This window comes from Rhinoderma darwinii, chromosome 5, assembly GCF_050947455.1.
Source record: "Rhinoderma darwinii isolate aRhiDar2 chromosome 5, aRhiDar2.hap1, whole genome shotgun sequence".
In the NCBI taxonomy this organism is placed as follows: Eukaryota; Metazoa; Chordata; class Amphibia; order Anura; family Rhinodermatidae; genus Rhinoderma; species Rhinoderma darwinii.
In genome coordinates, this window is record NC_134691.1 from 63,318,804 (window position 1) to 63,607,161 (window position 288,358).

The window sequence follows — 288,358 nt, forward strand, 5'->3', positions numbered from 1 at the left end:
TCACGGAGTTCAATCAACTTATTTATATTTCCACAGCTTAGTCCCAATCCGGAGTCTTTTGTGGAGACCTTGTTTACCATATATCTCTCTTTGATGCTGCTAGATTAATATATTTGCACATGTGTGTATATATATTTCTATGTGATATGTGTGTTTGAAATATGCTTGTTGGTACTTTAACACCTGGCCAGGTGGTATTTGAAATGGTTCTTTGTATTTTCATGTTAGGCAATAGCTTGGGGAATGGTTTTCACCTTTTTCTAACATATAAATGGATAAATTAAAATACATATATTTTCTACCCTGACGTGTGCTGGATATGTCTTAGAAAGTGTTTTGTTTTTTATAGTATTTTGTAGCTAGAACGGCACTGTGTAGAAATTTTGGCTACATATGTTTATGGTTCCTATTGGATCATTTTATTATTTTCTAAAGTATTCTATATGTCTAGCTAAGGTAGGCATTGAAACGTACACGGAGATATCTTTGCAGGTCTAAAGGATGTCTGATATAATTTTTCTATATTAAAGAATTTTAAAAATGGTACAATTAAAACAAAATCAATTCCATTGAAAAAGTGGGGTCGGCAAGATTTTTAGCAAGGTTTTTTTTTTCAGCTTTAGGATTTTGTTTGTGCAATTCAGTGTTCACTCAATGGTTAAATTGTTAGTTATTTCACTTTGATAAGCTCCTTAGGCTGAGTGTGATGTGACCAATGAACAGCGCCCACATGTGGTTGTATCGCAAATTGGCCGTTTTTTTTTTATAAGACTGTTAATGGCGCCGCGGTTTTCAGGTTTTGCTGCCAAACCACGCCGCTATCAAGAATCCGCAGACTAATAAGCTTACATGAGTGAAATATCTTTAACTTTTGAGTGAACACTGAATTGTACATACAAAATCCTGAAAGTGAAAAAATAACTTCAATGAAAAAGCTCGCCATCCTCCATCCAGCTGCGCTGTGGCTGCTACGTGTGAACGCAGTATAAAGCTTGTATCCCCGTGAGCGGTCTTTTATGCCCATCATTTAATCCTTAGGGTATGTTCACACACACTATTTACGGACGTAATTCGGGCGTTTTACCCCCGAATTACGTCCGAAAATGCGCCTCAATAGGGTCAGCAAACATCTGCCCATTCATTTGAATGGGTCTTACGATGTTCTGTTCAGAAGGTCATTTTTTTTACGCCCCGCTGTCAAAAGGCGGGGCATAAAAATGACGCCCGCGTCAAAGAAGTGACTGTCACTTCTTCAGACGTAAATGGAGCCGTTTTCCATGGACTCCATGGAAAACCAGCTCCAGTTATGTCCGTGTTGGACGCGGCGTTCAAGCGCCTGCACATGCCGTTACTGAAAACAGCCCCGTAATTTCGGCCGTAACGGACGCTGTAGTGTGAACATACCCTTATATGCTGTCAGTTTTGTCAATTAGGCTGGGGCTACACATGATACAGGTCGCACATCCAAAGATCGCTGTGTCGCACTGCGTACATCATCCGCCCCATTCACTGTCTATGGGACTAATGAAGACAGCCAAGGGCTTTACTCGGCTGTCTCCGTCATTCATTTAGGCTTTGAATAGAGCCGCAGAGGGCACGTTGGACCGCCGTTCCATTCAATGTCCTCCTCACTGCGGTCGAGCATTGAGGAAGATCTGGGGGTTTGGGACTCCCGTACTTGCGATCGTTGGGGGTCCCAGGGCTGGGGCACCCAGCGATCAGGCAATTATCACCTATTTGGTGGATCAGTCATAATTGTCCATTCTGGGAATACCCCTTCAAGGTGTATGGTCACTTTTAGCCGTAAACTTCTGCAATTAAAGCACATATTCCAAAGCACTTTCCATTCACAGACTGTGACAAACGAAATACTTTTATTCATAGGACTTTTCAGAATTATTTTTTATCTGATAATTGTTTCAAAGTGCTAAACATGTGAAATGCAACATTTTTATTAACTGTAATACCTCGGAATTTCTAGTAAACTATTCTCTGACAGACGTCTATGTGGCTGTATTTTGCAATATTTTGGAATAATGCAGGAAATTAAACTACAAAATACAGTTTTTGCAATTTGGAGAGCAAAAACATTTTGGAAGAAACCTGTTACAGACGCTGTCAGCCACATCATTGACAAATGACACCCATGTGATAAACCATACAATATGATGAATACTGCTGACGTAACTGTCATGCTAAAAAGTATTCCCCACAAAACATACTTAGACCCCCCCAAGCCACAAGAAAACATGAACCTACTTTAACACCTTCCCGACCGCCCACTGTCTTTTGACGTCAGGCGGTGCGGGTGCTTAGTCTACAGAGACGTCTTTTGGCGTCGCTGTAGATCAGGCTGATGAGCGCTTGTGTGAGCGCTAATCCTCTAAGCAGGAGCTGTTACTAACAGCTCCTGATCTTAGAGCAGCCTCCTGGGGTCGGCAAACATTCGGACCCCAGCTGTTTAACCCTTTGATTACCGCGGTCCGTGACCGCGGCATGATCAAAGAGAATTCCCCTCTTTGATCGCATCACCGGGATTCCAGCGATGCGATCAAACACTGGGGAATCCCTCTGCAGTCAGCCCTGGGGACCTACAAAGGACCCCAGGGCTGTCTGTTCCGTCTGCCTGCTGTTCGGGCACACTATGTGCTGCCCGATCAGTAGCCTGTGTCATAGTGACAGTGTAATGTATTAGCGTACAGAAGTATGCTAATACATTACAAGTAAAAAATAAAGTTACAAATAAACTTATCCCTTGATGGGATTAAAAAAAAAAAAAAGTAACAAAACAAATAAATTAATAAAAAAAGTCCCAAAAAGAGTCTTTATTTTGCATTAAATAAATTTTATTGGCCCTACACTAAATAAAAACAAAAAACCTACACATATTAGGTATCTACACGACCGTAATAACCTGAAGAATTAATCGAATGGGTTATTTAGCGTGAAACGTGAACGGGATAAAAAAATAAACAAAAAAAAACTATTCCGAGAATCGCTTTTTCCTATATTCACGCCGTAAAAAAAAATTTTTCTATCCCCAGACTGTGGGGAAAAAAAATACTATTTCTCTCACGTAAAACAAGGCCTCATACAGCCACGTCAATGAAAAAATAAAAAAGTTATGGCTGCTGAAACGCAGAGAGGCAAAAACAGAAAAGTTGAGCTGGTCATTAAGGTATTTTCAGGCCCGGTCATTAAGGGGTTAAGATGGTTACAAACATTATAAAATGTTTTTAGTATGACGTTGCCTAGTGGGAAAACATTCCATAGGGGAGGCAAGACATGATGGCAAAGGCCCAATTCATACAATTAATATAAACAGATTAAAGATACCAGACACAAAATATGTGGATAAAAAGGGCGCAATGTTTTATTAAGGGTTACCAAAAATGTTAATACTTGAATCAATAAAATAATAAATACTTGAACCATATAAATAATTAAAACCATTATAAATTAACAATCACAATAATAATAATAATCCAGTTTAAAAATCAGTCCACACAGCAATAGCTGGGCGTCAGAAAACCCCACAAGCCTTGACTTAGCAAGGCCCCCAAAAAACACTGCAGCGACATTTCCATCATATTTTGAAGACCAAGATTAAATATATCAATACCAACGTCAGATAAATGTACTCCATCAACTCTGTAAAAAAACAGGAAAAAAGCTTCCAAATCTGTAGGTCTGTAGCTAAAGCCATCCAAGCATTGAAGATATTTTGCAAGCATTTTATTTTCACGTTTTCTGATTCTTTCAAGGAATAAATTATTCTTGCTGGACCAAACAAATCTACAAATTATTTCAGAGAAAACCAAAACGGCATTAGGGAACATGCATTTGAATAAAGCAAAATCCCTTTTAATATTCCATAAGAGATCCAAAGTTTTAATTTTGCTTAAATCATTAACTCCCACGTGAAAAATAACAACATTAGGGTTAAAGTTTGGATAAAGTTTCTTAATCTCGCCCATAACTCGGCTCCAAAGGAGACCCCTGATTCCGCACCAGGAAATATGAACGGTCTTGCTATCAAATCATACGTTTTCAGTGTAGATTCTTCTTTTAGCTCTCTTCTGAGCACAATATAAAAAAGAATGGCCTAAAGAAAAAGAAATCAACAGGTGAGCAATAAGTCAGGCCTGATACAGATTCTATATCTTTTAGACTCCCATCTACCAACTCATTTTATTATTTCTTCATCTAGACCCAATCTATCTGCTTCGGTTGCAGCACCGATCCTGAAAGAGTGAAGATATTTTAAGATCATCTAAATGTAATAAAGATAAACCCTTTTACAAAACAGAATTGAACTGGTATTTAGTTAAGGGGGACAAATTCTCGTGTATGAAAAAAGGACCTGGAACAGCTGGTCTAATATCTAACCGATTTTTAACATTTAAAGTTGGACATAGAACAGAACCATCCAAAGGATATAAAGAAATAAAAGAACCTCTTCCCAGCTGATCAGTCTTTGATCTCTTCAAATGAATAGAAATGACAGAATCGTCTACTCTAACGTCATAAATGTCCAAACCAGAACACGGACTTAAAGAGGCTCTGTCACCAGATTTTGCAACCCCTATCTGCTATTGCAGCAGATCGGCGCTGCAATGGAGATTACAGTAACGTTTTTATTTTAAAAAAACGAGCATTTTTGGCCAAGTTATGACCATTTTTGTAGTTATGCAAATGAGGCTTGCAAAAGTACAACTGGGCGTGTTGAAAAGTAAAAGTACAAGTGGGCGTGTATTATGTGCGTACATCGGGGCGTTTTTACTACTTTTACTAGCTGGGCGTTCTGATGAGAAGTATCATCCACTTCTCTTCAGAACGCCCAGCTTCTGACAGATCACGCTGTGACGTCACTCACAGGTCCTGCATCGTGTCAGACGAGCGAGGACACATCGGCACCAGAGGCTACAGTTGATTCTGCAGCAGCATCAGCGTTTGCAGGTAAGTAGCTACATCGACTTACCTGCAAACGCCGATGCTGCTGCAGAATCAACTGTAGCCTCTGGTGCCGGTGTCCTCGCTCGTCTGACACGATGCAGGACCTGGGGAAGTGACGTCACAGCGTGATCTCTCGAGAACACGCTGTGTGTCTGTGCACTGCCAGAAGCTGGGTGTTCTGAAGAGAAGTGGATGATACTTCTCGTCAGAACGCCCAGCTAGTAAAAGTAGTAAAAACGCCCCGATGTACGCACATAATACACGCCCACTTGGACTTTTACTTTTCAACACGCCCACTTGGACTTTTGCAAGCTTCATTTGCATAAATACAAAAATGGTCATAACTTGGCCAAAAATGCTCGTTTTAAAAAAATAAAAACGTTACTGTAATCTACATTGCAGCGCCGATCTGCTGCAATAGCAAATAGGGGTTGATTATAATTGCTACTCTGTAACAAAGTGATATGAGATGTAGATGGCGCTACTGTGCCGCAATACTTTGTCTTGACACAACTCTCCTATGAATGGCCTGTCATGAGACTAATCTAAATACAATAGGGTAGAAATGTAACACTCTCGATTTTGACGCACTCAGGAACAATGTCTAAGTTAGTGAATCTCTGGAGTTATATGTATTGATGCAACTGAGTTTGTATATAATATCACTTGGGGAGAGAGTTCTCTGTAACGCTCTACATTTCACTGGGTGTTTGTCCTGATAGGGAATATCATACCAATGTGTATGATTCTGGTATTGCATCAGGCTATATCTATCAACCTTATGCTCTTAATATTATTATTAATATTTATTTTTGTTTGTTCACAATCTGTATATTTTTAATATTGTACTCTTAATTTATGTCTAATGCAATACAATGTATGTGCATTGACATATCATACACAATTTTATACTTTTTTGTTCACTTTTTTGTTTGTTTCTCACTTTATTTATAAAATGTATGTATTTGTTTATCTTGATCAGACTGCATATAATTGTGCATCACGTCTCTAAAATATATTCAATTAATTATTTATTTATTTTATTAATTATTGTTTTTTATCACTGACCTTCTCTTATTGCATCTTCACATATGCCTCTGATTCCTATTGTAATCTAAGACGATTGTATAATTATATCATTATGTCAACGGAACTACTAAAATACAATATACAATGTACATTTAAGACTCTGGGATCCTGATCTTGTCAATTGTGCCTTTTGAATCCACTTACCTCCTTGATGACGTGCGCTTGCTCGGTGGGGCGGTCTGCGGCGATGCCTGCCCCCTTCGGCCTCGATACGTGCACTGCGCATGTCCGGAACTCCCGTTACGCGTCGGGAATCCGGATATGCGCTCCAGCATGCGGGGCCGGATGTGGGGCATGCCTCTCTTCCGGTCGCGTCATCGGACAAGCGCCGACTCTTGTCTCGGCGCTAATATGGATTTACCTCTTGATGTACACACACTATAAAAGGACTACACACACTATGGGCTTAATGTACCCCCTGAGGAAGCAACCAAAGATAGCGAAACGCGCGTTGGGGTTGTACTGTGGACCTCTCAGCACGGACATATCGTGAGACTCTCACTTCTTAATGGGTAAGACAGCATCACTATAACTGCTCACCATATAATTACTGATTTTCCCTATGTCACTATATTTTGGCCAGGTATTGATCCATTGTTGCCACAAAAACATTAGGACTTTGAGAATTATCAGTATATGATCCACTTGGATGAGACACTTTATATACTTTATTGTATGGGTAGTGAATACGGGTCTGCCCTAATATATCACTCTGTTGTTTAATTCTGTCCTGTGCTGTATTGTATACCACGGTATTAGTACTAGAGTCTTTTTTATGATGTGTTTTTAAATGTATGTCATTTTTTCTATTAATAAAATTTACATATTCTTGCATACTTAGACGCTATAGCTCTTTTTCTTCGGTATGGGTGTATTATGTGCGTACATCGGGGCGTGTTTACTACTTTTACTAGCTGGGCGCTCTGATGAGAAGTATCATCCACTTCTCTACACAACGCCCAGCTTCTGGCAGTGCAGATCTGTGACGTCACTCACAGGTCCTGCATCGTGTCGGCCACATCGGCACCAGAGGCTACAGTTGATTCTGCAGCAGCATCAGCGTTTGCAGGTAAGTAGCTACATCGACTTACCTGCAAACGCCGATGCTGCTGCAGAATCATCTGTAGCCTCTGGTGCCGATGTGTCCTCGCTCGTCTGACACGATGCAGGACCTGGGGAAGTGACGTCACAGCGTGATCTCTGGAGAACACGGCTGTGTCTGCACTGCCAGAAGCTGGGCGTTGTGAAGAGAAGTGGATGATACTTCTCGTCAGAACGCCCAGCTAGTAAAAGTAGTAAAAACACCCCGATGTACGCACATAATACACGCCCACTTGGACTTTTACTTTTCAACACGCCCAGTTGGACTTTTGCAAGCCTCATTTGCATAAATACAAAAATGGTCATAACTTGGCCAAAAATGCTCGTTTTAAAAAAATAAAAACGTTACTGTAATCTACATTGCAGCGCCGATCTGCTGCAATAGCAGATAGGGGTTGCAAAATCTGGTGACAGAGCCTCTTTAAGTTGCAGCAACTAACTCACCTATTCTCATAGCTGCAAAGAAAGCAACGACAAAAACTGTTCTAAATAAACATAGCTCAAACTTATTAAGACAAACTTTGTCTAGACTTACCCAAAGCTGACCTAATAAATCAAAAGAGATAGGTCTTCTCATATCCGGCTGTGAAAAAGCTTTACGGTACCCTTTTAACACTTGTTTTACAGGAAAAAAAAACTTCAAAAAAGAAAGAAATTCCAGCTAAAGTCTTAAAAATATACGAAGCAGAAAAATCCTTATGAATTAGGTCAGATAAAAATAATAAACATAAACTAACATCAACATGAATATGATTAACTTGGAGAGGAATAAAATTGGGTCCATATTTTCCATGAGGCTGAATAATCAACCCATGTTCTAGAAGACAGAGGCCCGAATGTTATCAAATACTAGTCCCATATTAAATCCCATAATTGTACAGGGCATTTCGTGCCGATCAGGTCCGCCTCTTGAGCCAACTCCCGAAATCTCAACCACTGAGAACGAGATAAACAGTCAGCCAAAACGTTAAGTTTACCTTCGATAGAAGTAGCCTTAGCCATATATTAAGACGCATACAACACAAAACTAAATGTCGGAGTAATTTAACAACTAGTTCAGATTTAGAGAAAGGGTATTAATGGCAAAAAAAACACCTTTGTTCCCTGAAAAAAATAAGAATTTGTTTATTCCTGAAATGGGAATCCCAAATTACAATAGATACAACCACTGCAAACAACTCGAGCAAAACAATATTCTTTGTAACACCATTCTCAATCCAAGACAAAGGCCACTGTTCTGCAGACCACTTAGGCCTCATTCACACGACAGGGTTTCCCGGCCGGGTGCTGGACGTTCATAAATCGGCCGGCACCCGGCTGCATTAGGAATAATAGACCCCTAATGGGGCTATTCACACGACCGATTTTTTAACGGCCGGAAAAACCGGCCTTCAAAAAATGGGACATGCTCTATTTTCGGCTGGCTACCCGGCTCCCATAGAAGTATAAGGGGGCGGGTAATACACGGCCATCACCGGAATGTGTCCCGAGTTGATACCATTCGGACGAATGGCTGTACGCTGTGTGGCAGGGCCGGGGTGTACAGCAGGTGGAGGGAGCATTGCGCTGGCTCCCTTCCCCTGCTTGTTTTAAAAGCGCCCTGGCCCGGCGACCCCTTCCATGGCGCCGCTAGCAGCTGCTGCTACTACTGTACCGACGCCACTATAGCAGAGCAGGGAGGTATCTCCCCGCTCTGCTATGTGCTAGCCCCACTTTAGCTCCTTGAAGGAGTGGAATCCCCGTGTTTTCAGGGATTCCGCTCCAGGACAGAGCGCTTGATGTCTCTGTCCATATCTGGGCAGTGACATCAGGGGAAACTCCTGAAGCGGAATCCCCGAACACATGGGGATTCCCCTTCAGGAGTTGCCCCTGATGTCACTGTCCAGATCTGCCCGGCCCGGAACGGATGCAAAACTTTACGCAAACCGGCCTGGCAAAATGGTCGATTTTACCGGCCGACACTCGGGCTCGGGCGGGACCCTGTTGTGTGAACCCAGCCTTACCCTTCCAATAAGCACCGTAGCCAATACCTGCTGCGTCAGTAAATAGCAAAAGCGCATGCGAATCTTGAAAATCATTCTGCCAACAGCTATGACCATTAAAATTCTCTAAAAAAAAAAAATCAGACCATAACATCAAATCCTCTTTCAATTGCTTAGTAATCCTAATAAGAGAACCAGGAGATTTAAGCCCTCTAGTGGAGAAATATCTTTTACATAGGAATGACTCTCAAAGCGAAAATTTAACAGATCCAATAGCGATTGCATCTCTTTTAAAGTACTGTACATTTCTTTTTTGCCATCATACAAAATAGCAGTGATCTCATTTTATCTAACTTAGCCACAGGCAACCTAAACTCCATTTTAACAGAATCGATGATTATACCTAAAAAAATCTAAACAAGAACAAGGTAAAACAATTTTTTCTTCCGCAACTGGAACACCAAAAAATAGACAGACTTCAAAAAACTTTTCTAATAACTTAAAGCAAACAATAGAATTAGAGGGACCAACAAATGGAAAATCGTCAAGATAATGTAAAACTTTACCACCTGATACCTCTCATTCAACTACTCAATGAAGAAAGCTAGAAAATGCTGCAAAGTATCTGCACGACATAGAAAAACCCATAGGGAGACACTTGTCAAAGAAAAAATGATAGTCAAAATGAAAACCAGGAGAATTAAAGCCCCTCGGATGTAAAGGTAATATCCGAAAAGCAGATTTTATATCAGCTTTTGCCAAAAGTGCACCCTTTCCACAACTTCGTAAAATACTAACTGCCTGATGGAAGGAGGCATAATCCACTGAGGAAAGAACCTTACTAACTTCATCATTAAGTGAACTTTTCTCAGGGTAAGACAAGTGGTGAATTAGTCTGAACTCTCCAGGTTATTTTTTAGGAACTATGCCCAAAGGAGAGAACCTAATATTCTTAAAAGGTGGAGATGAAAAATGACCGGCAATTCTCCCTAAAGCTAACTCCTTTTGAATGTTCACTCTAGCAATATCCTTGTACATATCTATTGTTTTTAAATTCTTCACCCAAGAACAGCCTTGACCTTCATATTCCGGTATTTCAAAGCCCTCAGAAAATCCTGTAAAAATGTAATTAGCTCCCTGTCATGGTAGCGCTCTAGCCATGGAAGCATTCTTTGGATTATCACTGGTGTCGGAGCTTTTAGATAATTGATCTCTAGAATTAAGCTGTTGTTGATTTGATTGGCTGTTCCTTTTAAAACACCTTGACATGGGATGAGTGCCCCCACAAAAGGAACCTACAATTATGCCACCATTTACAAGTTACCTCATTGTAGGCAAAACAAACCCCTTTTCTCATTGAACCTTGAAGGGGTGTATTTTGCTTAACCACCACCGATCCTTGTGGCAACATCAAATTGATGCAAAGACCAATGTCCTGAACACCCCATTTTATCTTAGGGTGTAACGCTAATTTCTGGCGAAAAAGCTAGTCATAATTAAACCATGCTAAACCTCCAAAATTACATCAATGTGCTGAAATAGGCCAGAACAAAATTCAGGATGAGGCTCTCCCAACACGGAAGCATAAATTCAGAAAGCCTGTAACCAATTCTTAAAGGGAATGTGTCGCGAATTAGACCTTTTTTTTTTTTTAAGTGTCGTTACTTATTTCTATTATATTTACTTTTTGCTGTATTTTTTTTTTTCTTCCACATGGTAGAAAGTATTAAAAATGAGATAATAATTTGACATGTTTTCCTATGTTGGCCACCAGGGGGGGGGGGGGCACTTCCCAGAATTGCAGAAAGGTGAATAAGGCAAAGCAACCTGACTCACAGCTGCTGTAAATGTGGGAGGGAACCTCACCCCCCCTCTCACAAGCCAGGTAAAGGTGTCTTCAAATTGCTAAGCAGTGTCCGGCAGCCATTTTGGGTGTGATTCTGCAGCTGGCAGAAGTTATAGGACACACCAAAAGGCTAAGGGTATCTTCACATGCTTACTAAACAAAGGGAAACCAGCTCCTGATTTTCAGCCATTTTTTAATCAAACTCACGTTTTTTACGGCCGTTTTTGGAGCTGTTTTTCTATAAAGGCAATGTGCCGTTTTTGGAAAACTACCACGTAAAAAACGCCCTGTCGGAACAGAACGCCGTATTTCCCATTGAAACCAATGGGCAGATGCTTGTAGGTGTTCAGCTTCCGATATTTCTGCTGAAAACATTGTGTGTGAACATACCCTTCGAATGATTAAAGTAAAGTGAAAGACTTTTCAGTTGACAGGTTCTCACGTCGTGTATTTGGCACGTTTTTTTTTTTGCCCATTTTACGTGCCAAAAACCACATAAAAAATGCTTGATTACACTTGGGGCGTGTGTGTGTGTGTGTGCGCGCACACGGGAAAAGTCTTAAAGGGGTCGTCCAGGAAAACATGGCGCCGAACCGGTCCTCAGGTCGTGTGTGGTATTACAGCTCTGTCCTATTCACTTCAATGGAGGTGAACTGCAATACCAGACACAACCTGAGAACAGGTGCGGCGCTGTGTCTCCAATCCGGACACTCCTGTCCTGAGATGACCCTACGGGGGAGGCGGGTGTCAGAGCCACTCACCGCCATCACTGCAGACAGAACCACACAACTACGGCATGAGGGCAGGGCTTGTCTTGAGTGCACTGTCTCTTGTTATGGACAGGTTTATAGTCACATGAACCCCGTCTGCATCAGAACCAGTAACCTAGGTCTGATCACATGACAGAGGGGAATCACCCTCAGCCCGTCCATCCAGCCCTTTCCTGGTTATATCTGCTTCTGGGAAAGCTGGGTGACCACCATTACCCCTCCTACTGGAGTGTGTTTGGGGATGTGACTAATGAACCTCTCACACTCCACTAGGAGGGGTGATGGTGGTCACCCAGCTTTCCCAGACCCCTGAACGGTAAATCTCTCCAGTTGTGCTGAGACTGTTTGGGGATGTGACTAATGAACCTCTCAATTCACAAGAAGAATTCCTGCAGGAAAACAAACCCTATTTCCCAATTCCCCTTAAAAGATAAGAACAATACTTTATTGTGCTACGTATAGCAAAGAGACTGACCACATATATGATTATTAAAATTGTCACTGCCAAAGACCGGACATAGGCGTGAATGGCTGATATAAGTACAGCGGTGTAACAATAACCAGCGTAAAAGCCGACATGTTTCGCTAACAAGTAGCGTCCTCAGGGGTACATGGGGCTAATTATTAGCCCCATGTACCCCTGAGGACGCTACTTGTTAGCGCAACATGTTGGGGGGGCTTTTCTTATTTTAATTCCTGCCTCAAGCCGTACCTACTGCTAGTTTATTTAGACAATTTAACTTACAATTGCTGGGAATGACGTTTTTTACGCTGGTTATTGTTACACCGCTGTACTTATATCAGCCATTCACGCCTATGTCCAGTCTTTGGCAGTGACAATTTTAATAATCATATGTGGTCAGTCTCTTTGCTATACGTAGCACAATAAAGTATTGTTCTTATCTTTTAGGGGTAGTTGGGAAATAGGGTTTGTTTGCCTGCAGGCATTCTTCTTGTGAATTGTGTATTGTGCCCGTCAACAACCCTGGGTCCTCATTCAGTTTTTTGTCTCTAATGAACCTCTCAGTCTCAGCACAACTAGAGAGATTTATCGTTCAGGGGTCCGGGAAAGCAGGGTACTACACTAACAGCGGGCATATTGTTTATCACCCAGCTTTCCCAGGACAGTTACATCATGTGTCCTTTATACAGAGTCCTGCACGACTATAGGGGGCCCCGTCATGGGTCACCAGAGCGGCGGTCTGTGAGAGAAGAGGGACAGACAGAGACACACACCTTACCTGCAGTGCAGCTGGTCTTCATAATGGCGCCTGCTATCTCCCTACAAAAAGCTGCTGTTGCTGTTTGACTCTGACCTGCATCTGCGCAGTACGGAGCCAGATAGCAGATACAATGGACGGGAGCCGTTCATTGACTCCTATGCATTGTGCTGCCGTATTCCATCTCTGTATGTGTCGTTAATCGACACATACAAAGATGAAATAAAAATGGCAGCCCCCATAGAGAAGTAAAAGAAAGAAAAAAATATAAAAGTACAACACAAATAAATAAAATGTATTTTAATGACATACTAAAAGCAATATTATATATAAAAATAAATAATTTGCGATACCTTGCCTTTAAAAGAGCTTAAAAAAAACACGCTTTATTTCCTCATCAACCTTTTCGTCCTTTTTATCATTACATACATGATCGGTTGGACTGCAAAGCTCCGTAATTATGTTTTTCGTAGAGTGGCTGGTGCATAAATGAATACAATTTTCACCGCAGACAAATACATCTTCAATAAGTGCATTTACCTGTGTCATGTCCGTGGCTGCGGGCTGCCTGCTCCGTTCTTCCCCTGACAGCCGCGAGTCGCAAACGCTGGCCCCAGCCTCCTCAGGAGAAGCCAGCTCTCGCGTCTACTCACCAATGCCGGGTCCCGTAGGGTGTGACAACCTGACAGAGCAGAACCGGATTCTTATGGGGACAGAACAAAGGAAAACAGTTCAGTCAACATAGGAATGGAATGATAGGGCCCCCCTGAGCAGTATTGCTTGGGGGACACATGATGGCATAGGGGCATTCATGTTATTAACTTTTATTCATGGAGGATCTTCTGCGGCAGCTCATTGTTCTGGCGGAGTCGGTGGAGAAGATGTTTAGAACAGCCAGAACCACTTACTGCATCCACGCAAGAAGAAAATCCAGCGCCGGTGATGACTAGTTCCGCCGTCGATGATAACATCCGGGCGGCGGCGGTGTGTTCAAGCCACGTCGATGAGGAAGGACATTCTGATCTGCCGTCTAAAAGGCAGAGGAGGAGCCAGGCTGCCTATACTCCGCCTCCTGTCACCTCTTCACATTCCAGAAGCACCGGAATGCGGTCAGCAAGGAGCAGGCGATCAGCTGTTTCTCAAGCAGCTGCTCCCACTTTTATCCAGCAAAGCCAGCTGTTTCATCAGGACGACGTCACTCCAGGATCTTCGTCTGCAGTCTCAAGTCCTCAACAGAGGCAGCAACATTGATTTTTGGAAAGCTCAAGAGGTGATGTTCAATGGACTTCAATGGATTTATCTCCATCACAGCATGCAGTACAGAATATTGAGCTTGTACGTGGTCTACTACAAGGAAGGAATTTATCCTCTGGATCTTCCCAGGGGGCTTCAAGTAGTGGTGACATTCAAAATGTACCACAACCTGTTAACTCTGATGTTATGTTTAGTTTTCTTCAGGTTTTTTTTAATGAGTTATTATGTAAGTCTGCTGTATCTCCTTTTTCTAATGTTTGGGTTAAACCGCCTGTTGTTCCTATTTCGGTTAGCGCTAATGTTTGTAAGAATGTTAATTCAGTTCCTGTTAGTTCAGTTGTAGATCAGGACAGTAGATATTTGCATTTATTAGATAAGTGTTGGTGTTTTGTAGAAGTGTGGATTTCATTTATTTGCGGTTTTAAAGGATCATATTTGGAAGAATGAATTTATTGATTTATTATCCTTGTTCCCTTCAGCGAATAAGAGATCTAATCATCTGGATCTCTGCTTCATCGATTTCACTTTTGCCTGCATTAAAAAAAAATGATGTTGATTATCAGACAGCACATAAGAATCACAAAATAACACAAAATCTCTGAAATCTGGTGAAAGCTCCTGGCAAATTACTGAAAAAAAACCCTGAAAAACACAAATGTTCTTCTATGAGCCGGCAAGATAATATAATAAAGAAATATTCAGATTTTTCTAGAGGCTGTTGAGTATTTATAGTGGAAAATGATCTATGTATTAACCCCTTAATGACCAGCCCATTTTAGGCCCTAATGACCAAGCTATTTTATTCGTTTTTCTATAGTCGCATTCAATGAGCTATAACTTTTATTTTTTCGTCTACATAGCTGTATGAGGACTTGTTTTTTGCGGGATTAGTTGTACTTTTTAATAGCACCATTTTTGGGTACATATAATTTTTTAATTAACTTTTATTAACTTTTGGGGGGGGGGGGGATTATAAAAAAAAAACAATTGCGCCATTGTTCTATGCGTTTTTAAATTGACGCCGTTCACTGTGCGGCGTAAATAACATGTTACCTTTATTCTATGGGTCGGTACGATTACGGCGATTAGTTAAAGTATTTTTATTGTGCAAAAGTCGTAAAACATAAAAAAACTATGTGGAGGTTTTTTTATGTTTTACGACTTTTGCACAATAAAAATACTTTAACTAAAATTATGTTTTTGCATCGTCGCTTTCCAAGAGACGTAACTTTTTTATTTTTCCATCAATGTAGTGATTTTTTGGGCTTGTTTATTGCGGGACGAGACGTAGTTTTGAATGGTAGTGTTTTGGGGTGCATGGGACTTATTGATTCATTTTTATTATGACTTTTTTGAGGGGCAATGGAAAAAAATTGCAATTTCGCCATTGTTTTTTTTTTTTACAGTGTTCACTTTGCGGTTTAAATTACATATTAACTTTATTAATGGAGTCATTACGGTCGCGGCGATACCACATATGTGTACTTTTATTTATTTTTTACACTTTTACTAAATAAAACCACTTTTTATGGAAAAAAATGGTTTTATTTATTTTACTGTAACTTTTATTATTAATCTTTATTTCACATTTATTATTTATTTCACTAGTCCCACTAGGGGACTTTACTGTGCGATCTTCAGATCGCTGCTATAATGCTCTGGTATACTTCGTATATCAGAGCATTATTGCCTGTCAGTGTAAATCTGACAGGCAATCTGTTAGGACGTGCCTCCGGCGCGTCCTAACAGGCATATGTCCAGGGCAGACCTGGGGGCTTTTATCAAGCCCCCGGCTGCCATGACACCCCATCGGAGACCCGCGATTGCATTCGCGGGCCGCCGATGGGTGACAGGGAGCTCACTCCCTCTGTAAACAAAGTTAAATGCTGCGGTCGCTATTGACGGCGGCATTTAACGGGTTAAACGGCCGTGATCGAAGTAAACTTTGATCGCGGGCGTTGGAGCAGGAGCCCAGCTTCATCAGACAGCTGAGCCCCGGCTCCAGCCTGTACGGGAGAGCCGTGCAGGACTTAGACTAGGCTCACGTGAAAAGGCGTCAGCCTAGCCTAAGGCCCCTTAGTGACTCACCTGAAAAGGCGTATTGGTGGTCACTAAGGGGTTAATCCATAATATCTTTCAGTGGCACACAAAAAACCATGCCTGGTCACTATACATTTTTTCTATTTTTACTCGGCTTAGGAACCAGCCAGGAGAATTCCCAATATTATTATGCCATATTCTGATTTGAGATATGTCTTCTAAGAGGTATCTAGTAGTTAAGACAAATGTATCTATCCCTCCTCGTCTGAATAATACTAGTGAATACTATACAATATTGAAGGATCAGGTGATGCCTTGTTTAGTTTCCTTATACAATGGATACATGACAGGAAAACCTATACCCGAGTCCTCAAATACTGATTGTCCTGCCCCCACTTCACGCACCCCCGGGATCTATGTGGAGCTCGACAGGCAGCTAAACACCTTCCTACTAGCCAATAAATGAGACTGGCTGAAAGTCTGTAGCTTTATTAACTGGTCATAGGATTAGGGTAAAACTGAGGAACAAACAAGAATATACATGCCATTAGATTACAGCAATACTTAAGAACAAGGCACATTGAATAAATGTACTACATATACAGGTAACAGGCTGATATATATTAAGCCTATATACAAATAAACAGTAGAAATAAGAGTTATAGTACAGTATGAACAGTGTATGGCAGTACAAATACAGTATAGGACCATACATGGCCGACCATGAGGCTAGGCCGAGCTTCACAACTACACCAACTGATATATTACAGTCCCATGTATCAGAGTGAATACTGTCCTAACAGTATTCCTGTGGCTGCTGACAGCCAGTAATATAAACCATCTATCTGCTTACCGACTATACTTGGACGAGAAGGATGGAATGAATCAAAATGGTCTTCTCTCAGAGCAGATATAGAAGAGACTGCCCTTCTTCTTCCCAGAATGCTTTTCACCTTCTCATGGGTGGGGAAAACAAGAAATTACACAAAGGAGGAATTTACTAACACTGGCCACTAGATGGCACCTGGAGCACTAATTACTTGCATAGAAAATAACGTCACAAATCTCAGTCTATAACATTACGCCTATGAGCAGCACACTGATTATATTAAAGAGGCTCTGTCACCAGATTTTGCAGCCCCTATCTGCTATTGCAGCAGATAGGCGCTGCAATGTAGATTACAGGAACGTTTTTATTTTAAAAAAAACGAGCATTTTTGGCCAAGTTATGACCATTTTTGTAGTTATGCAAATGAGGCTTGCAAAAGTCCAAGTGGGTGTGTTTAAAAGTAAAAGTCCAAGTGGGCGTGTATTATGTGCGTACATCGGGGCGTTTTTAATACTTTTACTAGCTGGGCGCTCTGAAGAGAAGTAACATCCACTTCTCTTCAGAACGCCCAGCTTCTGCCAGATCACGCTGTGACGTCACTCACAGGTCCTGCATCGTGTCAGACGAGCGAGGACACATCGGCACCAGAGGCTACAGTTGATTCTGCAGCAGCATCAGCGTTTGCAGGTAAGTAGCTACATCGACTTACCTGCTAAGCCGATGCTGCTGCAGAATCAACTGTAGCCTCTGGTGCCAATGTGTCCTCGCTGGTCCGACACGATGCAGGACCTGGGGCAGGAAGTGAGTGACGTTACAGCGTGATCTCTGGAGAACACGGCTGTGTCTGCACTGTCAGAAGCTGGGCGTTCTGAAGAGAAGTGGATGATACTTCTATACACAACGCCCAGCTAGTAAAAGTAGTAAACACGCCCCGATGTACGCACATAATACACGCCCACTTGGACTTTTGCAAGCCTCATTTGCATAACTACAAAAATGGTCATAACTTGGCCAAAAATGCTCGTTTTTAAAAAATAAAAACGTTACTGTAATCTACATTGCAGCGCCGATCTGCTGCAATAGCAGATAGGGGTTGCAAAATCTGGTGACAGAGCCTCTTTAAAGTCCTTCTTAAACAGGGCAAAGACCCTGAACTGGCAGAGTCATATCGTCCCATTTCGCTAATAAATTCTGATATGAAGAGAATGTCCAAAATAATGGCAGACAGGTTGGCTACCATTCTTCCAAAGTTGATCTCTCTCAGCCCGGTGGGTTTTGTAAAGGGTCGTTCTGCAGTTTCTAATATACATAAACTTATTGGTGTCTTAGATGACATTAAACTAAATTCTGCTGCGCATCCATCCCCAGCCCTCCTCACTATCGATGCAGAAAAAGCTTTTGATATGGTGGACTGGGGATGGCTGGGAAGGACACTAGATTCCATGCAGGTTAGTGGGCCATTTCGTACTTATTTATCGGCCTTATACATGTATCCTAAATCCAGAATATATACCCCAGGTTTTCTTTCTTCATCCATCTCATTGTTTAAAAGGAACTCAACACGGGTGTCCACTTTAGCCCTTGCTATTTAACACTGCTCTGGAGCCTTTCATTAGGGCGCTGGACGGGGATCGCCATATTGAAGGTAGGAAAGTGGGTTCGGAGGTGGTCAAGGCAACGTGTTTTGCTGACGAGGTGTTGTTATTCCTGTCTAACCCTATAAGAGCTCTTCCATATGTTTTGGATCTGATCAAAATGTTTGGACAGAATTCAGGCTTCCAGGTCAATGTTAATAAGTGTGAACTCTTGGATTTATCAAACCGCACTCACGCAGAGGACTGGTCTGCATTGGATATGCCCGTAACAATTGCGAAGTCTTCTATTAAATATCTAGGGATCCAAATTGGACGCACTCTAGAATCCCTCTATACGCTTAACTATCCTCCCCTGATTCGTAAAATTTCCTCTGAACTAAACAGATGGAAACAGCTTCCATTTTCATTTCTAGGCAAGTGTCATTTGATTAAAACGATGAGCTTTCCCAAATTTTTGTATCCTATGCAGACCATTCCTTTGTTGCTAAAACATAAAGATGTTCTTGCGTTAACCCCTTAATGACCGGGCATGTTTGTACCTTAATGACCAAGCCAGATTTGTTAAATCTGGTATGTCTGACTTTATCAGAGAATAACTCTGTGTAAGTTTTGAATATCCAAGTAATTCTGACATTGTTTTTTCGTCACATGTTGTACTTTATTTTAGTGGTAAAAGTAGACTGATACAATTTGCGGAAATTAAAAAATAGAAAAATGGAAGAAATTTTGTAAAAATTACCATTTTTCCCTATTTTTAACTGCAATATGTCACATATGTACACACATACTGTACAATTTTTTAATTAAATATATATTTCTATCTCTTTACTCTATTTTGGCAGCACTTTTGAAAAAATAAAATACATTTTCAGCAATTTAGAGGACTTACAAATTGAATAATAATTTTATAAATTTTGAAGTACATTTTGTTTTCCTGCACCAAGCCAGGTTTTCAGAGGCTCATAGGTCTCAGAGTGATGGAAACCCCCACAAATGACCCCATTTAGAAAACTAGACCCCCTTAAGGTATTTATCTAGGGGTATAGTAAGTATCTTGACCCCACAGTTTTTTGCTAAATGTAATACATAGCAGGTGAAAAAAAAAATAATTAACTTTTTTCATAAAAGTATTCGTTTGAAGACCGATTTCTTTGTAATGCGAACATGAAAATGAAGAATCACACCACAAAATCTATCACCCTGCTTCTCCTGTTTTAAAAAATACCCACATTGTGGCCCTAATGCATTGCCTGGACACACGGCAGGGCCCCAAAGGAAGGGAGCACCCGGAGGCTTTCAGGATATTTTGCTTGAAAATGTTTTAGGCCCCACTGTACATTTGGAGAGGCTTTGAGCTGCCAGAACAAAACTCCCCATAAACGACCCCATTTTGAAAACTACACCCCTTAAGGTATTTATCTAGGGGTATATTTAGCATTTTGACCACACAGGTTTTTCGCTAAATATATTGGAATTAGTCTGTAAAAATGAAAATGTACTTTTTTTCTGAAACATAGAAATTTATATTTACAAGGAATAACGAAGAAAATGCACCCCAACATTTGTAAAGCAATGTCTCCCGATTACGACAATACCCCATATGTGGTAATAAACTGCTGTTTGGACCCACAGCAGGGCTCAGAAGGGAAGGAGCGCCATTTGGATTTATGATTTTGCTGGAATGGTTTTCGGTGCCATGTCGCATTTGCAATGCACTGGAGGGACCAAAACAGTGGAAACCCACCAAAAGTGACCCCATTTTGGAAAAACCTTCAAGGAATTTTTCTAGGGGTATAGTGAGCATTTAGACCCGACGGGTCTTTTGCAGAGTTTATTAGAATTAGGCTGCGAAAATTAATATCAACATTTTTTCCACTAAAATGTTGAATTTTCTCATTTTCACAAGGGATAAAGGAGGAAAAAAACAACCATTTTTTATAAAGCAATTTCTCCCGAGTACGGAAATACCCCACATGTGGCCATACGTTTTTTTCATTCTGAGGGATGTCATGTGTTCAAAAATAAGTTTATGACCACATATGGGGTATTTTGCCGTAATCAGGAGAAATTTCTTTACAAATGTTGGGGTGCTTTTTCTCATTTATTCCCTGCAAAAATTAAAAATGTCTATGTTTCTTCAGAAGAAATGTAGATTTTCAATTTCACAGATTAATTCCAATAAATTCAGCAAAAAACCTGTGGGGTTAAAATGCTCACTATACAACTAGATAAATTCCTTGAGGGGTGTAGTTTCCAAAATGGGGTCACTTTTTGGGGGTTTCTACTGTTTAGGTACCACAGGACCTCTGCAAACCAGACATGGAGCCTAAAATATATTGTAATAAAAAGGAGGCTTCAAAATCCACTAGGTGCTCCTTTGCTTCGGAGGCCGGAGCTTCAGTCCATAAACACACTAGGGCCACATGTGGTATATTTCTAAATAGTGCAGAATCTGGGCAATAAATATTGAGTTGTGTTTCTCATGTAAAACCTTCTGTGTTACCTAAATTTTTCTATTACAAATGCATTTCTACCAAAAAAAATACACTTGTTACACCTCTACTTTGCTTTAATTCCTGTGAAACGCCTAAAGGGTTAAGAAACTTTCTTAATGCGGTTTTGAACACTTTGGGGGGTAATTTTTTTAAAATGGGGTGATTTATGGGGCGTTTCTAATATATAAGGCCCTCAAAACCACTTCAGAACTGAACTGGACCATCAAAAAATAGGTTTTGGAAATTTCTTGAAAATGTGAGAAATTGCTGCTAAAGTTCTAAGCCTTGTAACGTCCTAGAAAAATAAAAGGACGTTCAAAAAACTATGCAAACATAAAGTAGACATATGGGAAATGTTAACTAGTACCTATTGTGTGTGTGGTATTAATATCTGTTTTGCAAGCAGAAACATTCCAATTTAGAAAAATGCAATTTTGTGCAAATTTTCTCTAAATTTTGGCGTTTTTCACAAATAAATACTGCATTTATCAACAAAAAATTTTCACAGACGTAAAGTACAATATGTCACGAGAAAACAATCTCAGAATCGCTTGGATAGGTAAAAGCATTCCAAAGCGATTACCACATAAACTAACACGTCGGATTTGAAAAAATCACCTGCGTCCACAAGGCCAAAACAGGCTGTGTCCTGAAGGGGTTAAACATAGATAGTTATTTAGAGACACTATAATGACATGGAAAATAGTTCGGACATCTTACCATTCCGCATGTCTAAACATATGTATTTATGGCAACACCCAGTTTCCTCAGGGAAGGGACAACATTTCGGTTTGGTATTACTACTGTCCGTCAACTCATGCATAAGTCTGAAAGGAGATTTATGACCTTGGCAGAAATGACTTCCACCTTGAACATACCTGCACACCATCTAGCATATTGTCAATTACTTTCCTTTTTTGCGGTCCAAACTACAGGACATTACGCCGGAGTGTACAGGGAATGTCTTGGATCGTCTTATTGTCCAAAACGAATACAAAAAGCTCTCTTTCTCTCATATACCTTAGTATAAGAGGGAGCTTGGCTACATTTGCCTCAGCTGGTATGTTCAAACAGTGGAACAAAGATGTCGCAGATTCGCAACTCTCAGAAAACTAGAGGGCTGGGCCAAGGTCAAACAGGCGGTCATTTGCGAACAGTGGAGAGAAACACATTTTAAATTTATACATAGAACGATCTATGGATTCTACATATCTCGACATCCCCATGCTTTAGATAGGTTGATAGCATGTCCTAGGTGTAATTTACCAAAATTAGACTTATTTCATGGCATGTGGACCTGCTCACTTATAAAACCATACTGGGAGGACATCCTATCGGTAATTAAAAGATACTTGGGAAATAACATTGGATAATGGTCCGTTGCCATTATTGTTTCACTCATTGTCAGATTCTTGTCCTGACCCTTTGGCACTGCATGCCTTGTTATTAGTAGCCAAGAGATGTATACTTGCACATTGGCTTACGCCACAAATACCGTCCATGAATGAGGTTTTGGTACAAATGAAGAGATATATTTTGATAAATAGACTGGAAATGGAGTGGGTCGCGGAAACGCAATCGCCAAAATTCTTTAAAAAATGGAAGACATTTATATGTAAACATTTCCATACGAGTGACATCATGGAATGGATGACTTCCTTTAGGCAAACTACATGGTATCACAAAGAGAACTTGGCAGGCACACTGGGACGGCTCAGACAATGATACGTTGGCAGGTGGGAGTTCGTCCTTTGAAATGATTCTTTTGCTCTGACATATCCGATTTGATATACACCTGAGATCCATATGCATCGGGGGGGGGATGAGCTTTAGTTACAGTTAGGTTGTATTTTATCTGACAAAATCATTCTAATTTCGTACATGTTGAAACGTGTATTCTTTTGATACGTGAACCTATTGTAAGGTGACGTTTGTATTATGTCCAGTTAAAGTATATACAATGTGAATATGTACTATTTGTGTTGAGTTTTCTTGAAAATCAAATAAAAAATATTTTACAAAAAAAAGAAAAATGGAGGTTACTTCTTGAACAGTTTTTCATTGGGTCTATAGAAAAACAGCCATAAAGAACGCAGCAAAATACACTTGATGCTAAAAAAAACAAATTAAAATCAAAGGCTGTTTTCCCTTGAAAACAGCTCCGTATTTACCGTCGTTTGCTGTCTGAACATACCTTTACGGCTACTAAATTCACATGACCATGTTCAGTAGGGCTGTAATGTCCTGCTGCTTCTGAGGGTGCGCTACAAAGTTGGCTTAAAGGGAATGTGTCGCAAATTATTATTTTTTTAGTAAGTTATCTTTATTATATTGCTTTTCGTTTTTTGGCGTATTTTTTATTTTTTTTCTTCCACAAGGTGGGAGGTATTAAAAATTAAATAATAATTTGACAAGTTTTCCTATGTTTGCCACCAGAGGGAGCACGTCCCAGAATTACAGCAAGGTGAAGCAACCTGACTCACAGCTGCAGTTAATGTGGGAAGGGGACTCACCTCATACCCCCCACCCCTATTTTTGACTTCAAGCCAGGAAGAGGCGTCTTCAAATTGCCAAGCACTGTCCAGGTCCATTTTGGGAGTGATTTTACAAATGGTAGCGTGCCACCGCTCTAGGACACATCAAAAGGCTAAGGGCTTATTCACATGAACCTTGTATATGTCCGTGTGACGGCCGTTAAAACAATTACATGCACGCATGTATTTCAATGGGACCGTTTACACGGCCGTTGTTTAAACAGATTGCGTGAAGGGTTTGTTGAAAAATAGAACATGTCCTATTTTCTTCTGTTTTCACGGATCCCATGATAGACAAGTCTATGAGGGATCTGTGAAAACGGGTCCCGAACGGGTACATCTCGGTCGTGAAAATTGCTGTTTTTTTACATACTAGTTTGCACTCATTTGTGTAAATAAGCCCTTAGAAGGATGAAAGTCAAGGAGGGAAGACCCTGTGGTGAATGACTTTTAAATTAAAATGTTCCAACGGCGTGTGATCGACACATTTTTGGTGCATTTTACGCACCCCAAAAAAAGTTTACATTAATGGAAAAGCGAGCCGTTAGTACATACAACACGCTTTATTACTCAATTCTGTGGTGTGTAAAATGCCCAAAAGTTCCCAGTCAGTGGGAGTCCTACAGGAATTCCACGCCAAAAAACTTGCAAAAGGCGCACACAAAATGCGTAAAAAAAAAAAAATGCCTGTCTTTTAAAAAGCGCTTTACGAGAAACGATCGTGTATTCGACACGTTTACATATTATTTATTTTAGCGCCGTGTGAACATGCCCTAAGGGAATTATTTTTCATTGACCTCTAGTTTCTATTGCAGAGCAGGGAGAAGACAGCTGTAGGTGCGTATAAGTATTTAGATTTTTCATACTAACTATTTTTTTGTTTTGCAGGTTCCGCTGGATCTATTGGACTACGCCGTAAATCTGCTGGACTACTGCGATGATCTACTTTTTTTTTATTAATAAAATTGTTAACGTGGGTCTTGTGGGGGGGGGGGGGGGGGGGGAGTATTTATTTCAATAAAAATATTTTCTTGTCTGTTTTTTTAATACTTTATTAGCGCCATAGTAATGCCAGTTGTGTTTGACAACCTCCATTACTAAGGCGGGGCTAAGTGTTAGCCAGTAAAAAGGCTCATACTAACCCCCATTATTACCCTGGTACCTACAGCCACCAGGGGTATCGGGAAGAGCCAGGTACAATCCAGTACCCGACAATCTGGAGCGATGGGAGGGCACTGGGGCGGCCGCAGGCGTGGAAGGGCCAAAAACCATGGTTCTTCCCACCCCCAGCCTAATAGTACCAGCCTGCGGCCGCCCTAGCCCCTGACCATCACTCCAGATGGTCGGGTACTGGATCGTATCGGTGGGTACCGGGGTAATAAAGTATGGGGACGAGCGATCGGAGTAACGACCGCTCACCCCAATCCATAACTCCATGTGACAGGAGCAAACGATGTCTTGTCGGTCGGCTGCATCGGCCGGTGTAAAAGCGCCTTTAGCCAGCAGAATGTCTATGCATTTTTATCAATATAATTATCTCTTGGCTCCTCTTCCTCATTCCTATGTAGACTTCTATGGGCTGCATTGTAATTTGATATCACTGTGAAGCTCACTATCCGTATCCTCTAGATCAGGGGTCTCAAACTCAGCCGGGTAAATGGGCCGCATATAGAAAAAATGGGAAGTTGACGGGCCGCATTACTTTCAAATTTGATTCAATACAAAATTATTGTTAATCAATTAGTTATTTGAACTACTATAACACTATATTACTATAATAATACCGCTAGGTTTAAAAATTGAGATATTTCTTCACGTGCTTATTTCAACAATCCAGTTTTCCTGTTTAAGTGTCGCTAAATGCAGTCCGGCGGCTCAGTTAGCAGCATTTGGCAGACACACGTCAAGATTGGGCAGCCCCTTTTTAGATAGTGCCACAGTGCCCTCCGTGGATGCTGCCGCAGTGCCCTCCGTGGATGCTGCCGCAGTGCCCTCCGTGGATGCTGCCGCAGTGCCCTCCGTGGATGCTGCCGCAGTGTCCTCCGTGGATGCTGCCAGTGCCCTCCGTAGATGCTGCCACAGTGCCCTCCCTAGATGCCGCCACAGGGCCCTCCGCAGATGCCGCCACAGGGCCCTCCGCAGATGCCGCCACAGGGCCCTCCGCAGATGCCGCCACAGGGCTCTCCGCAGATGCCGCCACAGGGCTCTCCGCAGATGCCGCCACAGTGATGTCAGGGGCTTGCCCAGAGCTTGAGTCTCGGAGCAGAGCGCTTCTAGCAATCTGCCTGGGATTCCAGCTGTGCTCCTGACATCACTGTCCATATATGGACATGGATGTCAGGGGTAACCCCAGAGCTGGAGCCCCAGGCAGAACACTAGTAGTCTCTTCCTGGGACTCCAGCTGTGCTCCTGACATCACTGGGACACCTGCTCTGGGAAAGCCCCTGATATCATTGTCGATGTATGGACAGCGATGTCAGAGGCTTCCCCAGAGTCCCAGAGCAGAGCCTGTACTAGCGCTCTGCCGGGACTCCGCTCTGGGGAAGACCCTGACACACTGTCAATATATGGACAGCGTTGTCCGGGAATTCCAGAGTCCCGGAGCAAAGCCTGTACAAGCGCTCTGCACGGAACTCCGGCTCTGGGGAACCCCCAGACATCGCTGTTCATGTGGACAGCGAAGTCAGGGAATTCCAGAGTCTCGGAGCAGAGCCGATACTAGCGGCTGTGTCCCGTGGGCCGCAGATGACAGCCCCAGGGGCCGCGTGATTGAGACCCCTGCTCTAGACGCAGACGTTATTACTGATTTCAGGTGGGAGTAAACTGATAAGGTTGCCAGTGGGTGAGAAAAGCAGCCTGATAAGTGGAGAAAGATGCATTTTTCTCTGATATGATATATTACAAATTTTCATCTATTCCTTTTACTAAAGATGTAGGCAGTTTGTTAAATCATAAGTTTGTTTAAACAGAAGGGAGGAGGAACAGAGAAGAGCAGGGAGATGACGTGCTGGTGCTCTGGGGGGCTCGGCCCGCCCCTTGGTGCACATTACCAGCAATTTCTATATCATAAAAGTAAGATTTGCTCCAAAACGGTGAAAACAAGAAAGGTATGCTATTTGTCACCAGGATCAGTATGCCTAGTTTAATAGGATTGATCCTGAAGACAGATGCTCTTTAGGAAATATAAAAATATTTTGGGGAAAAAGGTCAAAGCAGGATCAAAACGCTAGAAAGGCAAAAGCAGCTGTATTGAAACAAAGCAATGGTCATCAGATATACCTGTCCTTAATTCTACTGACCGACAGCCGACACCCCTGCAGATCAGTTTTTCCCTGTAGGCTTCACAACAGCTGATCAGTGGGGGGGTGCTGGGTGTCGGATCTATCCCAAAAATTGGTCCTCAACATCAGAAGCTCTGAAAATCCAGTTAAAAATGCATTTACCATGAAAGCTATATTGATATCAACCCCTTGAAGCGTACCTCAAATGACATTGCCTAAAAAGCATGTTTGAACAGCTGAATAGAGCCCTTGACTACAATTCCAATGATATCTCGATTATGCAGATCGCTACTTCCTAGCTCGAGATCCAGCCGTTATACATGTCAGAGACTAAATGTAAAATCTTCTATTACTTCTTCATCAAATGGGCGGGCACTTCCTGAGTGTGACATCCGCTAAGGGAACGAAAGCCAGAGCCAAGCCCTTATATCCCAGGATGCTTTGCTTTTAACTCGTGCACTAGCATCATCCCAATAACTCAGGTCACAGAATCTCCTGCTGCACATGCTCCACAGAATATAGTATCTATAGACATCTTCTGCAAGGCACGAGACAGACAAGTGCTGTCATCACTGGATCCCAGCATCATGCTTTATATGGGTGTGTTTCTGTGTTATGGGTAAATATACAAGAAATCCCATAGCACTCCAATGTAATAAGAAAAAGTGGTTTATTCAGCCAGCACAAGCTGCAACGTTTCCGTCCTGCTATAGGACCTTTTTCAAGCACCGTGATATAACATGTGTAGACTATATGGTGATTGTCTCATTAGCATAACGAGTAATCATTAAGACAGTATACAATCAAAAATGTTACGGATATACACAATAAAAAAAATTGAAATACAATAAAGTGTCATTGTGCTAGTGATAAAAATTACCATGTAATGAATAAAAACAATTGTTTAACCCCATCCTGACATTTGACGTATCCATACGCCAAAGTCGGGTAGGGGGAAGTATGGAACGGCCTTACAGAGTGAACCCGCTCCATACGATGCGGGTGTCGGCTATTTGTTACAGCCGACACTTCAGAGTAACGAGCGGCATCGCATTCGAGCGCGATCCCACTCGTTAAATGCTGCGGTCAATAGCAACCGCAGAATTTAAATAGTTAAAAAGAGGGAGGCGACCCCCTCTAACAGCTCATCACACCCCCCGCAATGCAATCGCGGGGGGTGGGGGGGGGGGGGTCGATGGTTGCTATGGCTGCCTGGGAGCCTAATGAAAGCCCCCAGGTCCGTCATCTTTGTACTCTTATTAAGCCTTGCCTCCGGCAGGGCTTAATAGATGCCTGTCAGAATAACGATATACTGCAATACATTAGTATTGCAGTATATCGTGCAAGCTATCTAATGATCGCTAGTTGAGGTCCCCTAGGGGGACTAATAAAAACAGTAAAAAAGGAGTTAAAAAAATTTTGGGGTGTAAAAAAATTTTTTTATTAAAAAGGTTAAAAAAACAAAACCCTTTTCCCCATTTTCCCCCTAGAGCATAGTAAAAAAAATAAAAAAATAAACATAATTGGTATCGTTGCGTCCGTAAATGTCTGAACTATTACAATATATCATTATTTAACCCGCACGGTGAACGCCGTAAAAAATAAATAAATTGTAAACACCAGAATCTCGATTTTTTTAATCTCACACAAATTTTTTTTATAAAAAGTGATCAAACCGTCGCATGTACACCAAAATGGTATTATTCAAAATGACAGCTTATCCCGCAAAAAACAAGCCCTCATACCACTTAATCGACAGAAAAATAAAAAAAGTTGTGGCGCTCGGAATTTGGCGACACAAAATAAATTTTCTTTTTTACACTTAGGTTTTTACTTGTAAAAGTAGTAAAATATAGAAAAAACTATATATGTATTAGGTATCGCCGTAGTTGTATTGACCCAGAGAATAAAGTTAACATGTGGTTTTAATTGTACAGTGAATTCCGTAAAAACGGCGGGCAAAAAACCATGGAGGAATTGCTGTTTTTTTCATTTTTTACCCCACAAATAATTTTTTTCCCGTTTCCTAGTACATTATATGGCAAAATAAATGGTGCTACGAAAAACTACAACTTATAGGCCTATATCGACGGAAAAATAAAAGACGTTTTGGCTTTTGGAAGGTGGGGAGGAAAAAACGTAAATCTGAAAAAGGGCTGTGGCGGGAAGGGGTTAAAATAAGCTTGATTATTGTTAGATTGAACATGCGACAGTATGTGTAGGGGTGGAGAACAACAGACCACTCACCAATCCAAAGTGGTGTATGTAAATCTGTCATCGTAGATCAGCGTCCGGCATACACATGGCGACGAGCAGCTCAGCGTCCTTGATATGTTCATGCGCATAATCGCGTGCTGAAAACGGAAATGTATAGTTGCTTAGCAACCAATGAAGCACAACATCATGCACGTTCAGGAGCTTTAGCCAGCGCACATATGGAACGCAGCGTGTAAAGCGATGTAAGAGGTCAGAACAAATAATAATAAGAAATAATAATCAGAATTAGTCTTTATAACCCCAGAGTCTTAAAGGACGGAATGCAGAAACATGACAATCATAGTATTATAGTAGTGCCGCCATATATGGACAGTGATGTTAGAGGCTTCCACAGAGTACCGGAGCAGAGCCTCTACTAGCGCTCTGCCGGGACTTAAAGAGGCTCTGTCACCAGATTTTGCAACCCCTATCTCGTATGGCAGCAGATCGGCGCTGCAATGTAGATAAGAGTAACGTTTGTTTTTTTTAAAAAAACGAGCATTTTTAGCCAAGTTATGACCGTTTTTATATTTATGCAAATGAGGCTTTCTAAAGTACAACTGGGCGAGTTTAACCCCTTTAGGACGCAGCCTGTTTTGGCCTTCAGGACACAGCCGATTTTTTCAAATCTGACGTGTCACTTTATGTGGTAATAACTCCGGAACGCTTTTACCTATCCAAGCGATTCTGAGATTGTTTTCTCGTGACATATTGTACTTTATGTTAGTGAAAAAATTTGGTCGATAAATTCAATATTTATTTGTGAAAAACTTCAAATTTTAGCAAAAATGTGCAAAAATTAGCATTTTTCTAAATTTAAATGTATTTGCTTGTGAAACAGATAGTAATACCACACAAAATAGTTACTAGTTAACATCCCTCATATGTCTACTTTATGTTTGCATCATTTTTTTTCACGTACTTTTATTTTTCTAGGACGTTACAACGTTTAGAACTTTAGCAGCAATTTCTCATATTTTCAATAAAATTTCAAAAGGCTATTTTTTCAGGGACCAGTTCAGTTCTGAAGTGGCTTTGAGGGCCTTATATATTAGAAAGTCCCCATAAATCACCCCATGAAAACTGCACCCCTCAAGGTATTCAAAACCACATTCAGAAAGTATTTTAACCCTTTAGGCGTTTCACAGGAGTTAAGGCAATGTAGAGGTGAAATTTACAAATTTCATTTTTTTTGCCGAAATTCATTTGTAATAAAAAAAATCTGTAACACAGAAGGTTTTACCAGAGAAATGCATCTCAATATTTATTGCCCAGATTCTGCAGATTTTAGAAATATCCAACATGTGGCCCTAGTGTCCTAATGGACTGAAACAAAGGCCGCAGAAGCAAAGGAGCACCTAGTGGATTTTGGGGCCTCCTTTTTTTAGGAATATATTTTAGGCACCATGTCGGGTTTGAGGAGGTCTTGTGGTACCTAAAGAGTCGAAACCCCCAAAAAGTGACCCCAGTTTGGAAACTACACCCCTCAAGGCATTTTTCTAGGGCAGGGGTCGGGAACCTATGGCTCGCGAGCCAGATATGGCTCTTTTGATGGCCGTATCTGGCTCGCAGACAGGGCTCCTACCTGTCTATGGGAGGGATGCACGTTGCAGCCGCACAGCTCAGTATAGTACACATGACTATGAGAGCGGGGCTGCGGCTGTGTAATTCAGCCACAGCCCCGCTCCTGAGTCCTGACATATGCGCGCGGGGTCAGCATCATGTGATGCGGCCGGCGCTGCACTAATGATCTGCGGCATTGAAGACAGAACATGGCGGGCGCGCTACAAAGCACCCCCATGTTGTCTTCAGTGCCTGAACTGCCGCTCATTAGTGCAGCGCCGGCCGCATCTCCTCATGCTGACCGCGCGCGCACTTCCTGTCAGGAGCGGGGCAATGGCTGTATTACACAGCCGCAGCCCCGCTCTATAACGCCGGAGATCAGAGAACCTCTCATCTCCGCCGTTATTCCCGTGAATGCTGCGATCACAGCTGACTGCAGCATTCAGGGGAAAGTGAGAAGGGGGGATGCCCCTGGATCGCATCACAGGGAATTCCTGTGACGCGATCGAGGGCCATACCATATATGGGCAGACAGCCCAGGGTCTATTGACGGACCCCAGGGCTGTCTGACCATATCTCTTGTTGTTAGGATATACCCAAGTATGTCCTAACAACAGCCTGTGTGCTATCTGTCCACAGGCTAATGTACTGGCACATATCTGATATATGTCAGTACATTAAAGTTTAAAAATAAAGTAAAAACAAAGTATGGTTACATTTTTAAAAAAATATACACCTTCACCTTTTTTACAATAAACATTAAAATAAGTCTCAATACATAAAATACACACATTCAGTAATGGCGCGGACAACAATGTTTTTGCATCATTTATGATGTGTACGCTGTAAAAAAATGAAATAAACACGGCTTTCATTCACTTATTAATGTGAGGTGCGAGGTGCGATGAATTTACCCTCCATGTTCCTCACATTAATAGTAATTAACCCCATCATGTACCTCGCCTATCTGCGCATGCGCGAGTTCAAAGAGACAGAGAGTCCTGGGTCCTGCCGCCGATGGCCATAGTGAAGCGCTCCTGCACGAAATGGTGAGTATATCTTAAATTCTATATTTTAAGGGTAAAAGTTGGGGGTCGTCTTATACGCCCAGTCGTCTTATACGCCGACATATACGGTAGTTCTTTGATGGCCTGATAAGCATTGGCGGCAGTGGTGAGCGGCAGGGAGCATGGACTACATTTCCCATAACTCCCTGCATAGCCGCGCCGTCTGCAAGCACGCACCTGCGTCCCCTAGTGAAGCGGCATCTGCCTCCTCCCTTGTGTCTCCCTTGGACGTTCCAGAAACCCCTGGCTGTGCTGCTGCTTTGAAGGTGAACATTATAACATGGAAATTGTTACACAGCCTCATGGTCAGCAGCAGTGAGCTGCATCAATAAAGGGGCTGTGTAATACAGTGTGTCCCACCAACCCCCCCTTCCCACTTCACCCCTGAAAATAATCCCACATAATCCATAATATAGCCCCCCCCCCCCCAAAAAAAATAAAAATATGGCCTTAAAAAACATCTGCCACCCATATTACACTCTTGGGGGCTTTAAATTAATCTCTTGTGGGCATAAGAAACTGATTTAAAGGACCACTATCAGGGCAAAAATCTGTTCTGAGCGCTTTATTACAGCTCTGGAGGTCTCCCAGATGGGTCTGAGCCTCTCTTTTTTGTTCATTTTCTGTAAGACCAACACTTTTAAAAGGGCCACTGACAGATACAATTGCTCCAGCGGTCACTTAGTACACAAAGGAGTGTTCCTCTCTGCTGCACTAAGCCACCGCTGGACCTAAACAATAATTCGCTGTAAAATAATAAAATAGATAATTGACATAACTGACAATGCGTTGTGTGACATGTCCAACATTCCAGCTTCTTTCTTCTGCGAATGCCTCAAAGCTGGCATTCTCTCAACATCAGGTGGGAAGAATGCCAGCTTCCAGTCATGCGCAGGAAAAAGAAGAAGCCAGACTGCTGGACTGATGTCATGCATCGCAAGCTCACAATGTAAGTTATTTATTTAATTTTTTTACTGCTAATTACCATTGTTTCAGTCCAGTTGTGGCTTTATACAGCAGGGAGGAGCATTCCTTGCTGTACTAAGTGAACATTGGAGCGATTGATCTGTCAATGGCCCTTTAAACATATTGTACGGCTCTCGCGGAATTATATTTCAAAATATGTGGCGTTTACGGCTCTCTTAGCCAAAAAGGTTCCTGACCCCTGTTCTAGGGGTATAGTTAGCATTTTGACCCCACAGTTTTTTTGCAGAATTTAGTGGAATTAGTCTGTGAAGATGAAAATCACCTATTTTTCTGTGGAAACATAGAATTTTTTCATTTTTACAAGGAATAAAGGAGAAAAAGCCACCCAACATTTGTAAAGCAATTTCTCCCGATTACGGCAATACCCCATATGTGGTGGTAAACTGATGTTTGGACCCACAGCAAGGCTCAGGAGGGAGGGAGCGCCTTTTGGAGCACAGATTTTGCTGGATTGGTTTTCAGTGCCATGTCGGGTTTGCAACGCCCCGGAGGGACCAAAACAGTGGAAACCCCCCAAAAGTCACCCTATTTTGGAATCTACACCCCTCAAGGAATTTTTCTAGGGGTATAGTGAGCATTTTGGCCCCTCAGGATCTTTTTTAGAGCTAAGGTGACCAAAAAACAGCAATTTTGGCGCTTTAAATTCCTTATTTATTACAGCGTTCACCGTGCGTAATAAATTACGTTTTAATTTATTCTGCCGGTCGGTACGATTACGCCGATACCATATGTGTATAGTTTTTTTTACGTTTTGCACAATAAAATTACGTTTCTATAAAATAATTTATTTTCTGGGACACGCTATTCTGAGCCGTAACTTTTTTATTTTTTCGTCAAAAAAGCTGTGGGAGGTCTTGTTTTTTTGCGGGACGGGTTGTAGTTTTTATTGGTATCATTTTCGGGTAAATGCGACTTTTTGATCACTTTTTATTCTATATCTTGGGAGGGGTGGTGACCAAAAAATAGCAATGCTGACAGTTTTCCGTTTATTTTGTTTGCGGCGTTCACCGTGCGGAAAAATTAATATTATAGTTTCATAGTTTGGGTCGTTACGAACACGGTGATACCAAATATAAGTACTTTTTTTTTTAACGTTTTCATTTTTTCCCTATAATAAATGACTTATTATAGGAAAACAAAACCTTTTATTTTTTACACTTTTATAAAACATTTTTATTAACTTTTTTTTACTTTTTACACTTTATATTTTTGTTTATTAACTTTTCTTTTTACACTTTATTTTTTTGACCTGCAGCTCTGATCGCTGCTAGAATACATTACACTACCTAGGTAGTGTAACGTATTCCAACTGTCAGTGTGACGTCACAGTCACTCTGACAGTTGGTCTACGAGGATCAGCAGAGGCTGATCCTCATAGGCTGACATACATGGCAGACCTGGGGGCCGTTGTCTGGCCCCCGGGTGCCATCACAAGCATCAGAAGCCCCCACGATTGCATGGGGGCTGCTGATGTGCTACAAACCCGCTACATGCGGAGATCGCAATCAAGCCCCGCATGTAACGGGTTAATTGACGAAATAAGCGGCGATGAGCCGCTGATCGGCAACACTGGAGAGTGTCAGCTGTCGGGGACAGCTGATCTCCAAGTTCCCGATGCACACTGTCGCCGACAGTGTGCATCGGGAACGGCACAGTGACTTTCTGTCACTCTGACAGGAAGCCTATCAGGACCAGCCGAAGGTTGGTCCTGATGGGCTTCCGCCCATGGCAGACCCGGAAGCCATTGTTTGGCTTCCGTTTGCCATACTAACTATCGGCAGACCCCGCGATTTCGGACGGGGGTCTGCCGATATGCTAGAAACCCCTAAAATTCGGCGATTGCACCCGATCGCCGAATTTAAGGGGTTAATTCGCCGAAATCAGCGGCAAAGGACCGCTGGCCGGCAAGAGGGGAGTGTCAGCTGTCGGCGACAGCTGACCTCCCGGTTCCCGGTGCACACTGTCGCCGACAGTGTGCACCGGGAATAACTCAGTAACTATAACTATAACCTCCCGCAACGACGGACAGTTACGTCCTGGTGCGGGTAGGGGTTAAAGTTAAAGTACAACTGGGCGTGTATTGTGTGTGTACATCTGGGCGTTTTTACTTGTTTTACTAGCTGGGCGTTGTGAATGGGAGTGTATGATGCTGACGAATCAGCATCATCCACTTCTCTTCGTTACCACCCAGCTTCTGGCAGTGCACAGACACACAGCGTGTTCTCGAGAGATCACGCTGTGACGTCACTTCCTGCCCCAGGTCCTGCATCGTGTCGGACTAGCGAGGACACATCGGCACCAGAGGCTACAGTTGATTCTGCAGCAGCGTTTGCAGGTAAGTAGCTACATCGACTTACCTGCAAACGCTGATGCTGCTGCAGAATCATCTGTAGCCTCTGGTGCCGATGTGTCCTCGCTCGTCCGACACGATGCAGGACCTGGGGAAGTGACGTTGTGAAGGATGGAGTGGACAGAAGTTAATGTTTATAATAATTTTCTTTCTTTAATAAAATATAGACTATAGAGTTGTGTACATAATTGTGATGAAGCAATAGTAATAGGATTAGATAAGTATACGTGGCAAGATGGCCCCTGAACAGGGACTACGCACTAATAAAATAACAAGTCACTTCCTGGTATGAACAAACTATGAACTATGAAGACATATCTAAAGGACCAGATAAGGGTGAACCTATCCAAGGATGACACAAAGTAACAAGAGGCTTACAGTGATACGTGCTTTTATAAAAGTGTGATAACATGTACCCACCCCCAGGAGAAAGGAGATATAGAACAAATGTGTGTAATAAATAAATCAGTGACGCCTGATGCTGAGTGAGGAGCTTTGTACCAGACTCTGTGTGGTGTGATTCCTTTCGTACGAACTCAGCGTATTATCCCTGCCGGTTGAGACTGATTAGTACCCGAACAACGTCACAGCGTGACCTCTCGAGAACACGCTGTGTGTCTGCACTGCCAGAAGCTGGGTGGTAACGAAGAGAAGTGGATGATGCTGATTCGTCAGCATCATACACTTCTATTCACAACGCCCAGCTAGTAAAAGAAGTAAAAACGCCCAGATGTACGCACATAATACACGCCCACTTGTACATAACTTTAAACACGCCCAGTTGTACTTTAGAAAGCCTAATTTGCATAAATATAAAAATGGTCATAACTTGGCCAAAAATGCTCGTTTAAAAAAAAACAACAAAAAAACGTTACTGTAATCTACATTGCAGCGCCGATCTGCTGCAATAGGAGATAGGGGTTGCAAAATCTGGTGACAGAGCCTCTTTAAACTCTGCTCCGGACATCACTATCCATATGTGAACGGTGATGTCGGGAGCAGTGCTGTGAATAGGGCCTAGAGTGAAGAGGCTCGGAAGCGCGCACGTCAACATGGTGCCTCCCCCTCAGCCTCTGTTCCTTACACAGGGAGATGTGCTGCAGACAATGATTTTTAATTATGCATAAAAGAACAGATCAGCCAATGAACGAGCGTTTGCTCGTTCATCGTGTGACCGTTGATCGCCTGATATTTGGCCTATGTAATAGAGCTATTTAGGCTCCCAGCTGCCAAGCCAAACCATTTATACCACTACATCACAATAAGGGGAAAGGGGGTGGGGCGACAGGGGGAGCCCCCTTCCTTTGTCTAAGCATTATATTATGACCGTGTCTGGGATCAGAGTTCTCTGGTTCCAGACGTGGCAGTGGAATCCTTGTTGTAAGTCACAGCCGGACTCCCGTGGTGAACCATGGGAACAGCTCCTTTTCCTGTGCGATAATGACATACAGGTATGGAAACACACCCTGCAGATGAAATACAAGCATGTCATTTTGCGAAAAGAGTTAAAGGGTAGCAAAACCTTTGTAAAAACACGAAGGCGTGAAAAATCTTCTCAGCGCACTCTGCCCCTTTGTGTTTTATTTACAAAAGTTTAGGTACCTTTTAAAGGGAAGGTGTCATGAATTTTTATTTTCTTTTAATCATATTGCTTTTAGTATGATATTAAAATTAATTTCATTTATTTGTGTTCTTGTGTTCTACTTTTTACTTACTTTTACTTCACTATGGGGGCTGCCATTTTTTCCATCTCTGGATGTGTCGATTAACAACACATACAGAGATGGAATACGGCACATACATCCCCATAGAGAATGCGAACGGGAGCCGTTCCATTCACTATGGTGTACGCCGTCTGTGTGGGAACTGCGCATGCGCCGCTCCCACAGACGAAAAGGAAGGTCTTTGGCAGAGCGAAATCCGGCGCCATTTTCATGTGGACCGGAAGCCGCGGCCGAACAGTAAGATGACGACTTCCGGCCGCGCCTTCCAGCCATATGTTCAAGGAAGCGAAGGCGCAAGGAATAGGAGCGGTGGCGGCAGGAGCAGGTAAGTTATGTTTGTGTATGTGTGTGTTATACTGTCTGATTACCACTGTATCTAATCCTCCTACACTGTGCAGTCGCTCAGAAAATGGCGGCACACAGTGTAGGAGATTTGACGATTCAAACCCCCTCCTCCTAGCACTAGCCAGAATAAGGGAGGGGGGATTGTGTGAGGACACTAGAGAGTGCGTCTACCCCAAATTTGCAGCATAAAGCAATGAGGTTGCTTTACCACATTGACCATGCTGCAATTTTGGGAAGTGCTCCCTCTAGTGGCCAGCACATGGAAATGTTATATATTAGAATCTAATTTATTATATTTTCTGACTTGTGAAAAAATTAAAACAATGTGTAATCACTCAAATAATAATTGTTTAACTAAAAGAAAAAAAAAATTCTAGCGACACACTCTTTAAAGCTAAAATTAAAAAGCTATACTTTACCACATCTCATGCATTCTCCTTGTTCCATGTCCTGAAAAAGAAATGACAATGAAAACTTCTAATAAGATCCTGATATTCCTATATGACGCCTACAGACCTCCCCCCTGTATACAGATCCCAGTCCAGACCTCCCCCGTATACAGATCTCGGACCGGACCAGACCAGACCACCCCCCTGTATACAGATCCCACTCCATACCTCACCCCTGTATACAGACTAGATCTAGATAAAAAGAGGGAAAAGCGGTCACGTGACCTTAGAAACACGTGATCTCGTGACGTCAGACTCTCGTAGGATCCAGTACTCTAGTTGTTATGCGCACAGTGGGAGGTCCCGTTTACTCTCCCGATAGGCTCCGCCCCTTCCTGTGACATCACACCTACCAGGAGCAACTTCATTCAAGACACGACCAATCCATCATGGCGGCGCCCTGCTGTAGATATTCCGGGAGATGGCTGCGCTCTTTTCGGCCACCTAGTCGGAATGCAGTGTGTTTGTTCAGTGCAGCAGCATCCGGGGAACCGGAGCCCGGGGTCAGCGCTGCCAGGGATGAGAAAAAGCCAGCAGTGTCACAGATGACAGCTACAGGAAAGGTGAGCGGTGGTGACCGGTACAGTGTGTATACTCCTGCCAGTAGCGTAGCTAGCGCCGGTCCCCCAGCGGCGGCGAGTCCCGGTTTCAACTGTATCTGCGCCCTCAGGATGCAGATACAGTTGAATCCAATGCTGGGGCAGCCATGGGTGAACTATACTATACTATACTGTATGGGGCGGCCATGGGGACCATTACGCCGTGTGGGGGCAGCGATGGGGACCGTTGCGCCGTGTGGGGGCAGCGATGGGGACCGTTGCGCCGTGTGGGGGCAGCGATGGGGACCGTTGCGCCGTGTGGGGGCAGCGATGGGGACCGTTGCGCCGTGTGGGGGCAGCGATGGGGACCGTTGCGCCGTGTGGGGGCAGCGATGGGGACCGTTGCGCCGTGTGGGGGCAGCGATGGGGACCGTTGCGCCGTGTGGGGGCAGCGATGGGGACCGTTGCGCCGTGTGGGGGCAGCGATGGGGACCGTTGCGCGGGGTGGAGCACACACACACACACACACACACACACACACACACACACACACACACACACGTGTGAAACTTGTACATTTCTTTCCTTCCCTTTTTTACTTGTAGAAAATACATTTGTTTTTCTTCTAAGGGCTTTTCCGGAATTGTGGATGGAAAAAACACCATCTCCCAACATTGAGGAAAACGCTGCAAAATCTGCACCATTTTCTGCAGTAAAAACCACAGGAAATGGTGCATTTTGCTTCAGCGGGTTGTCTGCTGTTTGATACGGAATTTTCTGCTGCAATTCCGTTGTGTGTGGACAAGCCCTAACACTGAAGGTTTTACCAGAGAGGCTGGATTCACACACCCTATTTACGGACGTAATTCGGGCGTTTTAACCTCGAATTACGTCTGAAAATACGGCTCCAATGCGCCGGCAAACATCTGCCCATTCATTTGAATGGGCTTTACAATGTTCTGTGCCGACGGTCATTTTTTTTTTTACACGCCGCTGTCCAAAGACGGTGCGTAAAAAAGATGCCCACATCAAAGAAGTGCCTGTCACTTCTTGAGACGTAATTGGAGCCGTTTTCCATGGACTCCATAGAAAAACAGCTCCAATTACATCCGCAATGGACGCTGCGAAAAACGCCTGCACTTGCCATTACGTCTGAATTTCAGGAGCTGTTTTCTCCTGAAAACAGCTCCGTAATTTCAGGCGTATCGGACGTGTTCGTGTGACCATACCCAAACGCAACTCTATATTTATTACCCAGGTTCTGCTGTTTTTAGAAATATCCCACACGTGGCCCTAGTGTCCTGATGGACTGAAGCCCCGGCCTCAGAAGTAGAGGAGCACCTGGTGGATTTCGGGGGCCTCCTTTTTATTTGATTATATTTTAGTCACCATGTCCGGTTTGAAGAGGTCTTGTGATGGCAAATAGTGGAAATCCCCCAAAAGTGGCCCCATCTGGCAAACTACACCCCCACCCCCCCAGGAATTTATCTAGGGGTATAGTCAGCATTTTGATCCCACAGGTTTTTTGCTGAGTTTAGTGGTTAGGCCGTGAAAACTTCTATTGTTTATTGTTTTGCGTGTTTTTGCGGCGTTCTCCGTAAATGACATATCTAATTTATTCTGCGGGTCGATGTGATTATGGCGATACCATATGTATATAGTTGTTGTGTTTTGTTTTCGGTGTCTGCCCGATAAAATCACTGTTTTACATTTTTTTTTTATTTAGTTTGTCGATCTATTCTAAGAGCCATAACTTTTCTGTTTTTCCATCAAGAAAGCTGTGTGGGGACTTGGTTTTTTGCGTAACAAACTATTTATTTTATTGGTGCCAATTTTGGGTACATGTGACTTTTTTTATTGGTGCCAATTTTGGGTACATGTGACTTTTTTTATTGGTGCCAATTTTGGGTACATGTGACTTTTTTTATTGGTGCCAATTTTGGGTACATGTGACTTTTTGATCCCTATTTAGTCAAGTTTTTGAGAGCTAAAGTGACTAATTCTGCTATTGTGTATTTTATGGCGTTCACCGTGCGGGATAAATAACCTTATATTTCTATAGTTCAGGATGCGACGACACCAATTATGCATTGATTTTTTTTATTCTAATAATAAAGGACTTTATAAGGGAAATAGGTGATTTTTTTTTTTATTATTACTTGGAACTTTTACTTTTTTCTTGTATGTTTTTTTTTTTTTTTTTTTTGGACCCACTAGGGACTTGACGATCCAACAAATCGTTGTTATAATACTCTGCAATACTTATGCATTGCAGGGTATTATACCCGTGACTTCACACTGACAGGCGGCGTATTAGGTCCTTCCTCTGGCAGGACCTTCTGCGGCGGTCGCTATCGCCTGCTGCATTTAAGGGGTTAATCGGCGGGGATCACGGCTGTGGTCCCACCCGATGTTTTCCCCCAGTACTAAGGCTGCTAGTAGCAGCCTGTACTGGGAGAGGCTGGGCGACGGGGCATGCCGGTGCGCTCCGTTAGGTAGATTAATGGGCTGCAGGCACAAGAACCAGCGCCGCTGCCAGTTAATCTATGTGGGCTGGTCAGGAAGGGGTTAAAGAGCGCCTGTCGACTGTCCTGACACGTCTGTTTTATAATACTTGTATTCCCCATATAATAACGATTTACTCCTCTTTTCTTTGATATCTGCCTTGTGCATCTCCCGAATCCTCCTGGAAAGGTATAGATAAATGGGCATTGCCGATCCCCTTGTCGATAGGGTGTGTCAGGCAATGTAGGGACACAACCAATTGACATGGGCTATGGTAACACCGAGTTGTTAATTTATTCGTATGTTTCCAGGTGTAATAACAGAGGGATGGCACAGCCCAGAGTCCTAGGAATTGTTCTTCTATAGGGAATGTAAGTACTTACTAAAACAGATGTCCGTAAAGCGAACAGGTCCTTTATAAAGAGGCTATCCCACCATTAGCACATATGGCCGCATTTATATTCATAGGACAGGCTGGGCAGTTTTTAGGAGCCGGACAGTCAATACGACTAGAGATTTGCTGCTCGCACTCTTGTTACTATTGGTGGTTTGTTACTGACAGGGGTATTCCCACATTAACCGTTATCACCTACATACAGAATAGGCGATGAATACCTGATCGCTGGGATCCTCGCCGATCACTGGAATGTGGATCCCAATCCCCTAGTTCCTCCTCCTCATCCCCCCCCATCCCCCCCGCAGTGAAGAGAAATTTGAATGCAGCGCAGGACAAGGATGCCACCGCACCACAATTATCTGAGACTGACAGAGACATGAGAGCACTGTACTCTGCTGTTTGTCAGTCCCATAGATTTGATCAGAGCGGCACCGCGCGTGCTCTGCCTACGCTGCAGTCACAGTTTTCTTCACATAGGGGTGCAGTAAGTAGCAGCTAGGGGATTGGGATTCACGTTCTATGATCGATGGGGGTCCCAGCGATCAGGCATTTATCACATCTCCTGTCGTATGTTATTTTTGGGAATAATCTGTTCCTTCATTGGTCTAATTGACTCCTAAATTCTACAGTAATTTCCTCCCTCCTGCCATAAATGCTCGACTGCTGGGACCCCCACTAATCACAAACATTTGGTGTCCTGTGGCCCTTTTTATGCTAAAATCAGAACTGGTAGCAGAGGGGGCCACACATGTACAGACACTTTTGGGATGTTCTTATATATGCCATATCTCAAGGCAGCCGCTGAGCGGAGATCTGTGGGATGACGTATGTCAGTGACTGGAGTTGCGCCTCTATTCAGGGAGTCCATGTACAGTCCTTGACCTTTTGTCTCACAGCCTGGGTATACATGGAGGTCGACTCCTAGAAGAACGCGTTTCACTTATCATACCCTAGCACGAAGTTACACAGCTATTTGGGTTGAAAATACACAATTTCAACCTTTTCAGACCCCTAGACAATCTTTGTATCCTGGGTTATTTGAACCTTATTCATTCTGGCCTTGGACTGTTAGGGTATGGCACCACGTATCCACATGAGGTCGAAACCTTGCTCACTTGTGGTGGTCAATGGACACACAATTTGGCAATAATCGGCCAAATCACATTGCCAAGTGAGCTGGGGTTTTTCCGCATGCGTATGCCGCTACATGGGGTGGTTTCCTTCCTATGAATACCGTTAATTCGAAAAACTTATTTTTTGTCCTGGGTTTTGCTATTGCTGTGTCTTGTCGTGGGGATTCCAGCATTTGACAACTCGTGAGTAAGTTCATACGTAATATAATTATAAAGAATTTGCTTATTAGCCTTATTATTGGTTTTGCATGCTTTGTGAGGAGCAACAATTCAATAATAGAGCAGGGAGACTATGGGGAATTCATGACAGGCTATTTTGTGACAGCCTGTATTTGCTGTTAAAGGCAGGATGCCTGCTATATACAGTAAGTATCTGTTCACACTGCATTCAGGGCGTACGATCCAGATGTGTGCATCTGTAAGTCTATACAGGTGCGTATGCAACCATTGAAGCCTTATTCACAAGAACGGGACAATCGGCCGTGTAATGGCTGTTTTTTTTTTTTTTTTTAACTGTCACACGGCTGCATTAAAAGCAATGCATCTCTAAGGGGCTGTTCACACGGCCGTTTGTTGTTTTTTTTTAACAGACCATGTGAACTGTCCGTGAGAAAATAGGACATGTCCTTTTTTTGCCTACTTTCACAGATCCCGCAATAGACTGAAGTCTGAGTGATCTGTGATATTGGGTCCCGCACCGATGCAAATCAGGCGTGAAAAACAGCCGTTTTTCACGCCCGATTTGACACCTGTTCATGTGAATAAGCCCCAACTCCCACTTCCGTTGAATGACATCTGACAGTGTAAGTTTGAGATGCAGCCATCTTTAATGGCCACAAGGGGGAGCCAACACCATTTTTTATTTTTGCATTATTTAGAATTGTTCAGTGCCAATGACCGGTAGCATGTTTCCTTTTTTATTTTTTTGAGGGGGGCATAATTCAGTTGAAAGGGATTCTATACTTATATTCAAGTATTGTTGGTGTGGAGCCCTAGCTTATTCAATGTGGGTAAACAGCAATACCTCTCCCTGTGGCCAAACTACCCGAGATCAACAATGCTGAAGTTGGTTTCGTATTCAGCAGTTTCTTCGCATTTTCAGTATTTTTGTTTTTTATGAACATATTAATGTGAAAACTTATGTTAAAGAGGCTCTGTCACCAGATTTTGCAACCCCTATCTGCTATTGCAGCAGATAGGCGCTGCAATGTAGATTACAGTAACGTTTTTATTTTTAAAAAACGAGCATTTTTGGCCAAGTTATGACCATTTTTGTAATTATGCAAATGGGGCTTGCAAAAGTACAACTGGGCGTGTATTATGTGCGTACATCGGGGCGTGTTTACTACTTTTACTAGCTGGGCGTTCTGATGAGAAGTATCATCCACTTCGATGTAGCTACTTACCTGCTAACGCCGATGCTGCTGCAGAATCAACTGAAGCCTCTGGTGCCGATCTGTCCTCGCTCGTCCGACACGATGCAGGACCTGTGAGTGACGTCACAGCGTGATCTGGCAGAAGCTGGGCGTTCTGAAGAGAAGTGGATGATACTTCTCATCAGAAAGCCCAGCTAGTAAAAGAAGTAAAAACGCCCCGATGTACGCACATAATACACGCCCACTTGGACTTTTGCAAGCCTCATTTGCATAAATACAAAAATGGTCATAACTTGGTCAAAAATGCTCGTTTTTTAAAAATAAAAACGTTACTGTAATCTACATTGCAGCGCCGATCTGCTGCAATAGCAGTGGGGGTTGCAAAATCTGGTGACAGAGCCTCTTTAATCATAAAATACGTTGCACTAAGCTGCACAGACGTGTAAACACTTTAAAACAGCCTAAAAACAGAAAGCTGCCACAAAGATGGGCATCAAAATGGGCAATACAAAGTGATTTATAGGGTTAAATGACTTTGGGCCAATGATCTCACTGCCAACATACAGTGAGGGATGCCCGCATCAAAATCATTTGAAAGCCGCCTGGCCCGAACAGATTCTGGACATGAAAGCTGGCATCAAAGTGGGCAAATTGTCAATTTTTACAGACGTGAATAAGTAACTGATGTTTTTAAAGGGTTAAGTGACGTTGGGCTACTGATCTCACACTGCCAACATACAGAGAGGGAAATGAGTTGAGATCAGCCTGGCACGAACAGGCTCTGGGCATGAAAGCTGGCATCAAAATGGGCAGACGGACACTTTTTTTTATTTTTTATTTATTTTTATTTTTTTCTTTTCATATTTGAGTAAGTATCTGATGTTTTTGCAGGGTTAAGTGACTTTGGGCCACTCATTTCACATTGCCTGCATACAGCGGGGGATGCCCCGCATCAAAATCAGTTGAGATCAGCCTGGCCCGAACAGGTTCTGCGCACGAAAGCTGGCATCAAAGTGGCCAAATTGACACTTCAGTGCACTACACCTGTAAGACTTCGTTCACATCTGCGTTGGGGTCCCGTTCGACCACGCTATTGCTTCCGGCAAAACGACGGGTCCGGTGCACAACAGACACAAACTGAAACCATGGGCACCGGATCCGTCACCATTGAAATCAATGGTGATGGAAACGGAAACCTCTGGCTTCCGTCTGTCAGTTTGTGTCTATTCAATGTCCCGTCCTGACGGAAAGCTCCGTCAGAACGGGACCCCAACGCAGATGTGAACGAAGCCTAAGCCTTTTTACGTTGCTAACTTTTTTTTGCAATATGACATTCATGTCAATAGTAAGATGCAACCATTATTTCATTAACTGCATCACTATGCACTTTGGCTTTCTGTGATATGTAAGTTTGTACTCCAGGAGGGTTCTTCTTTATTTTCTGTTTTTTTACAGCCTTTTTTTACGTGCTGATATTGTTATCCCAATAAAGTTATTTTTTTATTTAATTTTTTTTATATACTGTGCTGTATTGCATTTTTCTAAGAGTTTATTGTATTAGACAAGACAGTGAAAAATGTATCATCAACATCAGCCACTGTGATAAATCTGCATCAGTAAAGACTGTCTGGTCTGAGTTTACGCTGTCTAATTAAAACAATAATTCATGAATGGATAGTACTGGTGAATGTAGGGAACTTTGTAATATATTATTAAATAAATATGCTTCTTTACCCTTTCACCTATGACAGCACCCCTGCACTCCTGGAGAGACGTCCCATCCGCTGGACAGGAAACCTCTCCACACACACCAGTCAGGTTTCCTGTCTTCCGGATGGAAGGATTGTCCTGATAGGAAAGCAGGTATTCCCAAATTCCTCAAAAGGAAGTATCCCTTTGAGGACGAGGTATGTAAGGACTGGGATAACACCCCTAGACTCTGCTCCAGTAGCTAATATTTCAAGGAAACACTCCCTTCCCTTTGAAGATCTAGACTCCTTGTCTGACCCTATGGCTAGGAAGGCCGACTTCTATCTAAAAAAGACCTGGGAAGCTTCTACGGGGGCCTTTTAACCAGGCATTGCAGCCACTTGTGTGGCCAGATCTCTGAAAATTTGGCTTGCACAATTGAAGCTTCATCTAGAAAACAAGACCCCCTCGGGATCCAATCTTATCCTTCCTTCCAACACTTTCCAAGGCCGCAGATTTCTTGGCAGACGCCTCAGTAGACTCTGCACGCCTTTCCGCCACATCAGCAGCCCTGTCAAATTCTGCTAGATGAGCTATCTGGCTGAAAACCTGGAAAGGGGTCACTGGATCCAAAGGGAAGCTGTGCGCTATTCCCTGCTCATGAGATTATCTCTTTGGGCCCCCGCTTGACTACCTTCTGGAAAAAGCGTCAGATAGCTAGAAGTGGTTCCCTGCACAAGCAAGGCCAACAAGAGATTCTTTTCGTCCCAAAGGGCCTAATAACAAAAGACCTAACCCTAGGGGACAGGACTTTAGATCCTCAAGATTTACAAGGAAAAATAAGTCCTTTCTCTTTAGGCCCCAAAAGGACCCTAAAAATAGGAACTAACTGACGCCATAGAATCCATGGTGGAGGGTCGTCTTTCCCTGTTTTTCAAGGATTGACAGAAGATATCAGCGAATCCTTGGATTCTAGGAATCCTAAAAACATGGTACCTTAAAAGACAGATTTTTTTCCCCCACAAGGGTTTTAAGGGACCCAGAGCAGGAAAAAATCCTAGAATTAGAAGTCCTGTCACTCATAAAAAACAAAGGCGTTCTAATTAAAGTTCCAAGCATAGAGACAGGTCAAGGCTTTTATTCCCCTCTCTTCCAGGAGGAAAACGCAGGGTCATTATAAACCTAAAAAGATTAAATCTTTATCTGACCTACAATAAATTGTAGACTCTATCTCCTTGAAAATGCTGACACTCAAAATGACATTCTTGTTAGCCATTACATCAGCCCGTAGAGTGAGTGAGATTCAGGCCCTCTGCCTTCCCTCCACATACCCTACTGTTAGACAATAGTCCTCTTAAAAACCTTACGAGGATTTCTTCCTAAAGTGGTCTCTCCCTTTCATTTAGACCAAGATATTGTTCTTCCCTCCTTTTGTGATTCCCCCCAAAAAATCAGAGGGTACAGTTTAACTGCCTAGACGTAAGAAGATGCCTAGTCCAGTACCTAAAGATTACCCAGGATCTGAGATCCTCAGAAAATTTGTTTATCCAGTTTCAGGGTCATAACAAGGGTTCGGCAGCCAGTAAAGCCACTATAGCGAGGTGGCTTAAGCAGGCCATACAATTAATTTATATAAATCAGAAGCTCAGGCCCCCAGAGTTTTTTTCGGAGCTCACTCCACCAGGGCCGTGTGCACTTCATGGGCAGAGAGCAGAGGCATCTCTGGACCAGATATGCAAGACGGCCACATGGAGTTCTCCTCAAACCTTTTTCAAGCACTACCGATTACAACTGCATACAGCCTCTGACTTGGCCTTTGGTAGAAAGGTGCTACAAGATGTGGTTCCACCCTAAATACTGATTTCTATTTTACATCTCCAGGGGTGCTGTCATAGGTGAAAGGGTAAAAGATTGATTACTTACCGGTAATCGGTTTTTCAAGAACCTATGACCGCACCCTGCTGTTACCCTCTTTATGGTTTTTGGCAAATGAGCCATCATTAGGTAGATCGCTAACCTAAATTCAAAGGAATTCTTTGTAAATACTGTATATATAAAGGTGTGAGGGAATTTCACTAGGGTGGTGCAAAAAAAATAAATATAAACTATATTTCTCATCCCGAGTTCTTGATAAAGTCTGGCGTGTGTGTGTGGAGAGGTGTGTCCTTTTTATATCCTCAGGTTTCCTGTCCCGCGGATGGGATGTCTCTCCAGGGGTGCTGTCATAGGTTCTTGAAAAACCGATTACCGGTAAGTAATCAATCTTTTCTCCATTTATCAGGCTGCTTTTTTCTCTTTCCTGCTTTTAACCGCTTCCCGACCGCCCACTGTATATTCACGTCGGCATTTGCTGGGCTCTGTGCAGTGCCGACGTGAATTCACAGTGGGTGTTAAAAGCACGATCTGGGTGTCTCAGAGTAGCGCTGACACCCGGATCGCGCTGTTATCACCTGCCTCTGGTCCCGGAGATATGATCGGGACCTGATTAGTTCAGGTCCCGGTCATGTGATCGCAGGGAGTGTGTTGTAGCAACGAACTGGAAAGTTTGTTGCTACAACAAACTTTCCCGGGGACGGATTGCGGGTGCTGCAGTCGGTTATAAGGCAGAACCGGAGGCCATACAACGGCCCCCGGGTCTGCCATGCACAGCAGCCTATGAGAACCAGCCAGAGGCAGGTCCTCATAAGCTTCCTGTCAGTGTGACTCAGCGTCACACTGACAGTTTATAATACGTTACACTACCTAGGTAGTGTAATGTATTATAGCAGCGATCAGTGCTGCCAGTCTTCAAGTAAAAAATAAAGTAATAAAAATGTTTTATAAAAGTGTAAAAACAAGTTATAAAAGTTACAAAAACAAAAAATGCTTTTTTTCCTATAAAGTCTTATTATAGGAAAAAAATTTAAATGTTAAAAAAAGTACACATATTTGGTATCACCACGTTCATAACGACCCAAACTATAAAACTATAATATTATTTTTCCCGCACGATGAACACCGCAAAAAAAATAATTAAAAAACAATGTCAGAATCACTATTTTTTGGTCATCAACCCTCCCAAAATATAGAATAAAAAGTGATCAAAAAGTCGCATGTACCCCAAATTAATACCAATAAAGACTACAACCCGTCCCGCAAAAAACAAGCCCTTACACCGCTTTTTTGACGGAAAAATAAAAAAATTATGGGGCTCAGAATATGGTGACACAAAAAATTAATAATTTTATAGAAAAGTGATTTTATTGCGCAATCGCCACAAAACATGAAAAACCTATGTACATCTGGTATCGCCGTAATCGTACCGACCCGCAGTATAAAGTAAAATGTCATTTATACCGTACGGTGAATACTGTAAAAAAAAAAAAATTACTAAAAACTTTGTCAGAATTAGTTTCTTTGTCACTTTGCTTGCCAAAAAAATCTAATAAGTGATAAAAAAAAAATCGCATGTACCCTAAAATGGTACCAATGAAAAGTACAGATTGTCCCGCAACAAATAAGCCCTCACACAGCTCCGGTGGAGAAAAAAATAAAACAGTTCTGGCTCTCAGAATATGGCGATGCAAAATGTGCAGAGTGTCCAAAAGCAAATGAGATCGGGCGACCATTTATCAGTCCGACACCGGCCACATATCTGCGGATTATTATTTATGTACCCCATTATTATACCCTCTTATGTCCTGATGTTCTCCGCACAGATTACATATGCCCCCACATTATAAATTGAAATACCAGCAAAACCCCAAACAGAACAGTTACCAAGCAAAATCTGCGCTCCAAAAGCCAAATGGCGTTCCCTCCCTTCTGAGCCCCACAGCGTGCCCAAGCACCAGCTTACGTCCACATATATGATATTTTATATCTGGGAGAACCTGCTCAACATTGTGCCACTGAAGACAAATACCTCATACAAACTGGGCACAACGTATTGTGCATTAAAATGACATATCGGTGGAAAATTTAAATTTTCACTTTGCACCATCCGCTGCGCATTAACGCCTTCGCGCACCACGACTTAATAGCATGTCGTGGTGCTAGCGGTTATATATGGAGCGGGCTCACGCGCTGCGCCCGCTCCATATTCTGCAGGTGTCAGCTGTGTATTACAGCTGACACCCGGGACTAACGGACAGGAACAGCGATCGCGCTGTTACAGGAGCCTGTAAAATGACATTATACTGCAATACATTAGTATTGCAGTGTATTGTACCAGCGACCTAATGATCGCTCGTCCCAGTCCCCTAAAGGGACTTTTGGGAGGTTTCCACTGTTTTGGTACCTCAGGGGCTTTGCATATGCGACATGACACCCGAAAACCATTCCATCTAAATTTGAGCTCCAAAAGCCAAATATTGTTCCTTCCCTTCTGAGTCCTGCCGTGGGTCCAAACAGCAGTTTTGGGGTGCTTTTTAATCTTCCTTGCAAATATTATTTTTTTTAATATTTTTTTAAATATTTTTTCTGAAAAAAAGTAGATTTTCACTTTCACAGACATACTCCAATAAATATAGCAAAAGACCTGTGGGGTCAAGATGCTAACTAGACCTCTAGATAAATTCCTTGAGGTGTGTAGTTTCCAAAACCGTCTCACTTTTGTGGGATTTCCACTGTTTTGGCACCACAAGACCTCTTCAAACCTGACATGGTGCCTAAAATATATTTCTAAAAACTCCACTAGGTGCTCCTTTGCTTCTGAGGCCGGTGTTTCAGTAAATTAGCGCACTAGGGCCACATGTGGGATATTTCTAAAAACTGCAGAATCTGGCCAATAAATATTTAGTTGCGTTTCTCGGGTAAAACCTTCTGTGTTACAGAAAAAAATGTATTACAAATGAATTTCAGCAAAAAAAATAAAATTTGTAAATTTCACCTGTACTTTGCTTTAATTCCTGTGAAGCGCCTAAAGGGTTAAGAAACTTTCTGAATGCGGTTTTGAATACTTTGAGGGGTGCAGTTTTTAATATGGGGTGATTTATGGGGTCTATCTAGTACATAAGGCCCTCAAAGCCACTTCAGAACTGAACTGGCCCCTGTAAAAATAGCCTTTTGAAATTTTCTTGAAAATGTGAGAAATTGCTGCTAAAGTTCTAAGCCTTGTAACGTCCTAGAAAAATTAAATGTTCAAAAAACAATGCAAATATAAAGTAGACATATGGAATATGTAAAATAACTATTTTGTGTGGTATTACTATCTGTTTTACAAGCAGGTACATTTAAAATGAGAAATCATAATTTTTGCAAATTTTCTCTAAATTTTGGTGTTTTTCACAAGTAAGCAATGAATTTATTGATTAAATTTTTCCACTAACATAAAGTACAATATGTCACGAGAAAACAATCTCAGAATCGCTTGGATAGGCAAAAGCATTCCAGAGTTATTAACACATAAATTGACACATGTCAGATTTGAGAAAATGGGGCTGGTCATGATGGTCAAAATGAGCTCGGTCTTGAAAGGGTTAAAATTGAAATCTATAGAGGGGGGGGGTGTAGGAGGAGGAAGTTGCTGAAAGAGACACACAGTGCAGCTGCTGAGCTCTCTGCTACTACACAGCTGGTAAGATAGCCCTCCTAGTACTACGCCAGATAAGATAAGACTCTACCATTGTTCAGTGAGGCAATAAATCAGCAGCCTACTCCTCCCCTCTCCATAGACTTGTGTGTGAGGCTGGAGACGGATTACTTAGAGATATGAAGCTAAGTGATGGGAAAGAGGAGGAAAGCAGCTTCATAAGTAGAGAAAGAAGCATAATTCTTTAACATATGACAGTTTTTTTTTATATTCACCTGTACTATTCATTTATGAACATTTGTTCTAGAACAGTTACACATTAAATTATTAAAGTGTAACTAAACGTTTTGACAAACTTCTGACATGTCCTAAGTTTTGATTGGCGGAGGTCTGAGCACTGAGACCCCACACCAATCGCTCAAATAAAGCAGCAGAAGCACTCATGAGTTCTCAGACGCTTCGTGTCTGTTCAGCTTTTTCGTGGAAAGTCAATGTATCGGAGTACTGGCCCATGGACTTTCTATTGAGCCTGTACATGATACATTGATTTCCGGAAAAAGCTGAACAGATACGAAGCGTCTGAGCCCTCACAAGTGCTTCTGCCACTCTGTTTCAACGATGAGCGGGGGTCTCCGTGCTCGGTCCCCCACCAATCAAAGCTTATGACATGTCAGAAGTTTGTCAAATGTTTTGCCCAGTGATTTTATTTACATCAAACTCTATGATAACACCAGTGTATGCTGCACCCAATTAACCTCAGGTTTTGCGGTTCAGTTCTCGTCACAGGCAAAATAATGCCGTATACGTCATTATCTGTACTATAATTGGGGCTGGAAGTTTTGACAGAGCCTCTGAGCCAATTGTTATCGATGTCTTACCCATTCATAACTAAGTTTGTTCACATGTGTATCGGACACTCATTGGAGAGCATCTATCACCAGTTCGAAGTACCCAAATGCCATATCTATGGCATCACCCTTAGCATTTTGGTGCTTGTTTTGTCTAAATCGTTGAGCCGTTCAGAGATATAAGCCCCATTAATTATATGCAAACTGGCCTATACTAGCCATGGGGGCGTAACAATATTATCTCCAAGAACGGTGTTTGTGTGCTGAGAATATCGCTACCATCCCGATGGCTAATATAGCCTAACAACAAAATGCCAGAATATCAGATTAGATATGGTATTTAGAGCTGATGACCGATTTCTCTTTAATGGACAGGTGTCGCGAAAAACATTTTTTTATATGTTTTTGCTTTTAGTATGTTATTAAAATAAATTTTATTTGTTTTTGTGTTTTACTTTTTTCTTTCTTTTACTTTAACGATAACGACACATACAGAGATGGAATACGGCACATACATCCCCATAGTGAATGCGAACGGGAGCCATTCCATTCACAATAGCGTACGCCGTCTGTGTGGGAACGGCGCATGCGCTGCTCCCACACAGTCCAAAAGGAAGGTCTTCGGCCGAGCGACATCCGGCGCCATTTTCATGTGGACCGGAATCCGCGGCCGGACAGTAAGAGGACTGCTTCCGGTCGCGGCCTCCGTCCATATGTTTAGAAGCAAGGACACGGAGCGGAGGGAACAGACGGAGCGGAGGCAGCGGTGGCGGCAGGAGCAGGTAAGTTATGTTTGTGTATGTTCGTTTTATACTGTGTGATTACACTGTATCTAATCCTACACTGCATTCGCTCAAAAAAATGGTGCCACACAGTGTAGGAGGTTTGAACATTCAACCCCCTCTTTTCTCCTGGCACTAGCCAGGATAAAGGAGGGGGCATTGTGTGAGCACACTAGAGCGTGTGTGTCTACACCAAATTTGCAGCATAAAGCAATGAGGTTGCTTTACCACATGCCAATGCTGCAATTTTGGGAATTGCTCCCTCTAGTGACCAGCACATGGAAATGTTATAAATTAGAATCTAATTTTATAATATTTCCTGACTTGTGAAAAAATTAGAACAATGTGTAATCATTTATTGACCGTTTAACTAAAAAAAATAAAAATATTTTTCTAGCGACACATTCCCTTTAAAGAGTCTCTTTTGTAGATTTCTGTCATAAATGGTAAAAATAAAGCTCAACATGCCGCACTAATCCAGTAAAATATTGGACACAACAAAGAAAACATGATAGACTCTATCAGGGGCGTAACTAGGAAAGACTGGGCACCATAGCAAACTTTTGACTGGGGGCCCCCCTCCCCTGGTTGTCACACAACCCCCCCCCCCCTCTTGTAGATAGCGCCTTTTTTACAGCCCCCCTGTAGATAACGCCATACAGCCCCCCCCTGTAGATAACGCCATACAGCCCCCCTGTAGATAACGCCATACAGCCCCCCCTGTAGACCTGTAGAGAACTCCATACAGCCCCCCCCTGTAGATAGCGCTATACAGCCCCCCCCTGTAGGTAACGTCATGCAGCCCCAACACCCCAAAAAAATCAGACCTATAGTGTGTCCTACAAAAGACATGTATCCCCTATCCACAAGATAGGGGATACATGTGTGATCGCTGGCAGCGATGAAAACGGGGGACCGAAAGTCCCCCGACGTTCTCCATGACTAACCTCTGACTTCCGGCGTCTGCGCAGCTCAATAAAAATGAAAGGAGCGCTGGTCACGCATGCGCACAAGCGTGACCGGTGCTCCATTCTTTTCTACGGAGCTGCCGACACAGACCCCGGAAGTCCGAGGTTTGTGATGGAGAACTTCAGGGGACTTTCGGTCCCCCGTTCTCCCTATCGCTGCTAGCGATCACACATGTATCCCCTATCCTGTGGATGGGGGATACATGTCTTATGTAGGAACATCCCCTTTAATGGCAGAGCGGGGAGATACTTCCTTGCTCTGCCGTGGTGTTCAGTGGCGTCGCGATGTAGCAGCCATAGCGGCAACTAGCAGAGCATCTGGCCATGGTGGGGGCCCGTGCCGGCGGGCAACACGGGCCCCTTCATGCTGCGGGCCCCGTAGCAGCTGCTACAGCGGTAGTTACGCCACTGGACTCCATTATAGTAAATGTGGTGCATCTGGCATACGTCGTGTCCCTCATGTTAAAAATTTTGAACACTGTGATTTTAATTAATGTGTGCCTTTGGGGAAACAGAAAAATGTAAATGAGAAGACAGACGATACCCAGACAAACTTATTAAAGTCAATGAAAAGTGTCCGTCTTCACAATTTACCAGCTTCCATGCCCACTGCCTGTTTGGGCCAGGCTGAACGCTACTGAATATAAGGGGCATCCCTCCTTGTATGTAGTGTGAAATGAGTGGCCCAAAGTCATTTAACCATTCAAAAGCATCAGTTACTTATTCAAATCTGGAAAAATTGACCATTTGCCCATTTTGATGCCCAGAACCTGTTTGGGCCAGGCTGATTTTGATGCGGAGCATCCCTCTCTATGTTGGCAGTGTAAGATCAGTGACCCAAAATCATTTAACCCTATAAATCACACTTTGATGCCCATCTTTGTGCCAACTCTTTCTATTTTTAGGCTGTTTTAAAGTGTTTACACGTCTGTTCAGCTTAGTGCAACGTATTTTATGATTAACATAAGTTTTTACTTTAATATGTTCATAAAAAAATGGCGAAAATGCGATTTAAGAAAATTTTGAATACGAAACCAGCTTCAGCACTGAATAAGAAACTGGACGAATAAGAAACTAACTTCAGCATCATCCGAGATCAACACATGGAGAATGATTTCCACCAGAGTCCATATTACAAACTTATCACTGCAAGTGGACGCCATGAACCCCATTGATGCCTTCTGGTAATGAGTGGACACCAGGACGCTGCATATTTTGGGCCTTCAGGCTTGATTTGATTTTTTTTCAAGAGCTCTAGCTTTTATTTTTAAATCAAAGCTGTATGGTTGCTGCTTTTATTTTATTTTTTGTTGCGGGATGATACTATTGTGGGGGAATGGAAAAACGTAAAACAATTCCACAATTGTTTTTAGCAGTCTTCTTTAAAGAGCCTCTGTCACCACATTATAAGTGCCCTGTCTCCTACATGAGGAGATGGGCGCTATAATGTAGGTGACAGCAGTGCTTTTTATTTAAAAAAAACCGATCTATTTTCACCACGTCATTAGCGATTTTAGCTTTATGCTAATGAGTTTCTTAATAGACAACTGGGCGTGTTTTACTATTGACCAAGTGGGCGTTGTACAGAGCAGTGTATGACGCTGACCAATCGGCATCATGCACTTCTCTCCATTCATTTCCTCAGCACATAGGGATCCTTTTAGATCAGTATGTGCTGTCTTATATGAACACATTAACGATACTGAAGTGTTTAGACAGTGAATAGACCTTCCTTCCAGTCAGGACGGGATGTCTATTCACAATCCCGGCACTTCGTTAACGTTTCTGTAGTAGTTACAGCAGATCAAGCGTAACCTCGCGAGATTACGTTGTAGATGACCGGTTACAACCAGATTACGCTTGCTCTGCTGTAACTACCACAGAAACAGTAACGAAGTGCCGGGATTGTGAATAGACATCCCGTCCTGACTGGAAGGAATGTCTATTCACTGTCTAAACACTTCAGTATCGTTAATGTGTTCGTATAAGACAGCACATAGTGATCTAGCAGGATACCTATGTGCTGAGGAAATTAATGGAGAGAAGTGTATGACGCTGATTGGTCAGCGTCATACACTCCTCTGTACAACGCCCACTTGGTCAATAGTAAAACACGCCCAGTTGTCCATTAAGAAATCCATTAGCATAAAGCTAAAATCGCTAATAACGTGGTGAAAATAGATTGTTTTTTTTAATAAAAAGCACTGCTGTCACCTACATTATAGCGCCCATCTCCTTACATAGGAGACAGGGCACTTATAATGTGGTGACAGCCTCTTTAAGGCCATGCGCTATAAATAAAGTAGTCTTATCCTACGGGTTGGTACATTTACAGTAATACCAAGTTGGTATAGTTTTTTTAATGTCTTAATACTTTTTCTGAATAAAAACATGTTCTGCGGGGAAAAATTTGTCGCCACAGCTTTTTTTCATTTTTGTTGACATAGCCGTATGAGGGCTTGTTTTTTTGCAGGATGGGTTGTAGTCTGTTTTTTGTTTTTTTTACACCATTTGGGGTACATACAATTTGGTTTATTTACTTTTATTAAAGGGGTTGTCTAGTTCGGGGGCAGTTCTTCATACTGATGATCTATCCACAGAGTGGGTCATCAGTATATGATCGGTGCGGGTCTGACACCCGGACCTTGCACCACTCGGCTGCTTCCGGCACTGGAAGTTATGCAGTGGTCGTTGGCGGAAGCAGATTGCTTCGACCACTGTATAGCGGCCGTGCTGTAGGACTGCAGCTCCGCTCCTACTCACTTGAATAGGAGCCGTGTTGCAGCACTGCCGCTATACAGTGGTTGGAGTCTTCTGCTTCCAGCAACGACCACTGCATAAATCCCGCACTGAATCCACATCAAAATCTGCATGTAACAATGCAGATTTTGCTGCTGGTTCGCAGCAGATTTGTTTTTTCCCAAGTCTGAATGGGACCTAATAGTAGGTACTGCAGCTGCTGAAGAACTTCCTCTTAGGCAATCAGTGGTTGGCACAGGAGAAGAAACTTGCTGCAAATATGATCTATGACTGACTGTTTCTGCGGGAATAGATAAGCAGCGCCGTATATCTCGATTCTGACATCAAAATATGATATTTATGCAGATATTTACAGGGAATAGCTAAGAATTTGTGCAACAGGATTATGACAGACTAAGGATCCTGTGTCTTTAATTTCTGCCGTCTTTTCCTGCACTCTCCTAAGTGGAGATCAGCATTCATAGCGTAATGAGGTCCTCCATGGGGTTAATGATGCCCTAGAAGCGAGGTACCCGATAACGTATGGTGGCAGGAAGCTGGCATGTAATGCCCCCCACTTCAGTCTCCATAGTCCTGCTATTAATGCATCGTTCTGAAGATGATGTGATGAGGAGACAGGGAACAAACTTCACGTCCTCGGCAGAGATGTTCTCATCTGACAAGTGTCAAGAAGTCTGACATTGCTGAAATCCTCTTCTGCTTCACTTTTATCACTTCTTAGTTACATTTTAAGGTTAGGAATGATTAAAACTTTTTCTCAACACCGAATGAATTTATATGCTCTTACAATTCCATGCGCTGCAGCACTGATTGACTTGAGCTTATTTCTTCATTAATAGAATTCCAGAACTATTTTGAATGCTGACAGATTTTTTTCATATACATTTATTCCCTTCAGTCTTTGTGAAAAGCTTGGTGGTAACCCTATGTACTGTATGGGCCGCCAATAGTGGTTGTTACATATGGACGATTAGGATATTAAGACTTAAAGAGTCTCTGTCACCAGATTATAAGTGCCCTGTCTCCTATATAATCTGATCGGCGCTGTAATGTAGATAAGTTGTTTTTTTTTGTTTATTTTAAAAACGATCAATTTTGAGCGAGTTATGCACAATTTTAGATTTATGCTAATTCGTTTCTTAATAGACAACTGGGCGTGTTTTTACTTTACCAGCTGGGCGTTGTAAAGAGCTGTGACGCTGACCCATCAGCGTCATACACTTCTCTCCATCTTTAGCAGTACTCGCAACACAGCGTGATCTCTCAATCACGATGTGCAGTCACATACTCCCGCATTAACTTTACCGAAGTGTCTTGAGAGTGAATAGACGTTGCCTTCAGCCAGGACGCGATGTCTATTCACAATCCCGGCACTCCCGTCAAGTTTCTTGCGGACTTATTCACACAGCACGGCGTGATCCCGCGAGATCACACTGAGCTGTCATTCACAGAAACTTTACCGAAGTGTCGGGAGTGTGAATAGACCTCACGTCCTGGCTGGAGGTGATGTCTCTTCACTCTCAAGACACTTCGGTAAAGTTAATGTGGGAGTATGTGACAGCACAGTCTGATCTTGCGAGATCATGCTGTGTTGTGAGTACTGCTAAAGTTGAATGGAAAGAAGTGTATGACGCTGATTGTTCACTGATTGGTCATACACTTCTTCTCTTTACAATACCCAGTTGGTAAAAAACGTAAAAACACGCCCAGTTGTCTATTAAGAAACTAATTCGCATAAATCTAAAATTGTGCATAACTCGCTCAAAATTGATCGTTTTTCAAAATAAAAACCACTGTTCTCTACATTACAGCGCCAATCACATTATGTAGGGGATGGAGCACTTATAATCTGGTGACCGAGCCTCCTCAAGTTTTAGCAGATTTTAAAGAACGCCCACGTTGGGACGTCAAATGAGCACGTGGATGCTCCATGGCTTGTCAGTTGATATGGACATTGAGGTTGTGGCTGTCCGCAACTCAATGTTCACAATGCGATATGTCCCTGCCTATTAAAAGTTTATCCCTATGTTTTGCAGAAATATAAGAAATCCTGACTTGCATTTCACCGGTTCTCCTTGTTTCTTCTAAGGGCCATACTTTTAAATGGGAGTGACTGTTTCATACAGCAGTAGTCAATCTTTATCTTAAATATTACATTGTCAATATTGAGTTGCAGATAAGCCACAACCTCATTGCCAATTTCAACAATCTTGCTATGGAGTAGCGTCTACTTGGCGGCCTAACTCTAAACTTACCAAAGGGACCATTTACCACTATACGTATTATAAACCCTGTGGGGCTATTTTTTAATAATTCTCTTCATATACTAAAGAGGATTTTTTTATCTAACTGAATTTCCATATTGAGAGGGGGCAGGTTAAGGTTAAAGTGTTTTGTTTTTTTAGGTGTTCCTATTGTGCCATATTGCTCCATACTAAGGCCTCGTGCATAGCAGAACATTGTGTCAGGAGGCTGTACGGCGGCACGCTGAGTCCCCCATGACTCCATAGCACGGAGCTGTAGTGACTTCATATGCTGCCATATGGTGCTCCATAATATGGCGATGAAACGTCACTTTCTTCTGTCAGATTTCTGTCTGATCTTTTCTCCGACAGAAAAGTAAAAAATATGTTTCAATTCTGAGACACATGGAGGTTCAGTAAGGCCCCATAGAATTTATTATGCATGATGCCAAATAGTCTTAATCTCTCTCTTGTGATAACACTTCTTTCCATAACTGTTCTGTCTGGCTGTCATAGTGTTCATTGTGCCTTACTGATTGTATTTCCAGGCAGCGGCCGGCGACAAAGAAAACTTTGCAAGTTTACTCCGACAATCCCCACTTTTTCAGCTGGGACCTGCGAGGGATAAGGTAGTTGCGGGAACAATCTTCCAAATTGTGGAGAATGACCTTTACGTCGATTTTGGTGGCAAATTCCATTGTGTTTGCCTAAGACCTGAACAAGATGGCGAGTAAGTACATATCTAAGCATGTGTTGCTTCGCTGATGTATTCTTTTTAATATGGGAATCTATTTATTTCTTATCTTAAATCATGCCTAACATTTCAGGTGACTTTTCAGAATAAGCTGTCATATGTGTGTACAGGAGGAATAGCACTGTTTCTGGCCATTATATGACTTCTATATTACCGTAGTAATTTGGCATTTTTTAGCAGTTTTCCCCTCTCCAGGCTCTAACTCTAATTCTTGGTTTGTCCTACTGGGTCTAGCCTAACTGCTATCATGTCTTCTCTACACTGCACACATAGGAGACCGGGAACCTCCTCTTCTATCTCCAACGCATATATAGAAGCTGCAGCCTGGAGGGGTTCATAGCAGTAATGAGCAGTGTAGCTATTAATTCGGCACTCAGGTGAGAAAACACTTACCAGGAAGCTGCAGCACGTCTGTGTGTGTCTTTCTCACTCTGCCCCTGCTTCTCCCTCCATAGATCTCTGTGGGCAGCCTGTCTCTTTTCTCTCCCTGCTCCCCCCCTTCCCTCTTTATAGACCTTTTGTCTGTGTGTCTCCTCTCCCTGCTTCCTCCTTCTGCTCCCCCTCCCTCCTTTAGACCTGTATGGGCATCGTACGTGTCTCCTCTCTCTGCTCCCCTCTACATAGACTTGTATTAGAAGCGTGTCTGTCTTTTTTTCTTTCTACCTGCTAACTTCACACACAATTTGCATGGATAAAGCAACTACATTTTAAGAGCATGTAAATGATAGTGTGTGTGTGTGTATGTGTATATATATATATATATATATATATATATATATATATATATATATATATATATATATATATATATATATATATATATATATATGGTATACTACTAGTTTTAGCATAAATTGTTTGAAAAGTTAGTGTCCATTCAAGTACAGTTGACCATACATTTTATGACATCTTGGCCAATATCGGGTGAAACAATATCCATCTCAGACATGCTGAAATAATATTTTGGCAGATGATTACCAGGACCCTCTAGTCCCTACCCCCATATTAGACTTACTAATCTAAAGACATCCCGTTGATCAGATGTTTGAAGGGGCAGCAGATATCCAGCGAGCGTTGCTTTAACCCTCGTCACTTTCACAACACCATCACATTCGTAGCGGCTATGCACTGTATTACAACTTTCTCTCGTTGACATGAATTGGAGGAAGCTGTAATACTGTATCGGCATTGTGCAGAGTAAGAAGGGGAAGCAGCAATCGCCGTAGTCCCACGCCCCTTCAAACATCTCGTTAGTCGGGGTGCTGAGAGTCTGACACCCACCAATCAGATATTGATGGCCTATTCTAAGGATAGGTCATCAATTTTATGTTACTGGATTACACCTGCAAAGCTGATAGCTTAAAGTTTAGATTTGGTGGTTACTCTCAGGGCCGGCCTTAGGTTGGATGGTGCCCTGTGCGGGACTCTCTATTGCCGCCCCCTACACAAATCAAAAATTAACCACATATATAGACTCGCACATACTGGAACATATATACTGTACATACATAAAGACAGATATTTAGACGTACAGGTAAAATCCTCAAATACGAGAGCACTCCTTAGTGGGAAAAAGTGGGTTTATTCACCACAAGCTGAGTGATGCTTGAGAAAGGCCCCATGGAGTAGGGCTGAAACGTCGGATGTGGTGAATAAACTCACTTTTTCCACTAACTAAGGAGTTCTGTCTCGTATTTTGGAGGATTTGATTAAGTTTCTAGGGACACTGGTCACGTGTCCGAACGGGAATATTGCACCCTGACTCTACGGATTTGAAAAATGGTGCTGCTAATTTACTTTTTGTTATAGACATACAGGTAAATATACACACACACACACACACACACACACACACACACACAGCACCTATATACGAAGACACATTCACAAACAGACCCATATATTCCCAGTACAGATAATGTCGTAGATTTCACGTGCAGCCCTATGTAACACCACAGGTAACACAGTAATAACTCTCTGAGTACAGATAATGTAGTAGATAATAACTATACCCACAGACACATCGACACACACACGGAGGCATATATATATAGGGGCAGCAGGGTATATAGGATGCAGCACAGATATCTTCATTTTATCTGTTCTATTTTAATATTGAACACACTTTTACAAAGAGGCACGCGCGCACACAAACACAAGCAAGCAGACGCTAGCACGCGCACACACGTGCACACTATTTTAATCTAAAGCAAAACTATTCTAAATGTGTCTTCTTTAATGTCACACATTTGTTCATTTGGATTTATGTAAAGCCTTCTCCCTTCACCAGCACCCTGCTCTGTATTACGGGAGCCATGTTCACATCGGCAGTCGTGTAATCCACCGGGCGTCATCCTGGTGATGAGTGAGCGCTCTACCCACTGAACCCTGATATGTGCACGTGGTGCCAAAGGATTAGACCTGTCAAGTGCTTGACACAGAAACAGTCAGTGAGCCATGCAATCTGAGACACTGCTGTTTGTCTTTCATGTCTCTATGGTTCCTGTGCTTTTGCTTTATTTACATACACAGGGAGATCTAGAACAATCATATCCTTTATATTACTGTAGTAAATAAAGTACAACACAGAATTTCAACTCCTTTTACTAGACATTTGGATGCACGTAGTCCTAAGATGTCCACGGGAACAGCCAAAGATCCTCCAACATCTGCCATAGGGGTTAATAATGATTCAATGGGTTGGATTATAACTCGTCGGCTCCAGTATTTTTCAGTAATGTCCCCCTTAGAAGTTTGGGTGTCCTTAATGTGCATATCCCGGCTATTGAGCATCAAAGCTGACCGCTGCCTAACGTCTGGCGTGTTTAATGCTGGCCATACACTTAACCTTAGGATTGGCCACAATGCGGTCTATCAATCATACATCAGATCGTTTGTACAAACTATCTGACCTTCAATGCAAGACTGAGCTGGCAGTAACTGGCCAATCGTTGCATACACGCACACCGTTTCAGCGGACGATGCCTGACAAAAATCCAAAGCGCGCGATCACTTTTTCAGCGCTTGCGGCTTGTTGTCTAAGAATGGTGATGGTCGAAATCGTCACATGACCATGGACCTTTTATCCACTAGAAGTAAATAATGAATGTTCCTACTGAATAACAGCAAGCCGAGATCTTCAAGACCGTGAGGAATTAATACAGAAAGTATGTTAGACAATTGCATAACTTCTGACCTGAAGCGCCACGTGGTTGTGGGCTGAACTCATTTTAGCGCTAAAGTGCCGTGGAGACTACCTATGTGGTGTAGCAATTTCTATTGCTTTGAATCAGCGCTTCCATTTCACTAAAAGATTAAATGTTAGGGCAAAAAGGATCTATTAGACATTTTCACGATCATGCCGTTTTATTCCCCCAATTCTTCCTATTACCATCTGCCAATATATCAGTAACTCTGGCCGCTAGTCACAATCGCAGAATGGTCAGCGCTATAGCTCCCACGTATAAAAGAATTCTATTGTGAGTATATGGGGGAATTTCTAAAATAATTTTTTCTTTCAATGTTCTATCTGGAAATTTCTTAAAATATTTAAAACCGAGGAAGATCTCTAAAAACTGCATTTAAAAATAAATAAAATGAACACATTGCATGCGGTGAGTTGCAGGGTTAGCTTCAAAGTGTGATTTGCATCATACGCTGTTTTTAGATCTGCATTTCAATACTGAGGTCATGAAGGGAGCACAAACGTGTTCTCGGGCCAACATCTGTTGCCAACAACACCCTCTGTTAATGTTGGTGTATGAGAATCTTTCACACCGCGCTGCATTCCTCTTTACACATTAAATGAACTGCACACAAGATCTGTCAGCACTGGCCGGGTCAGCGCAGAACAGAAGAGATATTGACAGCAAATAAGGAGAGCCTGGCCTCGGACGCTCTATCCACCACCATTACCTGTGTGACTGAGCGTACGCTGCAGCTGCTGCACGTTCCCCACAAGTCTTGTGACACTTCGTCATCTCACCCTTTGTGTGGACTGCCGGAATAAATCCAAAGTAAAGATCTACTTGCTCAGCACCCGGCAGCGCTGTAATCCTCAAGAGACCTCTTTGTTGTGAGCTTTTTGACACTGATTCTTAAAAGTCATTTTTATTCTGAAGCTGCAGACAACAGGCTTTACCGTTCTCTCGCTCATAAATTAGCTTCATAGCAACAAAATGGATTCTGCTCCTGATTGTTTTTAACTGTGTTTTATTGTTATGAGGTTTAAAGGACCACTGTCATAATGTCTATAAAGGGTTAAAATAGTGGGTGCTAGGACTTCCCATTATAGAGTGCGGAAGACCTGTGTGTGTGTGTGTGTGTGTGTGTGTGTGTGTGTGTGTGTGTGTGTGTGTATATATGTAATTGAGTCCAATACCTGGTGTAATAACCACAGTATCACTGCGCTTGATTGGCCAGAAAACTCGCCTGACCTAAACCCCACAGGGAATCTATAGGGTATTGTCAAAAGGAGGATGAGACCCAACAATGCAGACGAGCTGAAGGCCGCTATCAAAGCAACCTGGGCTTCCATAACACCTCAGCAGTGCCACAGGCTGATCGCCTCCATGCCACGCCACATTGATGCAGTAATTCATGCAAAAGGAGCCCGACCAAGTATTGAGGGCATATACTGGACATACTTTTCAGTAGGACAACATTTTGGTATTAATTGGGCTTATATAATCTAATTTTCTGAAATACTAAATTTTGGGTTTTCATTAACCGTTACCATAATCATCAACATTCGAAGAAAAAAATGCAGGAAATCACCCTGTGTGTAATGAATCTATAGAATAGGAGTTTCACTTTTAGAATTGAATTACTAAAATTAACTTTTTGATATTCTCATTGAGGTGTGCGTGCGTGCGCGTGCGATCTCTCCAACTAATTTAATGGGGTGGCACTGTGAACAGGATTCTAGTTCCAAATTGTGGGTGCTTCACTCACCAGGTTGACCTCCAAACCTGGACTCTTAGAAATAATGGCACAAAAAAAGAGAGCGCACTCCAGTGGACAGAATGTGAACATGTAAATGTATTCACCCATAGTGTAAAGGCGAGGTATCGACCCTACCATAGTCCTTTTCAAGCCCATTTCTATATTTGTGCCTAGCGTCCCACTGAAAAGGACATTGGGAGGAGCATTATCTCAGCCGTGGAACGACGTAGCATGCTACTTATTTGTGCGGATTCCGCACAGGAAAGCTGAAGCTTGGCTCCATTGAATGACAATAGGGCTAATCCTCATGCAGATCTGCTGCGCACCTGTGGCACATCCGTAACAAAGATGCCTCGGATTTCTACCGCAAATCTTGTAAGAATTCATGTTGGATTTGCAATATGAGAAATACCATCCATGTCAATGTAAGAGGACCGCTTGGCAAAGAATAAGGGCTCGTATAACTTTTTACTATTTAAAGAATAACATTTATTTGCTGAAACTGAAATACCCCTTTTAAATGAAGTGGAGTAAGAGGAGAAAATGGATTAAGCAATTTTATTTTCTGTCCAACCGAAGGTTCTGTTCACATCACGCTATGTTAATGCATTCGGGATATACGCCAGGAAATCTCTGCAAGCGTCGAATGTGGCCATATGTCCCCATTTACTCCACGTAGGCCGAAGTAGGCCGAAGTCTTTGTGCCCAGCACTAGGGTAATATGCGTTGCCGCTGCAGGAGTTTTTTTTGCTTCTTTTGAGACCTGTAACAATTTTTTTTGTCGCTGTAGCTGTAAGTACTTGTTTTTTGCGGGGCGAGTCATATTTTTAATGGTACTATTTTGGGGTACATAAAACCTAACTTTTTTTTTCCTCTTATTTATGCCAATCACTGTTGCTGGGTGTGAAATCTGCAGCAATCCCCTGCGAATTCACATCATATCTAGTGTATATGCCTGGAAAAGCACCTGGCGTTTATGCCAGACGTGTCCAAAAGGCTCCATTCGCCCTATGGAGACCAAAAGAGTGTTTTGGCCTTTGTCGGGCTCGTATACGTCCGTTTTAACTTTTTTCTTTTCTGCTGTATAGAAAACCGTAGTAGACCACACTTTTGTATGCAGAGGTATCCCACAAATAAACGTAAACTACGCTGTACGTTTTTTTTTAACCTGGGTATACGTTGGGCAATAATTCCGACGTATATGTCTGACAGAAGTCTCCGATGCAATGTCAACAGAGATTAAAATAGGTACAGAAAAACAGACTGCTGGTGTGAACAGAGGTGAACTGTACAGGACTCTTTAGATTAGATCATAACACGAATGCCCTATGAAAGTTGAAGCAGTCAGTCCACAACGTGACTCCTGTTATAGAGTATCTTGCACTTTCAGCAAACTTTTGCTATGTCAGAGACATATCAGAAGTTTGGATTGGTGGGGGTTCACGGGCTGAGACCCCCACTGTTGCCAAAACGAAGTTGCAGAAGTGCTCAGCTGAGCATCCTGCATCTACGGCTGTGATCGGAGCTCCTTGTTAGGCTGAAGATGGCTCAATTAGAACGTCTACCAATTGCACTTTCGAGAACCCGGAGCTACTCAAATCCAAACTTCTGATAGGTCCCTATGACCTGAAAAGTTTGCTGAAAGTGCAGGAACTCTTCAAATTCCTTATCTGCGCCTAGGAAATATCTTTTTACACTTTTACCATTCAGCATTTCAGAGTTGTAATGGTGGTTGTGATTTCTGGATCCTGTGGGCATGTTCATCCAGCCCACCATGGGCCACCAAAGCCCAGTGGGACCTTTCGCTTTTCAATTAGAATAGAAAATAATCTCTTTATTATGCAAAATATCCGGCATGTGCCATTGCCTGTATTTACTGGCACCAACTTCCCAGTGTAAATATCGGCACAGCCGATTTCTCATTGATGCACATTGGGTTCATCTGCGGCCAGATAAGCAAAGTATGAACATGGCCTCACCGCTGTATCGAAACCTAAACTCAACGTATAAAAAGCTGCAAATATCGAACACGTGTAGAGATGTTTTTGGAAGCGCTGTAGAAATGGAGATCGAGGAGTGACCACGGGGTCTGGGATTTCGGAAAACACTACTATTAGCCAGCTGCCTTTTCCGATAATAGCTGCTTACAGTTGAACGGCAGATTTCACAGAACTGTACAACATATAGTGATGGGATTGGCTTGGTCTTCCAGTCTCTGAGGTGCGGCTCCCTTATTTTACCAACACAGAGGACACGTGTTCTATTCAGTAACGTAAACTGGCTGGAAAACCGTCAGTCACTGGGTAATGGTCCTGAACTCCTGATGACTGTTTTGCTGGGATTAAATGCTTTGTGTGGATGTCATGGGGTGCTGATGATGGGGTCATTTGAGGTCCATACAGGCATCTGGGACTTGATGCATGGAAATGTCTTAATACTAGGTCGTATCTTCTATCAGGTCGAGATTACCTGTGTGGGTTATGGGGATGAAGCTATTCCGGTCATGTACTGCGTGTTGACAATGGATTTACAGTATATTGCTCTCCAGGGTTTCCTGGCATGAGGATCCTGAGTGTTCCACCTCCTCCCGAGCTGTGCTCGCTCTCTTCTCATGTTCAGCAGGACTTGACCCTCTGATCAGCTGAAGTTCTCCACAAGGCAACATTTCAAGTGAAGGAAAACTGTACATTTTCATGAACAAGTCCCTGCGTTCACCAGTTGTTGCACCATACATATTAGTAGTACGTAAGTGCTATGCATGTAAATACTATGTGTATAGATATCCTTACCTGCCAGTGTCCTTCCACGTCCACCCTCTAGAGGGAGCAGTTCTCCTAACAATTTTTGTACAATACTTTGGCTTGGGAAAATCTAAGCATAATGTTTCCCAGTTCACCACTAGTATGATAAACTTGTCTCTTAACCCCTTAGTGACCAGCCCATTTTAGGCCCTAATGACAAAGCTATTTTATTCGTTTTTCTATAGTCGCAGTCAAAGAGCTATAACCTTTTTATTTTTTCGTCTACATAGCTGTATGAGGACTTGTTTTTTGCGGGATTAGTTGTGCTTTTTAATAGCACCATTTTTGGGTACATATAATTTTTATATTAACTTTTATTAACCATTTTGGGGGGGGGATTATAAAAAAAAACGGAAATTCCGCCATTTCTATGCGTTTTTAAATTGACGGCGTTCACTATGCGATGTAAATAACATGTTACCTTTATTCTATGGGTCGGTACGATTACGGCGATACCACATATGTAGAGGTTTTTTTATGTTTTACGACTTTTGCACAATAAACACTTTTGAACTAAAATTATTTGTTTTTGCATCATCGCTTTGCAAGAGCCGTAATTTTTTTATTTTTCCATCAATGTAGTGATTTTTTGGGCTTGTTTTCTGCGGGACAAGACATAGTTTTGAATGGTACGGTTTTGGGGTGCATGGGACTTATTGATACATTTTTATTATGACTTTTTTGGGGGGCAATGGAAAAAAATTGCAATTTCGCCATGGTTTTTTGCGTTATTTTTTTTTATGGTGTTTGTGACGATCGCCGATCTCAGGTCATGTCACAGGGGTGAACTACACTACTGAGTTTATTAATTTACCTCATAAATCCACGCCCACCTACTCTAGATGACAGGATTATGCTAAATTACTCCCGTAGTTTCCAACACCCCAATAATTTATACCACAGTATGCTACCACCACCTATACTTATCTAGGCAATAGGGGCCTAAGTCTCTATGTTCCCTTAACACCAGTTCCTATAACACAGGTTATCTAAATTGAACATAAAATACAGGTAACGTTCCTCACCTTCGGAAGATTAAGTTCTGTAAGACTACAAGGAAGAGACTTATAAATATTTCAGATTTAATACACAATAGTGCAGTGCAATACATAAAATAGTTGTCAGAATAAAAGATAAAAAATATACATACAGTTACAATGCAATCAAACAGTTTATGAAAATAAAAGGGATAAAATAAAACAGAACAAAACCTTACTGATGTACAGCGGCGATATCCTGGCTGTGGGGACAGCTGAAAATATGGGCAGTCACTCCAACCGAGATATGGATCCCCAACGACTGACACTGACCCTCACTTCTCATGGCATTTTAAACCCAGTTTTTTCCCTCCAGTTCACTGGCTGGTGATGTCACTGAGAGGAGGCTGTTCATATGATAATGAAGGGTACTCCTCCCATTACACAGTTGTATTTCTATAGAGAAACATAAAAGTGATCATGTGTCCTTGCAGGAATCCCCTAGAAATATAATATTACCTGCATTCACCTGTGCAGACATTTACCAACCAGGGCATATCAAACACCACTATAATAGGCCCATGTTTTTAGCCAATAGCCAATCCCAGGTAGTTCCTCTGAGTGTAGGGATCTGAATTTGACATATATATGAGGGCTATTTTCCCTGATCATAACTAGCTATGTGGGTCATTACAAATATAAATTATGACGGGGTTTGCCTTGATGTATCATACTTTCTTTGAACACCATGCCATTCTCCCATGTTTCTCCTGGTCCACAGACAGACACACCACAGGCATCCATTTGCATAGCTTTAGATGTTTGGTCAGGATGTTTGGTCAGCCCTAGTGACAAATCCTTAATCAGCACATCTCGCACCTTGGTGAGGAAAGAGCCAATTAAACATTTGTCAGACAGTGGACATCCTTTGATGGCCAAAGATCTGCATTTCCTATGCAAATCAGATGTATCTTCTGTGTCAGAGGGAGTTATGAAATTACCTCCTAGTAACCTACTTTTGATTCTCTTACCTATAACACCACACCTCCCCCCTTAAGACATGGCATGGGATCATTGATATAGCCATCAATATCCCAAGCCGATCTCCGCAGCTTCCCCCTGGCGCGATAACCCATCTGCGTTGCCATGCTCACTGCCCTTTTTGTGCTGGATAGTGAAATCATATTGTTGCAAGGCTAAACTCCATCTCAGCAGCTTCCCGTTATCACCTGCTACCCTGTGCAACCAACTAAGTGGGTTGTGGTCGGTCACTACGGTAAATCTGCGCCCATAGAGGTATGCCTGTAATTTCTGCAAGGCCCATACAATGGCCAAACATTCCTTCTCTACAGTGGCATACGCAACCTCCCTCGGTAGAAGCTTTCTGCTCAAATACATTATTGGATGTTCATGCCCTTCTGGATTTACCTGGCTGAGCACTGCGCCTAGCCCATAGGCGCTGGCGTCAGTCTGCACCACAAACTTACGAGTGAAATCCGGGCTTTGCAAGACTGGGGAGCTAGCAAGGGCAGCTTTTAAAGCTGACAGAGAACTCTCGCAGTCGGCAGTCCAATTCACTATTTGCGGCTGTTTCTTCCTTGTGAGGTCTGTCAAAGGTTTTGCTAGGGAACTATAGTTAGGAACAAACTTTCTATAGTATCCTGCGGTCCCCAAAAAGGACATAACCTGTTTTTTGGTCTTAGGAGTGGGCCAGGCAGAAATTGCATCAACCTTTCCTGGCTCTGGCTTTAGTGTCCCTCCACCCACCTTGTGCCCGAGGTACTGCACTTCGGTCATGCCGATTTGACACTTTCCAGGCTTGATGGTCAGTCCTGCATCCTGGATACGCCTGAGCACCTGTGACAGGTGGGTCAGGTGATCCTCCCAGGTCTGACTGAATACAGCAATGTCATCCAGGTAAGCGACAGCAAACCCTTCAAACTTCTCTAACAGCTTGTTCACCAAGCGCTGGAAGGTGGCAGGAGCATTTTTCATACCAAAGGGCATTACCTTGGACTCATAGAGTCCAAAGGGGGTGATGAAAGCGGACCTCTCCTGCGCTTCCACGGACATAGGGATTTGCCAATACCCCCGACTTAAATCCATAATTGTTAGGTACCGGGCACCGGCTAGCTGATCCAAAAGCTCATCTATGCGGGGCATTGGATACGCATCAAACACAGTGATGGTATTCAACTTCCTGTAGTCCACGCAAAATCGTGTTGTCTTGTCCCTTTTGGGGACAAGCACTACAGGTGATGCCCAGGCACTTTGAGACTCCTGGATCACGCCCAGCCCTAACATTTCCTCTATTTCCTTCTTCATGTCAGCCCTTACTTCTAGGGAAACTCTATAAGCTGCTTGCCTAACAGGTTGGTGATTCCCCGTGTCTACATGGTGAGTTGCTAGCGGAGTTCTCCCAGGTCTCCCTGTAAAAGTGGCAAGGAAGGGGTTAAGTACCTCCTGCAGCTGGAACTTCTGACCCTCAGACAGCTGTGAATTGACTACGGCATCTTCAATGGATCCTATCTCCTTTGCGGAAGCCACTAAATCCAGCAGTGTTTCACTTTCTCCCTCCTCTGGCAAACTGCAGACTGGCAGAGCGCACATATCCCGGTCATAATGCGCCTTGATCATATTCACATGAAAAACTTTGTGTTTCTTGCGAACATGATCGATCGTGACTACGTAGTCCACATCGTTGAGGCGTTGATGAATTGGATATGGGACTTCCCATGCCGCCTGGAGTTTGTTTTGGGTCATAGGGACCAGTACCCATACCTTCTGACCCACCGCATACACTCTCTCTCGGGCATTCCTATCATACCACCTCTTCTGACTTGCCTGTGCCTGCACCATGTTCTCATGTACTAGGCCTGTCAGTTCCTGCATCCTCTCTCTGAATTTCAAGACATAATCTATCACAGAGACCTCTGGGGTAACCAATTCTCCCTCCCATGCTTCTTTCATGAGATCTAGGGGTCCCCGTACCCTCCTTCCATACAGGAGCTCAAAGGGTGAGAAACCGGTTGATGCCTGCGGTACCTCTCTGTAAGCAAATAGCAGGTGCGGGAGATAACGCTCCCAGTCTCGCCCTTGGGACGCCACAAGCATTCGTAGCATCTGCTTGAGGGTCCCGTTAAACCTTTCACACAGACCATTAGTCTGAGGATGGTAAGGGCTGGCCACCAGGTGTTGCACCTGTATTTTCTTACAGAGGCACTGCATCAAATTTGACATAAACTGGGTCCCCTGATCTGTGAGCATCTCCCTGGGAGATCCTACACGGGAAAATATGGTCAGAAGGGCGTCTGCTACCTTATCAGCCCTGATGGAGGATAATGCTATGGCTTCTGGGTAACGTGTGGCATAATCCACTACCGTCAGGATAAAGCGCTTTCCAGAACTGCTGGGTATGGCCAAGGGCCCTACCAGATCCACAGCAATCCGTCGAAAAGGCTCATCAATTATGGGCAAAGGAATGAGGGGGGCCCGGTGCACAGGTCCCGACTTCCCCATCCTTTGGCACACAATACAGGAACGGCAGTAATCTGTCACATCATTCCCCAGGCCAGGCCAGTAAAAATTGTGTTTTAAACGACTCTTAGTCTTACTTATCCCTAGGTGACCAGCTAGTGGTATCTCATGAGCCACCCGCAGGAGTTGTTCCCTGAACTGACGTGGCACCACTAGTTGCCTGTCTTTTAATGCATCCTGCTGGGGGTCAGTGGAAATACTTTGTCTATACAGTCTCCCCTGGTCCCAGGTTATTTTTTCAGTGTCCCCCTCCTCTGGGGTCCGATCAGCCAGCTGTCGCAGCTTCTGCAGACTATCGTCAGTGCGTAGGGCCGTCTGAAACAACTGACATTCTGCGTCTGTACTGGCTGATAGCAACACATTCTGACTAACTTCTGCCGCTGGCTGCGGGCTGTCAGCTGTCCCCACTTCCTCTGTAGCAGACACAGTAGGGGGCCCAGAACCCAGACACAGGTTTGTGTTACAGGCACCCTGACTGCGTGTCACAGGAGAAATGGACACAACATTCTCCCCGTCTTGGTGTACTGGTGTGTGTGTGGATGTGACAGGGATTTCATGCATGTTTATGACGTTTCCCGCTACTAAATCTACACACAAATCATTATCTGACGCTATACAATCCCCACATCCTACATCATTGCTAGTTATACAGTCTATATCCAATGCATTGTTAGATGAGTCTAGGCTATCCCTAAGCACAGTAACATTATGTAATTCTATAACATTGCTGGACACAGGGTCATCACATTCCTTAGTATTGACAGTTTCATTATTATCATATACTACCTGCGGTGACACACATGGGGCAGCAAGTACGCTAGAGTCCTCCTCAAGGTCTGAAGAAATATATCTGGAGACTAAACGTCCCAGATCGGTTCCTAGTAACACATTAGTGGGGATTTTATCCGTCACTCCCACATCCATCATCCCTCTTCCCGCCCCCCAATCCAGGTAAACTCGTGCCATGGGTAAGGCCGGGATCAGACCACCAACTCCAGAAACAGTTCGAGTTTTTCCTGGGATAATGTCTTCTGAAGAAACAAGCTCTGGGTGGACAAGAGTCATTTCGGCACCAGTGTCCCTCAGTCCCATGGTAACCGTCTTGCCCACAGTGACCGCTTGTAAATTGTCACAAGATGCCCTCTCCCTCCCACCCACAAACAAAACTGCTGGGGACAAAATAGATGGTTTGGGCAAAGGGGTAGTTTTCCTCTTCTCTGGGCAAGCAGTGCTGATATGCCCCACTTGGTTGCATCCAAAACACCTGCGATTATCAACAGCAGGCCTGGGAAGTGGGGCAGGGGCAACACCTCCTGGTGATCTGCGAGTAGGGGCAAAAGTGTTAATAGGGGGCTTTCCCCCTTTCCAGCCTGGAACAGCAGGCTTTCGCGCCTCTGGCGCTCTGTTGGCGGCATATACATCCGCTATCTGGGCAGCTTTATCCAGGGTCTTGGGCTCACGGTCCAAAATAAACTGTCGTACTTCCATAGGACAGGTGTGGAGAAACTGGTCCAGGATCATCAGATCCTCCAAATCTTCAAAGGTGTTGACAGCTAATCCCTGCGTCCACTGCCTGAAGTGGTTCTTTAGTCCATCGGCCAGGTCTGAGTAACTGTCAGTACCCGTGCGCTGCAAAGCCCGAAATCGTTTCCTGTATACCTCTGGGGTAAGGTTAAATCGTTGGATTAAGGCCTTTTTAATAGCCTCATAATCTTGATCGATAGTTGTGGGCAGGGCTGCAAACACCTCCAGAGCTTTGCCTTTCAGCCCTGGAGTCAGATACTTAGCCCAGTCTGCAGGTGGCAGTTGGAATTGTCTGCAGACCTTTTCAAAACCTTTCAAATAAACATCCAGATCGCCGTCTTTCTCCATGACAGGGAAACGCTCTAGACGGGGTTTAAGGTTGACTGTGTCCGTGGGCTCACCCTGAGGTGAGGATGAAGCACTTGGCAGCTGCATTTGGGTCAACTTGAGCTGGTACTCCCGCTCTGCCTGGCGTTCTGCATACTCTCGCTCCGCTTGACGTTCTGCAAACTCTCGATCTGCTTGGCGTTGTGCAGCTTCTCGCTCTGCTTGGCGTTGTGCAGCTTCTCGCTCTGCTTGGCGTTGTGCAGCTTCTCGCTCTGCTTGACGTTGTGCAGCTTCTCGCTCTGCTTGACGCTCTTGCATCACCAGTTGCATTCGCATATCTGGATCACAGTTGCCCATCTGCTGGAGGATTAGAGAAAGAGAAGACTCCATACCGTTTTGAGACCTGGTACTGCCATGCCCAGCCAGATCCTGACTAGAGTCTCCTGTCTGTTCCTCTGAGGCTGAAGTTTCCCGCTCTGGTCCCACGGAATGGTGGAGCTGTGTATCATCTGCCACCAATGCTTGGATCAGATCCGCTTTACTTTTGTTCATTCCGTCCAGCCTTCTCTCCTCACAGAGGACTAGCAGTTCATCTTTCCTCTTATTTCTATACACCTCTGCCATCTTATCAGTGGTTTTTAAAAATAAAAGAAAGAAAAGAAAAAACAAGAAGGGGAAGGGAAACTGTTTTGCACGTATGTATGTTAGCTGACAAATAGTATGCACTGAGTTCTTCCTTGTGGACTGTTGTATTCTTTTCAAGGATACTCCAGCCCTTAAGTGTAAAGGTTAATTTCTTAAACAAAACACTTAACGTCTTTAACAGTGTAAATGACAATAACACTATCCCACCGCTGCCACCACTCTGTGACGATCGCCGATCTCAGGTCATGTCACAGGGGTGAACTACACTACTGAGTTTATTAATTTACCTCATAAATCCACGCCCACCTACTCTAGATGACAGGATTATGCTAAATTACTCCCGTAGTTTCCAACACCCCAATAATTTATACCACAGTATGCTACCACCACCTATACTTATCTAGGCAATAGGGGCCTAAGTCTCTATGTTCCCTTAACACCAGTTCCTATAACACAGGTTATCTAAATTGAACATAAAATACAGGTAACGTTCCTCACCTTCGGAAGATTAAGTTCTGTAAGACTACAAGGAAGAGACTTATAAATATTTCAGATTTAATACACAATAGTGCAGTGCAATACATAAAATAGTTGTCAGAATAAAAGATAAAAAATATACATACAGTTACAATGCAATCAAACAGTTTATGAAAATAAAAGGGATAAAATAAAACAGAACAAAACCTTACTGATGTACAGCGGCGATATCCTGGCTGTGGGGACAGCTGAAAATATGGGCAGTCACTCCAACCGAGATATGGATCCCCAACGACTGACACTGACCCTCACTTCTCATGGCATTTTAAACCCAGTTTTTTCCCTCCAGTTCACTGGCTGGTGATGTCACTGAGAGGAGGCTGTTCATATGATAATGAAGGGTACTCCTCCCATTACACAGTTGTATTTCTATAGAGAAACATAAAAGTGATCATGTGTCCTTGCAGGAATCCCCTAGAAATATAATATTACCTGCATTCACCTGTGCAGACATTTACCAACCAGGGCATATCAAACACCACTATAATAGGCCCATGTTTTTAGCCAATAGCCAATCCCAGGTAGTTCCTCTGAGTGTAGGGATCTGAATTTGACATATATATGAGGGCTATTTTCCCTGATCATAACTAGCTATGTGGGTCATTACAAATATAAATTATGACGGGGTTTGCCTTGATGTATCATACTTTCTTTGAACACCATGCCATTCTCCCATGTTTCTCCTGGTCCACAGACAGACACACCACAGGCATCCATTTGCATAGCTTTAGATGTTTGGTCAGGATGTTTGGTCAGCCCTAGTGACAAATCCTTAATCAGCACATCTCGCACCTTGGTGAGGAAAGAGCCAATTAAACATTTGTCAGACAGTGGACATCCTTTGATGGCCAAAGATCTGCATTTCCTATGCAAATCAGATGTATCTTCTGTGTCAGAGGGAGTTATGAAATTACCTCCTAGTAACCTACTTTTGATTCTCTTACCTATAACACCACAGTGTTCACTTTGCGGTTTAAATTTACATATTAACTTTATTAATGGAGTCATTACGGTCGCGGCGATACCACATGTGTACTTTTTTTTTTTTTTTTTACACTTTTACTAAAACACTTTTATGGAAAAAAATGGTTTTATTTATTTTTTTACTGTACTTTTTATTAATAATCTTTATTTCACTTTGATGACTGATTTTATTAGTCCCACTAGGGGACTTTACTGTGCGATCTTCAGATCGCTGCTATAATGCTCTGGTATACTTCGTATACCAGAGCATTATTGCCTGTCAGTGTAAATCTGACAGGCAATCTGTTAGGACGTGCCTCCGGCGCGTCCTAACAGGCATATGTCCAGGGCAGACCTGGAGGCTTTTATCAAGCCCCCGGCTGCCATGACACCCCATCGGAGACCCACGATTGCATTCGCGGGCCGCCGATGGGTGACAGAGGGAGCGCACTCCCTCTGTAAACAAAGTTAAATGCCGCGGTCGCTATTGACGGCGGCATTTAAACGGGTTAAACGGCCGCGATCGAAGTAAACTTCGATCGTGGTCGTTGGAGCAGGAGCTCAGCTGTCATCAGACAGCAGAGCCCCGGCTCCTGCCTGCACGGGAGACCCGTGCAGGACTTAGATTAGGCTGACGTGAAAAGGCGTCAGCCTAGCCTAAAGCCCATTAGTGACCGACGTAAAAAGGCGTATTAGTGGTCACTAAGGGGTTAATAACTGAGTGACTGTGGTTTGCTGCCACAATATTAAATATATTCCATTTTATTTCAAGAACATGCAATTACATGTTCACGGATCCCATATAACTGCACACGGACCTGTAGGTACTCTGTATGCCAACATATGATGCCCCAGGAGTAATACCTCCATAATACATCATGTGATGCTGCATAGAACTTATCCATATCCTCTGTGCCCTATGCAAGGCACATGCAGTAAAGGCCTATAGCTTTCTATAGGCACCATATTCACGATTCATGAGTTCTAAGGCCATGTTCACTCGCACAATTAAAAACAGCTTAAAAATAGGGAACTTTTTTCAAGGGAAAACCGGCTCTAATTTTCAGCCGTTTTTGAAGCAGAAAGCGTTTGTGAGCCCTTTTTTTCCTTTTCCTTTTTAGACTTCATATTTTTTTTGTATCTGTTTTTCAATTGACCCTATGAAAAACCGCTCCAAAAACATCTCAAGAAGTGACATGTGCCTTCTTTTTACACGCCGTTTTTTAAAACCGTGGGGGAAAAACGCACCGTCTGGGGAAAAACGGCGTTTAGTTCAGTGATTACAATGCGGTTTGTTGGCGTATTTTGTGTCTTTAAAACCTAATATTTTGGAATTCCTATAATATGGCATCTAGATCTGTCTGATAGGCTGAACAGAGGTAAGTCATCTGATTTAAAAACAAAAGGGGGCCCTCTTTTTTTTTTTTTTTTTTTTTTTTTTTTTTTTCTCTCTCATTCATTCACTACCTCTACTTGTGTGAAGGAAAAATTAGAGGTTTTAAAGTCCTATATAAGGCTTCATGCACACGAACGTGTTTTTGCGGATGAATTGTAGTCCCATTCATTTCTATGGACCTATGCACACGACTGGTTTCCACAGTCCGTGCATTGCCCGGGAGCCTAGACCGCAAAAAGATAGGACATGTCCTACGTGGGACGCATTTTGCAGTGCGGGCTCATTTAAATGAATGTACGCGGCCGTGTGCACGGCCCGTGATTTGCGGGTGGCCCTCGGATGATACTCTGGGGCCCGTCCAAGCTGCAAATCACGGGCCATGCACACCACTACGGTCGTGTGCATGAGGCCGGAGTGTGGCAGTCCATGCTCTGTAATCACAGGGTCAACTCTGCTAGATTTTAACTAATCTGAGATATTGCTATTAATAGTGCCCATAAAAATATGGTGCCAGACATAGTAGCAACTGTAGTCCCCATAAAAGCATAGCGTAGTGCCAATATAATAGTGCAACTTATGACCCTCCCAAAAAAAACATGTAGTAGCTTTCATAAAAGAATAAAAACACGGCTGACTCCTTTTTATTACAGACCCCGACTGCTATTTTTGTACACATTTACATTGGTTTCCAACCGCTATGAGCAGCACTTCCTGATACTTTAGGAGACGCATCTGTCATTCAGATAATCCAATGCTAGTTGGGTCCTGTGGGTGTGAGTATGAGGGATATGAATGTACTTTATAGAAGTACGCGCTTATTTATATACACGTTTATCTCATCGTTCTTGGCAGTGGACGTCTTGTACATGCAGGCGGGAGCTTATGTGCCATAGACATTGCTGTCCCTTTTCTTTCTTTAGGGCAAGTCACTGAAACCCTGACTCACATTAACAGATTTTTCAATCCGCAGGATTTACATGTTAACCCCTTAGGGACGGCAGCCTTGTTTTGGCCTTAAGGCTCAGAGCCAATTTTTCAAATCTGACATATTTCAATTTATGTGGTAATAACGTCGGAATGCTTAAACCTATCCAAGCGATTCTGAGATTTTTTCGTGACACATTGGACTTTGTTAGGGGTGAAATTTGGACTATATATTCAGTGTTTATTGGTGAAAAATTGCAAAATTTAGAGAATTTATAAAAATTGAATTTTTCAGAATTTAAATGCATCTGCTTGTAAAACAGACGGTTATACCACCCACAATAGTCACTAGTTCACATTTCCCATATGTCTACTTTAGATTGCCATCGTTTTTTGAACATTCTTTTATTTTTCTTGGTCGTTACAAGGCTTAGAACATAAACAGCAATTTCTCATATTTTGAAGAAAATTTCAAAAGCCTTTTTTTTAAGGTGCCTGTTCGGTTCCGAAGTGGCTTTGAGGGTCCTATGTATTAGAAACCCCCATAAAACACCCCATTTGAAAAACTAGACCCCTCAAAGTATTCAAAACAGCATTTAGAACGTTTTTTTTTAACCCTTTAGGAATTTCACAGGAATTAAAGTGGAAGTGAAATTTGCAAATTTCATTTTTCTTGCTGAATTTCAATTTTATTCCATTTTTTTTCTGTAACCCAGAAGGTTTTACCAGAGAAACACTACTAAATATGTATTGTCCAGATTCTGCAGTTTTTAGAAATGTCCCACATATGTCACTAGTGTGCTCGTGGACTCAAACACAAGCCCTAGAAGCAAAGAAGCACCTAGTGCATTTTGGGGCCTCCTTTTTTTTTTTATTCGAATATATTTTAGGCAGCATGCCAGGTGCCAGGTTTGAAGAGGTGTTGTGGTGTCAAAACAGTAGGAATCCCCCAAAAGTGACCCCATTATGGAAACCACACCCCTCAAGGAATGCATGTATGGCAGTTGTTACCATTTTGACCACACCGTTTTTTCACAGCACGTATTTGGATTGGGCTGTGAAATTAAAAAAAAATTCTTTTTTCCAATAAGATGTCAATTTTTTTTTTTAATCAAAATTTCTTATTTTCACAGGGAACAAAATACCCAATTTTGTTGCCCAATTTCTCCTGAGTGCGGCAATACCCCATTTGTGGTGATAAACAGCCGTTTGGGCCCATGGGAGGGCTCAGAAGGAAAGGACCACCATTTGGCCTACTGGAGCATTTCTGGTGCTAAGTCATGTATGCAGAAGCCCCTGAGGTACCATTACAGTTGAAACCCCCGAGAAGTGACCCCATTTTAAAAACTACACCATTAAGGCATTCATCTAGAGGTGTAGTGAGCATTTTGACCCCACAGGTACTGTGTAAAAGGTAATGCGCAGCAGATGGTGCAGAGTGAGATTTGCAATTTTTTTCTATACAGTGGAGGAAATAAATATTTGATCCCTTGCTGATTTTGTACGTTTGCCCACTGTCGAAGTCATGAACAGTCTAGAATTTTTAGGCTAGGTTAATTTTACCAGTGAGAGAGAGATTATATAAAAAAAAAAAGAAAAGAAAATCACATAGTCAAAATGATATATATTTATTTGCATTGTGCACAGAGAAATAAGTATTTGATCCCCTACCAACCATTAAGAGTTCAGCCTCCTCCAGACCAGTTACACGCTCCAAATCAACTTGGTGCCTGCATTAAAGACAGCTCTTAAATGGTCTCCTGTATAAAAGACTCCTGTCCACAGACTCAATTAATCAGTCTGACTCTAACCTCTACAACATGGTCAAGACCAAAGAGCTTTCTAAGGATGTCAGGGACAAGATCATAGACCTGCACAAGGCTGGAATGGGCTACAAAACCATAAGTAAGACGCTGAGTGAGAAGGAGACAACTGTTGGTGCAATAGTAAGAAAATGGAAGACGTACAAAATGACTGTCAATCGACATCGATCTGGGGCTCCATGCAAAATCTCACCTCGTGGGGTATCCTTGATCCTGAGGAAGGTGAGCGCTCAGCCGAAAACTACACGGGGGGAACTTGTAAATGATCTCAAGGCAGCTGGGACCACAGTCACCAAGAAAACCAATGGTAACACATTACGCCGTAATGAATTACAATCCTGCAGTGCCCGCAAGGTCCCCCTGCTCAAGAAGGCACATGTACAGGCCCATCTGAAGTTTGCAAATGAACATCTGGATGATTCTGAGAGTGATTGGGAGAAGGTGCTGTGGTCAGATGAGACTAAAATTGAGCTCTTTGGCATTAACTCAACTCGCCGTGTTTGGAGGAAGAGAAATGCTGCCTATGACCCAAAGAACACCGTCCCCATTGTCTAGCATGGAGGTGGAAACATTATGTTTTGGGGGTGTTTCTCTGCTAAGGGCACAGGACTACTTCACCGCATCAATGGGAGAATGGATGGAGCCATATACCGTCAAATCCTGAGTGACAACCTCCTTCCCTCCACCAGGACATTAAAAATGGCTCGTGGCTGAGTCTTCCAGCACGACAATGACCCGAAACATACAGCCAAGGCAACAAAGGAGTAGCTCAAAAAGTAGCACATTAAGGTCATGGAGTGGCCTAGCCAGTCTCCAGACCTTAATCCCATCGAAAACTTATGGAGGGAGCTGAAGATCCGAGTTGCCAAGCGACAGCCTTGAAATCGTAATGATTTACAGATGATCTGCAAAGAGGAGTGGGCCAAAATTCCATCTAACATGTGTGCAAACCTCATCATCAACTACAAAAAAACGTCTGACTGCTGTGCTTGCCAACAAGGGATTTGCCACCAAGTATTAAGTCTTGTTTGCCAAAGGGATCAAATACTTATTTCTCTGTGCACAATGCAAATAAATCTATATAATTTTGACAATGTGATTTTCTGTTTTTTTTTTTTAAATATAATCTATCTCTCACTGGTAAAATTAACCTAGCCTGGGGGGCGTGGCCTAGCGGTGAATGTGAGAGGACGTGTGTGACCGGAGCTCCTGCTGTATTCATCCTATAAGGTCCATATATCCTGTAAAATTCGTGGAAAACAACTTCCCCAGGGTCTTACCAGAGTCTAGAGGTGGAGGAGCACGAGTGCCCGTTCATAATGACGCGCTCAAAGAAGCAGAAGTCGCCGCCAGCGAGTCCCGGGTCCCGCGCTCAAGATGGCGCCGAGGAGAAGGAAGGCCGCAATAGAGGCCTCCGGCAGGAAGTAGTGGAGAAGCTGGAGAGGTTCGCCCGCACGCCGAGAGCAGGGGGGGCGGCTGCACAGCAGCGAAAGTCGGCTGGAGATCAGGCAGCTGGAGGCTCATCTTATGGATCCAGGTACTCTCCTTTGGCGGGGGACATGAGAAGTGAGGAGGAGGAGGAGATGAGTGGCGCCATGCAGGATCAGCCAGGTGCTGGAGGGAAAAGTGGAGCAAGGAAGGAGGAACCCTCCCTAAAGGACATTTTGGCAGCGGTGAAGCAAAATTCTATGGTCCTTAATACCTTAGCAAGCCAGATGGGTGGATTGAAGGAGGACATTTTGCTGCTCAGGAATGATTTGCAAAAAGTAGCGGAACGCACCACTGCCGTGGAGGGGAGAGTCTCAGACATGGAGGATGCGATTCCTCACATAAAGCAGGATGTACAGGCACACTCGCAGGCAGTGGCGACATTGCTGGCTAAGACAGACGACATGGAAAATCGGCTGAGACGGAATAACGTTCGCCTAGTGGGGGTTCCAGAAAGAGTGGAGGGAGCGAATCCGGATGATTTTTTTGAAAAGTGGCTGATAGACATATTTGGCAGAGAGGAATTGACCCCTTTATTTGCGGTGGAGAGAGCGCACAGGGTGCCGACCAGACCCGGCCCTCCGGGAAGGCCGCCGAGACCGGTGCTGATAAAGATTTTACATTATAAAGATAGAGACAAGATCCTGAGGAAAGCTAGAGAGCGTCAAGACATCTCCTTTAATGGGGTGAAAGTGTCCTTCTTCCCGGATTTCTCTATGGAAGTACAAAGGAAAAGATCACAGTTTATGGATATAAAGAGACGCCTAAGGGCGTTACAAGTGCAATATTCAATGATGTATCCTGCCCGTCTGAGAGTGGTGGCGCTGGGCACAACTTCCTTTTTCGAGACACCGAGAGAAGCGGTTAGATGGTTGGATAGCCATGAAAGTCAGCTGAGACCGGCGGAGGCAGAGGGACGGCGTTGATCCGGAACAGACCGGCTGACAAAAGGAGGCTGGGGATACGGGACTGAATCAGGTGTCGTAGAAAATTGCAAGATATGGCATTGAGGGTTCCTGGTCATGTTTGGACTTGGAGTTGGAGGGCATGGTTGCGGTGAACGCGGAAGATCGGAAGAGGAGGAATGTGTTTATGGACATTGAGGGGTACCGATATGTTGAAGGGATGGTTGTTTATTTGCAAGAAAAAAGGCAGCGGGAGGGATGGTCAGTTACGCGGGAAAAGTGAATAACGAGTTATGGTATTGTTGAATGTACGGTGGGCGGAGTTGACCTGCCGACGCTTGTTATGGGTAATGGCAGATACGTTCTGTCGCCCCAACCCTTGGAATGGGGTAGGTTTACGGGGGAGGTTACAGGGGGGGGAGGGGAGGGAGGGAAAGAGGACCCAGCCGGTCGGATATGTAAAGTTGCGAGAACAGGATAGGATGTGTTGGGATTTGTTGAGGGATGATGGGATCACTTCATTGTTTGTCCTGGAATGTACGGGGCCTGCGGGAAGCCAGAAAACGACAGGCGATATTTGATTTTATTAGGAAACAGGAGTCGAGGGTGATAGGACTACAGGAGACACATATGACTAGGGATTCAGTCTCCATGATGCATAGGGCCTGGGTAGGCCATAGTTTTCATTCATATCATACTACATATTCAAGGGGGGTGAGTCTTCTCATACATAGGGCAGTGCCATTTATATGTCACGACTCCTTCCAGGATGGGGAGGGGCGGTATGTGGGGGTACACTGTACGATGTATCATTGGAATTGTGTGCTGGTGGTGTTGTATGTCCCCCCTCCATTTTCTAGCGGATGTATCAAGAAAGTGGTGGAGGAACTGGCTAGGTACCCGGAGGTGCCGTTACTAGTGATGGGGGATTTTAACGCAGTATTGAATACCAATATGGATAAATTCGGAGGTTTAACAGCGTTTGGCCATCTTGTTGCTGAAATGGGTTGGCGGGACATATGGAGGGATAAACATCCAAATAGCTTTCAGTATTCTTGTGCGTCTTCCACATATCAGTCTTTCTCCAGGATAGACCTAATCTTGTGCTCACCGGCAGCGGTACCATTTGTAGCCCAGATAGAGTACTTGCAAAGAGCGTTATCGGATCATTCTCCTTTGGTAATGAAGATAGAGACGGAGGGGAGGACAGGGCGGGGGCAAGGGTGCTGGAAACTCAATGCCTTTTGGCTGAAGTTGATAGATAATAAACAAATTTTAGACCTCATAAAGGAATACTTTCAATTTAATTCGGGAACGGTACCGCAAGAGATACTGTGGGACGCGATGAAGGCGTGGCTGAGAGGGGTGTTCATCCAGCACATTTCGGCAGTAAAAACACGGTCTAGACAATTAGGGGAAGCGCTGTTGGAAAGGGTAACAGAGACAGGAAGACTACATATAGCAGATAACACACCAGACACACTGAAGCATTGGGTGGAGGCGCAGCGATTGTTAAAACAGCATCAGTTGGAGAGGGCAGATAACAAAAGGATGTTTTTAAAACGCCAATATTATGAGGAGGGGGAAACCACTGGACGGTTACTGGCAAGGATGGCGCAGGCTCAGAGGGAGAATAATTACATACACACTATTAAAGGGGAGGGGGGGAAGTTGGAGACGGATACAGGACAGATTTTGAAAGTTTTACTCAGATTTGTATGCCTCTAGGGCAGAGCACACACCTCAACAGCTGGAAGAGTATATAGGGGAGATAGAACTTCCCAGGTTGGGAGGGGAGGAGAGAGGGACATTGGAGGAGCCCATATCTCTGGAGGAGCTCCAGGCAGCCATAGGGATACTAGCCAGTGAAAAGGCGCCGGGGCCGGATGGGCTTCCGGTGGAAGTTTTTAAGGAATATGGGGAGGAGCTCGCACCGCAGTTATTGGCCACTCTTGTAGATAGTTTTGATAGGGGGCGGCTTCCGGAAACAATGTACGAAGCAACTATAGTCGTTCTGCCTAAAGAGGGGAAGGATCCCCAGCTCCCGGGCTCCTATAGACCAGTTTCTCTACTGACGGCGGATATTAAAATTATGGCGAAAGTATTGGCGCTTCGACTAGCTAAGGTAGTGGCTGGGGTGGTACAAGAGGATCAGGCCGGATTTATGCCATCCAAATCGACGGCGGTGAATCTGAGACGGCTGTTCTTGAATTTACAAGTTCTGCCGGATAATCATGGGGGGAGAGCCATTCTGTCCTTAGACGCGGCTAAAGCATTCGATTGCGTGGAGTGGAAATATTTGTGGTCAGTTCTGGAGAAAATGGGATTTGGCCCTAATTATATAAAATGGGTAAAGTTGTATGTAGCCCCGACAGCAAAGATAAGGGTGAATGGGGTGCTATCGGATCGGTTCGCGCTGGAGCGGGGAACGCGTCAGGGATGTCCATTATCTCCATTGTTGTTGGCGGTGGAACCCTTGGCGTGCGCAGTGAGACAACATGAACATATTCAGGGGTTGAGATATGGGGGGTGGAGGAACGAATTGCATTATACGCAGACGATATGCTGTTATTCATGGCGGATACCGAGCGCACACTACCGTTAGTGATGGCCCTAATTAAGCGGTTCGGGAAATATTCAGGACTACTCATTAATTGGTCAAAATCGGCTCTAATGCTCATGGACCCGGGGGGTTATCCAGACTAGGGAGGAGGAGGTGGAGATACCGGTGGTCACGGAGTTTAAGTATTTGGGGGTTAGGGTGACGGCGAAAGCACAGGATTATATGTCCCTTAATGTAATGCCACTGTTAACAACGATAAAAGCCAAAGTAGAGGCGTGGAATAAGTTACCACTATCGGCTCTGGGTAGGACGAATCTGATTAAAATGATCCTTATGCCCCAGGTGCTGTATGTCCTACATAACTCCCCGGTATGGATCCCCAAATATTGGTTCAGGAGGTTGCATAACCTGTTTAGGGACCTAGTATGGAAGAAGGGGGTACCTAGGATTAAACTGGAGAAATTACAGCTGCCGAAAGAGGAGGGGGGCCTGGCTGTGCCCAATGCTTGGGTGTATTATTTAGCTGCCCAGTGTCAGCATTTCTGGGGGTGGGAGCAGGAAGAGACATGGGGGTCCAGTGCGCGCATCCTATCATATCTGGGTGGGGGGAGAACCCGTTGGGAGGACTGGAAGCGCACAGCTATAAACGGATGGCGAGTACCAGACCCACTCTGCTTCTCATACACAAGGTGTGGTGGCAGTGCAAGCAATTGCTGGGGATAGGAGAATGCACTAAATATACACCACTCTGGAGGAATGCTTATCTGGGGGAATTGGGTAAATTGGAAGGGATGCAGGGGTGGGAGCAGCAAGGCATAATACGATTGAGTCAGTTGTACGAGGGAGGCATACTCAAATCCTTTCAGCAAATAAGGGAGGAGTTTCAGCTGGGCTCCCGCATGTTCTATCAGTACCTGCAGATTAGGCACGCTGTGCAGACACAAGCGGCCAGTGTAGACATGACAATACATGCCGCGGGGGTGTTGGAGCATATTGCAAAAGCAGTAACGTCAAAAGGATTAATTTCATTGGTTTATCGCAGGTTATTGGTGGAACATCTGGGGGATCCTATGGCACCAGTGAAAGCTGTATGGGAGAGGGATGTGGGTCCTATTACAACAGACCACTGGGAGGCGGTATTGGCAGCAACATGTACTTTGTCCATTAATGTAGCACAACGAAGATCGCAGTTGTTTCTGATACATAGGGTGTATAGGACCCCGTGGGTGCTGAAACAAATGGGATTAAGAGCAGATGCCAAGTGCCCTAGGTGCCCGGAGGAAAAAGCAGACATCCTTCATATGTTCTGGACATGCGGGAGGTTGGGGAGTCTGTGGACGGAAATATTGGAGCTAGTGGGGAGAGTGTTTGAGGTACAGATTCCATGGGATCCTGTGGTTATGCTGCTAGGGTATGTTGGAGATTTGGAGGGGGATAGGATGTCAGGGTTGGCAATCGCTAAAATACTATATCAAGTTAGGAAAGGAATAGCAAAGCACTGGCTGGATGCGGAGCCACCCTCAAAACAAGAAATCATAGGGGCACTTAACTCACAGGTTCTGATGGAATATAGGATATACTCTAAGAGGGGGTCCAAGGCCAAGTTTGAAAAGCAATGGGCTAGGTGGATTGATCAATCTGGGTATGCTTCTGTGGAGCTAATGACACTACGGTCACACGTTCAGGTATAGGGCTACTGACGGTGGGGTACACACGGAGAGCAGGCGTAAGATGGGGAATGGAAAAGGGGAAGAGAAGGAGATAGGATTGAAAAAGTGGTATCGAAGACCGGCTGGGGGGATACAAGGGGGAGTTGGGGGGAAGGGAATGTTTGGTTGGACATAAATAATTGGGTCTGTGGAAATTTGCTTATACACTGTATGAGAAGGTACAATGACCTGTAAAAATGTGAAGTTTGTTGAATAAAATTGAACTGATTAAAAAAAAAATTAACCTAGCCTAAAAATTCTAGACTGTTCATGTCTTTGACAGTGGGCAAACTTACAAAATCAGCAAGGGATCAAATACTTATTTCCTTCACTGTATATATGCCGTGTTCGTGCCCAATATATTGTGCCCAGCATGCGCCACCGGAGATATACACCCCATAAACTGTAATGTGGGTTCTCCTGGGTACGGCACTACCCTACATGTGGCTGTTATCAGCTGCCTGGGCACACAGCAGGGCTCAAAAGGGAAAGATGAGGGGGTATAAGCTGTGCGGAGTGCATCAGGGTAGATGAAAAATCTAAGGGATGTATGGTAAATTTTAAAACCCTTTCATACAGAGCCCTGGTTTTTCGGGACACGTGTCACATTGATATATTGTGTCCTCCCTTATCCCCCTCTTATAGCAGACTCTGCACCTCTTTTGACTTTTTCCCTTGCCAGTTTGGGGAACCTCTCCTGGAAAGTGTTGCCCTGGTACAATGCGTGTGGCCTCGCTTCCAGAAGTACTGGGTGCCCCCCCCCCCCCTTCTTGGTCCCTAAGGATTAGGTTCTTGATAATGATGTGCACGGCCAGCTTCTTATACCACACCACATGGCGCTGTAGGGCTTCAGGACTTGATCTGACAAGTCCACCCCTCCCATGTACCTATTGTAGTCCAGGATGCAGTCTGGTTTGGGGGTCTCTGTACTGGTACCTCGTACAGGTACATGGGTACTGGTGTGACATCTCTCGTCTTGTACTTGACACACAATATGTTGCTGCTAGATTGTGCCCTGCTCTCACCCCATCTGAGTGTTTGCCCTGCAGAGTCTTAGGGAGGCCTCTCAGGTTTCTTCTAGCAGTGCCGCATGCCGCAGTACTTCTGGAAGCGAGGCACCTGAAGAGTGGGACGCTGGTATAAAAATTATCCAGGTAGAGGTGGTAACCCTGGTCCAGCAGTGGGTGCACCAAATCCCACACAATTTTTGCATTAACTCCCAGTAAGGGGGGGCATTCTGGGGGCATAATACTGGTATCCTTCCCTTCATATATCCTAAACCTGTAGGTATACCCTGATGCACTCTCGCACAGCTTATACATCTTCACGCCATACCTTGCCCTCCTACACAGCAGGTACTGGCGGAATTGAAGCCTCCCTTTAAAATCTACCAAGGACTCATCAATAGAAATACACTTCTCGGGGGTGTATGCTTGGGAAAACCGGGCACTGAAACGGTCTAATAGGGGTCTCCATTTATACAAACGGTCAAAACTGGGGTAATCTCGGGCTGGGCATGTCTCATTATCAGTATAATGTAAGAAGTGAAGTATTGCCCAATTCATTTTTTTTAGGGTTCAGTTCTGAAGTTGCTTTGAGGGGCCCATATATTAGAAACCCCTATCAAACACCATTTTAGAAACTAGACCCCCTCAATGTATTCACAACCAGATTTAGAAAGTTTATGAACCCTTTAGGTATTTCACGGGAATTTAGAGCAAAGTAGAGGTGAAAATGTAAATTTTTTTAATTTATTTTTTTGTCAGAAAATCCTTTTTATACCATTTTTTCCTATAACACAAGGTTTTACCAGAGAAACGCAACTTAGTACTTATTGCCCAGATTCTGCAGTTTTGAGAAATATTCCACATGTGGCCCTAGTGCGGTAATGGACTGAAGCACCGGCCTCCGAAGCAAAGGAGCACCTAGCGGATTTTGAGGCCTCCTTTTTATTAGGCACCATGTCCGGTTTGAAGGGGTGTATGCGACTTTTTGATCACTTTTTATTCTATTTTTAAGTGGCTTGGTGACTTAAAAACAGCAATCCTACTATTGTTTTTTTATTCTATTTTTATTTTTTATATTTTTACAGCGTCCAACGTGCGCTATAAATGACATTCACTTTGTTCTGCGGGGCGATACGATTACGGTGATACCATATGTTTATCGTTTTTATGTCTTATGGCGTTTGCACAATAAAATAAGTTTTGTAAAAAATCATTTACTTTTTGTGTTACCTTATTCTAAGAGCCAGAACTTTTTTATTTTTCAATCAATAAAGCCGTGCGAGGACTTATTTTTTGGACATTTTTAGGTACATGCGACTTTTTGATCTCTTTTTATTCCATTTTTTTGGGAGGTGAAGTGACCAAACAATTGTGATGCTGGTACGGTTTGTTTTCTTTTACTTCGTTCACCGCGCGGGATAAATAACGAAATTATTTTGTAGTTCAGGCCGTTACGGACGCGGCGATACCAATTATGTATAGTTTATCTATTTTTATTAATAATAAAGGACTGATGAGGGAAAAAGGGGGATTTTTACTTTTTATTACTTTTTATTACTTTTAAATCTTTTATTTTCTTATTTTTAAACCTTTTTTTTACTTTTTTTTTTTTACCTTATTACTTTGTCCCACTAGGGGACTTGACTGCAGGAGGCCCTGATCGCTAATCTAATACACTGCACTACATGCGTAGTGCAGTGTATTAGAGCTGTCAGCTACTCACTAACAGCAAGCATAGTGGGTCCTGTCTTTGTCAGGACCCACTAGGCTTCCGTCGATGGCATAGCCGGACACCATTGTTAGGTGTCCGGTTGCCATAGTCGCCATCGCCGGCCGCTATCGTGTAGCAGGCCGACGATGGTAGCTTAACCCCTAAAAAGGCGCGAGCACTATTGAACCCGGCTTTTAAGGGGTTAATCAGCGGGGACACAGCAATCTGTCCCCGCTGTAGGAGCTGCGGCAGCTGCTGTACGAGACAGCAGCTGTCACAGCTCCTGCATGTGTCGGGAAGACGGCCGAAATGGCCTTTACTCCCGTGACGTACTATTCCGTCATGGAACGGGATGGTTTTCCTTGACGCAATAGTACGTCACTGAGCGTTAAGGGGTTAAACACCCTATTAACCATTTAGTGACAAGCTTATTTTGGGCATTAATGAAAACAATTTTTTCATATTTTTTATTTATCGCGTTTCAAAAACCATAACTTTTTTTTTCTTATTCTGTAGCCATGGCCGTGTGAGGGCTTGTTTTTTGCTAGACAATTTGTATTTTTTTAATGACACTATTTCGGGGTACATATAGTTTACTAATTAAAATTTTGTTAATTTTTTTGGGGGGATAATAGAGGAGACAAATTTTGCCATTCTTTTTTGCGTCCTAATTTTACGCCATTCACTGTGTTGTGTAAATCACACAAACTTTATTCTGCTTGTTACGATTGGTGACTCCAAATTTATATCTTGTCCACTTGTAGTTTTTATTGGTACACATTTTTGGGTACATATCACTTTTTTCTATTGCATTGCTTGGAAGGCATGATGAATAGAAAACAGCAATTATGACTTTTTTTAAAATTGTATTTATTAAACAATTTAACTTTTTTTTTTAAAAGGAACAGTGTCATGATTTTTTTTAAAAAATTAACCTGTGTTTTTATTTAGTAAAATATCGTATTGACTACTTTTTTTCACACCATTTTTTTATTTTTTATTAACACTTTCTTACTTTACTGGGGGCTGCCATGTTTTATTTCATCTGTGTATGTGTCTCTTAACGACATATATACACAGATGGAATACGGCAGCTACAGGGCATAGCACACAATGGACGGCTCTCGTTCATTGTATCCTCTGCTTCTGCTAGGTCACTCTGTACTGTGCAGGCGCAGTTCAGAGCGACCCAGCATAGAAGCTGGTTTGTAGGGGGAAAGCCGGCACGATTATGAAGACCGGCCACACTGCAGGTAAGGTGTGTGTGTCTCTATCTGTCCTCACAGCCCCCCTCGTGGCCTCCTGCACACCTGCTGTAACTCTGTGTGTGTGTGTAGCAGAGCTGTGTGTGTGTGTGTGTGTGTGTAGCAGAGCTGTGTGTGTGTGTAGCAGAGCTGTGTGTGTGTGTAGCAGAGCTGTGTGTGTGTGTAGCAGAGCTGTGTGTGTGTGTAGCAGAGCTGTGTGTGTGTGTGTGTGTGTGTAGCAGAGCTGTGTGTGTGTAGCAGAGCTGTGTGTGTGTAGCAGAGCTGTGTGTGTAGCAGAGCTGTGTGTGTAGCAGAGCTGTGTGTAGCAGAGCTGTGTGTAGCAGAGCTGTGTGTAGCAGAGCTGTGTGTAGCAGAGCTGTGTGTAGCAGAGCTGTGTGTAGCAGAGCTGTGTGTAGCAGAGCTGTGTGTAGCAGAGCTGTGTGTAGCAGAGCTGTGTGTAGCAGAGCTGTGTGTAGCAGAGCTGTGTGTAGCAGAGCTGTGTGTAGCAGAGCTGTGTGTAGCAGAGCTGTGTGTGTGTAGCAGAGCTGTGTGTGTGTGTGTGTGGCAGAGCTGTGTGTGTGTGTGTGTGGCAGAGCTGTGTGTGTGTGTGTGTGGCAGAGCTGTGTATGTGTGTGTGTGTGGCAGAGCTGTGTATGTGTGTGTATGTGGCAGAGCTGTGTATGTGTGTGTGTGTGGCAGAGCTGTGTATGTGTGTGTGTGGCAGAGCTGTGTATGTGTGTGTGTAGCAGAGCTGTGTGTGTGTGTAGCAGAGCTGTGTGTGTGTAGCAGAGCTGTGTGTAGCAGAGCTGTGTGTAGCAGAGCTGTGTGTGTGTGTGGCAGAGCTGTGTGTGTGTGTGTGGCAGAGCTGTGTGTGTGTGTAGCAGAGCTGTGTGTGTGTAGCAGAGCTGTGTGTGTGTAGCAGAGCTGTGTGTGTAGCAGAGCTGTGTGTGTGTGGCAGAGCTGTGTGTGTGTGTGTGGCAGAGCTGTGTGTGTGTGTGTGGCAGAGCTGTGTGTGTGTGTGTGGCAGAGCTGTGTATGTGTGTGTGTGGCAGAGCTGTGTATGTGTGTGTGTAGCAGAGCTGTGTGTGTGTAGCAGAGCTGTGTGTGTGTGTGTGTAGCAGAGCTGTGTGTGTGTGTGTGTAGCAGAGATGTGTGTGTGTGTGTAGCAGAGCTGTGTATGTGTGTGTGTGGCAGAGCTGTGTGTGTGTGTGTGTGGCAGAGCTGTGTGTGTGTGTGTGTGGCAGAGCTGTGTGTGTGTGTGGCAGAGCTGTGTGTGTGTGTGGCAGAGCTGTGCGTGTGTAGCAGAGCTGTGTATGTGTGTGTGTGTGTGTGTGTGTAGCAGAGCTGTGTATGTGTGTGTAGCAGACCTGTGTGTGTAGCAGAGCAGTGTATGTGTGTGTAGCAGAGCTGTGTATGTGTGTGTAGCAGAGCTGTGTGTGTGTAGCAGAGCTGTGTGTGTGTGTGTGTGTAGCAGAGCTGTGTATGTGTGTAGCAGAGCTGTGTATGTGTGTGTGTAGCAGAGCTGTGTATGTGTGTGTGTAGCAGAGCTGTGTGTGTGTAGCAGAGCTGTGTGTGTGTGTGTGTGTGTGTGTGGCAGAGCTGTGTGTGTGTGGCAGAGCTGTGCGTGTGTAGCAGAGCTGTGTATGTGTGTGTGTAGCAGAGCTGTGTGTGTGTGTAGCAGAGCTGTGTGTGTGTGTGTGTGTAGCAGAGCTGTGTGTGTGTGTGTGTGTAGCAGAGCTGTGCGTGTGTGTGTGTAGCAGAGCTGTGCGTGTGTGTGTGTAGCAGAGCTGTGCGTGTGTGTGTGTAGCAGAGCTGTGCGTGTGTGTGTGTGTAGCAGAGCTGTGTGTGTGTAGCAGAGCTGTGCGTGTGTGGCAGAGCTGTGCGTGTGTGGCAGAGCTGTGTGTGTGTGTGTGTAGCAGAGCTGTGTGTGTGTGTGTGTGTGTGTGTATGTATGTGTGTAGCAGAGCTGTGTATGTGTGTAGCAGAGCTGTGTGTGTGTGTAGCAGAGCTGTGTGTGTGTGTAGCAGAGCTGTGTGTGTGTGTAGCAGAGCTGTGTGTGTGTGTAGCAGAGCTGTGTGTGTAGCAGAGCTGTGTGTGTGTGTAGCAGAGCTGTGTGTGTAGCAGAGCTGTGTGTGTGTAGCAGAGCTGTGTGTGTGTGTAGCAGAGCTGTGTGTGTGTGTGTAGCAGAGCTGTGTATGTGTGTGTGTAGCAGAGCTGTGTGTGGCAGAGCTGTGCGTGTGTAGCAGAGCTGTGTGTGGCAGAGCTGTGCGTGTGTAGCAGAGCTGTGTGTGGCAGAGCTGTGCGTGTGTAGCAGAGCTGTGTGTGGCAGAGCTGTGCATGTGTGGCAGAGCTGTGCGTGTGTAGCAGAGCTGTGTGTGTGTGTGTGTAGCAGAGCTGTGTGTGTAGCAGAGCTGTGTGTGTAGCAGAGCTGTGTGTGTGTAGCAGAGCTGTGTATGTGTGTGTAGCAGAGCTGTGTGTGTGTGTGTAGCAGAGCTGTGTGTGTGTGTAGCAGAGCTGTGTGTGTGTGTAGCAGAGCTGTGTGTGTGTAGCAGAGCTGTGTGTGTGTGTAGCAGAGCTGTGTGTGTGTGTAGCAGAGCTGTGTGTGTGTGTGTAGCAGAGCTGTGTGTAGCAGAGCTGTGTGTAGCAGAGCTGTGTGTAGCAGAGCTGTGTGTAGCAGAGCTGTGTGTGTGTGTAGCAGAGCTGTGTGTGTGTGTAGCAGAGCTGTGTGTGTGTGTAGCAGAGCTGTGTGTGTGTGTGTAGCAGAGCTGTGTGTGTGTGTGTGTAGCAGAGCTGTGTGTGTGTAGCAGAGCTGTGTGTGTGTAGCAGAGCTGTGTGTGTGTAGCAGAGCTGTGTGTGTGTAGCAGAGCTGTGTGTGTGCGTGTGTGTGTATTAGAGCTGTGTGTGTATTAGAGCTGTGTGTGTAGCAGAGCTGTGTGTGTAGCAGAGCTGTGTGTGTAGCAGAGCTGTGTGTGTGTGTGTGTGTGTAGCAGAGCTGTGTGTGTGTGTGTAGCAGAGCTGTGTGTGTGTAGCAGAGCTGTGTGTGTAGCAGAGCTGTGTGTGTGTAGCAGAGCTGTGTGTGTGTAGCAGAGCTGTGTGTGTGTAGCAGAGCTGTGTGTGTGTAGCAGAGCTGTGTGTGTGTGTGTGTGTAGCAGAGCTGTGTGTGTGTGTGTGTGTGTGTGTAGCAGAGGTGTGTGTAGCAGAGGTGTGTGTAGCAGAGGTGTGTGTGTGTGTAGCAGAGCAGAGGTGTGTGTGTGTGTGTGTAGCAGAGCGGTGTGTGTGTGTGTGTGTGTAGCAGAGCTGTGTGTGTGTAGCAGAGCTGTGTGTGTGTGTAGCAGAGCTGTGTGTGTGTAGCAGAGCTGTGTGTGTGTGTGTAGCAGAGCTGTGTGTGTGTGTGTAGCAGAGCTGTGTGTGTGTGTGTAGCAGAGCTGTGTGTGTAGCAGAGCTGTGTGTGTAGCAGAGCTGTGTATGTGTGTAGCAGAGCTGTGTATGTGTGTAGCAGAGCTGTGTATGTGTGTGTGTAGCAGAGCTGTGTATGTGTGTGTGTAGCAGAGCTGTGTATGTGTGTGTCAGAGCTGTGTATGTGTGTGTCAGAGCTGTGTATGTGTGTGTAGCAGAGCTGTATGTGTGTGTGTAGCAGAGCTGTGTGTGTGTGTGTGTGTAGCAGAGCTGTGTGTGTGTGTGTGTGTGTGTGTAGCAGAGCTGTGTGTGTGTGTGTGTGTGTGTGTAGCAGAGCTGTGTGTGTGTAGCAGAGCTGTGTATGTGTGTGTGTATATATATATATATATATATATATATCAGAGCGCTGTGTACGCGCGTGGCAGAGCTATATCCTATTTTTGGGCAGCGAAGTATGCACGGGCGCCGCTGATCCTTTATAGCCGCTTATTAGCTGTTTTGAAGAATCAGCGTCCAGTACCCCACACACACACACACACACACACACACACACACACACACACACACACACACACACACCCCAAATATGCATCTGCACCACACACAACCCCCCCACTGTTCTTTTTTTTTTACGCAGAAGTTTTTTTTTAAAACGAACTGCTCGCTTTCCCATTGATGTAAATGGAAATCTTAAGCAGGCGTTTGATGCTTTTTTTTGCGTGTTTGTTTGTTTTTTTTTTACACATTGTCTGTGCTTTTTGGTGCATAATTAGGACTCCCATTGACTATGGGAACATTTGGCAAGTTTTACGTGCAAAGGAATTGACTCGACACTACTTTATTTACACAGCGTGTTTTTTAAAAACGCGTTGTGTAAAAAAACGCGTTGTATGTACGAACAGCACACTTTACCAATTATGTAAATAGCGTAATCAAGCGTTTTTTTATGTGGGTTTTGGCATGTAAAATGTGCCAAAAAAACACGTCAAATACACGCCATGTGAACCTGTCAATTGAAGTCATTCACTTCACTTTCATCACTCTTAGGGTATGTGCACACGTAGTGTTTTCAGCTGTTTTTCGGGCCGTAAACATCTCGAAAAACGACTGAAAAATTGGAAGCAGAACGCCTACAAAACATCTGCCCATTGATTTCAATGGGAAATACGGCGTTCTGTTCATGGTCATTTTTTTTACGCCTCCTTTTAAAAAAACGGCACGTAAAAAGACGCCCGCGAAAAAGAAGTGCATGCCACTTCTTGGGACGTTTACAGCAGCTGAGAGTCCGCTTGCTTTACCTTATTCACCTTGCTGTAATTCTGGGAAGTGCTCCCACTGGTGGCCAACATAGGAAAACATGTCAAATTATTGAATTTTTAATACTTGCCACCTTGTGGAAGAAAAAAAATTCTAATAAAAAATAAATAACTTAAATTTTTTTTAATAAATATTTCATTTGTGACGCATTCCCTTTATGTCCCACTATGGTACTTTACTATGTGATCATTTGATGGCTTTTATAATACATTAAAATAATTCTGTACTGCAGTGTATTATGCCTGTCTGAGTAAAACTGGCGGATATTCGATTAGGCCTTGCCTTTGACAGGGCTTAATAGGCATACACTGAAGGCAGACCTTGGGGTCTTTGTTAGGCCCCAGGCTGCCATGGAAACCATCTGTACCCTGCGAACGCTATACAGGTGTGCCAATCGTGGGGCTGATGCCCTGTGCACACGACCATGTTTTTCATCAGTAATTACGAACCCATTCGTTTCTATTGGCCATGGACACCTTTAAGTATATTTACAGATGGGTGTCCGTTCTGAAAAAAAATTATAGCCTGTCATATTCGTGTCAGTAATTACGACATGGTCTCTCCCATAGAAGTCTATGGGAGCTTTCGTAAATACGGATGGCTACAGATGTGCATCAGTATACCGTCCGTATTTCCGGAAGCATTGCTAGGCAAATGTGTTGATGACGTCATTTGCAACCTCCCTCCTTTTTTCCGGATCCATATATACGGATGCTATATGGACCGTATTTGCACATACCAATCTGTAAATACGGATGAATTACGGATCTGTATTTATGGACCGTATTTACTGATAGATTAAAATACGGTTGGGTGCATGGGGCCTTAGGGAGTCCCTTCCCTCTGATACCACTTAGATTCCACAGTCGTTATTGACTGGGGTTTTTCATCTCCTGAGTGTTAAGGGATCACCATTCTAAGGCTATGTTCACACGGGGTATTTTGCAGAATTTTTTGACGCGGAAACCGCGTCGCAAAACTCGGCAGAAACGGCCCGAGAACGCCTCCCATTGATTTCAATGGGAGGCGTCGGCGTCTTTTTCCCGCGAGCAGTAAAACTGCCTCGCGGGAAAAAGAAGTGACATGCCCTATCTTCGGGCGCTTCCGCCTCTGACCTCCCATTGACTTCAATGGGAGGCAGGAGAAAGCGTACTTCTCGCTGTTTTATGCCCGCGGCGCTCAATGGCCGCGGGCGAAAAACGGCGCGATAATCGCCGCGAAAATCGGCGTGCAGGGAGAGGAATATCTGCCTCAAAGTTCCAAACGGAATTTTGAGGCAGATATTCCTCCCCCAAAATACTCCGTGTGAACATACCCTTAGGCTGGCGACCTGACTTCTAGTCTGAAGTTCTACCTTTCAAACCTTGAATGAAGTCTGGTGAAAGGTGCAGACAATTTAGCATTAATTTTGAGTAGTCTCTCCCCCCCCCCTCCCTTGCAGCTAAAACAGCTTCCACTTCTGGGAAGGTTTTCTACAAGGTTTTGGAGTGCCTAAGTGGGAATTTTTGCCCATTCATCTAGAAGAGAATTTGTGAGGTCAGACACTGATGATGGACGCGAGGGCCTGGCTCGCATTCAATTGTCCAAAATGTCCTGGTTTGCTGAAGTATTGTGATTTCTCTTTACTGGAACTAAGAGGCCTTAACCCCATGGCATTACCCCTCCTCCCCCAAGCTTTGGCGCAATACAGTCAGGCAGGTAATGTTCTCCTGCCAAATCCAGACTCGTCCATCAGACTGCCAGATGGAGAAGCGTGATTTGTCCCTCCACCGAACACGTTTCCACTACTCCAGAGACCAGTGGTGGCGTATTTTACACCACTCCATCCGACGCTTGGCACTGTGCTTGGTGATGTGAGACTTGCATGCAGCTGCTCGGCCATGGAAACCCATGCCATGAAGCTACCGGGACGCAGTTTTTGAGCTGGTGTTGATGTCAGAGCAGGTTTGAAGCTCTGCAGTTATTGAGACAGCAGGGCATTGGCGACTTTTATGCACTATGCGCCTCAGAACTCGACGACCCTAATCTGTCACTTTGTGGCTGAGTTGCTGTGGTTCCTAAACGCTTCCACTTTGCTGCAGCTTGTGATAGGCTGCAGCGGTCACATGGGATGAAACGTCCTCCCAGGAGTCCGCCCTGGACGACGAAGCACAGAATTCTGGGTAAGTATAAGATTTTTGAGTTGCGATTTTTGCGGTAGAATCGCAGCTTTTCTGCTGCAAAAATCGTAACATCTGCCACTAGTAGCGGGTTTTACCTCCCCATTGAATTCAATAAAGGTAAACCCGCAACAAAAAAATCAGCGATTTTGCAAATAGTCGACATGCTGCGGATTAAAAAAACCGCACTGAGGGACAATTTCAGAGCGTTTTTTCCGCTGATTTTACACATTGCGTAGATGAGATTTGAGATTTTCAAATCTCATTTACTCTGCTGCTACTGTATATTATGCTGCAGATTTTCTGCAACAAAATCCGTTGTAAGGCCAATGGATAGGGTTGTTGGGCTTATGTATTTTATTTTTTTTCAGTACAGATTGGGAAAAAAAATATATTGTCAAATGTTCTGGCCAATAAAACTGTATGAGCACGTTCGACACCTACGCTATATGGGAAAACGTTTTGGAACTCTCGCCTTAATCATTGAATTCAGGTGTTTCATTCTGTCCAATTGCCACAGGTGTAAAAAAAACAAACAAAAACTGCAAAACCGCACCATGTGAATACACCCTTAAAAACGTTGTGAAAGAATGGGTCGTTCTAAGGCTGGGTTCACACATCGCGGTCTAAATACATTCACAGTTATTTTGGCAAAGCTGTCTATCACTGGTGAGGCCTAGGTGTCTCCGTGTTCTTCCTCTTGAGGACCCAGTAGAAAGGCTTGACCAGCCCTATTAGACCATGGAAATATAACGGACCTGGCAATTGATCTAAATTAAATCTTTTCAATCTTTTATGTGATGTTACTAGGTGCTTGGAATTGATGTTTTACTTCAGTTGCCATGGACTATGTCCTATAGTCCGATTTCCGTTTATTCAGTCTTTAGAATACCTGTCCCTGACCCCATCCACATGTAGTAAAAAAAAAAAATTCACGTGGAAATCTGGGCTTGCTGCGGTCAATCTGCGTCTGAACGTAGACTAACCATTTTAGTATGTGATGATAGTGGATGTTTTTTTGTCTTGTTTTTTTTTTTGTTAACCTGGGAAATCAGGAAGGAATTTAGAGCGGATGAAGGATTTGTATTGAGCCCTTGTGTAAGTGATGCCCCCAGTTTTCCTAAACTCCTTTCCCTGTGATTTATTTATTTAGACGACCGGCAATAAACTTTTAACATTGACTTTAAGCTTTGGGCTGAGCCGGTGGGTATGACACAGAGCACAGGAGTGAAGAGGGGAGTCATTCTTCCGCCTTCACTTCCAGGGCTTTCTTGCCCCCATTGAGCTGGAAACAGTGGCGGAGGACAAAAGCCGTATACACTGTACAAACAGGGCAGCAAAGCGGCAGTACACTGACTCATTCTTCGCTCTGTGTGAGAACTGAGGGGGACTCTATTCACTTCCTTTGTAGTGGTGTCTGTCAACAGCACTGTTTGAGGCGAGGCCTATTGTGCCGGCCAGTGTTTCTTATTGACCTAAGTCTGTGCCTGCAATCTTCCCAGGGTCGAAATTGGGAGCAAGGGAATATTTGCAGGGGGAGAGTGTAGAGTGCGACAGGAATCATTTTAATACTTGATATGCTGTCGTCTTATTAAATCTAAACTGTCTTCGAACAAACCGTGATAAAGGCGCAGCTGTATTTATCGCAATGGTTTAGTAAGAAGAGCGCTGGTGGAATCCACAGTTAGAGTTAGATGGTGCAGGAGTAAGGGCTTGTCCACACGTAACGGAATTGCTGATGGAAAATACGCAGCAGAATACGGTAGCAGCAAAGTGGGTGAGAATTAACAAATCTCATCCACACTCTGCGTAAAATTGCCGAGCAGAAATTGACCTGCGGTGCGTATTTTGAGTACCGCAGCATGTCCGTACCTGCTGCGGAAACTGGACTGAATTGCTGCGTTTTTCAGAGGAGATATCGCGTTCTCCCAGCATTGAGAAAAACGCTGCAAAATCCGCACCATTTTCTGCAGTAAAAAACACGTAATGGTGCTGTTTTTTCACAGCGGAAAATCCTGCTAGTTTCTGCGGAATTGCTGCAGAAATTGTCTGCAGCAATTCCGCTACGGGTGGGCAAGCCCTAACTGGAGGCTTAGAACACTTCTCCAAATAATGCTCAGATATACAGTATTGCAAACCACTAGAGTGCAGAAGTTTTTTCATTAAGGGTACGGACACAAATAGTGGCCCCTGTCCGGGCGAGAGAGAGTCACGATGCCTCCAAAAACCACGCCAACATTTAATATTTATTGCAAATCGTCACCGTTTTCAAACCATGGCGATGTCTGGGATTCTTTTGCAGCTAAAACTGGTGCTTACCTGCAGCAACCATGCGGACATTACAATCTTTTTTAAAAATAGCGTTGATTCATGGTAAAACAGGATAACGGCGTGGATTTCAACAGTGGCCGATTGTCGGCTGGACGAGGGCTCACTACATGTGTCTGTACATTTTTTGTGGCAGTCTTTTTTTTTTTTTTTTTATTACACATGTAATGATTTTTAGGTTTCTGAAATTTGTGCCCATGGACTTTTTCGGCACCAGACCATATTAAAAACTCTGAGGCCTCATGCACACGACCGTAGCCATGTGCACGGCCATGATTTTCGTGTCGGCCGGCCACGGAGCGACAGCCATTATTTTCCATAATCCTGGACCGCAGAACACGGCCGTAATAAGACATGCCCGTTCTTTCTGCTCTCCGGGCTGTGGAAACCATGGTCGTGTGCATTGCCCCATAGGAATGAATGGGGCCGCAGTTCTCCCGTGGATTTTCGGGGGTATTGCGGCCGCAAAAGCGCGTTCATGTGCATGGGGCCTTAGCCTGAATTCACACACTCTATTTTTATTTCAGTTTTTTAAGCCAAAGCCCATTGGAGATCTATAAATCCTATACTTTTTCCTTCCTCTTGTATCTACTTCTGGCTTTGGCTCAAAAAACTGCATCAAAACGGCATGTGTAAATCCAGCCCAAACCGTTTTTGTGTAGGAGACGCTCTACTAAATTTAGAGTACCATCAATTACGATCGTGACTGCCAGAAGTTTAAAATTCACATCGGGAGAGTGGGCAGTTCGGTGACCTAGGCAATGCCATAAACCACTCCTACAAAAAATGGATATGTTATGATCCGTCATAGATCCTGTAAAAATGGAAGCTTTGATGGCAGTGTGAACGGAGCCTAAATTGTGTGCACTTATGCAATTTGCAGGTGCTCAGGGTTAAACTAGATAATTCAGGTTAGGTGAGGGCGTTGAGGCGACCACTATACGGCTGACAGCCGCGCCAGGGCCCAGTTAGACACCGTTATCAAATTGCTCATTAAGGGCCGCGCTTTGTTGCTGGTGGAACAGCTGTTTACCTGCAAAATCACGCGGCCATGAATGAATACACCCTTTATGGCCGCACATCAAAACTCTAAATCCTAGACTCTGTTCACTGGTTTGCTTATAGACACACATTTATTGCGTTATTAGTGTAAATGTGATATTTTTGCGATCTTAGTTGCTGCTATAATAATATATTTTAGGGCCTGCTCCCATCTGCTGTTCAAGGCTCCGTTCGGGACCTCCATCGAAGATCTTGCAGAAATTACTGGAAACAATAGTGCAGCATGCTGCGCTATTATTTTCAGTAAAGCCAAGGACAACCCGACGGGAAGCCGACGGAACCCATTAAAGTCAGTGGGTTCCGTCAGCCGTCCTTGGTGTCCATTTTGCAACGGAACAAGTTCCACTGTTCTGCTCCTCTGACTGAACAGAATGCGCTGACACAGGAGTGAACAGGGCCTTAGGCCTCATGCCCACTTCAGTGTTTTTCTTCAGGGTGCTAGCTGTTTTTCTGACGGCTAGCACACTGACCCATTCATTTAAATGGGGCCATGCACACTTCAGTTTATTGATCCGTTCCGATCCAAAGTAGAGCAAGTCAATGGGACCGTCAAAAAAACTGAAGGCACACGGAAGGCATCCGTGTGCCGTCTGTGTGTGACGGAGCCGTTGCCTAGCAACGGCCGGGCGGGCATAAAAACATTGCAGATATATTACACTAATCGGCAGCCACTTGTCTCTATCAGTCACTGATAGAGAGAAGAGGCTGCTGATTTAAAATAAAGAGCAGTTCATACGTACCCGGTCGTTATCTTGGTGACGAGTTCCTCTTCTTCCTCCAGTCCGACCTTCCTTTCTGACGCGGCAGCCTGTGATTGGCTGCAGCGGCGACATGGATGAAATGTTATCGCTGGAGGCCGGACAGGAGGAATGTAAGTATTTTTTTATTACATTAAAATTTTATTTTTCGAGCGCCGAGCATGTACTGTCCAGGGGGCTGAAAGAGTTACCGCCGATCAGTGCAGCCCATTAACTCTTTCAGCACTCTGGACAGTACCATGCTCGGCGCTCGGAAACACTGAGTGCACACGGCCGCTAAAACGGGCACACGGATCCGTCACAAACGGCCGTGAAGACTGTCGGAAGTGTGCACGAGGCCTTAGAGAAGTGTATTCCGCAATGTGTATTCTATTCACTGTGTTCTTCTAAGGCCCAGTTCACGCAGTTTTTTTTTTTTTTTGCGCTGATTTTGACACAGAAACCGCGTTGCCCAAAAACTTCTGAAACCGCCTCACACTGCTTTCAATGGGAGGCAGAGACTTTTGGTTATGCTCATTCTTGCCGCCGTTCCGCCTCTGAAATCCCATTGAGTTCAATGGGAGGCAGAGAGTGTTTTTCGTGGTGTTTTTTTGCCCGCGGCACTCAATGTTCGCTGGCGAAAAAGCCGTGAAATACGCTTCAAGAATTTGCTAGCACATCAAAATCTGCTTCAAAATTCCTGAAGGAATTCCTGAAAAAAACCTCAGTGTGAACAGGGCTTGAGAAATCAGGTAAATCTGTAATCTGTGTGCTTACGTAAACACGAGCATGTGATTTATTCATAGTTGATAATGTTCCAGTCTGTAATATAAGCACTAAAATGTGTACCTCCTGCTCTGTATGTACCCGCTATACAGGGAACACCGTCATTGTAATGCGTTTACATGCCACACAAGCAAAAGATTTATTAGCTGTGAAGCATCAATGGCACCTTAACGGGTTTTCACGTTTCAGCAAATTTTAGTTATTTTTTGTATTCTTAAAAGGTATACAATTTTCCAATATACTTCCTGTATTAATTCCTCAATTTTTTATTTTTTTTAAGATCTCTGCTTGTTCAGTAGGAACGTTCAGGCCGAGTTCGCACGTACCGTAAATACTGCGTCTTTTACATAACTTCTTTTGTTGTGGAAAATCCGACGCATAAGAGCTTGTACGTGTAACGGAATTGCTGCAGAAACTAGCAGGATTTCCACTGCGGAAAAATTGCACCATTTCCTGCGTTTTATGCTGCATTTACTTCAATGTTGGGAGATGGTGACCTCACAGAAATTCAGTCCACTTTCTGCAGCAAGAACGGACATGCTGTGGTACAAAAAATACGCACCGCAGGTCAATTTCTGGTCGGAAATGTTACGCAGAGTGTGGATGGGATTTGTTAAAGGGGTTGTCCCAAGTTGACTCAAATTTTTTTTTTTATACATTCTAAGCAGGAAATGAATTTTAAAACATTTGGTGTTAAAAAAAATTTAAAATTCATTTCCTAAGTGCCTTTTTTTTACACTTGATAACTCAGCAAGTGCTGGTTATCTTTTCTAAAAAGGGGCGTGAGCGGCTCGATGTCAATCAAGCCGCTCCGCTCTGCAGTGTGCGCGCTCCCGATGTTGCTAGATACTGTAGTTCTAGCAACATCGGGAGAATGTTCGTCTCAAGCCGGCATGGTAAGCCCGATTGAGACGAACTTACCGTGAATGTACTGTACACTACACTACACTACACTCACCCCGTTTCGGCAAGCCACTTTTCCCTCCCCCACCCTGTCACTACATTTTTGTACCCGCTGCATCGGTGCTGCATCAGCACCCGGCGAACAACTAAAAATATATAAAATAAAATAATAATCACCTAAGACGTTCTAACGGCGCTCTGAACGGTCCCGTCACTTGCCATCTTCCTTCTTCTTGGCGCCGCTCGCATTCATAGTAACAATGCGTTGTGGCGCAGATGACGTAATCATATCAGGCCCACGTGATTACTTCATCTGCGCCCACCGCTCTGTTATTGTGAATGGGAGAAGAAAAGTGACGGGACCGTTCAGCTCTTCGTGGGAACGTCTTAGGTGAGTTTATTTTTGTATGTATGTTGTTATGTATGTTGGTATGTATGTATGTATGTATGTGTGTATGTATGTATATGTTTTCTTGTATGTATGTTGTCATGTTTGTATGTGTATATGTGCATGTATGTGTATATGTGCATGTATGTTTTCATGTATGTATGTTTGCATGTATGTATGTTTGCTTGTATGTATGTTTGCTTGTATGTATGTTTGCTTGTATGTATGTTTGCTTGTATGTATGTTTGCTTGTATGTATGTTTGCATATTTGTATGTGTATATGTGCATGTATGTGTATATGTGCATGTATTTTTGCTTGTATGTATGTTTGCTTGTATGTATGTATGTATGCTTGCTTGTATGTATGTATGTATGTTTGTATGTTTGCTTGTATGTATGTTTGCTTGTATGTATGTATGTTTGCTTGTATGTATGTTTGCTTGTATGTATGTTTGCTTGTATGTATGTTTGCTTGTAGGTATGTATGTTTGCTTGTATGTATGTATGTATGTTTGCATGTATGTATGTTTGCTTGTATGTATGTTTGCTTGTATGTATGTTTTCATGTATGTATGTTTGCATGTATGTATGTTTGCTTGTATGTATGTTTGCTTGTATGTATGTTTGCTTGTATGTATGTTTGCATATTTGTATGTGTATATGTGCATGTATGTGTATATGTGCATGTATTTTTGCTTGTATGTATGTTTGCTTGTATGTATGTATGTATGTATGCTTGCTTGTATGTATGTATGTATGTATGCTTGCTTGTATGTATGTATGTATGTATGTTTGTATGTTTGCTTGTATGTATGTTTGCTTGTATGTATGTTTGCTTGTATGTATGTTTGCTTGTATGTTTGCTTGTAGGTATGTATGTTTGCTTGTATGTATGTATGTATGTATGTATGTATGTATGTTTGCATGTATGTATGTTTGCTTGTATGTATGTTTGCTTGTATGTATGTTTGCTTGTATGTATGTTTGCATGTATGTATGTTTGCATATACGTATGTTTGCTTGTATGTATGTTTGCTTGTATGTATGTTTGCATGTTTGTATGTGTATATGTGCATGTATGTGTATATGTGCATGTATGTTTGCTTGTATGTATGTTTGCTTGTAGGTATGTATGTTTGCTTGTATGTATGTATGTTTGCATGTATGTATGTTTGCTTGTATGTATGTTTGCTTGTATGTATGTTTGCTTGTATGTATGTTTGCATGTATGTATGTTTGCATATACGTATGTTTGCATATACGTATGTTTGCTTGTATGTATGTTTGCTTGTATGTATGTTTGCATGTTTGTATGTGTATATGTGCATGTATGTGTATATGTGCATGTATGTTTGCTTGTATGTATGTTTGCTTGTATGTATGTATGTATGTATGCTTGCTTGCTTGTATGTATGTATGTATGTTTGCATGTATGTATGTTTGCTTGTATGTTTGCTTGTATGTATATTTGCTTGTATGTATGTATGTATGTATGTATGTGCATGTATGTGTATATGTGCATGTATGTTTGCATGTATGTATGTTTTCATGTATGTATGTTTTCATGTATGTATGTTTGCATGTATGTATGTTTTCTTGTATGTATGTTTTCTTGTATGTATGTTGTCATGTTTGTGTTTTCATGTATGTGTTTTCATGTATGTATGTTTGCATGTATGTATGTTTGCTTGTATGTATGTTTGCTTGTATGTATGTTTGCTTGTATGTATGTTTGCATATTTGTATGTGTATATGTGCATGTATGTGTATATGTGCATGTATTTTTGCTTGTATGTATGTTTGCTTGTATGTATGTATGTATGCTTGCTTGTATGTATGTATGTATGTATGTATGCTTGCTTGTATGTATGTATGTATGTTTGTATGTTTGCTTGTATGTATGTTTGCTTGTATGTATGTTTGCTTGTATGTATGTTTGCTTGTATGTATGTTTGCTTGTAGGTATGTATGTTTGCTTGTATGTATGTATGTATGTATGTTTGCATGTATGTATGTTTGCTTGTATGTATGTTTGCTTGTATGTATGTTTGCATGTATGTATGTTTGCATATACGTATGTTTGCTTGTATGTATGTTTGCATGTATGTATGTTTGCATATACGTATGTTTGCTTGTATGTATGTTTGCTTGTATGTATGTTTGCATGTTTGTATGTGTATATGTGCATGTATGTGTATATGTGCATGTATGTTTGCTTGTATGTATGTTTGCTTGTAGGTATGTATGTTTGCTTGTATGTATGTATGTATGTATGTTTGCATGTATGTATGTTTGCTTGTATGTATGTTTGCTTGTATGTATGTTTGCTTGTATGTATGTTTGCTTGTATGTATGTTTGCTTGTATGTATGTTTGCATGTATGTATGTTTGCATATACGTATGTTTGCTTGTATGTATGTTTGCTTGTATGTATGTTTGCATGTTTGTATGTGTATATGTGCATGTATGTGTATATGTGCATGTATGTTTGCTTGTATGTATGTTTGCTTGTATGTATGTATGTATGCTTGCTTGCTTGTATGTATGTATGTATGTTTGCATGTATGTATGTTTGCTTGTATGTTTGCTTGTATGTATATTTGCTTGTATGTATGTATGTATGTATGTGCATGTATGTGTATATGTGCATGTATGTTTGCATGTATGTATGTTTTCATGTATGTATGTTTTCATGTATGTATGTTTGCATGTATGTATGTTTTCTTGTATGTATGTTTTCTTGTATGTATGTTGTCATGTTTGTGTTTTCATGTATGTGTTTTCATGTATGTATGTTGTCATGTTTGTATGTGTATATGTGCATGTATGTTTGCATGTATGTATGTTTTCATGTATGTATGTTTGCATGTATGTATGTATGTTGTCATGTTTGTATGTGTGTATGTTTTCATGTATGTGTTTTCATGTAGGTATGTTTGCATGTATGTATGTTTGTATGTATGTTTTCATGTATGTATGTTGTCATGTTTGTATGTGTATACGTGCATGTATGTTTGCATGTATGTATGTATGTTTGTTTGTATATATGTCTGTATGGCCATGTATGATACTGTCTGCTGGCACCCTGTATCTAAGCCAACTTTGCCGCAGGCTTCTATACATGGTATAACAGTCAGTATCACACATGAAAGTGAAAGTAAGCCTACGACATGTTTTATTTCATTTTTTTTTTTATATTTTTGATTTTTTACAGGTTTGGTGTTTGGACTACGTCGGTTTCGAGGACTACTTAGATGACGCTTTTTTTTTCATCAATAAAATGGTTAATGAGGGTTGTGTTGGGGGTGCTTTATTTCAATAAAATATTTTATCTATATCTTTGTCTTTTCTTTTCAAGTTTTATTACTATCACTTTAGTAATGGCCGCTGTCTGAGTGACAAGGTCCATTACTAAGGGGAGGCTTAGTGTTAGCCGGTACAGAGGCTAACACTAAACACCATTATTACCCCGGTACCCACCACCACCAGGGGTGCCGGGAAGAGCTGGGTACGATCCAGTACCCGACCATCTGTTGTGATGGTCGGGTACTGGGGCGGCCGCAGGCTGGTATTATGAGGCTGGGAAGGGCCAAAAACAGTGGACCTTCCCACCCTTGTAATGCTAGGCTGCTGCTGCTGTGTTGTATCTGGCTGGTTATAAAAATGGGGGGGACCCCACGTCATTTTTTTTTATTATTTATTTATTATTTTTATTAAAAAGACATGGGGTTCCACCCAATTTATCATAACCAGCCACATACAACACAGTGTTATTAGCCTGGGAATGTACTAAACCAGTGGCCCCTCCCACCCGTGTAATGCCAGACTGCTGCGGCCTTGTATATGGCTGGTTATTAAAAATGTGGGGGACCCAACGTCTATTGTTAAATTTTACAAAAAAACGACGTGGGGGTCCCCCCCATTTTTATAACCAGCCCGATACAACACAGCAGCAGCAGCCTAGCATTACAAGGGTGGGAAGGTCCACTGTTTTTGGCCCTTCCCAGCCTCATAATACCAGCCTACGGCCGCCCCAGTACCCGACCATCACAACAGATGGTCGGGTACTGGATCGTACCAAGCTCTTCCCGGCACCCCTGGTGGTGGTGGGTACCGGGGTAATAATGGGTGGTTAGTGCTAGCCTCTGCACCGGCTAACACTAAGTACCGCCTTAATAATGGACGCTGTCAATCAGCCAACTGTCATTATCTAGGCACTAATAAAGTTTGAAAAAAAAACACAAAGACAATTTTTTTTTATTGAAATAAGAAATCCCCAACAAAACCCTCGTTAACCATTTTATTAAAATGTGAAAAAACGTAGATCTAAGCAGTAGTCCAACGAATCGAAAGACGTAGTCCAATCGGTACATCAAAATCTGCAACAACATTAAAAAAAAGTTAGCAATGTGAACAATACCGATACTTATACTCACCTACACACACACAAACAACCACACACAAACATATACACAAACACATATAAACACACACCCATATATTACACAAACACACACATACACATATACACACACACATATACACACACATATACACACACACATATACACACACACATATATACAAAAACACACACACATATACACAAACACACACGTATACAAAAACACACACAAACATATACACACAAACCTATACACATATGCACAAACACACCCATATATACACAAACACACACACACATATACACACACACATATGCATACATATACACATATGCACAAACACACCCATATATACACAAACACACACATATACACACACATATACATATACAAAAACACACAAACATATACACACAAACATATGCACAAACACACCCACATACACAAACACACACACACATAAACACACACACAAACATATACACAAACACATATACACACAAACATATCCACAAACACATGTACACAAACAAACCCACATATACACAAATATATACATATATACACAAACACACCCATATATACACACACACACACATATACACAAACACACCCATATATACACAAACACACACACATAAACACACCAAAAAAGCACACACACATATACACACAAACATATACACACAAACATATGTACACAAACACACCCATATATACACAAACACATACACAAACCCACACATATACAAAAACACACACACACACAAACATATACACAAACACACCCATATATACACACACACAAATATACACAAACACAAAAATATACACAAACATATACACACAAATACACCCATATATACACTCACACATAAACACACACACATATACACAAACACACCCATATATACACAAACACAGACACACACACACACACACACACACACACACACACCCACACACTTACCTTTAGCGGAGCGCAGACTTCTCGCGACGGGTGCCTTCCACTTCATCTCCTTGCATCTCCTGCGCATGCGCCGAGATGCGCCGAGATGCGCGTTCATGAGTAAATGACATCCTCTGCTCCGGGCGCAGAGGATGTCATTACGCATGCGCGGCCACCGCTAAAGGTAAATAGCGGTGGCCGGGAACCTAGGCAACGAGCAGGATACAAAGAGGGACCGACCGCAACTTCAATCAACGATATCAAGAAAACGACATCGCTGGACGACGGACAGGTAATTAGAATTCTTCTTATTTTTACATGGGGGAGCTAACTAGCACCATTTATCAACTTGGGACAACCCCTTTAAATCTCACCAAACTTGATGCTACTGTATCCCGCTGCGTATTTTCTGTCCGCAGCTATACGCGTTTGGACAAAATTGGCAGCAATTCCGCTACGTTTGGAATAATGTGCCCTAATAGATTAGCGGCAAAGTGGCTGAGATTTGAAGAAATCTTATCCACATGCTGCGTAAATGATGAGCGGAAAAAAAAACGCTGAAATTGACCTGCGATGCGTTTATTTTTAATCTGCAGCATGTCAATTGTATTTGCGTAATCGCTGATTTTGTGTTGCGGGTTTTCCCTATTGAATTGAATGGGGAGGTAAAACCTGCAACAAATAACAGATATTGCGTTTTTTTGGCAGCAAAAAAGCTGCGATTCTGCTGCAGAAAATGCAACTCAGAAATAAAAAATCTTATACATCCCACGTGACCGCTGCAGCCAATCACATGGGATAAAGCATCATTCCAGGGGGCCGGTCTGCAGGACGTCAGAGGGTAAGTGTATTTTTATTAAACATGCAGTTTTCCACAGTGGACAATTTAGTGCAGTTTTTCGACTGGAATTCCATGTGGCCGCCAGGGCGGATACGCTGTGCCACTCTATGCCGCGTATCCGCCCTGTGTGAATGTAGCTTTAGTTCACACTTCTCATTGCTTTCAATAAAAGGTCAGAGGTGTAACCGCAGCAAGAAAGAGCATGCTGCCGTGGAGAGAAACTCCTCCGCCTCCCATTCAAATCCATGGGAGGCAGTTTTGGATGTTTCTTGCCGCTGATTCATATGCGGTTTCCGCGTCAAAATCGTCGTAAAAAAAACCTCCATGAACAGGGCCTTATTATTTACCTCCACTGGATAAAATTCTGTCCATGGTCGTGTAAAGGACACACAGGTGCTGGGATCATTACATGACACAGCTCTGATAGGGTATGATCACACAGCTTATCTTCATCCGTTTTCAGGCTGTAAACGCCCCGAAAACAATCTGAAGAAACGGAAGCTGAACGCCGCCAAACATCTGCCTATTGATTTTAATGGGAATAACGGCGTTTCGTTCTGACAGGGTGTTTTTTTATGCGGGCGTTTTGCATGTGATTTTCAGCCGTTTTTGGGGTTTTTTAAGCATGGAAAGTTTTTTCATGCGTCTTTTACGGCCATTTTTGGAGCTGTTTTCTATTGAGACAATGCAAAATGGCTCCAAAAACGGCTCAAGAAGTGACAGCCGCTTCTTTTTACAGGGCGGTTTTTTTAAACTGTGTTTTTTCAAACAGGCGCGTAAAAACTTCACGGTCGCTTCTTGAGCCGTATTTTGAGCCATTTTGCATTGTCTCAATAGAAAAACCACTCCAAAAACTGCCGTAAAAGACGCATGAAGCTCGATGCTTAAAAATGGCTGAAAATCAGAGGCAGTTTTCCCCTGAAAACGGCTCCGTATTTTACAGCCGTTCTTTGTTTGTCGTGTGACCATACCCATACACTGCACTGTAAGGCTGGGTTCACACGACCTATTTTCAGGCGTAAACGAGGCGTATTATGCCTCGTTTTACGTCTGAAAATACGGCTACAATACGTCGGCAAACATCTGCCCATTCATTTGAATGGGTTTGCCGACGTACTGTGCAGACGACCTGTCATTTACGCGTCGTCGTTTGACAGCTGTCAAACGACGACGCGTAAAAATACAGCCTCGTCAAAAGAAGTGCAGGGCACTTATATACATTATATGCAGGACACTTATATACATTATATGCGGGACACTTATATACATTATATGCAGGACACTTATATACATTATATGCGGGACACTTATATACATTATATGCAGGACACTTATATACATTATATGCGGGACACTTCTATACATTATATGCGGGACACTTCTATACATTATATGCGGGACACTTCTATACATTATATGCGGGACACTTCTATACATTATATGCGGGACACTTCTATACATTATATGCAGGGCACTTCTATACATTATATGCAGGGCACTTCTATACATTATATGCAGGACACTTCTATACATTATATGCGGGACACTTCTATACATTATATGCGGGACACTTATATACATTATATGCGGGACACTTCTATACATTATATGCGGGACACTTCTATACATTATATGCGGGACACTTCTATACATTATATGCGGGACACTTCTATACATTATATGCGGGACACTTCTATACATTATATGCGGGACACTTCTATACATTATATGCGGGACACTTCTATACATTATATGCGGGACACTTCTATACATTATATGCGGGACACTTCTATACATTATATGCGGGACACTTCTATACATTATATGCGGGACACTTATATACATTATATGCGGGACACTTATATACATTATATGCGGGACACTTATATACATTATATGCAGCACACTTCTTTCAGACGTAATTTGAGCCGTTCTTCATTGAACTCAAGCACAGCTCAAGATTTACGGCTGTCAGAGAAGCCTCGCATTTGCGAGGAGGAGGAATTACGGCTGAAACGAGGCAGCTGTTTTCTCCTGAAAACAGTGTCTTTTCAGACGTAAATGCCTGCTATCGTGTGCACATACCCTAAGTGTATGTTCACACGCAAAACGGCCGCGTAAAAAAAACACCCTGTCTGAACGAAACGCCGTTTTTTCCCCACTGAAATCAATCAATTTTCAGCCGTTTTTCTGGGCGTTTACGGCCGTGTTCACACCCTTACTGTAGCGAGCCGTGCACCTTTGTGTCCATCACGTGACCATGGACAGAATTTTATCCGCTGGAAGCAAACCATGAATGTTCCTTCTGAATGTCAACAAGCCGAGATCTTGAAAACTGTAGAATTAATACAGAAAGTATATTGGAAAATTTAAGAACTTTAAATTATACCAAATCTAACATTAATTTGCTGAAAGCGGACAACACCTTTAAAGTATATTTCCACCTTCTGAACTACATTTCCAAGTTTACATATAGAATATGTGAATAAAGTGGGGTGATCTGGTAAATACATTCATAACTTGAGTTACAGCTTGTATAATAATAATCCAGGAAACGTCGGGCACTCTGATGGCGTGGAAGGGAAAGACCCGCAGTACAATTGTAGAAAATCCCGGCACTCACTCGCTTTTGCTTTCTCTTTCTATTTTATTAATATTTATTTATTAATAAAATAGAGAAAGCAGAGTAATTGCCGGGATTTTCTACAAATGCTCGTATTCTAGTCCTGAGCTGCAGGTCTGATTCTACAGGCTTCAGAGCTGAAATCTCCTACCATTCCTTGCTGTCTCCGTGTTTGCACATCGATTGCTCTAGTGATTTGCATTCTTGAATTGCTGTAAAGAAAAGCTCTCAAACGTGGACATGCCCTTTAAAACATCCGTGTGTGCCCATATCGTTAAGGCTTCATTCAGACAGGCCTATTGCACCCATGTTTAATTGTAGGTATTCTAGATGTGATACCCAGACCCCCTATGGAGCTGCTGAACCGAACCTTCAGCACCATGGGGTTTGGTCCGGCAGGAGCCACGTATGATCGATCTCTTCCATCAGAGGAGATGTGTGATGATCTGGGACAGTGATGGGAAGATTGTTTTCTGTCGTTTTAGGATCTGCACAAAAAAAAGCCACATATTGCTCCAAAGCCAATTTGTTACCCTGGTAATATAAGATGATTCGTTATTAGAAAAATGTGATATTTTATGTGCAAAGCATTAATAATCAAATTGTGAAATACTTCCCTTAACAAGTGATAGGCCGCATATTTTACTAAAACTTTCTGGTTCTTGGAGAAAGTGACTCACACATATTCTGACCATTGTGTGTTCACAATCGTGACATAATGTGAAGAATACAAGAGCAGAAGATAATTGGCAAAGAGGGAGTTAATTAGCTGTCAATCTCGGTATCTTAATTAAGCTTTGGCATATTACCAAGGTCCATGAATGGGGAGAATTCCGCTTTCTCTATTCAATTCTCCTGCTTGTATCTACCTGTTGTAGGAAACTGTCTAGACCTGACACAAAGCAGCCTCAAGTTCTCCACGTTAGACCGGCTTTACAATGAGCTGGATTGTAGGGCTGGCTTGCTTGGTGTATGCGGAGGTCTTCTCCCTGAACAATGTCCTCTGGAATGTGCGGAGTGCCCTCTCATGTTGCAAGTTCCCTGCAAATTCATGTTTTTACACTCTTCAGTTCTTTAAAGGGAGGAACCTCGTCCCACCACGCTTTAGGTCATGTAAAGACCTTTCTAAATATATGCCTGTTTGTCCCCAGTTACGCAGCATACCTTAAAAAAATATGTTTTAATATCCTGCGCTGTATGGAAATGAGGTCTGAAGTGTCCTCTGGGCGTATGCTCTGTTTAGAAGTGTCCGGCGTTTTCAGTGCTTACTCAACACGTCTTTCTTTGATTCATGTGGGCGAATCCTTATGCGTCGTCCGCACTCTTCTCCAAACCGTACTGCAGTAAACCGCTGCATGCACATGTTCAGGGCAGAGGCTTTAATTCCCATCTGCGACAGATAATCACGTGCTCACTATACGCCCAGCGGAAACTTCACTACGTAAAACTATGCTGCTTATCCGACCTAAAACCTGCAGGGAATTCCGGCCGCACGAAATTGTAGTGCAGATTTTCATCCAGAATCTCTGCTGCGGAAAACGGTGCTTGTAAAAGATTATTACATTTTATATATATATATATATATATGTGTGTGTGTATGTATATATATATATATATATATATAATGTATGTGTGTCCAATACTTCCTGGGCATTGTCATAGTGCCGCGTCCCTCTGTTTTTTGTGCGGCCCGGCCTCCTTTGATGCTGCAGCCCATGTGTCTCAGTCACATGGGATGAAACGTCATCCCAGGAGGCCGGGCTGCATGGAGGGCACGGGAACAGATTTGCACATTTCTACTTTTTTTTTTTTTTTTGTGGTGGAATCAAATAGTTTGTCGCAAAAATTGCAGCATATGCTTTTTGTTGCGGGTTTTACCTCCCAATTGAAATCAATAGGGAAAACCTGCAACTTTGGAGCAATGTTTAACTTAACTTAATATGCTGTGGATTTACAATGGTCAATTTATTAACGTTTTCACAGCAGGTTTTTTTCTTTTCTGCAGTGTGTGCATGGGATTGTTTAAATCTCATCCACTCTCTGCTACTGTAAATCCTGAAGATTTTCCACCGCGGCGTTGTACTAGTTTGAATAGGAAACGCTCCCTCTTCAGCATACGTCTCTGAGCTGTGGTCCACTGGCTGTTGCAGAACTACAAATCCCAGCATTCCTTGACAGCTGAAGAGCCTTAGGTTGGAGATCCATAGTGGGGGGGGGGGGAATTTAAGTTTTTTTACAGCCTAGAATGGATGGGGATATAGATCTCTCATCTTTATCTGTATGTAACACCGCATAGAATTGTAATTTAATATTCCTTTTGACGTATCACGGTTTAACATGTCTAATGTGTTTGTGTTCATTAGTCTGGACACACTGTAAATATGGCTGCCCCCATGCCGGGAATGCAGCGATCTGCGGCACGTATTTCCTTTATATCGCCGGAAGAAATAAACCACTAAACAAAATGCCAGGTTTTGGTGCAGAAGCAGATGTTTGGACAGGCCACTGGAAATTAGTAGGACGACCCTCCTAATTACCCCTTCAAAGGATACATTTTACATGTTGTAATTATATATAACGAGGGAGGGAAAGTGTCTGAGCCCCATTGTTCACAGCGATCCACTGGAAGCCAATTTTTGGCAGACCTGGCAACTCGAAGGGAAATATCTGGTAGTTGTATTTCTACAGGGATTCAGCACTCTGGAATTTTTTTTTGTTTCAATAAAAGAAATCGAAAAATGTTTGTATCCGTTCAGTCTCAGTTTTAGCTTTTTTTTTTTTTTTTTTTTTTTTTTTTGTGGAGAGTTTTTCTTAATTGTAATAGGGGCAAGCATTGTGTTTTTTTTAGTGGAAGAAGTTGTAGGAATATTTCCCAGAACTGCTTTTGTAACCAAGGCTGCGCCAAACACAACTCAAAATCTGAACATGGCCTAAGGGTTGTCATTCAGCTTTCCCTGACTCCTGAATGGCAATTCTGCCTAATTATACAAATACCTGCTGTACCTCTGCATAAAAATGCAGCCATATTGGTTGTCACACAGATTTCCCGGAAATAGATAGAATTAGGAGAAATGGTTAAATAGAATTGACAGACGAGAGCATGGGTAAGTTCACACACAGCGTAAATACGGCGGATTGTCCACAACGGAATTCGTTGCGGAAAATCCACAGTGTAATACAGTAGCAGCAAAGTGGATGTGAGAAAACGAATCCTGTCCATAAGCTGCGTAAATAGTGAGCGGAAAAAAAACTCTCAAATTGACGTGCAGAGTTTTTTTCCGCAGCATGTCCATTGTATTTGCATAAACGCTGCTTATTTGTTGTGGGGTTTCCCTATTGGATTCAATGGGAGGTAAAACCCGCAACAAATAGCAGTTGTTGCGAGATTCCGCCGCAAACGCTGCTCAATCTTCTTTTTTTTTCTCTCATAATTACCCAGAAGTCTGTTTCTTCCTCCAGTCCGGCCACCTGGGATGAGGTTTCATCCCATGTGACTGCTACAGCCAATCACGGGCTGTAGCGGCGGTCACACTGGATGAAACCTCATCCCAGTAGGATGGCCTGGATGACGTCAGAGGGCCGGCCTCCTGGGATGACGTGTGATCCCATGTGACCACCGCTGTGGTAAATCACCGGCTGCAGTGGTCTCCTGGGATGAAACGTCATCCCAGGAGGCCGGCCTACTAGCATGCCACCTAAATGCTGCTGTTTTCCGCAGCGGACATTCCGGGCGAAAAACTGCACCACAGTTTGGTGCGGTTATTCGCCCGGAATTCCCTGCGGGACACAGGGCGGATATGCTGCGTGCTTTGAAGCAGTGTGTCTGCCATGTGTGAACACAACCTATCACATTGACTGTGTCTCGTGGAAGTATTAACCCCCCTCCCCCACCCCACCTTGGTGTTTTTCCTGTTTTTTTGCATTACAAACTTGAATTAAAATGGGTTGTTATGACCCAGGTTCTTAATTGGATTGAGGTCTGGGCTTTGACTCGGCCATTCCAAGACCTTTATATGTTTCTGTAAACCATCTCCAGTGTGGCTTTAGCAGTAGGTTTACCATCATTGTCCTGCTGGAAGGTGAACCTCTGTCCCAGTCTCCAATTTTCCTCATTAATTGCCCTGTTTACTGCCATCCATTTTTCCTACAACCATGACCAGCCAGTTTTCCAGTCCCTGACGATGAAAAGCATCTCCAGAGCAGGATGCCGCCACCACCATGTTACACTGATGGCCGAGGAGTTACATTTTAGTATCATCTGACCAGAGAACCTTCTTCCATGTATTTGGGGCGTCTGTCACATGCTATTTGTCGAATTCAAAATTTGTTTTCTTATGTTTTTCTTTAAGTTCTGGCCCCTCTTCCATAAAGCCCCGCTCTGTGGAGTGAACGGCCTATAGTGATCCTATGGACAGATACTTAGATCTCCGCTGTGGATCTTTGGATCTCCTTCAGTGTTATCGTTGTTGTCTTTGTTGAGTCTCTGACTAATGTCCGGTCTGTTAGTTTTGATTAGCAGTCTACTCTTGTCAGGTTTATAGTTATGCCATTTTCTTTCAACGGTTTTAATAGTTCTCCAGGGGATTATCAAAGTTTGAGATTTTTTTTTATAACCCAACCCTGATCTATGTTATCCACCACATTGTCGCTGACCTGTTTGGGGACCTCCTTGGTCTTCGTGTTTCTTGCTTAGTGATGTCGCAGATTCTTTCAGAACAGGTGCATTTATACTGACGTCATGTGACAGATCATGTGATACCTTAACTACACACAGGGGGAGCTTATTCAGCTAATTATGTGACTTCTGAAGTTAATTGGTTTGATCTTATTTAGGGGTTTTATAGCAAAGGGGGTGAATACATAGGCACTCACTACCTTTCAGATTGTAGTTGTTGTTGTTGTTTTTTTTATTTTTTATTTGAACCAGGTATTGTTTTCCATTCTGCTGTAACAATTTAGACTTCTTTTGTCAGGTCCATTACACAAAATCAAATTTCATATTCATTTAAATTCCTAGTTATAATGCAACAAAACAGGAAAAACATTGGGGTGAATACTTTTGCAAGGCACTGTATATATTACGTAGTTACATAGTTGATCAGGTTGAAAAAATACACAGGTCCATAAAGTCCAAACTATAATCCTACCGTGCTAATCCATAGGAAGGCAAAACCCCATCAGGTTGATTCCAATTGCCTCATTAAAGGCTATGTACACCTTTTGAAATTGTGTTTTTGTTTTTTTTTTAAAAAAAAAAATGTCCATCAGTGTGTTTGGTACCACTTTCTAAATACTTTTTTTATTAAAACGTATTTTTGCTTTTTGAGATACAGCTGCTTTGTATTCTGTATACAGAGCCGCGGTATCTTGCGCTGAGACCTGAATCCGCAGGGTTAGAGGGACTGACGGGTTCAGTGGCAGCGGGTCCTGCCATCTGTTATCTAAGTTAGGAACTTAGACGTGATCGGTAACCGCTCGATCCCACGTGTCCGAGACAGGCAGGTCCTGCTGACAATGAACCCGTCAGTGCCACTGACCTGACCGATTCAGGTTTCAACGCTAGATACAGTTGCTCTGCATACCGTAATCTAAGCAAATGTATCTCAAATTAAAAAATTTTAATAAAATGTTATTACAAAGTTGCACAAAACACACTGATATATAGTGTATGTGTGTGTGTGTATATATATATATATATATATATATATATATATATTTACATTTCAAAGGTGTGCGTGGGCTTTAACCCCTTCATGCCATGCGCCATTTATACAGCGCAGTCGGGATGTGGTTAACGCAAATCGCAGTACAGTTAGTTACAGAAGCTGAGCCCGCACCATCACCGCAGGGTGTCAGCTGTATATTACAGCTGACACCCTGCTATAACTGCCAGGACCAGAGCTAGCCACAGATCCTGCCAATTAACCCCTCAGATGGCGCGAACAATCGCGACCGCACAGCATCTGAGGGGTTTTTAGCCGTTCGGCAATCCCGGCGACGAGATCGTGGAGGTGCAGATGACAGCCACTGACAGCTCTAATACATTGCACTACATAGGTAGTGCAGTGTACTAGTATAATGATCGGTATTGCAGGCTTTCAAGTCACCTAGTGGGACAAAAAAAAGTGAGTTAAGAAAAATGTCAAAAAAAAATATTTTAGGTTTAAAAAAAAATTGTGCCTTATTTCACAAGTCTCTTATTATTGGGAAAAACTTTAAAAAATAAACTATACATAATTGGTATTGCCGCGTTCCGAACAATTTTAACTATAAAACTGTTACATGATTTATCCTGCACGGTGAATACCCTAAAAACAAAATATAAAAAATGCCAGAATCGCTGTTTTTAGGTCACATCTCCTCCCAAAAATAAAAAGTGATCAAAAAGTCACACTTTCCCTTAAATAGTACCAATAAGTAACGGCCATTCCCGTAAAAAAAAAAAATCTGAGACTGCTTTGTCGAAAAAAAAAAAAAAAAAAAGTTATGGGTCTTAGACTATGGCGACAGAAAACAAATAATTTTTGGAAAAAAGTGATTTTATTGTGCAGGAGCTCCAATACATGAAAGAAACGATATCAATTTGGTATCGACCCGGAGAATAAAGTTAACATGTAATTTATGGCGCACGGTGAATGCAAAAAAGGAAACCAGAAAAAACATTTCCAAAAAATTTAATAAAAACTTGCATGTGACCTTTAAATGGTACTGATAAAATCTACAACTTGTCTCGCAAAGAAACAAGCCCTCACACACCTACATCAAGCGAACAAAACGTCATGGCACTAGTAAGGTGGTGATGAAAATACATCCCGATGTGCAAGCCGGAGGAGAACGTGCTTTCAGTTTCAAGAAGTGGTTATCAAGGCCCTGGTATTTAGGGACTAGGAAGGGACATCGCACATCTCTGGAAGGGAGGGTGCCCGTATTATACCAGCGCAACACTTTCCCAGCAGAATTTTCCAAATTACAAAGGCGGATAAGTCCCATAAAGGTGCAGAGTTACAAAAGGGGAATAAGCAAGGACACTGTTTATTTCACTTCGCAACATCCACTGCGTATTTAATTTCTGAAAAACACCTGTAGGGTCTAAATGCTCACTACACCCCTTAAATTCTTTAGGGGTGTCGTTTCTAAAATGGGGTCTTTTTTTTCATGTGTTTTTATTTTTTTTTCTGGTACATCAGGGCTTTTGCAAATACGACGTTGTCCGCAATCCAATCTGGCAAGATCTACATTTCAAAAGCTAAATGGTGCTCCTTCCCTTCTGAGCCATGCCGTGTGTCCAAACTAGGGATGTCACGATACCACAATTTGGACTTCGATACCGATACTTCATTTAGTATTGCGATTTCGATACTTTGCAAACAGTAATAAAAAAAAAAGATTCTTCCGTTTTCTGATGTGAGGCGCGACGTGTGATGAATTTTGAATGCGCCTCACATTAATAGTAATTAATCCCGTCCTGTTTCTCAGTCATAATGGGTTAATGTGTGAGGTACATGATGGGGTTAATTACTATTAATGTGAGGAACATGGAAATTCATCGCACCTCACATTAATAAGTGAAAGAAAGCAGTGTTTATTTCATTTTTTTTTTTTACAGCCTACACATCATAAATGATGCAAAAAAATTGTTGTGCAAGTTATTACTGAATGTGTGTATTTTATGTATTGAGACTTATTTTAATGTTTATTGTAAAAAAGGCGTATGTGTATTTTTTTTAAATTTAACAATACTTTGTTTTTACTTTATTTTTAAACTTTAATGTACTGACATATATCAGATATGTGCCAGTACATTCTCCTGTGGACGGATAGTACACAGGCAGTTGTTAGGACATACCTAGGTATGCCCTAACAACAAAAAATATGGTAAGACAGCCCTGGGGTCCGTCAATAGACCCTGGGCTGTCTGCCCATATATGGTATGGCCCTCGATCGCGTCACGCGATCCAGGGGCATCCCCCCTTCTCATTTTCTCCTGAATGCTGCTGTCAGCTTTGATGGCAGCATTCAGGGGAATAGCGGCGGAGGTGAGAGGTTTCTCTGATCTCCTCCGTTATAGAGCGGGGCTGCGGCTGTGTAATACAGAACGTTGCCCCGCTCCTGACAGGAAGTGCGCGCGCGGTCAGCCTGAGATCATGCGGCCGTCACTGCACTAATGAGCGGCGGTTCAGGCACTGGAGACCGAACATGGGGGTGTTTTGTAGTGCGCCTGCCATGTTCGGTCTTCAGGGCCGCCGCTCATTACTGAAGCGCCAGCCGCATCACATCATGCTGACCCCGCGCACTTGTCAGGAGCGGGACTGTGACTGTATTACACAGCCGCAGCCCCACTCTCATACATTCATGTATTACTATACTGAGCTGTGCGGCTGCGCAGCTAAGTATCGAAATACATGAAATAGCGGTATCGAACCGTTTAGGGATGCACAGTATCGAAACAGTATCGAAGTTTCGATGCATCGTACATCCCTAGTCCAAACAGCAGTTTATAACCACATATTGGCGTACTCATGAGATATTGCTTTATTAATGTTTGGGTGCTTTTTCTCTTTTAGGGTATGTTCACACTCAGTGTTTTCAGACGTAATTCAGTCTTTTTACGCCTCGAATTACGCCTGAAAAAACTGCTCCATTACGCGTACAAACATCTATCCATTGCTTGCAATGGGTTTTACGGTGTTCTGTTCCCACGAGGTGTAATTTTACGCGTCTCTGTCAAAAGACAACCGCGAAAAAGAAGTGCATGTCCCTTCTTGGGACGTTTTTGGAGCTGTTTTTTATTGACTCCATTGAATAACAGCTCCAATAACGTCCGTAAAATATGCCACAAAAAGCAAGTTGCTACAAAAGCGTCTGAAAATCAGGAGCTGTTTTCGCCTGAAAACCGCTCCATATTTTCAGACTTTTTTGGTCACTTCGTGTGAACATACCCTTATTCTTTGTGAAATCCAAACATTTTGAAATCAATCTTATTGGGAAAAAAAATTTTCACAGCTTAATTCTTCAGCAAAAAACCTTTTGGGGTCAAAATTCTGACTATACTCCTAGATGAATTTGCTGTAACACTTGCTGTGTTACAGGAAAAAAGGATTAAATTTGAATATGAAATTTTGAAATGTCACCTTTTTTCCCATTCCTATGAAACGCCTAAAGGTTTGAACTTTTTAAATGCTGTTTTGAATACTTTGAGGGGTGCAGTTTTTAAAATAGGGTGATTTATGTGGGTTTCTAATATATAAGCCCTTCAAAGCTACTTTAGTACTGAATTGGTGCCTAAAATAATAGGCTCTTGAAAATATGAGAAATTAAGTTTATACGTTTTGTAATGTCCTAGAAAAATAAGTCTGTTTGAAAAAATGATGTCAACATAAAGTAGATATATGGGAAATAGTAACTATTATTTTTAAATTTTAGAAAAATGTTGGGGTTTTTCACAAATAAACACTGAATTTATCGCCCAAATTTTACCACTAACAAAGTACAAGGTGTCATGAGGAAACAGTCCCAAGCTCTTGGATAAGTAAAAGCATTCCAAAGTTATAAACCACATAAAGTGAGACATGTTAGATTGAAAAAAAATGAGGCCCTGTCAGGAAGGTCAAAACTGGCTGCTACGGGAAGGGGTTAATATTGAGATTACATGAGTACTAGTTGAGTTTTGAAAACGGCTAGGCACTCTCACAGCTGAACAGTTGGACCCCCACCAATATATTGGAATACCTCTTTAATCACCTTGGGATCATAACAAAAAAATAAAATAAAAACTCCTTTACTCCAGGATGCTACTTCCAGATCTACTATTTAGCCAGTGACTTTTCTAACCTTTCCTGCTATTCACAATTTTTTATTTTTTTTGAGGGGGGGGGGGGGGTCAGGTATAGTTTCACTTCTATTTATAAAACAGTATATCGTTTTTGTTTTGTTTTTTACCAGGGACCGTTTCCCTTGCAATGTTCAGTACACTACTCCCACTACTAGAGGGCACTCCATCACAGACTAGATGCTGTCACTGCTTTTTTATTTTGACCAGAAAATAATTTCCTCTTAAAGTTTTCTCTGGTTTGCAGATAATTAGTGATAAACCTCTACGGTACACGGCTAGCTACACCGTAGACCATGAGATTTTTCTCTGCTAGAAAATTGTAACCTCCTTTGATTTTATCGCACTGACAGGTAGTCTTCATGCTCTATTATGGCTCCGTACAACCTCCGACTCCAAATATTGTGACCTGTTCCATTTAGTGTTTTAAATATGGACCTTCCCCTCCCCCTACCAAAGAAGTGCTCCTAGGGAAGAATATGTTCAGAATACATGTAGCATATTTTATAATACTTATATTTGAAGGAGCTCTTTATATTCTAACCACCAAGTCTGGCACTGGGACATGTTTATATACAGGCATTTGAAGAGGAAACAGTTAAATTTGGTTTTGCATAGTTTTATTGCCTTATATTATACAAAAATATCCATGTTGGGCTTTTTCTCCATGATCTAGCAACAGAAAAAAGGTAAAATAAAGTGTGGTCATTATGGACTCCGACATGAGGTTTGGAGGGTCTAAATTTATGAACACTTTTCAGTTTTATACCACCACGGTGGCACATGCCAGCAACACACGGACATCTATTGCTTTGTATTCTAAACTCCCGTCTTGTATAACCCTTGTTCTGATACATTTGTTTGTATTCGGGATGTCCAGCCAGGCTTAAGTTGTCCTAATAGTAAAATAAAAATGATACATGGAATTTAACCAGGGAATTCCTTGTCCGACAGAATTATTAAAAAAATGTCTGTTTAGTTATAAATAGCTGGTGGATGCCTCTAAATGTTTGTCTTCAGAGCTGCCTGCTGCGGAAACGTATTCGGTGCTGTGAGATTACAGCTGTCGGACATACTCTGCTTTTTGCAGGGTCTCAAATGAGCAATAAAGTGGCAAATAAATGATATTCCTGGGAACGAGTGCTCTCGCTGCCTCACATGATTAACACCTGGGCCAATGACCGTGATATCTTCTCTCTCATTACCGCTCGCTATCCGCCCCCGTGTGCAGTGCCTGTTATTTGTGGAGTCTCTTCCCTCTCCAGGTGAATGCACTTGTACACATGGCATAGGACTATTTCAGCACTGCGCTCCTTCTCGTCTTGAGTGCAGCTTACAGCTCAGTTGTGGTTTGTACAGAAATGTGGAGTTCACCGTCTATCTGAATCCACGCCAGTCTGCAGCTGCACCTGGAAGATTGCCTTCCTTTTCATGGTTATGACTCAAGTTTAGCCACCATTGTGATGGTCTGCGCTACCCGCAATAGCTTTATGGGTATTTTCACAAAGCGTATTTAACAGCTGATGTGTGATGTCGTTTGTCCATTCTGCACCCGTCTTTACGTGGGATGATGTCATCCTTACCCCCAATCATTTATTGCAAGAAGATACTAAGTAATATTCCCATTGTAGCAAAATAATAGGGCGAACCAGTTATATTCTTCATTGGTAGTGAGCATTGTGGCAAATTAGGGAAATATTTTTAATATGTTGGTATAATGACATCCTATAGAATAGGGGTGGGGAGTGTACGGGCTGCGTAAGGCCCCTGAAATCATTTGGCCTGGCCCTGCCGGAAGGCACCGATTTCAGCCAGACTGTCACCGCGTCATTCACTACTTGGCTGTGTCCACCCTCCTCCTGGTCCTAAATGTCAGTGACATTACTCACATTTAGGACAAGGAGGGTGGGTGGAGCCAAGTCTCCCTCACTACTAGTGAATGAGGCGGCGGAGGAATGATTGAGGTCGGTGCGTGCTCACCTAACCTCGATGTCACTGGCCCGCGAATGATGTTATAAATATCCAAATGGCCCTTGGCAGAAAAAAGGTTTCCCACCCCTGCTATAGAACATGCCATGTGTAAAATTGAAAGGTACTGTAGGGCCCCATAGAAGTCTACGGTTGCCATATTATGGCTCCATACGACTCTGAGGTTGAATAGAGCCATAATCTGGCTGTGGGCCCTTCTCTTTTTGATCATAGTGTGAAGTGTGACCGGTCAGTCCAATGCCCAGCTAATTCTTGAGATGTGTAAACCCCAGATATGGTCAGATCATTTATATGTAGTGATTATCATTAGGATGCGCCTGGCTCTGCTCATCCTGGCAGAAAACTATAGCATACAGTATACAAAGAAAATCCGACACTACTGATTTTTTTGGTGGGATTTTTTTCACTTCGGAATGAACTTTGGGTGACAAATCACATTATAAAGTTTGCAGAAAATAATGGGATCCTCTGACCAAAATAATTTGAGAGAGATGTCAATGACATAGTTACATAGTACGGTTGAAGAAGGACACATGTCCATGAAGTTCAACCAAGGGATGGTGGGAAGGGATGTAACAAAAATCCTACACATTCATATAGGAGCTGATAATTTTTAGTTCTAGGAAATTATGTAAGTTTTTTTTTAAAGCCATCTACTGTCCCTGCTGTGACGGCTCCTGCGGTGACTATTCCATAGATTCACAGTTCTCACAGTAAAGAAGGCTTGTCGCCTCTGCAGGTTGAACCTTTTTTTTCTCCAGACGGAGGGAGTGCCCCCTTGTTTTTTGAGGGGGTTTTACAAGGAACAGGATTTCACCATATTTTTTGTATGTGCCATTAATATATTTATATAAGTTAATCATGTCCCCACTTAGGCGTCTCTCTTCAAGGCTAAATAGGTTTAGTTCTTTTAATCTTTCCTCATAACTTAGATTCTCCATGCCCCTTATTAGCTTCGTTGCTCTTCTTTGTATTTTTTCCAACTCCAGGGCATCCTTTCTATGATCTGGAGCCCAAAGAGAACACAAGTCTTTGTGAGTGTGGATCTTACTAGGGGTAAGATTGCAGAAAACTGCAGCATCCACATATCGTTCTACTTTATTTATACACTGTACATGTAAATCCACTTCTTGCAGCACCACAAGCCAGGTGTGATGAAGAACGCTCCGACAACTAGAAGGAAATGGAGACAGAATGGATTCCTAGTGGCCCCTGCCACCTTGTTCTAGGTAGATTTTAATTGATGTTGACATTTCTGGTGTTTCTCACCATATACATAATAGGACAGATGTCCGTATAGATCTAAAAATAGTATTTTCCTTTTTTTTTATTTTTTTCTATAAAAATCATTTTGCCTCTGTGTTAAAAGGTAGACATTTGGTTTTACATTTCAAGTATTGGCAAATACAGGTCTACCACCGTGTGTAACTGGGTAAACATCAGCACAGGCGCACAATGGCATACCTGTGCTAATCCTACTTGATGGCATTATGTTTCCCGCTAGTCCCATAACTTCAAGCAGCCGTCATTCTGTGGTCTGAAGCTGAGACCGTGGAATGCAGCTGCCTGTTAAAGCTTTTCTAACACTCTCTCCAGGATTTTGTGAGTTAACCCTAAAATATGCCATTTGGGGAATCTGCACCTTTTACTAGCAGAAGCATGTGCCATAGCTTACTATGGGGATCCAGATAAAACGTGCAGACATGCAACCACATTTTTTTTCCCCCAAAAGTGTGTGTGTGTGTGTGTGTTCCTCAATTAATTAATTTTTTCAGTAATTCATTTCAAAAAGTGAAACTCATATTATATATGAGCATTACACACACACTGATCTATTTCCAGCATTTTTTTCTATTAATGTTGATGATTATGGTAACCGTTAATGACAACCCAAAATTTAGGGTCTTAGACAATTAGAATATTTATATAAGCCCAATTTCAAAAAAGATTTTTAATACCAAAATGTTTTCCTACTGAGAAGTATGTACAGTATATGCACTCAATACTTGGTCGGGGCTCCTTTTGCATGAATTACTGCATCAATGCGGCGTGGCATGGGGGCGATCAGCATGTGGCACTGCTGAGGTGTTATCAATGCGGCGTGGCATGGAGGCGATCAGCCTGTGGCACTGCTGAGGTGTTATAGAAGCCCAGGTTGCTTTGATAGTGGCCTTCTGCTCATCTGCATTGTTGGGTCTGGTGTCTCTCATCTTCCTCTTGACAATACCCCATAGATTCTCTATGGGGTTTAGGTCAGGCGAGTTTGCTGGCCAGTCAAGCGCAGTGATACTGTGGCTATTAAACCAGGTATTGGCACTTTTGGCAGTGTGGGCAGGTGCCAAGTCCTGCTGGAAAATGAAATCAGCACCTCCATAAAGCTGGTCAGCGGAGGGAAGCAAGTGCTCGAAAATCTCCTGGTAGACGCTGCGCTGACTCTGGACTTGATCTGACACAGTGGACCAACACTGTTGCTCAGTGGTCCAAAGTCCTGTTTGGGCTGCTGTGTAAAATTTTCATCCCAAAATTCACCTGCAGTGTTTTGTGTTTTTGTTTTTTTCATTCTGCAGCATGTCCATTCCTGCTGCGGAAAGTGGACTGAATTGCCACCATCTCAGACTTGAAAAAAACGCAGCAAACTACTGCATATTCTGCAGTAAAAAAAACACAGGAAATGGTGCGGTTTTTCCACAGCGGAATGTCTGCTAGTTTTAGCGGAAATGCTGCAGAAATTTCTGCATCAATTCCGTGACGTGTGGACAAGCCCAAACTGTTGCTGGAGATAAATGTTTTCATGTTGGTATGCAGCAGACCATTTTATTGCAGCCCTTAGGAGACCGCACAAAGGCTGCTTTTGTCCCCTTGGCCACCCGTTGCCCATCCCTGGTATACAGTGCTGATGTAATTCATAGTCGTGTGCAGATAAATGGAATTAGTCCATAACGATACAGATTTCTATTTGTAGCAATGGCCACTCTTCTGTACTGCCTTCATTTATTTTACTGCTCTATGTATTGTTTATTGGATGTTATTTATATAGCACTGATATATCACTGTACTTGGGGGGGGGGGGGGGCTCATAATCTAATCTCCTCGCCCTGGTAGTCACACATACTAACTAGGACCAATGTCACGAAGAGCCAATTATAGGTCATCTTCCGACGACCCTATCGGGGCATGTTGTGCTGATCTAGGGAGTTACCCTGACCAGTCTTTTAGCTAAAACCTTGAACTGCATCAATGTTAAAATCATTGCTTTCAGTGGACGTCTTATAGCCACACCTAGACCCGTCTCTAGGGCACCCGCGTTGTGAAAAGAATCTTTCCAAACTGCATATCCCCCTGAAGCTGGCGCTTGTCAGAAAGTCAGGACATATAAATTTCATGCACGTGCTTGTGTGGTCAAATTGTTAAATGGTCGCTGTGTAGGGCTTCAATGGGACAATGGAATAGGAGTAACGTGGTCTTGGTCATGTGGCCTCTCCCTTCCCCATGTAACTGACCGCTAGGTCACATGACGTGTGGAGGTTGGGGTGGGCTAAAGACGCCATGTTTAGTACTTTTCCATTGACCATAGTAGCGCTACACAGGACACATCCATTCCAATGGCTACACCACTCGACTGTGCAAAGACGGGTCTACTGCACTGATATAAGAAACGTTTGTGAACCATATTTTAAACTCATATTTTATAAATAGAGGAGGTAACTACATTTTTTTTTTAAATTGAAAAACAACATATTGCATGCAGTGATGGACAGTGTTTGTAGACCAGATCTTTCACGCTTGGGCTTCATGCACACTGCCATTTTGTGCGGATCCGAAATATGAAGCCGGTAGCTTGCTGTGGGGCCGTAACGTACCCCTATGTGTCTCTTATTTTATACTGAAGCACAAAGAAGCTTTTTCTCAGTCCTATAATATCTACATGAGGGAAAATAATTGTGGCATGCTCAAACACAGGCAGTATTATGGAGGTATTCCCCCCTGAAAGCATTGCCTCTAGGAGAGGATACAGTACCTCTCGGAGGCACCATAAGATGGCACCCGGAGTGCCTAAGGGTCCATAATAGGGATTCGTAAGGATTGTGCGTCCCACCGCAGTGTCTGTGCCCGTGGAAATTTTGTATGTCGTGTCCATCCTGCACACCCATTCTTACATGTACTTTCCTTTCTTTTAATAATTTGTCTATAAAGAAATGTGAGTGCTAAATGCAGAACAAGCTGTACACAGCGCGGAGGCGTTCTGTAGGTTTCCATGAAGACCGCGATCATACCCGTGTACATGTGGTGCTCTTATAATAAATGATGGTTTATAATCTTGATGAGGATTTCTCTATTTTCAGTAGCCATTGACCTGACATGTTTTGGGTCTCTTCTTCTCATTAACCACTCGACATATAAATGACTTTAGTACATCCAGTAACAGGTGACGTGTTCCAGATAAATCGCTGCTACATTGACACGGTGGTGCTGTCCTATTTTCCCAGTAAAGGATCGCTACATGAGCAATGGGTAAGACATGCGAGATGAATGTTCCACACCAGTCTGAACGTGTCCCCTCTGATAACATTGCTTAGTAGCGCAGCTGTCAGTATGGCTAGTGGGCTCACTGTCCTAATCCTCCGCTGACCTTCGAGCTGAGCCTGAGAACTTGTCAGGAAGGTGCTCTCACACTTGTAGACGGCACGCAGCAGCTGTCCGAGCTTAGCACGCTGCAGTCCATGATGTTTAAAGGCTTCTCATTTATTGTCATTACACTGATGCCAACTGCGTGCTACATGCAGACTGTCAGACGGTAAAAGGGCAGGCCACAAGGGTAAGGCTCCTTGCCCCTGACCTCCATGACTCTCGTATGACCTGCTGCAATCCCCGTAATGGACAGGATCCTGTGCACGCGGCTCTATTTAGTCCTCTACTTTTAAAATAGATTGCTTGCTCGATCGGTCAGGGTCCACTTCCGGCTTTTGACCTTCATGTATAACGATTCACACCAAAATGCTATAGAATATGATGAATACTCCTAACATTACATATTATCTCATTGTAAACAGAACCGCTCTGGTACATTGACCTGCAACAAGCTTATGTGTATGCGATTAAAGGGACATGTTTTTCATCTGTAAAAAACGCATGTCCGATAACCACATTGCAAAGCTGCAACAATTTGTCATGAAGCACGTGCGGTTTTGCTGCACGGTTTATAGCCTTGAGGGCAGATTCAGACGAACGTTGCGTTTTTTGCGCGCGCAAACAACGCGGCGTTTTGCGTGCGCAAAAACCATTTGACAGCTGCGTGTGTCATCCGTGTATGATGTGCGGCTGCGTGAATTTCGCGCAGCCGCCATCATAGAGATGAGGCTAGTCGACGCCCGTCACTGTCCAAGGTGCTGAAAGAGCTAACTGATCGGCAGTAACTCTTTCAGCACCCGCGACAGTGAATGCCGAACACAATATACAGCAACCTGTTAAAAAAAAAAGAAAAAGTTCGTACTCCCGGCCGTTGCCTTGGTGACGCGTCCTTGGTGACGCGCCTCTCTTGACATCGGGCCCCACCTCCCTGGATGACGCGGCAGTCCATGTGACCGCTGCAGCCTGTGCTTGGCCTGTGATTGGCTGGAGCTGTCACTTGGACTGAATTGTCATCCCGGGAGGTCAGACTGGAGGAAGAAGCCGGGAGTTACCGGTAAGTCAGAACTTCGTTTTTTTTTTTACAGGTTCATGTATATTGGGATCGGAAGTCACTGTCCATGGTGCTGAAACAGTTTAACTCTTTCAGCACCCTGGACAGTGACTATCTCCTGACGTCGCGTGCCGGAAATTTTTTTGCCGGGTTCGGTTCGGTTGTCCGGGTTCGCTCATCTAAAAGGACACTCCGTTTGGATGTTTGGAAACAGAAAAGCACGTGGTGCTTTTCTGTTTACATTCATCCTTTTGACAGCTGGTGCGCTGTTTGTCGGTTCGCACGGAAGTGCGACCTGCGTGGTTTTCACGCACCCATTGACTTCAATGGGTGCGTGATGCGCGAAATACGCGGAGATATTGAACATGTCGCGTTTTTTGCGCAGCTGACAAACGCTGCGCAAAAAGCACGGACTGTCTGTACTGCCCCATAGTCTTGTATTGGTCTGTGCGTGGCGCGTGAAAACCACGCGGCCCGCACGGACCGAATACACGTTCGTGTGAATCCCCCCCTAAGACCGCTGACGGGTGCAGTGAATAACATTGATTATTTTGTTACAAAGGGTGGGATATATCAGACAGAGGAGCTTCTGTAGCACAAATTGCTCAAAAAGGTAATGCACAGAGCATTGTAGCTTGCTGCGTCTGGGGCGGTGTAGCTGCAGGCTGGTCAGAGTGCCCACATCTCTACTCAGCAGGCGTGGCCTCCTGCATCACTGGTGCTGTCCAATCAGAACAGGTCTCCTGCATCACTGTGAGGCTGCCTGCTCTGATTGGACAGTGATGCAGGAGGTAACGCTTTTTCCGGAAAGCCAATGCATCGGTGTACGGGCTCATAAACTTTGTATTGAGTCCGTACACCGATATATTTATTTCCGGAAAAAGCCGAACAGACACGAAGCGGCTGAGCGCTCACACGAGTGCTTCTGCCACTTCGTTCTAGCGATTGGTGGGGGTCTTCGTGCTCGGACCCCCACCAATCCAAACTTCTGACATGTCAGGTTTGTTGAACGTTTAGCTGCACTTGAAGGCTACGTTCGCACAGGGCGGATATGCTGGGTAAAGGCACACCGCATATCTGTCCTGGCAGCCGCAGGGAATTCCAGATGAAAAAGCGCACTAAAGTGTGGTGCAGTTTTTCAGCCAGAATGTCCGCTGCGGAAAACTGCACATTTAGAAAAACAAACACATACTTACCCTCTGATGTCCCTCAGATCGGCCTCCTGGGATGACTTTTATTCCCATGTGACAGCTGCAGCGTCATATGGGATGAAACGTATTTCCAGGAGGCCGGCCTGGACGAAGAGGCACGGAATTCTTGAGAAGTATGAGATTTTTCTGAGTTGAGTTTTTTGCAGCGGAATCGCAGCTTTTCCGCCGCAAAATAAACACTATATCTGCGATTTGTTGCGGGTTTTTCCTCCCCATTGAATTCACCACAGAAAAGCAGCAATTGTGCAAATACAAATGACCTGCTGCGGATTAAGAAGCCGCACCACAGGTCAATTTTTGAGCATTTTTTCTGCTCGTGTGGATTGGATGTGTTCAAATCTCATCCACTTTGCCGCTACTGTATTATTCTGCAGATTTTCCGCAACTAAATCTGTTGAGGCCATTTTACACGGGACCGTGCTGTACTGTATGGGGATGAACGATCGTTAATACAATCGTTTAGTCCCCATGAATTTGCATAATGGTCTATGGCACATCCCGTGTTTAGACAATGCTAATGTAGCCTGTAGAAAAGACGTGATCAGCCGACAAATGAGCATTAGGTAATTTGCCGGCTGATATTGACGTGTAAACAGGGCAACTAATTGTCTGAAAGAGCGTTCTTAGGATCACTCTTCCTGATTATTGGCCCGTGTAAATAGACGTTTAGACTGGCCATAGTATTTTTGGAGTCAGATAGGGCTGACCATGTAATGTCTGTAGGGACTAGCAGGTAGTCCTCATCCATTGAGGGATTGTAGGTAGAACTAATCCTTCGTTTCACTAGAGAAAAGCAGCCACTTCTCCCCCCCACCTATCTATTATTATTGTCCAGCTGTCACAATATAAAAATTATATTTAGGACTGTAAACTTTGACCACCATGCAGTTAGTGTATCGCTTTGTAATGGTCAACTTCTCTGTCTCCTTACTGGCCAAGAAATTGTTATTCGGTTTTTCGGCGTAGGAAACGTGATTTTAAAACTGTGCACTTGGCAGAAATATGCGCTCCTAAATTGTGTGCATTCGGTAGGCACTTTTTAATCTGGTTATAAGCAGCCATGCCTATTCCTGCACCCTGGTTTACCCAGCTGGTGACCGGCGCTGACAAGTGATGCAGGGGCATATCCGTGGTCCATGCTCCTCCTTATATCGGCTCTTGCATTGACAATTACCCTTTTCTGTCATAGCAACCAAATGATTATTTATTGGGTTCCATATTCGCCATATTGGTGTCATGGCTCTCTGGGAATCCTGTCCTGACACATTCTCTGGGTTTCGTATGTTTTGCACCTGTACAATAAAGATTGAAAGAACAGCAAAGCCATTGTGTGCGGTAACTCGAGAGGCTCCGGAGGAAACAAACTGTACTGTGAGTAATTGATAGCCCGCCCCACTGATTTCCATTGTCGTTTCAAAAAGCGAAAAAAGCATGTCGTTTACAGCTTACTTTATATTTGACACGTGCAGAGCTATAATTTAACCTCTTATGACATCTCATGATGTAGTGCGGTCCAGGTATTTCCATGACCGAATTGCATTTACCTACTGAGAAAGTCGATGCGGGTTGAATACGACTCTGAATATCTAATCTATGGGGTCTATCGAGATTAGGAGCCACCGAAAGGCTTCCAGTTGGTATGTTTTTCAAACTACTTGACTTCTCCTAGTTTATCCAATTTTCTATCACCCTTAACATTTAAAAAAATAAATAAAATGTTGCTGACATTTGCGTATGACCGTTATATTTAAAGTAATATTGGAGATCGGTGCAGATTTGAGAACTGTATAATCTCCCAAAATGTGTAATTTTTACCTTGATTTACTGTAAACACTTATTTTACCTTTACATAAAATCTATATTCATGAATACAAGTAAAGTTGGGTCTATGGATAGGGTTTGTCTTGACTAGATTAGACAGTATCTGGCTATTTGGCCCATGGAACGATTAGTAAGGTCAACAAGCAGGCCATTGGCGGCTCTTGACTGTCTTTTGAACCACATTATTAATGCCAGTAAATGATCATCTTCAAGGTTGAAGACCATAACATACCCCCAAACATCCCGTGCTTCACAGGATTGTACAGCGAAACGGACCAAAAGGGGCGTGTCTTATGCATATATAATTCAAAGTGGGTGGTTTCAGATGTTTTGTGGGCGTTTCTAGTAGATAGGGGTGATATTTAAGACTGTTTTTCACGCACTCGCATGTAATTCTTCTTTATTTTTATGTGATTGATTTGTGAAACAAGGGACAGCACACGCAAGGGCATCCGTGTGCTGTCTGTGGTTTTCGCGCACCCATTCACTTCAATGGGCGGCTAGGTGCGTTAAAACGTATTAATATTGGACATTCATTGAACACTCACTGCGTGAAAACTCACGCATGTGTGAATAGCCCCATTGAAAACAATGGGACTGTGTGCTATGCGTTTCAACCCCCACAGCACACGGATGAGATTCACGCTCGTGTGAATGAGCCCTAAGCCATTCTTTGATCAAACCCAATGTTATCAGTTCTTGTGTTTTAGTAAAAGGGTTTTATGGTTATTTACTTACGAGTATTCGGTGTCTCACTTGAGCAAGATTCTTTCCATTTATACGGCCTATTATTTAATTTAAAAAAATATATATACTTTTGTGACCAAAAAAATAGGAACCCCACTTCAAAAAGTTGATCATTGTTTTCTAACTCCACCCCCCCCCCATCCCTGCACCAGACCAGAGAAAATAAATAAAAATACCACTCCGGACAATATTATCTTTTTGATTCATGGAATTCTTTTAGGCCCTGTTCAGAGTTTTTTTTTGACGCAGAAACCGCTCCAAAAAATGGCTGAAAATGCCTCCCATTGATTTCAATGGGAGGCGGAGGTGTTTTTTTTTTTACCGCGAGCGGAAAAACCGTCTCGCGGTAAAAATAGTCATGCCCTGTCTTCGGGCGTTTACGCCTCTGACATCCAATTGACATCAATGGGAGGCAGAGAGAGCATATTTTGTGGCGTTTTTTCCCCTTAGCACTCAATGGGCACGAGCTAAAAACGGCGCAAAAATCGCTGCACACGGCGTGCAGGCAGGTCAAAATCTGCCTCAAAATCCCTAACGGAATTTTGAGGCAGAATTTTCCTCCTGCAAAAAAAACTCAGTGTGAACATGGCCTAAGAAAGTGACTTTACCGTCTTATATTTTATAATCTTGTACATTTTTAACTAATTTTAGGTTAACCGATCCGAATGATTACCTTTCCTGCTAGAAACAAGCATTTCCTTAAAGGTCTTTTAGGTTGATGTTTCTCCTAATATTGCACGTTCCGGACAGATTGGAACGACCAGCCTATTTCTTTTGCTGAATAGCCACAAAAACTGCACACCAATAGAACTGAATATAAAAAAAAATCCGCCCAAGTTGCCTGCATCAAGGACGCTGTAAATGACGGTCTTCAGGGCTTCTAATAACCGCATGTTCCGTTATGCCTTGCCGATTCATCATGGATATATATAATTTTGTCTTTTTTTCATAGACCTGTGGCCTTTCCTACCAATTACCGAGGATCATGTGTTTAACTCGTATGTACCTAGAGATAATTGTGCTGCGTAATGGAAATCTAGGCCAAACCTATTGCAGGGCGGCTGTTTGTTATTGTTCCTGCAAAACGGAGTGAGATGTGAACACAATGTGGTAACTCATGTCTGATTTCCTGCTTGCTTTTTTAGATGTTATCGCTCCATCCAGCAGCTCCCGAGCACCAGGAGACAGCTGTACATTGCCAGCAGCATTTTCCCACCACTAGATTAAAGTGTTCACAATCATTGTCCCAGATCTCCTGTATCAGTCCCTGTTACTTCAATAGGAGAGTAGCGTCTTACCTTTATACACACATCATATATGGTAGGATGTTGTATATAATACACGTCAATAGAACTTTTCCATTGACAGCCCGTAGACGGTATTCTTATAATCCTCATCATTCAGTTGTCAGAACCTGACGATTATCCAGAAATCAGCGGCACTGCTTATCTCTTCCTGCAGACGCAGTTTGCGGAACGGTATACTTGCCTGACAAAAGTCCAATCCCGGAACTCGTAGCTTCTGCACCTATTATAAAGTGCATTTTAAATATTCTTGATCTTTGGATTCTGTGGGCAGCCCCGACGACAATCTCCATTTGTTTCTACAAATGATTTCTTCAGATACTGGCGCCAATGCGAGATCTCGGACAGGAGAAAGCCACATGCTGCTCTATTAACCGATTTTATATTAAGGCATCCACCGGAGTTGTGCCCATCATAGGTGAGTGTATACATTCACCCACTACTCTGATTCCGATTTTAATGGTGTTGCCCTATGAAGCGCTGTCTTTTTCTTTTCTTTGGTAATCGTGCAGAAGCAGTCTGTCATACATCACTTTTTGGAAGTTCCTTCACCTATGTCAACCACTTACTGCCATGTAGGGCACCCCCTCTATAAGAAGAGGTTCTGTCACCAGTCCCGTCCCCCCTCCCCAACCCAAAAACCTTATAGGTCTGGTCAGGTACTGAGAAAAGCAGTGTCCACATACCTCTTCTTACATCTAAATGCTCAAAAAACACATTTATTCATCTGTGCGTCATATTCTTTTTTTAGTAACAAGGAGCCCTCTGGACCAGTAAGTGTCCTGCGTCTTGATCTGTAACCCCTCCAGTTTTTCTCCGTTTTCTCCACTGTACTTGACTGACGTGGATACAGACTACACCGCGCAGGCACGGGATTTGGATGAAGCGGCCGATGATGCAGCACCTTAGAAGACGCCAGGCAAATGTACGGGGGAGATGAAACAAAACATGTAATACGGGTATATGGACACTGCTTTTTTTTTTTTCAAGAACTAGGGTTGTCTCGATGCCAACATTTTTCTCTTTGATACCGATACTTCGTGTAGTATTGCGATACTCTATACCAAAACGATACCTTTGCCAACAAATTTAAAAAAAAAAGTTCTTCGATTTTCTGATGTGAGCCATTTTCAATCTCCACGTGCCTCACATGAACAGTAATTAACCCCATCATGTTCCTCAGTAACAATGGACAACATTGGGTTAATGTGTGAGGTACATGATGGGGTCAATTATTATTAATGGGAGGCACATGGAGGTTCAAAATTCATACTACCTCGTGCCTCACATTAATAAGTGAAAGAAAGCCGTTTCTATTTTATTTTCTAACCGTGTATACATCATAAATGACGCTATGAATTTATTACGGACTCGACGATACCGAATATGTGTATTTCTTATGTATTGAGACTTATTTTAATGTTTATTGTAAAAAAAAGTTGTTTTTTTTTATTTAACATTACTTTATTTTTTTAGTTTTTATTTTTAAACTTTAATATACTGGCATATATCTATATGCCAGTACATTAGCCTGGGTACTGATTGTACACAGGCAGTTCTTAGGACATACCTCAGTATGCCCAAACAGGAAATATGGTAAGACAGCCCTGGGGTCCTTCAATGGACCCTGGGCTGTCTGCCCATATATGGTATGCCCCTCAATTGCGTCACAGGAATTACCTGTTATGCAGTCATAAGGGCACCCCCCCCCCTTCTCATTCACCCCTTGAATGCTGCGATCAGCTTTGATCGCAGCATTCGGGAATAACAACGGAGATGAGAGATTTCTCTGTTCGCCGCCGCCGGGCTGTGGCTGTGTAATACAGCCATCTCCCCACTCCTGACAAGAAGTGTGTGCGCGCGGTCAGCATAAGATGATATGGCCGGCACTGCACTAATGAGCAGCGGGGCCGGCACCAAAGACCGAACATGCAGTGCGCCCACCATGTTCTGTTTTCAGTGTCAACCGCATCACCTCATGCTGACCGCGAGCGCACCTGTTGTCAGGACTCAGGAGCGGGGCAATGGCTGTATTACACAGCCGCAGCCCCGCTCTTATACATTCATGTGTTACAATGCTAAGCTGTGCGGCCGCACAGCTTAATATCGAAATACATGAAATTACGGAATTGAACTGTTTAAGGGTGCACGGTATGGAAACAGTATCGAAGTTTCGATGCATCGTGCAACCCTATCAAGAACTGACCTGGGGAAGAATCTGATAACAGACTTCCTTACAAAGGTGTATTCTCAGAATCAAAAATGATCACCTATCCAGATGATAGGTGATATGTTTTATAGCTGGGAGCCCCAGGTTTTGCAAGGACATGGGTCTCGAACCACCTGTTCCTCCACACTGCATGACCGCAGTGGGGAGAGCGGTGATTGAGCATGTGCGCTGCCACTCCATGCGAAGTCTATGGCACTGACGGAAACACTCGAGTACAGCGCTCGGTTTTTTTCATCAGTCCCATAGGCATTGAATGGAGCAGTGGGCACATGCTCGGGCACTGCTCCGTCCAAGTTCCTCCTCACTGTGGCGGGGGGGGGGGGGGGAGTGAGGAGGATCTGGGTGTTTGTAAGCCCCGTTCTCCTGATCGGTGGGGCCGCCAGCATAAAGATGGTTATCACCTGTCCTGTACATAGCTGATAATTCTTTGTTCCTGGGACAACCCCTTTCAGCAGCTGCAGTGTGTACTATGCAGTTTTGTACCCCATTTGTTTTAGCACATAATACACACCTTAGATGCTGGGGACTTATTGAAAAGGATGAGTGAGTTAACTCCTCATAAACAGGGATCTCCCCCTTGTGCTCAATAAAAAAAAACATAAAAGCTGATGTGTTGTACCCCCTACTATAAATCATTAAAAGAAGTTCCGTATGGCATTACATATGTGTGTAGATTATTTACTGGTTTCATGGTCTGATATTTCAGTATGAAAGAATACTGTGGTATGTTCTCATTTGCACACCATTTCGCAATTAACATATAGAATTAAAGAGAACCTTTCACCTCCCCATACTTGTGCAGCATGTAATGGGGACGGCTGCACAAACCCTGGGGCACTTTACATTTATTTTTTTTTACCTCCCACCGTAATTTAGATATCGGTGATCACTGGCGTAGCTATAGGGGTCGCAGCGGTCGCAATTGCGACTGAGCCCCGAAGCCAGGGGGGCCCACGGCCCCCCGCACCACATCAATAAAAAGTTACTATAGTAACTCGGGCCACGGGCTCCTGTTACTATAGTAACATACTTTACTTACCTTCCTGGTTCCGGATCGCAGCGGAGGTCCTGACGTCAAGCGCTGTGCGCAGCGCATGACGTCACAGCGCTATGCGCCGCGCACAGCATCGAGACGACAGAACTCCCGCCGCGGCCGAAGAGGAAGGTAAGGTTAGCCCTGACTGGTGGGGTCTGACTCCCGGGACCCGCCAATCAGCTGTTTTGAAGGGGCCACAGCACTCGTACGAGAGCTGCTCCCCTTCATTCCTGTCACTTCATTCCGGTCACACTGTGAATCCGTGTCGGCGATTCACAGTGTGGGCGAGTAGTGAAATGAAGGGGAAGCAGCTCTCGTACGAGTGCTGCGGCCCCTTCAAAACAGCTGATTCGCGGATCCCCAGAGACACATCAGCTATTGATGGCCTATCCTGAGGATAGGCCATCAATGTTTAGGGACTGTACAACCCCTAAGCCTACGATGTAGAAGGCTTAGGGGGCCCATGAGACAGGATCACAGATTGTGTGATCCTGTCTGCTGGGCCCTGTATCTAAGCCAATCACATGGTAGGCTTAGATACATGGCCCATGCGTGATCCTGTCTGCTGGGCCCTGTATCTAAGCCAATCACATGGTAGGCTTAGATACATGGCCCATGCGTGATCCTGTCTGATGGGCCCTGTATATAAGCCTACCATGGTAGGTTTAGATACAGGGCCCCAGCACACAGTAATCTTATACTGTATAAGATTACTGTCTGCTGGACCCTGTATCTAAGCCTACGTTGTGGTAGGCTTAGATACAGGGTCCCACAGACCGTATCATACATGGGCCCTGTATCTAAGCCTAACACACGTGTTACTAATCATTTTTTGTGTGTTTTCTTACAGGTTCGGTCGTTGGACTACGTCGGATTCCAGGACTACTTCGATGACAGCTTTTTTTTTTACTATCAATAAAATGGTTAATAAGGGCTGTGTGGGTTTTTTTTTTTTTTATTTCAATAAAATATTTTTTCTATGTCTTTGTGTTTTTTTTTTTTTAAACTATATTACTACCGCCTTAGTAATGGCCGCCGGCTGATTGACAGCATCCATTGCTAAGGCGGGGCTTAGTGTTAGCCGATGCAGAGGCTAACACGAACCCCCTTTATTACCCCGGTACCCACCGCCACCAGGGGTGCTGGGAAGAGCCAGGTACGATCCAGTACCTGACCATCTGTAGTGATCGTTGGCCACTGGGGTGGCCGCAGGCTGGTATTATCAGGAGGGGAAAGGCCAAAAACAGTGGCCCTTCCTACCCTGGTGATGCTAGGCTGCTGCTGCTTTATTGTATCTGGCTGGTTATGAAAAATGGGGGGGACCCCACGTCATTTAAAAAAAAATAAATAAAAAATAATTGGAAAGAACGATGTGGGGTCCCCCCCCCCAATTTTCATAACCAGCCAGATACAACACAGCAGCAGCAGGCAGCATTACAAGGGTGGGAAGGGCCACTGTTTTTGGCCTTCCCCAGCCTAATACTACCAGCCTGCGGCCACCCCGGTGCCTGCCCATCACTACAGATGGTTGGGTACTGGTTCGTATCCGGCTCTTCCCAGTACTCCTGGTGGCGGTGGGTACCGGGGTAATAATGGGGGTTAGTGTAGCCTCTGCACCGGCTAACATTAAGCCTCGCCTTAGTAATGGAGGTTGTCAATCAGCCAGCGGCCATTACTAAGGCGGTGATAATAAAGTTTAAAAAGATACAAGCACTTAGAAAAAATATTTTATTGAAATAAAAAAACAACCCTCATTAACCATTTTATTGAGAATAAAAAAAACGCCGTCATTGAAGTCCTCGAATCCGAAGTCCAACAACCGAACCTGTAAAAAAAACACACACACAAAAATAATCAGTAACACAAAGAAGCAAAATTATTATTCTTACTTGTCATGGGTCCAGCGCTGGAGCCGCAATGTCAGCGAGCTGGGCCCTGTATCTAATCCAATCTTGTGTGATACTGTCTGCTGGGCCCTGTATCTAATCGCATCTTGTGTGATACTGTCTGCTGAGCCACTGTATCTAATCCTATCATGTGTGGTACAGTCTGCTGAGCCACTGTATCTAATCCTATCATGTGTGATACTGTCTGCTGAGCCACTGTATCTAATCCTATCCATAGTTTATGGGGTCGTAGTGCTATAGATATGCTATGCTGTCTCATATACACACATTTTTTTGGGCGGACACATATGTATTGGGGCTATTTCCCTGACATTTTAAGCCCTTAGGGTATGTTCGCACGGCAGCGTCTGTTACGGCTGAAATTACGGTGCTGTTTTCAGGAGAAAACAGCACCGTAATTTCAGCCGTAATGGCATGTGCAGGCGTCTTTCGCTGCGTCCATTACGGACTTAATTGGAGCTGTTTTTCTATGGAGTCCATGGAAAACGGCTCCATTTACGTCTGAAGAAGTGACAGGCACTTCTTTGACGCGGGCGTCTTTTTTACGCGCCGCCTTTTGACAGCGGCGCGTAAAAAAAAATTACCGTCAGCACAGAACATCGTAAGACCCATTCAAATGAATGGGAAGATGTTTGCCAACGCTTTTGAGCCGCATTTTCGGACGTAATTCAATGCTAAAACGCCCGAATTACGTCCGTAAATAGGGTGTGTGAACCCAGCCTTAGTGACGCCCCCGGCTGCTAGTGCTGCATTGTTGGGTCACTTAGGAGACCCAGCGATGCAGCTGAAAGCTGCGGACCGTCGGCCATGAGGAGTTTGCGGGGGGGGGGGGCCAGTAAGAATTTTTGCATCGGGGCCCATGAGCCTTTAGCTACGCCCCTGTCGGTGATGTTATATTTGGCACCCGATATCTAAATAACCCCCTGAACAGTCAACGGGGCGTGTACTGTTAAGGGGGCGTGTTACTATGGACAGTGTCACAGCCAATCAGATATGGACAGTGCCACAGCAGGAGAGTGTGCAATTGCAGTCTTTTACCTGAACAGGCAAGGGGGCGTGTCAGTGTTACGGACAGAGCTGTGGAGGGGAGCTCTCATCTCTTCAGATCTAGCGTATGATTAGTCTTGTATTGTCTGCCGAACTGGCAAGGGGGCGTGTCTCTGCTACGGACAGTGTGAGCGCTCACTAGCTCTTAGTCCGTAGCCGTGACACGTCCCCCTTGCCAGTTCGTCAGACAAAGTACAAAACTGATCTCTCACAAGAGCTGAAGAGATAAGAGCTCCTCCCCACAGCTCTGTCCGTAGCAGAGACACGCCCCATTGCCTGTTCAGATGAAGAGACTGCAATCGCACACTCTCTCATGCTGTGGCACGATCCATATCTGATTGGACAGTGTCACAGCCATTGTAACACGCCCCCTTGACAGTACACGCCCCGTTGACTGTTCAGGGAGTTATTTAAATATCGGGCGCCAAATATAATGGCACCGATATCTAAATAACAGTGGGAGGTAGAAAAAAAATGTAAAGTGCCCCAGGGTTTGTGCAGCCCTCCCATTACATGTACGGGGACGTGAAAGGTTCTCTATAAACACAGAGAAAAGAGGATATCCTGCTCCCCTATTTGCAGCACACCCTGAGAAGCAGCAGCAGCATGGAAGGACATTACATTGCAGTAATGAGCAGCGATAGGCACTGTTAACACGGCGTGTATTGTCACATTTTACGCTCTGAAATACACATTAAAAATGCTTGATTAAGCTTCTCATTAACCTCAATGGGAAAGCGCACCGTTAGTACATACAACGCGTTTTTTTTTTTTTACTCGAGCGTATTTTAAAAACTTGTCGCATAAAAAAAAAAGCGTCGGGTCAGTTTTTTGGTGTGTAAAGCACACCGAAAACGCTCCAATAGTTCCCACAGTTAATGGGAGTTGTAATTACATGCCAAGAAGCGCACACAAAACACGTAAAAAAAAACTGTGAAAATGCATCAAAGATGCTTGTATTTAAAAGCGCTTTATAAAAACGCTAGCATATTTCACACGTTTACACGTCGTATTTTTTGAGCGTCATGTGAACATGCTCGGTAGGGTGAGACTGAAACTCTTTCTGGAAATAGCAGCGTTTTGTCTTTCTCTTTTTCAAGCTGCCTCCTTACTCTTCATAGACTTCTATGGGCAGCAGTTGTAACCTGATCTGATTATCTGTCCTCATCTGTGCCTCACTGAAGATTGATTTTTACCAGTGAATTGAGATTGGGGGACTAGTGTATGAGGTGGGGGGGGGGGAGACGAGGAGATGAGTCTGGTAGGTGAAGAAAGAGACCTTTTTCTGTAATATTTATTACCAAGTTCCTTATCACTAATTGATGTGGGAAAAAAATGTAAATGGTTACTCTTTAATCTGCTGCATTAGGTGTTAACAATCTTTATAAATGCATTGAATTACTATAACGCTGTGTTCATAATTTTTGTTGTGTATTATACTCCAGAGCTGCATTCACAGTTCTGCAGTCATCTAAGCTGAAATCATCCAGCAATCTCGCTGTCTCAACATCTGAACATTAATCTAATGTTGTAAAACTAACTGTCCCACTGCATTATAGGAGCTAAATTAGAGGTCTAACAGGATGATCACCGATAGAAATGTGAATGCAACGTCAGGCTATTATTCATACTATAACTCCGGATCAGTGTAAAATAAGGAAAACAATGTATTTACAATAGCCTTCAATATACCCTCAACATTGAAATTGCAACACCAACATGTATGAGCCGTAAGGTTATGAAAATTGAGGAAGTAGCAGGTGTTGCTCAGATCTGCAAATGATCACATTTTCCAGCACCGAGCTCCAATCTGTGGTAGGGGCATATAAGCCAGATTGAAATTAAAGTTTTTTAGCCACTTGAAACCTCAAAAATCGGAGCAAGTGGGGGATGATTATGTGATGGTTCCTGTTCCTGTCGACATGCCAGTTATCGGGACTTGTCGCAAACTGAGAGGGACAGAATCCTTGAACTGACAGACCTAGATTTATCACTCTGGCAGATAGCTGCCCACCTAGGCCGAGATGTCCGCGAACTGTTCAACATTGCATGTCCTGGAGGTTGGGACAACAACAAAGAACGGGAATGACCGCAAGAGGCGCGCAGAGGCGAACCTCTGCACGGACGGATCATCTGAATTGGAAGAACGGCGCATACTGACCGTTCTGTACTTTAAGTGAAATTTGATCTCACATCACAAGCCTAGGCAATCAGTGCTGACATAAACCCTCAGAAGGCGTTTGCGTGACATTGGGCTATGAGCCAGAAGTTCATCTACAGGTGTTCCATTGACCACACGTCACAGCTCTTGAAGGCTATCATGGTGCAGAGCAAGACCGCAATGGAGACTGGAATGGAGGTCTATCCTCTCCAGCGATGAGTCACGCTTTTGTCTCGGACGCAATGACAGACCGTGATTGGTCTGGAGCGCCTTGTCTTTCTTTTTTCCCCTTCTTCAAATTCAATGATGAGTGTGTGTATGTAGGCGGACATACGATTTATTTACTGTTCTATTCCATAGCGCTGTACAGACGTTGCTTTATTCACATCCGGCTCTGTCCTCAATGCGGATCACATTAAGGCCTCTACTAAGATTTATCAAGTCTGCGATGTTGGAGGGATGCACCCTTAGGCTAGATTCACACGAGCGTGGGGAAGCGCTGATGTGAAAACGGGACGTTTTTCACGTCTGAGGTGCACCTGTGTGAGTCCCGTTTTCACGGATCCCAATAGATTTGAGCCTATGGAGGGATTCGTGAAAACTGAGCAAAATAGGACCGGTTCTATTTTTCAACGGACCCTTCACACGGTCCGTTGAAACAACGGCCCCATTGAAAAACATGCGTCCGTGTGACGGCTGTTCCATTTAGATGCCCTATTACCAGAGGCCATACAAGTCAACTCCGTAAGATGGTGCCATAGGGTCTCTTTGTGCCACCATACAGACTTTGTGCATGAAGCCTTATTCACAAGAAACATAATGTGCCTAATGCCCTTAGTGTTCAACAATAATACTGCCATTTCAGAAAGTACCAAGAAATATCAGTCTATGGACAAGAGTGGCGCTGTTTCATAAAAATGTATTCTAGATGGTTACATATATCCTACCACATGGCAATGTTGGCGTTCTTCATTGACCGACTTCAAAGAACACAACACTGTTTCTTGATTCATTGGTGATGTTTTCTCTGTATTCCTTGCATACATCGCTCCGCGTAAGCCGCACTTATCTGTGTTGCCACTTGGCTTTTTCCTAAGTGACCCAGTGCTTTTGTTTGGATTTCAAAAGCCTGAATTCCATGCATCCTCTGATCAATAGTGATGATGTGCAGGCAATGATGACTACTTCTGTGTACACTTAACAACATCTTCCATACAGCTGCTGTCTCTTGTGCAAGTACAAGATAATCTGCTGAAATGAGATCTCGGAGGGAGGGGGAGCCGGCCATGGCACATTCTGGCCTCTTCACAGCACTGGGACAACTTGCTTGCTTGGCATTTTGTATCTGTGATAGAACATAGTTTTCCCTTTTGCTTTTCTGCTGATGAGGTTTGTTGAACCTGTTATACCATCAATGGAGACTCAATATTCTCATATACCGACTTTACTACTCTGTGGAGACTATTCTATCATATAAGATGCCAATTTTAAAAGCTTTTTCTGATACTAAAACCTAACCGCCCTGTGCCACATACTGGCATATTTTTTTTTTTTTTTAAATCTAACTGTTCTTATGGTTACAGCCTCTCCTCTCTCAGATTAGGCAATGGCCAGGCGTTCTCTTCCTGTTGTGTATTATGGGCTGGTCCACTGTTCTGTACAGAATAACTAGTGGTGAATTGGCTGATCGTCCCATACACGCATAGATTCAGTCAGTAACCAAAAAAATTAATCTGACCTGACCAATCGCCTATTCTGTCTGATTTATATCTACTTATATCCAGAGTGCTGCCATTGCTCTATTTTAAAGGAAATGTGTCGCAAATTAAACTTTTTTTTTATTTTTTTTTTTAAGTAAGTTACTTCTATTATGTTTTTGGTTTTTTTGCTGGATTTATTTTTTTCATCCATGTGGTGGTATGTATTAAAAATTAAATAATTTGACATGTTTTCCTATGTTATCCACCAGAGGGAGCACTTCCCAGAATTACAGCAATGTGAATAAGGCAAAGCAGCCTGACTCACAGCTGCTGTAAATGTGGGAGGGAATCTCACCCCCTTCCCTATTTTTGGCTACAAGCCCAGAAAAGGTGTCTTCAAATTGCTAAGCAGTGTCCCGCTCCCATTTTGGGAGTGATTGTACAATGCAGCTGGCAGAAGCTATAGGGCACACCAAAAGGCTATGGGTATTCTTGAAAACAGCTCTGTATTTTTCAGACGTTTTTGATTGTGTGTGCACATACCCTTAAGGGTATGTTCACACAGCAGCCTCCGTTACGGCTGAAATTACGGAGCTGTTTTCAGGAGAAAACAGCTCTGGAATTTCAGACGTAATGGCATGTTTCAGGCGCTTTTCGCTGCGTCCATTACAGACGTAATTGGAGCTGTTTTTCCATGGAGTCAATGGAAAACGGCTCCATTTACGTCTCAAGAAGTGACAGGCACTACTTTTGACGCGGGCGTCTTTTTTACGTGCCATCATTTGACAGCGGCGCGTAAAAAAAATGACCGTCGGCACAGAACATCGTAACCCCATTCTAATGAATGGGCAGATGTTTGCCGACACTTTGGAGCCGCATTTTCGGACGTAATTCGAGGCTAAAATGCCCGAATTACGTCCGTAAATAGGGTGTGTGAACCCAGCCTTAGAATGATGAAAGTGAAGTGAATGACTTTTCAATTGACATGTTCACACGGCGTGTATTTGACGCGTTTTTTTTGGCAAAAAACACATAAAACGCTTGATTACGCTTTTCATTTACATAATTGGTAAAGTGCGCTGTTAGTACATGCAACGCACTTTTTTACACACGCGTTTTTAAAAAACGTGTTGTGTAAAACGTGTCGAGTCCATTCCTTTGCACGTAAAACGTGCCAAATGTTCCCATAGTCAATGGAAGTCCTAATTATGTGCCAAAAAGTGCACACAATATGCGTAAAAAAAACACGCAAAAAAAGCAGCAAACTCTTGATTTAAGGTTCCCATTTACATCAATGGGAAAGCGAGCCGTTAGTATTTTACGCAAGCGTTTTTATAAAACGTGTTGCGTAAAAAAAACAGTGGGGTGTGTGGCGCAGTTGCATGTTTGAGGTGGATGTGTGGGGTGGGGATGTGCTCGCCGCTGATTCTTCAAAACAGCTGATAATCCGGGTTTTCCAAATACCTGCATGGTTATGCTGAGTTGAATCCTGCCGTCCTTGTCATTCCTCTTAGGTGAGTTCTGCTGTATGTGTAATTGTGGAGAGATGCAAAAAGGGAATTTAAAGGGAACCTGTCATTTGAACATACAGTCCAATCTGTGAACAGCATGTTATAAAGCAGGAGAAGAGGAGCGGAATAATATATAGCTTTGTGGGAAAAGATTTAGGATAACTTGTATTTTATTTATATAAATCCCTGTTCACTCTGTCATGCATTGCAATGCTTTAACACACCGGGACGTACTGGTGTGTCATGGATGTAAGCTGTCACCCTGTCAAAGGACAGGGTGTCAGAACTGTGCCATCAGCTGTTTGACAGTTGATCGGCACAGCAAGACGACAGGAAACCAATCCCAGCGGTCCCCTTCCGGGGATCGCTGTGATTGGTCAGTCTGCTGTGACTGACCAATCACAGCTCCTTGAGAATGAGTTTGTGATGGAGCTTGCTCAGAAGCTGAGCCAGCGCCATCACCGCATATTACAGCCGACACCCCTCTGTAATGGCAAGGACCGGAGCTAGGCTCCGATCCGGCTGATTAACCCCTTAGATGCAGCGATCGCTGCATCTAGGTGGTTTCTAGCCTGTAGGCACCCCTGATGGTTGCCATGGACGTGGGCGTCAGCTGTTTGTCACAGCTGACATCCTGCTGTAACGGCCAGGACCGGAGCTAGCCTGCGTTTAGGTTGATTAACCCCTTAGGGTATGTGCACACACACTAATTACGTCCGTAATTGACGGACGTATTTCGGCCGCAAGTACCGGACCGAACAAAGTGCAGGGAGCCGGGCTCCTAGCATCATACTTATGTACGATGCTAGGAGTCCCTGCCTCGCTGCAGGACAACTGTCCCGTACTGTAATCATGTTTTCAGTACGGGACAGTAGTTCCACGGAGAGGCAGGGACTCCTAGCATCGTACATAAGTATGATGCTAGGAGCCCAGCTCCCTGCACTGTGTTCGGTCCGGGACTTGCGGCCGAAATACGTCCGTCAATTACGGACGTAATTAGTGTGTGTGCACATACCCTAAGATACAACGATCAAAAGCGATCGCTGCATCTAGGTGGTTAGATTGCACCCTATGGTTGATAATGGCAACCACGGGGGTGCCAATGGTTGCTATGGCAACCGGAGGCCTAACAATAGCCTGGTACGGAAGCCTATTAGGCCACGCCAGGAGGCAAAGCCTAATAGGCTTGCTGTCAGTGAATCGCTGACAGCTCTAATATACTGCACTATGTAGGTAGTGCAGTGTATTAGAATAGCGATCAGGGATTCATGCCTACAAGTGCCCAAGTGGGACAAAAGAGTTTATAAAAATGTCAAAAATTAAGTTTCAAAGCTAAAAAAAACAATAACTGCCTTTTTTCCCATAATAAGTCTTTCTTATAGGAAAAAATGGAAAACAAAAAAAAGTACACATATGTGGTATCACCGCATTCGTAACGACCCGAACTATAAAAATATCACGCTATTTTACCTGCACGGTGAACACCAAAAAAAACTTATTACAGAATTGCTGTTTTTTGGTCATTACCCCTCCCAAAACAGAATAAAAAAAGTGATCAACGTGTTCCATGTACCCCAAAGTTATACCACTAAAAACTACAACCCGTCCCGCAAAAAACAAGCTTTTTTGACAAAAAAAGTTATGGCTCTCAGAATATGATGACACTAAATAATTATTTGAATCAAAAGTTATTTTATTGTGCAAACGCTGTAAAACATAAAAAAAACTATATACATATTGTATCGCCGTAATGGTATCGACCCGCAGCATAATGTAAATATGTCATTTATAGCACACGGTGAACGCCGCAAAAAATAATAATAAACATTATCAGAATTGCTGGTTCTTGGTCACCTTGCTTGCCAAAAAATTTAATAAAAAGTGATCAAAAAATCGCATGTACCCCAAAATGGTACCAATGAAAACTACAGATTGTCCCACCACAAATAAGCCCTCACAATCCTCCGGTGCCAGAAAAATAAAAACGTTTTGGCTCTCATAATATGGCGACGCAAATTGTGCAGAGTGTTCCAAAAGCAGGTAAGATTGAGCACCATTTATCAGTGCGACACTGGCCACATATATATGTATTATTCATTTACTGCATTATTATACCCTCTTATTATGCCCTGATGTACTCCACACAGATTACATATGCCCCCACATTATAAACTGAAATACCAGCAAAACCCCAAACAGAACTACCAAGCAAATTCTGCGCTCCAAAAGCCAAATGGCGCTCCTTCCCTTCTAAACCCCACAGCGTGCCCAAACAGCAGTTTACCTACACATATATGGCATTGCCATACCCAGGATCACCCGCTGAACAGTTTGAGGTATTTGTCTTCAGTGGCACGAACTGGGCACAATATATTGTGCACTAAAATGGCATATCGGTGAAAAATTGCAATTTTCCCTTTGCACCATCCACTGAACGTTCATTTCTAATTAAAAAAAACAAAAAACACAAACCTGTGGTGTCAAAATGCTCACTATACCCCTTAGAAAATGCCTTGATGAGTGCAGTTTCCAAAATTGGGGTCACACCTTGGGGGTTTATTATACTATTTGACACCAGAGCCCTGCCATTGTGGGCAAATGCTGCGAAAATCACCAAAATAGACCTCAAATGCGCATTGTGCTCTTTTTTTTACTCCTAAGCCCTTTCATATGTCTAGGCAAATGATAAATTCCTAGAGGGGTTTAGTTTACAAAATGGGGTCACTTCTCAGGGTTTTCCACTCTACTCTGATACCTATGGGATCTCTGCAAATGCGACATGGCGCCCGTACACCAGTCCAGCAAAATCTGCACTCTAAAAGCCAAATGGCTCTCCTTCCATTTTGAGCTCTGCCATGTGCCCAAACAGCAGTTTAGGACTACACATGCCATACTCGGGAGAAATTGAGTAACAAATTGTGTGGTGTTTTTTGTTCTCCTATTACCCCTCGTGAAAATAAAAAATTGGGAGCAAAAACTACATATTTTTACAAAAAATATCATTTCATTTTTGCTGCCTATTTCTAATAAAATCTATGAAACACCTGTGGGATCAAAATGCTCACTACACCTCCTAGATGAATGCCCTGAGGGGTATAGTTTCCAAAATGGAGTCACTTCTCAGGGATTTCCACTGTACTGGTACAACAGGCGCTCTGCAAATGTGACATGGTGCAGAGAAATCAGTCAAGCAAACTGCATGCCAAGTAGCGCTCCTGCCATTCTGAGCCCTGCGGTGTGTCCAAACAGCAGTTTATTACCACATATGGAGTATTGCTGAACTCGGGAAAAATTGCTTTACAAATCTTGGGGTGCTTTTTCACCTTTATCTATTGTGAAAATGAAAAAATCTGAGCTAAAACGACATTTTTTTTAGAAAAAATTTAGATTTTCAATTTCACGGCCTGATTTCAATAAATTATGCAAAACGCCTGCGGAGTCAAATTGCTAACAATACCCCTGGAAAAATTCTTTGGAGTGTAGTTTCCAAAATGGGGTCACTTTTGGGGGTTTGCACTGTTTTGGTCCCTCCAGGGCATTGCAAACACAACATGGAAAACCATTCCAGCAAAATCTGCGCTCCAAAATCCAAATGGCGCTCCTTCTCTGAGACCTGTCATGGGTCCATACAGGAGTTTATTACCACATATGGGGGGGGGGGGGTATTGCCTTAATCTGGAGAAATTGCTTTACAAATGTTGGGGTGCTTTTTTTTTCTTTATTCCTGTAAAAAAAGAAAACTTAGATTTTTATTTTTACAGACTAATTCCAATAAGTTTAGCAAAAAAACCTGTGGGGTCAAAATGTTAACTATACCCCTGGAAACATTTCCTGAGGGGTGAATTTCCAAAATGGGGTCACTTTTGGGGGGGTTTCCACTGTTTTGGCACCACAAGACTTCTTCAAACCTGACATGGTGCCTAAAATATATATATTTTTTTTTAAAAAAGGAGGCCCCAAAATCCACTAGGTGCTCCTTTGATTCTGAGGCCTGTGTTTCAGTCCAATAGGACGCTAGGGCCACGTGTGGGATATTTCTGGAAACTCCTACCGCACCGTGCCAGAAGTTTGATGACCAAAAAGCTGATGACCGGTTTCCTTTCAGTAAATGCTGGTATGCCAATCCACTGATTGCTGTTGGTCCGGCTTCCCTACCCCCCGGCGAGAGCAGCTGATTGCTTCTTCAGGCTACACATTCTAACGGCAGTAGTCTTTGCATGGGAAATGTAACATTACTTGCGGGCTGGTTCCGTCTGGTTCATAGAGGAGTCCCAAGCGGTGGGTATATAAATGTCTCTCTAAGTAATGCTACGTCTATAACTGTAATCTAAGGGCGCCTTCAGAAATGGCTCTTGAATGTGGGCCTTGTGTAATCTGTTATGGGGAGAAATTATAGCACCAGGTGTATTTAATCTACAAAACTGATCATCCTGAAATATTCCATACATTTTTTCTTTGTGTTTATTAGCAACATCAGTCTTGTTTTACTATTTCATATCTTCCCTGGGAGGACCTGGGTTACCACAACTAACAGAAAAATGGGGTCCTGGTGGGGTTACAGAAAATGCGGTTATAGAAGTTATCCTTGTTGTGGTTCACAAGGGTTTCTGTCACATTAGTGCTGCCTTTATGACCTGTTTTGCCTTCTAGTTTGAGAGATTTACACCTCTAAATAGAGAAAAAAAAAAAAAGAAGCTAACCATGAAGCAGATAGGATCAAAGGCAACAGAAGAACACGTTCCTCCATGATCCCACTTACCACCTAACTAAGCTAGTATGGCACATAGTAAACTTCTTTTCTTAGCATTGCTTGTAATACTTTGATGTGGACCAGCAAGCTTTAATGACAATGTGGAGAATTGGCTAGTTCCACGTCTCGTATCCAAGATTTTTTTTATCTTTGTGTCAAATTCAGTTGATGATATTATAGATATTCTGTATCTGCATCCGCCTTATAATAAGTACAGCTCAATAATTGTGCAATAAAACATTTTTATTTTTTTTGCTTTTTGTAGTAGGCTATGGTCACACGTTTTGGCGCCCACAGTGTTTTATCATAGCAGTCAGATGTTACGTTCTTGTCAATTGGATTTTTAAAAAAAGTACCATTCACACAATGCTGCTGCTGAAAAAAAAAGAGAAGATGGTCCAGAAAAAGGAGGAAGCCCATTTGAAAGTGGTTGCCTGTAGATCTTGGCTTTACCAATACATGTAAACGTGCCCCATATGGACAATGATGGCAGGGGCTTCCCCAGAGCAGGAGTCCCGGAGCAGAGGCGAGTATTCTGCCGCTGGCAAAGCATGTCCTGCCATCATAACGGTGACCCCACTTGCCTCAGATTCCAAAGACCAGAAAGGCTGCCTCCCTCATACCAGAGATGTAACCTGGATAACAGACTTCTTAGGAAGGAGGCCCAATGGATATTTAGATTTAAATTCTTTAGACCACTGGGCCTCATTGAGTCAATCTTTTTATTTTATTATTTTTTTGCTCCATTTATTGAATACATCTAATTTTGAAGAATTTTCTAGTCCTTGCCATTGCCTCAAGTTCTTATCGAGCATTTACATCTCACATAATAAGTGGCACCTTGTTGTAATTATTTGTTTAGTCCTAGCGCTCCCATTCAGGGCTGTATGGATATCATGCTTACAGGCTAAAATATTATATGGGGATATGTAATATGGTGGATGTAAAGAATTTTTTACGTTGCCCCTTATATGCCCCAGTGGCCACTTTATATTTTAGATAACTATAGCTTTATGCCCTTTATACATTTGGCCTTTATACATTAATCATGCAGTGTTATGCCATTTCTGAATAAGATGGCTTATGTAATCTAAATTATATACTGTACATGCGGCCGTTTCATAATATCACTATTTTATTCTGTTACCCCCCGTATTATATGGAGTAAAGGAGACCGTTCCCTCTCTGTCCAAAGATCGCTGGGTGTCTGTATAAGTTCCTCTCTGTATGTTCATTCCACGATCTGTGTATTGTCATTTTCAAGGCAACGGCCAAGTCCCCTATCACACCGATCACAGCTCCTGTTTGGACATTGGGCTGGTTATGTTTGACCAATCATGCTTCCAGGGGGCCACATGACATGATACAACGGACGGGTCATTGTCTTTAAATAGTTGTCGTCTTAACCGCCATTGCAGCTTGAATTGTGGCTGCTGAAGATTCAGACTCTTGTGCCCTTATAAAATCTAGTCTCCTGATGTGCCTGTGGGTAAAACCACAGGTGAAACGCGTAGACTGACTATTAGCGACCTATGCAAACCGCAATAACTAGTTAGCCAATTACAACTAGTTAGTGTAGGTGGACAATCTGCTATAAGTGATAGAGTAGAGCAGACAAAGCATTGAACTCCCTTTCCCTATCCGCTTTGCATCATCTCTGTCCTCTTAAGGCTCTGTTACACGGGCCAATTATCGGGTTTATGCAGCACAAAAATAATTTTCGTTGTCTGCAGCACATCTCCCAGTGTAAACAGGGAGACGCGCTGCCGACATGATAGAAATGTATGGGTACAAGTGATTGTAGTAATGAGCGCTCGTCCTCATACATAGCTACTTGTGAAATGAGCAAATAAGCGCCGATCAACAAGCTGTCTCATTGATTGGCGCTTGTTTACACTGCCCATGTTGGGCCGTGTAAGAGGACCCATATTCTTTTTTTCCCCATTAAAATTAAATTTACATTTCAAGTCCACGTTCACCAGTGATAAGTTAACTTTTATGTTCTCACCGTTTGTTCCTTATCATTGCATAACAATGTGTTCCTGCTATTTCCCTAATAAGCTCTCCTCTCCACTATGGCACCTTCACTGATGATACATAAAAAATGGTCATGTAACTTTAGCGATCTGATCAGGCAAGTTCAGATGGTGCTTCTTGAGTAGATTGGACGCGGTTATCTTGGACATATGGCGCCAAATGTCTTATGCAGAATATTTCTTCTCACAGGAGGACATGTTTTGTTGGTGTTTTTTCTTTTTGGTTGCCCATGAATGTCCAGCTTTGTCCTCAAACTGTAGCCTGTTGTTGTTGTCAGGTGTCCGTCTGTTTTGATAGTATGTATGTCGCCAAGCTAAGTTTCCTATGCGCCACTTTCCCTCAGTTTTAGTTTTCTGTGAGAAAACTTCTCGAACAATCCCTTCCACCCTCAAGAGGACTGTGGATTGCTTGCACTGTCAATATATCTCAAGAATCCTTTGTGGGATACAATAAACCTCCCTGTTCTTTTCTCAGGAGAGGCGGTAGAATTTCAGCCACTATTTCAAATGTAGATAATACCTTGTTTGGAACAAGTTTGAAAAAGAGGGGTAGAGAGAAAAAAAAGTGGTTTAAGTTCGAGTGAATTATCACCTAGGCTGGCTGCGTGCGTGTGTTTGTGCCAGGAACACGATACTGTGGGAAAGTCTGGAGCCACCTTGGGAGATGGTGAGAAAGGGAGTCCTGCTCAGACATACAATGGGTTATGCTCTTTGGATTGCTTTTTAATGGGTTACCTTGGCTATTTTAGCCCAGTAGATCATGAGCATTGTAGGTGCTGTAAGATGCCTGTTCTGGCAACAGCTTAGTCCCCTGAGTAGCAACGTCTCAAGTGTTACATTCCATTCTAAACAATCGCAAATAAGAAAATGGGCCAGTGTTTTGGCTTTCGGGGTATGAACGATGGAAGTATCGGGTTGTTATTAATTTATTTTGATTAACAAAATTTCTATCACTTTTATGAATGGACTTATGTATTTTTCTTTATTGAGTTAGAATTTTTCTCAACAGGTTCCCGACCGCTGGCTGTTTTTGCACGGCCAGCGGTCAGGGTCTCTGAAGTCCGCCATATAGACTAATTACGAGGGCACTTCAGAGTGTGCACGCGCGATCCCGTGCACACAGCCCTGTGCCCTCGCAGTTGCTAACAGCCCTGGGCATTGGGCAGAGTATAAGGGACCAATATTGTGGTTGCTGTGTAAACCTATCACAGCGATCACATTTGTTTTTATTTTGACATTTCTGGCAGCAAATCTCCTGCCTCTTTTTCTTCTTTTCTTCTCCTCACACATTGTTCTAACACCATGTAGTAGTTGCAGAGCACTGTATCAGTGCAGCCACACTCCTGATGGTGAAGCTGTTGCCCCAGGAGAAAGCAAAACCCAGGGTTGTTCGTTTATTTGATCACTTGCTAGGCTTCCTTCAAATCTGCGTTGGAGACTGTTAGGGGCGTCCGTGGCAGATCCGGCAAGGATTACCGGAGACCATAGCGCAGCATTGTGCAACAGGACCGTTGCTTCCGTTATTCCCTTGTTCTGCTCCTCTTGACGGAGCAGAACAACGGCGTGTCACAACGCAAGTGTGAACGAAGCCTTAGTAAGACTAAACATTTTTATTTGAAATGCAATGCTGCATTGCTTCTCGATGTCTGATTTTAAAGGTTGGAGTGGATCCAGTGGAGCGACCTGCCAGGTGGAACTACAGGACCCAACTTGATCATCAGGAGAGTGACTACACAAATACAGTGCGCTGTGCCTACTACATGGTGTTAGAATAAGGTGTTTCAAAGGGGGACGATCGGCCTGGTATAATGTACTGTCAAAGCAGTAAACTTTTACAATTTTTTTGCAATCATTTCTTATTTTTTTTAGCAAAACTGGACTAAGATATTAAAGGCCCCCCCCCCCAAAAAAAAAAACCCCCACATACAACATGCCTCACTTAAGCTAATAGATAATTATCTGATGAAAAAATATATTTTAGTGTCCGTAACCTACCCCCTGATATCGCGGCCCAAGCGCTGCAAGACTCTGGGTTGTAGGTGGGGTCGCTGCTTTACTACATGTACCATCATGCATTACTGCCTTCTCGGCAGCCTAATCACCGCCCACAACAAGATAGTTTCCTAAGCCAGACCCCATTTATGTCCTGACCCTATCAGTAGCAAGGCTAGCCCCTTTTGGTCACATCTTCGAACACGTGCTGACACCAAGGTGAGTAGGAAGCAGCCGGTAGTCACGTGTGGCTGTGTCGGTGCATCATCATGTAGGAGTGAGCTACAGAGGTTCCGGAATCACATGACTAGAGTTTCAGTTCCCGTTTTTTGAGCAAAATATTGGTAAGCATGTTTAAATCGAATTATACCGTAGGATTACTAAGCAAATGTTTTATTTATTTTTTTTCTCCAGATAACCCCTTTAACCACAGTTTCTTTTGCTTAATTTTTCCATTATTGCTTCTTGATTTTACAACGTTTAGGCCGCATTCACACATTGCAGATTGAGTGAGTATTTTGCATCAGTATTTGTAAGCGCAAACCAGTGCTGCATCCTAAACGCAGGGGAAATAGTGTTTACTTCTCGTCTTTGCATCCACTTCTGATTTTTGATGGAAAATACAGAGCAAATCTGCAATGTGTGAAGGAGGCCTTAGGAGTGCAGGAATTTGCATACAAACCGTGCCACAACGTTAGTCCAGAATGCCTCCGGTTACTTAAAGGGGTTTTCCCATGAGGGACGTTTATGACCTATCCATAGGATAGGTCATAAATGTCAGATAGATGCGGGTCCCACCTATCTCTAGAACGGGGCCCCTATACCCCGTTCTACCGCTGTGTTCCAGCTGATTTCTGACCATGAATTACAGAAGCGGCGTAACTCGCTGAGCTACGCGGTTTACGTAAAACCCATGGAACTGAATGGTAGTTAGGAAAACCGTGTAGCTAGCATGCTACGCTGCTTACAAAACTGCCATACACTACTATAGAAGTTGTGGAAACTGCGTAGCTCAGCGAGTTACGCTATTTCCGTAACGCCCGACCATGTAATCAGGAAGTGGCTGGGAGAGTGAGCGCAAACCGCTAAAGTGGGGTTTAGGGTGCCCCGTTCTAGAGAGAGGTGCGGGTCCCGCATCTATCTTACACTTATGACACATTCTGTGGATATGTCATAAATGTCACTAGTGGGAAAACCCCTTTAATCCACTATTGGTTGAGTTGAGTTCCCCTTTAGGCCAGGATCACACGTGCAGTTTTGGTACAGATTTTGACTCTGTTTGGCGAATAAAAACCAGAAGTGGACACAAAAGAAAGGAGATGCATCAGTCTTTTCTTTATACGTTTCCTTTTGAATCCATTTCTGGCTTTATTTTAACAAAAACTGAGCCAAAAACTGCATCAAAACTGTGTGTGTGATCCCGGCCTAAAGTGTTAAAACGTTGTGACTTGGCAGGAGCGCTGCAGCGATGGCATGTGAGTACGATAAATCAGCGGAGCTGGACAAGAAGTTTATTGGTTGTTAAGCACTATGGGGCTATTAACAAAAACATCTCCTTCTTTGAAGCATCCACCTCTAAATGCAGGATCGGCTGAGCAGTGTCATGGATTAGGGCTTTGGTGCCAGAGTATAATGATGGGTTTATGTATGATTACCATGCCTACAGCAACCTATCATTTGTGCTTCCCTCTGAACCATTGCAGTGGGAGTCTATGTAAGCAGTATCCCCATTTCCGCTTCCCGCTACCTTTCTCCATTGATCTCCCGTCCACAAATGTTTTAGCTGCGGGGAACATCTGTCACACAGGGCAGTGTTTATGCTCCACATTACCTGACAGACATGTCAGATGCCTTTCAAGCTGACGGCTTTCAGGATATCTTTATATGCAGGTGCGACAGGGCTGTTTAAGAATTTCTTTAATAAATTGGATTAAAAGTGATTAAAGTATCTGGGAGATTGTGTTCAAATTACAAGGAGCAGCAGTTCGAGCTTGTGACATCGGTATCACAACGTAATTGCCTGTTCTTTTCATTGAAAATAAGCTCCCCTGCAGGCGCAGCGAGACGGCAGAACAACTTTCTCCAGCATTGTTCAATACTTAGCTGGAATTACAACAGCGAGGGAAAAGGGGGAAGGGCACAATGGCTGGATTCATGTGTTTTCAGGAAATGATTGGCTGGATGTTCTGCACTAGTGGCGGAGATTTTCAGCAAATTGTCTGTATTTAGGCTGTGTTCATATCTGCCTCTTGGTGCAGATTCTGTCAAAAATATTTTTTGCGGTCCATGAGCGAAACCCAACGGACCTTATTAAAGTCAATAGGGTCCATCGTGTGCCGTTGGTGTAAGTCATGGGACTGATCCGTCACAGCATTTATTTTTTTGCTCCAATGACGGAACAGAAAAGGGAATTCCTAGCGCAGACGTGAACATAGCCTTAGTTAGGTTTGTGGGTTTTCCTACTTTTTTTTTTTTATGCCCTTGTTCTGCTCTGTTTTTGTTTATACATCTTTTTCTCTTTTTTTTTTTTTTTTTTTTTTTGCCATTGCCTAGCCACAAATACCATAACTGATGATGTCCTTCTAATTTTAAATGGCCGCATACTATTAAGGTGCTGTTCACATCTGCATTGGAGGCTCCATTAGATACCTCCGACACAGATTCTGCTTAAAGTCCCAGACATAATAGTGCAACATACAGCAATAATGTTAGGCACCGTGATGGCCAACTTGAGAAACCCATTATAGTCATTGGAGTCCGTTAGTCGTCATTGGTTTGTTGTGCGATGTATCCGTCACTGCTAGAATTTTCATTGTTCTGGTTCACTGACCGAACAGACCAATGGAAATGAAAGACACAGATGTGAACAGAGCAAAAATTAAAAGTTTGACAATTAGATTTTTTACCGTTTTCCAGTTTTGTGGTGGTGACCATTGTTGCAGAAATGACGAGAGGAAGTTTAGCCGTATTGGTTGTCACTTATTGGCCCGCTTTTTAGAAACAAAAATTCAGCCGTGGTTTTGTTGTCCTATATAATCCATAACAAAGCAACCAATTTACCATCAGTTTGGGCCAACCAATATCTATCGCTGGAACCTAAAATATTAAGATATAGACCATTTTTTAAATGTTTTGAGTTAAAATCCTTGTGTTTTACTACAGATGGAACTAGTTCTTAAATGCACGGTACCACGTGAACTAACTGACATTGTTTCGTTATTAAATTCTTGCCTTTTTTTATTTTTATTATTCTGCTCTCCCATGAGTGCCGCACATTTCCTCTCTCCAGTTCTGCTATGTGGGCGTGTAGTGCACTGTTGTGACGCTATTGCTGTATAAGATACTCCGTTCCCCTGCGCTCCCGTGCACCGACCTGCAAGTTGCTAGGCTCTGCCTTCACGTTGATCATATATGATGGTGTGAGGGAACGGCAGAGTACATATTACCATAAATTTGCATAAATCTAAAGAGGATAACCTGTAATAGACCCTCTGTACAAATAAGATGGTTTCTCCTCCCAACGCAAATTATAGTTCATTTCAGAAATACTTGTTTGTGCAGTCCCTATGCACCTTATCAATGTGTTAGTGGGAAATCCTCTTTAAAGAGGATGTCCTAGATTTATTCTTCTCTGCCTGAATGCAGCATAAAGAAGCGACAAATGCTGATATTAGCAGGTTTTTACTTATTGGGTAAATCGGCGTATTATAGGAGAATTTAGAGGTTATACTTGCGTCAAGCCGGACACGATGCACAGATTTTCCAAGGATATTCATACACTATATGGACAAAAGAATTTGGATCCACCTCTTTATCATTGAATTCAGGTGTTTCATTCAGTCCCATTGCCACATGTGTATAAAATCCAGCACCTCGCCATGCAGCCTGCTGTTAGAAACATCTGTGAAAGAATGGGTCCTTCAAGGAGCTCACTGAATTCCAGCGTGGTCCTGTAATATGATGCCACCATTGTAACAAGTCCAGTCATGAAGTTTCTTCCCTCCTGGATATTCCACGATCACCTGAGATTGGTATTATTGGTATTGGAAGTGTTTGATTGGTTGTATTGCAAAGTGGAAGTGTTTAGGAACCACAGCACATCAGCCACATAGTACCAGATCACGTAAAGTTAGAGCGGGGTCGCCAAGTCCTGTGGCGCATAGTGCATAAAAGTTGCCGACACTCTGACTAACTGCTGGGATCCAAACCGGTAGCTTCATGGCATGGGTTTCCATGGCCAAGCAGCTGCATGCAACCCTTACATCACCAGGCACGATGTCAAGCGTCGGATAGAGTGGTGTAAGGGGCATGTTCACATCACCGTTCCGGGGTTTCGTCTGAAGTTTCCGTCGGGTGAACCCCGCAACGGAAAGTGAAACAAACCACAGTTTCCGTTACCATTGATATCAATGGTGACGGAAACATTGCTAATGGTTTCCATTCGTCACCATTCCCGCAGGTTTCCGTTTTTCTGACTGAATCAATAGCGCAGTCGACTCCGCTATGGATTCCATCGTTAAAACTGAAACCTGCTGGAATGGTGACGAACGGAAACCATTAGCAATGTTTCCGTCACCTTTTATATCAATAGTGACGGAAACTGAAGCTGTGGTTTCCGTTTCACTTTCCGCTGCGGGGTTCACCTGACGGAAACCTCCGATGGAACCCAGGAACGGAAAGCGAACGGTGATGTGAACAGGCCCTTAATCACATCGCCACCGGACTCTGGAGCAGTGGAACAGTGTTCTGTGGAGTGATGGATCACTCTTCTCTGTCTGGCTGTCTGATGGACAAGTCTGGATTTGGCGAATGGCAGGAGAACGTTGTGTGCCTGACTGCATTGTGCCAACAATAAAGTTTTTGTGGAGGAGGGATAATGCTATGGGGTTGTTTTTCAGGGGTTGACCTAAGCCCCTTTGTTCCAGTGAAGGGAAATCTTAAAGCTTCAGCGTATCAAGACATTTTGGAAAATTGTAGCTTCCAAGTTTGTGAACAGTTTGGGGTTCGTCCCTTTTTTTTTGTTCCTGCATGACTCTGCGCCAGTGCACAAAGCAAGGTCCATAAAGACATGGTTGTGAGGTTGATGTGGAAAGTCTTGACCTCAACCCCATCAAACACCTTATGGACGGAACTAGAATGATGTTGGACGAGAGGGACTGGCTCACAATCTCCAGTGTCTGACCTCACAAATTCTCTTCTGGACGAATAGTCAAAAATTCCCACATAGGCACTCCAAAATCTTATAAAAAGCCTTCCCAGAAGTGTGGAAGTTGTTTTAGCTTCAAAGAGGGGACCAACTCCATATTAATGCCTATGGAATAGGAGGTCATAAAAGTTCCTGTAGGTGTCCCAATACTATGGAGCATATAGTGTATATTCACGCTTCGTCTGCCTTTCATCTGGAACAAATCTATCCATTGAGAAATCGCAGCACGGCTCAACTGGGTATCAATCAAAAAAGTCACAAATTGTTAACTTGTCCTCCAGGAACATAGGCGATATAGAAATGACGGTAGAAATCTATTCGAGCATACAGTTTTGAGGTATAGTGACTTTTCTGAATGACTGTTTGCATTCTCCACATTCCCAGGATATTATTGATAGGGGTCATAGTCTAGACAGTTTTTTTTTTATCCTATTCTTTTGTTTTTATATTTATTTATTTTTTAATTTTTATATGGTTCGGATGTGTCGTTTTATAAATTTAATCTACTATGCCACTGGCTTATTTGTAATGGGAATAAAAGTATAGCATTAGTTGGTAAGTTGAGGGGAAGGACCCACCATTAAAGACTGTGATTCTTCCAGTCAGACCAGTGTTTATTACAGTATTTTACGGCTTCTCCTAAGCTGTATTATTTAGAATTTTTGTACTAGCTTTTTAAGGTTTTGCCTGTGAAACCTGTTTACACAAAGCACCGAACACCTGCACCTCACTCCTCCAGTGTCTGTTTCACGCCTCTATACAGTAAAACCTAAAGGTTCATTATTTCAATATATAGGCACTGAGATTATAGATGAAAACATTGGTAATTTGATATTGTGTGTCTACCTATACAGATACTCCTCTTTCTGCTCCACTTAAGAGGGACACACGTGATTTTGTATGATATATTCTGGCACTGTTGTCCAAACACATCATCCACTGTGGATTATTGTCAAGGGCTTTCAAGCTAAGAATACTTTGGATTGCATGCTTGTATAATACCTACATAGCACATGCTGTGCACAATGTTCTGCATCTATAACTAGGAATAACAACCATTAAAGGGTAGCTAAACTTTTAATAAAACGTTTTACATGTCATAGTGACATGTCAGAAGTTTTGATCGGTGGGGGTCTGAGCGCTAAGACCCCACCGATTGCTAAAACGAAGTGGCAGAATAGCTCGGGTGAGCAGTGTGCCGCTTCGTTTCTGTTTGGCTTTCCTCAGCCCATACACCACTTGCTCGGCAAGTGGCACAACGCTCCGCTGAGTGATTGTCGCTTCGTTTTAGCGCTCGATGGGGGTCTCAGTGCTCGGACTCCCCTGATCGAAACTTTTGGCATGTCACTACTTTTTGAAAGTTTAGTTACCCTTTTTAAAGTGGTTCTGAGCCTTCAGTCAATTCTCCAAATACGACTGTACTTTAACTATTTTTTTGGGAGAATATTATGTCCGCTACCACAATAAAGTTTTTTTCTTAGGATAGGCAATCAAGATTTGATCAGTGAACAGTGACAAATATGTATTGAAAAATATTGCGGTCCGTCCTTGCGCCACATTTACATGTGTTAATAAAAGTAATTGGGGCTCTAGAGTGTCTCCAAGAGCGACTTTTTTTTATCAATGTTTTCCAACATTTTTCTACTTGGGAAAGTGTCAGAAATCCACGGCAGGTTTGACCTGCCATTTGTTTCTTTCCTACAGCTGATTCATCAACAAGCCATACTTGATGAATCATGGGGAGGACGGGACTAATGTACCTCTCATACGATGTGCCAGTATTAATAAATCTTAGGGACAATTCTACTGTAATACTGCAAATTCATGTTAACTTGCTCTGTATACTTTTATGACAAGAGGGGGCAAAGAGATGAAAAGTTTATTTTATGTTTTCAAAGCAAAATGCGCACTTTCTGTCAGATTAACTTAAAAGTGCTATAAGACTCCGGGGTGTTGAATAATCCCTTAATGTACACTCTGTTGCATGTTATTCCTTGTTTGTGGATCAAAAGGGAGCGCACGAAGCAGCACTTTGATCAGATCCTGGTAAAATGCACATTCTGATGGGAGATGTGAACATAATTGACGGCCATGTACTTGAATTGAGCAGAAAAACACCCATTTTGATCAGTGAATTTTTTAAGGAAAATATTTTACGGTTGAGTAAGGAGATGAAAGGCTGGAGTTTGCCAAAAGAAAAAATGCCCATCTGAAAGTGTCTGCAAAAGAAAAAACCTTCAGCCATTCCAGAGTTCTTCTAGACCAAAGTTTTGTGACTTGTTTTAACCCTCAAAATTTGTTTCCTACTTTCCATGGTCAAATTACCTAAATGCCCAAAATGGGAAGAAACGCGCACCACAAAGAGTCAGAGAGGGGAAGTTTATTGAAAGCCTTTTCTGGGCCTTTCTTGACTGATGTGGATGAACATTACCTCGTGCTCTTCTACACTTATGTATAGTCATCAGGAAGGGCTACATCAATCCCAGCAGCCAGGACGCCAAAACACCTTGTAATGTTTATAGTTACATTTAGTCTTGTCCTTGTAGTATTTCTGGTTACATCTAATCTTTTCCTTGAAGCCTGAAGGTGCGCTCCTTACCTAGTTTCTTAAAAGATCCAGCTAGCTTCAGGATCTCCTAAATTGGCTCTTGAGCCAGACGTACTTTTTTGCTTAAGCCGTCCGTACCAGTCTTTTTGAAGACCTGCTCCATATATACTAAAATACTTCATCTACTCTGACGAAGAGTTGTATGAGGCTTGGTAATGGCAGCTAGGCAACCATGACACTCCTCAGCTGTTCTCAACGTTTCCAAACGATGGAAACGTTAGGGATGGAAATGTCCATCAGTTGCTTGCCAATGGTTTTCAATCTTCAGATTTTGTTTTTGTTTTTCTGTGGTTAGTAAAATTGTTCTATATTAAAGGGCCTCCAGGCTCTAGTTGTAAATGTCTTGGTGCACTGGCTACCATGCTCCCAGAAGTTGTCTCGCCCTGGGTTAGGTTTACTATACTATTATATTGCCTGTACAATTTTGTCTCGTCTGTGTTTCTCCTCAGCAAGCACTTCCCGGTTTTACTTTTTTTTTTTTAATCACGTTTCTTTAGCAACTGCGTGAAAAACTGACCACACACGGTTTTCATCCGTCTGCTGTCCGTGTTTTTCACGTACCCATAGACTTTAATGGGCGAGTCTGAGCCCGCAAAAACGGACTAGAATAGTACATTTGGTGAGTTTTGCGCAACGAACACACGCTCCGTGAAAAAACACGGATGTGTGAAAAGTCCCATTGACTTGCACTAGCCTGTGTGCTATCCGTTATTTAAACAGACAGCACACAGACCGGATATAAGTTTGTGTACAAAAGGGCCGGTTCACATCAGCGTTCGGGCTTCATTCAACCTTTCCGTCAGAGGAACCTATAGCTTCCGTTTGCATTACGATTCATTGCAATGGTAATATTTACGTTTCAGTTTGTCTCCATTCCTTTTTGGTTTTTTTCACAGAAACAATAGCGTCGTTTTCCAAAGGGCCTCTGAAAAATTAAGGTTCAATCTGATGGATTGCTGAGGGCACTAGTGGGCACATTTCTGCACTGGTTTTGAAATCTCCCCCATTTAGAAGGGTTGTGGGTTTTGTTTTTGTTTTTATTTTGTGGATGGTGATTGATTTGCATATCTTCAATATGTATTGTTTCAGTGTTGTCAATTAAAAGGCCAAATCGTTCTTACTGACCCTCTTAAGCTATATTTTGTAGGGGTAATTCTAAATTAACGAGTAACAAACACTATATTTCTATTGTGTAATAAATTAATAATTATGTCTCTGGTGGGAAATCCTCTCTACAATAAAGTGTTGAAGGGGAATAATGGTGCAAAGGGGTGATCAACGAGTATAATTAGGTTCAAGCCACTGAATTGTGTGGGAAATGAGAAGCTTGTTACAACAGAGCCCAAATATACATAATGAAACACCGCCTGAGGCGAAGTTTAACGGATGATAAATAACAATTATTCACCTTAACAGCTATGGCCGTTCCGTACATATGAGAGCTGAGAACAGTCAACACAACCTTCACAGCAACTTAGGTCTACACAATTACATCTTTGTGTTCAGTAACACGTCACGTCGGCTTCCAGGGGAAGTGCTAGATATCAGGTAAAATACTAGTGAAGCCATTTCTGACATTGAGTCTCATTGACGAGGTTTTAATATTATTTTAATGCGGTGACCAGACAGATTTTTTTTTTCTCCGTAGCTCCCGAGTTCAGCAATACTCGCTGTGCTACACGGTTTCCATAACTTTTATTTACTTCTACGGGAGTTCCTGGAACAGCCTAACAAAATGTGCTCTGTAGTTTTCCAAAAACCCGGCCACTGACTCCTCATTCAGTTGCTGGTGAGTAGCGGCAGAAAGTAAGATGGGTGTCAAGAGGCCCTGTACTGAAGATAGGTGTGGATATACCATAGTTGTCTGAGATGGAAATACCCCTTTAAAACCATGTGCACAAATACCTTTGTATCCCATCCTAGTATCTTCATTGCCGAGATAATAACTTTATTGTGTTATGCAAATTAGCCCGCAACTGCTCATGAGGGCGGTTCGAAATCTGGCAGGTGCTCCTGGTCTCACTGTGTAATGCTGCGAAACTCCTCCCCCTTGCTCATGATTAAGGGCCTCAGACTATGATGATATCACTGTTCGCTTCTTTGAAGTCTACCGCATCCACCGTTTGTTCTCGAACCGGCACATGCGCAGTACAATCCCTGTTGTGGGTTATGTCCTCAAAAAAACTTACGGTGTGTGGGCGGTACGTTGACCACAGCAGGGAGTGTACTGCACATACGCTGGCCCGAAACTGAATAGCGCTTGTAAACACTTGGAGTGCTTCACCAAAACTGATGCAAAGGAAAAGTGAAGCAGTTTTGCCGCAGCAACCAATTAGATTGCTTCTTGTATTTTCAAATGTCCCTCTTAAAAATGAGAACTGCGATCTGATTGGTTTCTATGGACAACCGCTATTTTTACCTTGACTTAACTTTAATGAATCTCCCCATTATGTTCTGAAGGTAGAAGGTATTATAAAGAGGGAAGGATGTAGTAATTGCAGGTTCACTTTATAAATGTTCTCATGGCAACGTTCCTGGTCTTCAATATCTTTTTCCTTTCTTATCTCTTCCAGAAAGTACCAGAAAGGGATCCGGGTACGTCTGAGACTGAAAGATCTGGAGATGACATCGAGGTTTTTAGGAGCTTATTCAGATACCACCTTGCTGGAGGCAGACGCTGTACTACTAGGAGTGCTGTAATATCTTCATTCAATAAATATATATTTAATATAGTTTGGTCGTTTTTGCTGTTGTCATTTATATTCTGGTTGTGTTATCTTTAGGGCCATAGTGGTTAATCTTTTATTTTTTTTTAGTACTGTATTTGAAATGTAAATTAATATTTCCCAACCAGTAGTTCGTCCTCCACGTATGACTCTGGTCTCCAAAATATAGATCCTTAGTTGTCGACAGATGCAAATATTATTGTACATTAAGGGGGTTTTCTCAGAGTCCAATATTAATAGGAGTGCCATCATTGTTTACATACGACAAGCAGCTTGTTTTTTGGGCCGGCTGAGCCTGGTACTCAGACCCATTCAAGTAAATAGGATTGAACTACAGTATGAGGCACAGATACGTGTGGGCGGTGATGGGACTGTGTAAATAATTAAGAGGCTCTTCATTTTTCTAATTAGCGAGGGTCGGACCACCACGCATCAAACCTTGATGGGCCATCAGTATTTAACGCCTGGATCTGGCACCAAGGATGTTGAACAATGGCTGAAATTCACACCGTCGCCATATGACTGCCAGTTTACAGGCAGACCACTGGAATTTTGCGCCTTGGCCAGGAGCATATGTTTGTATAACTGGCATGTGACACTACAATCCGCATGAAGAACTGAACTTTTGTATGATCATAATATCACTGCCCCTTGCCTTCTTTCATCCTAAAATGTACTGTCCCTTTAATGGGTTTTCCGCTTTGGCCAATACAATACGTTGATCACAGGGTGTCCTGCTGCGGAGATCCCCATTGATCATCTGTAATCATAAAGTGTCCCGTAGCAAATGTTCAATCTTCCTGCAGCACCTCCCCTGAAAAAAAATAAGTATTACACTGCCCCATTGAAATCACTCTGCTGTCCATGTAATACAGGTATATCCTGAGTTCTACAGAGATATACACTCCTTGTAGCTGCTCTGGCTAATAGATGAGGGTCCTGAACAGGGCACCTCCCCCTGTTAATTCAGAATTCCCTAATCAGGTGTTTGTTTTTTTGTTTTTTTTTAAACCTATCCAAGAAACTGATGTCACTTTTAGTACATAACGTCGTACACCACACAGAATCAACAACTAAAATGGTATACCACAAACTTGTATAGTAATCAAACACATATTTGATACAATACACCTTTATTAGATCAAGTAACAAAAAAAAAAATAAAATCACATAAAACAGACTGAGGTGGTGGTCATAAATACAATGTAAAGTCAATAGTAATAAAGTGCAATCAACAGGTCCCAAATATAAATGCTGCGAGACAAAAATACCAGTAAAATGCCAATGCTCCCAAATGGGACGGTGTATGGGTTGAAACTCAACATCCAAATAAGGCACAGAATAAAGACAAATCACACAACCCATACATCGTCCCATTTGGGACCATTGGCATTTTACTGGTATTTTTGTCTCGCTCATTTATATTTGGGACCTGTTGATTGCACTTTATTACAATTTCTGACCACCTCAGTCTGTTTCATGTGATTTGTGATTGAGACAGATGTTATTTTTTTGTTACTTGATCTAATAACGGTGTATTGTATCAAATATGTGTTTGATTACTATATAAAATTGTGGTATACTATTTCGGGTTTTTTTGTTTGTCTGTAAGGCCCTGTTCTCACTGCGTGTATTTGCGTATTTTGGTACATTTTACGTGCCAAAATAAGCGCCAAAGCTCTTTATTAAGCTTCCCATTTAAATAAATTGGAAAGTGTGGCGTTGGTATATACATAGCGTTTTTTTATGCAAGCATATTTAAACCCATCGTGTAAAAAAAAGTCACTTCAATTCTTTGGCGCGTAAAACATGCGTTAAATGCGCCAAAAGTTCCCATAGTCCATGTGAATTCTAATTACGTGCCAAAAGGGGAAAAGCGCACAAAACGCATCATAAAACCTTTCAAACGCCTGTATTTTAAAAAGCGCTTCACAAGAAACACTAGCGTATTTGACACATTTGCACCGTGTGAACATGCCCTAATACGGGAAAAAAAAATCACTGTTAAATGCCAACCAATCCAGTACATCTATAGGGACTTGAAGATCATGTGCATATACTCTCTTCTATAATATTTATCATTCAATTCAACAAGAAATTATAACGGTTTCAAAAAGTAGAATCTAAGCCTTGAAGAAATCTCCTAAGGGTATGTGCACACACACTAATTACGTCCGTAATTGACGGACGTATTTCGGCCGCAAGTTCCGGACCGAACACAGTGCAGGGAGCCGGGCTCCTAGCATCATACTTATGTACGATGCTAGAAGTCCCTGCCTCGCTGCAGGACAACTGTCCCGTACTGTAAACATGATTACACTACGGGACAGTTGTCCTGCAGCGAGGCAGGGACTCCTAGCATCGTACATAAGTATGATGCTAGGAGCCCGGCTCAATGCACTGTGTTCGGTCCGGGACTTGCGGCCGAAATACGTCCGTCAATTACGGACGTAATTAGTGTGTGTGCACATACCCTTATTGTAACCGTTCCATAAAAGACTTTCTTCAGCAGCCGGACTGTTCTGAATAGCAGGGCTTAGAGGAGATTAAAGTTGACTCTCGTGGCCCTATAAATTTGTCAGCACAAAACCTGCTTCTGTTTTAGGAAGGCTGCGTAAATGGGAGGTTCACCTTTGGCCACTTCAAACTCTCGTCGTTAGGCCTTATTCACACAAACGGGATAATGGGCCGTGTGATGGCCATTTCTTTTTAAAGGACCGTGTGATCGATCTGTGAAAAAATAGAACATGTCCTATTTTTGCCCGTTTTTCACGGATCCCTCAATAGACTCAAGTCTATGAGGGATCTGTGAAAGATGGTCCAACATGGGTTCAAATTGGCAGTGAAAAACAGCTGTTTTTCATGGCTGATTTGACACCCGTTCGTGTAAATAATCCATAACTCGAGCTACAGGGCTCCCAAATGTCACCTACGAACCACAGAAGGATCGCAGTCACAATGCACTTCTAATTGTTGTCTATAGGGAACCTTGGACTGTATTACCGGGTATGCCCGTATCTATATGAAGGAATATAATGAAGAGCAAGCGTTCCACGACGTGTATGTGTAGAAGTCTTGTAAAATGACCGGATAGTTTTTCTTCATCTATGTGGGGTACAGTGATCAAAGCAAACTTCCCCTTTAAGCAATAACTAGATGTGATCCATGCAGAGTGTTATTTCTACAGTAAATTGTTAGATGGGTTACACGTTCTGTACTTCTCCGTCGCTCATGGTTCACACACCGGCCTGGAACAGCTGGATTTGAAGTACAAAAACCTGCGCTATCTGTTTACACAATTATACAGGTAGGAATTAGTGGGGAAGAGCAATAAGAAGAGGAAATTCCAGATGGATGTTACTATTAACTGATGCTTAATTTTAGGACACCTTCAAGTGTAAACTGCCCCTGAGCCTTTGTCTGTAGAAGTGGCTTATTAAGGTGTAGAGACAATGACTGAGGAGACGCAGCTACACGTTTTCAGGGGGGTTTCATTGCATTTACCATTTGCTGCCTTAGGGTCCGCTCACACAGTTTTGTTTTGTTTTTTTGCCGCTGATTTTGTCCAGGAAACAGTGTTGGAATCGGCGCCAAAAAACGTCCAAAATCCCCCCCCCCCCCCATAGTTTTTAAATGGAAGGCGTTTGGCCGCTCATGGGTTCCTACCTCTGACCTCCAATTGAATCAATGGGCTTTAACCACTAGATCCCTGTTATCAGTGATCTACATATGGGGACAGCAGGGAACATAAAGATCTTGTGTTCCCTGCTAACCTGCGCCTCAAAAATAATGATAGAAGATAATTATTTATGTGCAGAGGTGGCGTCTAAAGCTAAGGGGGTAGATGCATGTAAAACTAAAGTTAAAGAGGCTCTGTCACCAGATTTTGCAACCCCTATCTGCTATTGCAGCAGATCGGCGCTGCAATGTAGATTACAGTAACGTTTTTATTTTTAAAAAACGAGCATTTTTGGCCAAGTTATGACCATTTTTGTAGTTATGCAAATGAGGCTTGCAAAAGTCCAAGTGGGTGTGTTTAAAAGTAAAAGTCCAAGTGGGCGTGTATTATGTGCGTACATCGGGGCGTGTTTACTACTATTACTAGCTGGGCGTTCTGATGAGAAGTATCATCCACTTCTCTTCAGAACGCCCAGCTTCTGGCAGTGCAGATCTGTGACGTCACTCACAGGTCCTGCATCGTGTCGGCCACATCGGCACCAGAGGCTACAGTGGATTCTGCAGCAGCATCAGCATTTGCAAGTAAGTAGCTACATGGACTTACCTGCAAACGCCGATGCTGCTGCAGAATCATCTGTAGCCTCTGGTGCCGATGTGTCCTCGCTCGTCTGACACGATGCAGGACCTGTGAGTGACGTCACAGCGTGATCTGGCAGAAGCTGGACGTTCTGAAGAGAAGTGGATGATACTTCTCATCAGAGCGCCCAGCTAGTAAAAGTATTAAAAACGCCCCGATGTACGCACATAATACACGCCCACTTGGACTTTTACTTTTAAACACGCCCAGTTGTACTTTTGCAAGCCTCATTTGCATAACTACAAAAATGGTCATAACTTGGCCAAAAATGCTCGTTTTTTAAAAATAAAAACTTTACTGTAATCTACATTGCAGCGCCGATCTGCTGCAATAGCAGATAGGGGCTGCAAAATCTGGTGACAGAGCCTCTTTAAGTCTTGTTCGGAGTGCTATAACGACGTTATACGTTACACAATGTACACATATTTGGTTATGCACGGGCGAACTGGAGGATTCATTTTTGTGGTAAATATAATTAATTTAACAAACTACCTTAAAGCAAAGCATGGAAAAACAAAGGTTTTGTAGTTTTGTTTTTTTACTTGTCTCTGACCATTTTTTCGCTAAGTAAGATTTACTAAATGAAAGGACATCTAATTTTAAATAATAAAAAATTGCCATGTCTCCCGCAAAAAAAAATATAAAATTCAGGAAGACTGAGCACAAAAAAAAAATAATAATTTGCGTTCCAAAAGGTGAAATTTTGCTCTAGGCATCAAGGTCCAAAACACCACTGGTCATGAAAGGGTTAAAGATAAAGTTGACCCTAATATATTTACATACAGTATTATTTATTTTTTATACCGAGGCTAGGAAATCTCCATTCTCTAGAAGGGAGTATAAGATTAGGAGGAACACCTTCATTTACGAGTATGTCATAGGAGCTCTGACTGGCACCCGCATCATATGCAACATGTGATCAGCTAAAAAACGGATTTTACCGGGATGTACTTTTTGTGGGGCCTGTGTTAGGTGATCTACTAGGGGACCAGGAACAGTTACATGTGTCACGCAGATTACACTGATGCAAATGTTTTTTTGCAAGGCCATTTTTCAGGGGCCTCGGTGCCCTCGTAATGGTGATTGCACTTCACCTTTTTTAATTGGTGGTGGGAACCATTGCAGGGATCGTCTTTCCGCAGGGCGTACAACGTTGGCGAAAACAACTGCAGAGAATCAACCCAAGGATCGTGGAAAGGAAATATAAGGGACAAGCAAGCACCAATTCCTTCCACAGTGGTTAGGTGTGTGGTGGTGCCAACGAGTACCAAACGGGACGCATTTTAATCTTTGCTATGGGGTCCTCTTATCTATGGAGGCATCTGAAGACTAGAAGTGGTGTCTGATATACTATGTAAAGAGTTTGTTGTTGGATTGTTTGTAGATCGATTAAGAAGTAATCCTCATGACCGTCCTACATTCAGTTATTACATGAAGTTAAATAAATTCTTCTAGGATGGGGGGGGACGGTCTGTGTTTTGGGTGTGAGAAGTGTAAATAGCAGCCTCTTGTCCCCTCTCCAGCACTACAGGGGTTAGAGAGCAGTCTGTGATATCCCCACTGTTACACTCCACCAGGAGAGGAGAAGTTTCATTTACCGACTGGCTTTGGTAAATAGAGGGAGGGGGGATGTCCCCTTCCCCAATTAGTGTTGCAACTTGTACAGATCAATGTCGGGTTAAAGTGAGCTGCCTACTCAAGTGGTGGGCGTTGCGTGTATTAGAGAGGTGCTGGGAGCGGAGAGGGGGGCTCTTTCTCTTTCAACGGGCTGGATTCTTCCAGCTGAACTGCAGTGTGCAGGAATTCTTGTGTGAAAAACAACTGGCACAATGCTCAGTCCTAACCTCCTCACCCCTGACGGCATGGGAAAGTGCACTGCTCAGCTGTAACTTATAGAAAGGCCGCGCCAGTCATGAGAAATGTTGATAAAATGCGAAGGAAAGATTTCCCTCCTAGGCACATGTCATATTGCTTGTCAAGCGGCTTAATTGGGGAAATTAGGCTTGCCTTTAACGATAAAAGTCGCTATGCCGCTGGCATGTCAGAAGCCACTGGCAGTCTAGTGAATAGAAAAAAATAAAATAAAGCTATATATACATGTATTATTATAATTTTTTTTTTCAATTAATATTCTGCTCATTGTTTTACTCCCATGTAGCCGTATACAATTACTGTAGATTATTACAGATAAATAAATCATATTGGACGCAAAACTACTAAAGGTTTTACTGCAAGAGTAGAATTATTTTTTTTTTTCCATGATAAGCAGTACCAGAGAAGTCTGGCACTCCCTGATCTCCCCCTTCTTCATAGCGTTAACATGAACATATAGCCAAACCAAGTCAACGCTGCATGGTAATGGTAGAAATGGCCGTCTTTTAAAAGTAAGACTATGTTCACTCCACATTTTTTTCCTACGTTTAACGCATACGTTGGGAAAAAAGCTCCAGACCTATACCTTAAACGTAGACTGTGGTGGATGCCTAACTATGGCATCCATCACCATAGACTTTAATGGTACCCGTTAAAAGTATCATGAGCGTTCATGACATACCCGTTAAATGGATAGCATTATAGTCTATGGGTGACAGATGCCAATATTAGGCAACCGTTTAACGGATCCGTTACTCATAGACTATAATAGTATCCGTTTAATGGACAAGTCATGAAAGGCTACTGGAAAGACAATTACGTAACCGTTAAATGGAGGAGTTATGTCACCCTTAGGCTCCCATGTTAAAAAGACATATACTGCGTGGTATAAGTTTTTTTGTTTTTTTTTTGCAGGATCTGGCCTGCATTTGACATTGAAGCCCTATGGACACGTGTTGCGTGTACGTCCGGATATCTCACAACGTCCATGCTTAAAAGTAGGTCATAAACGTGATGTGAATGGGGCCTAATTTCCACCTGAAACATAAAAATGACTATACATTAGTAAATTTGAATTTAGAGCGGTAACCAATTTTTGTTGATGATTTGTTTCTTTTAAGTTGCAGAATTTATTACCAGACTTTACCCTCTGAGAACCTGACGGACAACTGTTACTTTGCCAGCATGTCTTCCCAGAAGAATTGTGTCTGGAGACTTTTCTTTATCTTTGAAAGGAATAGCTCCTATGCAGGGGAGGACGATAGACAACAATCCACAGGGAACAGTAACTGAACCCTGGGGATCTCATGGTGACAAATGCATCTCGCACAGGGTGATGGAGATTCCTGCATTCCTGTATTGTGCAAAAAGCTAGAAGAAATAGCAGATAGAATTCCAGGAGAAATTCACATGAAGTTTTTTGTTTTTTTTTAACCAGAATTTACCTTTAATTGTCAGCAGAAAGACTTTTTGGCTGACAGTTATAACATGGTCTGTCTTTGCTTTTAGAATATTATTCCATATTAAAGAGGCTCTTTCACCAGATTATAAGTGCCCTATCCCCTCCATAATGTGATCGGCGCTGTAATGTAGATAACAGTAGTTTTTAATTTGAAAAACGATCAATTTTGAGCAGGTTATGAGCAATTTTCGATTTATGCTAATTCGTTTCTTAATAGACAACTGGGCGTATTTTTACTTTTTTTTACCAACTGGACGTTGTACAGAGGAGTGTATGGCGCTGACCAATCAGTGACCAATCAGCGTCATACACTTCTCTCCATTCACGAGATCACGCTGTGCAGTCACATACTACCACATTAACTTTACAGAAGTGTCAAGAGAGTGAATAGACATTGCTTCCAGCCAGGATGTCTATTCACACTCCCGACACTTCGATAAAGTTTCTTGGGGACTTATTCACACAGCATGGCGTGATCTCGCGAGATCAGGCCGTGCTGTCATTCAAAGAAACTTTACCGAAGTGTCGGGATCGTAAATAGACATCGCTTCCTGGCTGGAGGCAATGTGTATTCACTCTCAAGACACTTCGGTAAAGTTAATGTGGGAGTATGTGACCGTACGCTGTGTTGCGAGTACTGCTAAAAATGAATGGAGAGAAGTGTATGACGTTGATTGGTGACTCATTGGTCAGCGTCACACACTTCTCTTCACAACGCCCAGTTGGTAAGAAACTAATTAGCATAAATCTAAAATTGCTCATAATTTGCACAAAATTTATCGTTTTTCGAAATAAAAACCACTGTTGTTATCTACATTACAGCGCCAATCACATTATGTAGTAGATAGGGCACTTAAAGATGCTCTGTCACCAGATTATAAATTCTCATATAGGGATTTTCATTTCTGTTGAATCTCGATCAATGAAGGGTCTCCTTGGAGAGCGAGCTTTTGGTGTCTCGTCCATATCCAGCACTGTAACATTTACCAGGCGAGTGTCTATTCTAACATTATCGTGATCAGCAATCTCTTGTGTGATTTTTCATGTTTACTGGGTTAATACTGAATATTACCAAAATTTTTGGAAGTCCTATAATAAATATGTGACTTGTCCTCCGAAGATATACAATAACATTGGTAAATCTAGTTGGAGGTAGTCAGCTGAGAACCAAATGGTACCATTAGGTTTAGCAGGATTTTCTACGTGTATGCAGCCTCTCCTATTGCTAAAAAACAAAACCCTCACAAAATCTCTATAGACACGATGGTTTAATAAAGAATATATGCAAACTTTTATATATATATATATATATATATATATATCTCCTGTAAGCATTTTAGTTTTTTTTTTACTATAGTAATCCCGCTTCACTAGACAACCATGGCATAGTAAGGACTTACACCCTCCACTCTACATCCCCTTCATATCCTCGCTAGGAAGCTCTAATAAGACATATTAAAATATTTCTCTTGTTCATCACAATCCTGTCAATTGTTCGGTACAGTAACAACCCGGAATGAAGAGTGTTCCTGAGATTAGTTGTCCGGTATTAATATGAAGCTTTGACAAGGAGACGTTGAGCCTTCAGACCTTCTCTTACAGAAATCATGAAAATTTCTAGAATTGAAGTGTAGTCTGTATGAAACATAATCACGGAGTAAAGTTCATCGCCCCTGACGCCACAACACACTCCCTGCAGACTGTCCTCCTTTATTGGGTAATTAGAGATGTCTGCGTTACTCGCATGGACTCTGCGGATTCTTCTGGCTGTAGCCCCTGGGCAAAGGTGGAGATAAATATCACTGTATTCACAGGGTGATTGTAAATGTGCCGTATTCTATGACCGATATGACCACTTGTCTCCATTCAGAACTCTGATCCTAAAAAAGCTGCTTGGTGAACATACAATAATACGTGTTATTTAATTCCCTAACATATAAGTCTTTTTATCTGAACTTCTCCCTGTAAAAGGAGCGTTTGACACCGAAATAACGCTGCTCCTCAGACAATGCAGGCTACCCTTGTTCACCCTCATCTTTTCTTGAATTACGTAAAGTTATACAATTTGTCATGATACCAATTCAATACAATCTCGTGACATCCAGTTAAAAAAAAAAAGTATACTTTAAACGTATAAAAATTTTTAACATGGGAGTCTATGGGCGACAGCTGATATTTGGTGGCCGTTGGAGGTATATATGTTTTTTGTTTTTTTTATATTTTTGTTTAACATCACACACCATACATATTGGGATACGTCTGGTTTAGACATAAGATAATAGAGAAAATATCTGTACCTTTGCTCTATTGATGGTTTCACAGTGTAGGCGGCAGTGGGGGGTAGATGATCTAAATCATTTTAGTATGAGCCTTTCAATAATAAAGAGCAAAACAAAGCAGAGGTCTTACTATAGGGGAGGCAGAAGTTGCAGTCTCACTTTGGCCCCGGAGCCTCTGGGAGCCCAAAAGGTCTCGGCCCCATATGAGAAGACCAGTACTTCAAATGACACGTAATAGCTAGGAAGGCCCTATTACAGATTTTGCATTTGGGCCATGGGCGTAACAAGCTCTCGATGCCCAAGTCAAGGGTTTCAGAATGTGTCGTCGTCCCCCACACACACTTGATCCCTAAGGTTCAACATAATAGCTGGTGGATGGACAAAAGTTAATTTGTCTCCCACTTCCCACCAACTCCTGGTGTTGCAACAACCCTCCACACATGTACAGTTCTTAAGGCAGGGATGACCACCCTACCGTATAACTGTAGTAGAGACTTCTGACTCCTCCTGATCCTCTCCTGGCTTTATCCTTCACTGATCTTACTTTTTTCTTTATAATCCATACATTTTGCTCCCCCAATGGTGCCCTAGACAGCCGCCTACTCTGTCTACCCCTTGTCCCACCACTGATAGGGGGCTTAGGAGCTTCAAGTTATATCTCTGATTCCATGTATAAAGTAACATTCAAAAAATGAACTGTATTGCAGGCCGCTTAGTTCCAAGTGAGGTTCCATTTCATGGATAAAGTTTTCAGAACACCTGCCATTTTAACCCTTTATTGGAATATAATAGATGCCTTATTTAAAGCGCCACAGTCTTATGGCAGTGGCACTTTAAGGCCCACATATAGTTATAAGTTTGGTTAACACCAGTGTATCCCCGGCCTACACACAATAACTAGTAACTGTTTATACAAAATATTTCTAGATGCCAAAAATGAGTGTAGACCATGCATCTAACGGAATTTTCTTTTTCGTGGTTTCCACTTATTTTTCACTTTCGATTATGATATCATTAGCTATGATATAAAACTTTTGCAAATGTGACTATTAAGGGGTTATCTCATGTAGACAACCCCTGTCCATATGTCCTATTAGAGCTTACAGACATCGTACAGGAGGCCTCCATCTTTGAGCCTAGAATGGAGAGTTGCAGCCCATCCATGTATTACATAGAAGGCCACTTATTCCGCTGCAGGGGAAATGTCTGCTGAGAAGCCGTGATCACATGGGTTAGAGAAGCCGCTTCCATTCAAGAAGGGGTTGTCTTCACGAGCAACCCCTGTAATAAAGACTCCAGGCAAAACTGATACACTGTAATATTCCTAGAACAGGGTCTGAGGGGGTGGTGCATGACACAGTCATTTAAAGAACACTAAAGAGAGAATCCTTGTCTGTAATAGGACAACAGACATAAGCCACCCCCTTTCAGCTGAAAATGGAAGAGGAAGAAATAAACCCCTCCGTTCTCTAAAAATTTGTACAAGATTGCTTTAGGTGCTGCTGAAAATCCTGCAGACTGAAAAATGTTAAGGGCAAGATTTATTTTTATTTCTAGATTTAGTGTTCCTTTTAAGGCTGTGTTCACACAGAGTTTTTTGCAGGAGGAAAATTCTGCCTCAAATTTCCATTTGGGATTTTGAGGCAGATTTTGTCCTTCCTGCATGTTGTTTGCCGCAATTTTTGCGTTGTTTTTCGCACGCGGCCATTGAGTGCTACGGGCAAAAAACTCAGCGCAATACGCTCTCTCTGCCTCCCATTGATGTCAATGGGAGGTCAGAGGCGTAAACGCGGCAAGATAGGGCATGTCGCTTCTTTCTCCCGCGAGGCGGTTTATCGCTCACGGGAGAAAACCGCCCCCCGTCTCCCATTGAAATCAATGGGAGGTATTTTCGGCCGGTTTTTGACGAGTTTTGCGGAGCGTTTTCCACTCCAAAAAGCTTGTCAAAATACTCTGTGTGAACAGGCCCTAAGAAGCCTTTGTTTTATTGTATTTTTTTTAAAAGAACTAATGGTAGTTCCTTCTTGACTTCGGATGTTTGGAACCCCCTTGCTGTCTGTGCACTCTCCCACCTTGACATTTCATCGATGTCTGCAGGAAGTATGCCATTATCTCAAGTACAATAAACAGTTGCTGCACTTTTCTCAGTTGTCCCTGCAGCATTGTCCCTTACATTCGTAAGCTGCTTTCTCTGTGATGCTTGCAGCGGTAGGATAGGACACCGACTCTTATACCATTTTCATTTTTAACCCCTTCCCGCCGCAGCCATTTTTCATATTTTCATTTTCGTTTTTTCCTCCCCACCTTCCAAAAGCCATAACTTTTTTATTTTTCGGTCGATATAGTACTATGAGGGCTTGATTTTTGCGGGACGAGTTGTCGTTTTTCGTAGCACCATTTATTGTGCCATATAATGTACTAGGAAAGAGGAAAAAAAATTATTTGTGGTGTGGAAAATGAAAAAAAAAAAACAGTCATTCCGCCATTGTTTTTTGCGCTTTATTCTGCGGGTCAATACGACTACGACGATACCAAATATATATAGTTTTTTTCTATATTTTACTACTTTTACAAGTAAAAACCTAAGTGTAAAAAACAAAATTTATTTTGTGACGCCAAATTCCGAGAGCCATAACTTTTTTATTTTTCCGTCGATTAAGTGGTATAAGGGCTTATTTTTTGCGGGATACGCTATAGATTTTAATGATACCATTTTGGGGTACATGCAACATTTTGATCACTTTTTATTTAATTTTTTGTGGGAGATGAGGTGACCAAAAAATAGAGATTCTGGCGTTTACATTTTTCTTTTTTTTACGGCGTTCACCGTGCGGGTTAAATAATGATATATTGTAATAGTTCAGACTTTTACGGATGCGGCGATACCAATTATGTTTATTTATTTTTTTACTATGCTCTAGGGGGAAAATGGGAAACAGGTTTTTTTAGCTTTTAATATTTATTAATTTTTTACATAATAAAAAACTTTATTTGACTAAATTTTACTTTTTTTATTAGTCCCCCTAGGGGACTTCAACCAGCGATCATTAGATCGCTTGGTCTATATACTGCAATACTAATGTATTACAGTATATCGTGATTCTGACAGGTATCTATTAAGCCCTGCCGGAAGCAGCGCTTAATAGGAGCACAAAGATGGCGGACCTGGGGGACGTGAAACTCACTGCATGTCCTATATTGGTGCGTTTTCATGCACCTACGTGCCTATTAAAGTGAATGGGTATGTGAAAATCACGCACAGCACACGGATGCACATCCATGTGCTGTGCATGATTTGCGCATCAATTCCACGGAAAAAAAAGTGCTTTTCGAGTGCGTGAAAAACACATGCCACACGTCAAAATCAGCTCCAAAAACGCCTGGATTGATCATCTCCAATTTTCCAATGCTAGAGGCTAATCTGATCAGCACCAATTAATGCCATTAAATTGTATTTATCATTTCTATGGGTAGGGGCACACGTTGTGGCAATAGAAGTCTATGGTGAAACTGAATTGCAGGTCCGACAGTGCATTTGTCCTGTTATGTTAATTGATTATTGCAGTTGTATGTGCGAATAACCGCACCTACCGTAATTTGTTGCACAGCCGCTTGCGGTTTTTAGACGCATGGTTTTGCAGAGATGCACACTGTATTTGGATGTACTGGTAAACCGGAAGCATATGACCCGAATAGCAAATTACAATCTACTTAATCACCAGATGTAAGTAAAAAGTGATCATGAGCTCAAGTGATAACCACGTAGACAACTAATGAATTTTCACCGCATCCGAAACCGCATGGAAAACGCATGTGGTTTTCAGCTGCAAACACTGTGGCAAAAAATGCGCTTCATCTGTACTTGCTGCAAAACCATGGTAATTAGTAGCAAACCACATGCAGTTTGTACCACATGGTTCTAGGTCGCATAGATATGGGGAAACAAAATATTTATGTGGTGGAGGTTTATAATATAGATTAAAGGGTTATTCCCAAGTTGATAAATGTAGCTATTAAGCTCCCCCATGTAAAAATAAGACGTTTTCTAATTACCTGTCCGTCGCCCAGCGATGTCGTTTTCCTGCGATTCTTGATTGAAGTCCAGGTCGGTCCCTCTTTGTATCTTGCGCGTTGTCTAGGTTCCCGGCCACCGCTATTTACCTTTAGCGGTGGCTGCGCATGCGTAATGACATCCTCTCCTTCCTGAGCAGAGGATGTCATTTATCTTGTGAACGCGCATCTCGGCGCATGCGCCATAGATACCAGGCGAGACACTAGTCGCACGGTATGTATATATATATATGTAGAACCGATAAAAACACAGGGACATATACAAAACCACCGAAAAAGGCCATACTTACAAATGGACACAGCCAGGCCAGAAATGCTGATGAAAGGGCGAGCAGGTGCTTTAAATAATAATAGCCACTCCCACTAGTCTTGAGGGGAGTGGTGTGTGGTGCATGGGATGTGTAGTAAGAAATAATAAATGAATAGTGTGTGTGCAAGTGTAATACTATAAGTGAAATATAGGGGGCAGTAATAAATGAAGTGCCTCAATAGAAATAAATGGATAATGGGGTGCAAGTGAGTGAAACATGGAGGGATAGTGTGTACGTCATGAGGCACAACGTGTATAGCCAGGTAGAAGCCTATTTGTGACGCCTTGATAATTCATAGAGCGGGCTACCCTGCTTGCTATGCCAAACAACAACACACCATGCTCTCCCAGCATCAAAGACCCGGCTGTGTCCAAGAGAAGCGAATATACATAATAATGAAAAATACCTGGGGTATTGGTAATCATTTTGGCCAAAAGGACGCAAGCTCGCAATCCACGACAAGGATCCCCAGACTTGCGAGTCCCTAACTCCTAAACCTTGTAAGTATGGCCTTTTTCGGTGGTTTTATATATATATATATGTGTATGTGTGTGTTTGTGTATATATGTGTTTTTGGGTATGTGTCTTTGTCTGTTTTTGTTTTTATATGTGTGTTTGTGTATATGTGTGTGTGTGTTTATGTGTGTTTGTGTATATATGGGTGTATTTGTGTATATGTTTGTGTGTAGATGTTTGTGTGTGTGTGTTTCTGTATATGTGTGTGTTTGTGTATATGTGTGTGTTTGTGTGTATATATGGGTTTGTTTGTGCATATGTGTTTGTGCATATGTTTGTGTGCAGATTTTTGTGTGTGTGTGTTTTTGTATATGTGTGTTTGTGTATATGGGTGTGTGTTTGTGTGTTTATGTGTGTGTGTTTGTGTATATATGGGTGTGTTTGTGTATATGTGTTTGTGTGTATATGTGTGTGTTTGTGTATATATGGGTCTGTTTGTGTATATGTGTGTTTGTGTATATGTGTGTGTTTGGGTATGTGTGTTTTTGTTTGTATATGTGTGTTTGTGTATATGTGTTAGTTCGTGTATATGTGTGTGTTTGTCTCTGTGTGTGTGTGTGTGTGTGTGTGTGTGTGTGTGTGTGTATCTTGTTGTGTTTGTGTATATATGTGTGTGTTTGTGTATGGTTGTTTGTGTGTGCGTGTATATATGTGTGTAGGTGAGTAGAAGTATTGGTATTGTTCACATTGATAACTGTTTTTTTATGTTGTTGCAGATTTTGATGTACCGATTGGACTACATCTTCGATTCGTTGGACTACTGCGTAGATCTACGTTTTCTCAAAAATTTGAATAAAAAGGTTAACGAGGGTTTTGTGGGGGATTTCTTATTTCAATAAAAAAAAAAAATATTTGTTTTTTTTAAAAACTTTATTAGTGCCTAGATAATGGCAGTTGGCTGATTGACAGCGTCCATTATTAAGGCGGTACTTAGTGTTAGCCGGTGCAGAGGCTAGCACTAACCACCCATTATTACCCCGGTACCCACCACCACCAGGGGTGCCGGGAAGAGCTTGGTATGATCCAGTACCCGACCATCTGTTGTGATGGTCGGGTACTGGGGCGGCCGTAGGCTGGTATTATGAGGCTGGGAAGGGCCAAAAACAGTGGACCTTCCCACCCTTGTAATGCTAGGCTGCTGCTGCTGTGTTGTATCGGGCTGGTTATAAAAATGGGGGGGGGACCCCCACGTCGTGTTTTTTTTTAAATTTAACAATAGACTGGTCCCCCACATTTTTAATAACCAGCCATATACAAGGCCGCAGCAGTCTGGCATTACATGGGTGGGAAGGGCCACTGGTTTTGTCCATTCCCAGGCTAATAACACTGTGTTGTATGTGGCTGGTTATGATAAATTGGGTGTCTTATTTTATTTTTTTTTATAAATAAATAATTAAAAAAAATGACGTGGGGTCCCCCCACTTTTATAACCAGCCAGATACAACACAGCAGCAGCAGCCTAGCATTACAAGGGTGGGAAGGGCCACTGTTTTAGGCCCTTCCCAGCCTCATAATACCAGCCTGCGGCCGCCCCAGAGCCCGACCATCACAACAGATTGTCGGGTACTGGATCGTACCTGGCTCTTCCCGGCACCCCTTGTGGTGGTGGGTACCGGGGTAATAATGGTGGTTAGTGTTAGCCTCTGCACCGGCTAACACTAAGCCTCGCCTTAGTAATGGATGTTGTCACTCAGACAGCGGCCATTACTAAAGTTGTAGCAATAAAATTTGAAAAGAAAAGACAAAGATATAGATAAAATATTTTATTGAAATAAAGCACCCCCCAACACAACCCTCATTAACCATTTTATTGTAGAAAAAAAACCCGTCATCTAAGTAGTCCTCGAAACCGACGTAGTCCAAACACCAAACCTGTAAAAAAAGAAATAAAAAAATAATGAAATAAAACATGTCGTAGGCTTAGATTCAGTTTAATGTGTGATACTGACTGTTATACCATGTATAGAAGCCTGCCGCGAAGTTGACTTAGATACAGGGCGCCAGCAGACAGTATCATACATGGCCATACATACATATATACAAACAAACATACATGCAAACATACATACATACATACATGCATATATACAAACATACATATATACAAGCATGCACATATATACATGCAAATATACATACATGCAAACATACACACATATACATACATGCACACATATATATATATATACATACATACATGCAAACTATTATACATGCATACACACATGAAAACATACATACATACAAACAAACATGCAAAGATACATATATACAAGCATGCACAAATATACATGCAAACATAATTACATACATGCACATATATATAAACATACATGCAAACATACATGCAAAAATACATACATGCCAACATACATACATACATACATACATACATGCAAACATACATGCAAACATACATACATACATGCAAATATACATACAAACATGCACAAATATACATACATGCAAACATACATGCACATATATACATACATACATGACAACATACATACATACATACATACATGCAAACATACATACATGCAAACATACATGCACATATAAACATACATGCATGACAACATACATACATACATACATACATGACAACATACATACATACATGACAACATACATACATGCACATATACACATACATACATAAACTCACCTAAGACGTTCCCACGAAGATTTTAACGGTCCCGTCACTTTTCTTCTTACTGCTCCCATTCACAATAACAGAGCGGTGGGCGCAGATGACATAATCACGTGTGCCTGATATGATTACGTCATCTGCGCCACAACGCATTGTTACTATAAATGCGAGCGGCGCCAAGTAGCAGGAAGATGGCAAGTGACGGGACCGTTCAGAGCGCCGTTAGAACGTCTTAGGTGAGTTTATTTTTTTAAATATATTTTTAGTTGTTCGCCGGGTGCTGATGCAGCACCGGTGCGGCGGATAAAAAAAATTACATGTAGTGACAGGTTTGTGATGGAAAAGTGGCTTGCCGAAACGGGGTAAATGTAGTATAGTGTAATGTAGGGTAGTGTAGCTGACATTCACGGTAAGTTCGTCTCAATCGGGCTTACCATGCCCGCTTGAGACGAACATTCTCCCGATGTTGCTAGAACTACAGTATCTAGCAACGTCGGGAGCGCCCACACTGCAGAGCAGAGCGGCTTGATTGACATCGAGCCGCTCACGCCCCTTTTTAGAAAAGATAACCAGCACTTGCTGAGTTATCAAGTGTAAAAAAAAGGCACTTAGGAAATGAATTTTTAAAATTTTTTAACAGCAAATGTTTACAATTTCCTGCTTAGAATGTCTAAAAAAAAAAAAATTGAGTCAACTTGGGAATAACCCTTTAACCCCTTTAGGACGCAGCCTGTTTTGGCCTTGTGGCACAGCTGATTTTTCTGAAATCTGACATGTGTCAATTTATGTGGTAATAACTCCGGAATGCTTTTACCTATCCAAGCGATTCTGAGATTGTTTTCTCATGACATATTGTACTTTATGATAGTGGAAAAATTTGGTCGATAAATTCAATATTTATTTGTGAAAAACACCAAAATGTAGAGAAAATTTGCAAAAATGTGCATTTTTCTAAATTTAAATGTATCTGCTTGTAAAACCGATAGTAATACCACACAAAATAGTCACTAGTTACCATTTCCCATATGTGTACTTGATATTTGCATCGTTTTTTTAACATCCTTTTATTTTTCTAGGACGTTACAAGGCTTAGAACTTTATCAGCAATTTCTCACATTTTCAAGAAAATTTCAAAAGGCAATTTTTACAGGGGCCAGTTCAGTTCTGAAGTGGTTTTGAGGGCCTTATATATTCGAATACCCCAATAAATTACCCAATTTTAAAAACTGCACCCCTCAAAGTATTCAAAACAGCATTCAGAAAGTATTTTAACCTTTTAGGAGTTTCACAGGAAATAAAGCAAAGTAGAGAGAAAATTTACAAATTTCTCCTTTTTTTTCCAAAATTAATTTGTAATAAAAAAAATTGTGTAACACAGAAGGTTTTACCAGAGAAATACAACTCAATATTTATTGCCCAGGTCCTGCAGTTTTTATGAATATCCCACATATGGCCCTAGTGCGGTAATGGACTGAAACACCGACCTCAGAAGCAAAGGAGTACCTAGTTTATTTTGGGGCCTGCTTATTTTTAGATTATTTTTTAGGCACCATGTCGAGTTTGAAGAGGTCTTGTGGTGCCAAAACAGTGGAAACTCCCCAAAAGTGACCCCATTTTGGAAACTAGACCCCTCAAGGAATTTATCTAGTGGTATAGTTAGCACTTTGACCCCACAGGTATTTTGCTATATTTATTGGAGCTAGTCAATGAAAATCTACTTTTTTTCTGAAATAACATAGACATTTTTAATATTTACAAGGAATAAAGAAGAAAATTCACCCCAACATTTGTAAAGCATCTTCTCCCGATTACGGAAATACCCCATATGTGGTAATAAACTGCTGTTTGGACCCACGGCAGCGCTCAGAAGGGAGGGAGCGCCATTTGGATTTTGGAGCACAGATTTTGCTGGATTGATTTTCAGTGCCATGTCGCGATTGCAACCCCCTGAAGGGAACAAAATAGTGGAAACCCCCCAAAAGTGACCCCATTTTCGAAACTAGATCCCTTAAGGAAGTTTTCATTTATACCACACAGGTTTTTAGCAGAATTTAGTAGAATTAGACCGTGAAAATGAATATAAAAATTTTTGTCCACTAAAATGTTGAATTTTTTCATTTTCACAAGGGATAAAGGAGAAAAAGTCGCCCTAAATTTGTAACGCAATCTCTCCCGAGTATGACAATACCCCACATGTGGTAATAATTTATTTTTTTAATAGAAATTAATTAACCTTTGCAGGACTGATCCTTTTTTGCTTTTCCATTTTAGTTTTTTAATCCCCGCCTTCCAAACGCCATAACTTTTTTATTTTTCCATGAATTGAGCGGTGTGAGGGCTTATTTTTGGCAGGACGAGCTGTAGTTTTTATTGGTACCATTTTTTGGTCGATGCAAATTTTTTATCACTTTTTATTTAGAGCTTTGGTGGCCAAAAACAGTGATTTTGACGTTTTAAATTCTTTATTTCTTACGGCGTTCATAATGCGCTATAAATGACAATTGTACTTTATTCGCCGGGTCGGTATGATTACGGCGATACCATATGTATATAGTTTTTTTTTATGTTTTGCAGCGTTTGCACAATAAAATCACCACTTTATAAAATTATTTATTTTCTGTATCACTATATTCTGAGAGCCGTAACTTTTTTATTTTTCAGTCAAAAAAGCGGTGTAAGGGCTTGTTTTTTGCGGGACGGGTTGTAGTTTTTATTGGTACTATTTTCGGGTACATGCGACTTTTTGATCACTTTTTATTCTATATTTTGGGAGGGGTGGTGACCAAAAAATAGTGATTCTGGCATTGTTTTTAGTTTGGTTTTTTTGCGGCGTTCACCGTGCGGTAAAAAAAACATTATAATGTTAAAGATTGGGTCGTTACGAACGCGGTGATACCAAATATGTGTACTCATTTTTAACGGTTTCATTTCTTTCCTATAATAAGTGACTTATTATAGGAAAAAAAAATCTTTTATTTTTACACTTTTGTAAAACATTTTTATTAACTTTTTTCTTTACTTTTTACACTTTCTTTTTTTACCTGCAGCTCTGATCGCTGCTAGAATACATTGCACTACCTAGGTAGTGTAACGTATTCCAACTGTCAGTGTGACGTCACAGTCACTCTGACAGTTAGTCTACGAGAACCAGCAGAGGCTGATCCTCATAGGCTTGCATACATGGCAGACCGGGGGCCGTTGTCTGGCCCCCGGGTGCCATCACAAGCATCAGCAGCCCCCACAATTGCATGGGGGCTGCTGATATGATACAAACCCCCTACATTAGGAAAAACACAGAGAATAAGGAGTCATGTACTATTACAATATGATTTGCCAAGGGCATAGAAAAATAAGTTTTATTAGACAATACAGATTACATATAGATTAAAAGGTAGACTACAAATCGGACAACTGTATACCTCCAATAGCGTAGGAGGACAATAGGAAACCACTAGTATATAGCACAAAGAAAGGAAGAAAAAACTTCCAGCAGAGGAGGCTGAGTGAACTGTTCTAAGGCAGAAGTCGGATAGCAATGTATGACGCAAAGCAAGAAAGCAAAGTAAGGTATCTGAGTAGATCGTACCACAGGTACAATCAATCTCATAATAGTGTTAATATGAAACAGAGTAAGAGATGAGTATTGTCAATTACATAAGCCATATTTGCATATATACAAGGCGTCAATCATTAGGTACAAAATATCTAAGGGTATGTGCACACACACTAATTACGTCCGTAATTGACGGACGTATTTCGGCCGCAAGTAGTGGACCGAACACAGTGCAGGGAGCCGGGCTCCTAGCATCATACTTATGTACGATGCTAGGAGTCCCTGCCTCTCCGTGGAACTACTGTCCCGTACTGAAAACATGATTACAGTACGGGACAGTTGTCCTGCAGCGAGGCAGGGACTCCTAGCGTCGTACATAACTATGATGCTAGGAGCCCGGCTCCCTGCACTGAGTTCGGTCCGGTACTTGCGGCCGAAATACGTCCGTCCATTACGGACGTAAATAGTGTGTGTGCACATACCCTAAGCCTCAGTGAAGCACACAGATCTTCCCAGAATGTAGTTATAGGTATAAGAAACGAGTGAATTCTATAGGGCACAACAAGTAGCGTTACTAACCCATGTTGTTCCTATGATCCAGTAACTTTCCAGGTATGGAGAGACCCCAACGCGCGTTTCGTGTGGATGGCTTTTTCAAGGGGTATACCCCTACATACGGAGATCGCAATCGAGCCCCGCATGTAACGGGTTAATTGCCTAAATCAGCGGCAATGAAGCGCTGATCGGCAACTAGTGGAGTGTCAGCTGTCAGGGACAGCTGACCTCCCGGTTCCCGATGCACACGGTCGCTGACACTGTCACAGACACTGTCATCAACAGTGTGAATCGCGAACGGTAGTGACGTCCTGTCACTCTGACAGGAAGTCTATCAGGAGGCTGATCCTGATAGGCTTCCGTACATGGCAGACACGGAAGCCATTACTTGGCCTCCGATCGCCATGCTAGCCATCTGCAAACCTCACGATTTATCGTGAGGTCTGCCGATGAGCTAGAAACCCCTGAATGCGGTGATTGCAATCAATCACCACAATCAAGGGGTTAATTGCCGATATCAGCGGAAATAAGCCGCTGATCGGCATACAGTGGAGTGTCAGCTGTCAGGGACAGCTGGCCTCCCGGTTCCGGGAACCACTCAGTAACTGTACGTCCCTGTGCGCTAAGACACTGGCCGCATGGACGTACAGTTGCATCCTCGTGCGCCTAGGGGTTAAGGTTTTGTTTTGTGGCACGTAAATTGGTCATATAGGTTTACAAGGTGTCCATTGTACAGTAGTAGTCGTCTATCTACAATCCCTGTCTAGTGGGGGATGTCACCCTTCAGTTTGAATTGAAAATCTTGAATTAATTGGGGTATTTAGTGCCCAATTATAAAGAAAACAAATGGAGTGACTAGTTTGGTATTTTGTAACCTAGGCTAGGCCCACATGCCAACTTCATTGTGCAGCAGGATGCATTATTATTACAGTACATGCCATCATGGCTACCAGCAAATCACAATGCACCCATAGGCTTATGAAGTTATATGTGAAATGCTACCAGCAATTAGTCACATGTCGAAGTTTCTAACGCCGTAACTGGGTTTTTTCACTCTAATCTTTTATGCAGATTTACTAAGACTGATATTTCCTATGCCAGCCTATGCTTTCTGCTCCACTGGAGTAAGAGGCAACAGATTTATTAGGAGGTGCACGCCTCTTAATAAGTTCCCTCAGCATGCCGCGGTACATATAACGTACGGTCACCAAGCAGCGTCAGGGCCTTATACGCGACACAGCATGCAATATCCTGACTGATGCCGTCACATACAACATCCTGACGATGCCAGGCATTGGTTAAATGAGTCGCGACATGCTGAGAGAGCCTGACGAGACCTGAAGGAGAGACACTGAGGTAAGCATACATATATATAGTTTGTTTTTTTGTCTTTATTGTCCGATGGGAAAGGCTGGGGGGTAGTCTGATCGGGGGCAAGGTACGGGGCTGGCATGGGCCTTTACTTTGCTACGTCCCACAGGAGCTGTCGTAGATTTCTGTTGTAATTAATGCCATAATTTTTTGGATAAGCCATGCCCCTTTTTCCAAAAGTAGTGCAAATAATTTTCAATGCAAATTGCAACTTTCGGGCCTTTTTGAAACTTTCCTATGCCAAATCACTGGTGTGGTATGGTTGATAAATTTCCCCTTTTTTATATAAAAAAAATAGAATAAAATCATAGTCCAACATTATTCTTGCTGTTTTTCAGTGTTTCTTTCCACCATGTGTTTTTCGTAGCAGAAATGCAGCATCCAGATGTAGTAAAAATGTGCTTATTATTTGGAAAAATTTCAATGGCATTTTGCTTTTTGAAAATGCTTGCTTTTATGGGCCTATCTCTGTGGTGTTTTCTTCGCCCAGGACTTCAATGGCGAATAACGGAGGCGATTACATGCAGTACTGCAATGCAGATGACCAAAATAGTGGCTACAAATTGCCACAAGTCCATATGCATTATAATGTATTCACATATTACGGTCATATTGTGTTTTTTGCCCAAATTTTCTTCAAAAAATAAAATATGACTGCAATACATAATACACCTTAACCACTGCCCGTCACAGGACTGACTATTCACGTCCTAATAGACTGGCCACTTTTCTTAAGGACTTGACTAACCGTCTTCTTGTTCCTCCTCTCACAGCTGCTGATATCAGACTTCGCACTTGCCCAGTCAATAGACTTGGTCCCCAACACGTGATCACCATAATTAACCCCTTCAATTCTGATCATGGTGCTGACAAATGAAGGGGGTTTCCTTTTGTTATCAATTGCCTGCCAGGCCCAGCATTGTGGTTGCCTGACCTGATAATTTTACACGGGCACCCTGGGGCCCAATAAGGGCCTCCAGGGATTTCTTTAAATAATTTTAGGTATGCCCTAAAAGAAGCTTGTGCATTTTATTTGCAAATGCAGTAATATATTGTCATTTCGAATTATGATATTGCATTATAGTTTAAAAAAAAAAAAAATGTAAAACGTAATTCTTTTAATTGGATTTAAAAATTTTTTTAAAAATAATGTAATAGAGCTTGTTAATAAAGAAAAACGACATAAAATAAAAAAAATTGATATCCATGATTTTTTTTAATTAATAATTTTGACTAAAAGTTCATGAACAGTAAAACATAGACGTATATCATATACTAATATCTCTAACAATCGCTCTAATAAATGTAATGTGTCAATTGTGGCGAACAGTAAAAAATAAAAAACCCATGTCGGAAATGCTTTTTTTATGCATATTGCCATTATAAAAATTTCAGAAATATTTAACGCTAACTTATATGCACCTCAAAATGATACCTACAAATTCTCCATCTCATCCCGCAAAAAAAAAACAAACACCTCAAATTAAAGTTAAAAATAGAAAAGTTATAGCTAAAACAATACAGGGGGGCAAAAACAAAAAAATTCCCGTGGTCTTCAAGCCCAAAACTGGTTTGGTACTTAAGGGGCTTAACGTAGGCTGTGATGGTACGCTGGTATTCGTCACCCATAGACTATTATGGGATACATTTGACATACAGTCATGAACTTTTTATTACGTATATCGTAAACAAATGCCATAATAGCCTATGTGGCATCCGTCACCCACAGACTATTATGGCATCCATTTAACGTATATATCCTAAAAAAGCTATTCAAAAGACTTACAAGTTTAACAGATGCCGGCTATGTGTGCCATACAATGACATCCGTCACCCGTAGGCTCCCATGAAAAAAAATACATACTGCGCAACACACTTTTTTTGCGGGATACCGTTGCCTGGAAGCGCGGCGTCTCCTATGCTATTCCATGCTTTAAAAAAAAAAAAAAAGGGGGGTATACAAATGTATACCATCCTAACGGAAGACAGGGGGCACTCTTTTGGCCTCTCTATGGCTAATGGAGCCTTTTTTTCTATTTAATATCACCTGCACAGATTTGTGTAAATGTTGGTTGTGTGAGACGCTACATAAAGACATGAATCTGCCTCCATCTGCTGCTTACAGTGTGTGTTGTCTACTCCGTGGCGTCTTTAACCCATTGTATGGGTAATGTCTCTTGAAATGTTTTGTTTTTGCATCAGTAAAATGGATTTTACTTCAGCGATGTCATCTAAATGACCCAGAACAGGAAAGGTTAAGTGCTACTTTTCAGGAATGTCTCTCAAGTCTGGTCTCTATACAGTTTTATCCCCTTCTCATCTATTGTTCTTGATATTACCTAGAAAAACCTGGTACCTTAATGGCAATGTGCAAATAAACACGTGTGTCATATTATTTCCTCTGGAGGACAGGCATCACCTTGTGATCCTGAGACCACCCAAGAAGACGTTCTTTATCAGGTATTTTTATCTCTTCTATTCTCCCTGTTCTGATGAAGGGGCTGATTTTGCCTATATGTCAGTTCTGGCTGGGACTCCTCCTCTTGCGCTGGTTTAGGTTGTCATATAATGTACATTTGATATTTTTGCAGTAAAGTTTCCAGCTCATCTTGTAACAGCTACATTTCATTCATTAATATCCTGTAATGCTGCCCATACACGTGGTTTATGCCGTGTCACCGGGGACCGAGCGGCATAAACTGCACTCAGGTTGCCGTGAATTGCTGCAGCTTGGTGATGCGCTTTTTATGTGCTTTGCCTGCACTTACCAAGTGGCAGAAAACTGCTGCAAATCGCAGTAAAACCGCGTGTGGTTATTGACTCGCGGTTATTGGGCCTACATTACACAAACTGCTAAGTTTCCGGACAGGAACAGGCATTTTGCTACGTTTATCATCACATTTTCATTGGCTTTTATCACAGTGGTCAGATGTTACTTTAAAGTCTATAGTGAATGTAACGTCCGCGGTCGCTGACCATGAACTCCTCTCATCTTGCCGACACCTTTCTCTCCAGAGATGCCAGCTCATGTGACCACTAGGGTGCGCGCGCTAGCTCAGTCCAGCCTTAAAGAGCCAGAGCGCACACATGTGCGAGATTTAGCTGATTGCTCCCAGATCACCCTGGACTATAAGAAGGGCCCTGCCCCTTCCTTCATGGCCTGAGCGTTCTTTGTACCTCCCCGTGTTAGTTTTTACAAATGGTCCCTTGAGTGGTTTCCAGTTCCCAGTGTTCCCGTTCCTGCTACCTGTATCCTGTATCCCATGCTTCCGTGTTCCTGTGCTGTACAGAGTTGGAGTTGTGTTGTGTCGCCTGCTACACCCGCTGTGTTTCACCGCACCTGTTGTCTACCTGTTGCCTGAGTTCCATCCGAGCCTAAATCATCGCTACTGTCTAAATTGCCACAGGTACCTTATCCGAGCTATAGACATTGACTTTGTACCCTGTTTGGCCAGCTGCTATACCGCTACGGGGGTACGGCCCAGTGGGTCCACATACCCATAGATCGTGACAGTGAAATATAGAAATCACTACATGCAAAGCTTTTTAGTTTGCAGTGTTTTTAGGGTCAGTGGCGTTTATTTTCAGAAAGCAGCATGCTCTTGGTATGGCTTAAAAAAACACCAGAAAAAAACGAATATTCAAAATATAACAAAATAAAATACGCCACCAAAAAAGCATTTACAAATGCTTGAACTTCATGGCCTTTTTTTTTTTACAAGCGTTTCAAAATGCTGGAAAGAATAAAGTGTGTGTGTGTGTGTGTGTGTGTGTGTGTGTGTGTGTGTGTGTGTGTGTGTCAGAAAAATGTAGGATATTTAAGCAAATCTCATCCACATGCTGCAGAATCTTCCCAACAGAATTTGACTTGGAGTGCGGATTTCTAAATTTGCAGCATGTCAATTTCTGCTGCATGGATTTGTTGGTTTTGTGCCGCTGCATGACCTCTGCAGCCAATCACAGGAGGCCGGCTGTACAAAGACCGGCATTGGCCTAGAGAAGTGTTGCCACGGGAGCTCCAGGGGTGGTATTGGTGCCGATTTACTGCTGTGGATTTCCCAGCGGCTGTCAGCGGATTTGCTGCAGTCATTTTCTGAAGCACATATAAATGGAAGCTGGAAAACTCTTGTTATAACGAATGCATCATTTGCCGTGATTTTGCGATGTTTGCTGCAAAAAACCTGCCCAAGTGAATACAACCTATGGCTGGGCCTACACGTAGCAGAAATGCTGTGGATATTCTGTATGGATTAGCAGTATGGCTACAGTAGTAGTAGCTACAGTAGCAGCCATGTAAAAAAAAAAATCTCATCCACACGTTGCAGAATTTTTCTATTCTGAACTTAACCTATGAATTTAAAATCCATATGTCAAATTCTGGTGCCGATTTTCACCATGAATTTCACCCCTTTCAATTGCAGAGGGGTGAAATCCACGCAAAATCTGCATGTTACATATGCCGATATTGCTGCAGATACGCCGCTTATTATTCTGCCGCATGTGGACCCAGCGTATTAGTGCAAATACCCCCAACTTTATTAAAAAGCTTGCGGTCATTAGCTCATCTCAATACCAAAGTATATTAAAAAAGTTAAACCATACAGTTGCATACGTCCCTCTATATGTTCAGCAGGACCATTGAAACGGTGTGTGAGTTTGGCCTAACGTAATCCCGCTATGTGTTATACAGCACCTTTAATAGATCAGCGACGAGTGTTATTTGCACCTTTTACACCGGCCGATAAGCCATGAGACATCGTTGATCGGCGATCGTTTGCTCCTGTCACATGGAGCTATGGATGGGGACGAGCGGTCGTTACTCCGATCGTTCGTCCCCATACATTATTATCATGTCGGCAGCGCGTCTCCCTGTTTACAACCCTGCCGACAACGATAATATTTCACTTTTTAAAACGCTACGACTAGCAGATGATGGAGCGTTTGCTCGTTCATCTGCTGATCGTTCCCCTGTTTACACAGGGCAATTATCGGCAACGAGCGTTATATGAACTCTTGTCTACCCGGTAATCGTCCAGTGTAAAACCCCCTTTAGTTGAGATATTGTACATTTATAAACTGCACTGGTCCCGGATATTGTGCTATTAGACAAGCAATTCGGCATAGAGCGGGTTCAGTGAGAATTTTGCACATTAGGATCTCTCCTCTGACACGTGTTTCCGCCTTGTATCCAGCGGCTCTGGCATTTACATTTTAAGTGTAAAGTTGCCTGTGCTTTATTCAGTACAATTAATAAAAGAACCTGTTATTACATGTCACCAGAAGCATGATGTCATTGTGTTCCTTTCTGTGGCTTAATAATCACTTTGAAATGGCCTTTAATCCAACTAATGTATTCGTCAATGTGAAGCCATTAGCTATTAGTCCGGCCCTGTTGCTGCACAGATGTGAATAGGCTGGTAGAAGGCGATGCCTGGCGTGCACATATCAAATTAGACATGTGGTAGGCCCTTAACCACCTTATTACCAGCTCTCATCTGAACATCTGACAACCTTTAATAATTTATTGAATGCAAATGCAGCAGCCTACAGTCTCCTTAGGAACCAGCGTCCAGTCGGCACAGGGCATTAATGCTAATTATTGGTTTGTGTTGACAGTGCTGGTGCAGACGGGCAGACGAGGCACAATTATATCACTGTATGAGGCTTTTTTTAATATCAATCCCCCACCTTTATTTCTCCGAGTCTCCGTTCTCCGTCTCCTCCCTCCTGTGGTGGTGATGAATGGGAATCTAATCAAGTCAGCAGACTCCATATGTTGTATGGTGAAGTGGGGCACTCTTAGAATCTGCGGTCTAGCAATGATAGAGTTAACACCAGGCCACCATAATGTTTTTAGCCAATAGAAGTGACTAGAAACACTAACAGCTGCGGACCAGGCATTCGCTCTGTGACCGGGACAATGGGTCAATACATAATGATAAACATAACATAGACCGAAGAGGTATGAGAAGTTCTAGAACGTAGAAGAAAGATGCTGGAGGAGATAAGAAGCTCAGACAGCCGTGTCTTATTATCACAATTGCCCTAAGTCTCCCTGGGAAATGATCAATTTCAGACTTTACACAATTATAGGCAGGAACTGGAGACACCGCTCCTCATGGCTTGAACATGTTGAGGAATTATCTGGCGGTGTCAGTGCTCAGAGCTTTTAAGTCTTAGGAGTCTATTCATCAAAGATACATTTTACTTGTCAGCGCTCCTAGTGTCTGTGTTTTTGTATATTCCAGTCATAGTGGGTCTGATAATAAGGGGGTAATGTGCACACAAAGGGCGTAATGACCAATAACATTATACTTGACATTTTTTTAGTGGTTGTCGACAAAATAAAAACAAATGGTGATTGTTACTTAAATAAATCAGGTCTCCTTTTACATATATAACGTCACCTAAAACTCACAGACAAATACACACACACATAAAAATAAAAAGCTCCTTATGTGCTTAATGGGTTGCCTGGTGTATACAGGTAGGTCCAGAATTATTTGGACAGTGACACAATCTTCATGATTTGGGCTCTGCTGCCACCGCATTGGATTTGAAATGAAACAACTGAGATGCAATTGAAGTTTAGACTTTCAGGTTTAATTCAAGGGGTTGAACAAAAATGTCCTGTGAAACGTTTAAGAATTGCAACCATTTTTCTACACAGCCTCCTCATTTCAGGGGCTCAAAAGTAATTGGACAAAATAACATAACCATAAATAAAATGGTTTTTTTTAATACTTTGTAGAGAATCCTTTGCAGGCAATGACTGCCTGAAGTCTGGAACCCATGGACATCACCAAACGCTGGGTTTCCTCCTTTGTGGTGCTTTGCCCGGCCTTTACTGCTGCTGTCTTCAGTTATTGCTTGTTTGTTAGTCTTTCTGCCTTAAGTTTTGTCTTAAGCAAGTGAAATTAATGCTCGATCGGGTTGAGATCTGGTGATTGACTTGGCCAATGCAGAATATTTCGCTTTTTTGACTTTAAAAAAAACTCCCGGGTTGAGACGTCCAATCAACATTGCTGCATTTGGTTGAATCTGAGCAGAAAGTAAATCCCTGAACACTTTAGAATTCATCCGGCTGCTTCAGTCTTCAGTCACATCATCAATAAACACCAGTGACCCAGTGCCTTTGGCAGCCATGCATGCCCATGCCATCACAATGCCTCCACCATGTTTTACAGAGGATGTGGTGTGCTTTGGATCATGAGCAGTTCCAAGCCTTCTCCATACTTTCTTTCCCCCATCATTCTGGTACAGGTTGAACTTAGCTTCATGCTGTACCAGAACTAGGCGGCTTCTTTAGATGATGTTTGGTAAAGTCTAATCTGGCCTTTCTATTTGTGAGGCTGATTAATGGTTTGCACCTTGTGGTGAACCCTCTGTATTTGCTCTCTTTATGGTAGACTTAGATACTGATACAACTACTTCCAGGATAGTGTTATTCATTGGGTAGATGTTGTAAAGAGATTTTACTTCACCATGGAAAGGATTTTGCGATCATCCACCACTGTTGTCTTCCATGGACTTTTGGAGTTCACGATCACCAGTGCGCTCCTTTTTTTTTTTTTTTTCAAGAATGTACCAACCTGTTGATTTGGCCACTCCTAACATTTGTGCTATTTCTCTGATGGATTTCTACATTTTTTTTCAGCCTAACGATGGTCAGTTTCACTTGCATTTAGAGCTCCTTTGACCTCATGTTGTGGGTTCACAGCAACAGATTCCAAATGCAAATGCCACACCTGGAATCAACTCCAGACCTTTTACCTGCTTAATTGATGATGGATTAATGAGGGAATAGCCCATGCAGCCCATTAAATAGCTTTTGAGATAATTGTCCAATTACCTTTGGTCCCTTGAAAAAGAAGCAGCTACATATTAAGGACCTGTAATTCCTAAAGCCTTCCTCAAATTAGGATGTGAATACCCTCAAATTAACGCTGAGATTTTGCACTTTAAGCCCATATTGATTATATAACTGTATATTTACTATGTTTTGGTAAACAGCTAAAATGCCAAAACTTGTGTCGCTGTCCAAATAATTTTGGACCTAACTGTATGTGAGGAGGGCTGCATATATTTGCAGAGAAGAACTTAGAAGTTGAAGTTTAGTTGACCTTTTTTGCCCCCAGTCATGAAGGGAGGCATGACAATGCCCCCAGGAGAGCAGGGCCGGCCTTAAAGGGGTTGTTCACGCACAGACAACATCCACAGGATAGGTCATCAGTATATGATCGTGGGGGACCGACACCCGGACCCCGCACCGATCAGCTGGTCTGGCCGCCGGATGTTATGTAAAGTATGCAGTATTCGGAGCCGGAAGCAGATGGCTCAGGCTACTGCATAGCGGCCGTGCTTCAGAACTGCAGCTCTGCTCCTATTCACATGAATTGGCGCAGAGCTGCAGTACTGCAGCTCGGCTGATATTACGTGACCGGAGCCATCTGCTTCCAGCATGGACAGAGGCAGATGATTGGTGTGGGATTCGGGTTTCGGCACCCCACCAATTATATACTGATGACCTATCCTGTAGAAAGGTCATCAGTTGTCTGTGCATGGACAATCCCTTTAAGTGCAAAGGGCCAAATGTCCAGGGGACTTTACCACCTTGGGGCCTCCACAAACCTTCTCAGTAGGGTTTCATTAGTAAAGTTTTGTCATGTCTGCCCAGACTGTGGAAAGTGGAGCAAGTTTATATTTTTTCAGAAATCTGACTCAAAAGATTAAGCTTTAGGCAGCTAACTGACTTCTTTATTTCTCCATACAGCGTTCAGGCATACCATTAAAACCACTGACAGGTGAAGTGAATAACATCGATTGGTTACAATGGATACTTTCAAGGGTTGGAATATATTAGGCAGTGCGTGAACCTTCAGTTCTTGTGGTTGATGTGTTGGAAGCTGGAAAAATGGGAAAGCATAAAGATCTGAGCAACTTCGACAAGGGCCAAATTGTGATGGTTAGATGAATGGGTCAGAGCATTTCCAAAATGGCAGGCCTTATGGGGTGTTCCAGTATGCAGTGGTTAATACCTACCAAAAGTGGTCCAAAGACGGAAACTCTCAACAGGTTCATGGGCGCCCAAGGCTCAATGATCAAAGGCTAACTCGTCTGGTCCAATTCTACAAAAAAGCTACTTTAGCACAAATTGCTGAACAAGTTAATGCTGGCTATGCCAGAAAGGTGTTCGAACCAACAGTGCATTGCAGTTAGCAGCAGTTAGCAGATCATTCAGATTGTCCATTCTGACCCCTGTCCACCGTTAAATACGCCTACAATGGGCACGAGCGCATCTGAACTGGACATCACGGTTTATTTTACATCATGTGGATGGCCGGGTTGCGTCACCTACCTGGGGTACAGATTGCTCTAGGATACACTAGGGGAAGAAGGCCAGCCGGCTGTGGCAGTGTGATGCTCTCGACAATGTTCTGCTGGAAAACTTTGGGTCCTGGCACTGATGTGGATGTTACTTTGACACGTACCACCTACCTAAAAATTGTTACAGACCAAGAACACCCCTTCATAGAAACGGTATTCCGTAATGGCAGGATAATGCGGCCTGCCGCACTGCAAAAATTGTTCATCAATTGTTTGAGGACAAAGTTTTCTACATTTTACAGATCTCAATCTGAGCATTTGTGGGATGTGCAGGAAAAACAAGTCCGATCCACGGATGCCCTACCTTGCAGTTTACAGGAATCAAAGGATCTACTGCTAACGTCTTGGTGCCAGATACCACAGGACTACTTCAGAGGTCTTGTGGAGTCCATGTCTTTACAGGTCAGAGCTGTTTTGGAGTTATGAGGGTGACCTACACAATATTAGACAGGTGGTTTTAATTTTATGGCTGTATATCTTTAGTGTAAAAAAAACAACAACAATAGATTGAGCTTGTGGCACTGTAGCTTTTAAAGGGAATGTGTCACTAGAAATTTTTTATTTTTTTCAGTTAAACAGTTAGTATATAAGTGGTTACACATTGTTTTAATTTTTTTTAATTTTTTCACAAGTCAGGAAATATTATAAAATTAGATTCTAATTTATAACATTTCCATGTGCTGGTCACTAGAGGGAGCAATTCCCAAAATTGCAGCATTGGCAATGTGGTAAAGCAACCTCATTGCTTTATGCTGCAAATTTGGGGTAGACACACTCGCTCTAGTGTCCTCACACAATCCCCCCTCCCTTATCCTGGCTAGTGCCAGGAGAAGGAGGCGGTTGAATCTTCAAACCTCCTACACTGTGTGCTGCCATTTTCTGAGCGAATGCACAGTGTAGGAGGATTAGATACAGTGGTAATCAGACAGTATAACACGAACATAATACACACATCACATACACAAACATAACTTACCTGCTCCTGCCGCCGCTGCTGCCTCCGCTGCTGCCTCCGCTCCTATTCGTTGCGCCTTCGCATATGGTCGGAGGCCGCGACCGGCTGTCATCATCTTACTGTCCGGCCGCGGCTTCTGGACCACATGAAAATGGCGCCGGATTTCGCTCTGCCGAAGACCTTCCTTTTGGTCTGTGTGGGAGCAGCGCATGCGCCGTTCCCACAAAGACGGCGTACGCTATAGTGAATGGAATGGCTTCCGTTCACATTCTCTATGGAGATGTATGTGCCGTATTCCATCTCTGTATGTGTCGTTAATCGAGACATACAGAGCTGAAAAAAAATGGCAGCCCCCATAGTGAAGTAAAAGTGAGAAAAAAGTAAAAAGTAGAACACAAAAACACAAATAAATAAAATTTATTTTAACAACATACTAAAAGCAATATTATTTAAAAAATAATAATTTGCGACACCTTCCCTTTAAGATATGATGACATCCTTTCCTCAATAGAATCATGGTAGGAGTTAAAAGCCGATACGGCAATCCCAGCGGTAGGTATGGTAGTTCTATTGCAATGGCTTCAGACTATTGCTTCTCTACAATAGTATAAGTGAATGTGGTAGGTGGGCACAGCTGGTGATGTCATTGCACCAGCGTCTGCCTACTCCTTTTCGAAGCCAGAAAAGGAGTTGTAAGGGAACAGCGGAGAAGTATTTCCTTTTTAATTATTTTTGCCCCCATCATTTCTTTATATAGACATTGGGTAGGTGCATAAAAACTGTCACGTCCTTGGACTCTTATGCAGAAAAAAGTTAAATCATCATCCCACATCATAGAACCCCGACACCTGCCAGTCACCACTTTCCTTCATTCTCCTTTGTGCTGGGGCCGTCTGACCCTTTAATGAACCCACAATTGAATATATCCATGAATGACAAGTTGTGAGAGGGAATTTGCCCGTACATTTATATTTCGCATCTCAATACAAACTGTTGAGTAGCAGTAAAAAAAAACAAAAAACATTCAAAAGTAAACGCATTTTTTATTTTACTTTTTATTTCTTTATTTCTAATGCAGACTAATTCATGCTGATATACATATCATCTCGTAGACCAGTTGTAGATAAGATCCCCCAATGGGCATTGCCTGTATTTTAGATGAATACATGAGTTTCATTTTCTCAGATGATCATGTTTGCTAGGAACTTGGACACGCTGTCAGCTTGTGGAAACATGAGATTAACTGTGCTGACTAGGTGCGTATCCTTATTAAAACACTCAGCGGCTGAAACCTGGGCAGGCACTTGTGCTTTTCATGCTTGGTGGAGCTTGAAAGCCTGAGTTCTCAGGATGCACATAAATAGCAACAAGTGTGCAGGTGAAAACAAAGCAGTTTTTCAAGTAGGGGTCGTTGCGGCCATTACAGAATAATGCGCTGCTAAAGTCCACACTCAATGCATAGCATGGAATCAATCACTTTCCCTGGCTGGAGTTTAGACCTCCTTAAAGGCAAACTACCAGATTAGTTTAGAGACCGTTGAGGAGCCTGGTTCCTGTCCTCAACGGGGTCAAAATCGAACTCCAATATCTCGTATATATACATGTGTTAGGACTGAATTGATAGAAAGTCCCTTATCCCATGTTAAAGGGGTATTCCTGACTCCAGTTTTCACTTATCCACTGGATAGGTCATAAATGATTGATCGGTGGGGGTCCAAACACTGGGATTGCCACTGAGCGCCAGAACGCAAGATGGCAGCTAGGAGGAGTTTGAATGGAGAGAAGGCCGGGCATGCGCAATGCTGCTCCATTCAAAGTCTATATGGCTGACGGAAACGGCTGTGTCTGGAATACTCCTTTAAGGCCAGATTCACACGAACGAGTGCAAACTCTTACGTGAAAAGCTGCTGTTTTTCACGTCTGAGTTGCACCCGTTTTCACGTATCCCTCATAGACTTGAGTCTATCGAGGGATCCGTGAAAACGGAAGAAAATAGGAAATTTTCTCGTTTTTCAACGGACTCTTCACATGGTCCGTTGAAACAACGGCCGTGTGAACAGCGCTATTGAAATACATGCGTTCGTGTGACGGCCGTTGTTTAATATACTACAGTCGTCTGAATTCGGCCTAGTGTGTTTTTGGGGACCATAGTATCCAGAAGAAGACTTTAAAGACCTGTAGAGAACACACAAACTCTATGCAGCTATTGGCCCACATTTCCAAAGACGGGCGTACTTTACACCAGCCTTAGTAAAGGAGATAGTGTGATTTTCACCAAATGTATCAAAAGGCGCACACCTCAATAAATTTGGCGCATATTGGACTGTCTGACAGTCAGAAAATAAATTCTACACCTGCTATGAATATGTGTAACTGCGCCTTAAACTATGTCTCCATGGAGACACTATTCTTGTCAGTTTGTGATTTTGGCAGGAGACAAGAAGTCCAAATTTTACAGCAAACTTGTCGCATTTCACTTTTGCAACTTTTTTGTCGCAGTTTATGGCAAAACCTGGCATAAACTGCATAATAAATATGTGCCATTGTGTTTGTTTTAGTTATACCCAAAAGTGGCGAGAGCAGTATGAAAGGTGTGCGCATAAATTTGCAATGTTTTTATGCCAGAATGTTTTACTATTTCCCCTATTCTGATTAGTTCGGGTTCTCTAAGGTTATGTTCTAAGCCCGAAAAACGGCCGAAAAATCGGAAGCAGAACGCCTCCAAACATCTGCCCATTGATTTAAATGGGAAAAATGGCGTTCTGTTCCGATGGCCGTTTTTTTATGTGGCCGTTTTTCAAAACGGCTGTGTAAAAAAAAGTGCATGTCACTTTTTCAGCCGTTTTTGGAGCCGTTTTTCATAGACTCTATAGAAAAACCGCTTCAAAAACGGCCGTACAAACACCGCGAAAATCGCGAGTGGCTTAAAAAACGTCTGAAAATCAGGAGCTGCTTTCCTTTGTTTTTTCAGACATTTTTGGTTAAGCGTGTGAACATACCCTTACACTGCGTTAGTTGTGTAATACTATACAGCCCCATGGATGCATCAGAGCAGAATTTTGAGGCAGATTTTGACCAAACTTCAATTTCTTGCCGCAATGTTTGCGGCTTTTATCGCCCGCAGCCATTGAGCGCCGCGGGGAAAAAACACAATGAAAAACTCTCTCTGCCTCCCATTGATTGCAAAAAAGTGCACGCCGCTTTTTTTTAAAACGCCTCTGCGTCCGATTGAAATCAACGGGAGGCGGTTTCGGCTGTTTCTTGGCGCTGATTCCAACGCGGTTTTTGAGTCAAAATCAGCGTTTAAAAACTCAGTGAACTGGGTCTAAGCATGTTTTTTTTTTGTTTTTCTTTACCAAATACTCTGCGGTCACATGCTACTTTAAGGCCCTGTTCACACTGAGTTTTTTTGCACACCGTTTGCCGCTGCATTTTTCTCCCTTAGCCATTGAGCGCCACGGGCAAAAACGCTGCGAAAAACGCTTTCTCCGCCTCCTATTGAGATCAATGGGAGGCATTTTTGGTCATTTTTTGGCTCGTTTTCCGACGCGGTCAAAAAACGTATAAAAAAACTCAGTGTGTACAGGGCCTAAAGTCTATATGTAAAATATGGGAAAGTCTATATACCAAACGTTTTAGCTTGTGGCACTTTTGTAGCGTCTTGGTGGTCAGTGGCGTTTTCTTTTAAACCGCAGCATGTCCTAGGTATAGTTTTTATTCTGGCTTTTTTCGCATAGGCTTCTATATAGGACTTTTAAAAACGCAAAAAAAAACGCTTATTTAAAATGTCGCAAAATAAAAAAACAAAACTTTTTTTGTTTTGTAATCAAATAAAGTGTATTGGATATTTACAAAAATGTACATTAAAGACATGTATTAACGTCGCTGACAGGCCATCAATACTCGCCTAGTACATAACAGACAAAAATAGCAGGTAGAGACCTTCCCGAGCACGTATCAATAATATTGAAAGATTCCACCTGATCATATGAAACTACAATAATATGGTACGTCAGATAAGAGGATATGTACAAAAACAAAATGATGACGTTACAGACTGCAATAAAATGTGTTATATGAGAACTGCAATAGAACCATAAAGTAAAGAAAAACAAAATAGAGAAAACAAACTATGTGTCGTGAGTCAACAAAATGGTGAATAGGAACCGTATCTACTAATCAGGCACCTTCTGGGGGAGGGATATTCATAGTGGGACCAAAAACATCCTGTCAGAGTAAGGCTATATTCAGACGTCCGAGGTGCACCCATGCGGGACCCGTTATGACGGATCCCTCATAGACTAGAGGGATGCGTGGAAACACAAGAAAATAGTACATGTCCTATCTTTTCACGGACCGTTCGCACGCTCCGTTGAAACAATGGCCGTGTGAATTGTTTTAACGGCCATCACACAGACTAGTTACACGCTCGTCTGAATGAGCCCTAAGGGTTAAGGGTAAGTTCACACGTAGTGTAAATACTGCGTATTTTCCGCAACAGATTTTGTTGCGGAACATCCCCAGCATAATACAGTAGCAGCAGAGTGGATGAGATTTGAAAAAATCTCATCCACGCGCTGCGTAAATGCTGAGCAGAAAAATCGCTCATAAATTGACCTGTGGTGCGCTTTTTTAATCCGCAGCATGTATTGTATTTGCGTAATCGCTACTCATTTGTTGTGGGTTTCCCCTGTTTAATTCAAATGGGGAGGTAAAAACCGCAACACATAGCAGATTTTGCTATTCTTATACTTAGCCAGAATTCTGTGCTTCTTCCTCCAGGTCGGCCTCCTGGAATCACAGGCTGCAGCGGTCACACGAGAAGAAATGTCATCCCAGGAGGCCGGACTGCAGGACGGCACAGGGATGCATCGCCATGGTATGTATGAAACTTAGGTTCGTTCATCTATGGCAAATTTTGGAAAATGTCTCCGGACAACCTTTACGAGATTAAATAGCTTTTTTTTATATATATAAGAAAGGGATATATTGATTGCAGACTTCTAATTAAATAGGGTAGGCACTCGCTGGGACTTCCAGAATTTGGCGACACATTTTCTAGCTACGAACAGGGTTTAAGTCAGGAAAATCCTCAGAATCAGGGTTTTGGGTCTTGTGTGACCCTCATAGTGTTTTTTACATCTGTTTTAAAACGCTGAGAGGAAAGTGTATGTGAAGGAGTCCTGAAGAAGGTTGGGTATTTTCATTTTGTTATAGCCCCCAATCCTCTGAAACCACCCCATTAGGTTACAACTGTGCATAGCTAATTCCTAAAGATCGAATTTATGGTTTGAAATGTAATATTTTTGTGATTTATTTTTTGTGCGCCACAGATGGAGTAGATCTGAGTTTATTTAGTAAATCTTGCACTGAATTATAAAAAAAAATAGACCTATCCCGCAGTCCTGACAAATCATGTGATGACCATGTGAGACACAGAGTTGTGCCAATTGATAAACTCAGCCCTGCTACATCTGCGTACATGTGACTTTACTACAGGGTGATATGGTTATTTAGGATAAATGTAATCTTATGTATATTTTATTTGTTGTATATCTTTCCAGGTTACAATTTGATCTACTTAGTCAAATGGAATCCATCATTGAAGTTTTTATCATTTTCTACATATTTTGCAGTTCCTACCAGTGGAAAACGAAAAACTGGCCAATTTTGTTTTCTTTTATTTGACCTTGTGACTCCTTGTGCTGTCGGCCATGTTGAGTCAACTTTCACAAGTGACCCTGGAGAAATTAGAGATCAGAGAAAGTTCAGTTTTCTTCAAATTTCCTCTTATGTGTTTATATTGAAGGAAACCCTCCACTTTGTGGCTGGCTTACAAACCGTTCTCTTATTATCCTAATCACTTCTGAAAAGAAATTAGTACTTTTCACCTCTCGGTTCAGAGGTTAAGAGCGGGTGGTGGGAGAGGTCTAAGGGACAAGTTCAGAAACCGACTCACATTAAGGGAAACGTAGTTTAGAAGGTACAGGGTAAGGGTTTATCCACACACAATGAAATTGTTGCAGAAAATTTCTGCAGCAGTTCCGTTAAAAGTCAAAGGCTTTCCTCTGTGGCAGAAACGCACAATTTCCAATGGTTTTTATGGCAGAAAATGGTGCGTAAATTGCTGCGTTTTTCCCAATGTTAGGAAATGGAGACATCTCCTATGAAAAACGCAGCAATTCTGGACACTTTCCGCAACAGGAATTGACATGCTGCGGTCCGAAAAATACGCACCGCAGGTCAATTTCGGCTTGGAAATTGTACGCAGCGTGTGGATGAGATTTGTTAAATCTCATCCACTATGCTACTACTGTATTCTGCTGCGTTTTTTCTGTCCGAAAATTCTGTCCGTAAAAAATGCGGCAATTCCACAGCATGTGGACAAGCCCTAAAACTTAAACAGGAAAACCTACTAATACTTCTGTTATTACAGTGTATAATAATGTCCTACTGTGTATACAAAGGCTAAAATTGTCCTAAAAAAGTCCCTGTGTTGTACATGATTAGACAGACATAGCTTCTTTCTTCCAGAAACAGCACCACACCTCTCCATGGGTTTTGTCTGGTATTGCAGCTCAGCTCCATTGAAGTGAATGTGAGCTGCAATACCACACACAACCTGTGGACAGGTGTGGCACTATTTTTGGAAGAAAGAAGCCATGTTTTTCTGTTCTTGTACTACTCCTTACAGTTTGACAGTATTGATTAAACTCAAAATGTATTATCTTTTATTTTATTTAATAGATTTTATGTCCCGCTTTCTGTTTGGGACTTCTCAATACTTCATTTCTGTAATAGTATTCTTCCAACCTTTGGCTAGTCATTCCCTTTTTAATTTTATCCTCCCATTTCATTCTTATAACTTGTCTTTATCAAAGTGCTAAACCATGCTATGTCCAAGATAAGATGAAACGTCAATGTTTTTTGTTGCTGTCCTATTCTCAAAGGGCTTCATCGACACAAAATACTATTCCTATAACTTTTCTCCATAGTCTAGCGCCACAGAAAGCCTGGACAGTTCCGATCTTTGTTTTATAGAAACCTCATTGAAAATACTTTGTGTAACTCTTGTAGGTATTTCATCCTTTCTCTTGTTAGAGCTCGTAAACATATATACATGTCCATGGACGTAGCCATGGAAACCAGAATAAAAGCATCTGCACAATAGCAAGAAAAGTTATCTTACAAAAAATTGTATGTTATGCCTGAACAAATTTATTTCTAAAAAAAAAACAAAAAAAAAAAAAACATTTTAAAATTAATACACATACTGTAGGAAACAGTTGGAAAGATTTGTCCAAAGACCACAGATACAAAACTATAGCAGTTCCGCTCGGTTTCCGTTTCTTTGACAGACACATTAGCACAACACACTACGATGTTGTTTGCGTCGAAAAAACGGAAGCCTGGCGGAACGGACCCCCTTTCGGTTTGGGCTTCAGGTTCATCTGTTCCGTCAGAGTAGTAGATGAATGCAAAGACAAACCGAAAGTACAGATTCCGCTTGCAATACCGTTGATTTCAACAGTATATTTTTCGTTTCAGTTTGGCTCCGTTCCGTTAGGTTCCTGTTTTTTTCACGGAAACCATAGCAAAACCGAAACATACTGAAACCCCAAAAAATTAAATCAATAGGTATTGCAAATAGAAACAATAATTTTGGTTTGTCCTTCCATTCAGCTGGTCCTCTGACGGAACAGATGAACGGAAAGCCCAAAGGAAGGCAAACACTGATGTGAACAGACTCTAAAACCATTTCTAAGGGTACCTGTACACGCAGTGGCCGTGCTTCAGTAGTGTGCCGCACATCCGGAAACCACACAGCAAAACCGCACGTGGTTTTACAGCAAATTGCTGTGGTTTTGCGATGTGGTTTTCAGCCGAGCGGCTTGTACAGGTGAAGCACATTGAAATCACGTTACTGCGGGGCACACTACACAGCACGGCTGCTGAGTGTACGGGCACCCTAAGGAGTGTAGCTGGTTATTTGCAGCTATATACAATACAGATTTTTGTTTTACAAAGGGGAGCACAGTGAGATAGGTTAGACATTAACAACCTATCGCATTAAAGATATTTATCCTAAGCTGTGAGACATTTTGAAGAAAATGTTGCAGACGTCACTCACGTTAATGATGGTCTGGGTTGTTCCTAGTGCCTAAAGGATCTAGGGCGCAAGACTTCCAGCCATTACATTTTCAAGAATGGTCCAAATAATATAGTGATACAATGCTCAAATAATACGGTACCCACAGGATAAGCAATCATAATGTTAAGGAACTTTAGATTTAAAGATTATTGCAGTGATAAAAATACACAAACAAACATCAGTGCTGGACACTTTGGGAAGGTGGGCTAAAGTGTGATGAGTTGGGGGGAGCGGTGATCTTGGGACACAAAGCGGGTGGCACAGCGGACTTCCAGACTCTGCACAAGCGGTTGCAGTTTTCAGAATGGTTCAGATTGTCAGCAGACACATTCTTCATCCAGTTTTAGGGGAGATTTCCATTGTGCTGGCCTGACTGGTGCTGCATCTTTGTATTAGGGTATGTGCACACGACCTCTTTTCAGACGTAATGGAGGCGTTTTACGCCTCGAGTTACTCCTGAAAAGACGGCTCCAATACGTCGGCAAACATCTGCCCATTGCTTGCAATGGGTCTTACGATGTTCTGTGCAGATGAGCTGTCATTTTACGCGTCGCTGTCAAAATAGGGCGCGTAAAATGACGGCTCGTCAAAAGAAGTGCAGGACACTTCTTGGGACGTTTTTGGAGCCGTTTTCTCATAGACTCTATTGAAAACAGCTCCAAAAATGGCTGTAAAAAACGCTGCGAAAAACAACGTGAAATACGCGAGTTGCTCAAAAAACGTCTGAAAATCAGGGGCTTTTCCCTTGAAATATTTTGAGACATTTTTGACTCTGCGTGTGAACATACCCTTACTGTGGCTATTGGTATTACTAAGCAGGCAAAAAGCCAACCGATCACCCATGAGGATCCGACGTACGGAGCTAGGGATTTGGGACACATGACCTGAATTTCCAGACTTAACTACGCCAATTGTGACTTTTCTACAGATCACCAAAACCCATCCATGTGACATCATCAATAGATCTGCCTGAGAATATACTAAAATTAAATTGTCCCTTCAGTTGCTATCCGTGTTTCTGTGTTGCATATTTGTATTTACTGCCCTTCTGTACTGTGGAGAAACATACACATATTGTATAAGTAACTTTCCTGTGTTATATACACATCATCCGACACGAACAATTAGCTGTCAGGTGCATGGCGCTCCCTGAAAACACTGGGCAATTTTGAGATTAGTTCTAATTGCAGGGTGGGCTGACACATCAGCCAGAGGACCCTGTATTAGCAGCTCTGCCAGTAACTGTGCCCATTAATAGTGTTCTGTAAGGGAGGGCTGTGGCTGGCTGGCTCCAGACTGCTGGCAGTTTGACTGTGGCCTAAAGTAATGGAGCTGGCAGGGTGGAATCAATTACTGGCCAATGAAGATTTTCCCACAGGTCGAGGCTTGGGAAAAAAGGACGTTCCTGCTGCCTAGACAGCTGGCATGAACTGTCCACTGGGAAAAAGGCCTGTAAAAGGAGAAAACAAGGGACAGCTTACAGTGATAAAGTGGTGGCAGACTATAAATTTTCAAGAAAAAAATTGGCAGAAGTTTCCAGGTTTTCTACCTCTTCTTTTTGTGTCCGGCAATGCTTCCTGCACTATACCGGCTTTGTGAGGATTAAAGGAAGCAAGTGACATTCTCAATAGTCAGCCCCAGACTGGGTCATCTTGTATAGTGTTTCTTCTCTATAGTGCTGGAAAGACCCAGTTGAACAGTCAGTCATTTTTGCTAGGAAGGATTGTGTGTAAAGCGGAGAATTAGAACACACAGCTCTTCAGAGTGATTTACAGAGGTCAGGGAACATTTTAACCCCGTTAGCGCTTGAGGAACACATGCAACAGAACCCAACTTTACAAACTGAATTGAGGCGGAAAAAAAAAGTCAATACATTGTTTAGTTCAAAATGCCTATATATATATTTATGTGTGTATTATTATTTTTTTATTGCTTTTTTTCTACTGTATTCTTTTATTATCTATTATGTATAAGGCACAAACATATTCTGCAACTTGGAACATACAATTAAATATCATTATCAAATTTTACCATTTCATAGACAAATAATGATATGGGTAAAAGGGGCAATTGCTCCAGTAACTCCACCAGCAGTACTATGTTTATGCTGCCTGCAGTCAATAAGCTGGATGTGTGTCACTTATATTTCTGCATATTATTTAGGCATTCGCAGTATAGCTGGTATTTTGAGCATTATATGTCATGGTTATTAAGGCTCTGTATAATTGTAGTAACTCTTATGTCTTCTTTTTTTTTAAAAAGAGGGACCCACACAATGTGCCCAATGGCCTCCATATTCCTTGACCTAGCATTGCCAATGCAACCAGAGATCCCTATTGCCATGGGCATGCCTTGCTCATATGGAGCATAATAATACATATTGATAAGGTGTATTCAGCAGAAAACTTTCCTAGCACACAGTCCAAAGAGAGAAGTGGTACTAGGCATTTGTCAATAGCTGTATCTTCTTACTAATTCACAGCTAAGGTAGGCCATACTACTGTTGGAAGTACCATAAAACCTTGTTTTCCACAGATAACCTCCATCATTGTAGCGAATCTCTACTTTTTGGGCAACATTTTACCAAATTTGTAATATATATGACAAACAATGCCTCCATTTTTTTTTGCTTTCAGTCTCCTTTTTTCCTATTGAGTTTCAAATACTTTTTTTCCCCATAGCATGAGAATGTGCCCCTATGACATTAAAGAACTACTCCAGGATTTTTTTCTATTTTTTTTTTGGCACATATCATGCTAACTCACCAGCAATATTCTAGCAGTGTCATTTGTTTCTTCCCAGCTCAGTTGTATCTATACATTTTGAAACCTTTCATTATGGGCAGCTGTATCATGTGATCTGTCTGACTGTCTGTCTTACTACCAAAATAGAGCATACTCTTATATGTAGACAGGAGGTCAGTTTCTCCTGCGTGGCTGACTTCCTGTGAACTACAGGATTATATAATCACCTATCAAATCCATCCTGGCAACACTGAGACCCCTCCCTCCCCATACAACTCCATCCTCCTTGTTCTGTATATCCCCCATGCATTTAGAGCTGCTGAAAATATTATGCCTGCCCTATCTAAGGGAGCAGTGAGTCCATGTTATGATTTATAAAACGACTTATAAAACTTCCCTGACTGACACTGAGACAGGCTGAAGCTGCATCACATAGGATACACTGAGACTTCAGTGTGAGAACAGCAGCTCTGTCACTGATCTATCACTTGCTGCACTTAGGAATAGGGGAGCAGAGCAAGTGCAGTTTGATGAGACTCCGCCCCATCTGCAAAGTCAGAGGCATCATGGGAAATGTAGGCTACACATTAAATAAAACAGCTATACACAAGGCATACACAAGAGCCTCTACATTATTCTTTAATAATAGCCTATGCTGCACTATATAGGCAAGAAAAATATTGCTGGAGTGCTTCTTTATTGATAAATCTGTTTTACTGTAGACCCTTTTTAACTGAACAAAAGACAATTATTGCATAGGTTTAAATCGGTATTAATAGACTATGAAGGGGATTTACTAAGCAAAATGTGGCAAAAAAGTTTCGGATATGACATACACTAAATTTGTTATGTGTTTTAGACTGTAAAACATGTGTAGAAAGCTAGGCACAGCTAAGAAGCTTTATAAAATTTGACAAATTTATTAAGGGGGTTATCCAGTGTCATAAAATGCTATTGCAATAATAAACAATACTAAAATAAGTTGACTTACTAATATTCTTCATGTTCTTGTTGTGTGCCGATTTCAAGTATAAAGATTAGTGACATGGTCCCGAAAGTTCAGTACTTCTTGCCGTATTGATGATGCACCGACACCAGCCCACGTGATCGAGAAAGCTCTCTCTCCTCCCCTGTGTCGGTGCATCATTGAAGCATGTGACCGCAAGGGGACGGCACTGCGAGGATGTTGAGAAAGTTAGCCAGCCCCCTTCTCTCACAGCGCTGTCTTGATTCCCTGCGCATGCGGATTGTTCACACAGCGCCGAGAGCAATGACAACAGCAGAGCGGGACATGTGCAGAGCAGCGGGTGGGCGTGCCTTCAGGAGCTGAAGAAAAACTGCAAGTCCCGCCCAAAACATGGAAGGTTCAGATCGGCAACATCGTTACACTGGAGTGCGGTGCGATATAAAAAAAAAAAATAGGATTTCTTGCAGGCAGAGTTAATTTAGCAATGTGTAATATTGATTACACATTTTTTTTTTGTTCGTTTTATGGTCCCTGGATAACCCCTTTAAGGAAGTGAGCCATGTTTTGGCACAAAATATTGGTGTAAGGCTGGATTCATACACAACTTTTTGCTGCATTTTTGTGCTGTTTTCGTGGTATTCTAAATGGGGAATTTTTGCAGTGTTTTAATTGCGTTTTTAGCGCGGCCAGATGTAACATTAAAGTCTATAGTCAAATATAAAATGCACTACACACAACTGCGTTTTGGTTTGTGGTGTTTTTGAGGCATTCTTGTGGTTAGTGGTGTTTTTTTCCCAAACGCAGCATGCTCTGGATATGGCACTTCTCTATAGGACTTCAAAAACACCAGAAAAAAATGCATGTACAAAATGACACCAAATGAAAACGCCACCAGAAATGCTAAGGCTGTGTTCACACAGAGTTTTTTGCAGGAGGAAAATTCCTCCTGCAAAAACTGCTCCAGTAGGTTTTTGCACAGTGGTTTGACAAAAACTCGTCAAAACACTCGTCGAGGTTTTTTTTTCCTCTTTCTGACTCATTGAAATGGGGTTTTGGAGGCGGAAACCGCCTCAAGATGGGTCATGTTGCTTCTTTTTACCACGACGAGTTTTTTTTTACTCGTGGAAAAAAAACTCGTCTGCCTCCCATTAAAATCAATGGGAGGCATTTTCGGGCGGTTTTTGAGGAGTTTTTTGGTGTGGTTTCTGCCCCAAAAAACTCGTCAAAAAACTCCGTGTGAACAGGGCCTTAAACTGGCTTAAAAAACCGCATGTTACATTTTACGCTAAGCGTTTTACAAGTTTCACAAAATTTTTATGCAGTTTGAATCGATGGTTCCTACAAAACTATTTATAAATGTCCCCGTATAAGGCAATTACAAAATAGTTAATATATACATTTAAATCAATATCTATATATATATATATGTTTGAAACTATTTTTTAAACAATTCCCTACGAGTTCTAGGAATCACAACAGTAACTCTATGAACATGTCAAACAATGTTATCGTTGGAGTTTGCATTTCAGTGAATTTTCACATTTGAGTAATTACGGCTCTGCCTGACGAGCGTTAATATAAACAGTGCATCCCCAGGGCATTTAGCAATAAATTGTACTGGTCATCAGGGGTTGTGGCTTTTGACAGGTGCTGATAGGATTTATAGTGAGAAGTAGCAGTGGGGCTGCTGTTGCAGGTAGGGATATGTCGGGACAAGCACTGACTTCCTAGCTGTAAGCCTTATGTCTATCAGCCTGTCTATTTCAGAGGTAAATCTTCCAGGAAAGCAGCTCCCAATTCTGATTATTCCAGATCCAATCATACAATGATGTATTAATGAAATAATGAACATAGGAACTTAAAACCAAAGGACCTTCCGGTGGGCCTAAAGATGCTAATGCACATTAGCTGAAAGTCGGACGAACCAGCCAACTATCTGTTGTGCATTAAGGTCCTCGTACACGGCCTGTCCTGGGCCGTGTAAACGAGCGCCGATTACCAACGAAACAGCTCGCTCATCGGCGCTCGTTTGCCATACATAGGGAGATGTGGTGCCGACAACAATAATGTTCACTTTTAAAACGAACGTTCATTTGGTCATCTCTGCCCTGTCAACACAGGGCAATTATCGGGAACAAACGTTCTATGAACAAGCATTTGCCCGATAATTGGCCAGCGTAAAAGGGCCTTCAGGATGTCCCGCCACTCTCCCAACGGCCAATATCAGGAGAAAGAAGGATCCGGCATGTTGCATTATAACATGTCCGATCCTTTGTTTTCCACTGGATATAAGCCACTACAGCTTGTCGATCGGCGCTTATTGCTCCCTTTAAACAGAGAAATGATCTTTTAGTATGAGGATGAAAGATCGCTTGCATCATATCGGCGGCAAATCTCCCTGTTTACACAGGGAGGTGTGTGCTGCCGGCTAGCGGTCATTTTTTTAGCTGCATAAAAGATGTGATCAGCCGATGAACGAGAGTTTCCCCGTTCATCGGGGGATCATTGCCCTATTTACACCGGGCATTGATCGGGAATGAGCGTTCATATGAATGCTCGTTTGCCCGATCATTGGCCCGTGTAAAGGGTGTATGAGCACCTTAAGTTTTGACAATATATTAGGTCAAGTCCAGTAGTAGACAAACTCCTCTGAAACTGACAGTGGAGCGGACCATTTGCTCCTGCTGTTTTTTGGACTATTTAAAAAAATATCCTACAAGTCCTATGGTTTGTGTGCGATAGGACCATTCGTCTTTGATCGCGGCCTGCGTGTTTTTGGTTAGCATATTAGCTAGCGCTCACTTGTAACCGGCCCTGTGTAATGTGGTTGTTATGGAATAGCAGCTAATAAGCACAATAAATCTCAGGAAAACTGTTGAATTCGGCAGAGAACTGCTCCTTTATCTCTCTACATCTGTTCCAGGGTCTCAGTTTTATTATAAAGCTCAGCTGCCTGCCCCCTCCTACAAAATGCCATCAAACAAAGGTCTCTTTGCAGAGGCTGAGTGGCAGGTATAGGGTGTCTACTGTATGCTGTCAGGACACAGGGGGGCCAGGCCAAAAAAAGAGGGGGGTCACATGAGTGCTATAGCCGCAGACAGCCCCCAACCACTGGGCAATTGACTTTGTAAGTCTATACACAGGGGTTGTATGAGGGGAGCCTGTCAGAGTGACAGTGTAAATGTGTATCACACACAGCCTGGGAGAGAGGAGACTGTCGGCGGCTGGGAGAGCGCTGGCTGTGTGTTGGTCACACGGAGATTGAATTACAGCTGAATTAGATCAGGGCTGTGGGAAACAGCACCTCCTAAACACACACACACACACACACACACACACACATACACACACACACACACACACACACACACACACACACTCAGTCACACAGGGGATCGGCTGAGGGCAGCTGCAGGGCAATAGTCACCAGCTACCGGTTAACTTAATTACTTGCCAGCAGTATGCGCCATGCATGCCACAATGTACACACTGCCTCCAACTATTCTGAATATGATCTCAGAGCTAAAACCAGGCTTATGTGCCTAACATTCTCCCACATGAAAGCGTTTCACTGCTTAAAGAATAAGTGCTGGTTGCTCCTTCAGCTCCATTTGGCAACTTTTTTTTTTTTAGGTATACAGTGATGTTGTAAATGCAGAGTGGTGCGTGTATTATACAAGGTGCATGAAACAAGTATTTATACCAAGTACCAAGGTGAAGCTGCGCACAGTCAGGACTGCTGTAGTATCAGTACCTCAAGCAAGAGTAGTTAGGCCTTACTCATACGAGCGTAATTCACGTCCGTGTGCTGTCCGTTTAAATAACTGACGGCACACTGACCAATACATTTCAATTAGGCTAATCATACGTCTGTTTTTTCACGGAGTGTGTGTCCGTCGGGTGAAACTCACCGCATGTCCTATTCTGGTTTATTTTTGCGGACCACTTCGCCCATTGAAGTCTATGAGTGGGTTAAAACAACGGACAGCACCCGGACGACATCCGTATGCTGTCCGTGTTTCAGTTGTTAAAAAAATGCACAGAAAAAAAAAACCTGGAAGTGCTTGCAGAGGAAAAAAAACGGATGCCACATGGAAACCACACTGCCGCAACACGAACAGTCATATGCATGAAAAACGGCTCCTTTTCTGAGGACGCAAATCAAACATGCTGGTGTGAAAACTGGGCCAAATTGAAAATTCTACCATTGGCTTCTGCCTCATGTTTTTGTTTTTTTTTGCCTTCCTCAGGATCAACATTACAAATCACTAGTCAGAATGCACATTGAATATTGGGGCAGATTTAGTATTGTTGTTGCGCCAGAATTCTGGTCTATTTTTTTTGTCGCAAATCAATTTAAACAAATTTATTATTGATTTGTGCAAAAACTAGAGATGTTTGTGACCTACCAGAAACTTTTCAAGAGTGGCTAGAAAAGGGGGGGGGGTGAAATGCACTCCCATGTGCTAAAATTGCACTAACATTTTGGTGTAAAAAAAAATGGCGGAAACAAAATTAATCGAGATTTTGATTATGCAAAAAAAGCTTTTCCAAACGAAAAACATTTCTAGCAAGATGCTCCAAATTTACCATACAGCATGTGACACTTTGATAAAGTTAGTTCATTTTCTGATTGCCATGTCTAAGTTTACGCTGTAATGTTAGACAGCATTAATAAATCTGCCCCATTGTGTACAGTTTTGGGCACCAGTGCACAAGGAAGACATAGTAGAACGTGAATATTTTGAAAGGCGGGCAATCAAAGTAATACATGGAATGGGTGGACTGCAGTACCCAGAAAGATGATCAAAATTAGGGTTATTTTAGTTAGAAAAAAGACAGGCGAGGTGTTAACTAATAACTATATGTAAAGATATCAATAGTCAATACAAAGATCTGTAGAGGATTCTTTACTGTAACAGCAGTGAGACTTTGGAACTGTGCCATGGTGAATTCAGTGAAAGAGTTTTTGCCTTCCTCTGGATCAACAGTGCAGCATAAGGGTATGTTCACACGGTTAACAAAATACGGAGCTGTTTTCAAGGGAAAACTGCTCCTGATTTTCAGTTGTATTTTAATCAAACTAGCGTTTTTTTCGCTGCATTTTTTGAGCTATTTTTCTATTGAGTCAATAAAAAATGGTTCCAAAAACGGCTCAAGCAGTCACATGCACTTCTTTATACGAGCGTCTTTTTACGAGCCTTTTTTGAAAATGAGGTGTAAAAAAAAACATAAAAAAATCAGTGGGCAGATGTTTGTAGGCGTTCTGCTTCCGACTTTTCAGCCGTTTTTCGGGAAGTTTACGGCCCGAAAAACGGCTGAAAATAGCCCGTGTGAACATACCCTAACAGGTTGAAGCCTTGGAATATCCTTTTAACGATAGATCAGCCACTGCGGAGAGAAAGACCACTGCACTGGACATAGCACAGTGTATTAGTTATGCCCGCAGCATTCCTCTTACCTAAACTGAGGAGCTGGATGACAAACCCTACGGCGCCTGTAGTTTCGGCCATAAGGATTGTCACCGACCAAGTATTAGTGGTTGTATCTAAAAAATGTATGGGACCAAGAATACATTTCTTAATGAAAAAAATAAAGCTGCATGCTTATGAAGAATAGAAAAGCTAAGGAAGTGACTTGGCATGTGTATGATTTCTCACCGCAGGAGGTAGAAGCCAGTTCCAGGAGACAGAATGGTTTGTATTTGTTTGCTTGCTTGGCACTGAAACCTGCAGCAGCAGTGACAAAGCTTAGCTCACTACGTATAGCGTTTTGTGGTGCAATAACACCCTGGCGCCTTCAAAAGATTTCTTTTCCTCTTAGAAGCTCAGCTGGGGAGGGTGAGAGGAGGGAAGCAGCCGCTGTGACTTTCTCAGTAGACCGCTGAAGGAACAATCCCTAGTTTCACCATGACTTAATCTCCTGGGTCACGGCAGCTCCGCCTCAGATATTTTGCCTAGGATGTGAAAGTGACCTCTGTTGTATGGCCACAGGGCTTTGTAGCTTGTCTTTCATCATATATCAGCATTAAAGGCCCAGATCAACAGGGTTACTGCCGTCACTGGGGTTGTGCACAGTCTCCAGACTGGTCTGCTCTTTTGCTGTGTTTGCATCTTCGTAGACTTAATAAGAATATAAGAAGTCTTTATTTATAGGCAGTGAAAGGGTTTTCATCAAGTTGAGAAATAGATGCGGAATAGAGCTGGCCTCTTCCTCATCAAGGGCAAGACCTTTAACAACCCATTGAATAATGGGCAAATGTCTTCTCAGACGAGCGTTCAATGATGCAGGATGCCGTGAACAAACAGGCCCAGTGACAGGTGTCAGGGACTATGGAGGAACGCTGGGCATGAATGGCTACGAAAAACAAATGTCTAGGCCACATGAAATACATTATGACAATATTGTGTTTGTATTTCAGAAGTCAGTTTTGGTTATGGGACCAGGTAGTATCAGCAGGGGATGTTGGCCGATATGCACTGGTCCAGACCCCTAACCATTCCACATAACGTCATTGTAGATACCCTGGAGATGATTGGCATGACTTCTGCAGGAACACGTTGATTCTCGGTTTGTTTTTACTTTCTGGCCAGGATATTTCTTCTTTAGCCGGCATCGGAGGACAGTAGGACTGCCACCATTACAGGGGTTGTCTCATAAAGACCCCCCCCCCCCTTTAATATGCCCTATTAGGTTGCTAATGTTTCATATGAAAGGGTCCGTGCAACCACTCTCCCCTCTGGTGAAGAGATAAATATCCTGAGTAGGTCCTCCTGGACAGAATTCTCTAATCGGGTAAATGAAAATGGGTTTTCTAAACTGGACAACCTCTTTAACCGGTTAAGGACTAGGCTGTTTTACAGCTAAATGACCAGAGCAAATTTCACAATTTTGCTATGCGCTTCTTTAGATGACTATAACTCAGCAGGTAAATAAAGTTCATCTTTGAATTTTACACTCTTTTTAAAGGACAGATAGGGCTTTGTTTTAGTGGCATTTGTCAGTATATATAATTATTTTTTTTTTCTCTAAAGTGGGCAAAATTGGAAAAAAATGCAAGAATTTAACAATTGCGTCGGTTTATGCTAGCATTTTTCACACACGGTATGGACCACGGACAAAATTAATCTCCTTTCACATTCTTCCACTTCTCCCGTGCATGGGGATACCAAATATGTGAGCCTTATTCACTGTGCGGGCATGTGCCAGGGCTTGGCATAAAAGGAGGCTTTTTGGCCTTTTCGGTCCAGGAATTTTGCATTTGATTTTATAGCCGTATACTGTTTTCTGGGGGGCCTAATGCTGCTGAAACATTAGAAACACCCCATAAATGACTTCATTCACACAAGTAGACCCCACAAGGTTTCCTTCAAGGGGTTTATCATATTTTTAGCAAGTCCAGTTTTCTTCTGAAAGTTTCTTGAATAAGATGGAACAAAATAAAATCAGCACTTTTTTAGCAAATGCGTCAGTTTAGGCTAGTATTTTTCACACACGGTATAGTCCACGGACAAAATTAATCTCCTTTCACATTCTTCCACTTCTCCCGTGCACGGGGATACCAAATATGTGTGCCTTATTCGCTGTGCGGGCATGTGCCAGGGCTTGGCATAAAAGGAGGCTTTTTGGCCTTTTCGGTCCAGGAATTTTGCATTTGATTTTATAGCCGTATACTGTTTTCTGGGGGGCCTAATGCTGCTGAAACATTAGAAACACCCCATAAATGACTTCATTCACACAAGTAGACCCCACAAGGTTTCCTTCAAGGGGTTTATCATATTTTTAGACAGTCCAGTTTTCTTCTGAAAGTTTCTTGAATAAGATGGAACAAAATAAAATCAGCACTTTTTTAGCAAATGCGTCAGTTTAGGCTAGCATTTTTCACACACGGTATAGACCACGGACAAAATTCATCTCCTTTCACATTCTTCCACTTCTCCCGTGCATGGGGATACCAAATATGTGTGCCTTATTCGCTGTGCGGGCATGTGCCAGGGCTTGGCATAAAAGGAGGCTTTTTGGCCTTTTCGGTCCAGGAATTTTGCATTTGATTTTAGAGCCGCATACTGTTTTCTGGGGGGCCTAATGCTGCTGAAACATTAGAAACACCCCATAAATGACTTCATTCACACAAGTAGACCCCACAAGGTTTCCTTCAAGGGGTTTATCATATTTTTAGACAGTCCAGTTTTCTTCTGAAAGTTTCTTGAATAAGATGGAACAAAATAAAATCAGCACTTTTTTAGCAAATGCGTCAGTTTAGGCTAGCATTTTTCACACACGGTATAGACCACGGTCAAAATTCATCTCCTTTCACATTCTTCCACTTCTCCCGTGCATGGGGATACCAAATATGTGTGCCTTATTTACTGTGCGGGCATGTGCCAGGGCTTGGCATAAAAGGAGGCTTTTTGGCCTTTTCGGTCCAGGAATTTTGCATTTGATTTTAGAGCCGCATACTGTTTTCTGGGGGGCCTAATGCTGCTGAAACATTAGAAACACCCCATAAATGACTTCATTCACACAAGTAGACCCCACAAGGTTTCCTTCAAGGGGTTTATCATATTTTTAGACAGTCCAGTTTTCTTCTGAAAGTTTCTCGAATAAGATGGAACAAAATAAAATCAGCACTTTTTTAGCAAATGCGTCAGTTTAGGCTAGCATTTTTCACACACGGTATAGACCACGGTCAAAATTCATCTCCTTTCACATTCTTCCACTTCTCCCGTGCATGGGGATACCAAATATGTGTGCCTTATTTACTGTGCGGGCATGTGCCAGGGCTTGGCATAAAAGGAGGCTTTTTGGTCCAGGAATTTTGCATTTGATTTTAGAGCCGCATACTGTTTTCTGGGGGGCCTAATGCTGCTGAAACATTAGAATCACCCCATAAATGACTTCATTCGCACAAGTAGACCCCACAAGGTTTCCTTCAAGGGGTTTATCATATTTTTAGACAGTCCAGTTTTCTTCTGAAAGTTTCTTGAATAAGATGGAACAAAATAAAATTAGCTTTTTTTTTTAACAAATGCGTCAGTTTATGCTAGCTTTTTCACACACAAAATGGACCACGGACAAAATTCATTGCATTTCACATTCTTCCTCTTCTCCCGTGCATGGGGATACCAAATATGTGTGCTTTATTCATGGGCATGTGCCAGGGCTTGGCATAAAAAGAGGCTTTTTGGCCTTTTCGGTCCAGGAATTCTGCACTTGATTTTATAGCCGCATACTGTTTTCTGGGGGGTGTAATGCTGCTGAAACATTAGAAACACCCCATAAATGACTTCGTTCACACAAGTAGACCCCACAAGGTTTCCTTCAAGGGGTTTATCATATTTTTAGCAAGTCCAGTTTTCTTCTGAAAGTTTCTTGAATAAGATGGAACAAAATAAAATCAGCACTTTTTTAGCAAATGCGTCAGTTTATGCCAGTATTTTTCACACACGGTATGGACCACGGCCAAAATTCATCTCCTTTCACGTTCTTCCACTTCTCCCGTGCATGGGATACCAAATATGTGTGCCTTATTCACTGTGCGGGCATGTGCCAGGGCTTGGCATAAAAGGAGGCTTTTTGGCCTTTTCGGTCCAGGAATTCTGCACTTGACTTTATAGCCGCATACTGTTTTCTGGGGGGTGTAATGCTGCTGAAAGATTAGAATCACCCCATAAATGACTTCATTCACGCAAGCAGACCCCACAAGGTTTTCTTCAAGGGGTTTATCATATTTTTAGACAGTCCAGTTTTCTTCTGAAAGTTTCTTGAATAAGATGGAACAAAATAAAATTAGCAATTTTTTAGCAAATGCGTCAGTTTATACCAGCATTTTTCACACACGGCATAGACCACGGTCAAAATTAATCTCCGTTCACATTCTGCCACTTCTCCCGTGCACGGGGATACCAAATATGTGGCCTTATTTATCACATAGAGATGTAGGAGGGCGGACGATAGAAGAAGATTATTTCACATATCGCTTTTTTTCAAAGCTGGTTTTACAAAACTCAACAGAGTTTCTATAACACTTCCAAAATATCTGCTCGTCCACACTTACATTCTGCTCAGGGGTGTAGAGTTGCAGAAATAAATTATTCAGGGAATTTATTAGCGGTCTTATTTTGAACAACCGATCCCGGTTTGCATCGGTACTTGGGGGGGCCTGTGCGTTGTCATTGAAGTGGAGGAACCTCATTATTGTCTCATAACGAGACCTGGGCATTACTGCAGAATATACTGGGGTGGCTTGGGCGGGTCTTGTTGACCAGTAAGACCTAATGGAGGGCTTTTTGACAATACCCATATTTAGGGTGAGCCCCAAATTTTTTTTTAATTCCTGCAAATTGGTGGGCGTCCAATCTCTGGCATGGGTGGATGAAGGTTTCTGCCTTATATATTGCGTGGCATATAAATTTGTTTCGTGGACAATCTGATTTAGGATGTCGTCCGTTATAAATAAATGGAAGTAATCCATTTGGACAAAATTTGTATTGTCCACGGTTATGCCAGGAGTGGCAGTAAATCCGTGGATTCTAGGCCCAAAAGATGGGGCAGGTGCCCATACAAGAGCCTGGACTGGAGGGACCAGGCTGTCCCGTGCTACAGCGCTACTTGGCCCTGCGCTTTCATGTTCTGCAGTTTCGACTGCATCAGGGACAACGTCCCCTGAAGATGAACCTGAAGTGACGCTGTCATCGTCACTACCTAAAACAGGTTCCATCTCGAACGCCATCTCTGATGCGGTCTCCGACTCAGACCACAGCATGGCGTATGCCTCCTCGGCGCTAAACAACTTCCTCGCCATAACGTAACTAACACTAACACTAACTAAACAAATTTTATTTTTTTATTTTTTTTATAAAACACACAAACTAAGGCCCCATGCACACGACCGTGCCCGCAATTGCTGTCCGCGATCGCGGGCACGGCCGGCCGCTGACTGACAGCCGCATTTTCGGGCCGTGCTCCCATACAAAGTATGGGAGCACGGCCCGCAAAATGCGAAAGAACGGACATGTTCCATAATTCCCGGAACATTTCCACGGCACTGACACCCTTCCGTAGTGCTACTGAAAGGTGTCAGCGTTCAATGAAAGTGAATGGCTCAGTTTTTGCGGACCGCAGTTGCGGTCCGCAAAAACGGAGGTTTTTTGCTGTCGTGTGCATGGGGCCTAACTGCTATATATATCTACACTACCGCTAACAAAAAAATAAACCGCTATTGCTATATATATTATATATATGTGGATATATATATAATTATATACTCCCTACCTGCCTATTCTAATAGAATAAAAGAAAGAAAGGTAGATAGATAGAAAAAAAGATAGATGGATAGATAGATTGTATAGATAGATAGAAATCTATCTATACAGAGAATGTTTTATAGTGTAACTGTTTGTTTTTTTTTCACTGTAATCTTCTGGCAGCAATTCTCCCGAGTCTCTTTTTCTCCTCAAACTGAAACAATATTTGAGGAGAAGAAAAGAGGCAGGAGATTTACTGCCAGAAAACTCAAAATAAAACAAATGTGGTCGCTGTGATTTTCACAGCGACCACATGTTCAGGGACCATCAGATTGGTCCCTGATACTCTGCCCAGTGCCCAGAGCTGTTGGTAACAGCGAGGGCACAGGGCTGTGTGCACGCGATCGCGGGCACAGGGCTGTGTGCACGCGATCGCGTGCACACTGTTTTATAAGCAGAAATGCATGTGATCGCTGTGATTGGTTGTCACAGCGACCACATGTTCAGGGACCATCAGATTGGTCCCTGATACTCTGCCCAGTGCCCAGAGCTGTTGGTAACAGCGAGGGCACAGGGCTGTGTGCACGCGATCGCGTGCACACTGTTTTCTAAGCAGAAATGCATGTGATCGCTGTGATTGGTTGTCACAGCGATCACATGTTCAGGGGCCAAAAGATTGACCCCTGACATTCTGCCCAGTGCCCATGGCTGTTAGCAACAGCCAGGGCATAGAGCTGTGTGCACGCGATCGCGCGTGCACAGTCTCTGAAGTGCGGCCGTATATATACTATACGCCGGACTTTAGAGACCCTGACCGCTGGCCGTATATTTACGGCCAGCGGTCGGGAACCTGTTAAAATGAAAAATGGGTTGCTGTAGTGAGACAACTCCTTTAACATAGTAATCTATAGAAACGAAGTAAATCCACTGATAAAATCCATATCATCTTTATTAATGCATACGTGTAATATAAATACCATACCATAATCTTAAAAGGAAACAAGATAGATTAAAATGTGACAAATTTATTAAGATGCGCAAATGCTAGTGAATGCTTTAAGCCCTTCACCTTTCCGTTAAGCTCACTTTTATAACTATTGCGCCGAATACCTGAGAACACAATGCTCAATGTGCGTTTCACTACGGCTTCGCCCCGTAACATACAGTACATATATGCGGCCAATGCAGAGCATCTGTTTATAAAAATATGAAGACATGATTCCTACAATAGACCTACAGAGGCAGAAAGTAACAAGTAGACTATTGAGAGACTTTAATAAATGATCATCCCACTTTCCACTAGTCAGCCATTGATTGATGGTCCTCGGCTTCCCTGTTATTGTAGTAAACTTATCAGCAGGCGTACATGTCTCCTAAGTATATGTAGCTCCTAATGTTATAAACAAGGCAGTTTCCTAGACTCTTAGCCAGCAGAAAAGGATCCTTGTGAAATGGAGCCGGCCTGTGGTTTATGTTTGGTCGATGGAGCAAGCAGGAGCTTGTGCAGTCTGTCCGTCAATTCTGACAGGCCGATGACATCAAGGAGCGATGAGCGTCCCACAGCTGCTCTGTCTGCAGAAGATCACATATCCCTGTGTCTCTTTGAGGAAATGTGGGGTTAAAAAAGACACAGTTTATCAAACTTCACATCTTTAACAAATATTGACTGAGTCTACTGCTTGTGTGGCGAGGGCCTTTTCAACCCCATTGCACCAAAAATGTGTGGAAAGCGTGGCCTGTGATGTCCTGCTCATACTGAATTGTTCGCTGCCTGTCTAGGCATTCTGCAAGAACAACCACCTGTTTGGTGCTGCCGAATGCCAACCAGTTCCCACCACTCAAGAATGGCACGGAAAGAGAGATTTCTATTTTCCCATGGAAAGTGACAACAATCTTTGTGTATGAGATAAGAGCAATGGATTCTGCATATGACCTGACTATTTATATCCCTGAATAGCTCAAGTCTGAAGACATATTATATTAAAATGGATGTACATGTCGTAGCCTAATTCCGTTGACTATTGAAAATAGAACATATGGAAGAACGGGTCAATCACTGGTTCTTGGTGATATATAGGGGAAAAGGAGAAGAAGCTTTTGTTTATTTCTTCTGTTGCACGTGTGCCTTTCTTTATCATTTCTTTCCAGAATTTGCTAGTCCTTATTGGCCATTTTGTCTGGTGCTGTGAGTTAAAAGTGAGTAGCTGTAGGCACTACATCTACTGGTCCTACTAGAATGGAAACCTTGTCATAAAAATAACACTATGACTGTTTGTAAGAACCTACAGACAACACCGCATTCCAAATTATTATGCAATTGTTATTATCTGCTGATTTTCCTAAATAGTCGATGCAAATGACAGTCAGTATAATCTTCAAGCCATCAACCGTTGGAGTATAATGCAAATTTTATTGAACAAATCTCCTAATGATAACAGATTTCTTTTTAGACGTAAAAAACTCAAAATGCATGGCTTCAAATTATTATGCACAACAGAGATCAAAACATTTTAAAGGTTGTAAAGAGAACTAAAATGGTAATTTGTTGAATTTGCAGCATCAGGAGGTCATATTTACAGAAATCAAAAGCTCTTTCAATCAAAAAAATCTTAACAGGCCAAGTTACATGTTAACATAGGACCCCTTCTTTGATATCACCTTCACAATTCTTGCATCCATTGAATTTGTGAGTATTTGGACAGTTTCTGCTTGAATGTCTTTGCAGGATATCAGAATAGCCTCCCAGAGCTTCTGTTTTGATGTGAACTGCCTCCCACCCTCATAGATATTTTGCTTGAGGATGCTCCAAAGGTTCTCAATAGGGTTGAGGTCAGGGGAACATGGGGGCCACACCATGAGTTTCTCTCCTTTTATGCCCATAGCAGCCAATGACACAGAGGTATTCTTTGCAGCATGAGATGGTGCATTGTCATGCATGAAGATAATTTTGCTACGGAAGGCACGGTTCTTTTTTTTGTACCACGGAAGAAAGTGGTCAGTCATAAACTCTACGTACTTTGCAGAGATCATTTTCACACCGTCAGGGACCCTAAAGGGGCCTACCAGCTCTCTCCCCATGATTCCAGCCCAAAACATGACTCCGCCACCTCCTTGCTGACGTCGCAGTCTTGTTGGGACATGGTGGCCATTCACCAACCATCCACTACTCCATCCATCTGGACCATCCAGGGTTGCACGGCACTCATCAGTAAACAACACGGTTTGAAAATTAGTCTTCATGTATTTCTGAGCCCACTGCAACCGTTTCTGCTTGTGAGCATTGTTTAGGGGTGGCCGAATAATAGCTTTATGCACACTTGCAAACCTCTGGAGGATCCTACACCTTGAGGTTCGCGGGACTCCAAAGGCACCAGCGGCTTCAAATACCTGTTTGCTGCTTTGCAATGGCATTTTAACAGCTGCTCTCCTAATCCTATTAATTTGTCTGGCAGAAACCTTTCTCATTATGCCCTTATCTGAACGAACCCGTCTGTGCTTTGAATCAGCCATAAATCTTTTCACAGTACGATGATCACGCTTACGTTTTCTTGAAATATCCAATGTTTTCATACCTTGTCCAAGGTATTGCACTATTTCACGCTTTTCGGCAGCAGAGAGATCCTTTTTCTTTCCCATATTGCTTGAAGCCTGTGGCCTGCTTAATAATGTGGAACGTCCTTCTTAAGTAGTTTTCCTTTGATTGGGCACACCTGGCAAACGAATTATCACAGGTGTCTGAGATTGATTACAATGATCCAAAGAGCCCTAAGACACAATACCATCCATGAGTTTCATTGAAAAACTAATAATTAAATGTTTATGACACTTAAATCCAATGTGCATAATAATTTGGAACACGGTGTAGAACGAAAAATAATGGACACTTTTAAATTCAGTATAACTGCGGCCTAGACTGTAAACTGCTCCCCTTATTCCTCTACTGTCCCCCTTTCTATGTCTTGCAGAGCAATGTGATGTAGGGACCACATGTCAAGTCTTTAGAATCCTGCCAAGGAACATCATTGTAGAATGGCAGAGCCATGGGCATTAAGCTTATTCAGTGGCACACAGAGTCCCTACGGCTCCATACTATAGAACTGTGCTGATGTATAGTATTACCATAAACTAATGTATTAAGGAGATATTCTCCTGTTCTCTCCTAATATTGTATGAGGTAGGCCATAATTTGTTCTGGATGCATTCATAAGAAATCGGAGACATATGGATATGCAGTTCTAGCCTATAGACATCTAATATGGTCTTGTGCATGAGCCCTTGCTATGTATACACTGACAGTGTATACGCCAGGTTGGCAGAGTACATTACAGGGTCAAGATTCAAGTGGTAGCTTAATGGCCTCCAACTCTACACTTCATCAACTAGGTAAGACGATCAGTACAGGTTTCTCAGTACTGTCAATTTCTTGATGGTATATATTTATATACAGTCCCACCCTTGTCTTGTTGGCAACAGGTTTGTCGTGTTTTTATGCGCCATGACATTTTTGATGTATTTACACACATGCCACCTAATTTAAACAAATCTTAAAGAGTTATTTTATATACAGTATAAAGATAAGCCATAATCTCCATAAATACTGACGCTGGCCATAGGTATAACATAGCATTCTGGGATGGCAGCAATTTTCATTGACTTCTCTTTTAACATGACCGTTCTGCCTAGCCAAATGGGTATGTGATTTATACAGAGGGAAGGAGATAAATGGCTGCGACATACATATGTGGAACCCGCTGACATGAACCGAATGTATATGGGCAGTATAACACCTTATAGTTCCCATTGGCGTTGCTTGCCCAGCTCTTTCTGTAACTTGAATAGACTTCAATATAGATATGCCATAATTGTGTAGAGAGGGAATAGCCCTTTAATTGTGTGACGGTCATCGGAGCTCTCACAATTCACAGTTCTTTGGTAACAAAAAAACAGCCAGACTGAGGTTAGCTTATTCTGAATTATTTGTAAAATTATTAAACTTTTCAAGAGGATTTTAACTGTGGACTATTGTTCCAAAGCAGGAGTCTCCTTTAGAGAATGTGTCTGTATGAGGGATAATTCGATATGCAGCTTTTATATCATGACAGCATGTAAAGGATACCAGGATCTAGCAAGACATGGTGGTTCCACTCCAGCAGGTGACATATTTCACTATTAGAACTGAGCATATAAATTTCATATCACAGTATGATTCCTTACAGACAATGAAGGCCATGTCTGTAAGGAAAGCCTGGCGCCATGTTCCCTCTAACTTTCAGGACGGATCAACAATATCATTGTTTCACAAGAGTCACAAAACATGTCTAAAATTTTATGTATCACTAAATACATAACCGTACACTACTGCGGGTGCATGTGATACCTGATCTATAGTGTGTAAGTTGTAATTTGTATGAACATCACTTCTTCACTAGAACTGCAAAAACATCTTACCTCCAGCTGGAGTATAGAGAATCAATATATGAGCGTGACCGTATAAAAGGTGGAGCTAGAGCGCTGGTAACCTCTGTATGAGCAGCCGCCAGAGCCGCTAACTCCAGAAGACAACGGACAGTCGACTTTTACTTAAACTAATGTTTCCATGAGTTCTTATTTTTTTCCATTCGCAGACAATATAAAGCTGGCAACGCGGGGTTAAGTTTATTGCTGCTCCTTCCGATTCTGCAGCTGACAAATTCATAACTGAAACATATGATGAGTTGGGCAATCTCTTGGCACACGCCAACCTGTGATTTTTCCACCACTAACATTCCAAAACTCAAGACCTATTTGCCTTTGTTAGAGGATCTTTGTACTGTTGCAATAAAACATTGTATTGCCAAAATTTATACCTCAAAGTACTAACAATACACAAATCTTAAAAGAACAGAAAATTATCTGGAGAATTTATCTGGAATATCGGGAGCTGTTTAATGATAAAATTGACAGGGGGTATGGTTTATCCTGGTTTTGCATCTGGTTGACTTTGATAAATAGAGCTCAAAGTGTCTAGACAAAACCTCAAATAAATTGTTTGGGTCATCAATCAGTCGACTTTTAAACTCTTTCATTGCTGTTAGATATGAGCAAGTAGTATATACACAGCCGTATATCATCATTAACATTGTCAGTTACAAATATGTCCCCAAATGGCTTTCTTTATTACTTTTAAAGATTTCAAAACACCTCTTAACAGTCATATTTTCTACACCATTCATAGAACTGGGGTTTTCCATGTGTCTAATGCCTGTGATCTATGATAGGTGATTAGCTTTCGAGTTAATTGAAACGTGTGTTATAGTTATTTGCATGAATTTATACCTTTATAAACGTAAAAAAACCAAAAAGAAAATAAAGAGATAAGTATAATAAAGTGTTTGTGGTTAATAGTTTGCATAATGCAAAGAGAATGAAGATTATTAATTGGCTATCTCTTATTAGCTGAAGCCAAAAGCCACATTATGATTCATAGCTAATAATTTAAAGGGAAGTGTCACCTTTAAATATCTTCTGACATGTTTCAGTGATGTCATCGGTGGGATACTGTGCCCAGTAATGACTTAAATCGCTGAACCCCTTGGTCTTCTGACTTGGAGATCTTCAGATCTTTGAGTTTGTAGTCCGAATCATGAGCATTCAGTCCATTGCAGTGAATGCGAGATTCTGACTATAGACTCGGAGATTCGAAGTGTGCTCAGAGAAGCACTTCAGCCCCTTTGTTCTAGCCATCCCTGAAAGTAAAAGGGCAGAGGACCACACAGATGACATCTTCTGACAGTGACATGTCAGATGAATTTTAAAGGTGAACCTTCCCTTTAAGTCCATCTATACTATTGATCTAGAACTAGTGGTCCATATAATAAAGGATTGATAGGATTTCTTCTAATTAATGAAGAATGTAATCATTCTTTTTTTTATGATGTATATAGATTCCATATATCAAGTCATTATTAGATACAGTAACATGTTAAGGCCCCATGCACACTAACGTATTTTTGCAGGTGAATTGCGGCCCCATTAATTTCAATGGGCTCATGCACATGACCGTGGTTTCCACAGTCCGTGCATTGGCCGGTAGCCTGGCCCGCAAAAAGATAGGACATGTCTTATTACGGCTGCATTTTGCGGTCCAGGCTCATTGAAATGAATGCATACGGCAATGTGCACGGCCTGTGATTTGCGGGCGGTCATGGGTGACACTCCGCAGCCGTCCGAGTCTCAAATCATGGCCCGTGCACACCACTACGGTCGTGTGCATGAGGCCTAAGTCAATGACAGCTGAAAGGTCCAGGTATAGCTTGGTTAAGAGTAAGTGCTTCTTACAGACTACTTTAATCATTTTAGCATTCTCACTCCCAGGAATACGGACTACATACAGTCTGCTTGTAGAGGAATACGTTGTTCCACAAGGTCTGTTTACTCCAATATAACAAGGAACAATACAATGCAACAGACTACGTACATTATAAATATATGAATACACCCAGTCACACAACTAAGCAGGAATATACATCAAACTTTTGCATCTCAAAATAAAATATTTGCAGTAAGGCCTCATGCACACTTCCATCACCGTTTTATCGGCCGTTTTTGACGGATCCGTGTGTCCGTTTTTTTTCCGTGTGCACTCTGTTTCCGTTCCGTGTTTCCGTTTTACACGGACGTTGTGCTTCCGTTTGGCTTCCGTTTTTCAGTTTAAAAAACGGAAGGTAAACTTCATTTGAACTTGTCACATGTCCCAGGAAACACCCATAGAAAGGTTACAAGAAGTTTTTGATGCTGTTTTCTGCAGCTTTCAGAGCATAGAGAACAGTTTGAGATTACTCTGCTTGGCTTACTTTTGTTTTTTATTGTTTTTTGGAGTGAAATGTGTGCATTTACGTACTTATTTTGTGACGCTGGGCACTAGTTCCCTGCTGCCATCTGTGCGTCAAAAGCTCCTTGGCAAGTTCCTCCCACGCAGCGTCCTTATTTATAGTGATTGTGGTAGCATTCTGCAGCGTATCCCACAGTTCTGGGTGATCATGCACCAATGCTATGAGTCTCTCCACATCCATCTTCAGGAATGAATGTGTACTGTAGTCTGTGAGTCTGTGAACTTTGGATCACCCAGCCGTTGCTATGGCAACGGATATGTAAAAAACGGACGGCACATGGAAGCCTTCCGTGTGCCATCCGTTTTTTTGACGGACCCATTGACTTCTATGGGCAACACGGTCACTGAATCACTGACCAAAGTAGGACATGCTCTACTTTTGACGTAACGGAACAACGGATCCGTTTAAATAACTGAAGTGTGCATGGGCCCATTGAAATGAATGGGTTCAGGGTTTTATGAGTGACAAAAACGGATAGCACCCTGAAGGAAAAGACTGAAGTGGGCATGAAGCCTAAGCCCTCATGCCCAGTTCAGTGTTTTTCTTCAGGGTGCTAGCCGTTTTTCTGACGGCTAGCACCCTGACCCATTCATTTCAATGGGGCCATGCACACTTCAGTTTTTTTGACGGTTTTGTTGCTCCGTTCCGATCCAAAGTAGAGCATGTCCTACTTTGATCCGAGATTCCGTGACCGTGAGGCCCATGCAAGTCAATGGGGCCGTCAAAAAACTGAAGGCACACGGAAGGCATCCGTGTGCCGTCCGTGTGTGATGGAGCCGTTGCCTAGCAACGGGCGGGCAGAAATACATTACAAAAATATTACACTAATCGGCAGCCACTTGTCTCTATCAATCACTGATAGAGAAAAGAGGCTGCTGATTAAAAATAAAATAAAAAGCAGTTCATACGTACCCGGTCGTTGTCTTGGTGACGAGTCCCGCTTCTTCCTCCAGTCCGACCTTCCTATCTGACGCAGCAGCCTGTGATTGGCTGCAGAGGCTGCTGCAGCCTGTGATTGGCTGCAGAGGCGGTCACGTGGGATGAAGCGTCATCACTGGAGGCCGGCCTTCTGACGTCATCCTGACGTGCGTGACCACCACTACAGCCTGTGATTGGCTGCAGCGGTGACATGGATGAAACGTCATCCCTGGAGGCCGGACAGGAGGAAAGTAAGTATGAACTTATTTTTTTTATTTTATTAAAATTGTATTTTCCAAGCGCCGAGCATGGTACTGTCCAGGGTCCTGAAAGAGTTATCGCTGATCACTGCAGCCCATTGGGAATGGAAACACGGAGTGCACACGGGAGTGCACACGGCTGCTAAACCGGGCACACGGATCTGTCAAAAACGGCCGTGTAAACGGTGTTGGAAGTGTGCACGAGGCCTTAGGCCTCATGTCCACTTCAGTTTTTTCCTTCAGGATGCTATCCGTTTTTGTCACTGATAACACCCTGAACCCATTCATTTCAATGGGCCCATGCACACTTCCATTATTTTGACGGATACGTTGTTCCGTTTCGTCCAAAGTAGAGCATGTCCTACTTTGGTGAGTGATTCCGTGACCGTGGGGCCTATAGAGGTCAAGAAGACTTCCTTGTGTCGTCCGGTTTTTTAAGGATCCGTTGCCCTAGCAACGGCAGGGCGTGCCAAAGTTCACAGACTGGGACATGTGACAAGTTCAAATAAAGTTCAATACCTTCCGTTTTTTTAACGGAAACACGGAGGCCAAACGGAAGCACAACGTCCGTTTGAAACGGAAACACGGAACAGACACGGAGTACACACCGAAAGCACAATGGACACACGGAAACCATAACGGACACACGGAGCCGTGAAAATAGTGATGGAAGTGTGCATGAGGCCTAAGAGATTTAATTTTCCTGAATTTTATTACTGTACTTGCAGGCAGCAGCTTTACATTTACTCTTTCTGGGTATATGTATTGTATTATTATGTTATGTTGCTATGTGAACATTCAAGTTTATAGTAAGTTTTGATGAGCTTTAGTATTTGGGCTTAAGGCCAGGGACTTGGTCGAAATTCATGTAATTGTTGCAAGTCACTTACAACTTCACAGTTCACACGCGAGCCACTATAATGCCGCAATTTTACTGTGACTCGTAGAGCATCAAAAATCGCAGTGAATATCTGCAAATTCGCCATATTTTACAGTCCATACAAATAAATACATCTATATTCCCCTCTAGCGCTCATAAATTTTTCACTAATATAAATTTCAAAGTTAAGTTAAGGTATTTGCCTATTTTACTCTAGTGTCACGCGCTCTCATTCATCAGTGAAACCAGGCTACCTTCGGAAATGGGAAGCAGACTTAGCTCTTGATATCTCTCTAGAGGATTGGAAATTCAGCAATACATTGGGTTTAAAAATTTTCCAAAGGCGCTAGTCACTGGGAAACAGCACATAAATTTTTACTTAAACCTTGCACGACCGAGAGACGGCCCAGGCTACCGTGGTACAGGTGAACGTCCCGTTCACCTGTACCACGGTAGCCTGGGCCGTCTCTCGGTCGTGCGAGGTGTAAGTAAAAATTCTGCCATCATAGACAATTATGATGCTAGGAGTCTCTGCCTCCCAACGGAACTGCTGTTCCGTACTGTATCATTTTGTTCGGTACGAAACAGCAATTCCGTGAGGAGGCAGAGACTCCTAGCATCATAAATGTCTATGATGCCAGAAGTCCCGTTCACCTGTACCGCAGTCGGGCCGGGAAATCCGGCAGACACATGGACTGTTTTGAAGGCCCGGTCGTGTGCAACTGCGGTTAGAAGTTATAGAACACCCTCTCAAATCGCCAAAATTAACCCATCTCATACCCTTCTATGCTGGAGAGGTTGCGGTATGCTGGGAGATTACTCTCATGTATTGTGGAATTGCCCGTTAGTTCTATCCTTTCGGAAAGCCACGTTTGCTCTTATTTGCAAAATAACACATTTCAATATGGTCCCATCCCCTGCTCTAGCCCTTTGTTTGATTGGCCTCTCCGACACTTCAGCAGATCTACGTTGTGTAGTAGGTCACGTAATTTTAGCAGCTAGACTACTAATTGCTAGGACATGGAAGTCTCCCATACCTCTAACACTAGCGGAATTGGTTAATCTTGTTAACTTCGATTACACCATGGAGAAGATGGTAGCTGTTCGGCTTAGTTTAATAGGCAAATTCATGACTCATTGGTGCTCATGGTCCACTTACATGACATCTGTAGCTCCGACACTTGCTATCGGCTCAACTGAGATATTTTCTCTTGCAGTTCTATTACTACCACGGTGCCTGTCACATGACTATGTGATCCTCACGTATATTCGTGTAAATAGTCACATTGTAGGAGATAGAGGGGACTATTTGACTCATGTCCTCATCTGCATAACTTATACTCCTCCTTCTATGCTTTAATATATGTGCATCTTGATATATTCAACTTATAGGGCTTACAATTAACCTTCTAATTCTGTATTCATATATGAGCGGCCATGAATAATTACCTATTTCTGTTCTTTTCTTAACACAGATTATAATGTATGTATTATATTGAACACTCGATATGTAATATTTGTGTAGCGATGTTGGCTATAATATTGCATACATTTACTTTGTTGTTTGTGATCTGTATCCCAAAAATTTTATAAAAATTTTAATTTAAAGAAAAAAAATAGCAGTGGAGTCCGGGCCTAAATCCTTTGTTGGCATACTTAAATCAGCTCTACCGTATTGATGTACAGTATATGTGAGTTCTACTTATTATTTATTTTTGTCTATATAGCACCAGCATATTCTGCAGCACTATACACAGCTTGTCATCACTTATATCAGTGCCTGTCCCCAGTGGGGCTCACAAACCGATCTATCTATGTCTCATAGACACACATACAAACGTGCTGGGCCAATTTCACAGGAAGCCATGTAACCTATCTGTATGTTATGATGTGTGGGACGAAACTGGAATACTGGGAGGAAAGCGATACAAGCAAGAGAAAAATATACCAACTCCATGCAATTTTCCCTCTTTAGATTCAAACCATTGGACGCCATAAATTCCTTTCTTTCCATGAACTGATTGGCCAAAAAAGTTTTTTTCAATTCTCATTTTTTCCAATGTAAAATCCACATTAAAGAAGCCCACGTAGATTTCATCTCAGCAAACAATGTGAGGGTATCGTAAACCTGACTATTTTGGTGGCGAGTACACATAGGTGTTAGGACAAGAGTTGCACACTTTTAGAAGTTGTCTCAGGATTCTGTCATAGAAGCACTCACGTACATTATAATGCCTTACAACAATGCTCGCTGACCTTCTGCACCTTCCTACACTATTAAGCTCAATAAGGAATCACTGGTGCATAAAAGAATTGCTCATTACTATGGATCAGAGGGCAAAGGGATCAGGCTTCACAAAAAAAGTGGGGCGTGAGGAATTTAAATGATGTACATATTATAATGAGATATAGACTGCTCCATGAGATTATGCTTCATAGTATCCAGGCTGCAAATTTTGGACAAACAAGACATAGGCCCCACTGTCTTCTTGTGGGAGTTAAACACGTTTCATAACAGGCTCATTCATGCAGATTAGTCTGCACCTTTTTCACATGAGTGACTTGATTATAATAAAAATGCACCGATAGAAAAAACTGAGACTAATTAGATTAAACCCACATGTAAGATCAGTAGAAACTTGCTGCATAATGCTTCAATGTAATGATCTGAATGAATGCATCACAGTCACGTGTATGAGACGATTGTAGAAAAATGTGTCATAGAAAAAGTGGAAAACACATGCATCATCTCATTCATAAACCCTGTAGATGGATGGATATACAGTGATATATGGGATAATATACTCCCTACTGTAAATAATAAGAACATTAAAAAATCCCACAGAAGTTCCGTAACCCTATAAAAGTACAAGGCCGCAGGCAAAGTGTTATTACAGGCCGTAATTACAGGCCCATAGACATCTATTGGCCACGGGTACCTTCCCATTTGCTTACGGGAAGGTGCCCGTGCCGTTGAAAAACATAGAAAATTTCTATTTTTTTATTTTACGGGCCGTGCTACTATACTTTATAATGGGAGCACGGCCCGTAAAAACGTCCGGCTGCCCGTGGCTGGCCGTGCCCGTAATTACGGGCCTTCATCCTATGTTGCTCACATAACTTTATAATACACTCTGCTGCTGAAGAACCTCTCCTTACATAAAGAAAGACCTACAAAAATTTTAATTTGGCTGAGATATGGGGACTGCTTTTCCCAGCTTCTTTGAGTAGGATGAAATCTGCTTGTCCTCCGTACTGTAAAAGTTACAGGTCTTGCTGTTGCTTTGTTCTGGGGCTCCCCGATCATGGCTCAATGACCCCGGGGATGCTGAGAACCCTAGTTGGGAAACACTGTAATAAATAGACACCCCCTCCATACCAACCACAGTGGTTCAAAATTGAGTGCAATATGTACTAGAAGGTTTGAGCAATACTATGTTACCACCTCCCCCAGCTTAATATACATATGCACACATAATAATAGGTAATACTGATAATTACACAAAGAGTCATTTATACACTAAATATACCGTATGAATCGGCAAATCTTATAAAATGGTCACTACATTATATCTGAAATGTAAAGCCAACCCCCATATGTAAAGAAACTTTAAAGGTATTACAAGTAAATTGAACAAAGTCCTGCAGGGCAAGTTCAGGGAATTAGAAATTTGCTGCAGCCCTAAAAATTATTAGTGGAAAAGCTCGAAAAGTCATTTGAAATGTCTAGTCTTGTGCATAATAGTGGGAAATGGCCGTAAAGAATGTTTTAAATGATTTGCATTTTGATCCTGCGGATGAGGTGTAAAATACAAAAACTGTATAAAAAACACAATATAGTAATATCACAGATAAATAACACCTCCTAGGATTACAGAACAAATATACACTGCAGCGGCCCTATAAATATTATTATGTTGTTTTCTTTAGATTTGCACCAGGAAACTTTTGATCCATATCCCAGAGAGTATAGCAGCAGCATAAACCTGTCCATGGAAAATAAACAGAATTTGAAGCTTGTTGGTGGGGCCGCAGCATTAACCTTGTAAGGCTGCAGTTTGCCCCAGCATTGATGTCCTCAGGCTTTGATGCCTATGTGTAATACGACCTGTCTAAATGGGCTATTACCATCTTCTATTCATCACGGTCCCACAGGAATAATAAGCCCATGGAGTGTGAAAATAAGTAAGTATAGGTTAAGGGCAGACAGGTCTTAGACAAGGACATCCCCACATCAGGAAGCTGTCAAGTCTCCGCTGACATTCTCAGAGGAATAGGCTCTGGTCCTTATTCTGTCATCTATGTATTTTTTTTATTATTTCCCTAAGGAACATGTATTGTAACAATTACCATCTCTCGCTACAGAAGAGAATGTCAAAACTGATTCCCTTTTCTTCTGTGTCCATGCTTCAACATGTCATAAAATGTTCAACTTTTTTAGACTCTCGGCTTTCGGGCTGTGTTTGCTTAATAGGCTCATGATTAATCCTTGCACAGCTGAAGGGACTGGTATGCACTTCTTCACTGTAAAATACTGCCCCCCAGGTAGGAACACTTGGCCTTGAAATTACACTTGTATAGTTAACCCTTTGAATTTTTTTTAAAAATATACTATATATATATATATATATATATATATATATATATATAAATAAATATATGTTTATTTTATCTTTTCCTATTTCTTCCCCCAGTAAAACCTTTATCCACTTTAATATTATGCCCTATATTTGAAAGGGAAACTGTCAGACAAGAATCCTGAAATGTCAAAAAATCTGACCTATTGTAGTGACAAGCCAGAAGTTTTAATCGGTACGGGTATGGGTGCTGAGACTTTGGTCCTAAAACATAAAATATGTTTAAGGTTGGATGTACACCTTAAAGGAGCTGTGTACGTTAGATAATTCATCAAAAGGTCCCCTGGGAATAAGTTGATCAGGACAACCCTCGATAAACTGTAATCTATATGGTAACCTGGAAGTAAGTGTTCAATATCTCTGCAGCGCCACTACAGGTGAAATGAAGCATTACACAGTTCGCATTTAAATCAATGGGATTTCAATGCAATTCACAGATGTGCAGGTTCTTCTTGTGTGGGAGATCTTCTTTGCAGGAGGGTCCTGAATTAACTCCCGAAGAGGATATTTAAAAATGTGGTGTTTATTTTTAAATTGGATAACTTCTTTAAGACAACACTTAAACTTAAAGTTAGAAATTATGCAACAGTGTAAAACAGTGACTCATTTAGAAGACATGAGCTACAGCTGGCAGCATGCCAAGTAAGAGAATGTTACTACCGGTTTGGTATTACATTGTCCAGTGAGGCATTTTTATGACATGTCAATGAGCATGTTCTCCAGGCTCAGTGAAGAGGTAGCTACGCATGCATGGACGTTGTCCATTGAAATGAATAGGAGTTTAACATAACTGTGTAAAAGCATTGAGATGTTCCCGTAACTCCATCTCACTTCAATGGAGAGTGACTACACATGCATGGGCTCCTTTTCATTATGGAAAAGCAGGACTCTATTGTTTATGGGATGGATAGGGTCCCAGTAGTTGGAACACCAAGAATCACATGTTTATGACATATCTGATTTATAATTGATATATCTTAATAAAAAAAAATTAAACAAGTTATGTAGCTGTAGAACTTTTTGGTCACAACGACGTCTTTTCGTCGTCACAGAGAAGTCTTCTGAATTTCTTTGTCTTTGTGACATACTATTTTTTTTCAGTATACATTGCATTAGTTATTGTGTTATAGATTACAATTCCATTAAAAAAATAAATATATACTGTATGTCTGTGTGTATATACTAGTATATATATCTATATATAGATAGATATATTTATATAATATACAGTATATACTATATACACGGTAATGTTTTATATATCATTCTTTTATAATATACATATAATAAAGGGGTTGTCCAGAGAGGCAAAAATCAAGACCATCGGTTTTATAATAAAAAAAATAATACAGTGAATAATAAAGTGAAAAATTATTATTATTATTATTATTATTATTATTATTATTATTTGCTTCAAGATGGGCTACTGACCATGCAAAATCGTATTTACCTGGGGTCATGGAACTTCTTCCTACCGCCTTCCTTCAATTCATTAAACCATTAGAACATGTATGTAGTGGTGTCTTGTGCTCAAAATAAGGGAATTCTTCTTTGCAGATGGTAAGGGCCTACAGAAAAAATGTGTTCATACAGATAACAGGGTGTTTAAGGAAATAAGAAGGCAGACGCCACAGGACGTATCTATTGGAGGATCTTATGCATGTCAAGTTTTGTGTAATAAGAAATTGGCACCTCTTTAGTTAAAAATCTATTTTCTATGTTTTTTTTGGAATATATTATTATAATTCCTTTTAGGCTAGATTCACACGAGCACATTACGTCCGTAATGGACGGAACGTATTTCGGCCGCAAGTCCCGGACCGAACACAGTGCAGGGAGCTGGGCTCCTAGCATCATAGTTATGTACGACGCTAGGAGTCCCTGCCTCTCCATGGAACTACTGTCCCGTACTGAAAACATGATTACAGTACGGGACAGTTGTCCGGCAGAGAGGCAGGGACTCCTAGCATCGTACATAAGTATGATGCTAGGAGCCCGGCTCCCTGCACTGTGTTCGGTCCGGGACTTGCGGCCGAAATACGTTCCGTCCATTACGGACGTAAGATCACTTGCTTGCTATCCTAGTAAACTCGTATTGAGGATTTAATGATGCAGAGACTGTTGAAAGGAGTTCTTTGAAAATGCAAGAGTGAAGTCTTTAATTGCTTCAGGTTGCAAATCGAGCCAGAAAAGAAACCTGAGCTAAACGGTTAAACACAATGTAATGTGGACAGCACTGGGGTACAAGCTGCAATGCTTTGATAAAGCTGGGGATGGCTGGTCCTGAGCAATGAATGTATTAATTCTTGTCAAGACAGAACTTCCTGTGAACATTCCATCTTGTGGTCACGTTGGCCGTCTGATCTACCACCTGGTCTTAGCTTGTGCACATGGGTAAAAAAAAGACAACAATTTAAGGTCGGGAACCAAGATAGAGAGAAGTGTGTAATTCTTCAATCGCCAAATGTGTTGTTAATATACATCCCGGCTCTTATTAAATACTCGCTGTCCTCTGGAACTTTTAAATATGTCAAAATTTAATGCAAATAACACGATTTTGATGGTTTATGTGCTAAAAGTTACAAATAAAAATTCAAAAATAAATGTACTTAACAACTAATCCTGATAGTATTCATTAAAATATATTAGAATATGTGGCCCGGGAGCCATAAATAATTGTGAAACTATTTTTTTAGGATTGCTGTGCCACCTAAATACTGTGATGAGACTTGGCTAACGTGTCTACTACTCTGTCGCCTTGTCGTGGGTACACACAGTGTGTATCAAAATGTGACCTCTGAACCTCAGATTTGGAAGTTTAATAAACAGAGCGGTAATGCAAAATTATCTATGTATAGGGTTTGGTGGTCTTGGCGCCCGCAGAGTGCTGCTGCAATGGTTTTTTTGTTTTGTATTATCTGGTTGACACAAAACTTTACCCCAATAATAGCGTGATGAAAGCAGCACCAATTGTCTCCAATATAGGTAAGGATACACAATGGAACAGACTGCCTCAGTAGATAAGTCCAGATCCACCAATGCATTATCTAAGAAAATAAGAGATGGTCTCAGCATATCGTTACTTTATCCTTTATTGTAAGTACCCCATACAATACCAACAGGCAACGTTTCAGCTTAGAACAAAGTTTAACAAGTGCTTTGCTATAACCCTAAACGTTGCCTGTTGGTATTGTTTGGGGTACTTACAATAAAGGATAAAGTAACGATATACTGACGCCATCTCTTATTTTCTTGGACAATACTATACCCCACAGTACATCACAAAGTCACACCACAAAAACAACTGTAGTGCCCAGATATATAGTGCCGTACAGAGCTAGGGAGTACTGCACAGTGCCCAGATATATAGTGCCGTACAGAGCTAGGGAGTACTGCACAGTGCCCAGATATATAGTGCCGTACAGAGCTAGGGAGTACTGCACAGTGCCCAGATATATAGTGCCGTACAGAGCTAGGGAGTACTGCACAGTGCCCAGATATATAGTGCCGTACAGAGCTAGGGAGTACTGCACAGTGCCCAGATATATAGTGCCGTACAGAGCTAGGGAGTACTGCACAGTGCCCAGATATATAGTGCCGTACAGAGCTAGGGAGTACTGCACAGTGCTCAGATATATAGTGCCGTACAGAGCTAGGGAGTACTGCACAGTGCCCAGATATATAGTGCCGTACAGAGCTAGGGAGTACTGCACAGTGCTCAGATATATAGTGCCGTACAGAGCTAGGGAGTACTGCACAGTGCCCAGATATATAGTGCCGTACAGAGCTAGGGAGTACTGCACAGTCCCCAGATAAACAGTGCAATACATTGCCAAGATCTATATGCCACACAATGCCCATATAAATAATTCCATACAGCATCCCAATATAAGATATGTTCACACAGAGATTTTTGCAGGCAGAAATTCTGCCTCAAAATTCCGTCTGGAATTTTGAGGCAGATTTTCATCTGCCTGCACGCCGTTTGATGTCAATGGGAGGTCAGAGATAGGGCATGTCGCCGCGAAATAGGCTTTCTCTGCCTCCCATTGAAATCAATGGGAGGCATTTTCAGATGATTATTTTTATGTGCTGGAGTGTTGTCTTCCCTTTTTTATTGTATATTTGGAGAAATCATAAACTAGATTCTGGAGACAAGCATTCTCATTTGATCAACTACTTTTTGCTTTATCTATCTATCTATCTATCTATCTATCTATCTATCTATCTATCTATCTATCTATCTATCTATCTATCTATCTATCTGATATATTTAGTGTTTGTTTTTTTAATCTTTAATCAATAACACCAATTCCAAAAATTAAAATGTGGACTCATTCACAGCACTTTGTGGGCATGGTACTGGAGAAGTTAATTCTTCTAGATATTAGGGAACCATTTGCTTCACACTATGGAAATGACAGGGATAGGAAACTATTATATTATTATGTACTTCTAACAATTACATTTTGCTGTTATATCGTGGTGACGGTAATGATGTGGATGTTAATGCACACCGTACCTTGTATTGTTATATTTCACACCTCACTGTTCCATGCTAATAATTATTCCATCAAATTTAACAGGGATTGTAAAGGCCCCATTGTGAGTATGTTCTTATTTTCACAGTGGATAGTACACAAATGAAGTTTTTCATATTTTCCATGAAAGTGACTCAAGTTTCTACCAGAATTTATTTCTTCTGTGCTTTTTTCCCCCCAATTAAAGGGAAATCATATTCTAAAATATAAGGGCTACTAAATATGTCGGCTTATGAAACGGTCTTTATTCTTTTAATTGAAGATTTTTGAATTGATGTACCATTTGAGTTTCATTCAAGGGACTTAATAAAAAGCATTGGTCAAGCTGCAATGTTGTGCTGTAACCCATAACTACACCATATCTGTTCTTTAAAAGGTTAGTCTGCACATTGGTAGGGGGCTTAATAGTGTGAGACAATTTGTTTTCAAATTACCTCTAAGACCATGGCTAATAGATAGGAGACCCTTGTCTAGAAACACTATTTCCTAAACCCAGAACCAATGCAGGGAATAGCTCTGGAGACACATTGTTAATAATGGATGGAATAGACATCTTTGGGGTAACCATGGGGCCTTGCTCCTTCCGGACATGAAAAGCTTCTGATTATTTTAGCCTCCACTCTGTTCCCTTTGTGAGATCATTGTGCAGATGACACACCAAAAACAGATTCCCGTAGAACCACTCATTATAGTAGGATAATGGGATCATTTGACATACAGAAATGAGGAACTGCTGGAAAACCCAACATACCTTATCCAGGCATTTTTTTTGGGTATCCATAGAGTGTCCAGCATATTCATATGATATTCCCAACTGTTGTCTAAAAAAAAGCCAAAATTGGACATTTTGGCCAGGTTCTATACAATGTATATGGGAACCTTTAGCAATAAAAAAGTGCCACCTTGAGGACATTGATTCCAGTGCTGCTAATGCACTGTAAAAAAAGACAGATATCTTACAGGTCTGATGTAAGATATTATTTCAGCCAAAAGAGATCACAGATTTCTTTTTCCCTGGACTAGGGGCTAAAACGGCAACAGCATCATAACGTAAAGGTAAATGTATATATATGGGAACATTTATAGAATAGAGTCATATCAACGATTGTGGCACGTAGAATTTAGATGTTGAGAACTTAGTTATATTGATATAATTTTTTTTATCAAATAAATTTATATATAAATTTACATTACAGGTATTAAGATATATACTTTATGTCTGTGAGATTTGTTGTCCTGGATAGGAAAGCATGTTGTTCAAATTAACTATGTCTGAAGAAGCAGTTATATATGTGGACATGGAAACAATTAGACGTGTTGCTTCTGGTCTGTGCCCCAGAGGACCGGGTTCCTTTGTTCCTCAGACACCAGCTGAGATGCACTGATTTCCATAGTTTATTTCCTCTAAACTCTGGTCCTTCTTGTAGAGCCCAATGGGACCTCTTATTAGACCACACAAATCGAGGGAAGTTCTCAGACAGGCAGGAATGGGGCAGCACATTAAGAAAAGGACATGAAAGATGAGAACGGCTTCACCAAGTAAAGGACTGGGGGAGGAATGTAAGATTATTAAAGGAGTGCTATTAGAGAAATGCTGTTTGAATTAGGAAAGTAACAGATGTCCTAGATGTATCAGGCTTTAAAGAAAGATTTCACTTTTCACTTGAATCTTATGTTCATCAACATAAAGCAAGAGGTAAATTTTCTTCGTATGTCCTGGTATCCACTAATGATGAGAAGGTACAACAAGCGAATAGATCCATATGTTCCACCTGTGCTTACCAAAGCAGAGCTCACAATCTGATTTCCTTGAATAGGCAAGCAAAGTACTGTCAGGGCAAAACTCAGGTGTAACGTAAACAAGGGGGAAATCGTGGACACGATTAGACTACTTACTATTGAAGCTTAGATGGAGTTTCCAGGAATATATAAATAACTGAAATAACTAGACATATTTGAATTTAGTTGCATATGAAACATAGATAAACATTTCGTCAACATGACGATACAAGGATACATAGTAAATACTATATCATAAGTAAAGCATTAAGTTGTAGAATGACAAAGTAACAACAGAGAACATTGTTCCATGGATGAAACATTATACAGTTATGTGGCGATATGCGAAAATAGCAGCCGGGTTAATTACATTGATAAATGGTAAAATGTGTAATACATACTAAGAGCGAGAAGCCACTAAAGACAGGGGGGCCCCATTTGTCACAAAGTCAGACCAAGAGGACCAGCCAACCAGATTGAGTCTAACTGCCACCATTTTTTCCATCATATAGTCAAATTTAACCATATTTATCAGTTCTGCTACTGTGAGGATTTCCATGTTTTGGCAATCATAAATCTAGCTGCCAAAATAATGTGACCTATTATATAACGGAATCCCATTGGGACTTCAGACAAGCCAATAAAACAAAGAGCTAAGGTGGGGGAAGGGGTTAACTGGATAGATGTTACAGTACCAAAAAGGGAAAATGTAGCCTTCCAAAAGTTAAAAACAAGTGGACAATTCTGCCAACACAGAGGGGAGTAAAATGGGTTAAACTTGTCAATTTGCGAGAGGGTCTTATACCATCTGAGCAAGATTTTGTTAGGAAAACACCTGTTTCCTTAAGGTTGCAATGACAGCCTTTCAAGCTTGTGGGCGGTTCTTCCTTTACCTTCAGCCTATCTCTCTTCTCTGTCCTTCTGCCAATCAGCTGTGGTGTGGTATTTATACCTGTCTTTTCCCACCTGTCTTTGCTTGTGAATTTTCCTATCTCCTGGTTTGTGATCAAGCTCCTGACTGCTCCTGCACTTCTGTTTTCTGGACCTCGTGTATACTGACCTCGGCTTGTCATACATTAACCCTCTGCTTACCGATTCTGATTATCCGCTCCCAGTTGGTTTTGACCATGGCTTGTCTGATTACCTCTACACCGTTTCTGGACTTTCAGTTAACCTATTGGCTGTCTGGTTTCTAGCTCAGGTTTGCCTGCATTGCCCCACTTGTCCAAAACTACACTCTGTTAAGACAACCTGGGTTCTAAGCAGCAAAGTCTATCCCACCTTGCAGTCATCTCTGGCGAACACCTTAGAGTCACCTTAAATACTGTCGATCAGGGTGGTTACAGATTTGAGGTTTACGTGCACGCTCTCTCCCGGCAGACTCCAGAAGCCTTGAGGTATCGCTCCACTTGCATTTCCATAACAGATTTTTTGTGCCATTTCCCAATGAGTAGCGCCTTAAAATAATTTTAAACCAGTGAATTGCAGAATACCAATCTTCAAGTGAAACGTCAAAATCCGGATCTGAGTCCCATCTGAGTAGGTAACCGGGTTTCACAAGAGAATGTATATGTGTAAAGTCGGAATAAAATAACGAGATACCCTTCATCTTTTGGGATGCATTATTAGAGAACAGGAAAACGCTGGAAGAGAAGGTTTGCAAACTAATGGCAGGGACTTTAAGATATGGCGAATTTTTAAATACTTCTAAAAATCCTGTTGGGGAATACCATATTTTTGGACTAAGGATTGAAATGGTAGCAATAAATGTGACTCAAATAGGTAACTAATATTCTTAATGCCAGCTAACTCTCAAGAACGAATACTAATAAGTATAATGCTAGTATGGCCGATTTAATGTGACCTTGCAAACCAAATTTATCCAAGATTTGGGATAAGTGGGAAGTGGACCCTGACAAACGCCTTCTCCGCATCCAAGGTTAGGAGCAGAGGAGGAGTCCGACCGGCCTCTGCCCAATGTATAAGGTCTATGAACCTCTGCGTGCCATCCAGGGCCTGAGACCAGCCACAGATCCCACCTGATCCAACTTGATTAAACTAGAAATAATGTGCTAAAGTCTTTCAGATAAGATCTTTGCATACATTTTTATATCTGAATTCAACAAGGAAATCGGACGAAAGTTTGCCGGAGTAGTAGGCTCTTTTACGGGCTTTGGGAGGGTCACACAGTGGCGGCTAGCATTTCCAAGGGGAATGAACCTTCAGATGCCGCCTTATTAAACACCTTGAGGAGATGTAGGGCTAATACTGAGGAATAACACATAATTATTGTTCATAAATCAATCAGGACCGGGTGCCTTAAATAGCTTTAGGGAGGAAATGGCTTTCAAAATTTCAGGTATGGTAAAGTGTTCTGAAAGGGCCTGTAGTTGTGTTGGGGATATCTGTGGCAACGAAAACTCATTCAAGAAACTAGCAATTTCAGAGGCCGAAGGCTAAAAACAGAAGCATTATATCTCAAATTATAAGGAGAGCCATAATAAGACTGAAATTGTTCAGCGATCTTTCTTGAGTCAATCACCTTTTAACCCTGAGAGTCCAACACATAAGCTATTCTAGAACGCAGGGAAGCCTGTTTGAGTTTCCTTGCCAAAAGCGCTCCATCTCTATTATTATGTACATATGTTTGCACCTGCATCCGTTTAACCCCTTCCCTCTTTAGCCACTTTTGACCTTCCTGACCGAGCCTCATTTTTCAAATCTGACATGTGTCACTTTATGTGGTAATAACTCCGGAATGCTTTCACCTATCCAAGCGATTCTGAGATTGTTTTCTCGTGACACATTGGACTTTATGTTACTGGCAAAATTTGCTCGATATGTTCAGTATTTAATTGTGAAAAACACCAAAATTTAGCGAAAAATTGCAAAAATTAGCATTTTTCTCAATTTAAATGTATCTGCTTGTAAGACAGGCAGTTATACCACCCAAAATTGTTTCTAATTAACATCACCCATATGTCTACTTTAGATTGGCATCGTTTTTTGAACATCCTTTTATTTTTCTATGACCTCACAAGGCTTAGAACTTTAGCAGCAATTTCTCACATTTTCAAGAAAATTTCAAAAGGCCATTTTTACAGGGGCCAGTTCAGTTGTGAAGTGGCTTTGAGGGCCTTATATATTAGAAACCCCCAAAAAGTCACCCCATTTTAAAAACTTCACCCCTCAAAGTATTCAAAACAGCATTTAGAAAATGTCTTAACCCTTTACACATGTCACAGGAATTAAAGCAATGTAGAGGTGAATTTTACAAATTTCATATTTTTTTGCAGAAATACATTTTTAGTACAATTTTTTTTATAACACAGAAGGTTTTACCAGAGAAATGCAACTCAATATTTGTTGCCCAGTTTCTGCAGTTTTAGGAAATATCCCACATGTGGCCGTAGCGTGCTACTGGAATGAAGCACCGGCCTCAGAAGCAAAGGAGCACCTAGTGGATTTTGGGGCCTTATTTTTGTTAGAATAAATTTTAGGCACCATGTCAGGTTTGAAGGGCTCTTGTGGTGCCAAAACAGTCAAAATCCCCCAAAAGTGACCCCATCTGGGAAACTACACACCTCAAGGAAATTATCTAGGGGTGTAGTGAGCATTTTGACCGCACAGCTTTTTTACAGAAATTATTAGAAGTAGGCCGTGAAAATTAAAATCAACATTTCTTCAAAGAAAATGTAGGTTTAGCGATTTTTTTTCTCATTTTCACAAAGACTAAAGGAGAAAAAGCACCGTAAAATTTGTAAAGCAATTTCTCCCGAGTAAAACAATACCCCACATGTGGTAATAACCGGTTGTTTGGAGACACGGCGAGGCTGAGAAGGGAAAGAGCGCTATTTGGCTTTTGGAGCTCAAGTTTAGCAGGAATGGTTTGTGGAGGACATGTCACATTTACAAAGCCCCTGAGGGGACAAAACAGTGGAAACCCCCCACAAGTGACCCCATTTCGGAAACTACGCCCATTGAGGAAATTATCTAGGGGTATAGTGAGCATTTTGACCCAACAGATTTTTTGCATAAATTATTGGAAATAGGCCCTGAAAATGACAATCTAAATTTTTTCAAAGAAAATGTAGGTTTAGCTAATTTTTTCTCATTTCCACAAGGACTGAAGGAGAAAAAGCACCGTAAAATTTGTAAACCAATCTCTCCCGAGTAAAACAATGCCCCACATGTGGTAATAAACGGTTGTTTGGAGACACGGCAGGGCTGAGAAGGGAAAGAGCGCTATTTGGCTTTTGGAGCTCAAGTTTAGCAGGAATGGTTTGCGGAGGCCATGTCACATTTACGAAGTCCCTGAGGGGATAAAACAGTGGAAACCCCCCACAAGTGACCCCATTTTGGAGACTACACCCATTGAGGAAATTATCTAGGGGTATAGTGAGCTCTTTGACCCCACAGGTTTTTTGCAGAAATTATTGGAAGTAGGCCCTGAAAATAAAAATCAACATTTTTTCAAAGAAAATGTAGGTTTAGCTTATTTTTACTCATTTCCACAAGGACTGAAGGAGAAAAAGCACCACAAAATTTGTAAAGCAATTTCTCCCGAGTAAAACAATGCCCCACATGTGGTAATAAACGGCTGTTTGGAGACACGGCTTGGCTTAGAAGGGAAAGAGCGCTATTTGGCTTTTGGAGATCACATTGAGCAGGAATGGTTTGCGGCGGCCATGTCACATTTGCAAAGCCCCTGAGGGGAAAAAACAATGGAAACGCCCAAAAAGTGACACCATTTAGGAAACTACACCTCTTGAGGAATTCATCTAGGGGCGTAGTGAGCATTTTGACCCCACAGATGTTTCATAGAATTTATTAGAATTGGGCAGTGAAAATAAAAACAATCCTTTTTCTTCAATAAGACGTAGCTTTAGCGCAAATTTTTTCATTTTCGCAACAAATAAAGGAAAAAAAGAACCCAACATTTGTAAAGCAATTTCTACCGAGTACGGCAATACCCCATATGTGGTCAGAAACTGCTGTTTGGGCACACGGCAGGGCTCAGAAGGGAAGGACCGCCATTTGGAGTGCAGATGTTTCTGGATTGGTTTCTGGGCGCCTGTGGGCCCAAAACAGTGGAAACCCCCCAGAAGTGACCCCATTTTGGAAACTACACCCCTCAATGCTTTTACCTACGGGTGTAGTGAGCATGTTAACCCTGCAGGTGTTTTGTAGAAATTAGTGTGAACTCGATGTTGCAGAGTGAAAATGGGATTTTTTCCACAGATATGTGGACAATATGTGGTGCCCAGCTTGTGCCACCATAACGAGACAGCTCTCTAATTATTATGCTGGGTTTCCTGGTTTTAGAAACACCCTACATGTGGCCCTAATCTCTTGCCTGGACAGTCGACCAGGCTCAGGAGTGAAAGGGTACCATGTAAAATTGAGGCCTAATTTGGCGATTTACAAAGTATTGGTTCACAACTGCAGAGGCTCAGATGTGAAATAATAAAAATAAACCCCTGGGAAGTGACCCCACTATGGAAATTGCACCCCTCAAGGCATTTATTAAGGGGTGTAGTGAGCATTTTCACCCCACAGATCTTTTCCATAAATGAATGCGCTGTGGATGGTGCAAATTAAAAATTTATATTTTTCCTCAGATATGCCATTCAGTGGCAAATATGTCGTGCCCAGCTTATGCCACTGGAGACACACACCCCAAAAATTGCTAAAAGGGTTCTCCCGGGTATGACGATGCCATATATGTGGAAGGAAACTGCTGTTTGGGCACGCTGTAGGGTTCAGATGGGAGGAAATGCCATTTGGCTTTTGGAGCGTGGATTTTGCTTGGTAGTAGTTTTGTTTGGAGTCTTACTGGTATTTCCGTTTATAATGTAGGGCATATGTAAGCCGGGCGGAGTATATAAGGGGCATAGTCAGGTGGTATAATAACGGGGTAAAAAAAAACAATAAAATAATCCATAGATGTGTGTTACGCTGTGAGGCAATCCTTTCCGCACAGGCTGGTGTCGCACTGATAAATGGTGTCATTTCTTATCCCCCTTTTGGTCCACACTCCGCGCCTTTGTAGTTTGGGGAATTTTGCTGGGAAAGTGTTGTCCTGGTATAATACGGGCACCGTCGCTTCCAGCAGATATGTTTGGGCCCTCCCTTTCCTGGTTCCCTAATTTTAGGTCCTTGAAAAATCGCCTCTTCAAACAGAAGAAATGTTCCCCTCGGGCACAACTGCATATTTTTTTATTTCCTGACTTATTGGAGCCATAACTAATTTTATTTTTCATAGACGTAGCGATATGAGGGCTGGTTTGTTGCGGGACGAGCTGTAGTTATTATTGGTACCATTTTGGGGTACATGCGACTTTTTGATCACCTTTTATCCTATTTTTTGGGATGCTAGGTAAACAAAAAAACGCAATTCCGGCACAGCTTTTTTAGTTTTTTTTTTATACAGCGTTCACCATGCGTTATAAACTACATGTTAACTTTATTCTGCGGGTCAGTACGATTCCGGCGATACCGAATTTATAGAACTTTTTCATGTTTTACAACTTTTTGCACAATAAAATTACTTTTGTAAAAAGAATGTATTTTTTCTGTCGCCAAGTTGTGAGAACCATAACTTTTTAATTTTTTTGTCGACGGAGTTGTATGAGGGCTTGTTTTTTGCGGGACGAGCTATAGTTTTTATAGGTACCATTTTTGGATACGTGCGACTTTTTGATCACTTTTTATTCTAATATTTGTAGGGCAAAGTGACCAAAAAACAGAAACTCTGGTAACGTTTTTTACGGTTTTTTTTACGCTGTTCACCGCGTGCAATAAATAATATAATATTTTGATACCTCCGGTCGTTACGGTCGTGGCGATACCAAATACATATGGTTTATTATTATTTTTCAATAATAAAGGACTTGATAAGAGTAAAAGGGGGATTGTGTTTTATTTGATTACTTGAAACTTTTACTGTTTTCAAACTTTTATTTTGTGCACTTTTTTTTACACTTTTTTATACTTTTTTTACACTTTTTCTCAAGTCCCACTAGGGGACTTGAAGTTCCAACGGTCAGATTTTTTTTTTTCTAATACATTGCACTACCTATGTAGTGCAATGTATTAGATCTGTCAGTCATTCACTGACAGCAAGCCGATTAGGCTTCGCCTCCCGGCGGGGCCTAAATCGGCTTCCGTAATGGCAGAGCAGGAGACCATTGTGTCTCCTGTTGCCATAACAGCAGTCGCCAGTCCCGATTGCCTGTCAGGGCTGGCGATCTGCTAGTAACCGCTACGATGCAGCAATCGCTTTCGATTGCTGCATCGAAGGGGTTAATGGCAGGGATCGGAGCTAGCTCCGGTTCCTGCCGTTACAGGTGGATGTCAGCTGTACAGTACAGCTGACTCCCACCGCTGATGACGCCGGATCAGCTCCTGACCCGGCGCCATCTTGCCGACAGCTACGGAAGCCGATCAGGCTCCGCCGCCGGGCGGATCTTGACCGGCTTCGGTGCTAGGCAGACCGGGAGGCGAGTATTAGGCCTCCGGTTGCCATTGCAGCCACCGGAACCCCGGCAATTTCATTACTGGGGTTCCGATGAGCTGCAAACACCTTAAGTGCAGCGATCGCGTTTGAGCGCTGCACTTAAGGGGTTAATGGCGGGGATCGAAGCTAATTTCGGTCCCCGCCGTTACAGCCGGATGTCAGCTGTAAGATACAGCTGAGATCCGGTGATGATAGCACCGGCTCAGCTTCTGAGCCGGTCCCAAACGTTTGACGTACATGTACGGCAAGATGCGGGAAGTCAGTACTTTCCATGACGTACATGTACGGCAAATGTCGGGAAGGGGTTAAGGAATATATCGTGTTGTGATGCCAAAAGTGTCTGAAGGTTTAGTTGTAAGGACTGTAATTCAGATGCCAAAACAGGGGATGGGACAGACTTATTCTTTACTTTTAAAGTCGCTATCTTTTGTGTAACCACAGTAATATCCCGTACACGTTTTCTTTTAACCCACGAGCAGGATTGATAAATAGGCCCCTCATATATGCCTTGTGAGCATTTCATACTACATGTTGGCATGAGACAGAATTCAACTTAGTAGACAAATAATGAGACAACTCGTTTTTGAGGAATTCTGCATAGTCATGGTGATGGAGAATATATTCATTCAACCTCCACTGTGAGGGAGAAGGTAAGGAGAATTTCTCTGCCAAGGAAAGTGACACCGGGGCATGGTCAGACCATGTGAAGGTACCAATAGTAGAGGATCGAGATTGTCTGAACGTTCTATTATCCACTAAAAACAAGTAATTCTAGAGTAAGAGAGATGGGGTCGTGAGAAAAAGTTATAATCTCTCTCAGTCCCATGTTGGCATCTCCATACATCATACAGGCCCTCCTCCAATAAAGTAGGGGATAGGGAAGAGGAATGTCTAGTGCTAGTTGTGGAGACCATAGTAGGATCAACAATAGAGTTAAAATCCCCACCAATAATTAAGAGACCTTCAGCAATATTCCTGATTTTAGGCAGTAGCGAACGAAAATAATGATGTTGTCGATTATTGGGAAAATACACATTAATGAAAGTGTAAAAGTACATAGTTAATTTCACACGCTGAGCCCAAATATCTGCCCTGTGAGTCCTGAATATAGATTTCTAGCCAAAGACGACTGAGTCCTTAATCGCAATCATAACACCTTTTCCCTTGGCTGAACAGGAGGACGTCAAAATATGGGGAAAATGTTTATTTGAAAATGTATCCCTATGGAAATGTGTTTCCTGCACTAATAGCACATCACATTTAAGAATTTTGGCTTCACGCCATAGTAGATTACGTTTAAAAGGACTGTTAAGACCTCTAGCATTTATAGAAGAGATATTTACAACCATAATAAAAGGTCGAATTTTGGAGCTGTATGGAAATACGGAGATGCCCAACAGAAGTGTCCTGTAGGGGAACAAAACACCTAACCTAGCTGTCACGGTGCGGGGTGTGGACCCACTGGACCGTACCGCATAGCTGGACAGCAGCTGACCAAACAGGTATAGTACAGAGTCCATAGTCCAGAAAGGGTACCTGTGGCAACTCGGACAGTAGCAAGGCAGGCTAGGCTGGGACCAGGCGGCAGGTAGACGTCAGGCGTGGAGTAGCAGAACAGGCGGGGAATGCAGCACAACACGACAACAGCTCAGCACAATAATAGATCTGGATAGCACGGGAAACAGGATACAGGAACAGGGAACACTTGGAAACTGGAAGACACTAGGAGTCCATTAGCACAAAAAACTTTGGGTAACGAACAACGCTCAGGCAAAAAACTAGAGGACAGAGCCCATTTTTTCCAGTAGCATTCTGGGCTTGATTGCAGACTTCCTGCAATTATGCGCGCACTGGCCCTTTTAGACCGTGCACGTGCGGACGCGCGCGCCCTCCAGGAGACAGTCTCGATACCAGGAAGTTAGTGCCTCACTGGGGAACGACGGGCTCATTAGCCCCGATACCCCTGAAGACGCTGCATCTGCAGTGAAACATGTCGGGGGGGCTCTTTTGAAATTTTAACTTGTTACTGCTGATCTCTGATACTGCTGATCTCTGATACTGACATTGACCTTGGTCAGAGTGCTGCGTTCTGCAGTCGCTGACACTTTGAATCTTGCTACTGACACTTTGAATCTTGCTACTGGCACACAATGCACTATGCTGGTTATTATCAGCAGTGAACATAACTTTTAATTTCTATGTAGTGTGTCTTTGCTATAATAGCCTAATAAAAATTTGTTATTTTATCTTGCTTGTAGTTGTTAAAAAGGGCCTTTTGCCGGCAGGCAAATATTTTTATTGATTGTTAATTAGCCCACCAACTATCTGGGTCTTGCTTCCATTATTATTGACTTATATTGTGTTGAGCACTAAGGGATCATTATTACCATTTGGGGCAAGGGAATTACGAGTTTGTTTAGAGGATGGAGTATAGATGGGGTTGGTGCTGGAAAAGTGAGAAACCAACATGTCTGTGTGTCAAATTCTACAGATATGAGTCGTGGCTGGAATAAGACGTTACAGTAATCTGGGCCGGATGAAAAAAAAAAAAGAGAAAGTGAACCACTAATCAGAGAAAACATCACCTGTGAGTCACTGGATATATATGTGCTGTAATCACTTATATTATCTGAAGAGCTCCTGTGTATAACTGGCATCTACCACTATATGGTCATTATATGGTGGTAATATTGGTCTTTGTAGTGGTTTTTATTCAGTCACAGTATGTGGTATAATTCAGTCACTATGTGGTTATGGTGTGGAGGTATTATTCAGTATAAGTATGGGGGTATTATTCAGTCACTATGTATTTATGGCGTGGCGGTATTATTCAGTAACAGTATAGGGGTATTATTCAGTCACTATGTGGTTATGGTGTGACGGTATTATTCAGTCACTATTTGGTTATGGGGTGGGGGTATTATTCAGTCACTATGTGGTTATGGTGTGGTGGTATTATTTAGTAAAAGCATGGGGGTATTATTCAGTAACAGTATGGAGGTATTATTCAGTCACTATGTGGTTATGGTGTGGCGGTATTATTCAGTAACAGTATGGGGGTATTATTTAGTAACATTATTGGGGTATAATTCAGTCACTATGTGGTCATGGTGTGGCGGTATTATTCAGTAACAGTATGGGGGTATTAATCAGTCACTATATGGTTATGGTGTGGCGGTAATATTCAGTAGCAGTATGGGGGTATTAATCAGTTACTATGTGGTCATGGTGTGGCGGTAATATTCAGTAACAGTATGGGGGTATTATTCAGTTACTATGTGGTCATGGTGTGGCGGTAATATTCAGTAATAGTATGGGGGTATTATTCAGTCACTATGTGGTTATGGTGTGGAGGTATTATTCAGTATAAGTATGGGGGTATTATTCAGTCACTATGTATTTATGGCGTGGCGGTATTATTCAGTAACAGTATAGGGGTATTATTCAGTCACAATGTGGTTATGGTGTGACGGTATTATTCAGTCACTATTTGGTTATGGTGTGGGGGTATTATTCAGTCACTATGTGGTTATGGTGTGGTGGTATTATTTAGTAAAAGCATGGGGGTATTATTCAGTAACAGTATGGAGGTATTATTCAGTCACTATGTGGTTATGGTGTGGCGGTATTATTCAGTAACAGTATGGGGGTATTAATCAGTCACTATATGGTTATGGTGTGGTGGTGTTATTCAGTAACAGTATGGGGGTATTATTCAGTTACTATGTGGTCATGGTGTGGCGGTAATATTCAGTAGCAGTATGGGGGTATTAATCAGTTACTATGTGGTCATGGTGTGGCGGTAATATTCAGTAACAGTATGGGGGTATTATTCAGTTACTATGTGGTCATGGTGTGGCGGTAATATTCAGTAATAGTATGGGGGTATTATTCAGTCACTATGTGGTCAAGCTGTGGCGGTAATATTCAGTAACAGTATGGGGATATTATTCAGTTACTATGTGGTCATGGTGTGGCGGTATTATTCAGTCACTATGTGGCAGTATTATTCAGTAACAGTATGGGGGTGTTAATCAGTTACTATGTGGTCATGGTGTGGCGGTAATATTCAGTAACAGTATGGGGATATTATTCAGTTACTATGTGGTCATGGTGTGGCAGTATTATTCAGTAACAGTATGGGGGTATTAATCAGTTACTATGTGGTCATGGTGTGGCAGTATTATTCAGTAACAGTATGGGGGTATTAATCAGTTACTATATGGTTATGGTGTGGTGGTATTATTCAGTAACAGTATGGGGATATTATTCAGTTACTATGTGGTCATGGTGTGGCGGTATTATTCAGTCACTATGTGGCAGTATTATTCAGTAACAGTATGGAGGTATTATTCAGTTACTATGTGGTCATGGTGTGGCATTATTCAGTCACTATGTGGCGGTATTATTTGGACCTTATATTGTGTTATTATTGGTAATATTGGTCTTATAATAGTGAGTTATGTTCAGTAACAGTGTGCAGGTAATATTTCATCTGGTATAGTGGTATGATTTAATAACTGTATATGTATATAGTTAATTTTTTGTGTGAGAGGTGGCACATATGCTTTCGGGCTTGCAACACTCCTAGACACGGTAGAAATCAGCGATGCAGCACATTGCCTTCTGAATTGACTGCATTATTTATACAATAATTCAGCATTTGGGACCCCACTTTTAACTTTGCACATGGCCACACTTTGTCTAAAACCGGCCCTGCTATTTCCATAAATTTCATTCACTTCTATAGGCGTGCAGCAAAATGCGTTAGGCTGTTTCTGGAAAACCCAGCACTTTGTCAGTCAGTGGTCGGACCACAGCGACAGCAGCAGAAGGCAGGACGGAGGTCAGGGGTCCTCATTCTAGAGATATCTTGTGGATATGCCATAAATGTACGCTTTTAACATAGGGACGCTCAACCTTTGTTCTGAGGGCAACATTGTCAGACTGCACATCCTGAAGGACAACATAATTTTGACATCAAAACTTTCGAAAATAAAAACTGGCCCTGTTGCCCATAGCAACCAATCACTTTTATTTTTCTAGAACAAATTAAGAAATGAAAGCTGAGCTCTGATTGGTTGTCGTGGATAACTAGGCCAGTTTTTCTGTCAGGCAGTTTTGATAAATGAAGCCCGTATGTTCAAAATGTAGAGCATATTTAGGCTGTTAACAGCTTGTAGTAGGATGAGGCACAAAGCTTATGTTACACTTCTCATTTACTCGCATGTTAAATCTGGCTGCTGTTTTTTTGTGTGCGCTGAAACAATGCATCAGAAAAACTGTTAGGCCATGTTCACACTGAGTTTTTTGGTGCTTATTTTAATGTGGAAACCACGTCGGAATAAGCGTCAAAAAACGATTGAAATCACCCCCCATTGATTTCAATGGGAGGCAGAGGCGTTTTTTCCTCAGGCGGCAGGCCCTTTCTTGCCGCGGTTTCCGCCTCTAACCTCCCATTGAAATCAATGGGAGTCAGAAAATACCTGTGGCACTCGTTGCCGAGCATTTTTCGTGGCATTTTTTTCCGCTGTCCTTGCATTAGCTTCAATGGCGGGGGCAAAAAACGCAGCGAAAAACACGGGAAAAAATCGCAGACAGTTCAAGATCTGCCTCAAAATTCCTGAAGGAATTCTGAGGCAGGCTTTTTCTGCCTTCAAAAAACTGTGTGAACAGGGCCTTACCTTTCTGGTGAACTCCACTACATCTAGAGAAGGTGAACCAGCGAGGTACGGGAGAATCAGGCAAGCTGTTTTTCCCATATGGGATTGTGTGAGTACTAAGTACTGACTCTTTATCCGGCTAATTGCATAAACTACTACACTATCAGGCGCAGGTCTTTCTCCATTTTTTGTGTCAATATAGAGCTGGAACTCCTTTTTTTGGCTATAATAGCCTCCACTCTTCTGGAAAGGCTTTCAACAAGATTTTGGAGGGTGTATGTGGGAAATTGCATCCATTCAGTCAAAAGAGCATTTGTGAGGCCAGGCACTGATGTTGGATGAGAAGGTCTGACTTGCAATCTCCATTGGTGTTCATCTCAAATGTGTTGGAAGGGGTTGAGGCCAGGGCTCTGTGCAACCACTCGAGTTCCTCTGCACCAAACTCATCACACCATGTCTTTATGGACCTCGCTTTGTGCACTGGGGGTCTGTGATATTGGAACAAGAAAGGGCCTTCCCCAAACTGTTCCCACAAAGTTGGAAGCATACAATTGTGTAATATGTCTTTGTATACTGTAGAATTAACATTGTTTTTAATTTGAAATAAAAGGCCTAGCTTAAACCGTGCATAACAGCCTCAGACCATTATCCCTCCTCCACTAAATTTTACAACACTATGCATTCCAGTAGGGAGCGTTGTCCTGGTATCTGTCAAACCCAGATTCATCCATCAGACTGCCAGATATATTATCCATCCAATGGACACCACTCCAGCCGACGCTTGGCATTGAGCATGGCGATCTTTAGGCTCATGAAGCTCCTGACGCACAGTTCTTGTGCTAATGTCACTTCAAGAGGCAGTGAGGAACTCGATAGTAAGTGATAGAATAGGGGATGTTTATCCACAATGAGCTTAAGCACTCGGCGGTCCTGCTCTATGAGTTTGCGTTGTCTATTGCTTTGTGGCTGAGCTGTTGCTTCCACTTCACAATAGCAAAAAGAGTTGACTGGGGTAAATCTAGCAGAAATGATGACAGTGCCACGTTAAATGTCGCTGAACTCTTTAGAGTGACCCATACTACTACCAGTGTTTGTCTATAGAGCACATGACTGTGTGCTTGATTTTATATACCTATTTGCATTGGGTGTGGCTGAAACACCTGAACTTTATTATTAGGAGGGGTGTCCAGTTATTTTTGGTTAAAGAGGCTCTGTCACCAGTTTATAAGTGCCCTATCTCCTACATAATGTGATCGGCGCTGTAATGTAGATTACAACAGTGTTTTTTATTTTGAAAAACAATAAATTTTGAGCAATTTATGCACAATTTTAGATTTATGCTAATTACTTTCTTAATAGACAACTGAGTGTGTTTTTACCAACTGGGCGTTGTGAAGAGAAGTGTGTGACGCTGACCAATCAGCATCATACACTCCTCTCCATTAATTTTTAGCAGTACTCGCAACACAGCATGATCTCGCGAGATCATGCTGTACTGTCACATACTCCGACAGTAACTTTACCGAAGTGTCTTGAAAGTGAATAGACATTGCATCCAGCCAGGACGCAATGTCTATTCACACTCCCGACACTAAAGTTTCTTGGGGACTTAAACACACAGCACGGCGTGATCTCGCGAGATCACACTGTGCTGTCATTCACAGAAACTTTACCGAAGTGTCGGGAGTGTGAATAGACATTGCGTCCTGGCTGGATGCAATGTCTATTCACTCTCAAGGCACTTCGGTAAAGTTACTGTTGGAGTATGTGACAGTACAGCGTGATCTCGCGAGATCACGCTGTGTTGCGAGTACTGCTAAAAATTAATGGAGGGAAGTGTGTCAGCGTCATACACTTCTGTGTACAATGCCCAGTTTGTAAAAAAGTAAAAACACGCCCAGTTGTCTATTAAGAAAGTAATTAGCATAAATCTAATGTTGTTTATAACTTGCTCAAAAGTGATTGTTTTTCAAAATAAAAACACTGTTGTTATCTACATTACAGCGCCGATCAGATTATGTAGGAGATGGGGCACTTATAATCTGGTGACAGAGCCTCTTTAAATAGAATAGATGGATATGAGATAGATATGAGATAGATTGATAATCTCAGTGCAGACACACGCCTCCCAGTCAGCCAGCAGCTCGAACTAATTAGCACACGTGATGCGCATAGGAAACACTGTAGCAAACAATGGTAGCGTGGGAAACTAGTGTAAACTGCAATTACAAAAACTCTCTTCTAAAAAAAATAAAAAAATAAACAAATAAATAACAATAGCTTTCAACGGCAGACTGGCAGCATGAGAAACGAGTTTGTGGTGGAACGCGGCCTTCACATTTCAGCCAAGCACAAGCAGTTCCTTTTATCCCTACAATCAAGTGTCTCTGAAGCCCCTTCTTTCCATTTGCTGAAGCACAGAGACTCAACAGCAAAGAGGGGGCTAAGACGGGGAGAACGTGTTTTAGGAATCTCAGCACTTGCCAGGTCATTGGGGAGGTCACTTAACTTTTGTTGAAGAGACAAGGCAGAAAAAAAGAGAAGGGGTAATGAAATATCCTGCCTGAGACAGCTTACAAGCACATGTCCCATGCTGTCGGGTTGATAGGCTCCGAGGTAACATTTGCAGCTTGTTGTCCTGTTGCCAAGCTGAACGGTTGGTGGGCATTACATATGTGAAAAGACTTCAACCTTAGCTTCCCAGTCAGCATTTCTAGAGAAACATAATAGGACCATTGTGTGTAATGTTTCCTTGCAGCAAGTTCACTACCTAGGCAGAGTTATTACAGAACAGTTATTATGGCCCAAACTGGACATAAAATAGCAGGGGTCAACTAAACACTGGAAGGAGGCAGAACTTCAGCAAAAATAACTGTTCATCTGATTTTATTATAACAAGCAATGATTTTGTAATGGATCATCGAGTGTGAATCCGACCAGGTCAACATTTTCATTTGGTCTATATGTTCTTTCTGTGTTGTAATGAGCTCTCCCAGGAATTCATTCCACATATGGATAGGATCTGAAGCTGGATATACACATGAGATAAATCTTTTGCCCACCAGTTATCTCCCCTGATATCAAATAAACATGCATGTTCAGCTCAGGTGAACATGCAAGTTCTTTTAATAGAAATAAGCAGTTGTCAGACATGTTTAGTGTTGCTTATTTAATGGGAAGTCCTTTATTGCTCAGAAGAGTATTCCGACCACAGACATTGAAGACGTATCTGCAGGATGTATCATAAAAGACGAGGCTGGACGGCAGCGCGGAGGGCTTAAGGGGAAGCCTCCATGACTGCCATAGGAGGGAAGAGAACCAATAGGAGAAGAGATAGTTGGGGAAAGGCAGGGGACGTATAGGGGAGGGGACGGGGGGAGTTATCTGTTCCTCCCGCTGTTTTCGGCATTGAGCCGGAAGCAGCGGGAGGAACAACAGGTAGAAAATTGAGCTGCTCAGTGAAATTGATTTACTTACCTCCCGTGGCAGTGTTAGTATGGCTTCGCTGGCCGCAATGTTTGAGCAGCTGCAGGCTGCAGCGGCATTTCATGATCCGGGCTGGCTGGAGGAAACAGTGGCAGCGCTAGCCCGGATCCCTCAGGCAGGCCCATTGCGCTCTGTGTCGGCAGCCGGCATAGAGGCGCCCCCTTCCCCCACCCTCTTCACGGGCGTTAGTGTTACAGCAGCGGGGGGAGAGATGATCCCTGCGGCCCCTGCTACTATAAAGCAGGGGGTGTCGTCGGGAGCGGTGGCTCAGGCCAGGTCACCCCGCCGCTCCTGGCGGTCCCGTCCACCAGAGCGTCTGAGCCCAGACATGGCCCCGCGGGCCCGGCGTCGCAGGGGGGGCCCTTCTAAGGACGCTGCAGGCCAGGTTGCTGGGACGGGTGCCTCCTCCCAGGGCCTGCATCCTGGCAGGAATCCCCAGCCGCGATGGGGCTTGGCGGCTAACAGGGAGTCGCAGGCCGGGCTCCCGATCACACCCCCGCCTTCAGCCGCAGTATGCAGTGTGCAATCCACGGCCGCCCCGCATGGTGATGTGCTGGCCAGGGGGCAGGCTTCCTCGAGATCGTCGGGGAGGACGACAAGATCAACGCCGACGTCGAGGCAACAAGTCCGGTCGGAAGTTTGGATCCCTACGGTCGGGCGGCAGGTGGCCGGCCCCTCGGTCAGCATGTCGGGGTCCCCATGTCGTAGATGTCGGTGTGAGCACCAGTCGGCACCAAGAGAGGATTTGGAAGATGGAGAGCTGGATGAGACGCAGAGCGATCAGGATTTTCCGGCTGGCGGGAATACAGCGCCTGGGCAGCCCGGTGAGTGTGTAACTCCCACGTTACCGTATCCAGCAATTTTCATGTCGGGTTGTGAGGGTGGGGTAGCAAGCGCGGAGGTTGCGGCTGTCGATAGTGGAGGTGTCGGGCGCGATGGCTTATCGGATTTGGTGGGTTGTTTGCGCGAGTTAGTTGGGCGTTTAGATAGGGCAGCGGCCCCTGTAGCTCCTGCGGTGTCCCCGGCGGTGGTATGGGAAGGTCATCGTGATGTATTGCCGCGGTCCGTGGGTAGTAATGTTTCGGGGGTGTCAAGAGAAGCAGTAGCAGTGTCGGTTCAAACTGAGGCGCAGAAGGATGGGGATAGAATTAGGCTGGATGATCGCGCTCGGGGGGAGGTGTATGTCTGTTTTGAGGGTCCGTTAGGTGCTCACCTGAAGCAGGAGGTGAGGGACCGTATTTGGAAAGATGAATACGTGGAGATATTTTCTCTTCTGCCGCTTGCTAAGTTTAATCTGGATAAAGGCAAGCGGGATGAGAGTAAAAAAGAGGAAGAAGAACGCCGGCGGTTTAGGCTTATTCCGCAGACGTTCGTGAACTGGTCGCAAGCTTTTGCTATTTTGGCGAGCGTGATCGGAGAAAATACGCCGGAAAACTGCTCGGCGTTGTTCTGTTATTTCGATGCCATCGGGGAGGCGTATAGGGCGTACGGTGGGCAGGCGTGGTTGCGGTATGATGAGCAATTTCGCCAGCGAAAAGCGGTACGGCCGGCGATTCGGTGGGATCAAAAAGATATTGCGCTATGATTAAGGGTTACGGCCCCGGTTAAGCAGTCCTTTCCCGGGAGCGTTGGCCAAGGAGGTCAGTCGGGTCAGTCCGGACAGGATTCCGGTTCAAAACTTGGGTTCTGCTGGCAGTTCAATGATGGCCAGTGTAAGTTCGGGGCCTCATGCAAATTTAAACATGTCTGTTCGGAGATTAACGGCTCCTCTCATGGGGCTGCAAAATGTATGCGGAAAGGGAAGCGGTCAGGTCCTCAGTCCTCCTCCGTTGGCCAAGGGGCGGTCTCCGGTGAGGGTGGAAAGAATGGCACCGTATCTAACTGAATATCCGGATAGGGTTGCAGCCAAGTTAATTTTTGAGGGGTTTTCGTTTGGTTTTGTTATTCCCCCTCCTCCGTATGAGGTCCCGGTTACACGGCGTAACCTTAAGTCGGCTTATTTGCACTCGGCGGTTGTTTCAGAAAAACTGTTAAAGGAAGTTTCGCTGGGGCGCATGGCCGGTCCTTTTGTCGAGCCGCCTGTTGTGAATTTCGTTGTATCCCCCTTGGGAATTGCGCCGAAGCGGGAGCCCCATAAATTCCGTTTGATTCACCATTTGTCCTTTCCCAGGGGGGCGTCGGTAAATGAGGGGATAGATCACGATTTATGCTCGGTGGTTTACACGTCATTTGATAAAGCGGTGGCGTTGGTGCGAGGGGCGGGACAAGGGGCGTTGTTGGCGAAGACAGACATTGAGGCGGCTTTTCGTTTGCTGCCGGTACATCCAGAAAGCCAACGGCTGTTGGGTTGCTTCTGGAACGGGGGGTTCTATGTCGATAGGTGTCTTCCAATGGGGTGTTCTCTTTCGTGCGCATACTTTGAGGCTTTTAGTAGCTTCGTGGAATGGGTGACGAAGGGTGTAGCGGGGGTGGACTCGTTGATACATTATCTGGATGACTTTTTGTGTGCTGGCCCTAGCGGTTCTCCTGTTTGTGGTAACCTATTGTATTGCTTGCAGAAGGTTGCGTCGGATTTCGGAATTCCGTTGGCGCTGGGTAAAACTGAGGGCCCAGTTTCCACCATCTGTTTTTTAGGGATCGCAATTGATTTGGTCGCTATGGAGTGCAGGCTGCCTGAGGATAAATTACTACCATTGAGGCAGGAGGTGAGGCGGGCCTGCCGACTAAAAAAGATCACTTTGTGCGAACTCCAGTCCAGTTGAACTTTGCCTGTAGGATTATGCCAATGGGTAGAATTTTTAGTAGGCGCTTGGCGGCAGCGACGGCGGGTATCAGGGCTTCCCATCATTTTGTGAGGCTTGGTTTGGAACACAAGGCAGGTCTGCAGGTATGGGACGAGTTCCTCGGGCAGTATAATGGTAAATCGCTGTGGATGTCCCCGGTGCAAGAAATTAGTGACGTGGAGTTGTTTACTGATGCGGCGGGGTCCGGGGGTTTTGGCGCATATGCGGGGGGTCAATGGTGTACGGGGAGCTGGCCGGACAGCTGGGTGGTCAGTGGCCTTACGCGAAATCTGGCCCTGCTCGAGCTGTTTCCCATCGTGGTTGCAACGACCATTTGGGGGGACAGGCTCAGGGATAAAAAGGTTAGTTTCCACTGGGATAACATGGGAGTGGTGTTAGCAATTAACAACTTATCGGCATCATCTCCACCGGTGGTTCAGTTTCTGCGTCACCTAGTGTTATTGTGCTTGTCGCTAAACGCGTGGGTGGTGGCGGTGCATGTTCCAGGGGTGTCCAACTGTATTGCTGATGCTCTTTCTCGCTCGCAGTGGGATCGTTTTCGTCAATTGGCACCGGGAGCGGATGCGTCCGGCTTGGCTTGCCCGGAACATCTCTGGGAGCTGGTTTCGGTCCCATGGAAAGGTTGATTGAACGGTCGCTGGCTAGGACGACTTGGAATGCTTATTCGGCTTGTTGGCAGCAATGGGAGGATTGGGTAAGAGTATTGGGCAACGTCTGCACAGAGCAAGACAGGTTGGTAGCATTGTTGTACTGGTTGGGTGATGCGTGGGAGGCGGGGTTTTCGCTGGCTAAGGTGAATCGTTTCGTTGCTGGTTTGGCGTTCGGTTTCAAATTACGGGGTTTCCAGGATGTATCCAAGCATTTTCTAGTAAGGCAAGCTTTGAAAGGATTGCGTAGGGGCAGGGCCGAATCAGATCAGAGGCGACCTGTGTCTTTTGCCCTCCTTGGTTCACTGGGCGCATCGCTGGGGGCTGTTTGTAATTCACCTTATGAGGTAGATTTGTTTCGGTTGGCCTTTTCCCTCGCGTTTTTTGGGCACTTCGAATTGGGGAGTTGGTCTCCCCTAGTAAGGCTAAGGCTGGGGGGTTGCGACAGGCGGATGCTGGTCTTTACGGGGATAGACTCGAGTTGTTGGTGCGGCGGTCCAAGACCGATCAGTTGGGCCGAGGTAAGCGGATAGTGTTGTTTGCTCTCCCGGGATCGACGATGTGTCCGGTCGCTTGCATGGGTGCGTTCAGGCCACTTGGCGAGGTGCCGGAGGCACCATTGCTCCGTCATGAGAATGGCGCGTTTCTGTCTAAATATCAATTTGATGCAATATTCAAAAAAATGCTTGGCTGTGGTTGGTGTGGGGGACGGGTGTTACTCGTCTCACTCGTTCAGAATTGGCGCGGCTACGGAAGCTGGGCGTTGGGGGTTGGATGGCGAGGGCGTGCGTCGCATTGGCCGCTGGGAGTCCAATAAGTTTAGGTCTTACGTGCGCCCTCATTTGTTATGAGTTGTACGTTGTTGCTTATGGTTTTCTTTGAGTTTCTTGTCCTCTATTTTCAGATCATCGCCCATGTTTAGTCTGGCTGTTAGGACATTCTTTTGTGCACTGGGGGGCACTGCGGGCGGACGGCCGCGTCGGGATGCGGTGTTACATTGGTTGGGATTTCGAGGTATGTTATGGAGCCGGGTATTGGCCGAGTTTCAAACATATGCTCGCCTGGATAGAGTCCCGGAGGTTTTGGTGTTACATGTTGGGGGGAACGATCTAGGGGTACGCCCCCTTTCGTGAGCTAGTGCGGGATATAAAGCATGATTTGCTGTGTCTGTGGGCGCCTCATCCGTCCTTGATGATTGTTTGGTCGGACATAGTTCCGAGGAAGGCTTGGCGCCTGGCAAGGTCGGTGGAGAGGGTTAACAAGGCCCGCATTAAGGTGAATCGGGCGGTGTCACGATTTGTTGCCAAGAATGGGGGCATTTGTGTTCGTCACAGGGATCTGGAGTCCGGGGTTGGGAAGTATTGGCGTAGTGATGGGGTGCATTTGACCGAGGTTGGAATTGATCTGTGGAGCTTGGCCTTAGCAGAAGGAATTGAGAGGGCGGTTGTGGTGTGGAGGAACTCACAGGCTTAAGGTAGTCAAGGCCTGTTTCGCTGTGGCGGGGGGAGTCCTTGAGGTTGGTCAGTACAAAATGGTGGGGGGGTCGCATCGGGGGTATGCGTCCCCCAAAAAGGTATATCAGTTGAAGACTTCATAGGGTGTTATCCCTTTGAAGTGGTCTTCTGGTGGTTGGAGCCATCTGCAGAGGTGAGCGGTGCCTCCAAGCTGGTTTACGGCTGGAGGTAAAGAGTTGGTGGTGGTTTGCAGATGGCTAACTTAAAGTAAAATCCGGTCTTAAAATGGCTTCAAGGACTTCCCCTGCTCTGTTAAAGTATTAAAAAATGTTTATGGTGAATTAGAGGTGGAGTTATCCGAATGTTTCGGATTAAATTGCATTTAAATAATGTAAATAAATAAACGGCTGCTGTGGCCATTTCATATCCAACCTCGGTTGTCACGTGTCGTTATTGGGAGATGGGCAGGAAAAGGGGGTGAATAGGTTTATTAGGTAAAATGACTCTACTTAGGCCAGTCATGGCCTGTGACCTCCATTTGGTAGTGCAAAGAGGGTGGCAGTGGTCATGAGAAGAGAGAGTAGGTCGAGCATGTCTGTTGTTTTCTCCATTGCAGTTTATGGAAGTTACGGGACCAGCCAAGCCAGTGCTGATTGAACTTAATGCTGTGATGGAACTGGCTATGTTGCTTTTCATTAAATGCCAAATTAAATTTCTTTAACCCCTTAATGCACCAGGACGCACTGGTATGTCCTGTATTGCAGTGCTTTACGGCACTGAGATGTACCGGTGCGTCCTGGCAAACAACTGTCCCCCTATCAAAGGACAAGGTGACAGAACTGTGCCATCAACTGTTTATGACAGTTGATCGGCACAGTAAGACGGCAGGGGACCAATCACCGCGGTCCCTTGTCGGCGACACAGCAGACTGACCTATCACAGCTCCTTGAGAACGTAACTGTATGTAATGGAGCTGGCTCAGATTGAGCCAGCGCCATCACCGCTGAGTGTCGGCTGTTTATTGCAGCCATCCCCTGCTGTAACGGCCAGGACCGGAGCTAGCCTCCAACCTGGCTGATTAAACCTTTGATGCGATGCATCGATTGCTGCATCTAGGTGGTTTCTAGCCTGTCGGCACCCCTGATGGTTGCCATAGCCGCGGGTATCAGCTTTTTGTCACAGCTGACATCCAGCTCTAACGGCCAGGATCGGAGCTAGGCTCCGACATGGCCGCTTAACCCCTTAGATGCAGTGATCAAAAGCGATCGCTGCATCTAGTTAGTTAGATCGCACCCAACGGTTGCTAATGGCAAGGATCAGCACCCGCAGGGGTGTCGATGGTTGCTATGACAACCAGAGGCCTAACAATGGCCTCCTAGTATGGAAGCCTATTAGGCCCCACCGGGAGGTGAAGTCTAATAGGCTTGCTGTTAGTGAATAGCTGACAGCTCTAATACACTTCACTATGTAGGTAGTGTAGTGTATTACAATAGCCATCAGGGCAATGCCTTCAAGTCTCCTAGTGGGACAAAAAAAGTTACAAAAAATGTAATAAAAATGTTGTAAAAAAGAAAAAAAATAAAAGTTTCAAGTTTTAAAAAACAATAACCACCTTTTTTCCCATGGTAAGTCTTTTATTATAGGGAAATCGGAAAACATAAAAAAAAGTACACATATGTGGTATCACCGCGTCCATAACGACCCAAACTATAAAAATATCATGCTATTTTACCCGCACGGGGAACATCGTAAAAATGAAATAAAAAAACAATTCCAGAATCGCTGTTTTTTGGTCACTACCCCTCCGAAAACAGAATAAAAAAAGTGATCTAAAAGTTGCAAGTACCCCAAAATTATACTATTAAAAACTACTCCCCGTCCCACAAAAAACAAGCCATCCCACAGCTTTTTTGACAGAAAAATATCAGAATATGGCGACACAAAAAAAGAATTATTCGAAACAAAAGTGATTTTATTGTGCAGACGCTGCAAAACATAAAAAAAACCTATATACAAATGGTATCGCCGTAATCGTATTGACCCACAGAATAAAGTAAATTTGTCATTTATAGCACACGGTGAACGCCGTAAAAAGGAATAATAAAAAACAGTGTTAGAATTGCTGGTTTTTGGTCACCTTGCTTGCCAAAAAATGAAATAAAATGTGATCAAAAAATCGCATGTACCCCAAAATGGTACCAATGAAAACTACAGATTGTCCCGCAACAAATAAGGCCTCACACAGCTCCGGTGGAGAAAAAATAAAAAAGTTTTGGCTCTCAGAATATGGCCATGCAAAATGTGCAGAGTCTTCCAAAAGCGGATAAGATTGGGCACCATTTATCAGTGCGACACTGGCCACATATCTATTAATTATTATTTATTTAACGCATTATTATACCCTCTTCTTATGCCCTGATGGACTCCGCACAGCTTACATATGCCCCCACATTATAAACTGAAATACAAGCAAAACCCCAAACAGAATTCCTACCACTAAGCAAAATCTATGCTCCAAAAGCCAAATGCGCTCTCTCCCTTCTGAGCTCTACAGCGTGGTCAAACAACAGTTTACGTCCACATATATGACAACGCCATACCCGGGAGAACCCGCTTAACAGTTTGAGGTATTTTTCTTCAGTGTCACAAAATGGGCGCAACATATTGTGTACTAAAATGGCATACCTGTGGAAAATTGCAATTTTCACTTTGTACCATCCACTGAGCGTTCATTTTTAATTAAAAAACAAACCTGTGGGGTCAAAATGCTCACTACACCCCTTAAAAAAATGCCTTTAGGGGTGCAGTTTCCAAAATGAGGGTCACTACTTGGGGGAATGTTTTACTATTTGACCCCAGAGCCCTGCCATTGTGGGCCAATGCTGCGAAAATCACCAAAATAGGACTCAAATGCGCATTTGCTCTTTCACTCCTAAGCCTTGTCACATGCCCAGGCAAATGATAAATGCCTTGAGGGGTGTAGTTTAGAAAATGGGGGTCACTTTTCAGGGTTTTCCACTCTACTCTGATACCTAAGGGAGCTCTGCAAATGCGACATGGCGCCTGTACACCAGTCCAGCAAAATCTGCACTCTAAAAGCCAAATGGCACTCCTTCCATTTTGAGCTCTGCCATGTGCCCAAACAGCAGTTTAGTGCCACACATGGGGTTTGCCGTACTTGGGAGAAATTGGTAACAAATAGTGTGGTGTTTTTTTCTCCTATTACCCCTTGTGAAAAACAAAATTGGCCACAAAAAACACATATTTTTGGAAAAAAATTAAATTTTTCATTTTCACTGCCTAATTCTAATAAAATCTATTAAACACCTGTGGGATCGAAATGCTCACTACCCCCCTAGATGAATGCCCTGAGGGGTATATTTTCCTAAATTGAGTCACTTCTCAGGGTTTTCTACTGTACTAGTACCTCAAACCAAAAACCAAACAAGCAAATCTGCATGCCAAGTAGCACTCCTGCCATTCTGAGCCCTGTGGTGTGTCCAAACAGCAGTTTATGACCACATATGGGGTATTGCCGTACTCTAGAGAAATTGCTTTACACATGTTGAGGTGCTTTTTCTCCTTTATTCCTTGTGAAAATGAAAAAAATAAATCTACATTTTAGAGGGAAAAATTTAGATTTTCATTTTCACTGCCTAGTTCCAATAAATTCTGCAAAAAACCAGTGGGATCAAAATGTTCCCTATACCGCTAGATAAGGGGTGTAGTTTCCCAAATGGGGTCACTTTTGCAGGGTTTGCACTGTTTTGGCCCCTCAGGGGCTTTGCAAATGTGACATGGCACCTCAAACCATTCCAGCAAAACTCGAGCTCCAAAAGTCAAATGGTGCTCCTTCCCTTCTGAGCCCTGCCCTTTCTCCAAACAGCAGTTTATTACCACATATGGGGTATTGCTGTGCTCAGAAGAGTTTTCTTTATAAATGTTGGGGTGCTTTTTCTCCCATTTACTATTGTGAAAATGAAAAAATATGATCTAAAACTACATTTTATTAGAAAAAATTTTAATTTTAAATTTCACGGCCTAATTCCAATAAATTCTGCAAAAAACCAGTGGGTCAAAATGCTAAATATACCCCAAGATAAATTTCTTGAGGGGTGTAGTTCCCAAAATGGTGTCACTTTTCTGGGGTTTGCACTGTTTTGGACCCTCCCGGGCATTGCAAACACGACATGGCACTGAAAGCCATTCCAGCAAACTCTGCGCTCCAAAATCCAAATGGCGCTCCTTCCCTTCTGAGCGCTGCTGTGGGTCCATACAGCAGTTTATTACCACATATGGGTTATTTCTGTAATCGGGAAAAATTGTTTTACAAATGTTGGGGTGCTTTTAATCCTTTACTCCTTGTAAAAAATGTAATTTCAAATTTCTACGTTTTTTCAGAAAACAAGTAGATTTTCATTTTTACAGACTAATTCCAATAAGTTTAGCAAAAAACCTGTGGGGTCAAAATGCTAACTATACCCATAGATGCATTTCTTGAGGGGTGTAGTTTCCAAAATGGGGTCACTTTGAGAGTTTTCGCTGTTTTGGCACCAAAAGACCTCTTCAAACCTGACATGGTGCCTAAAATATATTTAAAAAAAAAAGGGGGCCCCAAAATCCACAAGGTGCTCCTTTGCTTCTGAGGCCTGTGCTTCAGTCCATTAGGACACTATGGCCACATGTGGGATATTTAAAAAAACGGCAAAATCTGACATATGGTAAATATTAACTAGTAACTATTTTGTGTGGTATCTGTCTTACAAGTAAATCCATTTAAATATAGAAAAATGCTAATTTTTGCTAATTTTCTCTGAATTTTGGTGTTTTTCACAAATAAATACTGAATATATCGAGAAAAATGTTACCACTAACATAAAGGACAATTTGTCAGGAGAAAATCTTAGAATCGCTTGGATACATAAAAGCATTCCAAAGTTATTACCACATAAAGTGACACATGTCAGATTTGAAAAAAATTGGCTGTGTCCTTAAGGCCAAAACAGGCTGTCCTTAAGGGGTTAATATAGGTCTTGGAAAATCTACGTGACTCCTCATATTATTAAAGTGCCTCTAAACTTTTAGCATCTAGTGATCCATTGGCTGAAGTATGTTTAACCAGCTTGAAAGCTAATTCCTTTATTTTACATTTCTTCGAAAGTTCTCAATTTTTATATAGTCACAGTGACTGTGCCTTTATTTAGCTGTGTGTGTAGGGGGGATATCTGCTGTATTCAGCTGAAAAGGACATTTGCGGAGAGGTCTGTGAGGAGAGTTGTTTCTCTGCTGCTCTTCTGAGAACACTCGTGACTTCACTGATTGGTTGAGGGCATTTGACAGAAAGAACTCTCCTCCCAATTGTCCTTTTCAGCTGGATGCCTAGCATAGCATATGGTTCTGGGGCATTGTGAGATGAGCCCTGTGTGTCAGTCGGCTTATTTCACCCTATCAGTATTGCTGACGGTTGACTGGAAGCAGCAGATTTGTTGTGGGAGCTCTAAACAGTTTAGGTAAAGATGTAGCAGAGCTAAATTTTGTACTAAACATTGTGATTATGATCCAAACTAAAGGGAAACTCCATAAAAAAACTCCAGCCATTCAGAGTCCATACTGAATAATAATTGAGTAAAATTTCAAGAACTCATGTGTTCATTTAACCCTTAGAATTGAATTCTACCTAATAACCAGCTGAACGTCTATTGGCCTCATGTATCAAAACTAGCAGTAAAGCTGGCCTTTGTTGCCCAGAGCAACCAATCAGTGAGACTTTCATTTTGGCAGAGCAGTATAAGAAATGAAAGCTGTGCTCTGATTGGTTGCTATGGGCAACAAAGGCAGAATAAGCCTACCCACACACGTGGCAGATTTGTTGCTGAATTTTCTGTAGCAAATCCACATGTGACACACAGATTTTGGTGTGGATTCAGCCTTTCTACATTGAAATGTTCTGCAGCATGTGGAGGTGGGACCCGCATCTATCTGACATTTATGACATATCCTGTGGATATGTCATTAATGTCTCTCATGGGGAAACCCCTTTAAGACCCTCTCTGCCAGGGGCCTCCGGCCCTGGGGGAGCTCCAGATGTCACTGTCCATTTATGGACATAGATGTCAGGAGTTTTCCAGGGCTAGAGTCCCCGGGCAGAGTGGCTGTGCACTGGAGCAGACAGCTATGTCACTGGAGCTTTCCAACGTATACAGTGAAGGAAATAAGTATTTGATCCCTTGCTGATTTTGTAAGTTTGCCCACTGTCAAAGACATGAACAGTCTAGAATTTTTAGGCTAGGTTAATTTTACCAGTGAGAGATAGATTATATTTTAAAAAAAACAGAAAATCACATTGTCAAAATTATATATATTTATTTGCATTTTGCACAGAGAAATAAGTATTTGATCCCTTTGGCAAACAAGACTTAATACTTGGTGGCAAAACCCTTGTTGGCAAGCACAGCAGTCAGACTTTTTTTGTAGTTGATGATGAGGTTTGCACACATGTTAGATGGAATTTTGGCCCATTCCTCTTTGCAGATCATCTGTAAATCATTAAGATTTTGAGGCTGTCGCTTGGCAACTCGGATCTTCAGCTCCGTCCATAAGTTTTCGATGGGATTAAGGTCTGGGGACTGGCTAGGCCACTCCATGACCTTAATGTGCTTCTTTTTGAGCCACTCCTTTGTTGCCTTGGCTGTATGTTTCGGGTCATTGTCGTGCTGGAAGACCCAGCCACGAGCCATTTTCAATGTCCTGGTGGAGGGAAGGAGGTTGTCACTCAGGATTTGACGGTACATGGCTCCATCCATTCTCCCATTGATGCGGTGAAGTAGTCCTGTGCCATTAGTAGAGAAACACCCCCAAAACATAATGTTTCCACCTCCATGCTTCCATGCTTGACAGTGGGGACGGTGTTCTTTGGGTCATAGGCAGCATTTCTCTTCCTCCAAACACGGCGAGTTGAGTTAATGCTAAAGAGCTCAATTTTAGTCTCATCTGACCACAGCACCTTCTCCCAATCACTCTCAGAATCATCCATGTTCATTTGCAAACTTCAGACGGGCCTGTACATGTGCCTTCTTGAGCAGGGGGACCTTGCGGGCACTGCAGGATTTTAATCCATTACGGCGTAATGTGTTACCAATGGTTTTCTTGGTGACTGTGGTCCCAGCTGCCTTGAGATCATTAACAAGTTCCCCCCGTGTAGTTTTCGGCTGAGCTCTCACCTTCCTCAGGATCAAGGATACCCCACGAGGTGAGATTTTGCATGGAGCCCCAGATCGATGTCGATTGACAGTCATTTTGTATGTCTTCCATTTTCCTACTATTGCACCAACAGTTGTCTCCTTCTCACCCAGCGTCTTACTTATGGTTTTGTAGCCCATTCCAGCCTTGTGCAGGTCTATGATCTTGTCCCTGACATCCTTAGAAAGCTCTTTGGTCTTGCCCATGTTGTAGAGGTTAGAGTCAGACTGATTAATTGAGTCTGTGGACAGGAGTCTTTTATACAGGTGACTATGTAAGACAGCTGTCTTTAATGCAGGCACCAAGTTGATTTGGAGCGTGTAACTGGTCTGGAGGAGGCTGAACTCTTAATGGTTGGTAGGGGATCAAATACTTATTTCTCTGTGCACAATGCAAATAAATATATATAATTTTGACTATGTGATATTCAGTTTTTTTTTAAATATAATCTATCTCTCACTGGTAAAATTAACCTAGCCTAAAAATTCTAGACTGTTCATGTCTTTGACAGTGGGCAAACTTACAAAATCATCAAGGGATCAAATACTTATTTCCTTCACTGTACATTTAACGTATACCTGTGACAGATGCTTAACAGTGGCATCAGTCACCCATAGACTCTTATGTTAAAAAACGTGTACTTTTGTTGCCGGATTCCTCAGGATGCAATAGTGTAGTCCATTATGCTATTCCACTCTAAAAAAAAATAAATATATACTAATGTATACCAGCCCGAAGGTGGCCAAAGGACACTCTTCTGGCCTCCATCGGGCTAATGGAGCCCTACTGACAGGTTTATTGTGTATGTCGGGAGCTTTCCCGACGTACACAATAAATGTAGTTCATAAATATGATATGAAGAGGGCCTTATGGTAAATGAGGCCCTATGTATTTACTAAACCAATTTCACTTGAAAAGAATTTGCACTGTCCATGATGCTGTATATAATGAATATTTATACTTATATTATGCTGATATCAAGCCAATTAACCAGTTAATGTAAAGTGTACATGTTCCACTCAAATCCTTAATAAACTCTAATAATATGTTTCATTTATCCTTATAAGTGCAGTATGCAACAAAAGGTGCCTCATGAAAGCAATATGTGATGTGATGCTCACACTTTACGCTGGGATGCCATATTCCGTCAGCTAGGCCACTACTAGAAGAGTAAGGCGTCATGCACAAGACCATAGTGTTGCGGCCGTATACTATCCACAATTTCGGAACTGCAATTGCGGATAGTATAGAACACATGCTATGCTATGGGCCAATGCACATGACCGTGGCTTCCACGGTCCGTGCATTGCCTGGAGCACGGATCGCAAAAAAATAGGACATGTCATTATAGGATTTGCATTTGCGGTCAGGGCTCATTGAAATGAAAGCACATATTGTGTGTGCACGGTCCGTGATTGCGGACAGCCTGCGAATGACACTCGTGCCGTAATCACGAACCGTGCACATAGCTACGGCCGTGTGCAGGAGGCCTAATGTTGGGTTTGCACAGAAGTGTGTACACTAAAACCACATGATATTGTGTGTTTACCACTGAAAAGTCCAGAAAAAAAAATGTATGTAAATCCGCGTGATTATACGCCTTCCCCGATAAAATAAGAGGACAAAAAAATACTACAAAATGATGTGATTGAATAGGATTTCACTCATCTATAAAATATGTCTGTGATGACCCACAAAGACACCACACAGATAGAACTGCCGCCTATTCAGTTTGCACATACAATATACCATAAAATGATCATTACCCTACATGAACGGATTGCATGGCATATTACGGAATACAGAGTGAGGGCAGTAATCAGTCGAGTGGACTCGGCTAGCCATGTTTTTTTTTTAGAGGGGGTGTTGTATTAGTGAGACAAGTCCTTTAATGCAAAATAATCATGAGAAATAATATTGTGGCTATGCATTTTTGGAACTACATGTGTACCCCGTGTGTAAAAACTGCTATTATTACATAAAGTCGCTTCCTACAAGTGAGCAGAGGCATGCAGCCACCTACTGAGTACGCCTGGGTGGCTGTGTGTGTACACCTGTTTGTGACAATGTCATCTGCTCCGAGGATGGAATGTCCTCCATTCATTCTAACTATGCCGAAATACTTCACCTTATCCCCTGCTCTGCTGGTTGGAAAGATCATATTTGTAAATACAGACTAAGGCGGGATTCACACGACCGGGTCGTTCCCGAGCCCGAGTGTAGGCCGGTAAAATCGTCCATTTTGCCCGGCCGGTTTGCATAAAGTTATGCATCCGTGCCGGGCCGGGCAGATCCGGACAGTGACATCAGCGGCAGCTCCTGAAGGGGAATCCCCATGTGTTCGGGGATTCAGCTTCAGGAGTTTCCCCTGATGTCACTGCCCAGATATGGACAGAGACATCAAGCGCTCTGTCCAGGAGCGGAATCCCCGAAAACACGGGGATTCCGCTCCTTTAAGGAGCTAAAGTGCGGCTAGCACATAGCAGAGCGGGGAGATACCTCCCTGCTCTGCTATAGTGGCGTCGCTGCAGTAGTAGCAGCCGCAGCAGCAGCAGCTGCTGCTACTAGCGGCGCCATCGAAGGTGTCGCCGAGCCAGGGTGCTTTTAACAAGCAGGGGAAGGGAGCCAGCGCAGCGCTCCCTCCACCTGCTGTACACCCCGGCCCTGCAACACAGTGTACAGCGATGCCATTCGTCAGAATGGCATCAACTCCTCCTCCTCACATGCACTCTGCGCTGTGAGGAGGAGGAGATAGAGCGCAACCGCCGGGAAACCCGGCCATCACTCGGAACACATTCCGGTGATGGCCGTGTAATACCCGGCCCCATAGACTTCTATGGGAGCCGGGCGGCCGGGTGCCCGGGCAAAGATAGAGCATGTCCTATTTTTTGACGGCCGGATTTCCCGGCCGTCAAAAAATCGGTCGTGTGAATAGCCCCATTAGGGGTCTATCATTCCTAATGCAGCCGGGTGCCGGCCGATTTATGAACGGCCGGCACCCGGCCGGGAAACCCTGCCGTGTGAATGAGGCCTAAGACCTAATTTCTAGAAAGAAGATATTTTTGCAACAATCAGTTACGTACTGTATGCCTTAGACCAGGGGTCTCAAACTCGGCCGGGTAAATGGGCCACATATAGAAAAAATGTGAAGTTGACTATTACTATAATAATACTATATTACTATAATAATACTAATTACTATAATAATAATACATTACTATAACAATACATTACTCTATAATACTACTACATTACTATAACAATACTACACTACTATAATAATACTACACTACTATAACAATACTACACTACTATAATAATACTACATCTCTATAACAATACTACACTACTATAAGAATACTATATCACCATAACAATACTAGATTACTATAACAATACTACATTACTACAATAACAATACTACATTACTATAACAATACTACATTACTATAACAATACTACATTACTACAATAACAATACTACATTACTATAACAGTACTACATTACTATAACAATACTACATTACTATAATAATACTACATTACTATAACAATACTACATTACTATAATAATACTACACTACTATAACAATACTACATTACTATAATAATACTACAGTACTATAATAATACTACATTACTATAATAACAATACTACATTACTATAATAACAATACTACATCTCTATAACAATACTACACTACTATAATAATACTATATCACTATAACAATACTAGATTACTATAACAATACTACATTACTACAATAACAATACTACATTACTATAACAGTACTACATTACTATAACAATACTACATTACTATAATACTACATTACTATAACAATAATACTACAGTACTATAATAATACTACATTACTATAATAATACTACTACATTACTATCATAATACTACATTACTATAACAATACTACATTACTATAATACTACATTGCTATAACAATACTACATTACCATAATACTACATTACTGTAATAATACTACATTACTATAATAATAGCGCTAGGTTTAAACTTTACGGAAATTTGTACGATTTCTCCATGTGCTTATTTCAACAATCCAGTTTTCCAGTTTAAGTGTCGCTAAATTCACTCCGGCAGCTCAGTTGGCAGCGTTTGGCAGACACACAAATGTCAAGATTGGGCAGCCCCTTTTTAGATAGTGCCACAGAGCCCTCTATAGATAATGCCACAGTGCCCTCTGTAGATACTGCCACAGTGCCCTCTGTAGATACTGCCACAGTGCCCTCTGTAGATACTGCCACAGTGCCCTCTGTAGATAATGCCACAGTGCCCTCTGTAGATAATGCCACAGTTTCCTCTGTCGATACTGCCACACACCCACCCGTAGATAATGCCACACTGGCCTCTGTAGATAATTCCACAGTGCCCTCTGTAGATACTGCCACAGTGCCCTATGTAGATGCTGCCACAGTGCCCTTTGTAAGATACTGCCACAGTGCCCTCTGTAGATACTGCCACAGTGCCCTCCGTAGATGCTGCCACAGTGCCCTCTGTAGATGCTGCCACAGTCCCCTCTGTTGATGCTGCCATAGTGCCCTCTGTAGATAATGCCACACACACCCCTTGTAGATAGGGCCGTACACCCACCCACAGTAGATAGCTCTATTGAGTTTCCCTCTAGGAGTGGAATCCCCAGCCAGAGCGTTGCCGACGCTTTGGCCAGGGATTCCTCTGCTGGATGAGACCCTGACGTCACTGTCCATACATTGTGACATCAGGGGATCCTCCTAAACTGGAATGTGATGTCAGCGGCAACACCAGAGCCGGTGTCCCAGAGCGGAGCACTAGTATAGGCTCTGTTCCGGAACTCTGGGGAAGCCACTGAGATCAGTGTCCATATATGGACAGTGATGTCAGGGGCTTGTGCTGAGCTGGAGTCCCAGAGCAGAGCCGCTTCTAGCACTCTGCCTGGGATTCCAGCTCTGCTCCTGACATCACTGTTCATATATGGACCGAGATGTCAGGGACTACCCCAGAGCTGGAGTCCCGGGTAGAGCGCTAGTAGCGCTCCTACTGGGACTCCAGCTGTGCTCCTGACATAAATGTCCAGTTCTGGGGAAGCCCTAGACATCGCGGTCCATATGTGGACAGCGATGTCAGGGGATCCACATAGTCCCGGAGCAGAGCCTATACTAGCGCTCTGCCTGGGACTCCGGCTGTGGGGAAGCCCCAGACATCGCGTGTCCATATATGGACAGCGATGTCAGGGGATTCCACAGAGTCCCGGAGCAGAGCCTATACTAGTGCTCTGCCCGGGACTCCGTTCTGGGGAAGACCCTGACAACACTGTCCATATATGGACAGCGATGTTAGGAGATTCCACAGAGTCCCTGAGCAGAGCCTATACTAGCGCTCTGCCCGAGACTCCGCTCTGGGGAAGACCCTGACAACACTGTCCATATATGCACAGCGATGTCAGGGAATTCCACAGAGTCCCAGAGCAGAGCCTACACTAGCGGCTTTGTGTCCCGTGGGCCGCAGATGACAGCCTCAGGGGCCGCATACGGCCCGCGGGCCCCGTGCTTGAGACGCCTTCCTTAGACTAATGCAGGAGATACTCATCATTTCTGGTTCTGCCTGGAAGCATTGACATCCAGAGATGAATGTACATGCTATTGCAAAAGCATGAGGGGAAAAGCAGCAGCCAATCCCATTGGCAACCACTTATTTCCTGGAAAACGACCTGTTTAAAGGGATTGTCCAGATTCTGGCTGTTTTTTATACTGATGATATACCCACAGGATATGTCATTAGTATATGATCGGTGGAGGTCCTGCTGTCTCTGGGCACCGGAAGTTATGCAGAAAGGTCTGACCACTGTATAGCGGCCATGCTGGGTTACTGCAGCTATGCTCATATTCCCTTGAATAGAAGTAGAGCTGCAGTACTGCAGCACCGCCGCTATACTGTGGTCGGAGCCTTCTGCTTCCGCCACTGACCACTGCATATGTTCCGGAGGCAGCCAGAACAGCTAGTCGGTGTAGGATCCGGGTGTCGGACCCCCACTGATCATATACTGATGGCCTATACTGTGGAAAGGTCATCAGTATAAAAAATAGCCCCGAACCTGGACAATCCATAGCCCCCTCAATCCATGCTGCATCTGGCAGCAGTTCTCTGCTGGCAATCTCCAACACCCCATAGACATTAGATTGCAGGTCGCTGTAGAACATTACAAAAAAGGGTCTGGTGTGTTTTCCAAATACAGAACGTCCCATTTTATTATAACCCCTTTACTACTATAGGTATAGGAGATTCCCAGCAGAGGTCTGCTTCCAGAAGAAGTATAGATTGAAAAAGTAGAAATTTTCCCATTCAACCTTTAGTTGCCCATGAGATAAGCGGTTGTCAATGTGATTGGCTACCGCTTATCCTTTTACACTTTTGAAATAACATAAACATTCATCTCTGGATGTCAATGAGAAAGTCAGGGCTAATAGCTGTCAGCTCTCATCTTACCCTGTGAAGATCTTATCTGTGACACTTCCCACTACTGTCTAGTCACTCGGCTACCTCTCGGTAAATGTTATGATATGGCTTTCATTAAACAGGGCAGCGTCTTACATTCCACTTACAACTATGGCTTTCTCTTACAGTAAAGAAAGTACAGGAACTGTTTGCTCCTGTAGTTCACACATGTCCATTTATTTCCCACCCATTAAATGCAGCTCACAACAAAGAAAACTGATCTGTCACCAATCTAGTTTGTATTTCCATTATCTTGCACAGAAAATATACCATACAAAACAGGATGTTCCTCACAAAGGAAACTAGTATAATGAAGTGAGCGTACAATGGCCGCTACAGATGGATCGCCCAGACAGAAACCTCTGCATTTCAGCAAACTTGTTCCTAGCTGAGGGACAACCCCTTGTTCTAGAAAATCATCTACTATTAAATAAGAAGTGCAAATTAACTCATTAGTAAAAGACGCTGATCGACTTATCACCTGTTGAGAAAAACAAAGCCACTGCATAATGACTAAAATAAGCTTTAAGTTTAAAGTTGGCAAGCGGGCACATCGGGCTGCATTATTGGCAAAAAACCTAGAAACTGTAAAGGTATTTCCAGATTCTTTCCTTTGGAATGTAAAATCAAAGATATAATCAATCAATCAATCAATCAATCAATCAATCAATCAATCAATCAATCAATCAATCAATCAATCAATCAATCAATCAATCAATCAATCAATGTTCTGGTATTTAAAGGGAAATTTCCCTCTGTCTGCATATCAGGAACCCCCTTAGTGCCTCTCAGCACTCGGTAAGTGGTTTGATCCCTTCATCTCCGATCATGGAAAAGCCATTAATTCCTCTGGCCCAATGGTTGCACTTTCCCTTTTGGCCTCCTTCACACCATTTTTTGGTCATTGTTTTAAAACCCATATACACCATGAACACCTTTGGAGACAATTTGTTTTGTTATTCTAATGTATGTATTTGTTGATTATATGCAAAAGTAATGAGCGAATGTCCTGAAATTAGTTTCGGCGGCGATTCTATTGAATCAGCCCAGATTTTTTTTTCGGTCCAAATAAATTTGCAGTGAATCGCAAATCCCCCGATAGCCCTGTCAGACTTAGAGAGTCAAACAAGTCAATCAGGGCACTTGCGATTCCACAAAATAAACCAAAAAAACATGCTCACCACCTCCACTGGTCACCCAGAGCCGGCAGGTGAGATGACGTCGCTGTCCCATGTGATTCACTGCAGCCAATCACAGGCTGCAACAATCATATGAAACAAAACTACTTCATGACGTAGCTGTCCCATGTGACTGCTGCAGCCTGTAATTGGCTGCAGTGATCACATTGGACAGCTCAGTCATCTCACTTACCGGCAGGGACGTGTTGCTACGAAAGAGGAGGTGGTGAGTATGGTATTTTTATTTTGTTTTAAAATCTCCTCTGCTCTCCATTTTTTTCTAGAATCTGCAAAATTTTGACAATTATTGCGCCACGACCCCCAAAAGTTTCAGATTTGAGCGAATCCGAAACTTTTGGGAAATTCGGACCAAATTTGATTAGCACCAATTCGTTTTGCTAATCTCTGAGCACTTTTCTGATAAACATTTATTAAAAATATTACTTAAATTGAAGAGGAGAAACTAAGGACCGCACATCCACAGTATTGAATCAATAAACATGAATATGAGCATTTTGATCAAATTGTATAAGCCCACTTCCAACTTCACCGTGACCTTCTTTAAGTGGGTCCCTACTCTAGTGGTTGCAGCACTGCATGGCGGTGCCTGCCACCACAATACCGCACCGGCAGAGGGAGCAACCCAACCACGTCCCCCCACAAGTGCAGCACCACAGCCACAGCCAGCACACGGCACCACAACAAGTTAAAAGATGGAATCAGCTGACCTTTAGATGCGCCCCCAGTGGCCAACTGAGAGCACAAGATCAGAAGCACTTATGAGGTCATTATAAAATCACATGGGTCAGTGCTGGTACCAGAAATTGCAAAAAAGGGAAAGACTGTATGATATTATTGAAATTGAAGAGGAGAAACTAAGGACCGCACATCCACAGCATTAGGCCTCATTTACACGAGCGTATTATACGCGCGTGCGACGCGCGTGCTTTTCACGCGTGTCGTACGCACCTATAATAGTCTATGGGGCTGTTTAGACGATGCGTGAATTTTGCGCAGTGCGCGTGCGTTGCGTAAAACTCACGACATGTTCTAAAATCGTGCGTTTTTCGCGCATCACGCACCCATTGAAGTCAATGGGTGCGTGAAAACCACGCATGCCGCACGGAAGCACTTCCGTGCGAACTGCGTGATTCGCGCAAGAGCTGTCAAACTCCTGAATGTAAACAGAAAAGCACCACGTGCTTTTCTGTTTACAAACATCCAAACGGAGTGTCAAATTCGAGATGAGCGCACCGAACTTCACCGGGTTCGGCCAAACTCGTTTTGACCGAAACCGGTAAAAAATGTTCGGGTACGCGACGTCAGGAGACAGTCTCTGTCCACGGTGCTGAAAGCGTTAAACTGGTTCAGCACCATGGACAGTGACTTCCGCTCCGAAAATCCATGAACCTGTAAAAAAAAAAAGACGTTCTGACTTACCGATAACTCCGGTCCGACCTCCCGGGATGACAGTTAAGTCCAAGTGACAGCTGCAGCCAATCACAGGCCAAGCACAGGCTGCAGCCAATCACAGGCTGCAGCGGTCTCATGGACTGCGGCGTCATCCTGGGAGGTGGGGCCGGATGACGAGAGAGGGACGCGTCACCAAGGCAACGGCCGGGAGACCGGACTGGAGGAAGCAGGCAGTTCATGGTAAGTTTGAACATCTTTTTTTATTCACAGGTTGGTGTATATTGTGATCGGCATTCACTGTCGAGGGTGCTGAAAGAGTTACTGCCGATCAGTTAACTCTTTCAGCACCTTGGACAGTGACGGACGTCGACTAGCCTCATCTCTATGATGGCGGCTGCGCGAAAATCACGCAGCCGCGCATCATACACGGATGACACACGGAGCTGCCAAGTGCCTTTTGCGCGCGCAAAACGCAGCGTTTTTTGCGCGCGCAAAACGCACACGCTCGTGTAAATGAGGCCTTAATCAGTAAACATGAACATGAGGTTCTTTGTTAACATTTTGATTAAAATATTGTACCATTTCAGCGCTGCAGCTTCAATGTTTCCACTTCACATAAAATCAGTCTTTCCTTAATACTTTTCCATCTTTTTGGATCCACTCCTGTGTTTGGCTCAAAAGACTGCATCAAAAACTGAACGTGTGATTCCAGCCGTAAGAAGACACTGAAATTGAAAGGGTTTTCTACTTTTATGTAAATAATTTATTTTTTTTACAGATATTCAATGTTAATCCATGTTTTTCTGTAACACAGCGGGTGTTAACTAAGAAACGCACCTCAATCTTTATTACCCTGATTCTGCAGTTTTTAGAAACATCTCATATGTGGCCCAAGTGTGCAACTGAAACTCAGGCCTCAGAAATGAAGGAGCACCTAGGGGACTTTAGGGTCTCCTTTTTATTAGGATTTTTTCAGGCACCACTATAGGTTTGCAGATGCCAAAACATAAGAAACACCCCCCCAAAGACCCAATTTTGGAAATTACAACTACAATTACAATACAAATATTTCATTTTCACCACAAAAATAATATACCCACAATTTGTTATGCAATTTACGGCAATACCCCATATGAGGTCACAAACTGTTTAGGCAGACGGCAGGGCTCAATCGTAGATTTTGCTGAATTGTTTTTGGGTTGCCATGTCTCATTTGCAGAGCTCTGAGGTACCAGTACAGTACAAACTCCTAAGAAATGACTCTATTTTGGAAACTAAACCCCTCAAGGAATTTATCTAGGGGTAAATTAAGCATGTTAACCCCACAAATGTTTTGCAAAAATTAGTGCGCAGTGGATGTTGCTGAGTGAAAATGGAAATTTACCCATGGATATGCCATTTCAGTGCCCAACATGTTGTGCCCAGCTTGTGCCACTGTAAAAACACAGCCCTCTAATTATTATAGTGTTTCCTGGTTTTAGAAACACCCTACATGTAACCCTATTCTTTTGTCTAGACATGCCACAGGGCTCAGGAATTAAACAGCACTATGCACATTTGAGGCTCAATTTGGTGAGCATTGGTTCACAATTGCAGAGGCTTTGAGATTAAATAATAAGGGTATGTTCACACACTTAACAAAAAACGTCTGAAAATACAGAGCTGATTTCAGGCGTTTTTGAAGCTGAAAATGAAGCCTCTTTTAATTTGGAGCTTCTTTTGAGGCCCTGTTCACACAGAGTTTTTTTGACACGTTTTTTGGCACGGAAAACGCGTCGGAAATTGCGCCAAAAATGCCTTCCATTGATTTCAATGGGAGGCAGACGCATTTTTTTACCGCGAGCGGTAAAAAACGCTCATGGTAAAAAGAAGGGACATGCCCTATCTTCGGGCGTTTACACCTCTGACCTCCCATTGACATGTCAATGGGTGGTAGAGAAAGCGTATTTAGCTGCGTTTTTGCTCGTGGCACTCAATGGGCGCGAGTGAAAAACGCGGCAAACGGAGTGCAGGCACATGAAAAAAACTCCATTTGAACTCAGCTTGAGGCTTCTTTTGAGGCGTTTTTCATAGTGTTCAATGGAAAATCAGCTCCAAAAAACGCCTCAAGAAGTGACATGCTACTTATTTTTACGCTCCGTTCTTTAAAACAGCGGCGTAAAAAGACGCCCTGTATGAACTAAATGCTGTTTTTCCCATTGATTTCAATGGGCAGATGTTTGTAGGCGTTCAGCTTCAGTTTTTTGAGGCGTGAACGGCCCGAAATACACCTGAAAACACTGCGTGTGAACATACCCTCATAATTAAAAAAAAAAAGTGATCCTATTTTGGAAACTTCAAGGCATTTGCCAAGGTGTGTAGTGGGCATTTTGATCCCACAGGTGTTTTTTCAAAAATTAATGCGCAGCGGATGGCGCAAAGTGAGAATTTGCAGTTTTCCCACAGATATGCAAATTCAGTGCACAATATGTTGTGCCCAGCTTGTGACACACACTCCATAAATTGTTAAGGTTTCTCCCAGGTATGGCAATGCCATATATGTGGACGTAACCTGTTTCGGCACACTGCAGGGTTTAGAAGGGAGGGAGTGTTATTTGGCTTTTGGAGTGAAGATTTTGCTTGGTAGGAGTTCTGGGTGGGTTTTGCTGGTATTTCAGTTTATAATGTGGGGGTAAATGTAAGCTGTGCCGAGTACATCAGAGCATAATAAGGTGGTATAATAATGGGGTAAATAATGAAGTTAAAAATCCATAGATGTGTGTTACGCTGTGAAGCAATCCGTTGTGCACAGGCCAGTGTCGCACTGATAAGTGATGTCCATTCTTATCCCCTTTTGGGACACAAACTGCGCCTTTTTTGGTGGCTTGTTTTACAGTTTGGGTCGTTGCGGACACAGCCTTTACCAATTACGTATAGTTTTTTTTAATTTTGTCATTTTTTCCAAAAATAATAAAACAACATTTTTACTTTTTTTTTAGTCCCACTAGGGGACTTGAAAATTAAACTTGCTGATCTCTCGTATAATACACTGCACTGACAAGCAGCCTATTCGGCTCTACCTTTAGCAGGGCCTAATAGGTTTCTGTAGATGGCAGACCTGGAAGCCATTTTAAGAACCTCCGGTTGAAATAGCAACCATTGGCACCACGCAATCGCATCACTGGCTGATGGGGTCCTAACTTCTTAAATGTCGCGGTTGCTATTGGCCACGGCATCTAAGAGGTTAAACTGTAAGGATCAGAGCTAGCTCTGATCCTGGACGTTACAGCAGGGTATCAGCTGTAGTATACAGCTGACACCCAATGGTGATGGTGTGAACCCAGCTTCAGAGGGAACGCCATCACCGCGCCATAACTCTACGAAAGGATACCCTTACACCTTGGCGGCAGCGACATAACTGTAGCAGCACAATCTTCTGGCTGATTGGCCAAAACATATTAGCCCACATTTACTTACCGTTACGCCGGTCTAGGTAAGGAAGACAGTTGGAGTGATTAGGTGCTAAATTTATTAGAAGGCGCACGCCTCTTAAATTTGGTGAATCTTGGAACTCTCTGACAGGCAAAAAAATCGAATCTACGCCTGCTACGAGCAGGCATATACTTGCGCTATTTTTAATGAGTTTCTTTTTAATAAATGCAGCCTTAAAGACCACGCTTACTTTTATCAATATTCCAAATTTGACGGACGACGAGAATTTGTCACACGTCACTGTCTGCAACTCTTTTTTGCGCAGTTTGTGCGTAGTGTAAACTGTATAATAAATATGGGCCAATCTGATCGGCTACACAAGTCTATAAGTAACAGGTGATGTAGAGCTAAACAAGTGATCCCTTTTATCAAATCAACTGAGAGACTTTAACGTTCAGTGCATGCTCTCTAAGGGCTTATTCAGACGAACGTAAAATACGCGCGTGCAACGCGCGTGATTTTCACGTGCGTTGCCCGTAGCTATATTTGTCAATGGGGCCGTGCAGACATGGCAGCGTTTTTTGCGCAGCGTTGCTCCGTTGCAAAAAACTCACGACATGTCCGTTGATTCAGCGTTTTCAACGCATCACGCACCCATTGAAGTCAATGGGTGCGTGAAAACCACGCATGTCGCACGGAAGCACTTCCGTGCGAACTGCGTGTTTGCGCAACAGCTGTCAAAAGGATGAATGTAAACAGAAAAGCACCACGTGCTTTTCTGTTTCCGAACATCCAAACGGAGTGTCTTTGCGATTAGCGAACCCCGACAACCGAAGCTAACTTCACCGGTTTCGGCCAAACTCGTTTTGGCTGAACCTGGCAAAAAAATTTCCGGTCCGCGACGTCGGGAGACATTCACTGTGCATGGTGCTGAAAGAGTTAAACTGTTTCAGCACCATGGACAGTGACTTGCGATCCCAAAAACATGAACCTGTAAAAAAAACCGAAGTTCTAACTTACCGATTACTCCTGTCTCCTTCCTGCAGTCCGACCTCCCGGGATGACACTTCAGTTCAAGTGAGAGCTCCAGCCAATCACAGGCTGCAGCGGTCACTTGGACTGCCGCGTCATCCAGGGAGGTGGGGCCCGATGACAAGAGAGGCGCGTCACCAAGGACGCGTCACCAAGGCAACGGCCGGGAAGTTCTCGGTAAGTAGGAACTTTATCTTTTTTTTTACAGGTTTTTCACAGTTGTGTTCGGCATTCACTGTAGAGGGTGCTGAAAGATTTAGCTCTTTCAGCACCTTGGACAGTGACGGGCGTCGACAAGCCTCATCTCTATGATGCCGGCTGCGCGAAAATCACGCAGCCGCGCATCAGACACGGATGACACACGCAGCTGTCAAATGGTGTTTGCGCGCGCAAAACGCTGCGTTGTTTGCGCGCGCAAAAACGCAACGCTCGTGTGAATCCAGCCTAAGGCAGGGTTCCCACGGCTGCGGTTCAATTATGTTTTTAGTAAAATTGCCACAAAATGGCGGTTTGGGCGCAATTTGCAAAATACACATTTAAGACGTAAGAACCATTATTCATAGTATAATGGTTTGTCAGCCCAAAAAAAGACATATGTTCATCCAGTTCAGTTTATTATACTGTAATGTTGATCCAGAGGAAGGCAAAACCCCTATGAGGCATAAGCCAACTTTCCTCATCTTAGGAAAAAAATTCCTTCTCGACTCCAATATGGCGATCAGAGTAAATCCTTGGATCAACGACCCATCTCCAATAATCTAGTAATCATAACATGTAATATTATTACACTCAAGAAAGCCATCCTCTTTCAGTGAATTCCTCACAACTTCCTTTGGCAGAGAGTTCCATAGTCTCACTGATCTTACAGTAAAGAATCTCCTATATTTGTGTGGAAACGTTCTTTCCTCTATACATAGAGGATACCTGCTTGTTAAAGTTACAGTCCTGGGAATAAATTCACACAGTGCAGTTTTTTTTATGTCGTCTTTGAAGCCACAACCGGACTGAATTGTAAAGGGAGAAGTATATACAGTTCCTTGCGTTCATCTCCTTGGGATTTTTCCTGTTCTGTTGCATAACAACCTGGAAGTAAAATGGCTTTTAAATTTTATTTTATGTAATGGACCTGACAAAATAGTCCAGATTGTTAGGGTATGTTCACACGAGGGCGTCCGTAACGGCTGAAATTACGGGGATGTTTCAGCCTGAAAACATCCCCGTAATTTCAGCCGTAACGGCATGTGCAGGCGCTTGAACTCCGCGTCCATTACGGACGTAATTGGCGCTGCTATTCATTGGAGTCAATGAATAACGGCTCCAATTACGGTCAAAGAAGTGACAGGTCACTTCTTTGACGCGGGCGTCTATTTACGCGCCGTCATTTGACAGCGGCGCGTAAATTACGCCTCGTGTGAACAGACAAACGTCTGCCCATTGCTTTCAATGGGCAGATGTTTGTCAGCGCTATTGAGGCGCTATTTTCGGACGTAATTCGGGGCAAAAACGCCCGAATTACGTCCGTAATTAGTGCGTGTGAACATACCCTTACAGTGGAATGGAATTTTAAAAAAATAAATAAAAAAATGAAAAGTTGTGAGTGCACATAGATTCACCCCCTTTGCTATAAAGCCCCTAAATAAGGTCTGGTCAAAGCAATTAACTTCAGAAGTCACATAATTAGCTGAATAAGGTCACCCTGTGTGTAATCAAAGTGTCACATGATCTGTCACAAGACGTCAGTATAAATACACCTGTTCTGAAAGAGTCTGCAACATCACTAAGCAAGAAACACGAAGACCAAGGAGGTCCCCAAACAGGTCAGAGACAAAGTGGTGAAGACAGTGGCGTAACTACTGCTATAGCAGCCGTTGCGGCTGCTACGGGGTCGGCGGCATGAGAGGGTTCGTGTCGCCCGCCGGCACGGGCCCCCACCATGCCCGGAGGCTCCGCTAGCTGCCGCTATGGCTGCTACAGCGCGACGCCACTGAACACTACGGCAGAGCAGGGAAGTATCTCCCCGCTCTGCCATTAAAGGGGATGTTCCTACATAAGACATGTATCCCCTATCCACAGGACAGGGGATACATGTGTGATCGCTGGCAGCGATAGGGAGAACGGGGGACCGAAAGTCCCCCAATGTTCTCCATGAGAAACCTCGGACTTCCGGGGTCTGTGTCGGCAGCTCTGTAGAAATGAATGGAGCGCCGGTCGTGCTTGTGCGCATGCGTGACCAGCGCTCCTTTCATTTTTATTGAGCTGCGCAGACTCCGGAAGTCAGAGGTTAGTCATGGAGAACTTCGGGGGACTTTCGGTCCCCCGTTCTCCTTATCAGTGCCAGCGATCACACATGTATCCCCTATCCTGTGGATAGGGGATACATGTCTTTTGTAGGACACACTATAGGTCGGATTTTTTGGGGGGGTTGGGGCTGCATGGCGTTACCTACAGGGGGGGCTGTATGGCGTTATCTACAGGGGGGCTGTATAGCGTTACCTACAGGGGGGTCTGTATGGCGTTACCTACAGGGGGAGCTGTATGGCGCTATCTACAGGGGGGCTGTATGGCGTTACCTACAGGGTCGGCTGTATGGCGCTATCAACGGGGGGGGGGGGGGGGGGGCTGTATGGCGTTACCTACGGGGGGGGGCTCTATGGCGTTACCTACAGGGGGGGCTGTATGGCGTTACCTACAGGAGGGCTGTATGGCGTTACCTACAGGGGGGCTGTATGGCGTTACCTATGGGGGGGGGCTGTATGGCGTTATCTACAGGGGTGGCTGTATGGCGTTACCTACAGGGGGAGCTGTATGGCGCTATCTACAGGGGGGGCTGTATGGCGCTATCTACAGGGGGGGCTGTATGGCGTTACCTACAGGGTCGGCTGTATGGCGCTATCAAAAGCGGGGGCTGTATGGCGTTACCTACAGGGGGGGCTGTATGGCGTTATCTACGGGGGGCTGTATAGCGTTACCTACAGGGGGCGCTGTATGGCGTTATCTACAGGGGGGCTGTATGGCGTTATCTACAGGGGGGGTTCTGTATGCCGTTATCTACA

The 288,358-nt window shown here is 42.8% G+C and overlaps 1 protein-coding gene and 1 long non-coding RNA gene across 9 annotated transcripts; one reads left to right on the top strand and one right to left on the bottom strand.

The window, feature by feature from the left end:
- Positions 1-3,349: 3,349 nt before the first annotated feature.
- Positions 3,350-38,145, bottom strand: LOC142651417 (uncharacterized). 4 transcript variants are annotated; one of them, XR_012847622.1, is made up of 5 exons: positions 37,902-37,977; positions 37,704-37,734; positions 29,240-29,346; positions 13,505-14,749; positions 3,350-4,105 (listed from the first exon to the last, which is right to left on the bottom strand). It is a non-coding gene; the product is annotated as an uncharacterized LOC142651417 (long non-coding RNA). The 4 variants fall into 4 exon arrangements; XR_012847621.1 differs by lacking the exons at positions 3,350-4,105; positions 37,902-37,977 and adding an exon at positions 38,087-38,145 and having other exon boundaries at positions 13,324-14,749; XR_012847620.1 differs by lacking the exon at positions 3,350-4,105 and having other exon boundaries at positions 13,324-14,749; positions 37,959-38,010.
- Positions 38,015-173,394, top strand: MRPS28 (mitochondrial ribosomal protein S28). Of its 5 annotated transcripts, XM_075826089.1 has the most exons (5): positions 38,015-38,296; positions 59,034-59,215; positions 164,342-164,473; positions 164,574-164,714; positions 165,499-165,657. In XM_075826089.1, the coding sequence occupies exons 1-4, from the start codon at positions 38,123-38,125 to the stop codon at positions 164,671-164,673; spliced, it is 588 nt and encodes a 195-aa protein (XP_075682204.1). In that variant the 5' UTR covers positions 38,015-38,122; the 3' UTR covers positions 164,674-164,714; positions 165,499-165,657. The 5 variants fall into 5 exon arrangements, with proteins under 5 accessions (XP_075682204.1, XP_075682206.1, XP_075682207.1 ...); XM_075826091.1 differs by lacking the exons at positions 164,342-164,473; positions 164,574-164,714; positions 165,499-165,657 and adding exons at positions 172,754-172,836; positions 172,960-173,394 and having other exon boundaries at positions 38,021-38,296; XM_075826092.1 differs by lacking the exon at positions 164,342-164,473 and having other exon boundaries at positions 38,024-38,296.
- Positions 173,395-288,358: the final 114,964 nt, after the last annotated feature.

Excerpts from the sequence above, each read along its gene's own strand:
- MRPS28 (XM_075826089.1), top strand. The coding sequence starts at position 38,123 with ATGGCGGCGCCCTGCTGTAGATATTCCGGGAGATGGCTGCGCTCTTTT. Across the intron at positions 59,216-164,341 it reads AGACCTGAACAAGATGGCGA|CTATGGCCGTTCCGTACATA; the intron begins GTAAGTACATAT and ends TCACCTTAACAG. Across the intron at positions 164,474-164,573 it reads GGGGAAGTGCTAGATATCAG|CTCCCGAGTTCAGCAATACT; the intron begins GTAAAATACTAG and ends TTTTCTCCGTAG.